Consider the following 270,351-nt stretch of genomic DNA (forward strand, 5'->3'; position numbering starts at 1 on the left):
AAAAATACCATTAGATAAAAGTGTGTAGAATTTTGAGTTGTTGTGTTTACTCGATGATAACGGTGTTTTAGTTATGTTCAACTTTTGCCTGCCTGTGTTTAGCATTTATAAAACAAGTGCATTGCAGTTTGAAATGTGTGTTTTAGTGAGAAGTTTGTGTTTAGAATTTTGCAAAAAGAGTGCATGATTTGACAAATGTGTTTAGGCCACTATGAATTTGGTTCAGAGATTGGGGTTTAGTGTTTTAGCAATTCAAAAAAACTGTAATCACATGTTTAAAATGGCGCCGCCCAAGTGGCAGCCTGTTACAGCAGTTCTGAAATTTCCCCATTGTGGGACGAATAAAGGAATATCTAATCTAATCTAATCTAATAGAGATTTTTAACAGCATTTGTTGTTATGTACAATAAACATGTATTTTTCTGTAAGCAGATGTCCTGAATGTTGTGTTTTCCATTTTTTAAGGTAGTGTCTAATGGATGCTTGCAGTGTTTTATATTATAGACTTATGTGTGTATGATTTGAAAGCTTAGTTTGATTTTGAGTACAAGTGAAATGGTTTTGAAGGAATTGTTTGATTTTGCTAGAAGAGTCAGGGGTTCTGTGAATTTTGTTTAAAATTGGGATTTGTGTTTAAGGTTTTGAGAAAATGAGTGATGGTTTCAAAAAATGTGTTTTAGCAATTCATAAAAACTGTAAGACTTTTGAACCTTTAACTGAAGTCTGACTATGACAAAAATTTTAACTATTGGGTGTTGTCTGCATAAGTAATCGTGCAATGCCTCTCTTTACTATTTTGAATTTTATTCATGTTACAAGTGCCTAAGGTTAACCCCCTGCATGTGGAATTTTACTATTTTTCTCTTTGTGGTTAAACAAATTATTTCAATCATTGTGGCTTATGCAAGAACTTGTTTTTGCATATTTTACTATTAATTTTAATTGGAGAGTTCAGCATTTTCATTCGATTAGTGTGCGTGTATAAATGGATTGATCAACACTAAAGTTTCATTTACTTCAACAAAGACTGATTTGATTTGAAAAAAATTGTTTAATGAAGTAGAAGCACATTTTATGCTGCCTTTCCTGAAACATTTAGCTTATTCTTGAAAATAAAAACAATGCTATGCCAAGAAGTTTTTTCATGTGTATCTTACATATTAATGAAAACATTTTTACAAATTAGTAAAAAAATAGAAAAATTATAAAAGCCTAAATCATTGCTGCAGTTTCATAATCAAGCTATAAGGGCCACCTCTACAACTGTCAGGAGTACAGGCGGATGCACAGAATGTGTTTGTGTAAGTTGGAAATAGATCTTGGATGTCTCAATCAGTCATCTTTCTCTGATCTGAAAGAACAAGAAACATCTTACGAAAATATTGTTTATGTGACAGTAAAAACAGCACTAAAGCTTGTTGTTACCCTTTCCACTGTCTCATAAACCAAACAAAAGAATCTCTGTCATAACAAAACAACTGAGCACTCTGCAAAACAGAAGGAGATTGTTGTTGTTGTTGGAGATTGTGTGTGTGTGTGTGTGTGTGTGTGTGTGCGCGCGTGCGTGCGTGCGTGCGTGTGCGTGCGTGTGTGTGTGCGTGCATGTGAGAGAGAGAGAGCATGGGGAGGCAGAATGTTCGTATTTTATTTGGCACACGTTTTCCTTTCTTGTCTTTTTTTCTTGCTCTATTTCTTAAAAAAAGTATTTTGACTGTTGTGAAATTGTTTAAGAAAAGAAGTACACAAAACTAAACAAAAAGCATAGCCAATATCAATTCTACATGACGTGTAAGTGATGCATGAGACTTGGATGTTTGGTGTAGCCGTGGCAGGTTTGAGCAAGACTCAGGTGTCCATCCAAAATCTCTAGTGCAATACTACAAGCTTCACAGAAGACCTTGGGGTGTGGAGAGGATGCCAAGTCACAAAATGTGATTGCTGCACTCACACTGCAGGTTGATAGACTCCAAGAAGTCTCTGTCGTGTTTCAGTTATACTGGTGCCATTATAGCAAAATTATGCCCAGAGGTTCAAAGGCTAAACTGATAATTCTACAGGTGTGCTTTTTATAACCACCCTTTGAGTCACTCTTTGTTACACACAATCATACTGCATGAACAAACTTGAAGGTTTTGGAATGTTTAACCGAGAGACAAGAGAAAGGGAGAAAGAAAGAGAGAGAGAGAGAGAGAGAGAGAGAGAGAGAGAGAGAGAGTAAATGTTGGCAATGTTTGTATTTACATGGTAGCTGAACAAATGTTTTTGAAGTTAAAAGATATTTCATAACCTGAAAGTGCTTTGCCCATTTAAATCTCTTTAGATCCCTGTTATACACAATAGTCTATGATGTCACATGTCTTTTACGCTGAAAGCTTGGATAAGTCCTACATTACTGTTTGCCTCTACAATCCTGGTTAAATGGCATTTTTTTAACAGCAGAATCACATTTAATTTTGTATTGCAAAATCACATTTCGGTTAATCAATAGACAAGCCCAATATCCAAGATATCTTTCGAACAGATTTCTTAAAAAAATCATTGTAAACTTTTCAATAAGGACCAATTTAAAACATACTGAAAATCTCTTAAAGATTGTGACATATTGTTCAGTTGTCTCTATCTTCTGTGTGACCGCCATGCAGCTAAACAAATGCAGTCACATAATTGTTTACTTCCCATTTACTCCCATTACAGGCAGCTTTGAGACTGCATTTACAATACATCTAATTGACCCTGGGGGACTGGAGTTCTGGTAAACATTTGGCAAATCTGTCAGGAACAAGACTGACAATCCGTATTTGTCTGCTATGTAAAAGAGACTCTAAGTGAAAGGCATGGTTAATCATCAAATATGGGTTCTCTATAGTGTTCTCTATTGTATCTGTATCAGTGGATGGTGTGTATACAAATACTTGTATTTTGGAATTACTCAGTGCAAAAAAAAAAAACTACTTACAGTTTTTCTGAATTGCTAAAACACTAAACCCCAATCTCTGAACCAAATTCATAGTGGCCTAAACCCATTTGTCAAATCATGCACTCTTTTTGCAAAATTTTAAACACAAACTTCTCACTAAAACACACATTTCACACTGCAATGCACTTGTTTTATTAATGCTAAACACAGGCAGGGAAAAGTTGAACACAACTAAAACACCGTTATCATCGAGTAAGCACAACAACTCAAAATTCTACACACTTTTATCTAATGGTATTTTTTACCAATTGTGTGCTTGTAAACAGTCTGAGAGGCAGATGAACAGTATGAGGAAGAAAAGGACACCAGAGACAATGCAATTGGCAAATTTGCAGTTGGATTGCTGACTTTTTACAAAATACAAGTGCTGCTTACAGTAATATTGAAAACTTACTATTACTTGCAGTACTTACAGTAAAGTATTCACTATATTCACTGAACTAAACTTGTGATTACAGTAATAGAGATTTTTAACAGTATTTGTCAAGTGTGTTGTTATGTACAATAAACATGTATTTTTCTGTAAGCAGATCTCCTGGATGTTGTGTTTTCCATTTTTTAAGGTAGTGTCTAAAGGATGCTTTGTAGTGTTTTATATTATAGACTTATGTGTGTATGATTTGAAAGCTTAGTTTGATTTTGAGTACAAGTGAAATGGTTTTGAAGGAATTGTTTGATTTTGCTGGAAGAGTCAGGGGTTCTGTAAATTGTGTTTGAAATTGGGATTTGTGTTTAAGGTTTTGAGAAAATGAGCAATGGTTTCAAAAAATGTGTTTTAGCAATTCAGAAAAACTGTAAAATATTGAAGAATTCTGCATCATGTCTGATTCATTCCAGTAACATATATTGCAGTGAATTATAAACAGAGAAAACATTGTATAATGCTACATGCACTAGTGTTTTTTCGGTCATTGTTTTGTGGGTGACAAAGTGTGTTTGTCGATGTCAACCATTGCTAGTGTTCTGGAAGAATGAGTTGATTTGAGAGCTGAATAAAGTGTTTTGGTGGTTGTAGTGCATTTTGAATGTGAAATTAACTGCTTTGCCAAGGTGAACGTTTGTCAGGAGAACTGTGTAAAGAGTTTTGCAAAAGTGACCTAAGTATTGAGAAATGTGTCCTAGCGTTTGTAAAAAACTGTAACTCATTCACCTCCACCAAATATGTTGCCTTCCCCAGTTAAGCAAGTTATTCTATTACAGTTTTTCTCAATTGCTTTGGCTCATTTCTTGAAACAGAAATTACAAATGATTACAGTTTTTCTGAATTGCTAAAACACTAAACCCCTATCTCTGAACCAAATTCATAGTGGCCTAAACCCATTTGTCAAATCATGCACTCTTTTTTGCAAAATTCTAAACACAAACTTCTCACTAAAACACACATTTCACACTGCAATGCACTTGTTTTATAAATGCTAAACACGGGCAGGCCAAAGTTGAACACAACTACAACACCGTTATCATAGAGTAAACACAACAATTCAAAATTCTACACACTTTTATCTAATGGTATTTTTTACCAGTTGTGTGGATTGGAAAGAGTCTGAGAGGAAGATGAAGAGTATGAGGAAGAAAAGGACACCAGAGAAGATGCAATTGGCAAAATTTGCAGTTGGATTGCTGACTTTTTACAAAATACAAGTGCCGCTTACAGTAATATTGAAAACGTACTATTACTTGCAGTACTTACAGTAAAGTATTCACTATATTCACTGAACTAAACTTGTGATTACAGTAATATAGATTTTTAACAGTATTTGTCAAGTGTGTTGTTATGTACAATAAACATGTATTTTTCTGTAAGCAGATGTCCTGGATGTTGTGTTTTCATTTTTAAGGTAGTGTCTAATGGATGCTTCGTAGTTTTTTATATTATAGACTTATGTGTGTATGATTTGAAAGCTTAGTTTGATTTTGAGTACAAGTGAAATGGTTTTGAAGGAATTGTTTGATTTTGCTGGAAGAGTCAGGGGTTCTTTAAATTTTGTTTGAAATTGGGATTAGTGTTTAAGGTTTTAAGAGAATGAGTGATGGTTTCAAAAAATGTGTTTTAGCAATTCAGAAAAACTGTAAGTACAGGTAGCCTACATTAAGCACTATTGTACATTTATCGTCTTAGAAAACTAAGAATAACGAAGGGAGACGTTGCTTCGTTTCAGACGTTTAATAAAAACAAAATGAAAGCGAAAGTAAAATACAGCGTGTGCTTGTTCAGCAAATCTTTCACAAGATGGCCGTTCTAGAATCCACCAGAACCATTCACAAACCTTCCTGTGAATCACGTGACCTTTACCATTGCTCAAGGCATCCTGGCTAATGAAGTCCATTCACAAATCAAAATGACACAATGTTTTAACCATATATGTACATGTAACATGAACTGTTAGTCTAAATGTTGTTAATCTAAATGTTAACTTACTAAATTTTAACTTATCAATCTTAACCTTTGTAACTATTATTTTAAATAGTTTTCTAACAACCTTTTCTCAACATCCTCCCCCCCATAAACCACAGTTTATATGATTTCCAAAGGATACAAAAGCTGGATGGGTCTTCGCAGAACAGTCCCTGAACTTGTGCGAATTGCACATGACCTCACAAGGCCATCACGACCTGGAAACAGTTCCTCAATTCTTCCTAGCTTCCAGCTCTGTCTTGGGGTGTTATCTTCTCCGATGAGCGCAACATCTCCGACTTTTAGCAAAGAAGATTGTGGGATGTCGCAGCGATGAGCCGACTTCAAATTCAACAAGTACTCTCTCCGCCATCGGTTCCAGATGTTATTCATAAGTCTTTGTCTGTAACGCCACCTTCTGTTCATCTCCTCCTTATTCGCTGTTGGATGGTTGGTCTCAGCTGCACATGGCTTAGGAGGCAAGCAGGTAAGTCTCTGACCCACCAAGAAATGAGCAGGTGTAAGTGGCTCTGGCTCATCCACATCATTGTGCACATAAGTGAGCGGCCTCGAGTTTATTATGGCTTCAGCTTCAGTCAGAATGGTGCACACTTCTTCAAAGTTGAGTTTAGCTCTGCCTAGCACCTTTCTGAGAATAACCTTGACTGACCTAACCAGCTGCTCCCAGAATCCGCCCCACCAGGCTGCTCTTTCAGCGATGAACCGCCAGATGATGCCTTTCTCTGAGAAGAACTCCCGTAGCCGTGGATCTTTAATGCCTTTCCAGAGCTCCTTCAAATCTTGATCAGCTCTCTTGAACGTCTTGGCGTTATCTGAATAAAACACCTTGCATAATCCTCTTCTTGAGATGAATCTTTTCAATGCTAACAGGAAGTTCTCTGTGGACATATCTGACACCAGCTCTAAGTGCACTGCTCTGGTTACAGCGAAAGAAAACAGTGCTATATACGCCTTTGTCATAGCGTTCTGTGTCTTGACATAGAGTGGCCCTGTGAAGTCCACACCAGTGATCTCAAATGGCGGTGACTCTGTTATCTTGTCTCTTGGCAGTGGCGCGGTAGTCTGCTGTCCAGCCTTTGCCTTGAATTTCTTGCAGAGTACACATCTGGACACAACCTTCTTCACTACCTGTCATGCCCTCAAAATCCAATACTTCTCTCTTGTCTGCACTAAAGTGTCTCGTACACCTGCATGCATTATCTTCTCATGTTCATACTGCACCAACATTTCTGTATATCTGTGATTGTTGGGCAAAATCCATGGGTGCTTTTCTCTGTAAGAGAGATCAGAATGCTGGAGCCTTCCTCCCACACTGAGCAGCTCATCCTCGTCCAGAAATGGTTTTAGCTCTCGGATTCTGGAGTTAGTGTTGGCCAATTTCCCTGCTTTCAGCAGATCAATTTCAGAGCTGAAACTCTGGTTCTGAATCACCTTTATCCAGTTTTTATTTGCTTCATTTAGCTCTTCTGCCGTCAGTTCACCACTGAGTTTTATGCTTGAGCGGGTGTTGTTGATGAACCTCTTTATCCAGGCTGTTACCCGGAGCACAGTTTTTAGTTTGCTGTACTTCTCCAGACATAAAACAGGGCTTAAGAAGTCTTGGTCTTGCTTAACAAGCTGTACAGCAATCTGGTATTTGGATCTGAGTTCCGACTGTACCTCATCTTCTTGAACATCTTCCTGAGTGCTCTCTATCTGATCAGTTGACATCAGAACATAAGGACCATTCCACCACAATGTGCTCTGCTTCAGGTCCTGCACAGTTAGACCTCTAGTGGGAAGATCAGCTGGATTCATTTTCCCTTGACAGTGAGACCATGACTGTGGATCAGTTAAAGACTGGATTTCTGTGACCCTATTTGCTACAAACTGTTTCCACTTATGAGCGGAACCACAGATCCAATGCAGCACTATCATTGAGTCTGTCCATAGTCTGAGTTGCTTCTTGTCTAGTTGCAGTGCTTTCATGAGGGTGTTCCCCAGCCTGGCTGCTATTACAGCACCCATTAGCTCTAGGCGCGGCAGTGTCATCCTTTTGAGTGGAGCCACTCTGGACTTGGATGCAACCAGGCTTGCGGCCACTTCTCCTTCTTTTGTTTCTCCTTGAAGATAAGCGACTGCACTGTACGCCCTTTCACTCGAGTCACAGAACACATGTAGCCTTAACTCTCGACTGTCCTGCCATGGTATGTATGTTTGGTACCATCGTGGGATTGAGAGCTGATGCAGTTGAGGGAGCTCGGAACACCACTGTTGCCACTTCTTCGTCAGATCAGGTGGCAATTTCTCATCCCACTTAAGCCCTCTCTCCCACATCTCTTGGAACAAGCACTTAATCCTGATGGTGAAAGGAGTCAGGAATCCTAGAGGGTCAAAAATGCGAGCAGAAGACTGCAGAACACTTCGTTTTGTGTTTTCTCTTTCTTTCAGAATATCAAGCAGCCCCCTGAGGTCGAACACAAAATCATCAGTGGCTGGTCTCCACACCATACCTAGCACCTTCAGCACAGACACGTGTGACTCTGACTGCGCAGCACAATCCATCAAGCTTTCCTGCCATTTTTCTTTGAGCTCAGGAGAGTTTGTCATCCATTTACATAGCTCCATGCCTGCAGCAGACATAATGTTCCTGGCTGTTGTTGTCACTGTATGTGCTTCTGTCACCTCACGTGCACTTGAAATGAAATCATCGACAAAGAGTGAGGAGCTGAGGGCTTCTACCACTTGTGGGTGTTCGAGCTTGTACTGTCTTAAATGCTTCCTTATGATGGCTGCAAGTAAGAATGTGCTTGACGAAGCTCCAAACACCACTCTCGTCATTCTGAGCAAGCGCAGCGTTACATCCTTCTCTTCTGTTGGTGGTATAGTTAACCACAGGAATCTTACAGCGTCCCGATCTCTTTCTGAGAGTGATATCTGCAGAAATGCTTTCTTGATGTCTGCCATATATGCAATTTCATGCAGTCTGAATTTGATCAAAATACTCATCAGATCTGGATTCAGATTGGGACCTGTTAAAAGACAGTCATTTAGTGAGGGACTTCTATTTTCGTTGGATGATGCATCAAATACAACCCGTAGTTTCGTTGTTGCCTTATCCTCTCTCAATACAGCGTGATCAGGTAAGTAATATATCTGACTGCCTGGTGGTGATGCATGCTCCTTTGGCACATCCTCAGCCATTCCTTGTTTTAAGTAGTCCTCCACAACTTCATTGTATCTGCTGTAAAGTGTGACATCCTTGCTTAGTTTTCTTTTCAAACTCTCCAGTCTTTTTTTGCGATGCGGTAATTGTCTTGAAGTGGAGGATGATGTTGTCGCCATGGCAACTCCACTTGGTAACGCCCATCCTTGAAGATGGAGGTTTCCTCGAACCGCTGCAACGCTTCTACATCCTCTGGGCTCTCAGACTTCTCATTTGTGATGCCCAGGGACTCAAGCTCCCAGAATGCATGCAGCTGTTTATCAATCTGCGCATTCTCGCTAAGCTGAATATGCATGCAGGTTGTCTCTGTCATGCTGGACACTGCTACTGGACCTTGCACTGCCCATCCAAAAATGCTCTCCAATGCCACTAGGCTCTTTGTCAGTCTCTCTACTCTGCCTGATACTATCTGCCAGTAATAATCAGAGCTGATTAGCACAGCAAGCTCAGGTTTATCATCTCCAGCGCAGTCTGCTAATTGAAGACCTCGGTTTTTCATTTCCATCTGTATATGTTCACCTGGCACTTTCATCAGCGCTGTGCACACTTTGGGGGTGACAACTGCCTCGATTTCAATTCCCTGCCGATTATCCCATACATTCTCTAAACTGAGCTTCACTATGTTGCGACTCACCGTTGTTGGAGCAGAGGAGCCAAATGTGTGAAGAGTAAGTGTCCCTTGTTTGGTTACAGGAAGCTGCAGTGCCTTCACCACATTCTCATGCACAAAACTCCCCTGACTGCCTCCATCTAGCAAGCAGCGGACCATCTTCCTGCTGGTGGGTCCTACGACCCATGCTTTGGCAGTTTGTAGCAGCACAGTGTTCTCAATATCAGGTTTACATTTCTCTGCTTGGGGAATTACTGAAGAAATAACAGTGTCAATGTTGACAGCTGCAGCAGGTGGAGATGCTTCATTTTTCTCACAAATGGCTACATGATGCCTGCCTCCACATATGGCACATGGCCTGCACTTTGACCTGCAAAACCTGGCGATGTGTTTTGTCCCCAGACACACAAAGCACCTGCCAAGCTTCTTCAGTTTTTCCTTGCGTGCTGATACCGGGTGGTCTGGACATTTTTCAGATTTGTGTTCAGTGCTATCACAGAACAGACAGTTTTGCGTTTTCTGGTCATCAATGTGTAGTGTAGAATATCAACTGCAGCATCATAGTTACTGTCTGTTAATGTGAGTCCTGCTACTGCCTTTGCAGCTGTTCCAGTAAGATAAGTGTTCAGGTAAGTAAACTTTTACTTTTTGCAAAGTGCACTGTTGCTATGAATAGCAGTCTCAAACTGGCTCCAAAATTCCTGCCATACACTAACATCTCCGCTAAACTTCTCAATTTGTAGCTTGGGCAGTCTTACTGTCGGTTTAGTTGCGCTAACGTTACCATCACTTGACTGAACAGGCCGTGGGTTACTCACAGTTTCATTTTCTCGGATCACTCTGTGCGCTAGCGCCTTCATCTCAATGACGCGGTCTCTGTATTCCTCTGCGAGTTCAATCTCCACCTCCACGTCCTCCAGCGAAGTGTGTTCCTCCACTATGCTGTCCAGCTCCCGCAAACTTTCCTCCTTTGCTGACAACTCGGCCAACATGTCCCGCACACGATCGATATCCTTGTCTTCCTTTAATAATTCAACGTCGATCTGTTTCAGCAGTCTCGTTGTGGAACTCCGTATCGTCCGACGCTTTCTTTTGGAACGTTCATATTGTTCCACACCGGTCGATCGCTCTTCGTCATTCATAGTCTTCCGCTTCCCGGGTTTCGGCACCAAAAATATTGTACATTTATCGTCTTAGAGAACTAAGAATAACGAAGGGAGACGTTGTTTCGTTTCAGACGTTTAATAAAAACAAAATGAAAGCAAAAGTAAAATACAGCGTGTGCTTGTTCAGCAAATCTTTCACAAGATGGCCGTTCTAGAATCCACCAGAACCATTCACAAACCTTCCTGTGAATCACGTGACCTTTACCATTGCTCAAGGCATCCTGGGTAATGAAGTCCATTCACAAATCAAAATGACACAATGTTTTAACCATATATGTACATGTAACATGAACTCCCAGGTCAAAAAGACGTAGTATTTAATGTATTAAAAATATACTTAAAATACAAATAGTATGTTTATAATACATTTGTATTTCCAACATACTTATTTGAAGTGTATTAAAAATACGTTAAATTGCATTTAAACGTATTTTTTAAAAGTATACTAGAAGTACACTGGTAATAAATATATACTTAATTACATTTTTAAGAAATATGCTAAACTTAAGAATATTTTTAATGTATTTATATTAAGTGTACTAGAAGTACATTGGTAATAAATATATACTTAATTACATTTTAAAGAAATATGCTAAACTTAAGAATATTTTTAATGTATTTGTATTAAGTGTACTAGAAGTACATTGGTAATAAATATATGCTTTATTACATTTTTAAGAAATATGCTAAACTTAAGAATATTTTTAATGTATTTATATTAAGTGTACACGTATGCTGGTAATAAATATATGCATAATTACATTTTTAAGAAATATGCTAAACTTAAGAATATTTTTAATGTATTTATATTAAGTGTACTAGAAGTATGCTGGTAATAAATATATGCATAATTACACTTTTAAGAAATATGCTTAACATAAATGTACTTCTAGTGAAGTTTTAGTATATTTGGATAAAACATACTTTTTTCAAAACATGATTCATTAATTGTAATAAGCTAACATTGAACTTTCCTCAAACATTTCAACATTATATCATTCCGATTGCATAATAAACTAATTTTTCAAAGATTTGCTTAAAATCTTACGTTTGCTAGTGTTTATGTTCAAACAACACACGTGACAATCGTGACTAAACCTGATTGGTTGTTGTCATAGTAACACGTCACGGTGCTATTTGAAAGCTGTAGTTGTTCAGTGAGTTCAGTTAACGAGGTGCATGCGGTTGCTTGCGTTAAACATATAAACTGTTAAATTAGATGGCGACTCTGCATTAAACGTATTTATTTAATTAATCGGCGATCGTATTTCACCAGAGGACTAAGATAAAACAACTCGATTTAAAATGTGAGCAGTTTTAGTGGATCCGACGTCGAGGGAAAAAGTATTTCGCTTTTTGTTTGGAGATGAACGAGACAACACGAGGGTAAGTGATGGCAGATTTTCGCATTTCTTTATTAAGTTAACTATTAAATAAGTAAACATTACATTACTTTAACCCAGCTTTTTTATGTAACGTTATGTCTGTGTTGCGTGTGGTAATTTGAACATCTTTATTTTCTGACTTACGTTCTCTTAAAGGATAATTCCGGTGTTTAACACTTTGAGTCTCATTTCTGGTTTGTTTTGGATGAACTACAGTGATGGACACAGAAATTTTGACAATGGGTCGTGTCTTGAGTTTTTGACTCATTTAGAAGCGTCTCTTGACTGCTTCAGAATGGAAGTCAATGACCATGCACAAACATGTCATTAAAACAACACTTAACGTTAATTTTCAAAACTGTACTACTCACCGAGTGGTTCGTGGTGTTCGTTGATGATTAAAAACAAATATATTGGCGCAATTTATGATTTCAATCCGTGTTATTTGCTATAGTGGAACTATTTTTTCAGATACCTCACAACCGCGTATATTCTTCCGCTCTATATTTGAGTCTGAAGCGTTAGCACACTCCTGACCACTTGATGGCGACAACCACAACAGCCATACAAGTACGCTCGGTGTCTAGCGTATAGACAGTCACAATCGAGCTCAACTTCAAACCTAAAGCTGGTCACTGAGCCATCAAATATGTAGGGCTGTTCCTAATAAAAATTTTTGAGCTTCGAAGCTCTAGTAGAAATCAAATTGAATATTTGAAGCTTCGGAAGGAGGGGCTGAACATATTTTTCTCTTTAATAAAGGCAGGAATCTCTGTGTGTGTCTGTCTACAGTTTTATTATGTGGCGGATGTGTTGCTGCGGACCTAAGGGAGTGTAGTCCCTTTTTTCGTGCAATATGGACATGCGACACGTTTAGAATTAATAAACTTTAAAAATACTACAGAACAGCGCAAGCCGGAAGCGGCGTGCCTGTCACGTGTCCTGTGTGAACAGCATTAGTGAAACAAAACACAAGAGCAATACTTTTAATAAGGTAGGCTAACATTTTTCTAACAAACAAACATTCCCGTATCAGAAATAAGCAGCACAGTAATTACTGACAACGTAAAGGGTAGGCTATTTCAATAAAACAACGAAAATAAATGAACGAAGTTCAACAAACTGTAATAAAACGGTAGCATACTTTCAAAATCAAGTTTATTTATAACACTTACAATATCCAATATGTTTTTTTCATCAGCAGAACAATAAAGAAGATATTTTGCAGAAACCCCAGTGCTCCGTCATGCAAGTCAACCGATCCGCACACTTTAAGAGCTAAAGCATATATATCCAATACAACAGTAATCCCCCATAACTCTGTGTGACATATTGAAGTCTTGTGAAGCAAATCAATCAGTTTTTGCAAGAAACCGAACGTTATTTACAACACTATAAGCATGAATGCCACTGTCCGAGGCGATCTCTTCCACTGGTGGCGTTTGGTGGCTGTTGGCTATGGATGTTGGTCTCTCTGCGCCACCTATCGTGCGGGGGCGTGAAGTGCACTTCCTGCTTGGCAAAAGCTCTGCATTAACGCTGTATATTTATATATATATTCGAATCTCAAAACGGAAAATCGAATGTCAACCCACGTAACGAATATTTGAATATTCTGGTCCAGCCCTAAAAATATGGGAAAAATTTATTCTGAGAGAAATCGAGCGAAAAAACTACAACCACATATAAACAGACCCATTTCTGTTTCCCGGCGGCGGAGTGATATATCAGCGAGCAATGAGTCTTCCAAGAAAAGTCAATGGAATTTTACAAAATGCCAAATAAAACACGACAGAAACTGTATTTCGCTACACAACTTGTTTTCAATCATCAACGAACACCACGAACCACTCGGTGAGTAGCACAGTTTTGAAAATGAACGTTAAGTGTTGTTTTAATGACATGTTTGTGCATGGCCATTGACTTCCATTCTAAAGCAGTCAAGAGACGCTTCTAAATGAGTCAAAAACTCAAGACACGACCCATTGTCAAAATTTCTGTGTCCATCACTGTAGTTCATCCAAAACAAACCAGAAATGAGACCCAAAGTGTTAAATACCGGAATTATCCTTCATAATTATTATTATAATTATCATTATCAAATCATTAAAACCTTTCTTTTTTTTAGCACAGCGACATAAATATGACCAACCAGATCCCAAGTAGACAGGAACAAATGAAGATATAGCACATAGAAAGACTTATTCTTGGTGGTAAGTTTGTTGTTGCTATTTGTTTTCACGTTTAAGTTTTTCTAATGTTTCTCTTGCAACGCTAACGTTAGTTTAAAATAAATGTTTGAGCTGTCTTACCTGAAAATACCATGATATGACCATATGGTTATTATAACTCCAGTAATGTTCAATGGCTAATGTTTATATCAGTTCAATCTTGACAACCTTATTGTCTTTTTGTATATTTTTAAATGTATTTCTAATTACATATGGACACAAAAATGACATTGTAAGAAGGGATACTTTTATTAGAGATTGTAAAACTGCCGAGGCTGGGTTTGATTATATTATATTGTCTTAAATATATTGTACTCGGGGTAAATAATTCTTAAAACGAAAACAAATCATTAATCATCATTTATCTGCCTGTTGTTTTTCAGATCAACTGCTATTGACATTTTTGAATCGGGACAATTGTGGAGTGATTCGGAAGAAAAACGTTTGCAACACATCCATTCCAGGTGGCTAATTTCTGTCCTTTTGAATTATTCTTGTAAAAACCGTATGTTTTTATTGTAAAGCTGTAAGGGACTTGGCCTAGTCATCCTTGCATATACCATTTGGCAGGGCACCAGGCTAACTTTTTTTACTAGGAGCACAGTGGCCCCCAACTGAAAATTTTAGGGGCGCAACCAGAAAATTAAGGGGCACACACGGTAAAACAACATGCTAACCAAATATTCACATGTCTACTAATTTATACTGTATTACTAATAAATACTTTAATTATAGATTCAGAAAGTACAATGTACTTTTTCAAATTCAGTGTCAAATCACAAAAAAAAGGTCAAATTTGCTGGTCACACATGTGCGACCGGATGTAAAATTCAGTGGCACACTCTCAAATTTTGGTGGCCACCATTTGATAGCAGTCTGGAGCCCTGTTTGGCATCATTTCTGATTTCCTTAAATCTCCTTAAACAGAGGTGAACCTTAAGTTTGCAAGACCACAATAGACAAACAATGGAAAATGATCTAGGTTCAAATAAAACACAATTATCAATGTAAAACATATCCTGTAATACACACAGGTTGTTTTATTTCATGAGCCTGTTCTAATCCTATCTTCATTCCCACTTGTAGAGTGCTCTGACAGATAAAACTGACACACTTGATGAGGACACAGTCAAAGCTTCAAAAGGTAAACTGAGAAGTTAACAAAACTTCCATACATGCATATCTATGCCAATATATTTTAAACATGGATAGCCAAATGTTCATTCATTATTGGTTAATTGGTATATATTGTTTCCTTTTCACAGACCGTGTGATAAAGCAGTCTTCAATTACTACGGTGTCTGAATTGCAAGAAGTGACCCTCCACTTAAACATGTGATATCTAAACTGTTTTGTGTTTTAGTTCAGCTATTTATAGGTTTATCTTAAGTTGGTTAAAGGCGGAGTGCACTATTTTTGAAAGCCAATGTTAACATTTGAAATTACCTAAACAAACATGTCTCTACCCCAATAGAATCTGGACCTTCTTTTGATAAACCCACCACACACATACGCAACCCCGGCAAGGATGTCGGTTAGTAGACACACCCCTTACTGCTGGTTGGCTACAAGTGTGTCTTGGTAGTCGGCCCAATTTCCTTTTCCAAAGCGTTTTTCAAACATTGTGCACTCCGTCTTTAAATTGCACTTAAAACTTTTTTTTTTCAGTAACTTTTTATGCAGAGAATTACATTATGATTATTATAAAATCATTGCTTATGAATATTTAGTGATTGCATATTCATAGTGTACTTTTCATTAATACATTTAATGTTAATGTTGTACAATTTGATAGAAGTAGCTCTGTAATTGCATTTCTCTGATATTTGTTTTATATTGTTTCTCTTTGGTCAAGAGATTATGTATGTCTCTGTGCTTGATTAATTTACTTTAGATATTTTTGTAATGTACACAACACAATATGAAGTATATTAAATTGTTCTGTATTCAAAATATGTGTATGTGTCTTAATATTTAATGATTTTAATATAACATTTTAAATATAAAAAACAGCTTTATAATAAAATAGTAGTGTAATGCTAATACATTTCTATTAATGTAATGCTAGTATATTTCTAATATGCTGAAGTACTATTAAAGTGTTCTTAAAGCACAGTTAAATTAAGCTTTAAATGTATTCTAACTGTATTTTTAAGTGTATGAGAAGTGCATTTCAAATGAATTTTAAAGAAGTAAACTTAAATTGCACTAAATATATTTGAAGTTGTTCCAATTTAACACAATTTCAATATATTAATTAAAACTGCAAGCAGTGATGGAAGGGCCCTCGCACACATGACACCACCACGCCGTGGCATAAGAATTAAAGAGAACAGTAGTAAATAGGCATTTAAGCATGTAAACATAGGTGAACTATTTAAAAGTGTAGTATAATGTGCCACATTTCCTGTTGCTAATTACAAATTACAGCGAGGTAGCATCGTGTAAGATAGCATGAGAGAGTGAGAGAAAGAGAGAGAGACAGAGAGAGAGACAGAGAGAGAGAGTGAGCGAGTGTGTGTGTGAGTATGAGTGACTACATGTAAATATTGGCACATAGATGTGTTCAGTCCAGGACTCTTATTGATCATGTAAAATTAAGGGCAGATCTGACTTTGAATAATCAGTGTAAAACATGTTACTTCTTGTTGCATTAGGTGGCGCTATGGCCATAAGTGACTATTGGCATGTAGATGTGTTCAGTCCTGGACTCTTGTCAATTATGCAAAGTTTGGGACAGATCAGACATTGCATAATCATTGTAAACATGTCACTTCCTGTTGCCAGCTGGTGGCGCTATAACTATAAGTGACTATTGGCGTGTAGATGTGTTCAGTCCTGGACTCTTATCAATCATGTGGAGTTTGTGACTGATCAGACATTGCATAATTAGTGTAAACATGTCACTTCCTGTTGCCAGCTGGTGGCGCTATGACCATAAGTGACTATTGACATGAAGATGTGTTCAGTTCAGGACTCTTATCACTCATGTGAAGTTTGGAACAAATCCGACATTGCATAATCATTGTAAACATGTCACTTCCTGTTGCCAGCTGGTGGCGCTATAACTATAAGTGACTATTGACATGAAGATGTGTTCAGTTCAGGACTCTTAGCAATCATGTGAAGTTTGGGACAAATCCGACATTGCATTATCATTATAAACATGTTACTTCCTGTTACCAGCTGGTGGCGCTATGACCATAACTGACTATTGACATGTAGATGTGTTCAGTCCAGGACTCTTATTAATCATGTGAAGTTTGGGACAGATCAGACATTGCATAATCCTTGTAAACATGTCACTTCCTGTTGCCAGCTGGTGGCGCTATAACCATAAGTTACTATTGACATGTAGATGTGTTCAGGTCAGGACTCTTATCAATCATGTGAAGTTTGGGACAGATCGGACACTGCATGCCTGAGTTCCAGCAACCTGTTTCATAGCGAGACATCAAACTTTGGCTGGCCGAAACCGACACAAATTTTAATATAGAATCAAATCCTTCGCAATTTAGCATCACAAAGGCCTTAAGATGAGACTTGCCAAATATGATGATGATCCGACGAAAACTGTAGGAGGAGTTAGTTAAAGTATGACTGCTGGAAATGAGAAAAACTGAGACAAAATCTGAGAAATAATTCAAAATAGCTGACTTCCTGTTTGGTTTAGGGCGTTGCTCCAGATACTTTTTTGTAGGGCTTGTAATAATACATGAGCATACCGAAATTCGTACATGTAAGTTAAACACAGTCCAAGGGCTGCTTCATTCAATATTTGAAAGTGGCGCTAAAACATGTTCCTTCAGGTTGCCAGCTGGTGGCGCTATGGCTATAAATGAAAATTGTTATGTAGATGTGTTCAGGTCAGGACTCTTAGCAATCATGTGAAATTTGGGACAGATCGGACATTGTATGCATGAGTTCCAGCAACTTCCTGTTTCATTGGAAAACATCAAACTTTGTCGGGCCAGAACCGACACAAATTTTTACGTAGAGTCAAATCCTTCGCAATTTAGCATCACAAAGGCCTTAAGATGACACTCACCAAATATGAAGATGATCCGACGAAAACTCTAGGAGAAGTTAGTTAAAGTATGACGCCTGGAAATGACAAAAACTGCGCCCAAATCACAAAAATAACTCCGAATAGCTGACTTCCTGTTTGGTTTACGGCTTCACTCCAAGAGACTTTTTTGTAGGTCATGTCATGCTACAGAAGCGTACCGAATTTCGTAATTGTACGTCAAACACAGTCCGAGGGCTGCTTCGTTGAATATTTGTAGGTGGCGCTATAGAGCCATTTTCCCACGCCTAATTCTAAAGCCTACACCACATGTAAATTTTCATTACTCTTGACATCTGTGCAAAATTTCATGAGTTTTCGAGTATGTTTAGGCCCTCTAAAGTCCCGCTGAAGTCGGAGAAGAAAAAGAAAAAAAATAATAAATATTAAATATAAAATTAAATATAATAAATGACGGACGACTCTGACGTCTGTGCCAATTTCAAGAGTTTGAAACTCTTTGAAAGAGTCGAATATGTTAAGGCCCCCAAAAAGTCCAAAAGTGTTAAAAAAAAAAAAATAATAATAATAATAATAAATATAGCTGCAAGCAGCAATGGCGGGCCCTCGCACATTTTTTTTATCGCTAAACGGGGCGTCCGAGAAAACGATGCACGGTGGGAAAGGGCATCAAGTGGGTAAATATCAGTGGGCTATTTAATGTTGTTACTGAGCCATTTGGGGACTGTAGCTAAAAGAAACCTCACATTTTAGACAAACAGTGGCGCTAGTGAGCCACTTAAGAGACACGCCTTTGTCTGACCTATTTGTGCACACTTAACAGCCGACAACTCTGATGTGTGTGCCGACATTTAGGTTAACCTAAGCACGTCAAGAGCCTTAAATATGCCTGAAATAAAAGTAAAGTTTGCGGCATTGCCATGGGAACAGCGTTCGAGATATCAAAAATCCCTTTGCAATTTATCATCTACAATGTCTTCGCATCATGTTGACCACTTTTGGTGTCAATCGCATGAATATCCTAGATGGAGTATTTAATGGAACATCGGCGTCAACTGAAAGGCTTAAATATGCCTTTAAAATGAAAGTAAACTTTGACAGGTTGCCATGGGAACAGCGTTTGAGATATCAAAAATCCCTTCGCAATTTATCATCTACAATGTCTCGGCATCATGTTGACCACTTCAAGTGTCAATCGCATGAATATCCTAGAAGGAGTATTTAAAAGAACATCGGATGGAACTGTTAAAAAAATCCACCTTTGTGACTGACAGACTTCCTGGCGCCTGGTGGTGGCGCTATACCCGGGAGTCACAATAGGCACATCGATGCGATCGGAATCTTCAGACGAACAAACACCCTGTATGGCATCACAATAAGACATTTTTTGCCTTAGATATTAGACACTTCCTGTTTCTCTGATTTCGCCATAAATTTGTCGCCTCACCATGGCAGAACCGTTCGAGATATCAAAAATCCCTTCGGAATTTAACAAGTACAATGTCTCGACATCATGTTTACCACGTTTGGTGTCAATCCCATGTATCCACTAGGAGGAGTATTTAAAAGTTCACCGCATGCATTTTTTAAACAATCCAAAATAGCCGACTTCCTGTTGGGCGGAGCTTAAATGTTTGAGTGCGAAAGTTGTTTGGGTCGATGAGATCTATATGCATACCAACTCTCGTACATGTGCGTACATGTTTGCTCGATCTGTGCCCCAATGTTTGTTTTTGCATTACAGGGGGCGCTACAGAGCTCCCTTGCCACGCCCATATTCCAGCCTTTGCATGAGCCTAGTGGCACGTGACTTTTACATCTGTGCCAAATTTCTGTTGTTTTCGAGCATGTTAAGGCACCCAAAGTGCACGCCAAGAGCTTAAATATGCCTGAAAATGAAAGTAAAGTTTGACGTGTTGCCATGGGAACAGCGTTAGAGATATCAAAAATCCCTTCGCAATTTATCATCTACAATGTCTCAGCATCATGTTGACCACTTTTGGTGTCAATCGCATGAAAATCCTAGGAGGAGTATTTAAAAGTTCACCACATGCAACTGTCAAGAAATCCACCTTTTGTGACTGCCACACTTCCTGGTGCCTGTTGGTGGCGCTATACCCGAGACTCAAAATAGGCACATCGATGCGATCGGAATCCTTGGCCGAACATACACACTGCGTTTCATCCCAATAAGACATTTTTTGCTTTAGATATTAGACACTTCCTGTTTCATTGAATTCGCCATAAATTTGTCGCCTCGCCATGGCAACACCGTTTGAGATATCAAAAATCCCTTCGCAATTTAGCAAGTCCAATGTCTCAGCATCATGTTCACCACGTTTGGTGTCAATCATATGAATTCCCTAGGAGAAGTATTTAAAAGTTCATGACTGACATACTTCCTGGCGCCTGGTGGTGGCGCTATACCCGGGAGTCACAATAGGCACATCGATGCGATCGGAATCTCCAGATGAACAAACTATCCGCATGGGATCACAATAAGATATTTTTTGCCTTAGATATTAGACACTTCCTGTTTCTCTGATTTCGCCATAAATTTGTTGCCTCGCCATGGCAGAACCGTTCGAGATATCAAAAATCCCTTCGCAATTTTGCAAGTACAATGTCTCGGCATCATGATCACCACATTTGGTGTCATTCGCATGAATCCCCTAGGAGGAGTATTTAAAAGTTCACCGCATGCATTTTTTAAACAATCCAAAATAGCCGACTTCCTGTTGGGCGGAGCTTAAATGTTAGAGGGTGAAAGTTGTTCGGGTCGATGAGTTCTATATGCGTACCAACTCCCGTACATGTGGGTACATGTTTGTCCGATCTGTGCACCAATGTTTTCTGTTGCATTACAGGGGGCGCTACAGAGCCCCTTTGCCACGCCCGTGTTCCAGCCTTTGCCCGTTCGCAATGACAGACGACTCTGACGTCTGTGCCAAATTTCAAGAGTTTTCGAGTATGTTAAGGCACCCAAAGTGCCCAAAACTGTTAAAAAAAAATAAAATAATAATAAATATAGCTGCAAGCAGCAATGGCGGGCCCTCGCACGTTTTTTTACCGCTACACGGTGCGTTCGAGAAAACGATGCACGGTGGGCAAGGGCATCAAGTGGGTAAATACCAGTGGGCTATTTCATGTTGTTACTGAGCCATTTGGGGACTGTAGCTAAAAAAACCCCCACATTTTAGACAAACGGGGGCACTAGTGAGCCACTTAAGAGACACGTCTATGTCTGACCTTTTTGTGCAAACTAAACAGCCGACAACTCTGATGTGTGTGCCAACTTTAAGGTTAATCTAATCACGCCAAGAGCCTTAAATATGCCTGAAATAAAAGTAAAGTTTGCCGCGTTGCCATGGAAACAGCGTTCGAGATATCAAAAATCCCTTCGCAATTTATCATCTACAATGTCTCGGCATCATGTTGACCACTTTTGGTGTCAATCGCATGAATATCCTAGAAGGAGTATTTAAAGGAACATCGGTGTCAACTGAAAGGCTTAAATATGCCTTTAAAATGAAAGTAAAATTTGACGCGTTGCCATGGGAACAGCGTTTGAGATATCAAAAATCCCTTCGCAATTTATCATCTGCAATGTCTCAGCATCATGTTGACCACTTTTGGTGTCAATCGCATGAATATCCTAGAAGGAGTATTTAAAAGAACATCGGATGGAACTGTCAAAAAAATCCACCTTTGTGACTGACAGACTTCCTGGCGCCTGGTGGTGGCGCTATACCCGAGACTCACAATAGGCACATCGATGCGATCGGAATCTTCAGGCGAACAAACACCCCCCTTGGCATCACAATAAGAATTTTTTTGCCTTAGATATTAGACACTTCCTGTTTCTCTGAATTCGCCACAAATTTGTCGACTCGCCACGGCAGCACCGTTCGAGATATCAAAAATACCTTCGCAATTTAGCAAGTACAAAGTCTCGACATCACGTTCACCACGTTTGGTGTCAATCCCATGAATCCTCTAGGAGGAGTATTTAAAAGTTCACCACATGCATTTTTGAAACAATACAAAATAGCCGACTTCCTGTTGGGCGGAGCTAAAATGTTTGAGTGCGAAAGTTGTTCAAGTCGATGAGATCTATATGCGTACCAACTCTCGTACATGTGCGTACATGTTTGCTCGATCTGTGCCCCAAAGTTTGTTTTTGCATTACAGGGGGCGCTACAGAGCTCCCTTGCCACACCCATATTTCAGCCTTTGCATGAGCCTAGTGGCACGTGACTTTGACATCTGTGCCAAATTTCCGATGTTTTCGAGCATGTTAAGGCACCCAAAGTGCACGCCAAGAGCTTAAATATGCCTGAAAATGAAAGTAAAGTTTGACGTGTTGCCATGGGAACAGCGTTCGAGATATCAAAAATCCCTTCGCAATTTATCATCTACAATGTCTCAGCATCGTGTTGACCGCTTTTGGTGTCAATCGCATGAAAATCCTAGGAGGAGTATTTAAAAGTTCACCATATGCAACTGTCAAGAAATCCACCTTTTGTGACTGCCACACTTCCTGGTGCCTGTTGGTGGCGCTATACCCGAGACTCAAAATAGGCACATCGATGCGATCGGAATCCTTGGCCGAACATACACACTGCGTTTCATCCCAATAAGACATTTTTTGCTTTAGATATTAGACACTTCCTGTTTCATTGAATTCGCCATAAATTTGTCGCCTCGTCATGGCAACACCGTTTGAGATATAAAAAATCCCTTCGCAATTTAGCAAGTCCAATGTCTCAGCATCATGTTCACCACGTTTGGTGTCAATCGTATGAATTACCTAGGAGTAGTATTTAACAGTTCATGACTGACACACTTCCTGGCGCCTGGTGGTGGCGCTATACCCGGGAGTCACAATAGGCACATCGATGTGATCGGAATCTTCAGACGAACAAACTACCCGCATGGCATCACAATAAGACATTTTTTACATTAGATATTAGACACTTCCTGTTTCTCTGATTTCGCCACAACTTTGTCGCCTCGCCATGGCAGAACCGTTCGAGATATCAAAAATCCCTTCGCAATTTAGCAAGTACAATGTCTCGACATCATGATCACCACATTTGGTGTCATTCGCATGAATCCCCTAGGAGGAGTATTTAAAAGTTCACCGCATGCATTTTTTAAACAATCCAAAATAGCCGACTTCCTGTTGGGCGGAGCTTAAATGTTAGAGGGTGAAAGTTGTTCTGGTCGATGAGATCTATATGCGTACCAACTCCCGTACATGTGGGTACATGTTTGTCCGATCTGTGCACCAATGTTTTCTGTTGCATTACAGGGGGCGCTACAGAGCCCCTTTGCCACGCCCGTGTTCCAGCCTTTGCCCGTTCGCAATGACAGACGACTCTGACGTCTGTGCCAAATTTCAAGAGTTTTCGAGTATGTTAAGGCACCCAAAGTGCCCAAAACTGTTAAAAAAAAAAAAATAATAATAATAAATATAGCTGCAAGCAGCAATGGCGGGCCCTCGCACGTTTTTTTACCGCTACACGATGCGTCCGAGAAAACGATGCCCGGTGGGCAAGGGCATCAAGTGGGTAAACATCAGTGGGCTATTTAATGTTGTTACTGAGCCATTTGGGGACTGTAGGTAAAAGAAAAACCCCACATTTTAGACAAATGGGGGCGCTAGTGAGCCACTAAAGAGACACGCCTTTGCCTGACCTATTTGTCCACTCTGAACAGCCGACAACTCTGATGTGTGTGCCAACGATTAGGTTAATCTAAGCACGCCAAGAGTCCTAAATATGCCTGAAATAAAAGTAAAGTTTGTGGCGTTGCCATGGGAACAGCGTTCAAGATATCAAAAATCCGTTCACAATTTATCATCTACAATGTCTCGGCATCATGTTGACCACTTCTGGTGTCAATCGCATGAATATTCTAGAAGGAGTATTTAAAAGAACATCGGCGTGTACTTAAAGGCTTAAATAAGCCTTTAAAATGAAAGTAAAGTTTGACGCGTTGCCATGGAAACAGCGTTCGAGATATCAAAAATCCCTTCACAATTTATCATCTACAATGTCTCGGCATCATGTTGACCACTTCTGGTGTCAATCGCATGAATATTCTAGAAGGAGTATTTAAAAGAACATCGGCGTGAACTTAAAGGCTTAATTAAACCTTTAAAATGAAAGTAAAATTTGACGCGTTGTCATGGGAACAGCGTTCGAGATATCAAAAATCCCTTCGCAATTTATCATCTACAATGTCTCGACATCATGTTGACCACTTCTGGTGTCAATCTCATGAATATTCTAGAAGGAGTATTTAAAAGAACATCGGCGTCAACTTAAAGGCTTAAATAAGCCTTTAAAATGAAAGTAAAGTTTGACGCGTTGCCATGGGAACAGCGTTTGAGATATCAAAAATCCCTTCGCAATTTATCATCTACTATGTCTCCGCATCATGTTGACCACTTCTGGTGTCAATCGCATGAATATTCTAGAAGGAGTATTTAAAAGAACATCGGCGTGAATTTAAAGGCTTAAATAAGCCTTTAAAATGAAAGTAAAGTTTGACGCGTTGCCATGGGAACAGCGTTTGAGATATCAAAAATCCCTTCACAATTTATCATCTACAATGTCTCAGCATTATGTTGACCACTTCTGGAGTCAATCACATTATTTCCCCAGGAGGAGTATTTAAAAGTTTACCACATGCAGCTGTAAGGTTTAAATATGCCTTAAAAATGAAAGTAAAGTTTGACAGGTTGCCATGGGAACAGCGTTCGGGATATCAAAAATCCCTTCGCAATTTATCATCTACAATGTCTTGGCATCATGTTGACCACTTTTGGTGTCAATCGCATAAACATTGTAGGAGGAGTATTTAAAAGAACATCGCATGGAACTGTCAAAAAAAATCCACCTTCGTGACTGACACACTTCCTGGCGCCTGGTGGTGGCGCTATACCCGGGAGTCACAATAGGCACATCGATGCGATCGGAATCTTCAGACGAACAAACACACCGCGTGTCATCACAATAAGACATTTTTTGCCTTTGATATTAGACACTTCCTGTTTCTCTGATGTCGCCATAAATTTGTCGCCTCGCCATGGCAACACCGTTCGAGATATCAAAAATCCCTTCGCAATTTAGCAAGTCCAATGTCTCGACATCATGTTCACCACGTTTGGTGTCAATCGCATGCATCCACTAGGAGGAGTATTTAAAAGTTCAACGCTTGCATTGTTTAAACAATCCAAAATAGCCGACTTCCTGTTGGGCGGAGCTTAAATGTTAGAGGGCGAAAGTTGTTCGGGTCGATGAGATCTATATGCGTACCAATTCTCGTACATGTGCGCTCATTTTTGTCCGATCTGTGCATCAAAGTTTTTTTTTGCATTACAGGGGGCGCTATAGAGCCCCCGTGCCACGCCCGTGTTCCAGCCTTTGGATTTCTGCGATGACGGACGACTCTGACGTCTGTGCCAATTTTCAAGAGTTTTCGAGTATGTTAAGGCCCCCAAAAAGTCCAAAAGTGTTAAAAAAAAAAAAAAAAAAAAAAAAAAAAAAATAATAATAATAATAATAAAAATAATAATCCGAGCAAAAACAATAGGGCTTCGCACCTAGCGGTGCAGGCCATTCTGGCCTGCTCCTCGGTGCTCGAGCCCTAATAATCCGAGCAAAAACAATAGGGCTTCGCACCATTCGGTGCAGGCCATTCTGGCCTGCTCCTCGGTGCTCGGGCCCTAATAATCCGAGCAAAAACAATAGGGCTTCGCACCATTCGGTGCAGGCCATTCTGGCCTGCTCCTCGGTGCTCGGGCCCTAATAAATTCGAGCAAAAACAATAGGGCTTCGCACCTTTCGGTGCAGGCCATTCTGGCCTGCTCCTCGGTGCTCGGGCCCTAATAACTCCTTGAGGAACAATAGGGTCCTCACACCCTGGTGTGCTCGGGCCCTAAATATAATGCAAATAGATTAAAATTGACTTTAAATATATCTTGAAATGCATTTAATATATTTGAAGTGGGTTCAATATAATACATTTAATATGCATTTAGTATAGTAGCTTTTAAATATATTAAGTATGTCCCAAAAAATACTATTTAAATATATTTCTTTTTCACCTGGGCTGTTAGTCTAAATGTTGTTAATCTAAATGTTAACTTACTAAATTTTAACTTATCAATCTTAACCTTTGTAACTATTATTTTAAATAGTTTTCTAACAACCTTTTCTCAACAAGCACAATTGTCAAGTGAATAGATCTTGTTGATCTAAACCGATTGGTTGATTCTCAGTCTAATGGATGTTCGCTCTAAAACGTGTCAGCATCATTTTCATATATAAGTTAACACACAGGAGTTTACGCTTTTGTAGAGAATAATGGCATTGGAAGGAAACGAGACCCCTCACATCCTCGTTTTGGTAGATACAGTTTTTTCTCAATTGCTTTGGCTCATTTCTTGAAACAGAAATTACATTTTCAAAACAACATGGACAAACCTCCAAACCACTTGGCAATTGTTCACAACAGAATTTAATTTCTCATTCATTTAATCAAATTGCAAATGTCTAAGTACATGTCTCAATATATCAGTACATCTTTGCAAAAGATTAAGTACAGGTAGCCTACATTTAGCACAATTTCCAAGTGAATAGATCTTGTTGATCTAAACTGATTGTTTGATTCTCAGTCTAATGGTTGTTCGCTCCAAAACATCTCTGCGTCATTTCATTGTATAAGTCATCACATGCACAATAGTCTGTTTAATTGTCAAAATTAAGAACATAATACCATGAATACCATATATGAATCCTTTGAACATTTGATTAATTTATTATAGCAATTGACAGTCAGGTGAAACTAGAACTTGACTAACGTAGGAGGAGTTTACGCTTTTTAAGAGAATAATGGCATTGGAAGGAAAGAGACCCCTCACATCCTTGTGTTTGTGGATGAAGCTGGCTTCAACTTGGCCAAGGACAGAAAACATGGCCGTAATGTTATTGGCCACCGGGCCACAGTGGATGTCCGAGGCCAGTGAGGGGCAATATAACTATGTGTGCTGCCATATCTGAGAATGATGTGGGCACTCACATCCCTGGTCTTGGCCCATACTATACACAGAAGCTCCTAATATTCTAGGACCGCCTCAATTATGATTTGATCCCTAAAAATAAGAAAGGTCTCGTAGGGCCTCACCTACCACAATATGTCATTGTATGGGACAATGTGAATTTCCAGTGTAGGGGATGGTTGCGACATGCATGCTGTTTCTTTCTCTTTGCATTGCACAACGCTGTGATGTGGACGAGAATCTGTGGCCAGAGAGACACCAGTGTGTAGATGGCCATGAGGGTGAGGACGGTGGCCAGGAAAGGGAAGGTGAGGACAGCGACCAGTGAAGAACTGTTAGTTGTGAAACTCCAGCTTTATTTACAGCATTGTAGGCTGCATATAATTTTTATTATATGGGATATTGTTTTTTGTATTTTTATTACAGTATTTTTATTACAGTATATTATGCTGTATATATTTTCTTTTTACTCTAATGTATGGAAGTTACTTTGTGTGTGAATAAAAGTGGTTACAATTTTCATTGGCAGTATGAGTGCAATGTGTGATGTCTAACCTTGGAGGCTACTCTTACCCTAAAATCCTATTTCTTTTTTTCCCCAGTTTTATACACAATTGTATTTTGTTAGTTATACAAAAAAAACAGTAGAGTAACCATTGTCAATGAAGGACTGGTCTAAGACTTAAAGGCGCTCTAAGCGAATAATGTGCGACGTCACTTCCTGTTGATGTTTGAACTGTTTTCAAACAGACAGAGCGTAGCTAACTCCTCTCCCTCCCCCTCCCTTCCGTGCTTTCATGAACGCGCCCAACCCCCACCCCCAAATCCTTCTTGTCGTTTATTGGCTGGAATACTTTGTTTTGTTTTGTGGTGGCTAGGTTTGGCCATTTGTTGATATTGCCGTTTGTGAAGCCTGGGCTGTCTACAGAGATCGCGTTTTTTTACAGTTTGATCAGCGGACAGGCAGCAAGCAGATAGTGAGGAGATGTTTCCGGTATGTAACAAAAAATGTTTTATGGTCTAAAACGCTTCAATTCGCTTAGAGCACCTTTAAAAGGTGGACATAAGGGATATTTCAATGGTCCCCTGTCATAATGAAAAAACATCTAAACATTTTGACTTGCAGTGCTTACACAATGTCACAGGGACGAAGCATTTTGGAGGCACTGACTGTTTAAATGAGAAAGAAATGTAGTTTTGACAAATGAGTGAACTGTTTTGGGAGAGGTATGAGCTTTTGCAAGTGAGCTATAGTGTTGTGCTGAACTGTAAGACTGTTTTGCCAAATGATCTTAGAGTTTTGAAAATGTAATTTCTGTTTCAAGAAATGAGCCAAAGCAATTGAGAAAAACTGTAAGACTGACTTGCTCAGGGTTCACTCCAACTCCGATGAACCCAAAGTACGACGTGCTTTGTCACTGCTACCACAATAAACTACTTTCATCAAGATTTTCAACGTCCTCATAATTTTTGCTTACACTGGCGAGCCAAGCAGCGAGGGATTTTAAAAAAAAAAAAAGCGGGGAAAAGTAAGAAAAACTGACTTTTCTTCTTTAATGCTGTTTTTGTTTTAGGGAACCCCCTTGTTTAAAAAAATCTAGAAAAGAAAATTGTAAGGAGAGGAAGGAATTTAGTTTGTTTAATTTAGCAGGAGGAGTTCTTAAGCCTATTCTATACAATTCTGTTTGAGATTCTAACGAAACTGAATTAAACCGACACAGTGTGGTGGCAGAGTTGTATTAGAATTTTTGTTTCTAACGTAGTTGAAGCAAAGTGTTTAAGTTTGTGTGTTTCTTAAGTAACTGAAACGTGGTGTTGTGTTGTTATAATTTCTGTTAAGATTCTAAATTAACTGAATCAACCCAACGTAGTGTGGTGGCAGAATTATAACAAAAGAGTTTCTAAAGTAACTGAAACTTCTTGTAGTGAGAGCCCGACGAACTGTGGCTTTGTGAAGTTTAAAACTAAAAACCCGAAGCAGTGTGGTTTTGCTCGATGTAGTAGAGTTTTAAACGTGATATATAGTGTTGTAAGCCCGAAGTACTGTGGCTGGATAGTTTAAGATATAACACAGAAGCCCGATGTAGTGTGGTTTTGTCCGACATACTGTGACAGTGTTATATTTAATCTATTTGTGAGTATTGGTGAAGCAGAGGTTTAGGCCAGAAGGAGTGTGGCCTCCAAAGTAGTGAGACTTTCAAGTTTAAAGAAACTTGGTTTGGAATTGTTATAATTTCTGTTAAGATTCTAAAGTAATTGAATTAACCCAACATAGTGTGGTTGCAGAATTATAACAAATGATTTCCTAAAGTAACTGAAATTGCTGTGTAGAGAGCCCAACGCACCGTGGCTCTGTGAAGTTTAAAACTAAAATCTGAAGAAGTGTGGTTTTGCTCGACGTAGTGTAGCAGTGTTTTAAACTTGATAACTGTTGTTACCCCTGAAGTACTACAGCTAGGTAGTCTGTTGTAAAATAAAACAGTGTGATGTGTCCGATGTATTGTGACAGTGTTATATTTAAACTGTTTGTGAGCATTCGTGTAGATGTACTTTAAGCCCCGACGGACTGTGGCCATGTCTGTTTCAGGTTCAGAGGCCTGACATATTGTGTTGTTAATTCATAAGTGTTCGACGTACAGGAACTATGAACAAACAGACTAACGAATATCTTAAAGCAACTAGATAACGTGTAGTCACTGTAACAGAAAGTTGTAAATACCTATTGAATTATTGCACATAATTCAGTAAGACGTTTGAAATGGAAAAGCTGATTGTTAAGTACATCACCAAGCATGGTTCACAGGAAATGTTTGATGGAATAGAGAACGTTGTTGATAAGCCATATGAATGGGCTATCTCTAAGTTTGAAACTTATCCTAAAATGCCTAAAAATGAAAAAGGAAAGGTTGCCAATGCGCTTCAAGTGGTTTTTGCCTCGTACAATGTAATTAGGAAGAGAATAGATGAGTTAAAGAGCACCTATAATGAGATAAACGTTTTTAAACATCCTTTTGTGTGTAGGTGTGTATTAGTACATGCTAACGATATTCAAAAAGTACATACCTCAAAGAAAACGATGACGCGAGTAATCTTCTCTAACGTTCTAGGACTACAAAAACACTCGGATTGTAGGCAACAGTTTACTTCCTGGGATTGGTGACATAGACAAGACCAACATTATCATAGTTCAACTCTCTCTGCTTTGCTTGGGTACGCCCTCAAAGACGGGGGTGAAGAGTTCAGAAGAGAGAGCTGAAATGGCGGAGGTTGGGAGTCCATCTGTTTCGAGTGTGTTTGTAAACTCGTTTCATCGTTTAAGCGATTAAATCTCTCGAGTAGACGCTGTCTCTTTAGATGCGAGGGCAAAATAGCACTTTATGGACTTCCACAGAGGCATCATGTTTAATACGGCTCCGGCAAAATCCAGTCAGAAGTTGTTTGTAAGTTCACGGAGTTTTCACAATGACTGCTTCATGAACCGAAGCTGGATTTGTGCGTTGTCTTCTCCTGAAAGTTGGATTACCGTGCACTTCTGGATCACATGGTGTAAGTATCCATGTTTATTATTTATCTTTTACGTTAACGTTACCGGTTACCTGAGCTTAACTTGTGCGTGTAGAGCTAAGCTTGCAAGCTAATTGTTTTGTGTTGTAATACTGTATTTCATACACAACGTACCATATTTACCCACGTGTATGTTCGTGTTATTGTGGAAAGTGCACTATTCAACGTGTGTGAGTCTTGAGCAACCAGGTTAGCGGCCCTACCACGGAGCAGAGTGGTGGGTGAGCCGGGAAGCACACGGGAGAAGGAAAATAAAGGAAATAAAGGAAGAGCATCATCATTCATTGTGAGTACATGGAATATTATACAGAGCATTATTGTGGAAAGTGTGCTGTTCAACGTGTATTGTGAGTCTTTCACTAAACAGGCTAGCGGCCCTACCACGGAGCCGCAGCAGCGACGTCCATCTTTCTGGCTTTCATTTTTACAACGCCCAATCGGTCTGGGAACAGTTCTAGGAAGACTGGGCTTCGACCTTATTTTTCACGTAGAGTGTGAGCTGTTCAGTGGGTGAGTCTGGGCCTTTGCTGTGAGTGTGTACACATAAAATTAGTGCAGTGTGATGCTGTGTTTATGCTGTCAGTAGCCCCCTTACTGAAACTAGTCGTGGGAAAACGAGAGGCTGTGGAAGCCGGCGAAGCGTTCGCAAGTTTATGCTGTTTCGCGACTCCTGCATTAAAGACCCAGGTGCAGCGCTCCCTTTGACGATCCTTTGGATTTGCCTTGGCTTTGTGGAGGTGGTGGCGAAGTATACCGGCGAACCAGACTGCTGTGAGTAGAACCCAAAAAGTGCTTTATGTGTACCAAGGAAACTGTACTGCTGTAAAAAGAGTTGTGTGGATTAATCTCACCTGTTACGGAGCCTCTTCAAAGGTGCGCCCCTGTTCCAGTTCTCTGTGATCGTAAGTGAAAGAGAGGAGTGGGCAGCGTTCGGCTCGGCGTGACAGTGTAAAACTCCCACCAAGTACAAGAGGCCTCTGGGAAGGCTCGTGCCACGACGTTCTACTACACAAAGGTCTGCGAGTACACCTACCGACTGGTTGCAGTGCAGTTGCCGTAAGTCCACTGCCCACGAGCAGTAATTGTTGTTGAATTGCCTGTTGAAAGTTCAAGTTATTACCAGCTAGAGAACGACTATACGAGACACAGCTACCGAATATTATTTACCTCTGTTTTTTGCTACGAGCCGCCAGAGTGAGCAGCCAAAGTCCCAGTTACCCGTAAAAGTAATCCTCTGTGTTACAGCTTTAAGCCTGCAGAAGGAGAGAGTCCAAGTCCAGCACCTGTGAAATACTTGCCTTGCACACCGCTATGAGTTACCTGGGTGTGAGGAAAAGTCTCAGTTACCTATAAAAGTTGTTCTCTGTGTTACAGCTATAAGCCTGCAGAAGGAGAGAGTCCGAGTCCAACACCTGTGAAATACTTACCTTGCACACCGGTACGAGTTACCTGGGCTAGAGGAAAAGTCCCAGTCCCTGTAAAAGTAATCCTCTGTGTTACAGCTACAAGCCTGCAGAAGGAGAGAATCCGAGTCCAGCACCTGTGAAATACTTACCTTGCCCACTGCTACGGGTTACCTGGGTGAGAGAAAAAGTCTTGGTCACTGTCAAGTAATACTCTGTGTTTACAGTTGCAAGTCTGCGGAAGGAGAGAGTGCGAGTCCAGTCGCCTGGGAGAACCTACCTTGTTCACCATTACGATAGAGCTGAGGAGCGGACTGCTCTAACGCAGGATAAGTGTCAGGTAGCCACTCCACTAAACCCAACATTTATTGTACCTTTCTTTTAATCTGCCTCCAGGAGAAGAGGAGGGCGCCACGGGATCAAGAAAACAAGGCATAGGAGCCTTGTTCCCCTGTCTTCCCCCCGGCCCTCAGCAGTGCCTTGGACCCCTGGCACTTGACCCCTCTCTTCCCCCCTGTATGGTCCATCTGGAGGACAGAAAAGGAATCATTTTAACTTCCCCCTTTCCCCTTTCCAACATTATTTTAAGTAATTTAAATAAAGTTTCATTTTAAATTATACTTACGCTGCGTTTGTCTGGTCATTGGGTTGGCTTTGGGACCTCCTCGAGGTGGAAACTAGGAAGGGGCGTGGCTGTTTACATCTGTGGTCCGCCCCGACCTGTGACATAACATTACAAATGATTTGTTTATGTATTTTACTGTTGTATTTACTTGAAGCTTTCTTAGATTTTGAGACGAAGTAAACACGCAATGTGTGTTGCGTATGTTGGGGCATGTAATATGTAATAGATGAACGTTTTAATGAATAGTCTAACAATTTATAGTCGTTGTGACCTATTGTTATAATATTTCTTTTTGACTGATTACATGTTTGTTGTATTTGTCTATATCCTAGATTCGCAGCAGGACACATCCTTTTACATTGTAGGCAGCAGTAGACATGATGTATAATGCCAAACATGCAACATGACAGTGGGCACACAGTACAAGGAGTCAGACTGGCATATGAGGAGCAAAGGTATGTAACACATATGATGTATTTAGCTAGTGATACCACTATCAGTCTTAAATGTATAACTGATGATGACAAAGTTTTTTTTCTCTGCATAATCATAGGAACCCAGGCAGTAGCGTCGTTTCATAATGTTTCCATCACCATCATCAGGGGATGCCTTTGCCTTCCATAGCCTGAGATTTCAGATTTGCGGCAAAAAAATTTGATTTTCCCATTTATTGGAATGCTGTGCAGGTATTTAAGTATTTTAGTAACTGTGTTAAATAAAGTAGTATTTACTTTTACAATAAATGTGTTGCTTGTTTATATTTTTACAGGTTGTACCTTGCAGCCATCCATTACAATGTCACCAACCCGTAACAAAAGCAGGAGAGGGAAAGTACTAGGTTATGTTCCCAAAAAACACAAGCGACATACTGTAAGCAGTAATGTTTTTATTTCAAATATATTAATAAAATAAAAACTTAATGTATGAAGCAGGAAAATAAATGATCAAAACAAAACTGTTTTTACAGTTATGTCGATGATGTTATCAGGCTTGTGATTGATGAGGTATTTGAAGATACACTGAAGGAAACCCCGATTCCGATGGACCTGGCATCACAGTTTGAGAGACCTTCAAAGGAGGCCGTGATTGCATGCCATCTCACGCACTTCAGTGTAGAGGTTGTCGGAAGCCAACATACTGACCAGTCTGATCAGGAAGCTCCAAGCGTATCTGGAGAACAACACACGACAGAATGATAACCTTATAGTGTCGTCTTAGATAGCCCCAGCTGACAAAGCTTTTGTAGATGGATGCATATAAATCACATACAACTTAGTAGCGTTACTGAGTGAACCTCTTTTATTTACTAAACCCGCATACATGTATATCCAACACTGCTTCCGGGTCTCCGCATACGTCCCCCTCCTTAAAGATAGATACATTTTAATAACTAACATGAACATTAACTTGAAACCAAGTTATCAGTAATTCAACAGAAGATTTAAACAGCTACCAATACACAACAGTGTATAGCTGATAAGCATAAGGATATCTATGTAACGTAGTCTTTGTACAGAGAGTTAGGCTTTGATATCCTGTATACCACCTTAGGCTGGGGCTCCATTGGGGGTTCAGTATTGTCCATAACCTGGACCTCTGTTGCTGCAGGTGGTGTATATTGTTCAGGTGTTTGTAAGAGGTTACATCTGTTTCTCACATACGTAGCTTCTCCGGCCTGAACCTGGTTACTGTTTGGCTGCGATGGCAACAGTTATAGGGAGAGCAATCTATCATATCCCCTGTTTGTCTGCAATCTCACCGTCTGTCCTGCATGCAATGAAGTCAAAGGCTTAGCTGATCTGTCATAACATGACTTCCCCTTTTGTCTGGCATGTATTAAGGCTTCCTTAACCTGTGTTTCCACCTTTGGCTAATACATTGCTTCGGTCATATGAATGAGGGTCTTGGTACATCTAGAAAGCAGGCGTTGGGCTTGTGAGGGCAGACCATCCCTTGGAATGTTGTGTAAACTTAATAGTGCTGCATAAACATCTGTTCCATCTCGTGCACACTTTTCTAGCAGGTGTTTGGCTGAGCGTACAGCCCGCTCAGCTAGCCTATTAGACTGGGGGTAATGAGGGCTGCTGGTGATGTGACGGAAGTCCCATGTGCTGGCAAATTCCAGAAACTCCTTGCTTTTGAAGTATGCTGCGTTGTCGGTCATTAGCTAAGTGTTATTCCCCCCCCCCACTCAAAAACATCAGCTGCTGTAAAGGCTCATAGTAAGTCTGGTACATCATGTAATTGAAGGGGTTCCTTTGTTTGGTGCGGCTTGAGGGCATTACAAGGAGCACATTTGGAGATGTCATGTTCAATGTCCTGGTATATGGTGGGCCAGAACAAAGGTCTCTCTGGCCCTGCGCTTTGTTGCTTCTAAGCCCGGGTGACCTTGATGCAGCTGTTTAGCATAGTAGTGTTGTAGCGAGTGGGGAATGACGAATCGCTGCTCACGTAACACCAGCCCATTGTCCAGTGTGAGTTAATCTCTTATAGCGTAAAATGGCCTTAAATCACTTGGCAGCTTCTTTGATGAATCAGGCCATCCCACTGCAATGATCTCAGCTAAACGCTTACAGACGTGGTCTGCCTGTGTTTCTCGTCGTAGTTCCTCAATTCTCCTTGAAGATAAAACTTCCACCGTCATCACATCATAGTCCTCACAGGTGTCTGCCAGGTCAGTGAGGGCTAAGTGTGCACGTGAAAGAGCGTCGGCTAGATATAACTCTTAGCCTTTTTTGTAGACGCCTTGGAGGTTATACCGCTGCAGCTTAAGCATCATTCTCTGAAGGCGGGCAGAGGCTGAATGTAATGGTTTCTTCAGAATGGTGATGAGGGGCTGATGATCTGTTTCGACGACCACCGGACGACCATATATGTAGTCATGGAACTTCAGACAAGCATAGACTAAGGCCAGCAACTCCTTTTCTATTTGCGCATAATATGACTCAGTCTCTGTGAGCGCTCTGGAGGCAAATGCAACTGGCTTGTTATTTTGGAGGCAAACAGCACCCAGGCCGTGTTAAGAAGCATCCACAGATAGCACCACTGGCTGATGCACATCGAAGAACTGTAGTACTGTAGGACTTATGAGGAGCTCTTTAAGTTTGGTGAACGCTGCCATGTGGTGTGCCTGCCAGCTCCATGGCACATCCTGCAGGAGTAGCTGATGCAGTGGTGCCGTGATTTCACTGTACCCTGGGATAAATTTCGACAAGTAATTTGTCATGCCCAGGAACTGTTGGATACCATGTTTGTCCTCTGGGGTTGGCATGGATCGGACTGCCTCTGTCTTCGTAGGGTCAGGCTTTATGCCCTGGTCAGTCAGTAGATGGCCCACATATGACACCTCAGACACCCGGAAACGGCACTTATCAGGGTTTAGCTTCAGCTTTATGGCCCGTATTCTGTTCATGACTTGTCTGAGGCGCATATCATGTTCTTCTGTTGTGCTGCCCCAGACTAGGATGTCATCGACAACGATCGCGCACGGTTGGCCTTCAAAGAGCTGCTCCATGCACCTTTGGAAAACTTCACTGCCCGTAGATATTCCATAGGGCATTCGGAGGAAAGCATATCGTCCCACTGGGGTCATAAAGGTGGTCAGCTTTGATGACTCCTCACTAAGTGGCACCTGCCAGAATCCACACTTTGCATCCAGGATGCTAAACACCTTGGCTCCTGGCATGTCAGCTATTACCTGTTCTATTGTCTTCATAGGGTGATGTGGCCTAAGGAGGGCTTTATTGAGGTACACAGGATCGATACAGAGTCTTACAGCACCATCTTTTTTACATGCAGCCACCATGGACGACACCCACTCAGTGGGCTCCTGAACAGGTTGGATAACTCCCATCTCAGTCATTCTGTGAAGCTCCATGATTATTTTGTCCTTCATTGCCAATGGCACTCGTCTGGGAGCACATATTTTGGGGTGCACAGAAGTGTCCAGGCGCATGTGATACACCCAGGGCCGGTTTTTGCTATGGGCAATGTGGGCGAACGCCCAGGGCGCAATCTCTGTGAGGGCGCACGAGCGCCCTAAAAAAAAAAATTATATCAAAACAGTTTTCTGGAAGACTACCGCTCATTTCCATGTCAAGTTAGTGCTGAAATACACACAGGTTGTGTGTGTGTCAGAAGAGGCATGGGGGAGGGGGGAGGGGAATCAACTTCAATTGCAAGTCCCTCGCTCGCCTTAAGGGGGGCGAGCGAGGAATTGACTGATCCCAGGCCAGAGGCCACACGACACAAACTGCTGCGTCTCCTTCCAAATAAATTGCATTTTTCATTCCTAAAATTAACATAGACCCATATACCTACGAACATGTAATTAATTGGGTTATGCAAAAAAAGTATAGTCATCTACGTGACTCACGTCACGTGACTCCGGTTGATTGACGGCCGAACGGACGTTGTTGTTGGCAAAATGTAATGCAAAGTTAATGATGTCAAGTCTTCATCATCATGGATCAAATTAAAAGACCAAATAAGCCTTCAGTTACCCAGTTCAGAAAAAGAAGACAAGAAGATGAGGAGAAATGGGCAAAAGATAAAGGTATGCCGATTTCTATGAGTGACAACGTGAGTGACAGTAATATCTATGAAATACATGTGCATACTAATGTGAAATTCATACCAATACATCATAAGTTAGTAATGCATACATATACACTTGTGAATAACTTGCATATACATGTAAACTTAATGCACGCATACACCTATAAAAACTGAAATATACATATAAACTTAATACACGCATACACATATAAACACTTGCATATAAATATAAAGCAAATGCAGAACAATGAGGAGAAAGTAAAGGTAGGCTACACGCCTTTCTCCCTTATATGATTAAAGGATTAAATGTAATTTTTAAAACGAGAGCGCATTGTTTATGCTTGTCAAATTTATGCTGGCTGGATGAATGCAGAACCAACAATATCTTAAGGCATTTTGTCATGAAATATTAGATTTATTTATTCGTATTTGTTGACAATATTTTCCTTTTTTATTCTCTCGTGTAAATTATCACGATTGTCTTTTTCGTGTCACTCAGCACAAATTTCTATAGCCTATAATTGTTTTCCATTAACACAAATAAATACTGTATATCAAATACTGCGTGATGAAATTTTGTGACCGAGTCAGCATAAATTTGACAAGCATAAACAATGGGCTTTCGGTTTAGTTTTTTTTTTAATTAACGAAATTTTAAAATTACATTTAGCCTAAGTTGGCTATGATTAATCTTTTTGTCGCAAGGTAGAAAGGCGTGTCGCCTACCTTTTTTTTCTACTTGTTCCTCGTTGTTCTGTATTTGCCAATAAATAAATAAATAAATAGGCTACTTAGTTTGTTTAAAACTGTCATATTTGTTATCAAAAAATCACCAATATATGCTACATAATAACAGCAATAGAACTTATTTCTTTTTCACTAAAACAGGAAAGTTCCTTCAACGCCACAGCCATTATTTTGGTTAAATTAAGAGTATGCGTGCCTATTCTACTTTTTGTAAAAGGCAAAAAGGATTAAAGGGATAGTTCGGCCAAAAACGATATTAAACCCATGATTTACTCACCCCCAAGCTGTCCGAGTTGCATATGTCCATCGTTTTTCAGACAAACACATTTTCGGATATTTTAGAAAATATTTTAGATCTTTCTGTTCATTAAATGTAATGTCACGGGGTCCAGCAATAGTCCACGACCTTCAAGTCCAAAAAAGTGCGTCCATCCTTCACAAATTAAATCCAAACGGCTCCAGGATGATAAACAAAGGTCTTCTGTGGGTAATCCGTGCGGTGTTGTTGTAGAAATATCCATATTTAAAATGTTATTAACGTTATAAACTACCTTCCGGTAGCGCCGCCATCTTGGAGTGATCCGCATTCAGGATGAGAGCTTACGCAGCGTACAGAGTTTCTCTGCTGCTGCTCTGTGCCCCCGCCCTCCGAATTTGTCATACGTCACTAAGAAAAGTGCGTACACTACGCTAATACTCTCTCCTGAGTCTAAGATGGCGGCGCTACCGGAAGGTAGTTTATAACGTTAATAACATTTTAAATATGGATATTTCTACAACAACACCGCACGGATTACCCACAGAAGACCTTTGTTTATCATCCTGGAGCCGTTTGGATTTAATTTGTGAAGGATGGACGCACTTTTTTGGACTTGAAGGTCGTGGACTATTGCTGGACCCCGTGACATTACATTTAATGAACAGAAAGATCTAAAATATTTTCTAAAATATCCGAAAATGTGTTTGTCTGAAAAACGATGGACATATTCAACTCGGACAGCTTGGGGGTGAGTAAATCATGGTTTTAATATCGTTTTTGGCCGAACTATCCCTTTAAGTAAAAATAATGAATCGATACTTGATAAATGGGTTACTTGTTCATCATATTTATTGTAATATAAAGAAATGCATTACATTTTTTTTTATTAAACAAAGCCCACCTTTTAATCTCGCTGGTGGCTGATCTGTCCTGACTGGAGCTGTGCGGCAGACACATTCCAAATGAACCTACAGGACGTAATGTGATAGACTATGATCGAGGTCCTTCAAGATTCACAAAAAACTATTACAAGAGTTACAAGAGTCGGCTAGATGGGTGGCATACTCCATGTCAGAGTCCTACACGCGGGCGGGCTGGCGGATACGGGTATCCAGCGAGTGAGCTGTTAATATTTATTGTAACGGGTAGAATAATATTAACATTTACTTTGCAGTCCTGGTAAGGGTGGAATGGCACAGGCAGACTGCGGGTCTAAAAGTCAAGTTTTGATTCGATTCCGTACACGCTGATAGGCAGCTGCTTTTATAAACGTCTTCTGCTTGTCTGTGTCCATGCTCAGTCTGGAAACAGTTAAAGATTTCTAATAACAGCGCGATTTGTGAGTGCATTCCGGTCACGGTCTGTATATCAAATGCATCCGATCAAATAGTTCAATTAGTGCTGCTGTCAAATAAGGCTCGGGTTTTTTGTTAATTACTGCAAGTTACATCAAATATAGCGGTGCACCCGCTTGCTTCATGGTAGCTGCGGTCACCTTGGCTCCTCCCCTCCATCGAGACTTTTATTCTGAAATGACTTCCTTTTATACCGAAATGACTTCCTTTTATACTGAAATTACTTCCTTTTATACTGAAAGTTTGTATGTATATGTGAGTGTTTAATAGGTGTATGCGTGCATCAAGTTTATATGTATGTGCGAGTGTTTTTATGTGTATGCATGCATCAAATTTATATGTATGTGCACGTTTTTTTTATATGTATGTGCGAGTATTTTTATGTGTATGCGTGCATCAAGTTTACATATATATGCAAGTGTTTAATGGGTGTATATGCATGGACAGAGTTTATATATATGTGCGAATGTTTATATATGTTTGCGTGCATCAAGTTTATATTTATATGCAAGAAGTGTTTATATGTGTATGCGTGTATTAAGTTTATATGTATATTTCAGTTTTTATAGGTGTATGCGTGCATTAAGTTTACATGTATATGTAAGTTATTCACAAGTGTATATGTATGCATTATTAACTTAAGATGTATTGGTATGAATTTCACATTAGTATGCACATGTATTTCATAGGTATTTGCTTAAACATCCAACAGTATGCATGTATATGCGAGTGTTTATATATGTGAATTCATGCTTTTACATATGTATTCATAAGTGAAGTATGTTTTTTTAGCCACACGGCCCCTCATAGTATAGGGTTTTTTTATACAATGTATATTATATTACACAATATAATATACAGTATAAGATGTATATTAGTGAAATTTATTCAAGTGCTTTCACAGTACCAAGATTTTTTATGGGATTATCAAGACAGCATACTTAAATGGTATAAAAATTTGCATAATATACACTGTAAAAAGTTAAAGTTGGTTCAAATTAATGATATTGCCTAAAAATGTAATGTTTTTTCAATTTAAATTTTCTCAGTTTAAGTGAAATAATTAAAGTTAAAAATGTTTAAATATAGGTGTTACTAATTGAAGTAAGTTTTTTTAAGTAGAGCCGCTTTTGGTTTTACAGTTTATGACAGGTAAATAAAATACCATAAAATGTAAGTAACATCTACAATAGCATTATCAACCTCAAAAATTGCGAAGTATCTACAAAGTTGCAGTGACATCATTACATGTAAAGTGATATTAATAGAGTATTAAACCCTGACCCAAAACATAATGTTAGCAATGTTAGCAATGAGCAAGCAAAATGTGAAAGTGACAAAGATGGAAAAATTTCAATGGTGTTTAAGTGGAGAAATCCAACTTAACTTAATCATCTTGTTCAGGCTTGATCATCAAAGCATTTTTTATCTAAGTGTTTGCAAACTTTAGTATTTTCTTATAAACAGCTTGTGAGTAAATCAAAATGATGTGACTCATCATCTTATTTTTTTAAATAGCACTATGTTTGTCTATTTCATTAACATGTTAAAAACTTAATCAAGATGGTGCAAAATCATGTAAAATAAATGTATGTACTTATTTGTAATGTTGTTAAACATTTCTTGAAGCAAATTTAAATTAAAATATTTAAATACTAATATAATTTGAATGTCTTCATGATTCATAAATGTATGGTGTCACATGCTGCTGTGACTGTATAACATTGCTGGCTTTCTACAGTATTGGCTGATTCAGAGGTTAAGGGCGGCCATTTTAGGTTGAAATCATTGTAGTCCTCAGTTTGCGGCACTTAAGTCAGCACTTAAGAATGAGTCTTACACTTTACGGAAAGTTGCTTTCAGCCTCTTTATAAACGTCTCCTATTCTCAAACTGGTCCTACTCCTTACTAAGAATTTTTTGACACTTAAGTTATAGCTAAAGTCTATTCTTAAGAGCATTTCTGAGATGTTTTATACATATGGCCCAGGTTTTCAAGCAACTTAGACCGGCACTGCCCGAACATTTTAAAGTTAGAACGGTGTCTCTGTGTCAAACGGCCTAGTCACAGGAGCTGGCCAAAAATTAGGTCGGAATAATAATAATAAGAACACTTATGAAGAACAATAAGTTGCAAGCACACTTAATAATGTGTTAAATAGTATAACACAAAACAATGTGTTTCTTAGACTGTAACAGAAAGAGTGTGTGTACATATTGGAGAAAAGTCATACTTCTGAAAAGTTTATTTGTGATACAACAGATGAAATAAATCGTCCTACTGGGCTATGATTAATTCAGCGGAGCATGTTAAGAATTTAAATGGAAATAAAGGGTCATTTAAATGGAAACCCAAATATAAAGACCATAAATTTGGTCTCATCTGAACATGAGGACTGAGAAACAAAACATTAAGCTTGATCTGACCAGTGATACTGATGGAAGTGATTGAGGAACATCTGTGGTCTTTCTTCTGTGGAATGAGCTAAGGAGCTTCATCCCACTCAGGTCAGTCAGTGTGAGTGCATACGTAAGGGCAGGAGGTGAGGGTTTATGGGTCAGTAGCCAAATTCAGCTTGGTGTTTTTTCTTAGCCATTGTGTCTAAGGTCCCTGATGTTCCATTAGAAAAGGGAGTTCAGAGTGCTGTGTTCCATCAACACTGTAGAGAATGCAGAAAATTAAAAACTCAACAGCTGTGTGTGTAGGGAGATAAAGAGACTTGGAAAAAGATTTGGAGAAATTTGATCTATCATTTAGAAAGGTAAACTACTTGTGTGTGTGCAAGTGGGAGTTTGTGCTCATACACGTGTGTCGGGTGCGTGCGTGTGTTAAAAATACAAGCTTGTGAGAGCTTGCATGAGAAAATGAAAACAGTCAGATCATATTATGGTGCCCCCAGGAGAAGAGTGTGGGGGATGATCAATTCTCCCGGAAAGTTTTGGAATGGCTGTCCACCCGCGCACACAAATTGCCTTGCCACCTCTGAGATATATATGCATACCATAAACTAACAGAGAAGAAATAAATTTGGGATTATCCAATTCAAACAGACCTTTCTTACATCCTTACTACCCACACAATCCCAGCCCACAAATTGTTGAAGTTCCGGTTTGGTTTAGTGAAAATTGGAAACATATTTGTTGGTTTTTATGCCAGATTACTCTGTAAGAGTCTGGTGTCACACATCAGTATAGTATTTCAACCACCATTTAATATCTTTAAAAAACTGGGTTCCAAGTAGAGATATATTAACATTCATATGTGCCAGGGGCGGAAATCCAGGAAATTTGGTGTAAAATACAACAAGAAAAAGAACACAGAAATGTGAATAAACAACAGATTATTTTAAATCATTATTTACATTATTCCGTTATGTTACAGTTCATTACAGAATAATGGAAATAAAAGGATATGGAGGATTATGTGAATGAATTCATGGTTCACTTGACTCATCAGCTAGGAGTCGGATGATGCTATGCTGAACGCATGATTTCAGATGGGGCTGAACCACATACACCTCCCTTAACTGTCCTCACAAAGTGCCCACTGGTGTCCCTGAACCCAGCCCAGGGTCTGCTGGTATCCCTGAACTTAGCCCATTGTACGCTGGTGTCCCTGAAATTAATCCAGCATCCACTGGCTTCCCTGAACTCAGCCCAGTGCTGGCTGTCTACCCTGAACTCAGCCCAGTGCCCGCTGTCTACCCTGAACTCAGCCCAGTGCTCGCTGTCTACCCTGAACTGAATGGACCAAGGATAGGACCAGACCAGAGGGGGCTAAACTGCCCTGTGGCAGGGTCATTGACATTCAATGGAAGAACCCATTCCTACATGCATACATACTCACCAAACATATGTAACCTATTTTTATGCTGCATCCGTTTTGAAACCGAAAGAAGCAATATGTTGGAGAAATGCTATACGGCGCTACACAAATGTTTACAGTTGTAATAGGAATCAACAACTTTCACATTTGCTGTTTGTGTATGTGTGCTTTTGACAGGTGTATGGTTGCTAGCAGGAAAGTGATGGTGCTCACCTTACATAGAGTGAATAAAAACATTATGAGAATCCATTAGCTCTGTTGTCATGGAAGCTTGGGTCGCAGACAAGCAACATATAGCATGTTAACCCAAGGACAACATTTTTGTAAAAACTAAACCCACACCAAACCCCAAGCCTAACCATAACTGAACCCTAAAATCAGAGAGAAATTATAAATAAAAAACAATGGTCTAGGAGCAGCTTATCATGCTTGAAAGCTTAAACTTTAAACAAATGTCACACCGTGACTTTTTCTTGGGGCGGAACTAATGGTGGGGAAGAGATAGTTTCCGCCCCGACTGTTAACCGCAAACACCGGAACTTCCGGTAAACTCTGGGAGGCAAATTGGGCCGTATTGGACACAGGTGTGAGTAATAAACACGGCGTTTGGGGATTGGTCAATGAGGAGAAGGAGACGAGTATAAAGAGAGCTTTAGAAATTCAAACGGAGAGTTCTTACAAACCGATCCGGTGCGAGGAGTTGAGTTCTGGGCGAAGTCACTACTTGTAAAGGCGGAGGTCGTCATCGACTGGGTGAAGAAGGAGACAAGGACATTAAATACTGGGCTGAGTATATGACATTCAATTGATGTTATGATGAGACAGCATCTGTAGACCATTGATGTATTTTGAGTAGTAATCATAGGTGCTACCCACCGGAAGTATCGTCAAGGACGATCGACCGTAGCAGACAACCGATGGTGTGAAGAGGATCGGACAGCTGAAAGGAGAAAGAGACAAAGGCAGAGTGTTATTGTCATACGTGAGTAACTCCGTACATTGTACTGTGCATTATTGTGGAGAGCGCATTATCCAACGTGTGTCGTGAGTTTCTAATAAACAGGTTAGCAGCCCCACTGTGGAAGAGAGTTGTGTGTGTGAGCCGGGAAGTAAAAGCAGAGGAAAACGCAGGAGGCCGGGCGGCCATTTCCAGATTCTTTTCCCTCCATTGAGAACAGCGCCCAACGAACCCTAGTCAATTGTGGCTCTGACCTTATTTCACTTAAAGTGTGTGGAGTGCTGTGGGTGAGTCCTTGTCTTTGCCGTGAGTGTGTACACTTGAAATCTGCAGTGTATTGCTGTGTTTGTGTCGTCAGAAGCCACTTCTATGCTGGAGGAGTCGTGGTGACATTAGTGCACGCTGAGGCTAGTGGAGTGCTACCTTAAGTCCGATATAAATCATAACTTCCTGCATGGGGACCTAAATGTGACGTCCTGCATAGACCTTTTGGATCCTTCTGGCTCTGTGAAGGCGGTGGTGAAGTATACATGCAAGCAAGACTGGTGTGAGTAAAACCTCAAGGTATACCTTCATACAAGGAGGAAGTTTTGCTGTTGCAAATTAGTTGTGGAATAATTATACCTGTTGTGGAGCCTCTTCAAAGGATTTGCCCCTGTCTAGATCTCTGGAACCGCAAGTGGAAGAGAGGAGAGAGAAGTGTTTGGCTCCGCACGACAGTACTCAACTTCCCCCGACGTACAGGGAGCCCCTGGGTAGGCCTGAGTCCACCGCCCAGGAGAAGTATTCTATGTGAAATCCCTGTTGTGTTGAGAAATTGTAGGACCACAGTGAAGTCCCAGTCACCTGTAAATTGTCCACCCCCTGTGTGAAGTAGAGTGTTAGTAAATCGAGTTGTGTTACCTGGAGTCGCAATAAACGCCCCAGTCCTTTGTATATTATTCACCTCCTGCCCGAAGTTAAGTGGCTGTATATTGAGTTGCTTTACCGGGAGCCACAGTAAAGCCCTAGACCTCCGTGAAGTACTTACCTTTGTCCATTGCTACGAGCTACTAAAGTGAGAATAGAGCCCAGTTACCTGTAAAGTGTTTATCTGTGGCCACAGCTACGAGCCTCCAGAGTGAGAGAGTAAAGTCCAGGTGCGCCTGAGAGGTACTTACCTTTGTCCACTGCTACGAGCTACTAAAGTGAGAATAAAGTCCCAGCTACCTGTGAAGTACATACCTTTGTCCACTGCTACGAGCTACTAAAGTGAGAATAGAGCCCCAGTTACCTGTGAAGTGTTTATCTGTGTCCACAGCTACGAGCCTCCAGGGTGAGAGTAAAGTCCCAGTGCACCTGAGCAGTACTTACTTTTGGCCACGGTCCAGGACTACCTGATCGAGTTGTATGTCACCAAGGGAGGTGAAGCCCCAAGCGCCCTGTATAGAGACATCGGAGGACTAAGTTAACTATCAGCCAGCCTCACGGAACCAAGTAACAGGTAGTCACTTTCACCAGATAGAATATTGATGGTGTGTCTTATTCTGCCTTCAGGAGAAAAGAAGGGCACCACGAGTCAACAAAACCAAAAGGGAAGGACCAAGGGCTTCCCAAAGGGACGAAGGAGCTCCGTCCCCTCTCTCCCCCCTGTGGCGATACTTACCATTGCCGTAGATTTCCCTCTGGCCCCCGTTCTCCTTCTGCAAGACAGGACACGACATTTTAAGATTTCCCTTGCCCCTTCCCTAATAATTTTAACTAATTTAAATAAAGTTTATTTTAATTATACTTACGCTCTCTGTGTGTCTGGTCATTGGGGTGGCTTTGGGACCTCCTCGAGGTGGAAACTAGGAAGGGGCGTGACCCGCAACACCTGTGGTCCGCTCCGACCTGTGACACAAACTGTAAACATATTTTCTGAAATCTGATTGTTGATTGAAATTTTGTCCCAGGTTCAACATAATGTTGCCCTAAGGACATCAACCACTTGGCAAAATCAGGATAGCCATGAAGGAAGTAACAGCTGAGCATTTTGAACTTCCATTCTCTCTTTCAATGTGTAACAAGTCCTATCTGTGTTTGCCCTGTGTTTCTGTCTGTTGTTTTCCCTCCTGTTCATTTGTAGCTCCACCCCCTTGTTTGTTGCCATGGACATTCATTGAACTCATTCATTACCCATTGTGTGTTGTCATGGTTACTCATTGTATCTTCTTAGTCATTGGTTCTTGTCTCATATATATACACTGCTAGTTCATTATGTGTTGGCTAGTCATTGTTCTATGTTACCTTTATGTTTAGAGTGTGTTTACGCATGTTGTGCTTTTCTTGTTTTGTACTTTGTTAATAAATGTGACCAGTCACGGAAAGAAGTGACACAAGTCGGATCTGGGCCATTTTGAGTTATTCACAGATTCTAAAAGTGCAGTTTCTAAGCTTTCCAACGATGTGTAACACATGGAAATCTGATAAGATTTGGAGAAGTTGTGGCCATTTGAATGTAGGAACTCAGAAAAACTCATACAGAGAAAAGCGAGACGAAAGTGACTCTTCTTTCCAACTGGGGGAGACAATAGGGCTCATTTACATCTCATTTAGCTAAGCCATACCCCCTGTAAAGCCTTTTTGAGATACAGATGTTCTAGCATCATATGTAGTATTTTATGACAGAAGTCCGAATGACAACATGCAAAAATAAACATGAGTTTTTACCTTTGTGTGGATCACAAGTCGAATCCAGTCTGTTTCAGATGTTTGAATAATCCAATGTCCATTTTTGTCCACAAATGCGTATAATCCGTAAAATATGGATATATAGTCTATTGTTTACATCAGATTTCGCATGAACGTCTGGTAATACAATATAATATACAATCTGAGGACTATTTACATCGTGGCATGTAAGGGTATATGAGATTACACTCTGGTAATTTACGTTCCGTTAAACACATGAACCCGCCTTCAAAGTTTGTATTTAAATTAGAGAGGTAGTATAATACATAATCCAAACAGTGCCGTCGAAAACCTTTAGGGATGTAACCAATCGCTCACTCGTTCCTCCATCAGCCAATGACTTCATGGAAAATATTGATAGACAAAACATGTAGCCAATTATATAACGAATTCTCTCTGTAATTTATATGTGTTTGGACTCATGCTGCGCTGCAAGAACTGACAGAGAGATGACGTCAAAGTACCGCTGCTCTACATAAAGTCAGTGACGCGGCTGACTGTTATTTATTCCGCCCCACCTTTTTTCTTTTTCTTTTGTTTTGTGCGCCCGAGCTCCATTTACAGTCTGGGGAGACGCACGCTGTAAGTTTGAAAAAAAAAACTTAGCAAACATGTCTGAGGAACAGGGCAGCCGCGTCACTACAGTCGCGTGACTTCACGCTCGAGCCGGAAGACAAGACAATGCTGAATAAAGTCGTAATTCTTGCTATTTTTGGACCAAAATGTATTTTTCAACACATTCTTACTGACCCACTGATGTCACATGGACTACTTTGATGATGTTTTTTTTACCTATATTTATGGAAACCATAAATATATTTTAAATGAAGGCGACTGAAAGCTCTCGGACTAAATTTAACGTTAAAACATCTTAAACTGTGTTCCGAAGATGAACAGAGGTCTTCCGAGTTTAGAACGACATAAGGGTAAGTCATTAATACATTATTTTCATTTTTGGGCAAACTATCCTTATTTAGTAGTCACCCTGTACCCTTTGGGGGCGGGGTTGAAACACGAGCTTATACATTATGTAAATATACACACAGACAATGACGGGGGGCTGCACGCTAGAATCTCCGGAAAAACAAGCCGATTTCAACCGCAAAATGTACGCTTTTAAATATACAAAAACTGCTATCTCAAACATGGAGAGGCTTCTTCGTGATCTCAACTAACAGATTCTGCAATAAAATGAAAATCACAAATTTTGAAAAAAAAACTTTGTTTCTCATTATCTTGAAACTTGTGCTGCTGACATGTGTCACTGGTTTCCGTGACGTGTCACAAATTCTACAAATTGGATTTGGATCCTCACTTTGCCTCTGCTTTAAACCATAACAGATCGACTAGCCACAAATGGCAGCAGTCAACCTTGTCAGCCTACGCCAAGGTAATCAGTCCCTCGAGGACCATCTTCAAACATATCTGGACATTTCCAACACCACTCACCTACCCGACTGTATGTTAATAGACTTTTTTTGCCATGGATTAAAGCAACCACTCAAAGACATTCCTACACGTAAATATCCTCAAGGATCATTTCAACAGTTTGTTGAATATGTACGGGTGTTGAGCGGGTCCTGCTCCACTGTGGGTGAGGCAGAGGCGGACTCCTCGCCTAAACTGTTTTTTTGGGGGGGCAGTAGGCATCAGGCTCCGCAGGCTGGAGAACCAGGCCAGTCACGGATGCCTGTGTGTGCTGTGCCTAAGGTGGCTAGCCCAAGACTTATGCCTAACCCTGTTTCTAAGATGGTCATTCCAAAACCCACTCCACAAGTCAGCAAGCCGAGTGAGTCGTCCGAGTCTTCTGAGCCAGCCAAGTGAGTTGTCCGAGTCTTCCGAGCCAGCCGAGCAAGTCGTCCAAGCCAGCCGAGTGAGTTGTCCGAGTCTTCTGAGCCAGCCGAGCGAGTCGTCAGAGTCTTCCGAGCCAGCCGAGCGAGTCGTCCGAGTCTTCCGAGCCAGCCGAGCGAGTCGTCCGAGTCTTCCGAGCCAGCCGAGCGAGTCGTCCGAGTCTTCCGAGCCAGCCGAGCGAGTCGTCCGAGTCTTCCGAGCCAGCCGAGCGAGTCGTCCGAGTCTTCCGAGCCAGCCAAGCTAGTCGTACAAGTCTTCTGAACCAGCCGAGCGAGTCGTCAGAGGCTGAATTCTAAATCGCATACTTACTGAGTAGGTACTGAGTTTCACTAAGTACCTACTTAACGAGCGCCAAGACGGTACGTACGTTTGCGTTAGTATGGACAGCATCCGCCATTTTGACGTTATAGTTCATGCAGAGCCACAAGAACCGACAGGAGGACGACATCACAGTACCGCGAGAGCGACTCGAAATCAGGCTTCTCCATATGATTTCTGGAATTGCTCTCACGGTACTTTGATGTCATCCACCTGTTGGTTCTTCCAGCGGTGCATGAACTCAAACAAACCTAATAACAGCCATGAAAACGTATGTGTGTGCTAGGGGTGTCCTCGACTAAGGATTTACATATTCGAATCAGAATTGTTGAATCTTTCCATGGTCGACCGATAGTCGAATCATCTATGTTTGTGTACATGGGTTGGGAGGGGGTCAGACCAGGTACAAATTGGTAACTTTTATTTTCTTTCACAAGCAGCACACATAAACAACTTTCTGATAAAGTGACCAAAACAGTCTTTCAAGTAATAAACGAAGACAAAACTGACAATGCATTTATATATATTTTTTTAAGGTAAAATGTATGGCAACATTTGTTTAATTATTCCTCATAACATTTTAAAGCCACGATCTACAGAACATCACACAAAAACACATTTTGACAAACTAAACCTAAAAAAATAACAAAGGTGTTCCTGCCTTGGAAACTCCGGCTACAATTAAGTGTTTTTATTTAATTTGGAGATAGCGCGTCAAAGCAGTCATGACCAAAAAAACCCGACAAATGAGAAATGACAAATAATTTGTGATTGTGACTGTAAATGATAAAAACTAATCTTTATATACAATTCATTAAACGTTAATTTATAACAAGAAAAACACTGAAATTAATGATTTTATAGACACTGCGCGTTATTATTTAGCACAGAAATACCTGCTTGCTTGCTTTGACTTTGATCGTCTCTGTATTAACTTTAGATACAGAAAAACCGGATGATATTATTTATTTTAGGAATCTCTTTGCTATCATTTGAAAGTGAACACCGACCGACTATAATATTAAATCACAAGAAAGACATTCGTGTCAGGCAGAAATAGGTTCGGTGCAGATACTAGTTTCCGTTTCATCACCGGAAAAAAAAACGGCTTACCTGTTTTGTAACTTTTGACAAGATAACCAGTCTGTTTTAAATACATTTTAAAAACTTATACTCGTCGAAAAACATCCGTTTTTTAATGTTTAGTTTGATGAACTCCTAAATATGAGACGCAGAGCACCTAGCCCGTTCGGCTAAATTACATGCGCAAGCATGGCCAGCACGCAATAGCGCAACATCCATACAACGAAAAGCTATCCAAAATTTACATACTTAAATTAGATCAGAATTTACGTTTATAATAAATACAATTTTTTAAATAAAATAAGGTCAGAAGTAACAAAGTGCAGAACAAATATGCAAAATGCCTCAAGTGCACGGAAACAAAACACAAGCCAAATAGTTAAATTAGATAACCCAAAGTGATTTATAAATAAAATAAAATATAGAAATTATTAAAAGAACGAATGGCATAATATAATTTGCCAGCTTTGTCTTTTAAATATAGAAACAAAGAGGCAATGGTTTATTAACATAGAAACCTCTTATGGACGTGTAGCCCGGTCACAGGGGTTGATGGATTTATAAACGCATTTTAAAAATATTTATTGAAAGCTGCTACTTCACATATTATTTGCAGCATTATCATAATATGCAGTATATTAATATATTGTGAGAAAGCTGTTATTATGTGAAATCAGATAATGTGTGCACCCATATACGGCCAAAAATGAATGATACTCATTTCATAACACATCTGCGACGATTCGACTGTGAGATTGGTAGTCGAATCAGGCTTCTCCTATCGATGCATCGAATCTTCGACTATTTGGGGTCACCCCTAGTGTGTGCATGAGGGACAGGTGCACTAACACCTGATTGCATCAGTAACTTGACAACTCTACTACGGTCTCTGTCAGTGTTACAGATATTATATTACACATAATTTTTAAGTGGACAAAAATAAGTAAAACAAGCAGACTGTAATTTAATATGAATTGTCAGATGAGAAGTGATTACACTTTAGTGAAGCAATGATGCTCTTTTATTTATTTAAAACAACAGGAAACATGAATAAAAAAAATTATGAATATAACCATCACAATAAATGAAAATGTATAGAAGTGAATACCATATGAAACAAAACTTTATTCAAATGTATTTTTCTAACAAACTATCACATATTTACTGTCATCTCAAAACAGCTGTGACAATTCTACAGATTTATTTTCATGAATCAGCTGAGCACATTGTGGTTTATCCTGGCCGGTGAAGTCAGGGTGCTGAGGAACAGCCCTGTGTAACGTATATAAATCACCCGATTGGCTGGTCTCTGGTCGATTGCTTTGCTTTCCCGTGGCATCATGGGAAAGCTGGGATAGAAGTATCCATCCGATGCATGCTTCAGAATCTGTAGGGCATTCGGGGATTTCTCACCTACTGATTTTATGAATACTGAGGATTCAGACATACTACTCTGTTCACGTACTGTTTCCCCTACTACATTTTCAGTAAGTAGGCGGTTTTGGACGATACTTAAGTACACGTGCCTCTGAATCTCGCGAAAAATAGTCAAAAATCCCGGTGATTCTTGTCTACCCTTTTACGTATACTGAGGTTTCGGACATACTATTCATTCGCCTACTGCTTTTTGCCTACTATATAGTATGGCAGTGAGCGGTTTCGGATTCAGCCCGAGTCTTCCAAACCAGCCGAGCGAGTCATCAGTGTTGGGGAAGTTACTTTAAAAAAGTAGTGTTTGCTCGTTACTCGTTACTTTTTAAAAAAGTAATTCATTACTTTACTTAGTTACCGGCTTTGGAAAGTAACTTTTTACGTTACTCGTTACTTTTGCGTTACTTTTATGTTGCCTGTATTTGGAAAATATTTTGGAAACACACACAAACACACGAACACATACACACAATACCCTGTTACTCAGGCATTTGATCTTGACATTGTTAAAATCTTGTCTTTTTTACATGTTTTAACACTGTACATTTAACTTAAAATATTTAATTGTGTACAAGAAAACAGCTCTTATTAATGAATTATTAGTAGCATGTTGTAGTGTCTCGGGAGATTGTGCTCATTGTTAAATAGCTTTGTGGCTATACTGCACTGGAGCGGCAGTTTAAAATATAAACCCAGAATTCAGCGTACGTCAAGAACAAAAAAAAAACAATAAGGCCAAGACGCTGCACTGGAGCAGCAGTTTAAAATATAAACCCAGAATTCAGCGAACGTCAAGAACAAGAAAAAAACAATAAGGCCAAGACGCGGGATTTAAATTACGTTACACGGACCATGTATAAATTTCAATGTTTCTGGACAGAAATACCAACTTTGTCTGGTATTAATAAGCTGCACATTGGAGTGCTGGCTGCTCCCCGCGGTGCTGAAGACGCGTGATGGCACATATACACAGATATCTACGTGCAATCTATTGGAAAGTGGAGGAGTCATTAGTTGGGTTAGTAAAATAACGAAATTACAGCTTTTAAATAGAAGAAAAAAATTTTTTTTTGTAAAGAGATATATTTTTTAAGTTTAAAAGTGCAGAACTCTTCTCAAGGGGAAGAAAGCTATACTTTTTTCCCTTACGTGCAACCTATCGGAAAGCCCAGATGAGTTAGTTGGGTTAGTAAAATAATGAAATTATAGATTTAAGTACAAAATAGTATTTATATAAAGAGAAATATTGAAATAAAAAAGTGCAGAACTCTTCTTAAGTGGAAGTAATAAAGTAAAATAACGAATAATAATTATATAGTAACGAATAATAGTTTCCAATAGGTTGCACGTAAATATCTGTGCTGCCACCAGTACTCCGTCCGAGCGCGTCTTCAGCACCGCGGCCAGCACTCCAATGCGCAGCTTATTAATACCAGACAAAGTGAACAAGTTGGTATTTCTGTGCAGAAACATTGAAATTTAAACATGGTCTGTGTAACATTATGTAAATTCCGCGTCTCTGTCTGATTGTTGTTTCCGTTTTCTTGTTCTTGACGTTCGCTGAGTTCGCTGGTTTATATTTTAAACTGCCGCTTCAGTGCAGTATAGCCACAGAGCTATTTAACAAGCACGATCTTCCGAGATACCATGCTAAGATACAATTAATACAAAACGAAATTCACTTCAAACGGAGTGGGTAGACATGATTTTGACCACTTTATTAAGTTTGTTTTCGTAGAAACCTTTCTCTAAAGTGAATTTCGTTTTGTATTAATTGTATCTTAATTTCAATCAATGTTTTATCAACCAATTGCTTGAATTTAATAAATAAGAAATAAATAAAAGAAAACGATTTAGTTTTATATTTATGTTTAAAAAATATTTCATCTAAACATAAATATGAAGCTGAATCGTTTTCTTTAATTTATTTCTTATTTATTAAAATCAGGCAATTGGTTGATAAAACATTGATTAAAATTAAGATTTAAGAATTAAGCTGCTTCTTGCTTGCCATGATTGCTTTGCAGACTGATACGAGCCTCTGTCGTGTGTGGACGTTGTGACTATTGCACAAGCGCAGATGGCAGTGTCGCTGTCAAATCTAACCAAAAGTAACGTTACGCTGAATTGGAAAATGAACTACGTTACGTTACCAAATTTTCAGTAGTAACGCGTTACACTACTTTTTTCTCAAAAAAGTAGTTACGTTACTGTAACGCGTTACTTTGTAACGCGTTACACACAACACTGCGAGTCATCCGAGTCTTCCGAGCCAGCCAAGCAAATTGTCCGAGTCTTCTGAGCCAGCCGAGCGAGTCTTCAGAGCCAGCAGAGCGAGTCGTCCGAGTATTCCGAGCCAGCCGAGTGAGTCTTCCGAGTCTTCCGAGCCAGCCGTCCGGTCTTCCGAGCCAGCCGAGTGAGTCGTCCCGAGTCTTCCGAGCGAGTCGTCCGAGTCTTTCAAACCAGCCGAGCGAGTCCTCTGAGTTTTCAGAGCCAGCCGAGTCTTCCGAGCCAGGGGAGCAGGGTTTCATATTTAATTGAAGCTACACTGGATGCCACCATTGCTTAGCGAACCCTCACCTGCTGTAAGCATCCCATTGACTCCCATTCATTTTGGCGTCACTTTGACAGCGAATAACTTTACATCTGAGGCGTTTAAAGACTCCATTTATCCATTAGTTATTTCTAAATCTACACGGAAATGTATAAAAGGCTCAATTACCATGTATCTTACGTTATGGCCCAGTATAAGCATTTTTTGTAAAAATATTCTAACGATTGCGTCATAACCTGCGACTCTCTGTCGCCCAGTATCGAAATTACCGTATGGACAGGAAGAGAAGCTCGCATGCAATCTTACCAAAATGTGCTCCTGTTCACGCTCGCCGTCTCTGCAAGATTTGGTGGGTGAATCAGATTTCTCGTGGCACACCTATTAGAAGATTTACGATTGTCAGACAGGTTGCTTACGTGACATCTACGTCATTAAGCTCAGTTTGAGTCTGCGCAGTACGCTCGACCCCCAGGAAGTGCGTGCTTCTAATTGACTTCACTTGTCTCCGTTGAATCCATCGGGGTCGCTGTGTCCATTTCTTTTACTGTCTATGTTCCAAGCCAGCCGAGTGAGTCGTCCGAGTCTTCCGAGCCAGCCGAGTGAGTCTTCCGAGTGGTCCGAGCCAGCCGAGCGAGTCGTTCCGAGTGGTCCGAGCCAGCCGAGCGACAAGTCCGAATCGTCCGAGCCAGCCGAGCGAGTCGTCCAAGCCAGCCGAGCGAGTCGTCCGAGCCAGCCGAGCGAGTCGTCCGAGCCAGCCGAGCGAGTCGTCCGAGCCAGCCGAGCGAGTCGTCGAGTCTTCCGAGCTAGCCGAGCGAGTCATCCAAGTCTTCCAAGCCAGCCGAGCGAGTTCTGAATTTACTGCTCTGACCATAAGGCCTGTTCCTGAGTCCCCTGAGTTTCCTGTAAAGGCTGAGATGGTTACCCCTGAGCCCCCTATATCCTGTAAAGTCAGTTAACAAGGTCACACCCAAGCTTTATAGACTCTCTGCCCTTGCCGAAAGGTCTGTGCATGACTCACATATACTTTTTGCTCCCATCAAATGGCCAATTTCGAACTATCTGCCCTGTCTAATATTGCCAATTATGAGCTCTCTGTTTGGCCAAAGATGTTTCCTCATGTTGTGCTTGCCTTGTTTTCTTGTTTTGTACTTTGTTAATAAATGAAACTTGATAAAGATTCATAAAGCAAAACATGTATTTTTTATCAGTCTGGAAATGAAAGCTGCAAAATATTTAAACAAGCTGGAAAATGTATGTTGCCTAATCCAGAAACATAAATATATATGTGGGTTGTACGAAATAATGCAATGAATTCTTAAGTACAGTGCAGTTTATAATTTACAAAACAAAATGTTAAATTCCATTAAGAGTTGTCGAAAGACTATAATAGTTATGGCATAAACTGTCCTTAATTTTGGCATAAACTACACTTTTACCATAAACTAATTTAAAATGTGAATCAATCATTTATCTGGACTGCAGGTGAGAACAGGTAAGTAAGTGTTCTGTTTACAGAAGGGGGTGGTCTGTTCTTCATTTGATAAGTGGCCAATAAAAATATCTGTCAGGTTTATGGTGTGTTTGTGTTTCAGAGAGACAGACAACAGATAGTAAATCAATAAATCATTCATGTCTTGGTTTTTTAGCTGTGAAGAGGAGTGCTTGGGGGCAATGGGGTTTTGCATAAGAACACTTAAAAGGGTCTTAACCTTAGTTTTATATTTACAGAAATATTAACAGATAAAATGGTAACTTATTACTTGTGTACTTTGAGCAAAACCCCATTGAAAATCGATATAGAATGATGGCTGAATAATTATTAATAGAGCTGCTCATACAAAAAATGTGATCCAAACAGCAAAATATAAGGGATATAAAAAAAATTATATTGTTGTATGTAAAATAAACTTTAAAATTAGAGATATTAAATTATTGAATCCATTAGGTTTTACAATTAAAACTAGGTTTATGTTCATTTTAAAATATACAATTAATATATCGTTAATTGTTAATTCGTGTTGTTTATAATACATTAATAACTTTAATGTTAATAAAAGTACTCAAAATAATAAAAGTATTTGTATTGTCTATTGAATAATTAATCAATTTATTGTTGTGTTTATTTAAGGGACACTGGGGCAGTTTCCTTTTTTGTATCTTATTGTTCAAGCACATGAAAACCAACATTTGTACAATTAAGTTTTTTCAGAACTTTATGGTTACTGAGCCTTTGTGAGAACTATACTTGGGAAAGGGTCTCTTATATATGTTGCTTTATGAGTGCATACTGCTTTTTTCAGATATTCATATTTCAGATTAATGGTCTAACTTGCGTGATACTGAATTGTTAAAGTTTGCTGTCTCACTATATTCACTATACTGTATTCAATGATAATCTTTAGCTAGACTCAATGCTCTTCATTTGTAGCCTTCATTCATTCACGCGAAAACAGTTTTAAAACATCCCAGAGACTTCAGACCGAAACCAAGATTTTAAGGCTCTTGATTGAGATTATTTCCACACAGAACACTGATTTAAGTGTATGTGATAAACAAGAATCAGCATTAACATGGTGGTTACCGCATGTGGATGTGATTCCATAATGACACAATCTTATGAAATGTTCCCATGCTTACTACATCAAGTCATGAGATTGTCTCTTAATTGTCAGGAGAAATTTGCAGCCCTTTATGGTTCACCGTCTGTCATTTTGTTTCCTCGCATTTAGGTGTGAGAGTACCAAGTGGTTGAATCACGGATGCAGACCAGTGAATCACCCTCTGCTTAACACGTAGATGCAGCCCAGCGTCCAAGCTGTCTTGTAGACCTAAGTTTGTCTTTTGCTTTGGCAAACAAATGTTATGAGCGACTCACGCCCACGAAACCCCTCCTTCCTCTGTTGATGTTTAAGAGGGGAAAGTACTCATTTGAAACCACTGTCCATTAAGGTATTAGGAACATGATTAGAACCATAAGTTTAAGCTCCCATGTGTTCATTCAATGCTTATTATGTTTCCACAGTGTGTTGGAAACAGGTCCTCCTTTCTGTGTGGGTGGTCTGTAAATCTACACTGGAAAAATTGCACCAAAAGCAGCATGTTGTATTGGCCTGCAGCCAAAGCCCAGATGTGACATTAATTGTTTTTAATCTCCTCTATGAGACAGTAGTTCCTTTCACACTCAGTAAATTTAAGGTGCACTTGAACATTAAACAATATAGCTGCATGTGTACTGTATGTTCCACAAAGACGGACAGGAAATGTAATGTTTCCCAAGTAGTTTCAACAGACAGTTGGCCTTGACTGATTTTAAGGAGTGCTTTAAAGTTATACTTTTCTGAATCTATTTACCCAAGATTGAATTTCTGCTATTGCAAATGCATTTAAATGCAGAATAAACTTTAACAGCCATTTAGCTGAGTTTATTCTCTGTTCAAGGAGCTCCCTCTGAGAATTTAAGAGGCTGTAGCCTTGTTTTTAAACAGTTAACCCCACCATCCTGTATGATTAGCGCTTGAGGGAAGAGGTAAACGTGAAGATACTGGGTGATATGTGGAGTGCAGTAAATCAGGCTGTTGTTTCTGCCAAAAAGCTGAAACCTTGACTGCTTGAACTTTACTACTTCACTAATAGACGTTTCAGCAGCAACAACATAAACAAACAGCTTTTGTGGCCCAAACTGAACTGAGATGACACTGTCTATAGGTCCATAATAAGAGCTCAGATGCAAAAGCTGATAAATGCCACCTCTGTCAAAAATGAGATGATGGACTTAATGGTCTTGGCAAGTATTATACATTCATCAAATACTTTCGCTTCAAATCTGGCCATTCAGAAATATGGGTTTGTTGGAAGAATCCGCAAAACGGCAAGACGTTTTTTCAACTAAGTCCTTTAAGTGCACTGTGGTTTTACCCGGTTTACAAAAAAAAAAAAAAACAATAATTTTGGTTCATCAGCCAGTATATGTTGCCCCTTTCTGATATTCACCTCATCGTGTCAGACTTTTGATTTTGTTTACAACAAAGAGAGACTCATTTGTATTGATCTGACTGAGACAGGTTATGAGAAAGTGCAGCTTGTGATGTTTTGAGGTCTGAAAGTGGAGAAAAAAATGGGGGCCCAATGCATTAGAGCAATAATGTTCACCCTGGGGATTTAAAACCTCCATCTAGGCTACAGAAAGGGGGAGGAGGCATGAGAGGAAGAGCAGAGAAAAGAAGAGGGGGGAGAAGAGCACTTGTAGGAGTAACAATTCTCAGGAGGAACTTTGAAGAACCTCCTGATTGGGTCCAGTGGAGCTTCTATTGTTTGCCTTTGTCTTTGACATCTGAAGTTCATTATGTCCAGAGGCTGAGGTTTGTCCGAAGAATCAAACTAAGAACATATGTAGACGAGGGGAGAAATTCCCCTTCTCTTTAAAAGCAATAAAAGCATTTGTTTTCCTTTGCAGTGTTTCCTGATCTCATATCAAAAGCTTTATTGTTTCTTTGCTCACAGGGGTCCCCAATGTTTTGGCAGCTTGTAATTCGGTTGCACCCTGAGAAACCACTGATGCCGCTTAAAGCAAACAGCTCATTCACCAACTGTGTCCATCCACACTAAGGGCAGAACTTCTGCCCTAAATGTGAATGAACCTCAGACTTCTCAGAACGCCAGACTCTCATTTTCTAAGCATACACCAAATGAGAATTAAATGAAACAAGGTATATGAAGGTATATCATTTTAATTGTATATTCGAATTTGTAAGTAACAATGAATGAGAAAAGATGTGGTATCAATGCTTCAACATCATGGTAATGGCATGTGAGTCTATGATCTGAGAAATCTATTAAGATCTATTAATTATGAAAAGGATTATTTATGAAAAGGATGTAAAATGAAGTTGTGGGACCCATACTGAACATATACTGTTTGTACATACCATACACAGACATTTAAATCTAAGAATACAAGTAGGGCCTCATTTATAAAATGCTGCGTAGAAACCATCCTAATTTGATTTTACAATCATTTATCAAAAATGCGTAAGTAATTCATAAACTGAAATCGTAGAAAACATGCATTCCACTTTCTTTCAGATGTGAAATCTGTCACAAATGATCCGGTGCGCAGCTGAGCAGTTTCAGATCTCTGCCTTTAACCCTCATAAGCCCCTATTTTCCTTTATACGTTACAGTTCCCCGGGGGTAAAAATGACCCCAGAGATTAAAAGAGGGATTACAAAAAATATATACATTTTTAAAGCTCCACTGTGTAGGATCTACTCCCATCTAGCGGTGAAAGTCTATATGACAAGTAACTGAATATTACTTTCTCGCCCCCCCCATTCGGAACGCGTTTTAACTCGTACGGTGGCCCAGCCGTGTCATGCCAAGGTAAACATGGCTTCCAGTAGCTACAAAGCAAAAGCAATGAGAAAAAAAATGAACAATTTGCAACGTCCTTTGCCTGTGATCCATCAAAGCACACAGATTTATGTTTAACATGAAAAAAGTCTGATTGTCATGATATGTCCGCTTAAAATCACATACAAAAAGCAACCATGACGGGTTTAAATGGACGCGAACTAATATTATGTCAAAGTACAATGCTTATGTTTTAAGTAAACAATACATGTCCGTGTATATGTAAGAGCTTTCTCTCATATTGGTGAAAAAAGATCGCGCAACTTTCACACGCTTGTAAAATGAAACGAAAGACGCCCAGATCAGACGCTTTTATCAGAGTATTATGTCAGACATTATGTCAGAGTACAATGCTTATGTTTTAAGTAAACGTTACATGTCCGTGTATATGTAAGAGCTTTCTCTCATATTGGTGAAAAAAGATCGCGCAACTTTCACAAGCTTGTAAAATGAAACGAAAGACGCCCAGATCAGACGCTTTTATCAGAGTATTATGTCAGACATTATGTCAGAGTACAATGCTTATGTTTTAAGTAAACGTTACATGTCCGTGTATATGTAAGAGCTTTCTCTCATATTGGTGAAAAAAGATCGCGCAACTTTCACAAGCTTGTAAAATGAAACGAAAGACGCCCAGATCAGACGCTTTTATCAGAGTATTATGTCAGACATTATGTCAGAGTACAATGCTTATGTTTTAAGTAAACGTTACATGTCCGTGTATATGTAAGAGCTTTCTCTCATATTGGTGAAAAAAGATCGCGCAACTTTCACAAGCTTGTAAAATGAAACGAAAGACGCGCAGATCAAACGCTTTTATCAGAGTATTGTGTCAAACATTATGTCAGAGTACAATGCTTATGTTTTAAGTAAACGTTACATGTCCGTGTATATGTAAGAGCTTTCTCTCATATTGGTGAAAAAAGATCGCGCAACTTTCACACGCTTGTAAAATGAAACGAAAGACGCGCAGATCAGACGCTTTTATCAATGAAAGGCTAAAAATAGCGCTGTCACCGTGTGTTTGTGCTAGAGGTCAGAAAAGATGAAAACATTTATCTCAGTACCTCAGATTACATAAATGGGCAGAGAGACGGCGTGTGTCTGTTTGAACACATTAAACCACATGCATGTTTACACTAACAAGTGTTATGCATAATCATGCTAAAGTACAACATGGATTGTATAGATGTAAACGAATATGCTGAATTACCTGTGGAGAATATAGAAAGTAAACTTCAGTGTCCCTTGAGCCCCATCTTGGAAAACTAACTCCAATAGTGACTTTGGTCTTGATGTTTTTCCTGTCACGTTGTCGTTTAAAATCCCCGTTTCGCATCCTTGGTGATTTGTTTTAATGTCCTCGAGAATATGTCTTCAACAGGCTTTCAAATCAAAGCATTAGATCGCAGGTTCATCACGGTGTGCGGTTGTTGTAAAATCCGAAGGATTCAGCTACGCAGGTCACAGGCTGGATACGTCATCAAGCCTGGTTTATTTAAATCAACTGAGCATTACATTCGCAAGTCATACGCATATTACATCAATTTACAGTTAACTAAGAATAATTGTCAGCTTTATAATTGTTAATATTCTGAAATAAGACTGTCTTGATGACGTATAGCGCCTACACATGCAACCTACGGAGGCTTCAGCTATCGGCCACCTGAGTGTAGAGAGAAAGCGCGAAAGGCGGAGCTTGAATTTCAGGAATGTCCCTCGTCGGCGAATGTATTTCAAAGATGGAGGCACAACATGGATTCAGCCAGAGAGCGCTTCGACGGTATGCATTTTAAATAGCAGATTCTACACTTACGAGAATACTTTGATTAGTGGGTGGGAAGTAATTACACATGAATGAGCACATACTTTTGAAAGAAAACATGGGTTTTTGTTAAGAATTAACTCAATAACACAGTAGAGCTTTAATGATACAAATAATATATCTTTTTTTGTTTACTTCCCATCTATACATTAATGCTGTGTTTTGGGAGATATAAAGTGCTTTTGAACCTGTTTAACACTCAATTCCTCAACTACACCATTAGCTTGCCTGTAAAATATCAAATGTTTATGAAAAATTCACATAAATTATGATCTAAATTTGATTTAAATTGTTTTTAGATATTGATCTAGATGTTATGTGTTGAATTTGACCATTTGGTGTTTAGAAAAAAACAGTTTTATGGTCACAGTTTAGGAAATAAATCATTTTGACCAGCAGATGGTCATAGAGACCCATTCATTTTACTGTCTGTGTGGCCAACTGCTCAACATCACTACTTTAGTGATACATTTTGTGAATTTATGTTTGTGTGTGTGTGTGTGTGTGTGTGTGTGTGTGTGTGTGTGTGTGTGTGTGTGTGTGTGTGTGTGTGTGTGTGTGTGTGTGTGTGTGTGTGTGTGTGTGTGTGTGTGTGTGTGTGTGTGTGTGTGTGTGTGTGTGATTGAGCATGTCTTTTCTATATTGCATTTGTGCTCTAGTACTAGGCCTACCTTTCTGTGTCAAAATTTTCAGATTTATTCTGGATGCATTGATTTTATTTGATGAATAACAAGAAAAAAATGTTTTTTTTTTGCATTTCCCATTCATTTCAGTTGGGGTCATTTTTACCCCCAAAGGGCCTCTTATGGTGAATTTTTTTTACACCTCTTTAGAACGATCGAAACAAGCCCAATTTTTTATGTGAATCTTGACAGATAATCTGGAAAAGTCACAAAATCTTATTCCACTGAGATTAAGGGAATCATGTTTTTTAACTAAATAAAAGTGGCTTAGGGGTAAGATTGACCCCAAGGGACTTATTAGGGTTAAACGATGCCTAATTAATGTCATTGACATATAAAAGAGGGTTTGTCAATGTTTACAGTTTTTTACGATTGCTATGACACTTTTTTCAATACTTTTAACAAATTTTTTAAACTCTTAACGCACCAACACACCTACAACAACACACAACATTGTAAACTAAACTCTCACACTGTTTACAAAAACACTGTAAAAAATGTCTTAAAAATAACTAGTTCCCTTTCGAGGAACTCGAGCTGCGTCGCCATAGCAACGCTTTGGGGAACGCCTCGGCGTGACTAATCTGAAGCACGTGTAAAACATAATCAATAATTTGATGATTGGATACTGACCGTGATGCCGTGCGGACCAGGGGTATAAGGAGGCATCCCACACAAACACACTCGCTTTTAGTGCCTCAGCAAGTGACTACGTGTATGTTTGCATAAATCTGAAGTGTGTTTAAGAAGTTCAAGTATGTGTATCTCCCTGTCAGCGCGATATCACAGACAAGGATACACATGTATATGTGTCTTCGAGCGCAGCACGCACAGTTGGCTTTTGAGGAAACTGGCTGTGTGCACTGTGAGCATTCCCGTGCACGTGTTGCGCTCCAGCTTCGCGCTTAGAGAAGGATATCTCAGGCTCGCGCCCTCACGGATCCGGTCCCGCTTCTGTCGAGGCAGAGCGGTGACTGCACTCATGCGTGCAGGCGGCGGTATCCCCGCCTACACCCGTGACATCTGTCTCTCGCTCTCTAGGAAGCTTGGGTTCGCGGCTGCGATCCCGCTTCTCAGTGGCAGTTGCACTCGTGGGAGTCGCCATATGATTTCGCGCAGGCGGCGGTATCTCCGCCTGCACGTGAAGTCCCTCTCTCTCACTCGCCGGATCGGGAAGGCGCCCTGCGTGAGAGCCATATATTTTCAGCTGTCTTTCTCCGGAGAGATGGATCATCTTCATAATCCGCCTACTGTTTAAGGCTAAACGTGCAGTTTCCACGTGAAGCCTCCTCTTTTTACAGTATGAAGGTATTATATATACATACGTTTTTACACCTGTATGTGTAGGCTATGTATGTATATCTGCCTGTCACAGCCTGGCTGAGCCTGCATGAGCTGTTTGTCATTGTTTGATGAGTCAAACAGTGATTTTGTGTCTATGCTGTGTGTTGCTTGTACAGCTGTGCACAGCATTTATTCTCCTGATCGGCCGCTGGTGCGCCATAATTCAGATAATGATTTTGTGTGTTACGATTCGAGATCCTCATCTGCTGAGGCGGGTGACGTCTTCGTTCGTGGCACTCACTTTCTTATTGAAGCAAAGCAGCTCACACCTCATTTATGGTGCCTGCTTCCCTTTGGTGCGTAGTACGACAGGCAGCCCCCATTAACCTTCACCTGCATACAGCTGGCTCCAGTAGTGGAGCATGGCTACATTCTTGTGCAGGAGGCTGTAGAACCTCCACATGAGAAATGACAGCTTACAGCCTTTACTTTAATGTTCCAAAAGTAGGGGAATCGTTCAGTGATGCGGCTCAGTTCTATGCTGTTACTGAAACCGATTGTGATGCAATCAGATCCGAGGACTGATTCCTTACATTAGAGCTTATGTCTCCATTCAACATGGGGGGGTTTTTCCCGAGGGGAAACCCGTCTCGCATGATCAAAGTCGCGCACCGTTGTTTGCGTGCTCTGGTAACAGGAAGAAAGCCATGGCTTCTGTCCCAAGGTTGTCGATGTGTGGCGCTGACAACAGACGCATCCCTCACAGGTTGTTGCGATTATGGAAAGCCAAAAGGATCAAAATCGCATCATCGGATATGGCACTGAAATTGCCTTGGAAATATGGTGGTATGGGTTGGACTCCCATTTCCTTCCAGACCTGATGAGCCATCATGTGCTTGTCCAGATAGACATCACATCAGTGGTTGATTAATAAATTATTAAGGAGATCTGCTATCAAAGTCACGCATCGTTGCCTGCGTGCTCTGGTGGTGTGGAGAAAACCTTGGTTTCCATCCTAAGGCCTGTTTTTGGGTGCGTGCTACTGGTGTGTGACACTGACACCAGAACGCACTCCCCACAGGTTGGAGTACAGTATGGAAGGCCGAGAGTTCCAAAATCACTACATTATTGATTTTGGGATAATGGCATTGTGGTCTCTGGACAAACTGTGCTCGTTGACGACAATTTAGATCCCAGGCCACTTGAATATGGCAGATGCCCTGTATGGCAACACCCATTGCTAGGGAGTTGAGACTCCGGCCAAATGTGGTGAACCCCATTTGGAGAGGATTTGGACGTGCAGAGGTGGATCTGTTTGCGTCTCAGGACCGCACACACTGCCCAATGTGGCTTTCTCTTTTCCCCAATCTCTCTGCCACAGAAGTTCTGGAGGAAGCTTGCCAGAGGTATGGCCCGTCAGTTTGGCCTCTGAGGGGGCCAGGCTCGTAGGCTCAGGTCTCCCAACTGAGGTTGTGGAGACCATACTTTACTCCTGACAAACCCAGTTAACTGCCCTGTTTATGTGGTGCTGAGGTTTCTGTAGGAGCAATTCTCTGCTGGCTTAACTCCTTCCACTCTTAAGGTTTAGGTGGCAGCAGTCTCTGCCTACCATACTCCTTTGGAAGGATGTCATGTTCCCAACTGAGGTTGTGGAGACCATATGATTACTCCAGAGCTCCCCCAGGAGCTTAGGCACTAAGTGGAGAAACTTCACCTCATGGTGTTCAGCTCACCTGACAGACCCAGTCAACTGCCCTGTTTATGTGGTACTGAGGTTTCTGCAGGAGCAATTCTCTGCTGGCTTACTTCCTTCTACTCTTAAGGCTTAGGTGGCAGCAGTTTCTGCCTACCATACTCCTTTGGAAGGATTTCATGCTCCCAACTGAGGTTGTGGAGACCATATGATTACTCCAGAGCTCCATCAGGAGCTTAGGCCCCATGTGGAGAAACTTAACCTCATGGTGTTCAGCTCACCTGACAGACCCAGTCAACTGCCCTGTTTATGTGGTACTGAGGTTTCTGCAGGAGCAATTCTCTGCTGGCTTACTTCCTTCTACTCTTAAGGCTTAGGTGGCAGCAGTTTCTGCCTACCATACTCCTTCTAGAAGGACCTCAAATCTTATCTGGACAACCCTCAAGAGAGCTTTATGCCCTTAAGTGGAGAATATTTCACCTATTGGTGTTTAACTCCTCTTACAAACCCAGTCAACTGCCCTGTTTATGTGGTACTGAGGTTTCTGCAGCAGCAATCCTCTGCTGGCTTAACTCCTTCCACCCTTAAGGTCTAGGTGGCAGCAGTCTCTGCCTACCATGCTCCTTTGGAAGGACCTCATGCTCCCGAATGAGGTTGTGGGAACCAGATGATTACTTCAGAGCTCCCTCAAAGAGGAAGCTTATGCCCTAAAGTAGAGAAATTTCACCTTTCGGTGCTCAGCTCACCTGACAGACCCAGTCAACTGCCCCTTGACGTGGTACTGAGGTTTCTGCAGGAGCAATTCTCTGCTGGGTTAACTCCTTCCACCCTAAGGTTTAGGTGGCAGCAGTCTCTGCCTACCATACTCCTTTGGAAGAATGTCATGCTACCAACTGAGGTTGTGGAGACCATATCATTACTCCACCTTTAAGGTATAGGTGGCAGCAGTTTCTGCCTACCATACAATTCTGGACTCTCTGAGGGCAGTCTACATACCACGCCACCTGAATGTGGCAGATGCCCCTTCGAGACAACAGACATCTCCGATAGGAGTGGAGACTTCATCTAGATGTGGTGAACCACATCTGGAAAAGGTTTGGACGCGCAGAGGTAGATCTGTTTGCATCCCAGGACACCACACTTTACCCACTGTGGTTTTCCATGGTACAGGCGTGGCCGAGGCTACGTCTGTATGCCTTTCCCCCCTGGTTGTGTTTGTCCTTCCACGGGGAAACTTTATTTCCTTAAGTGGGAAATTTTCACCTCTTGGTGTTCAGCTCATCTGACAGACCCAGTTTACTGCCCTGTCGACGTAGTTCTGAGGTTTCTGCAGGAGCATTCTCTGATGAGTTTACTCCTTCCACCATTAAGGTTTAACGGCAGCAGTTTCTGCCTACCATACTCATGTGGAAGGCTCATCAGTGGGTAGACACCCATAAGTGGCTCGCTTTCTTTGTGGCACTCGCAGGTTGCGACCTGTTAGCCGCACTAGGGTGCCTACTTGGGACCTAGCGGTCGTGCTGGAAGGGCTCTCGTTGGCTCCGTTCGAGCCACTTGAGACTTCGCCAGATAGGTTTCTGGCCTTTAAGACTGTGTTCCTTCTGGCTATTACTTCTTTAAAGTGAGTGGGGGACCTTCAGGCCCTGTCGGTATCCCCGACATGTCTTGAGTTTGCACCTGGGATAGCTAAGGCTTTTCTACACCCAAGGCCAGGATATGTTCCCAAGGTGCTGAACAATGTGCCGAGGCCCATTGTTCTGCAGGCCCTTTGTCCTCCCCCATTCAGGAGTGCGGACCAGGAAAAGCTAAATTTGGTGTGTCCTGTGTGAGCACTGGATACATATGTTTACAGCACTGCTCAGTGGAGGAGTCCAAGCAGTTATTTGTGTGCTTTGGTTCACCCAGAAAAGGTTTACCGGTGACCAAGCAGACTTTGAGCAGATGGATAGTGGATGCTATCTCACTGGATTATGAACATCAGGGTATACACTCACCCGTCGCTTTGAGTGCCCACTCTACTCGGGGTATGGCTGCCCCTAAGGCCTTAGGGTCAGGCGTTTCGCTCCAGGACGTATGTGATGCGGCCGGCTGATTTTCACCGCTCACCTTCGTCAGATTTATAATTTAGACCTAGACCCCTCTTTAGGGTCCCAGGTTCTTTGCCTTGACTGTGTTCAGTTATACACGCTACAGGCATTTGGTAGTATGGAAGCGTGGGCATCTCGTTCCCCAAAGCGTTGCTATGGCGACGCAGCTCGAGTTCCTCGAAAGGGAACGTCTCAGGTTACGTATGTAACCCTGGTTCCCTGAGAAGGGAACGAGACGCTGGGTCTCCATGCCATACTCCCTGCATCCCTGCAGGCACTTGCTTCGGCACTTGGAAGCGAGTGTGTTTGTGTGGGATGCCTCCTTATACCCCTGGTCCGCACGGCATCACGGTCAGTATCCAATCATCAAATTATTGATTATGTTTTACACGTGCTTCAGATTAGTCACGCCGAGGCGTTCCCCAAAGCGTTGCTATGGCGACGCAGCGTCTCGTTCCCTTCTCAGGGAACCAGGGTTACATACGTAACCTGAGACGTTATACCAAATCACCAACACATGTTCTCTTCCAACAGAAACATTTAGTTAATCATAACACAATGTCATAAAAAACACAAACATAAGATGGAAAAACAAAAACTGCATAAGCTTATGTGTAAGTCTGTCCTTATACAATAGACAGTAGATTTGTCAGGATCCGGCCATTGTATCATGTTTAATATTATGTCTTGTCATTATGGCTGGGTTCTGACAGTCCCATATCTTATGTGAAGGCCCATGATCTTGTGTTTTGAGTCATGGGCCTTCGGTGTCTCATCTCCTGACCCCGCCCCCTTGTTCTCCCTGTTAATTGTTTAATCATTAGTTTATTCCCATCACCTGTTCCTCCCTTGTTATCTTGTTTAGTGTTTGCTATTTAATCCCTTTGTATCCTTGGTCCTGTGCTGGTTCATTTTGTACAATTCATGTCAGCTCTTGTCTTGTCAATCTAGTGTTTAAATTAGTCAAGTCCTGTTAGTGTGAAGTCTTTGTCTAGTGTAGTTTGTCCATTAGTAAAGTGTCTTGTTCAGTGTGATTTTGCCCCCACGTGGGCTTTATTTTTCGGTGAATTTATTAAAGTGTTTTCTGTTTACCCCGACACCGTCTGCAATTGGGTTCTTCCGTCTCCTGCTCCTAACAAGATTGTATTGATTATAGACTGAGTGTTGCACTGCAGTTTCTTTTGAAAACTTTTTTATATTTTTGTTTAGTTGGGTTTAGTAAATGCATGCATTATGTTTGTTTTGCTGCAGCAATTCAAGACAAAAATGAAAAAAGTAGACTTTTGCAGTAAAGACTTTAGAGTATTTACAACAGGACATTACTGAACGATAACAAACATATTCAATATTACTTTCATTTACAGTAAAAAAGTTAAAATAAAAAATACAAACCGAAAAAGCCACTGAAGAATAAAGCAAAAAAGAAAATCTTATGATCTAATCTATTGCGTTTCTATTTGGCCACATGTTCTCATTCACATCACACCTGATGTCTTCTCTGTCAAGGCATCTTGTAAAGAAACTTTTGCCATGTCTTTTCCACCCCTGACAGTGTTCAGGTGTGATGTCTGGGAATGCACCATCTATTTCATCCAGGTGGAACTGGAGGAAAACTTTTCCCTTGTCCTGGTGGTCTTCCGTTGACTTGTACAGCCATTTATCTTATTTTTTGTGTTGCTCATATTGTTCCTTTTCCACACAACATCAACCTAAAGAGGTCCTCTTTACTGTATTGTATACCATATAGTCATGCAATTGAAAGAACCTGTTTCTTATGTGGGAATCAGCTGTGATTTATATATTTGCATTGGTACAATAAGTTGTTTTTCAATCCCAATGGAATAAAATACAGGGGATATATTTATGTTTCAATTCATCATATAAACAGCTGTTTACTTATAAGTGGGGTTTAGCACATGATGTTATCTGTTTTGACATGCTGTGTGAAAGCATTTGTAAATTTGACATTAAAAATCTATTGTTTTGGTCTTGTTTGAGCTTGTATGTAAAAGAAGTTAAAGCATTTTAAATTTGTGTTATTTATATGCATTTTATGTTAAACCAACAAGAAATGTGTTAATAGTATAGCTTACACAGGTGGATGTAGTGCTAACTGTGTTAAGAGTTTTGAAAACTTGTTAAAAGTATTGAAAAATCTGTCATAGCAATCGTAAAAAATTGTAAACCCTTTTCGAGCAGCAAGAATGCTTATTTTCCAAAAACCTGCAGCAATCAGACAAGCAAAAGTGCGTACGACTGCTCAGATCCTGACGTGGCCCATACGCACTTTTCTCTGTCAAATAGAGTTTTTATATGGACTTTATATGGATTTTTAAGTACGCACACTTAATGATCAAATCTGTGTGTATGTACGCTTTATAAATGAGGCCCCAGATTGCATCTATCAAAATATGTGAGGGACAAATACATTTTTTAAATTGTATTTTTCATTGGTTACTAATGGCATCTATGTTTTTCTATAGCAGCAACATATAAAAGTACTTTACGTGATGTAAGACCTCATAAAATTCTAAATGGGTTAGGCCGGGGAATAAGAATTGGGGTATTAGTAAACTTTTGTCATTATTTCACTGGCTAATGTCTTTCAATATACTTTAGTTTATAGGGATTCTTCATTAGTTTTCCTATTCAGAGCTTGGTGGTTTGAGCTCAAGTTGTGAAAATTGTTACATAAAATAATTTCAAATGTTGTACAGGCCCAAGTGATCTTGAGAAACAATTCTGTGTTTGGACAGTTTGATCTCTTTTTATTGTCAGTATTTTTTTTCTTCTTGGACCTATAGAAACAACAAAGAAAAATTACTTTATAGCGCCACAAAGAGTTTTAAGGCCTCCTTAGACATATATCAAATTGAAATTAACTAAAAGTTTTTAATAATTATTGTGTAAATTCCTTAATACCCATAATTATACTTTTACTGCCTACAGGACTATATTCTGTATGTACTACATCAATACACATTTTCATACATCATTATAATCACATTAAATCATTAAACAAAAACGTAGCACACACATACAAGGGAAGATCAGTTTGTAAAAATTAGATTTTATTAGATTTCATTTAAATCAGTAGGCAAAAAAATCACAAAGACAACAAATTTAGAAATATAATCTGGAAATCTACAAAATAAGTTTAATTGAAAATATAAAAAAATCAAAAACATCTAAATAGTCACACTGCCAGGATCCAAAAAAAAGGAACCGAGCAACAAAATAATATCTACAATAAAATGTCATAGTATTTACATTAAGGCATTTCAATTACACAAAACTTGTCAAATTCTATTTCACAAAGCTAATGCAATAAATACATTGATTTTACAAGAAATAATCTTGTAAATAAATCTTGCTTTTATGAAAGGCGACTGAATTGTTGTTAATGTGAAATAATGGAAACCAGCTCAATGATCTGTCTCTAAAAACAGTGTACTGCTGATCAAAACAAACATCAAAAGGCACTTTAAGATGAAATGTGTTCCAAAGGCTTTACTTCAAAAGAACAGTCACTGTGGTCTTGTACATTCATATGAGCTTATAAGTCAATGACGATAGGAAAACAAATGGTTGGCATGCTTCTGTGTAGAAAGTAGACTGTACAAATCACACAGCTTTCTAAAGCCCTTTCTACTTCTCATTGCTTTTCAATACCATGGTTTAATAATTCATGAAATAATTGCTGTTTAGTAGCAGCACATTATCATCCAAAGCTATAAATACTCCAACAACAAAGGCAGCCCGAAGAGTGAATCGTAGCTAAAAGTCCTTTTCGAGCAGTAACTATTCCAGTGATGTATGTATGTATATATACTCAAATTCAAGTGCAAAGTAAAAGGGAGTTGGCTTAGTGCTTTGCAGATGTACAAAATCCTGTATATGTTGTAGTCATGTTTAATACGTTTAAAACTATTTAACTGCAGATCTTTATCTTCCATGGAAGTCTATTTTTTAAGCAGAGGCTGAGGATGATGCATCAAGGCAGTTTCACTTACAAGACAGCTTATTTGCATTGCAAGGGGTTTAAAAATGACAATCGAGAGAAGAAATTTGATCAATACATCCTATATGGATGAAGTGTTGTGAATCAGAATTTCACATGATATTTTGGATTTCATGCTCATACAGTATCAAACAGTTTTTTGTTTATCAGTTTATAGTCGACAGCTTGTCTTTAAAAAAAATCAGAGGGATCAGAACTTTTACCTTAAACATGATAAGGTTCGTCATGGCATAGAGAAAAAAGTTATGCTCTTTTATCGTGAGAACACGATATAAGTGCTTAATAATAAGTAGGTGTGTGGGCTTTTGTGTTTAATTCTGGTGCCTCTTCATATGCAGAGCGAGATGATCGGAGCGAGAGAAGCTTCGGCTGCACACGGCACACTGAAAGGGTTTGGCTCCTGTGTGTTTCCTGAAGTGACGCGTCAGCTCGTCGGAACGCGCAAATCGCCAGTCACAGCCCTCCCATGTGCACCTGTATGGCTTCTCACCTGAAGAACACAATGGGTACCAAGTTTGGTTAGGTAAATGCAGTAGTGAATAGAAGAGGACAGAAACTGTTTCTATTCACAGTTAAAACAGGCTTTCAACCTGTTTCCACCTTACTAATACATTAGTAATACTAAATGATCCATTAGTGTATTAGCATAGTTTCTCTCTCTGTCATTGCTATAGTTACCACACAAACATATAGTTAGTAGAGGTGTGGATCTAACACATAAAATTCACTTAATCTATCTAAGATTTAAGTATTTAAGAGTTTGTTATGTTCGTGCAGGTTGACAAGACTAAACCCCTAGTCAGCCAGTAGTCCCGAACCATATTTGCCAGTAGAGCACTTGGATTTAAAAGTTTTTAGTCTTTTCCCCAAGACAAGACTTAATGAATTATTTCTACCTTGGAATTAATTTCTTACCCCTAAAAACGCATGCAATAAAACCACAAAGCTAAAACTAAAGTCCAATACTTGGAATTCAGATACAAAGTAGCAAAGAACAGATAATAAAAAAACTATTCATCTCCACAAAGATTAAAAAGTTGACCAGTAGTTTTAGAAACAGTATCCTAACACTGTTTGGTAGTTGTAAACATATGGTGCTTTACATTAAAATATTTTTAGATTGTTTAAAACATATGTACTGCTCACTACCACCTGCAAACAACATAACACATATCGTTTATCTTGGCTGTTTTCTTTAACTACAGAAGCCAATGGATTACAAAGCATAACACTGTTCAGCTGTTTCAACCTCAAACACTAGGTGCGGCCATCAAAAACAATTAACTAAACGTCAGAACATGTGCCTGTCTTGGGGCTTTAACATGTGTGACGAAAGCTCCGATCAAGAAATCCTGTAATGACTTGTTTGAATAGCTCATACGCTGTCTGCCTTAGGCTCCTGTCTTTTCTCCATAGACCGGTTGGATTAGGTTTTAATTCGGTTGGGTATCATGGCGAGGATTCTACCCTATTTATTTATCATGTCTGTTTGGATAACGACATAGTGGTACTTGTCTGTCACAGAACCATATTACTTTTTACATATACTATATAAGAAATAGCATCTGTGGCAATAAAAATTAGAAAAATGTGAATACATTAAGTTACGTGGCGAAGAACAGAAAAATCAGAGTGTCATGTTTTTGCCACCTGTTATTTAGTCAATATATTATTTGTATACTGGAATGTTCCAGACCCCAAAACCAACACTGGATAATAATTGTGCTTGATTAGCTGAATAACAGAAGTATACAGTACCCAAAAATTGACCTACTATTTTGTTAACATGTATTTTCCATTTTTAAATATTTTAGTACATTTTGAGAAATCATTATATAAATAATTTGCGCTGTTTTTTACTATCCTTAAACATTTTTATCCTTAAACTACTCTTAAAGTTTTAATTTATGTTATTTTGGTTAGCCTGCTTTATAGATATCAGTAATTGCATCAACCATTACAATACCAATGGTGACTGACTAAGTGTCACAATATTACTAGCACTAGAAGTCTAATTGTCATGCATTGAGTCATATCTCACAGTTTAGACCAGGGGCGGCGTTTGCGTATGGCAGGGTATGGCAGTTGCACCAGAAAACACCAGAAATCAACAGGCTATAATGAAGCTCATTAAAAATAATGTTAAATATTTTCAGTAGAACATATATGAACATTGGTACATCACTAATATGGATAATTTACGCGTGTGCTCGACTTCATGCTATAATACAGGAACCAACATGTGGATGACATCAACGTGCCATGAGAGCTGTTTGAAAGCAAACTCTTCCGATGATTTCTCACCTCACCCTCGCGGTACTTTGATGTCATCAACCTGTCGTTCTTGCAGCGCAGCTTGAATTGTGCAGGAGGTTTCATGACGACCGCTGTTGTTATAATCTTTATTTTCGCAAGTAAACTCCTTTTTTTTGTTTTAACATTCAAACAGACTCACAGTTCTCCCACACACTCGCGCAATACATATTGCATACATTATTCCAGAAGTAAAATGATTTGTTCTCTGTGGATAAATAAACATGTTCTCTTACACTGGGAAATTGTAGCGCAGTCGAAGTGAATTGTATTAATTATTTGCGCGCGTTTTTGAATATGGCGACTTCTGGAATAAAAACTGCACGACGGCAAAAGGTAAGACTTGTTTTTGCATTTAGCCCTGCTTTACTAGGAGTTTTATTTAGTGTTTTTTATTTAGTGTTTAGTGTTATGCTGCGTTCCAGAGCCCATCCAAACCAGTGGGATCTCGGACTTATCCTACCTCCAACTAGGAAAAGTGCACTGGAATGCCTGTCAAAGTGGAACCTCCTACCGGCGAACTCGGGGGAGTTCGACCTACCCCGACTTCAGAAAAATAAGTCGGAGGAAAATGGCGGCGCCCATAGAGTCTCGCGTCGTGAGAGGAAAACTTCAAGGAATAGACTATAAATTGTACTTCTCTGCTTGTAGGGTTGTTTTAGACACTGTAATTTTAACACAGCTTGTTTTTTTATATTATGGCGTGAAATTATGTTGTTATTATCTGTTAGCCTGAAGATATGGTCAAATTATACCAAGTTACTTAAGCGACATGCAGCGCTTTTATATAATGGCTCCAGAACACTTTGTAAAGATGTTTAACTTGATGTTTTACTGTAGTGTGACCTGCACAGTTCGGACCAATGTTTAAAAGTCATGTAGTCTGTACAAGCCTTAAGAAAATCGGTCGGTCGTCCATGTTTTCTGTTTACGTTCCACTTCAAATGCCTGGAACGCTTTGAAGTAGGAGCTAGGACACTTCAGGAAGGATAAGTCCCACGTCCCACTGGTTCGGATGGGCTCTGGAACGCAGCATTAGTCTTAGTTGGTTAGCTGGCTGGGTTAACTACGTGTGCTCTATCACATTAAGTCTTTGTTTTTATAAGTGTTTATTGGCGGCTGTCATGACAAGATTTGTGAAGGGATGTTACAGTATGTTTTGATATTATCTTGTTTTAATTACAGTATGTTTTGATATTATCTTGTTTTAGTTTATCTGTTGCTGGAGTTGCACTTAGTTAAGGATGACAACATTTGAAAAGCATTTTAAACAACCCTGACACATTTTGTTTTTCAGTTGTATTGCTTCCGTATTGTTGTCAGTAAGTGTACATCCGTGCAATCATAGTATGATTTATACAGGTTGGTGGAGTATGTACACATATGGATATAATGTGGTTTCATAGATTCGTCATTTGAATGGCCTTCTTGTACGAAGAATTTTTGCCATACCCTAGGTTTTCGTGAAACGCCGCCACTGGTTTAGACACATGCAGCAGTCCAACGGGAAAGAGAGGGTGGTGTTATCTTATCACAATAGTACTTTAAAACCAGTGTTTTAGTAATTAGGCTTTTGAGACTGTGACATGAATCTATACCGGGAAAAATCGAAAATGGGGATTGCCTGACAAGTAGTGATTAAGTGCTTGATTATCCCAATGACATACCAAAGGCCATCTTCTGAAATGTATTAATATTTACTCACAGAAAAGACTCTGGATCAAATTAGATGTGCTCTTCTGTTTATTTCCATACTGATACAAATCCTGTTTACCCAGATATCGACAGACAGAGCAAACCTGAACATTGCTTTTTCTACCTATATATAAAATATCTTAGAAATCATTAAAATGTTGGATGTTCTAATTTGACATATAAAAGGAAAAGTAAAAAAATGTTGTATGGGAACGGTTTTGGTGCAACCTCATATTAAGAGATGATGTAGGATAGCTTTCAGGTGGCGTGCAGGAATGAACGCATGTGCATGCCAACAACGCACTTCTGCCCAGCAACATGAGAGTAAAGTACAGTGCCAAAATAAGAGCCATATCCAGCTTTATCAAGTATAAATAAAAACATTTTTAATTGGAGAACTCTTACCAGTGTGTGTCCTCAAGTGAGCCTTTAGATGGGACGACTTGGTGTAAACTTTCTTACAACCTAAAATTGAAAGAAATGTTTTGTTATTCATAACAGTAAACATTTTAGCATCTGAAAAAATGTTATATGGTTTTAATGCATAAAAAGGAAATGTAACTGCTATGTTTGACGAGTGCAATTTCATTGTTGATTTTTTTATCAATCTCTAAAAAGTCGCAGAATTAGTTGATTCGCTCAACACCACAGTCATAAATGAGAACACGAGAACACATAACATTTTTTGTTCTTTGGTTTCAGGCTGCTTTCTTTGCCAATTAGGAATCCAAAGCCCATCTCAACTCGTTAGCTATAAAACCCCACTCAGTGTAGTAAAGCAGTGATGGGTTCTAAATTGCAGAGCGCGTCTCTTCAGACATGCAGCTTCTTAGCGTAAATGCACTATTAATGGCACTGTAAGGCTTGTCTGTTTTACAATTTGCCCAGTCAATTTGATGCAACAAGATTCAATAGCAATCAGCCTGACGTCGACTCTTTGGCATTCATTTTGAGCACTTGTTAAAAGGCTTTGGCCATCTCTGAATTATTTAACAGTGGATCTAAGCATGCGAGTAAAACAGCACAGTAAAAAGGTGTAACCTCTTGTAAACGTGGCTATACAGTAGAATTTGGTTGATAAATGTGGAGCAAAATTGACTTTTTAGACTTGTGTGATGTTTATAAATTCATTTCTAAAAATAATACAGAACTTGGTCATACTATGTGAAGCTTTTGTAAAGTTCTTAATACCTGGAAAATCACAGTGGTGTATTCTTCTCTTTTCAAGGTCTGGGTTCGTCCTTCGGTTGTACCGGACAGGCATGGACCCAGCGGTTGCGGGAGCTCGTGTTGAGGTGGGAGTTGGATGACTGGGTGCACTGACGGCCATTTTGGAGGCAATAGTTGCAGCGTAAGATGGCGGTGGTGTCAGATTGTGAATCAGATCCTTCTGTCTGTCAGGACTGCCAGGTTCTGAAGTGGGAGGTGAGGGGGGAAGGTACGGCATTTTAAGATGCGAGTGAGGCTGACGATGAGGGTGAACAAAGTGACTTGGGCCTAGAGGGTACCCGGCGGAGGGCATGCCGCAGTATGGCGTGGCAGCAGTCTGTTGGGTTGGTAAGTGCAGGTCATGAAAAGCAGGCATCTGTGAGGGCATAGAGTGAGCTTGAGGGTGGGAATGAGAGTCTGTTACTGCCTGATGGGGGACATCCAGGTCTGAATTAAGTAGCTGAAAGAGAGGCCCATCCTGTGGGATGTCAAAACCTTGCATCTCCTGTTTGATAAAGACCCTGTTACTGTCATCCACTGTGTTGATTCCGGAACCTTGAGTGGAATTTGAATTAAAGATGCTGGTAAATTCTGGTAGTGTGGGCAGAGATGGGCCATTTGTGCTTACTGGGCACTCTGTGTGAGAAAAAGGCGCTGCCACAGGTTCAGTTTTGATCTGGTTGGGGACTGAAGGCTGTGTTGGTCGGCACAGCCCGGTTCTTAAATACGCAATGTCAGGCAAGTAAACATTCATGTTGATGCTGTAGGGGGAACCATGGTCATTCCCAAAAAACTGGTCCACTACAGAAGCACTCTCTCGTTGGGACTTCTTCGGCTCTGAGAGAGCCACAGGTTGTGGAGACAGATATTTATCCATCTCTAATTTAGCCTGCAGAGCAAAAGAAATAATCATGAGATTGTTTCATTTGTAACTGCCATGAAAGGTAAAATATGTGATAAACAGATTTTAGAATAATAATTATGCAACTGCTGAAATATTGCATACTTCTGTCAGCAAAGCTGGCAGGATCTCCTGGGACCACTTGTGTTGGCTGAGCACAAACATGACACATATATATTTTTTTAGAAAAGCTTGCAGAATTGTACACTGTATTCAATTATTGTTGCAACAATGGCCAACCTCCATGCTTACTCAGCTATAAGCCAACATGTTGAGAAATACTGGCTATTGAAAGCATTACAGGCATAAATCACTTTACAAAATAAATACATTATGCATAGCATAATCACTTGGGAATCACTTAATCACATTAGGGATATTTTAGAATTTATTATTAACCATTACATTTCCAAAATGTTGGAGTAGGTGAAACTAAATACATGACATAATATTAGATGGTTTATAAAACATCCAGGACAGAAAGAAAAAAGCTAGGAGGTTTTTAAAAAATAAATTATGAAATTGTTATCAATATCTAGTCAAGTAAAAAAAGTCAAGTTATAAACCATAACATCTTGTTTTAACACATGATCTGTGGTTATGCATAAATTATGACAGAAACAGAATGAAGGGTGTGTGCTGCTGTAAAAGCTGTATTGAACAGTCAGAGGTAAAACATTTATCAAGTCTTCTTCAATACGTATCTGCTAGATTCCGCTTTAAACTGTAAAACGGCGCTCATACCACAAGCTCAAAACAGACTTTGCTGACAGGTGGAAAGAAAGCATGTTGGAAAGATTTCTTAGCCATTCCAAATGACTGCCATTCAATTAGGCTATCATGAATCCGTAATCGACAGAAAATAATAACCAACTCATTACAACCTGATAATGCTCATTCATTAACCTCTAATACGAGTAACGCACACAGTCTTGTGGAGAAAAATAACTTGCACACATACAGACCCGAGATGCCAAAGCTGTTTAAGTGCTCTTTACGCGTAGCTATTTCTGGATTTAGATCTTCCAGCTGTTCGTTGGACATGTATCTCTTTCACAAGTTTTCAGATTGAGGGTTGGCGTTGCTGGGAAGTTTAATGCGGAGCGCAAGACCGGGGAGTCAGTTGTTGACTCTTCGGTAGCCAAGAGACCAACTGCAAGCAACTGACATGAGTCTGTCCGACCCAGCCCATCCTCTGCCATTCGTTACAGCCACGGGAAAATCCCGAAAACGATAACCAAGCTCGCGTAAAAAATCAAAACCTATACGCTTCACACATTGTATTTAACGCACAAATGCGTCACGGTGCAGGCGTGAAACAGCGTAATTTACAACGGCCTGTCTTTCAAGCGCATATCATCTTTAATTAATCCAAATATGCAGCCAAACAACAATTACCTGAGAATAGTCGCTCGATAAGCCCCTTTCCGGGTCAGGATTCTTTACTTCAAAGGAAAACAGAGACGAGTCCTCTTGAAAGCCGTCTGACAATGAGGGTTTAAAAAAAGAGAGTAAGTCATCTTGTCCCGGTGCGAGCGCGGAGCTCATCGTAAGAAGCGTCGCGGCCATAAACCCGTAGATGTGATTGAGGGAGCGTCCGCAAAATACGTTTTGATAGATGTTGAATATGAGAAGGTGCGTATACAGTGTGGTGCATGGAGTGACACTTTTGTGTGTCTGCGCGCGTGCTTTCGGTGGTAACGTCTCGTTTTGCTTTCCTCCGTTCCTAAAGCTCCAGCATATATGTAAGTGCGCCGAGGGGGCGGGGCTTCAGGAGTGGCTGTCAGGGAGCAAAACGACTACACCTTTACTACCACTGCCTTTACTGTAACAGCTGAACACACCCGTCAAAACAGAGCGAGTTAAATCGGTCAAGAACTGGTTCCCTCTCATTTGAAAACATGAAGACCAGTAGCGCTTACCTTGTTTTGATGTTTCAAAGGACTTTTTGTAAAAAAAAATGTATGTTAGTTAAAATAGCCTAACCTTAGCAATGCATCCCAGCAAAAGAAACAGTGACGAAAGAGTCAATATAGAGCTACTATTACTCGCATGATGCAAAACAAAAAATACATGTTTATCATAAATTAAATGCATTTAATGCAGCAAAAATGTAAATGCATACAAAAATAAAAAACATACTCTAGCAGACTAAACAAATGAAATGAATCAATATTATAAAGCTTTTGGCTGCTGCTGTTCTTGCTGGACATTCGAGCCTGTGGCGCGTAATGGCACAAATAAGCGTGCAATACTGCTACGATTAGGTATGCGCGCGCGCCTCTATTTTTATCACCAGCATGTCTCTCTCGCGTCTTACTAATCAAAACGGAAGGATGCAGGTCTTATTTCAAACAAATGGCACGTTTTGAAATTGAGCTTTTTTATTGGCTAACCATTGAAAACGTTTTAGAATTTAACAAGGTGAAAAACCAACAACAACATCAAAAGAAACCACACATTTACAGCAGAGGGGATTTAATAAGAAGATTGATTTTTTTTAAATCATATTTGAGTTTAGGGTTTACATACTTGATGGCTACATAAACAACAAACCTGTGAAACTAGTTATGTAATATATCGTCTAATAGCTTAAACATGCTTTCATCAGTGATTGCATGACATGCATCTCAGCACTCTTAAACGAGTTAAACAAGCCTCTATCATTTGGTTTTCCGTTGTGATTTTCTACACCAATCTGGAACTTCTTTATTAGTCTGTAAAAAAAAAACGTGTTAAATAACTGCATCAAGTTAGTTTTATAAAAACGTGTGGAAAAAGTTGTGGTTTTTAAATTAATAAAAAATAAATGTCAAAATATATAAACATATATATATATAAATATTTTTTGTCATTTGGAATTATATTCAAATGACAAGCTGTATTCTGACATTTATTTTTAATATATCAACTAATCTTTGAGTGTCTAGATGACAATTTTAAAAGCTGTCTTCATGGAAAGGCAGGCAAAACATACAAACACTGTGGGTTTGGGGCCATGGTTGTATTGCTCCTCATCTGTGTTTTTAACTGGTCTCTGTCTGTGAACCACTGTACCAGTACCACCTGTCTCAAGCTCAGACAGAGAAACAGTCCCAACTTGGTGCTGTGAGTGCATGCTGATCAGCACTTGCTTCATCACAGACAGTTCCTGAAACAGGATAAAACAAATCAGTGGCAGCCTGATGGCTAAAGATCTGACATTTACCCCTAAATATTGTCAGTTGACTTTCCATTAACCCTTGTGCATTGTTAAAATTTACTACCCTTTCGTGTTGTTAGTGGATGAAAACATCCACTAAATTTAACTGCTGTAAAAATGTATCAGATACATTTTTTCCAATTTTTTTTCATTAATCTGTAAGTCAACCTCAGTACTGATCAAACCTACCAAATCTTTAACAAAGTCCATGACTTTAACTCTTTAATTGCCAAGTTCATAAGTGATGTCACTGAATTGGGTGGAAAAACCCAAAATGACAGATTTTCTATATAAAAAGTGATTGTAAACTGGATTTGTTTACCTTTTTCACAGTCTTGGGCATGTCAAAAATTAGTAAAAACATTGGCTTTGATGCATTTTTAGTTTTTGTGTAGCATCAGTTTTTATTTATCAGTATTCATTGTTAGTGGCTGTTTTTGCCTCATTGACTTCCATTATAACCACATATTTTGATTGGAGAGCCATGACACTTTATTATCATGCATTCTTGAATGTTTATGGTTTTTCCTTTTGCTAAGAGGTCAAATTTGTCATTTTTACTGTTGATTACCATGTGACAGTATTAACCTTTTAGTAGCCCTGTGCAAAAACGAAGCTTAATTTTTGGCTTGTACATTGAGTTGCCAGGGGTAGGCAAGTTCGGTCCTAGAGAGCCGCAGTCCTGCATATTTTAGCCTAGGCACTGATAATCTAACCTGATGTCTAAATCCTTAAGACATTGATTAGTTTGTTCAGGTGTGTTTGATTAGGGTTGGAACTAACTACAATGCTACAATGTTTTTACAAATCTTTGATATGTTCAAGACTGTGAAAAAGGTAAAAAAAAATCCAGTTTACAATTTTTTTCATATTGAAAATCGGTTATTTTGTGTGTTTTTTTCTCCAAATCAGTGACACCACTAATGAACTTGGCAATTAAAGAGTTAAAATCATGGAATTTTTGTGAAGCTTTGGTAGTTTGATCAGTACTGAGGTTGATTTACAGATTTATGAAAAAAAGGGAAAATGTTCCGTTTAATTTAGTTGATGTTTTCATCCACTAAAACATGAAAGGGTAGTAAATGTGCCCACGGTACATCGTTGAGTTTTTGAAAAATTTCAAAGCATTTTCTTAAAATACATGTAAATATAAGATTTAGTGGATGAAAACTTCCCTAACAACACATAAGAGTTAACAACAGATAGTAAGAAAGAGACAGAAATGCTTTGTTTGCAGTCTCGTTGTGCAAGCATTGTCATGGCCTTAAGCAGAGCATTTAACACTAAAACGCCAAAGTAGACAAACACAGATCACAATGTGGTGTTTTTCTGCTTTTCTGAATTTTGATTACTGGTATTTTTTGTATTGCTATTGGAAATTTTTGTACAAACCTACAGTAACCCTTGTTTACCTATAGTATCCATATTTTTTCTGTAGTAAACCGTGGTTAATTTTATTACTTACATTTTTTACTTAACCCTTTAGGTGTCACCCCACCCTATTGAGTGAAATCTACACTCTTAGAGATTTCAATCGATTTATAGTTTGTCATGATTAGATAAGAATTCACATGCAAAACACTGAAGTAAACGTAGGCAATGACAGTGACATTTAGCAGTACATAATTTATTTTACAAAACACTGTTGAATTGTCTATTCTAGAGGCTTAGACCTTTCCAACAATATATAGTTTGTAGTGATAGATTAAAATTTACATTAACAATATTAACTCTTTCACCGCCAGCGTTTTTAAAAAAAAGTTGCCAGCCAGCGCCAGCGTTTTTCATGATTTTCACCAAAGTTTAATGCCTTCCAGAAAATGTTCTTCTTTAAATATATAAACATACAATATACCAAATGAAAGAACAGACCCTCTGCTTTCAAACAAAAAAAAAACCGTTTCATCCTACCTTTAGTGGTTCTTTTGCAATCAGCTTTTGAATATGGGTAGGTTTTTGCAAAAACACCATATTTTGAGCAAAAAGCAGAGATAATTCCATTATTGTGACGGACTTTTCATAGAGATCCGATTCAGAGCGATCTTTAAAACAGACACGGACATGCAGCCGCTTGCCATAGGGCAATACTTCCGGTTTTGAAAAAGTTGCGTTTTTGCGGTATTGCGGAAAGACGGAAAATCTCGTCATTGGCGGGGAAGCGTTTTCTCTTAATTGATGAGATATCTCGTCAATGGCGGGGAAAGAGTTAAAGTAAACTTAGGTGTCCCGTATTCGGGACAGTGACGCTTAACAGGTTTTAAAGTAGTTCGATAATTAAATTCAAAATAAATAAAGTCAATGTTTTTATTATTGTGTATGTGGGAAGAAGGTCCCTTGTTTATACTAATTTTTGTTTAAATTGTAATTAGTAACTTGTCATTTAGCAGACTCTTTTTAAATCAATGCCCTGAAAGTACCTGCACAAAGCACACCGCCCTACTTTTGGAAATACTTTTGAATCAACTTAAGGAAACGCCCTCAAACAACATAGCTTTCTTTCACTACTCTAAAATCATTTGTGTAATTCATTTCTGAGATCAGATAAAAGTTAAATGAAAATGTTCAATTTCTTATCATTGTTTAAGCTGTCTTTGTAACATTATTGTATACTTTGTAACATTACACAAAGGATGTAAAGTGGCCTAAAACACAAAGGAAAAAAAAGAAAAATAAGTCAAGTCCTTATTAATAAAATTTCTGCTACTGAAGTGCTATCTAGTTTATTACTATAAAGTGATAAACAATTTAAACACTTGCTGACAACTGTGTATTAACAAGTTAATGTATGTTCATGGTTGTGTGTTCAACCACAGTCTTGTCTAAACTACAACTTATTAGCAATTTGTGGTTGCTTAACAAAAGATTACCTTCAAGTTTTTAATGTGTGAAGGGATTAAATTACACTGGGAAAATGTTTAGATTGTTTCATGTAAGATCACAGAAAAAAAGAAAATTTTCTTCTTACAACATGCTGCTAAAACCACAGACATTGAAAAGTCTTTAGAACAGAATAGAACTGGAAAGTCACAGGTGTATAAGATACACTTTATCTCTTAAAATATATCATTTCAGGAAAAGGATATGACATTCCATACTATGGATCAGAAATCTTAAAATAATCTCCTTCACAAATCTGATAAATCATAATGAAAAATTCTTTATTTGTGACCAGCTATTTCTCACATAGGAAAGCAAACTCAAACATAAACCAAATCAAACCATTTAATCAATTCAATTGTGAACTGTTATTCAATTTATTAAACTTTTTCTTTTTTTACAGAAAAGCAATCTAAAACATCTCCTGCTAACACATAGCAGCCCACTTCATTGGTCAGGATAGATCAGCCCAATGCTTAAGAGTCATTCAATATTTCTATTTATCACTGCACGACCATATGCACTGGTATGCTAAAAAGTGCCAGAGAAGAGCAGCTGTCTGTGAGGATTGCATGCTTTCTGCCAACATGCCAATGTGGAAGTTGTGAAGTCGGCACAGTGTGTGCCAGCAGTATTTGGTTGAAAATAGCTCCAGATTTCACCAGTGCTTAATCAGTTACACCCTGCCTTTAATATCCTAGGAGTTTAGAATGTCACGAGAGGTGTAATGTACCTTCAGTCTGCCTAACAATACAGTAGTTTAAGATGCAGCTCGACACAAGTATAAAAATATCAGTAATTCCAACCAAAGTAAATTCAGCTAACCTTTTCAACACAAAAAAAATTTTACCCACTGAGGGCTGGTTAGGTTATTCATAACTGTACTATGGCTTTCAAAACACTATATTCAAAACACATGGGTCAAGTAGATTTGGCTTCACACATCAGTTCCCCACAATGAGGCCATCTACTAGCTGCCTGTCAGCATGAAAACCACAGGCAACCTAAACAAGGTTATTACTAATCCGACAGCTTGAGCATGGGAAACAGTTGACCTGAGAGACAGGATTTTCTAGTTAGTGAGTGTACCTCAGACACTTCTAAGAAAGTTTGCAAAAAATGAACAAGCTGTGCTGACATGTAAAGGCACCCTAAACATACAAAGCTTACCCCATTGATCAGTTACTAGAGTCACAGCTTCCTAATTTGCCCAGGAGGCTTTTCAATAAGGTGATGACTTGCTTGGACAATAAATTGCAAATACTGTACTTGGAACGGCTGTTTGGAACAGAAGGTCTGTGACTAAAAGAAACAAAAAAGGACACACCTAGCCTCTCATCACTATTGTTTGGACAACTTTAATGTACAATGTATCATAATGTTTTTACAAAAATAAATAAAAAATATTTGCCTGTAATCCCTGCTGATGTTTTTCTATCTGTTTATTGTTGGCCATCACTCACCTTTAAAGGGCATAAAGTAAAGCTAGAGTGAACACCAAAGCACTTTAAACTAAAATTATAATATTTGGATTATTATTCAGAATTAATTATACATTCCTATATATATTTTTATAAAGTCACTCATTTTAAAATCAGTGTTATAATGTTATGCATTATCAAGAAATATGTGACCCTGTCTGTAAAATTCAGTCTAAAATCTTAATCTAATAATAAGATTAAAAACATAAAAGTTTGATTTCAGTCACTGATTTTTCTTTAATTTCAATCTCTGACATTATCTGTTTTTTTTTTGTTGCGTTAGTGGTGTTAATTTGGTTGTTTATCGAAGTACTTCAGTCAACATATTATAGCATTAATCTCCATATTTCTTATCAGGACTAGTTCCATAATTCCTGCTTTCATCATAAAAATCATTTAAACTTTTGTCATTGGATTACTCGGTTCAGTTACCTTTGTTTCCCAGTTGTAATGACATGTCACATAACAGAAAAAACATTGCTTCTGGTCTTTGGCAATATATAGAACATCTCAATCATTTTATTATGAACTCCTTTAGTAGTGTTACTGGTTCTAAAGTCACACATCAGTCAAAACCAACTAAATGTATTTTTAAAAGTTCTACATGCAGTCGCATGGGATGTTAAACATCTAAAAAGTTTTATTTTGAGCATATAAATGTCCACACTTTGTAGAATGACAGATTAATGTGCGGTCATTAATGTGAACACATACCAAACATATGATTACTCAAATACAGGAAAAGCTCAATATTTGGTATATGACCAAAATATAGCAGTTTAAAGGGATTAACACCCAAAAATTGAGCATTATAATAAAGGCATTCATTAACCATCATGGCACCCTCATGTTGTTTTAAACCTGTACGAGTTTCTTCCTGATGAACACAAAAATATTTTAATCAATGACAGTAAGCACACAGTAACATTACATTTAGTTTATTAGCAGAGCCTTTATTATCCAAAGCGACTCACAAAGCTTAGGAAACTATAAAGAGATTTGTCTTAGGGAGGCAATAGTTTTCCCTAATCCGAAACAATACCTGTTAAGCGAGAAAGAAAGTGTTTTTTTTTTTTTTAAATAAAAGATAGAAGAAATAGAAATGCGGTCAATATCTATCTATGTAAAGTATTTTTGGAAAATATGTTTTTTTTTATTACAGTACCCATTGGCTTCCATATATTTGGTATGAAAGTCAATGGGTACCATTGGTTTACTTACCATTTATTCATGAAGATACCTTCTTTTGTTTTTATCAAGAAAGAAACGTGTTTAAAACAACATATAGGTGCGTAAATGATGACAGAATTTTCGTTTTTGGGTGAACTATCCCTTTAATCATGTGTATTACTGTCTCCACCCAAGACAAAATGTAACTGTATTTACGTCACTGTGGGATCCTGATCTAAACGAAGAATACACAACACACCCAAATCTAAATGTTAGGTTGGTAACAATTTACAATAAAGATGAAAAAGTTGTCAAATAATGGGTGGGATGTTTTTATAAAGAATTTTAAAGGTTCTTCCCAATTCAAGATACCTTGTTTAACTTAAGTATTTTGCAAAAATCACCACCAGTCTTGTTTTAATAGTTTTAAAGACCATTCATATTTATTTTCCAATCTGTTCATTAGAATACACACAGAAAATACAGGAAATATGTAAACAAAATGTACCTTTTTTTTAACAAAAATGCCAAAGTCAGTATTTAGTGTGACCTCTCCTAGCATTAAACACATCTTGAATTCTATTAAGGGTCATTATAAAACATTAGATTGCAATTAGAAAATATTCTGTAATTTCATTTAGGCTTAAGAGAGCCTGCAGGTTCCTGCTATTGCTCAAGTGTAAGGGCAGGTCACACTAAATACTTGATACTTCAGATAATAATTGTATTATTTTATACTGCATACAAATTTCCTGCATTTTCTGGTTGTATTCTAATAAAGAGACAAAATATATATGGCCGATATACAACCGAACAAAAAACAAATCTAATGGTGGCATGATGGCCTGAGACTTATTAAAACCATAAACAATATAAACTTTTATTTTGGAACACACTGGATTAAACAGGTCAGTGTATTTCTTTGTGAATCATACAATGCCAGTGGAAAGAGAAAATTAAAGTGCCCATATTATGAAAAACTCACTTTATTATAAAAACTTTAACTTTATGTTATTTTGTGTCTCTGATGCTTCCACACGCATACAAACTTGGAAAAAAATCCATCCATGCTGTGTTGAGAGAGATACAGGTTTCTGAATGTCCTCTGCCTTGAGTCTCAGATTGCGCGAGTTCAAACTCAGCTCCGAAGTGACGTAACTAGCCGTTTCGTCACATTCCATTTGAATTTTCCCGCCCAGCACCCCACTCGCAAGTCTCCACCCACCAGGTAGCTAGAGAGCACAGAGCAGTCACTCACTTCGCTGATACCCTCTAATGCTGTTATCATGGCTCACGGAAATAACAGCGCTATTTGGATATTATGGATTATACTCCCGCCTACTTTTAAAAACAAAGTTTAAACGGATGTTTATTTAAACCTAAAATGTGATCTCATATACAGTGTGTTACGACGCAAATTGTCCTCAGATTGTCGGCGATAAGACGTTCATGCGAAATCTGATGTAAACAACAGACTATGTAGCTATATTTAACGGATTATACGCATTTGTGGACAAAAATGGTCATTGAATGTATTTTATTGGACTTTCATGGATCATTCACACATCTGAAACAGACTGGATTCGATTCGCGATCGCTATATCAACACAAAAGGTAAGAAGTCACGTTATATTTTGCATGTTGTCATCTTCTGTCACAAAATACTACATTTATGATCCTAGAGCATCTGTATCTCAAAACAGAGATCATACATTGATGCTAATGCCGTAAATTATACCTTTTTAATGTATATGTTATTGTTTGTAGACAGTAACGTTAGGCTATATAGATATTTTTGCAGGCTATATAGTTTGCAGCGTGGTTTCAAACGTTAAAAAAAATATTTAACGGCTTTATTTTACAATTCTACATGAACTAAGTAATAGTGTTTTGCCAAACTAACCGAGACCGGGCCTTACCGATCCAGCTTTTCTGACGAGGCCAACGTACCCCCGAGTCTCTTATAACTTTACGGTCCGGACCTCCCGCTAGCTTCTAGCAATTAGCACGCGGCCCACAAGCAGTATACATCCCCCGCCGGGTCTAAATTTCTGTCATTTGCGAAAATAATGCGTTTGAAAATGTTTTATAACGGGAATATGTTAGTATTGTCCAGGGAAAACGAGTGTATTGTTGAGACTGCTACATCACAATTTACTCTGGAATCTTTGTGTGTCATGAGTTTCTTCTCTTGAAGTGTACTTATTAGTGATACTTTTCTGCTTGATTTGTCTGTTGGCAACATAAATCGTTAATAATAATATATAAAAATAATAACACAGTATGGTCTGTACTGCTCACGATACCACTGAGCACGAGCACAAGACGTTAGTAGTGGGGCGTGATCAAAGGAGCAGCAGCTCATAAATATGTAATGACCAGCTCAAAACGGCACAATCTGAAATGCACTAAACAGAGGCTACTAGAGATGGGTAACAATCTTTTCCTACAAGCTATTTCGAGCAAACAACTTTTGAAAAATGCTTTATGGAACTCATACACCTATATAACTGTGGAAAAGCAGTCATAATATGGGCACTTTAAGGCATTCGGCTATTTTTCATCTTCTGACACAGCACTTACCTCTCTGTGGTTCAGAAGTCTCTCCAGATCAGCTGCCATGTTGTTTTTCACTTGCAGCACTGCAATCTTCTCTTTCCGTAGTGCACTGTAAAAATGAAAACAAATTGTCTTTAAAGTCTGTGATTATTCTTAAAACAATTCATTTTAAAATAGGTACAGCAAATATTTTGATGAAACTGACCACTGAGCTGTTACAGACCCACAAGAATGTTTGACAAAAGCAGTTAAGCAAACACTGAGCAAAAAAAAAAAAACATAAAATAAACCAACATCCCATTTATGAATCATGCTTCTCACTGACTGCTCAGCATCTGTAAGTGCTAAACCTGCCATTCTGATCTGGGCTGCATTTTCATTTTCCTTTTGACAGTACTTAAGGTGCCATAGAATAAAAACTATATTTACCTAGGCATAGATAAATAATAAGAGTTCTGTACATGGTAATGAGATATCCTGAGCCTCAAATGCATTTGTTTCCTCGTTTTTATGTAAACCTTGTGCATGCAAAAGACTGCTGGAAAACAGGCCAATCTCAACATAACTCCAATGTGATGTCACATATTTCGAGATTTACACACCCAACATGAAATTACACATTAAATTAATTACAAAGTTGTTAAAATGTTTACTTGTGTGTGCTACTGGCATGAGCCGCAGCGCAGAGCAATAAGAGCAGAGCTCAAAATTATTATTCATGACCCTTTCAAATAGGGCAAAACTAGATAATTTAATTAAAAGGACAAATACTAGGGTTGTAAATGGACATGTAAAAACGTTTCTGGATATTTTTTGCACGTAATAAAGTTACATACCTTCTATGTAAATATCAAAGAACAATTTAACATACCATTTCAATGCATCTTTTCAAGGCACCTTTAAAGAACATATTTCAGATTACATTTAGATTGCTTACGAGATTAATTTCAGATTACATTTAGATTGCATACTAGATTAATAAATAACCTTGTGTAAAAATATATGTGAAAAGTTAATGCAGGATTTAAATGTATTACAAGAGATCAAGGGCACAAATTTAGTTCTTCAGTTCAGCAAATTTATTTCAAGCATACAATGCAAAATAATGCAAAACACAACAACAATTAAAAAAAAAACATTTACTAATTCCCACCCCTCCTTCAAACTCTTAATACATTACATTTCCTTACACAACTTATAAATTACATTTCTTACACAACACAAACCCATAATCTTCATGCATTTATACAATGTGTTAGCAACAGGCAATCTTGTATGGAAACACAAAAACTTTTCTTCCTACTATGTACCATTGGTAATATGAAATTTAATTTTCCTCTCAACACATTCCCTCCTTCTCTCCAAGTAAATAATTTCTGTACGTTTTGAGGTAAATCATTACACTTTGCCCTATAAAGAATTTGCACAGTCTGTAACTGCACCAAATCTTTAAATTTTAGTAATTTAGATAAAAAAAATATTAGTATGTTCCCTATAACCCGCCCCATGAATGATCCGTAAAACTCTCTTCTGTAAAATAACAAGTGGCTGAAGTGTTGCTATATAATTATTTTCCCATATTTCCACACAATAAGTAAAGTATGGCAAAACTAATGAACAATAAAGCATACGTAAAGACTTCTGATTTAAAAATGGTCTTGCTCTACCAATTATTGCTATACTCCTTGAAACCTTACTCCTAACATAACTAATGTGTGGTTTCCAGTTCACGTTTTTGTCAATAATAACGCCTAAAAATTTTATTTCATTGACCTTTTCAATGACCACTCCATTCATCTTGATTTCAATTTGCAAATCATTTCGACCATTTCCGAACATCATTAATTTAGTTTTCTTTAAGTTAAGCGATAATTTGTTTGTATCAAACCATAATTTAATCTTCTCTAATTCCTTATTTGTCTCCTGCACTAGCAACTGTAGATCATTGCCTGAACAAAATATATTAGTATCATCAGCAAACAGCACTAATTTCAATACTTCTGACACTTGACATAAATCATTAATGTAAATAAGAAACAGTTTCGGGCCTAACACCGCCCCAACTCCACAAGAAATTTCCAAGCATTCAGAACAATTATCTCCCAACTTCACAAACTGCTTTCGCTGAGTCAAATAACTTCTTATCCAGTTTAATACCTTTCCTCTAATCCCATATCGCTCTAATTTTCCCAACAAAATTTCATGATTGATGGTATCAAACGCCTTCTGTAAATCAACAAATATTCCAATAGTATGCATTTTGTTGTCTACTGAACTTGATATTTCTTCTATAAAATCTAACAATGCAAGTGATGTTGCCCTTTTTGCTCTAAATCCATACTGACATTCATTAAATATATTATGTTTGTCCAAAAAGTTGTCAAGACGAGTGATAAAAAGTTTTTTCAGAATTTTTGAAAATTGTGGAAGCAGAGAAACCGGACTATAATTTGTAAATTGATGTTTATCTCCTGATTTATAAAGTGGAATGACCTTAGCTATTTTCATTTGATTAGGAAATTTACCAGATTGAAATGATAAGTTATAAATAAAGGTAAGAGGTTTTGAAATGGAATCAATAACATTTTTCACCACTACCATATCAACATTATTACAATCATTTGAGGTTTTGTTCTTACATTTTGAAACGATTTGAATTATCTCACTTTCCTCCACCGGCGAAAGGAACATGAAATTTACATTTCTTTCAATAGAACAATAACCATATTGATTACTTCTGGGGTCAGGAACATTCTCTGCCAACTCTTTCCCAATATTGACAAAAAATGTATTGAATGTATTTGCCACCTCTATCATATTATAATTGTCTTTGTCTCCTATATTAAAATATTTAGGATAACTTAACTTTTAACTTTTTTTATTACTTTATTCAATATTTTCCACATTTCCCTCACATCAGATTTCTTAGTTTCTATTAATTTATTGTAGTAATCTTTCTTAGTTTTCCTCAAGATATTAGTTCATTAGGGCCCGAGCACACCGGGGTGTGAGGACCCTATTGTTCTTCAAGGAGTTATTAGGGCCCGAGCACACCGGGGTGTGAGGACCCTATTGTTCTTCAAGGAGTTATTATGTTGGCTTGACAAAGCCAACATACTGTTGTTGTATCTAAACTTATTATTATTATTATTAGTGGTGCTTGCATTTATGCAAGGCATCACTATTATTATCTTGCATACTTATTATATTTTTATTTATTTATTCTTATATCTGGACACTTTTTCGGCGCGTAACTCGTCCCGCACGGTTTGTCGTAGACCAATGAAACAGGGCTCAAAACGACCGGCTTATTGAGGACACGTCTGCTATGACTTTTCTAAAAGATCGGGTGCAAGATTTGGGGCGAAAAACCACCCAAAAAATCCCATTGACTTAAAATTGCGCCCAACTTTGACAGGTCATAGCTCCGCTCAAGGATTTCATAGAAACATGTGGGTTACCACATTTGAAGAGGGTGGTAGGCTATGTAAGAACATACATGACATTGGGGTGTAAGTTGTACCCCTGGGGTGTAAGAGGCACCCGAATATTTCCCATTGACATATAATGGGGCAGGAAACACGCCCATATAAGGGAATAAAACAGTTCCAGATGGGATATCTTTGCTTTACAGTGTCGTAGAGATAAGTGGGTGGGCTCATTTTACTCGGGCATCCAATCAGTCTCTCAGGATCATCCCAGAGCTATTAAGCCACGCCCCTAGCAACAATTTTGGGCACCCTAGCAACATCTCCCATAGACTGCCATTATAAAATGCCCAGATGGATATCTTTGCACCACAGTGTCATAGAGACATGGGGGTGGGCTCATTTTACTCAGGCATCCAATCAGTCTCTCAGGATACTTACATAGGTATTAAGCCACGCCCCTAGCAACCACTTTTGAGCACCCTAGCAACATAAAATTCAAACAGTTATATCTCGGCATCCGAACATTGTAGAGACACGGGGGTTGGACCGTTTGACTCGTGACTCAGAGTGTAATCATTATGGGATGCCAATTTTTTCCTTAGCAACCAAATACAGTACCCTAGCAACAGAGTAAACAAAGCCTTATATCTCCGCATCAGAACATCGTAGAGACACGGGTGTTGGACCGTTTGACTCGTGACTCGGAGTGTAATCATTATGGGATGCCAATTTTTTCCCTAGCAACCAAATACAGTACCCTAGCAACAGAGTAAACAAAGCCTTATATCTCCGCATCAGAACATCGTAGAGACACGGGGGTTGGACCGTTTGACTCGTGACTCGGAGTGTAATCATTATGGGATGCCAATTTTTTCCCTAGCAACCAAATACAGTACCCTAGCAACAGAGTAAACAAAGCCTTATATCTCCGCATCAGAACAACTTAGAGACACGGGGGTTGGACCGTTTGAGTCGTGACTCGGCGTGTAATCATTATGGGATGCCAATTTTTTCCCTAGCAACCAAATACAGTACCCTAGCAACAGAGTAAACAAAGCCTTATATCTCCGCATCAGAACATCGTAGAGACACGGGGGTTGGACCGTTTGACTCGTGACTCGGAGTGTAATCATTATGGGATGCCAATTTTTTCCCTAGCAACCAAATACAGTACCCTAGCAACAGAGTAAACAAAGCCTTATATCTCCGCATCAGAACATCGTAGAGACACGGTGGTTGGACTGTTTTACTTTTGGCTTGGAGTATATATATGGTCCCCAGAATTTTGCCACGGCAAGCACCACTTCACATTTTCTTCAGGAAATGTACCTATCTAGTTAGTGGTGCTTGCATTTATGCAAGGCATCACTATTACTATTGCTCATACTTATTATTAGTGGTGCTTGCATTTATGCAAGGCATCACTATTACTATTGCTCATACTTATTATTAGTGGTGCTTGCATTTATGCAAGGCATCACTTACTATTGCTCATATTTATTATTATTATTATATTTTATTCTTACATCTGCACGTTTTTTCGGCACCTAACTCGTCCCGCACGGTTTGTCGTAGACCCATGAAAGAGGGCTCAAATCGAGCGGCTTATTGAGGAGAGGTGTGCTATGACTTTTATAAGCGATCGGGTGCAGGATTTCGGAAAGGGGTGCGAAAAACCACCCGAAAAATCCCATTGACTTAACATTGCGCCCAACTTTGACGAGTCATAGCTCCGCTCGAGGATTTTGTAGAAACATGTGGGTTATAACATTTGAAGACGGTGGTAGGCTCTGTAAGAACATACATCACAATGGGGTGTCAGTTGTACCCCTGGGGTGTAAGAGGCTCCCAAAAGTGCCCTAATGAAAAGTCAATGGGACAGGGAACACGCCCATATAAGGGAATAAAAATGTTCCTGATGGGATATCTTCGCATTGCAGCTTCGTAGGGACAAGGGGGTGGGCTTATTTTTGTCAGGCACCCAATCAGTCTCTCAGGAACTTCCCAGAGCTATTAAGCCACGCCCCTAGCAACCATTTTGGGCACCCTAGCAACATCTCCCATAGACTGCCATTATAAAATGCCCAAATGGATATCTTTGCATCACAGTGTCATACAAACATGGGGGTGGGCTCATTTTACTCAGGCATCCAATCGGTCTCTCAGGATCTTTACAGAGTTATTAAGCCACGCCCCTAGCAACCAAATATGAGCACCCTAGCAACAAAACAAACAAAGCCTTATATCTTCGCATCAGAACATCGTAGAAACACGGGGGTTGGACCGTTTTACTTTGTGACTCGGAGTGTAACAACTGGTCACATCATTGGCCACTCCCAAGCCCCGCCCCTAGCAACCAAATACAGTACCCTAGCAACAGAGTAAACAAAGCCTTATATCTCCGCATCAGAACATCATAGAGACACGGGGGTTGGACCGTTTGACTTGTGACTCGAAGGGTAATCACTAGTGGATGCCATTTTTTCCCTAGCAACCAAATACAGTACCCTAGCAACAGACTAAACAAAGCCTTATATCTCCGCATCAGAACATCTTAGAGACACGGGGGTTGGACCGTTTGACTCGTGACTCAGAGTGTAATCATTATGGGATGCCAATTTTTTCCCTAGCAACCAAATACAGTACCCTAGCAACAGAGTAAACAAAGCCTTATATCTCCGCATCAGAACATCGTAGAGACACGGGGGTTGGACCGTTTGACTCGTGACTCTGAGTGTAATCATTATGGGATGCCAATTTTTTCCCTAGCAACCAAATACAGTACCCTAGCAACAGAGTAAACAAAGCCTTATATCTCAGCATCAGAACATTGTAGAGACACGGGGGTTGGACCATTTGACTCGTGACTCAGAGTGTAATCATTATGGGATGCCAATTTTTTCCCTAGCAACCAAATACAGTACCCTAGCAACAGAGTAAACAAAGCCTTATATCTCCGCATCAGAACATCGTAGAGACATGGGGGTTGGACCGTTTGACTCGTGACTCAGAGTGTAATCATTATGGGATGCCAATTTTTTCCCTAGCAACCAAATACAGTACCCTAGCAACAGAGTAAACAAAGCCTTATATCTCCGCATCAGAACATCGTAGAGACAAGGGGGTTGGACCGTTTGACTCGTGACTCGGAGGGTAATCACTATGGGATGTCAAAATTTTCCCTAGCAACCAAATACAGTACCCTAGCACCCGAATAAACAAAGCCTTATATCTCTGCATCAGAACATCGTTGAGACACGGGGGATGGACCGTATGACTCGTGACTCAGAGTGTAATCATTATGGGATGCCAAATTTTTCCCTAGCAACCAAAGACAGTACCCTAGCAACCGGATAAACCCAGCCTTATATCTCCACATCAGAACATCGTAGAGACACGGGAGTTGGATCGTTTAACTTTTGGCTTGGAGTATAATCATATATGGTCCCCAGAATTTTGCCACGGCAAGCACCACTCACATTTTCTTCAGGAAATGTACCTATCTAGTATCTTATTATTCTTATGTCTGCACACTTTTTCGGCGCGTAACTCGTCCCACACGGTTGGTCGTAGACACACGAAAGAGGGCTCAAATTGACCGGATTATTGAGGAGAGGTGTGCTATGACTTTTATAAGAGATCGGGTGCAGGATTTCCGAAAGGGGGGCGAAAAACCACCCAAAAAATCCCATTGACTTAACATTGGCCAAACTTTGACGGGTCATAGCTCCGCTCGAGGATTTGGTAGAAACATGTGGGTTATAACATTTGAAGAGGGTGGTAGGCTCTGTAAGAGCATACATCACAATGGGGTGTAAGCTGTACCCCTGGGGTGTAAGAAGCACCCGAAATTTCCCATTGACTTATAATGGGGCAGGGAACACGCCCATATAAGGGAATAAAATCATTCCAGATGGGATATCTTTGCTTTACAGTGTCGTAGAGATAAGTAAGTGGGCTCATTTTACTCGGGCATCCAATCAGTCTCTCAGGATCATCTCAGAGCTATTAAGCCACGCCCCTAGCAACCACTTTTGAGCACCCTAGCAACCTATCCCATAGACTGCCATTATAAAATGCCCAGATGGATATCTTTGCACCACAGTGTCATAGAGACATGGGGGTGGGCTCATTTTACTCAGGCATCCAATCAGTCTCTCAGGATCCTTACAGAGTTACTAAGCCACGCCCCTAGCAACCACTTTTGAGCACCCTCGCAACATAAAATACAAACAGTTATATCTCGGCATCAGAACATCGTAGAGACACGGGGGTTGGACCGTTTTACTTGTGACTAGGGGTGTAACAATTGGGCACATCATTGGCCACTCCCAAGCCACGCCCCTAGCAACCAAATTTGAGCACCCTAGCAACCGAATAAACAAAGCCTTATATCTCCGCATCAGAAAATCGTAGAGACACGGGGTTTGGACCGTTTTATTTGTGACTCGGAGTGTAATCACTGGGCACATCATTGGCCACTCCCAAGCCACGCCCCTAGCAACCAAATACAGTACCCTAGCAACAGAGTAAACAAAGCCTTATATCTCCGCATCAGAACATCGTAGAGACACGGGGGTTGGACCGTTTTACTTGTGACTCGGAGTGTAATCACTGGGCACATCATTGGCCACTCCCAAGCCACGCCCCTAGCAACCAAATACAGTACCCTAGCAACAGAGTAAACAAAGCCTTATATCTCCACATCAGAACATCGTAGAGACATGGGGGTTGGACCGTTTGACTCATGACTCGGAGGGTAATCACTAGTGGATGCCATTTTTTCCCTAGCAACCAAATACAGTACCCTAGCAACAGAGTAAACAAAGCCTTATATCTCCGCATCAGAACATCGTAGAGACATGGGGTTTGGACCGTTTGACTCGTGACTCGGAGGGTAATCACTAGTGGATGCCATTTTTTTCCCTAGCAACCAAATACAGTACCCTAGCAACAGAGTAAACAAAGCCTTATATCTCCGCATCAGAACATCGTAGAGACACAGGGGTTGGACCGTTTGACTCATGACTCGGAGGGTAATCACTAGTGGATGCCATTTTTTCCCTAGCAACCAAATACAGTACCCTAGCAACAGAGTAAACAAACCCTTATATCTCTGCATAAGAACATCGTAGAGACACGGGGTTTGGACCGTTTGACTCTTGACTCGGAGTGTAATCACTAGTGGATGCCAATTTTCTCCCTAGCAACCAAATACATTACCCTAGCAACAGAGTAAACAAAGCCTTTTATCTCCACATCAGAACATCGCAGAGACACGGGGGTTGGACCGTTTGAATCGTATCTCGGAGTGTAATCACTAGTGGATGCCAATTTTTTCCCTAGCAACCAAATACAGTACCCTAGCAACAGAGTAAACAAAGCCTTATATCTCCGCATCAGAACATCGTAGAGACACGGGGGTTTGACCGTTTGACTCGTGACTCGGAGTGTAATCACTAGTGGATGCCAATTTTTTCCCTAGCAACCAAATACAGTACCCTAGCAACAGAGTAAACAAAGCCTTATATCTCCGCATCAGAAAATCGTAGAGACACGGGGGTTTGACCGTTTGACTCGTGACTCGGAGTGTAATCACTAGTGGATGCCAATTTTCTCCCTAGCAACCAAATACAGTACCCTAGCAACCGATTAAACAAAGCCTTATATCTTCGCATCAGAACATCGTAGAGACATGTGGGTTGGACCGTTTGACTCGTGACTCGGAGTGTAATCATTATGGGATGCCAATATTTTCCCTAGCAACCAAATACAGTACCCTAGCAACAGAGTAAACAAAGCCTTATATCTCCGCATCAGAACAACGTAGAGACACGGGGGTTGGCCCGTTTTACTTGTGGCTTGGAGTATGATCATTATGGGATGCCAATTTTCTCCCTAGCAACCAAATACACTACCCTAGCAACCGAATACACAATGCCTTATATCTCCGCATCAGAACATCGTAGAGACACGGGGTTTGGACCGTTTGACTCGTGACTCGCAGCGTAATCACTAGTGGATGCCATTTTTTTCCCTAGCAACCAAATGCAGGACCCTAGCAACAGAGTAAACAAAGCCTTATATCTCCGCATCCGAACATCGTAGAGACACGGGGGTTGGACCGTTTGACTCGTGACTCAGAGTGTAATCACTATGGGATGCCAATTTTTTCCCTAGCAACCAAATACAGTACCCTAGCAACAGAGTAAACAAAGCCTTATATCTCCGCATCAGAACATCGTAGAGACACGGGGGTTGGACCGTTTGACTCGTGACTCAGAGTGTAATTACTATGGGATGCCATTTTTTTCCCTAGCAACCAAATACAGTACCCTAGCAACAGAGTAAACAAAGCCTTATATCTCCGCATCAGAACATCATAGAGACACGGGGGTTGGACCGTTTGACTCGTGACTCAGAGTGTAATCACTATGGGATGCCAATTTTTTCCCTAGCAACCAAATACAGTACCCTAGCAACAGAGTAAACAAAGCCTTATATCTCCGCATCAGAACATCGTAGAGACACGGGGGTTGGACCGTTTGACTCGTGACTCAGAGTGTAATCATTATGGGATGCCAATTTTTTTCCCTAGCAACCAAATACAGTACCCTAGCAACAGAGTAAACAAAGCCTTATATCTCCGCATCAGAACATCGTAGAGACACGGGGGTTGGACCGTTTGACTTGTGACATGGGGTGTAATCATTATGGGATGCCAATTTTTTTCCCTAGCAACCAAATACAGTACCCTAGCAACAGAGTAAACAAAGCCTTATATCTCCGCATCAGAACATCGTAGAGACACGGGGGTTGGACCGTTTGACTCGTGACTCGGAGTGTAATCATTATGGTATGCCAATATTTTCCCTAGCAACCAAATACAGTACCCTAGCAACAGAGTAACCAAAGCCTTATATTTCCGCATCAGAACAACGTAGAGACACGGGGGTTGGCCCGTTTTACTTGTGGCTTGGAGTATGATAATTATGGGATGCCAATTTTCTCCCTAGCAACCAAATACACTACCCTAGCAACCGAATACACAATGCCTTATATCTCCGCATCAGAACATCGTAGAGACACGGGGTTTGGACCGTTTGACTCGTGACTCGCAGCGTAATCACTAGTGGATGCCATTTTTTTCCCTAGCAACCAAATGCAGGACCCTAGCAACAGAGTAAACAAAGCCTTATATCTCCGCATCCGAACATCGTAGAGACACGGGGGTTGAACCGTTTGACTCGTGACTCAGAGTGTAATCACTATGGGATGCCAATTTTTTCCCTAGCAACCAAATACAGTACCCTAGCAACAGAGTAAACAAAGCCTTATATCTCCGCATCAGAACATCGTAGAGACACGGGGGTTGGACCGTTTGACTCGTGACTCAGAGTGTAATTACTATGGGATGCCATTTTTTTCCCTAGCAACCAAATACAGTACCCTAGCAACAGAGTAAACAAAGCCTTATATCTCCGCATCAGAACATCATAGAGACACGGGGGTTGGACCGTTTGACTCGTGACTCAGAGTGTAATCACTATGGGATGCCAATTTTTTCCCTAGCAACCAAATACAGTACCCTAGCAACAGAGTAAACAAAGCCTTATATCTCCGCATCAGAACATCGTAGAGACACGGGGGTTGGACCGTTTGACTTGTGACATGGGGTGTAATCATTATGGGATGCCAATTTTTTTCCCTAGCAACCAAATACAGTACCCTAGCAACAGAGTAAACAAAGCCTTATATCTCCGCATCAGAACATCGTAGAGACACGGGGGTTGGACCGTTTGACTCGTGACTCGGAGTGTAATCATTATGGGATGCCAATATTTTCCCTAGCAACCAAATACAGTACCCTAGCAACAGAGTAACCAAAGCCTTATATCTCCGCATCAGAACAACGTAGAGACACGGGGGTTGGCCCGTTTTACTTGTGGCTTGGAGTATGATCATTATGGGATGCCAATTTTCTCCCTAGCAACCAAATACACTACCCTAGCAACCGAATACACAATGCCTTATATCTCCGCATCAGAACATCGTAGAGACACGGGATTTGGACCGTTTGACTCGTGACTCGCAGCGTAATCACTAGTGGATGCCATTTTTTTCCCTAGCAACCAAATGCAGGACCCTAGCAACAGAGTAAACAAAGCCTTATATCTCCGCATCCGAACATCGTAGAGACACGGGGGTTGGACCGTTTGACTCGTGACTCGGAGTGTAATCACTAGTGGATGCCAATTTTTTCCCTAGCAACCAAATACAGTACCCTAGCAACAGAGTAAACAAAGCCTTATATCTCCGCATCAGAAAATCGTAGAGACACGGGGGTTTGACCGTTTGACTCGTGACTCGGAGTGTAATCACTAGTGGATGCCAATTTTCTCCCTAGCAACCAAATACAGTACCCTAGCAACCGATTAAACAAAGCCTTATATCTTCGCATCAGAACATCGTAGAGACATGTGGGTTGGACCGTTTGACTCGTGACTCGGAGTGTAATCATTATGGGATGCCAATATTTTCCCTAGCAACCAAATACAGTACCCTAGCAACAGAGTAAACAAAGCCTTATATCTCCGCATCAGAACAACGTAGAGACACGGGGGTTGGCCCGTTTTACTTGTGGCTTGGAGTATGATCATTATGGGATGCCAATTTTCTCCCTAGCAACCAAATACACTACCCTAGCAACCGAATACACAATGCCTTATATCTCCGCATCAGAACATCGTAGAGACACGGGGTTTGGACCGTTTGACTCGTGACTCGCAGCGTAATCACTAGTGGATGCCATTTTTTTCCCTAGCAACCAAATGCAGGACCCTAGCAACAGAGTAAACAAAGCCTTATATCTCCGCATCTGAACATCGTAGAGACACGGGGGTTGGACCGTTTGACTCGTGACTCAGAGTGTAATCACTATGGGATGCCAATTTTTTCCCTAGCAACCAAATACAGTACCCTAGCAACAGAGTAAACAAAGCCTTATATCTCCGCATCAGAACATCGTAGAGACACGGGGGTTGGACCGTTTGACTCGTGACTCAGAGTGTAATTACTATGGGATGCCATTTTTTTCCCTAGCAACCAAATACAGTACCCTAGCAACAGAGTAAACAAAGCCTTATATCTCCGCATCAGAACATCATAGAGACACGGGGGTTGGACCGTTTGACTCGTGACTCAGAGTGTAATCACTATGGGATGCCAATTTTTTCCCTAGCAACCAAATACAGTACCCTAGCAACAGAGTAAACAAAGCCTTATATCTCCGCATCAGAACATCGTAGAGACACGGGGGTTGGACCGTTTGACTCGTGACTCAGAGTGTAATCATTATGGGATGCCAATTTTTTTCCCTAGCAACCAAATACAGTACCCTAGCAACAGAGTAAACAAAGCCTTATATCTCCGCATCAGAACATCGTAGAGACACGGGGGTTGGACCGTTTGACTTGTGACATGGGGTGTAATCATTATGGGATGCCAATTTTTTTCCCTAGCAACCAAATACAGTACCCTAGCAACAGAGTAAACAAAGCCTTATATCTCCGCATCAGAACATCGTAGAGACACGGGGGTTGGACCGTTTGACTCGTGACTCGGAGTGTAATCATTATGGGATGCCAATATTTTCCCTAGCAACCAAATACAGTACCCTAGCAACAGAGTAACCAAAGCCTTATATTTCCGCATCAGAACAACGTAGAGACACGGGGGTTGGCCCGTTTTACTTGTGGCTTGGAGTATGATAATTATGGGATGCCAATTTTCTCCCTAGCAACCAAATACACTACCCTAGCAACCGAATACACAATGCCTTATATCTCCGCATCAGAACATCGTAGAGACACGGGGTTTGGACCGTTTGACTCGTGACTCGCAGCGTAATCACTAGTGGATGCCATTTTTTTCCCTAGCAACCAAATGCAGGACCCTAGCAACAGAGTAAACAAAGCCTTATATCTCCGCATCCGAACATCGTAGAGACACGGGGGTTGAACCGTTTGACTCGTGACTCAGAGTGTAATCACTATGGGATGCCAATTTTTTCCCTAGCAACCAAATACAGTACCCTAGCAACAGAGTAAACAAAGCCTTATATCTCCGCATCAGAACATCGTAGAGACACGGGGGTTGGACCGTTTGACTCGTGACTCAGAGTGTAATTACTATGGGATGCCATTTTTTTCCCTAGCAACCAAATACAGTACCCTAGCAACAGAGTAAACAAAGCCTTATATCTCCGCATCAGAACATCATAGAGACACGGGGGTTGGACCGTTTGACTCGTGACTCAGAGTGTAATCACTATGGGATGCCAATTTTTTCCCTAGCAACCAAATACAGTACCCTAGCAACAGAGTAAACAAAGCCTTATATCTCCGCATCAGAACATCGTAGAGACACGGGGGTTGGACCGTTTGACTCGTGACTTAGAGTGTAATCATTATGGGATGCCAATTTTTTTCCCTAGCAACCAAATACAGTACCCTAGCAACAGAGTAAACAAAGCCTTATATCTCCGCATCAGAACATCATAGAGACACGGGGGTTGGACCGTTTGACTTGTGACATGGGGTGTAATCATTATGGGATGCCAATTTTTTCCCCTAGCAACCAAATACAGTACCCTAGCAACAGAGTAAACAAAGCCTTATATCTCCGCATCAGAACATCGTAGAGACACGGGGGTTGGACCGTTTGACTCGTGACTCGGAGTGTAATCATTATGGGATGCCAAAATTTTCCCTAGCAACCAAATACAGTACCCTAGCAACAGAGTAACCAAAGCCTTATATCTCCGCATCAGAACAACGTAGAGACACGGGGGTTGGCCCGTTTTACTTGTGGCTTGGAGTATGATCATTATGGGATGCCAATTTTCTCCCTAGCAACCAAATACACTACCCTAGCAACCGAATACACAATGCCTTATATCTCCGCATCAGAACATCGTAGAGACACGGGATTTGGACCGTTTGACTCGTGACTCGCAGCGTAATCACTAGTGGATGCCATTTTTTTCCCTAGCAACCAAATGCAGGACCCTAGCAACAGAGTAAACAAAGCCTTATATCTCCGCATCCGAACATCGTAGAGACACGGGGGTTGGACCGTTTGACTCGTGACTCAGAGTGTAATCACTATGGGATGCCAATTTTTTCCCTAGCAACCAAATACAGTACCCTAGCAACAGAGTAAACAAAGCCTTATATCTCCACATCAGAACATCGTAGAGACACGGGGGTTGGACCGTTTGACTCGTGACTCAGAGTGTAATCACTATGGGATGCCAATTTTTTCCCTAGCAACCAAATACAGTACCCTAGCAACAGAGTAAACAAAGCCTTATATCTCAGCATCAGAACATCGTAGAGACAAGGGGGTTGGACCGTTTGACTCGTGACTCAGAGTGTAATCACTATGGGATGCCAATTTTTTCCCTAGCAACCAAATACAGTACCCTAGCAACAGAGTAAACAAAGCCTTATATCTCCGCATCCGAACATCGTAGAGACACGGGGGTTGGACCGTTTGACTCGTGACTCAGAGTGTAATTACTATGGGATGCCATTTTTTTCCCTAGCAACCAAATACAGTACCCTAGCAACAGAGTAAACAAAGCCTTATATCTCAGCATCAGAACATCGTAGAGACAAGGGGGTTGGACCGTTTGACTCGTGACTCAGAGTGTAATCACTATGGGATGCCAATTTTTTCCCTAGCAACCAAATACAGTACCCTAGCAACAGAGTAAACAAAGCCTTATATCTCCGCATCAGAACATCGTAGAGACACGGGGGTTGGACCGTTTGACTCGTGACTCAGAGTGTAATCACTATGGGATGCCAGTTTTTTCCCTAGCAACCAAATACAGTACCCTAGCAACAGAGTAAACAAAGCCTTATATCTCAGCATCAGAACATCGTAGAGACACGGGGGTTGGACCGTTTGATTCGTGACTCAGAGTTTAATCATTATGGGATGCCAATTTTTTCCCTAGCAACCAAATACAGTACCCTAGCAACAGAGTAAACAAAGCCTTATATCTCAGCATCAGAACATCGTAGAGACACGGGGGTTGGACCGTTTGACTCGTGACTCAGAGGGTAATCACTAGTGGATGCCATTTTTTTCCCTAGCAACCAAATACAGTACCTTAGCAACAGAGTAAACAAAGCCTTATATCTCTGCATCAAAACATCGTAGAGACACGGGGTTTGGACCGTTTGACTCATGACTCGGAGGGTAATCACTAGTGGGTGCCATTTTTTTCCCTAGCAACCAAATACAGTACCCCTAGCAACAGAGTAAACAAAGCCTTATATCTCCGCATCAGAACATCGTAGAGACACTGGGTTTGGACCGTTTGACTCGTGACTCGGAGGGTAATCACTAGTGGATGCCATTTTTTCCTTAGCAACCAAATGCAGGACCCTAGCAACAGAGTAAACAAAGCCTTATATCTCCGCATCAGAACATCGTAGAGACACGGGGGTTGGACCGTTTGACTCATGACTCGGAGGGTAATCACTAGTGGATGCCATTTTTTTCCCTAGCAACCAAATACAGTACCTTAGCAACAGAGTAAACAAAGCCTTATATCTCCGCATCAGAACATCGTAGAGACACGGGGTTTGGACCGTTTGACTCGTGACTCAGAGGGTAATCACTAGTGGATGCCATTTTTTTCCCTAGCAACCAAATACAGTACCTTAGCAACAGAGTAAACAAAGCCTTATATCTCCGCATCAGAACATCGTAGAGACACGGGGTTTGGACCGTTTGACTCGTGACTCAGAGGGTAATCACTAGTGGATGCCATTTTTTTCCCTAGCAACCAAATACAGTACCTTAGCAACAGAGTAAACAAAGCCTTATATCTCTGCATCAGAACATCGTAGAGACACGGGGGTTGGACCGTTTTACTTTTGGCTTGGAGTATAATCATAAATTGTCCCCTGAAATTTGCCACGGCAAGCACCACTCACATTTTCTTCAGGAAATGTACCTATCTAGTTTATAATTAGTGGTGCTTGCATTTATGCAAATCATCACTATTATTATTGCAAAAATTATTATTATTATTATATTTTATTCTTACATCTGCACGTTTTTTCGGCACCTAACTCGTCCCGCACGGTTTGTCGTAGACCCATGAAAGAGGGCTCAAATCGACCGACTTATTGAGGAGAGGTGTGCTATGACTTTTATAAGCGATCGGGTGCAGGATTTCCGAAAGGGGGGCGAAAAACCACCCGAAAAATCCCATTGACTTAACATTGCGCCCAACTTTGACGAGTCATAGCTCCGCTCGAGGATTTTGTAGAAACATGTGCGTTACAACATTTGAAGAGGGTGGTAGGCTCTGTAAGAACATACATCACATTGGGGTGTAAGTTGTACCCCTGGGGTGTAAGAGGCGCCCAAAAGTGCCCCAATGAAAAGTCAATGGGGGAAAATCCCATAGACTTAACATTGTAAAATCTTTGACGGGTCATAGGTCCGAGCGAGGATTTCGTAGAAACATGTGGGTCACTAAATTTGAAGAGGGTGCTAGACTCTGTCAGGACGTCCCCCACAATGGGGTGTAAGGTTACCCTAGCAACCATTTTGGGCACCCTAGCAACCTATCCCATAGACTGCCATTATAAAATGCCCAGATGGATATCTTTGCACCACAGTGTCATAGAGACATGGGGGTGGGCTCATTTTACTCAGGCATCCAATCAGTCTCTCAGGATCCTTAAAGACTAACTAAGCCACGCCCCTAGCAACCACTTTTGAGCACCCTAGCAACATAAAATTCAAACAGTTATATCTCGGCATCAGAACATCGTAGAGACACGGGGGTTGGACCGTTTTACTTGTGACTAGGGGTGTAACAATTGGGCACATCATTGGCCACTCCCAAGCCACGCCCCTAGCAACCAAATTTGAGCACCCTAGCAACCGAATAAACAAACCCTTATTTCTCCGCATCAGAACATCGTAGAGACACGGGGGTTGGACCGTTTTACTTGTGACTAGGGGTGTAACAATTGGGCACATCATTGGCCACTCCCAAGCCACGCCCCTAGCAACCAAATTTGAGCACCCTAGCAACCGAATAAACAAAGCCTTATATCTCCGCATCAGAACATCGAAGAGACACGGGGTTTGGACCGTTTGACTCGTGACTCGGAGGGTAATCACTAGTGGATGCCATTTTTTTCCCTAGCAACCAAATACAGTACCCTAGCAACAGAGTAAACAAAGCCTTATATCTCCGCATCAGAACATCGTAGAGACATGGGGTTTGGACCATTTGACTCGTGACTCGGAGGGTAATCACTAGTGGATGCAATTTTTTTCCCTAGCAACCAAATACAGTACCCTAGCAACAGAGTAAACAAAGCCTTATATCTCCGCATCAGAACATCGTAGAGACATGGGGGTTGGATCGTTTGACTCGTGACTCGCAGGGTAATCACTAGTGGATGCCATTTTTTTCCCTAGCAACCAAATGCAGGACCCTAGCAACAGAGTAAACAAAGCCTTATATCTCCGCATCAGAACATCGTAGAGACACGGGGGTTGGACCGTTTTACTTGTGACTAGGGGTGTAACAATTGGGCACATCATTGGCCACTCCCAAGCCATGCCCCTAGCAACCAAATTTGAGAACCCTAGCAACCGAATAAACAAAGCCTTATATCTCCGCATCAGAACATCGTAGAGACACGGGGTTTGGACCGTTTGACTCGTGACTCGGAGGGTAATCACTAGTGGATGCCATTTTTTTCCCTAGCAACCAAATACAGTACCCTAGCAACAGAGTAAACAAAGCCTTATATCTCCGCATCAGAACATCGTAGAGACATGGGGTTTGGACCGTTTGACTCGTGACTCGGAGGGTAATCACTAGTGGATGCCATTTTTTCCCTAGCAACCAAATACAGTACCCTAGCAACAGAGTAAACAAAGCCTTATATCTCTGCTTCAGAACATCGTAGAGACACGGGGGTTGAACCATTTTACTTGTGACTCGGTATGTAATCACTAGTGGGTGCCAATTTTTTCCCTAGCAACCAAATACAGTACCCTAGCAACAGAGTAAACAAAGCCTTATATCTCTGCATCAGAACATCGTACAGACACGGGGGTTGGACCGTGTGACTCGTGACTCAGAGGGTAATCACTAGTGGATGCCATTTTTTTCCCTAGCAACCAAATACAGTACCTTAGCAACAGAGTAAACAAAGCCTTATAACTCCGCATCAGAACATCGTAGAGACATGGGGGTTGAACCGTTTGACTCGTGACTTGGAGGGTAATCACTAGTGGATGCCATTTTTCCCCTAGCAACCAAATATAGTACCCTAGCAACAGAGTAAACAAAGCCTTATATCTCTGCTTCAGAACATCGTAGAGACACGGGGGTTGGACCATTTTACTTGTGACTCGGCATGTAATCACTAGTGGATGCCATTTTTTTCCCTAGCAACCAAATACAGTACCCTAGCAACAGAGTAAACAAAGCCTTATATCTCTGCATCAGAACATCGTAGAGACACGGGGGTTGGACCGTTTTACTTTTGGCTTGGAGTATAATCATAAATTGTCCCCTGAAATTTGCCACGGCAAGCACCACTCACATTTTCTTCAGGAAATGTACCTATCTAGTTATTATTCTTCTTTTTCTGGACACTTTTTTCGGCGCGTAACTCGTCCCGCACGGTTTGTCGTAGACCCATGAAATAGGGCTCAAATCGACCGGCTTATTGAGGAGAGGTGTGCTATGACTTTTATAAGCGATTGGGTGCAGGATTTCCGAAAGGGGGGCGAAAAACCACCCGAAAAATCCCATTGACTTAACATTGCGCCCAACTTTGACGAGTCATAGCTCCGCTCGAGAATTTTGTAGAAACATGTGGGTTACAACATTTGAAGAAGGTGGTAGGCTCTGTAAGAACATGGATCACAATGGGGTGTAAGTTGTACCCCTGGGGTGTAAGAGGTGCCCAAAAGTGCCCCAATGAAAAGTCAATGGGGGAAAATCCCATAGACTTACCATTGCAAAAATTTTGACGGGTCATAGGTCCAAGCCAGGATTTCATAGAAACATGTGGGTTACTAAATTTGAAGAGGGTGCTAGACTCTGTCAGGACGTCCCCCACAATGGGGTGTAAGGTTACCATAGCAACCATTTTGGGCACCCTGGCAACCTATACCATAGACCGCCATTATAAAATGCCCGGATGGATATCTTTGCACCACAGTGTCATAGAGACATGGGGGTGGGCTCATTTTACTCAGGCATCCAATCAGTCTCTCAGGATCCTTACAGACTTACTAAGCCACGCCCCTAGCAACCACTTTTGAGCACCCTAGCAACATTAAATACAAACAGTTATATCTCGGCATCAGAACATCGTAGAGACACGGGGGTTGGACCGTTTTACTTGTGACTAGGGGTGTAACAATTGGGCACATCATTGGCCACTCCCAAGCCACGCCCCTAGCAACCAAATTTGAGCACCCTAGCAACCGAATAAACAAAGCCTTATATCTCCGCATCAGAACATCGTAGAGACACGGGGGTTGGACCGTTTTACTTGTGACTCGGAGTGTAATCACTGGGCACATCATTGGCCACTCCCAAGCCACGCCCCTAGCAACCAAATACAGTACCCTAGCAACAGAGTAAACAAAGCCTTATATCTCCGCATCAGAACATCGTAGAGACACGGGGGTTGGACTGTTTTACTTGTGACTCGGAGTGTAATCACTGGGCACATAATTGGCCACTCCCAAGCCACGCCCCTAGCAACCAAATACAGTACCCTAGCAACAGAGTAAACAAAGCCTTATATCTCCGCATCAGAACATCGTAGAGACACGGGGGTTGGACCGTTTTACTTGTGACTCGGAGTGTAATCACTGGGCACATCATTGGCCACTCCCAAGCCACGCCCCTAGCAACCAAATACAGTACCCTAGCAACAGAGTAAACAAAGCCTTATATCTCCGCATCAGAACATCGTAGAGACACGGGGGTTGGACCGTTTGACTCATGACTCGGAGGGTAATCACTAGTGGATGCCATTTTTTCCCTAGCAACCAAATACAGTACCCTAGCAACAGAGTAAACAAAGCCTTATATCTCCGCATCAGAACATCGTAGAGACACGGGGGTTGGACCGTTTGACTCATGACTCGGAGGGTAATCACTAGTGGATGCAATTTTTTTCCCTAGCAACCAAATACAGTACCCTAGCAACAGAGTAAACAAAGCCTTATATCTCCGCATCAGAACATCGTAGAGACACGGGGGTTGGACCGTTGACTCGTGACTCGGAGGGTAATCACTAGTGGATGCCATTTTTTTCCCTAGCAACCAAATACAGTACCCTAGCAACAGAGTAAACAAAGCCTTATATCTCCGCATCAGAACATCGTAGAGACACGGGGGTTGGATCGTTTGACTCGTGACTTTGGAGGGGAATCACTAGTGGATGCCAATTTTCTCCCTAGCAACCAAATACATTACCCTAGCAACAGAGTAAACAAAGCCTTTTATCTCCACATCAGAACATCGCAGAGACACGGGGGTTGGACCGTTTGACTCGTATCTCGGAGTGTAATCACTAGTGGATGCCAATTTTTTCCCTAGCAACCAAATACAGTACCCTAGCAACAGAGTAAACAAAGCCTTATATCTCCGCATCAGAACATCGTAGAGACACGGGGGTTTGACCGTTTGACTCGTGACTAGGAATGTAATCACTAGTGGATGCCAATTTTCTCCCTAGCAACCAAATACAGTACCCTAGCAACCGAATAAACAAAGCCTTATATCTTCGCATCAGAATATCGTAGAGACATGTGGGTTGAATTGTTTTACTTTTGGCTTGGAGTATAATCATATATTGTCCCCCGAAATTTGCCACGGCAAGCACCACTCACATTTTCTTCAGGAAATGTACCTATCTAGTTATTATTATTCTTATGCTCCCCCACTTTTTCTGACTGTAACTCCTCCTAGAGCTTTCAAGCTACACCCACAAAACTTTACAAAACTTTTAAAGTCGCCATGAAACGGAAGTAGCGATTGCCTTATTTTCCCCGTGGTGACGTATATCCGAATGAAACGGCTTTTGAGATTAAATAAGGCAGGGCTGGATTTGAATTTGTCCATCGAGATCTGATTGGATCGTTTGAAGTTGGGTCGTGTTGCTAATTGCTAATCACTGCGATTTTCTCCCGGACCCCGCCCACCTGCCATACATTTGACCGGAAGTGAAGAGAGATCGTTTTGAGGAGGGGAGGAGATTTGCATTTTTGATTAAAGATTATGAGCACACGAATTTTTAAAAAATAATGAAGCTCACAGATAAGTCATTTGTTAATAATACCACACTATTAAAAATACATATATAGTTTTTCATTTCAATTTCATTGCGACTTTAAGACTGGTCCGTAGATTTATGCTATGACTTTTCTAACTGATGGGACCTTCCGAATTCCTAAACGGGGGGCTCAAACACCCCAAAATTTCCATTGACTTAACATTAAGACAAATTTTGACGAGTCATAGCTGCGAGTGAGAAACTTGTATAAACTTGTGGGTTACCACATTTAAGGAGGCTGACAGGCTCTGTAAGAACATACATCACAATGGGGTGTAAGCTGTACCCCTGGGGTGTAAGAGGCCCCCAAAATTTCCCATTGACTTATAATGGGGCAGGAAACATGCCCATATAAAGGAATAAAAGCGTCCCAGATGGAATATCTTCACTTAAGAGTGTCGTAGAGACATGGGGGTTGGACCGTTTTACTTGTGGCTTGAAGGTTGATCATTATGGGATGCCAATTTTCTCCCTAGCAACCAAACTTAGTACCCTAGCAACGGAATAAACAAAGCCTTATTTCTCCGCTTCAGAACATCTTAGAGACACGGGGGTTGGACCGTTTTACTTGTGGCTTGAAGGTTGTTTATTATGGGATGCCAATTTCCTCCCTAGCAACCAAACTTAGTACCCTAGCAACGGAATAAACAAAACCTTATATCTCAGCATCAGAACATTGTAGAGACACGGGGGTTGGACCGTTTTACTTGTGGCTTTAAGTGTGATCATTATGGGATGCCATTTTTCTCCCTAGCAACCAAACTTAGTACCCTAGCAACGGAATAAACAAAGCCTTATATCTCCGCTTTAGAACATCATAGAGACACGGGGGTTGGACCATTTTACTTGTGGCTTGAAGTGTGATCATTATGGGATGCCAATTTTCTCCCTGGCAACCAAACTTGGTACCCTAGCAACGGAATAAACAAAGCCTTATATCTCCGCATCAGAACATCATAGAGACACGGGGGTTGGACCGTTTTACTTGTGGCTTGAAGTGTAATCATTAAGGGATGCCAATTTTCTGCCTAGCAACCAAACTTAGTACCCTAGCAACGGAACAAACAAAGCCTTATATCTCCGCATCAGAACATCATAGAGACATGGGGGTTGGGTCCTTAGACATGTTAGCTTTATGCTGACTTTATGCTAAATCATGTTAGCTTCATGCTAAATCAGGCTAACTTTATGCTAAATTATGTTAGCTTTATTTTAAAAAGCTTCATACTTAAGCATACTAACAACAAGATAGCCTACTAAACCAAACTTCTGTCAAACTTCTGTCAAACTGTCTTAAACGTTCAGACCAGGCTTTGTCAAGCCAACATAAAGTTTGTCCTCAAACTTTAATATCTAGTTATTATTCTTCTTCTGATCCCTACTTTTTCTGACTGTAACTCCTCCTAGAGCTTTCAAGCTACACCCACAAAACTTTACAAAACTTTTAAGACTGGTCCGTAGATTTATGCTATGACTTTTCTAACTGATGGGACCTTCCGAATTCCTAAACGGGGGGCTCAAACACCCCAAAATTTCCATTGACTTAACATTGAGACAAACTTTGACGAGTCATAGCTGCGAGTGAGAAACTTGTAGAAACTTGTGGGTTACCACATTTAAGGAGGCTGACAGGCTCTGTAAGAACATACATCACAATGGGGTGTAAGCTGTACCCCTGGGGTGTAAGAGGCCCCCAAAATTTCCCATTGACTTATAATGGGGCAGGAAACATGCCCATATAAAGGAATAAAAGCGTCCCAGATGGAATATCTTCACTTTAGAGTGTCATAGAGACATGGGGGTTGGACCGTTTTACTTGTGGCTTGAAGGTTGATCATTATGGGATGCCATTTTTCTCCCTAGCAACCAAACTTAGTACCCTAGCAACGGAATAAACAAAGCCTTATTTCTCAGCTTCAGAACATCTTAGAGACACGGGGGTTGGACCGTTTTACTTGTGGCTTGAAGGTTGATCATTATGGGATGCCATTTTTCTCCCTAGCAACCAAACTTAGTACCCTAGCAACGGAATAAACAAAGCCTTATTTCTCAGCTTCAGAACATGTTAGAGACACGGGGGTTGGACCGTTTTACTTGTGGCTTGAAGGTTGATTATTATGGGATGCCAATTTCCTCCCTAGCAACCAAACTTAGTACCCTAGCAACGGAATAAACAAAGCCTTATATCTCCGCTTCAGAACATCATAGAGACACGGGGGGTTGGACCGTTTTACTTGTGGCTTTAAGTGTGATCATTATGGGATGCCATTTTTCTCCCTAGCAACCAAACTTAGTACCCTAGCAACGGAATAAACAAAGCCTTATATCTCCGCTTCAGAACATCATAGAGACAAGGGGGTTGGACCGTTTTACTTGTGGCTTGAAGGTTGATCATTATGGGATGCCAATTTTCTCCCTAGCAACCAAACTTAGTACCCTAGCAACGGAATAAACAAAGCCTTATACCTCCTCTTCAGAACATCATAGAGACATGGGGGTTGGACCGTTTTACTTGTGGCTTGAAGGTTGATCATTATGGGATGCCAATTTTCTCCCTAGCAACCAAACTTAGTACCCTAGCAACGGAATAAACAAAGCCTTTTATCTCCGCTTCAGAACATCATAGAGACACAGGGGTTGGACCGTTTTACTTGTGGCTTGAAGGTTGATCATTATGGGATGCCAATTTTCTCCCTAGCAACCAAACTTAGTACCCTAGCAACGGAATAAACAAAGCCTTATATCTCCGCTGCAGAACATCATAGAGACACGGGGGTTGGACCGTTTTACTTGTGGCTTGAAGGTTGATCATTATGGGATGCCAATTTTCTCCCTAGCAACCAAACTTAGTACCCTAGCAACGGAATAAACAAAGCCTTATATCTCCGCTTCAGAACATCATAGAGACACGGGGGTTGGACCGTTTTACTTGTGGCTTGAAGGTTGATCATTATGGGATGCCAATTTTCTCCCTAGCAACCAAACTTAGTACCCTAGCAACGGAATAAACAAAGCCTTATATCTCTGCTTCAGAACATCATAGAGACACGGGGGTTGGACCGTTTTACTTGGGGCTTGAAGGTTGATCATTATGGGATGCCAATTTTCTCCCTAGCAACCAAACTTAGTACCCTAGCAACGGAATAAATGTTAGCTTCATTCTAGCTTCATGCTAATCATGTTAGCTTCATGCTAGCTTCATGCTAATCATGCTAGCATCATGCTAGCTTCATGCTAATCATGTTAGCTTCATGTTAGCTTCATGCTAATCATGTTAGCTTCATGCTAGCTTCATACTGATCATGCTAGCTTCATGCTAATCATGCTAACTTCATGCTAATCATGCTAACAGCCAGATAGCCTACTAAAATAAACTTCTGTCAAACCATTTTAAATGTTCAGGCTACGCTTTTTCAAGCCAACATAAAGTTTGTCCTCAAACTTTAATATCTAGTTATTATTATTATTTTTTTTTTCTTTTTCTTCTCCGACTTCAGCGGGACTTTAGAGGGCCTAAACATACTCGAAAATTCATGAAATTTTGCAGAGATGTCAAGAGTGATGAAAATTTACATGTGGTGTAGGCTTTGGAATTAGGCGTGGGAAAATGGCTCTATAGCGCCACCTACAAATTTTCAACGAAGCAGCCCTCGGACTGTGTTTGACGTACAATTACGAAATTCGGTACCCTTTTGTAGCATGACAAGACCTACAAAAAAGTCTCTTGGAGTGAAGCCGTAAATCAAACAGGAAGTCAGCTATTCAGAGTTATTTTTGTGATTTGGGCGCAGTTTTTGTCATTTCCAGGCGTCATACTTTAACTAACTCCTCCTACAGTTTTCGTCGGATCATCTTCATATTTGGTGATTCTCATCTTAAGGCCTTTGTGATGCTAAATTGCGAAGGATTTGACTCTACATAAAAATTTGTGTCGGTTCTGGCCCGACAAAGTTTGATGTTTTCCAATGAAACAGGAAGTTGCTGGAACTCATGCACACAATGTCCGATCTGTCCCAAATTTCACATGATTGCTAAGAGTCCTGACCTGAACACATCTACATAACAATTTTCATTTATAGCCATAGCGCCACCAGCTGGCAACCTGAAGGAACATGTTTTAGCGCCACTTTCAAATATTGAATGAAGCAGCCCTTGGACTGTGTTTAACTTACAATTACGAATTTCGGTATGCTCATGTATTATTACAAGCCCTACAAAAAAGTCTCATAGAGCAATGCCCTACACCAAACAGGAAGTCAGCTATTTTGAATTATTTCTCAGATTTTGGCTCAGTTTTTCTCATTTCCAGCAGTCATACTTTAACTAACTCCTCCTACAGTTTTAGTCGGATCATCTTCATATTTGGTGATTGTCATCTTAAGGCCTTTGTGATGCTAAATTGCAAAAGATTTGATTCTATATTAAAATTTGTGTCTGTTTCGGACAGCCAAAGTTTGATGTTTCGCTATGAAACAGGTTGCTGGAACTCAGGCATACAGTGTCCGATCTGTCCCAAACTTCACATGATTAATAAGAGTCCTGACCTGAACACATCTACATGTCAATAGTCACTTATGGTCATAGCGCCACCAGCTGGCAACAGGAAGTGACATGTTTACACTGATTATGCAATGTCCGATCTTTCCCTAACTTCACATGATTAATAAGAGTCCTGGACTGAACACATCTACATGTCAATAGTGTTGGGCAAGTTACTGAAAATTAGTAATTAGTTACAGTTACTAGTTACTTCTTTTAAAAGTAACTGAATTACTCTACCAGTTACTGTATATCAAAAGTAATTAGTTACTTGTATGTCTGCTTTTTAAATGTAAATATGAACAGTACTGAACAGTCAAACAGTAAAATGATATGGATGGGCTATTTTACACGTAAGACTCTAATATATCACATACTGTAGGAGCCTATTTTGCTTTAGATTCATCCTTTGAATATTTTTGTTAGAAATTATCTTAATATGTAAACTTTGTTTATTTATGTATATCATTTAGACCATTTAGACAAATATTCTGCATGTTTACAAAAATATATAATGTGTTAAAATTGTGTAGTGTCTTTAAAAACTTGGAGACAATTGTGTCAACATGTCATATTTTCTAAAATAAATTATAATTTTTCTGATTTCATATTTATTTTAATAAGTTAGAAACGTCTCCGCTGTGTCCTGCTAACAGGCGCGATGCGCGTGCACCAGTTGAGGCAAATTATGGGTCCTCCGAAGGTTAGACCGTCTCATTTCAGTTCTATTTGCGAACTTCTGAGCGCCTTGAAAGGCCGAGTGCTCACCTTTTATCACATGCTTAGTAGGGTGCAGCCCTTAAATTGGAACACAGCTTGTGAAGCTTGCCGCAGGGACTGCGCTCTTTGGTCATATATTGTTTGATTTCTGTTGGATTTAAATGATACACAGGATTAAAGGAAGATATTTAATCAGAAAACGGAGTAGGCTACGTGGATTGTTTTGTCGGACGGACACAGAGCGAGTGGATTGTTTTGTCAGACAGACACAGAGCGAGTGGATTGTTTGTTCGGATACGGAGAGACTGAAACTAAAACTAAAAGAAAGCTCACACATACTATGGCGTTTTACCACGGGTGTACAGCGCAGTGTGAATATTTTAGTGGAAACAACAATCGCGGATCGTTCTCTTCCATGAAGCCGATGTAAACATCTAAGAATATATGAACATTTCTTAGATTTATTACCTTTGTGGACTACAAATGCAAGTTGATGTCATACTGCGATTGCTTGGTGAAGATAATTTACAAACATGAACCTGGATGGATTATGACTTGCGCACAATTTTTAAACAAAGGTATGTTTAGATAATGTTAGATTTTTCATGTTCATTCTATATGCACTGTCAGCTATGATGAAGTGTAATGAATCATTGCGCCGCCAATTACGGTCCTGCGACATCAGATATGCCTTGTCTATTTTTTACAAAATAGAGTAACGCGAGTAACGAACTCATTTAAATTTCAGTAAATGTAATTGCGTTATTTGATAAAAAAATACTTTGTTATATGCTCGTTACTGCTAAAAGTAGTGGAGTTACAGAAACGCGTTACTTTGTCACTATGATGCCAATAGTCAGTTATGGTCATAGCGCCACCAGCTGGTAACAGGAAGTAACATGTTTACAATGATAACGCAATGTCGGATTTGTCCCAAACTTCACATGATTGATAAGAGTCCTGGACTGAACACATCTACATGCCAATATTTACATGTAGTCACTCATACTCACACACACTCGCTCACTCTCTCTCTCTCTCTCTCATGCTATCTTACACGATGCTACCTCGCTGTCATTTGTAATTAGCAACAGGAAATGTGGCACATTATACTACACTTTTAAATGGTTCACCTATGTTTACATGCTTAAATGCCTATTTACTACTGTTCCCTTTCATTCTTATGCCACGGCGTGGCGGTGTCATGTGTGCGAGGGCCCTTCCATCACTGCTTGCAGTTTTAATTAGGGCTCGAGCACCGAGGAGCAGGCCAGAATGGCCTGCACCGTAGGTGCGAAGCCCTATTGTTTTTGCTCGGATTTATTATTAGGGCCCGAGCACCGAGGAGCAGGCCAGAATGGCCTGCACCGAAAGGTGCGAAGCCCTATTGTTTTTGCTCGGATTATTATTTTTATTATTATTTTTTTTTTTTTTTTTTTTTAACACTTTTGGACTTTTTGGGTGCCTTAACATACTCGAAAACTCTTGAAAATTGGCACAGACATCAGAGTCGTCCGTCATCGCAGAAATCCAAAGGCTGGAACACGGGCGTGCCAAGGGGGCTCTATAGCGCCCCCTGTAATGCAAAAAAAAAAATTGATGCACAGATCGGGGAAAAATGTACGCACATGTACGAGAGTTGGTACGCATATAGATCTCATCGACCCAAACAACTTTCGCACTCTAAACATTAAGCTCCGCCCAACAGGAAGTTGGCTATTTTGGATTGTTTAAAAAATTAATGCGTTGAACTTTTAAATACTCCTCCTAGTGGATTCATGGGATTGACACCAAACGTGGTAAACATGATGTCGAGACATTGTACTTGTTAAATTGCGAAGGGATTTTTGATATCTCGAACGGTTCTGCCATGGCGAGGCGACGAATTTATGGCGAAATCAGAGAAACAGGAAGTGTCTAATATCGAAGGCAAAAAATGTCTTATTGTGATGCCACGCGGGGTGTTTGTTCGTCTGAAGATTCCGATCGCATCGATGTGCCTATTGTGACTCCCGGGTATAGCGCCACCACCAGGCGCCAGGAAGTGTGTCAATCACAAAGGTGGATTTTTTTTGACAGTTCCATGCTATGTTCTTTTAAATACTCCTTCTAGGATTTTCATGCGATTGACACAAGAAGTGGTCAACATGATGCCGAGACATTGTAGATGATAAATTGCGAAGGGATTTTTGATATCTCGAACGCTGTTCCCATGGCAACGCGTCAAACTTTACTTTCATTTTAAAGGCATATTTAAGCCTTACAGTTCCATGCAATGCTCTTTTAAATACTCCTTCTAGGATTTTCATGCGATTGACTCCAGAAGTTGTCAACATGATGCTGAGACATTGTAGATGATAAATTGCGAAGGGATTTTTGATATCTCAAACGTTGTTCCCATGGCAACGAGTCAAACTTTGCTTTCATTTTCCAGCATATTTAAGGCTGACAGTTACATGCTGTGAACTTTTGAATACTCCTCGTATGGGATTCATGCGATTGACACCAGAAGTGGTCAACATGATGTTGAGACATTGAAGACGTTAAATTGCAAAGGAATTTTTGACACATCGAAAGCTGTTCCCATGGCAACGCGTCAAACTTACTTTTATTTCAGGCATATTTCAGGCTCTTGGCAGCGTAGATTAAGTTTAAATTTGGCACACACATCTGATTTGTCGGCTGTTAAGTGTTGACAAAAACGTCAGATAAAGGCGTGTCTATTTAGTGACTGACTAGCGCCCCCGTTTGTCTAAAATATGGGGTTTCTTTTACCTACTGTACCTAAATGGGTCAGTAGCAACATGAAATAGTACACTGATATATACCCACTTGATGCACATGCCCACCGTGCATCGTTTTCTTGAAGGCAACGTGTAGCGGTAAACAAACGTGCGAGGGCCCGCCATCGCTGCTTGCAGCTATATTTTTTATTATTATTAGGGCTCGAGCACCGAGGAGCAGGCCAGAATGGCCTGCACCGAAAGGTGCGAAGCCCTATTGTTTTTGCTCGGATTATTATTTTTATTATTATTATTTTTTTTTTTTTTTTTTTTTTTTTTTTAACACTTTTGGACTTTTTGGGTGCCTTAACATACTCGAAAACTCTTGTAATTTGGCACAGACGTCAGAGTCGTCCGTCATCGCAGAAATCCAAAGGCTGGAACACGGGCGTGGCACGGGGGCTCTATAGCGCCCCCTGTAATGCAAAAAAAAACATTGATGCACAGATCGGGCAAAAATGTGCGCACATGTACGAGAGTTGGTACGCATATAGATCTCATCGACCCGAACAACTTTCGCCCTCTAACATTTAAGCTCCGCCCAACAGGAAGTCGGCTATTTTGGATTGTTTAAAAAATGCATGCGTTGAACTTTTAAATACTCCTCCTAGTGGATTCATGGGATTGACACCAAACGTGGTGATCATGATGCCGAGACATTGTACTTGCTAAATTGCGAAGGGATTTTTGATATCTCGAACGGTTCTGCCATGGCGAGGCGACGAATTTATGGCGAATTCAGAGAAACAGGAAGTGTCTAATATCTAAGGCAAAAAATATCTTATTGTGATGCCATGCGGAGTGTTTGTTCGTCTGAAGATTCCGATCGCATCGATGTGCCTATTGTGACTCCCGGGTATAGCGCCACCACCAGGCGCCAGGAAGTGCGTCAGTCACAAAGCTGGATTTTTTTTTACAGTTCTATGCTATGTTCTTTTAAATACTCCTTCTAGAATATTCATGAGATTGACACCAGAAGTGGTCAACATGATGCCGAGACATTGTAGATGATAAATTGCGAAGGGATTTTTGATATCTCAAACGCTGTTCCCATGGCAACGCGTCAAATTTTACTTTCATTTTAAAGGCTTATTTAAGCCTTTCAGTTGACGCCGATATTCTTTTAAATACTCCTTCTAGAATATTAATGAGATTGACACCAAAAGCGGTCAACATGATGCCGAGACATTGTAGATGATAAATTGTGAAGGGATTTTTTATATCTTGAACGCTGTTCCCATGGCAACGCCCCAAACTTTACTTTTATTTCAGGCATATTTAGGAATTCTTGGCGTGCTTAGATTAACCTAAACATTGGCACACACATCAGAGTTGTCGGCTGTTCAGAGTGGACAAATAGGTCAGACAAAGGCGTGTCTCTTTAGTGGCTCACTAGCGCCCCCGTTTGTCTAAAATGTGGGGTTTGTCTATTACCTACAGTCCCCAAATGGCTCAGTAACAACATTAAATAGCCCACTGATGTTTACCCACTTGATGCCCTTGCCCACCGTGCATCGTTTTCTCGGACGCATCGTGTAGCGGTAAAAAAACGTGCGAGGGCCCGCCATTGCTGCTTGCAGCTATATTTTTTTTTTTTTTTTTTAACACTTTTGGACTTTTTGGGGGCCTTAACATACTCGAAAACTCTTGAAAATTGGCACAGACGTCAGAGTCGTCCGTCATCGCAGAAATCCAAAGGCTGGAACACGGGCGTGGCACAGGGGCTCTGTAGCGCCCCCTGTAATGCAAAAAAAAACATTGATGCACAGATCGGGCAAAAATGTACGCACATGTACGAGACTTGGTACGCTTATAGATCTCATCGACCCGAACAACTTTCGCCCTCTAACATTTAAGCTCCGCCCAACAGGAAGTCGGCTATTTTGGATTGTTTAAAAAATGCATGCGTTGAACTTTTATATACTCCTCCCAGGGGATTCATGCGATTGACACCAAACGTGGTGAACATGATGTCGAGACATTGGACTTGCTAAATTGCGAAGGGATTTTTGATATCTTGAACGGTTCTGCCATGGGGAGGCGACAAAGTTGTGGCGAAATCAGAGAAACAGGAAGTGTCTAATATCTAGGGCAAAAAATGTCTTATTGTGATGACACGCGGGGTGTTTGTTCGTCTGAAGATTCCGATCGCATCGATGTGCCTATTGTGACTCCCGGGTATAGCGCCACCACCAGGCGCCAGGAAGTGTGTCAGTCACAAAGCTGGATTTTTTTGACAGTTCCATGCAATGTTCTTTTAAATACTCCTTCTAGGATTTTCATGAGATTGACACCAGAAGTGGTCAACATGATGCCGAGACATTGTAGATGATAAATTGCGAAGGGATTTTTGATATCTCAAACGCTGTTCCCATGGCAACGCGTCAAACGTTACTTTCATTTTAAAGGCATATTTAAGCCTTTCTGTTGCATGCAGGAAACTTTTAAATACTCCTTCTAGGATATTCATGCGATTGACACCAGAAGTGGTCAACATGATGCCGAGACATTGTAGATGATAAATTGTGAAGGGATTTTTGATATCTCAAACGCTGTTCCCATGGCAACGCGTCAAACTTTACTTTCATTTTAAAGGCTTATTTAAGCCTTTAAGTTGACGCCGATGTTCTTTTAAATACTCCTTCTAGAATATTCATGAGATTGACACCAGAAGTGTTCAACATGATGTCGAGACATTGTAGATGATAAATTGCGAAGGGATTTTTGATATCTCGAACGCTGTTCCCATGACAACGCGTCAAATTTTACTTTCATTTTAAAGGTTTAATTAAGCCTGACAGTTGCATGCGATGTTCTTTTAAATACTCCTTCTAGGGAAATAATGTGATTGACTCCAGAAGTGGTCAACATAATGCTGAGACATTGTAGATGATAAATTGCGAAGGGATTTTTGATATCTCGAACGCTGTTCCCATGGCAACGCGCCAAACTTTACTTTCATTTTAAAGGCTTATTTAAGCCTTTCAGTTGACGCCGATATTCTTTTAAATACTCCTTCTAGAATATTAATGAGATTGACACCAAAAGCGGTCAACATGATGCCGAGACATAGTAGATGATAAATTGCGAAGGGATTTTTGATATCTCGAACGCTGTTCCCATGGCAACTCCCCAAACTTTACATTTATTTCAGGCATATTTAGGACTCTTGGCGTGCTTAGATTAACCTAAAAGTCGGCACAAACATCAGAGTTGTCGGCTGTTCAGAGTGGACAAATAGGTCAGACAAAGGCGTGTCTCTTTAGTGGCTCACTAGCGCCCCCGTTTGTCTAAAATGTGGGTTTTTTCTTTTACCTACAGTCCCCAAATGGCACAGTAACAACATTAAATAGCCCACTGATGTTTACCCACTTGATGCCCTTGCCCGCCGTGCATCGTTTTCTCGGACGCATCGTGTAGCGGTAAAAAAACGTGCGAGGGCCCGCCATTGCTGCTTGCAGCTATATTTATTTATTTATTTATTATTATTATTTTTTTAACACTTTTGGACTTTTTGGGGGCCTTAACATACTCGAAAACTCTTGAAATTTGGCACAGACGTCAGAGTCGTCCGTCATCGCAGAAATCCAAAGGCTGGAACACGGGCGTGGCACGGGGGCTCTGTAGCGCCCCCTGTAATGCAAAAAAAAACATTGATGCACAGATCGGGCAAAAATGTACGCACATGTACGAGAATTGGTACGCTTATAGATCTCATCGACCCGAACAACTTTCGCCCTCTAACATTTAAGCTCCGCCCAACAGGAAGTCGGCTATTTTGGACTGTTTAAAAAATGCATGTGTTGAACTTTTAAATACTCCTCCTAGGGGATTCATGCGAATGACACCAAATGTGGGGATCATGATGTCGAGACATTGTACTTGCTAAATTGCGAAGGGATTTTTGATATCTCGAACAGTTCTGCCATGGCGAGGCGACAAAGTTGTGGTGAAATCAGAGAAACAGGAAGTGTTTAATATCTAAGGTAAAAAATGTCTTATTGTGATGCCATGCGGGGTGTTTGTTCTTCTGAAGATTCCGATCGCATCGATGTGCCTATTGTGACTCCCGGGTATAGCGCCACCACCAGGCGCCAGGAAGTGTGTCAGTCATGAACTTTTAAATACTTCTCCTAGGGAATTCATACGATTGACACCAAACGTGGTGAACATGATGCTGAGACATTGGACTTGCTAAATTGCGAAGGGATTTTTGATATCTCAAACGGTGTTGCCATGACGAGGCGACAAATTTATGGCGAATTCAATGAAACAGGAAGTGTCTAATATCTTAAGCAAAAAATGTCTTATTGGGATGAAACGCAGTGTGTATGTTCGGCCAAGGATTCCGATCGCATCGATGTGCCTATTTTGAGTCTCGGGTATAGCGCCACCAACAGGCACCAGGAAGTAGGGCAGTCACAAAAGGTGGATTTCTTGACAGTTGCATATGGTGAACTTTTAAATACTCCTCCTAGGATTTTCATGCGATTGACACCAAAAGCGGTCAACACGATGCTGAGACATTGTAGATGATAAATTGCGAAGGGATTTTTGATATCTCGAACGCTGTTCCCATGGCAACACGTCAAACTTTACTTTCATTTTCAGGCATATTTAAGCTCTTGGCGTGCACTTTGGGTGCCTTAACATGCTCGAAAACAACGGAAATTTGGCACAGATGTCAAAGTCACGTGCCACTAGGCTCATGCAAAGGCTGGAATATGGGCGTGGCAAGGGAGCTCTGTAGCACCCCCTGTAATGCAAAAAAATAACATTGATGCACAGATCGGGCAAAAATGTACGCACATGTACGGGAATTGGTACGCATATAGATCTCATCGACCCGAACAACTTTCACACTCTAAGATTTAAGCTCCGCCCAACAGGAAGTCGGCTATTTTGTATTGTTTAAAAAATGAATGCGTTGAACTTTTAAATACTCCTCCTAGAGGATTCATGGGATTGACACCAAACGTGGTGAACATGATGTCGACACATTGGACTTGCTAAATTGCGAAGGGATTTTTGATATCTCGAACGGTTCTGCCATGGCGAGGCGAAAAATTTATGGCGAAATCAGAGAAAAAGGAAGTGTCTAATATCTAAGGCAAAAAATTTCTTATTGCGATGCCAAGCGGGGTGTTTGTTCGCCTGAAGATTCCGATCGCATCGATGTGCCTATTGTGAGTCTCGGGTATAGCGCCACCACCAGGCGCCAGGAAGTTTGTCAGTCACAAAGGTGGATTTTTTTGACAGTTCCATCCGATGTTCTTTTAAATACTCCTTCTAGGATTTTCATGCGATTGAGACGAGAAGTGGTCAACATGATGCCGAGACATTGTAGATGATAAATTGCGAAAGGATTTTTGATATCTCAAACGCCGTTCCAATGGCAATGCTGCAAACTTCACTTTTATTTCAGGCATATTTAAGGCTCTTGACTCATTTAGATTAACATTAAAGTTGACACACACATCAGAGTTTTCGGCTGTTAAGTGTGCACAAAAAGGTCAGACATAGGCGTGTCTCTTAAGTGGCTCACTAGCGCCCCCTTTTGTCTAAAGTCTGGGGTTTCTTTTAGCTACAGTCCCCAAATGGCTCAGTAACAACATTAAATAGCCCACTGATATTTACCCACTTGATGCCCTTGCCCACCGTGCATCGTTTTCTCGGACGCACCGTGTAGCGGTAAAAAAAACGTGCGAGGGCCAGACATTGCTGCTTGCAGCTATATTTATTATTTTTTTTCTTTTTCTTCTCCGACTTCAGCGGGACTTTAGAGGGCCTAAACATACTCGAAAACTCATGAAATTTTGCACAGATGTCAAGAGTGATGAAAATTTACATGTGGTGTAGGCTTTAGAATTAGGCGTGGGAAAATGGCTCTATAGCGCCACCTACAAATTTTCAACGAAGCAGCCCTCGGACTGTGTTTGATGTACAATTACGAAATTCGGTACGCTTCTGTAGCATGACATGACCTACAAAAAAGTCTCTTGGAGCGAAGCCGTAAACCAAACAGGAAGTCAGCTATTCGGAGTTATTTTTGTGATTTGGGCGCAGTTTTTGTCATTTCCAGGCGTCATACTTTAACTAACTCCTCCTACAGTTTTCGTCAGATCATCTTCATATTTGGTGAGTGTCATCTTAAGGCCTTTGTGATGCTAAATTGCGAAGGATTTGACTCTACGTAAAAATTTGTGTCGGTTCTGGCCCGACAAATTTGATGTTTTCCAATGAAACAGGAAGTTGCTGGAACTCATGCATACAATGTCCGATCTGTCCCAAATTTCACATGATTGCTAAGAGTCCTGACCTGAACACATCTACATAACAATTTTCATTTATAGCCATAGCGCCACCAGCTGGCAACCTGAAGGAACATGTTTTAGCGCCACTTTCAAATATTGAATGAAGCAGCCCTTGGACTGTGTTTAACTTACATGTACGAATTTCGGTATGCTCATGTATTATTACAAGCCCTACAAAAAAGTATCTTGGAGCAACGCCCTAAACCAAACAGGAAGTCAGCTATTTTGAATTATTTCTCAGATTTTGTCTCAGTTTTTCTCATTTCCAGCAGTCATACTTTAACTAACTCCTCCTACAGTTTTCGTCGGATCATCATCATATTTGGCAAGTCTCATCTTAAGGCCTTTGTGAGGCTAAATTGCGAAGGATTTGATTCTATATTAAAATTTGTGTCGGTTTCGGCCAGCCAAAGTTTGATGTTTCGCTATGAAACAGGTTGCTGGAACTCAGGCATACAGTGTCTGATCTGTCCCAAACTTCACATGATTGCTAAGAGTCCTGACCTTAACACATCTACATGTTAATAGTCACTTATGGTTATAGCGCCACCAGCTGGCAACAGGAAGTGACATGTTTACAATGATTATGCAATGTCTGATCTGTCCCAAACTTCACATGATTAATAAGAGTCCTGGACTTAACACATCTACATGTCAATAGTCACTTATGGTTATAGCGCCACCAGCTGGCAACAGGAAGTGACATGTTTACACTGATTATGCAATGTCTGATCTGTCCCAAACTTCACATGATTAATAAGAGTCCTGGACTGAACACATCTACATGTCAATAGTCACTTATGGTTATAGCGCCACCAGCTGGCAACAGGAAGTGACATGTTTACAAGGATTATGCAATGTCTGATCTGTCCCAAACTTCACATGATTGATAAGAGTCCTGGACTGAACACATCTACACGCCAATAGTCACTTATAGTTATAGCGCCACCAGCTGGCAACAGGAAGTGACATGTTTACAAGGATTATGCAATGTCTGATCTGTCCCAAACTTCACATGATTAATAAGAGTCCTGGACTGAACACATCTACATGTCAATAGTCACTTATGGTTATAGCGCCACCAGCTGGCAACAGGAAGTGACATGTTTACAATGATTATGCAATGTCTGATCTGTCCCAAACTTCACATGATTAATAAGAGTCCTAGACTTAACACATCTACATGTCAAAAGTCACTTATGGCTATAGCGCCACCAGCTGGCAACAGGAAGTGACATGTTTACACTGATTATGCAATGTCTGATCTGTCCCAAACTTCACATGATTAATAAGAGCCCTGGACTGAACACATCTACATGTCAATAGTCACTTATGGTTATAGCGCCACCAGCTGGCAACAGGAAGTGACATGTTTACAAGGATTATGCAATGTCTGATCTGTCCCAAACTTTACATAATTGACAAGAGTCTAGGACTGAACACATCTACATGTCAATAGTCACTTATGGTCATAGTGCCACCAGCTGGCAACAGGAAGTGACATGTTTACACTGATTATGCAATGTCCGATCTTTCCCTATCTTCACATGATTAATAAGAGTCCTGGACTGAAAACATCTACATGTCAACAGTCAGTTATGGTCATAGCGCCACCAGCTGGTAACAGGAAGTAACATGTTTACAATGATAATGCAATGTCGGATTTGTCCCAAACTTCACATGATTGCTAAGAGTCCTGAACTGAACACATCTTCATGTCAATAGTCACTTATAGTTATAGCGCCACCAGCTGGCAACAGGAAGTGACATGTTTACAATGATTATGCAATGTCGGATTTGTTCCAAACTTCACATGAGTGATAAGAGTCCTGAACTGAACACATCTTCATCTCAATAGTCACTTATGGTCATAGCGCCACCAGCTGGCAACAGGAAGTGACATGTTTACACTAATTATGCAATGTCTGATCAGTCACAAACTCCACATGATTGATAAGAGTCCTGGACTGAACACATCTACACGCCAATAGTCACTTATAGTTATAGCGCCACCAGCTGGAAACAGGAAGTGACATGTTTACAATGATTATGCAATGTCTGATCTGTCCCAAACTTTACATAATTGACAAGAGTCCAGGACTGAACACATCTACATGCCAATAGTCACTTATGGCCATAGCGCCACCTGCTGGCAACAAGAAGTAACATGTTTTACACTGATTATTCAAAGTCAGATCTGCCCTAAATTTTACATGATCAATAAGAGTCCTGGACTGAACACATCTATGTGCCAACATTTACATGTAGTCACTCATACTCACACACACACTCGCTCGCTCACTCTCTCTCTCTCTCTGTCTCTCTCTCTTTCTCTCCCTCTCTCATGCTATCTTACACGATGCTACCTCACTGTAATTTGTAATTAGCAACATGAAATGTGGCACATTATACTACACTTTTAAATAGTTCACCTATGTTTACATGCTTAAATGCCTATTTACTACTGTTCCCTTTAATTCTTATGCCACGGCGTGGTGATGTCATGTGTGCGAGGGCCCTTCCATCACTGCTTGCAGTTTTAATTTATTTTTGTATTTCTTATACTTATTTTCCGCCTCTTTGGTTCTTTGTTTAAAAAACTCCTTATAAAGCAAGTTCTTCTTTTTGATTGCATTTTTCAATCCCTTCGTGATCCAGGGATAACCTTTTTTATTTGACATTGTACACATTTCCTTCAATGGACAATTTTTGTCATATAGTTGTTTAAATATTCTCATAAACTCATCATAAGCATCATGTACATTACTCTTCTCATATATGCCATCCCAATTTTGTTCAAATAAATCATTCTTAAAAACATTCAAGGACTCTTCTGATCTTAATCTTTTGAATTTACTTAGTGGTTTCTGATGAGGCTTACAATCACTCTCAAACACTGTAAATACGGGCAAATTATCACTGATGTCACTTATTAATATTCCACTTATTGCATCATTAAAGATTTCATTTGTTAGAATATTATCGATTAGTGTAGCGCTATGGGTCGTTATCCTCGTAGGTCTAGTGATTTTGGGGTACAAATTCAAACTATAGATTGTGCTGATGAAATTTTCTGTCAATTTATGCTTATTTGGATTGAGCATATCTATATTAAAGTCTCCACAAACAATAATTGTTTTAGCTTTTTTGGTATCCATTTCCTCCATATATTCACTAAATTTTTCAACACATGAGCCTGGTTTTCTATAAATACAACTTATGATCACATTCTTCCTATATGCAACTCAATTGTTAAACATTCAAATATATTTTCAACAGTGAGACTCATATCCTCCACAACACTAAATCTCAAGTTAGTGTCCACAAATAATGCAACACCTCCTCCTGCTCCATGTTTTCGGTCCATGTGTACAAAATCATATCCATCCAACTCAAAATTTTCTTTTTTCTCCTTATGCATCCATGTTTCAGATAAAGCAATTATACTAAATGGTTGTACCAACCCCTGCAGATAGTTCTTAATATTTTCAAAATTTGCATAGAGACTTCGACTGTTTATATGTATAACGGAGAGTCTGCCATCTTTTTTAATTTGATTGTACATTTCATATGTATAGTAACCACAGTTTTTATTGGCACAAGTAAAAAAGTTTTTGTCCGGATCAATATCATATTCCATATCCAAACTTATGCAATCAGTATGTTCAAATATTTGCAACTCCAGACTGGTTGTATCTTCTGCTTCAGCTGAGTGTTTTATTTGAGTATGTATGCCAGTCAGCTTACCTCGTTTTCCAGTAGCCTGACAACCTTGTTTACTCATACTCAGTCAGCTCTTCCAAACCCCTCACCACCAATACCTTCGCATCTTCTGGGCTTCCATTTAGTTTTATGAACACTTTACAGTTGGCAGTCCAAGTATGTTGTATTTTCTTAATTTTCCTCAGGTACCTAGCTTTCTTTGCGATGTCTGCATTGTGCTTTGTGAGGTGCTCGTTGATATAAACGTTTGTTCCATTGAGCTTTTTTCCTTCCTTCAAAATCGCGATCTTGTGTTTCCTGTTTGCAAATCTCATGATGACCGTAGATTTATCGCTGGCTTTCCTCCTCGGCAACACGTGGCAAGCCTCAACATTATTGCAATCCAAATCAATTCCTTTTGATTGTAGAAAGCTCGCCACTTGTTGCTCTGTCGAACTGGTGTCAATTTCAGCTACTTGATCTCTAATGTTTACGTCCACCGCGCGAGCATACGATCAGGGTTTCACTGTGAACCCGGTTATTATGATGTCATTCATCTTCGAATATTGTTCGAGGTCTGCAACCCGATTCTCCAGCTGCACTATTTTCATGTCTTTCTCCGCATTCTGGATGCTTGGGAATGGACCTCCTTCACCAAATCCAAAATATGGATCTGTTGCTCCTTTACCTCCATGAGCTGTGTTTTAAGGAAGTACAATGTTATGTCATCGATTTCCTCAGCCACATCACTTAACTTCTTCGGCGGCATTTTCACTACTAAATCAATATGATCTTCTGCGTTTTCCCACACATCCACTGTTCTCACACACTAGCAACAATGTGCTCCTTGTGCTCCTCAGAATAGTGAATTATTCCTTCATAAGAATAGAACAACTCACGTTTCCAACTGTGGTGGTAGTTCTCAAAAAACACTTTTTCGCATCATTTCACGTCACAAGAGGGAGTTGTTTGGCAGGCTCCTCTGCGTTGGCTCAGTGCAGAGTAGGATGGTATTCAGTAGGAGCGGTCGTGAGTCAGTGTGCTTTTGGTAGTTTTTATATTTCGATTTATCATCGGCATGGTAAATTTTCATGTTTGTGGAGGTTGCACAAACTTCTGCCTATCAGGACATCGTGTCCACAGGTTTCCTAAAAAGAAAAAGGAAGGTGCTTTCTTCTGTGCCTGGGTGCATTTTGTGCAGGTGAAGAGACGGTGTTCTCTCTACACAAAAAAAATGGGCTTGATTCAGTTGTTCTAAAGGTACACTGTTAGATGTCGCTGTAGATTTAGCAGCACTGTACTGTAAAAATCCACAGTACTATACTGTATGTGTACATTACAGTACAGTACTGCAGTTCATAATGCATTCTGGGTAAATTTGTTTGAGCGGGAAAATTTTACAGTATATTTTGGTCTTGATGTAACCTTGCTGTAGCCATTGCTGTAATGTGCCAGGTGTACTTGCAATAATCAGAGAAAGTGCGCCAACGTCAAATCACACAGACAGAGGGAGAGCACAACTCCTGGCTGCAGCTGAAGGAGGACGATTGATTTCTGGCAGTTCGGTAAGTTTGAAATATTTCTGTTTCATGAAAACTTAATTTTTAGTTTAAGAATGTTGTCAATAGTTTGTCACAATATTGTTTTAAACGTGCAATGAGAGAGAAAAACGGTCGCCAACAAAGTTTCAATCTCCCTCAGAAAGTAAGCTAACGTTACACACAGATGTCTACCGCTGCTTTAACTCGATTTACACCTTTTTTAATGAATATAGGGTTTTTTTAACTAAATTATGACGGTTTGGTGAGTTTATATTGTGTTGAAAGTGTGGTGACAATGAAACTATTTTTAACGAAATGGACAAAGACAACCCGCCAGCGCGGTCTTGCGGTCCCAGCATAACGGTCGTTTATCTCGGCGTTTCATCCGTTCAGTTAGCGTCAGAGAAAAGTATTAAGTTCGACTGTTTGGCAAGGCTGACTCGTGGTTGTAAACAGATAGGACTTGACACCCCGTACACAGCATAGTACCGAACTACTCCACAGAAGTGAAAACAAGAAACCTCATATTTAACTGGATACATGCATCGAACTCATCGCAGCTTTAACTTCGACCAAATATAATTCAGACCTGGGCTCATCTTAATATCAGATGAACGAAAGGGATTGCCGCGCTTATTGTTGTTGTTATTATATTACGGTATATAGCAAAAGCAGAGAATATCTTCTCTAAAGCGTTTTACACGCCCAGTAAGTTGTCCAATACATTTTTATGGCATATTGTTTCCACCACTTCAGATGCATTTCACGCTGTATATAAGTTTCCAAAACACATCAAATCAATGCACGAAAAGAGAATGGGCTCCGCATTTACGTACCTTTGTCTTCTCGTCTCTGTCATCTGATCCTTCATCTCTGGATGTAAAATAGTCCATTATAACATCGTGTAGGAAACTGGCATCACCAGGATTGCTCAGATTTAGGCGATCATGTTTATCTTTACAGTGAGCAGCTAGCTACTAACTTGTTAAAAAACTTTGCGTGAAATAGTGTTACACCGCAGCCGTCCGGGTAAAACATTAAAGGGACAGTCTTTTTACCTAAACGAGACATTTTCAGAGATTTTCTGTAGACAAGATGTTATAGAATAATAATTAAAAAAGACTTATTTAGATATTTATATATAATATAACAACTAATATATATATATATATATATATATATATATATATATATATATATATATATATATTTGTTTTACAACTGACTTAACACTTACAGTAATGTTTTATTTGTTAGGATAGCATGATATTAGATTTAAACACTTAATACATTTTTAAATCAATCACTTTGTCTCTGCACAATGAACATTATCAAATATTATTAATGTTGTAAAATATATTGTTCATTGTTAGTTCATATTAGCTAAGGCATTACCAAATGTTCAGGAATAAACTCTTATAGTAAAGTGTTACTAAGTTTTCTTTTACCATTTCCTTCACAATGTCTACTTATTTCTATGGCTAACAGATTTTGTAACATTTGTCTTTTTTACAGTCTTTTTGCTTGTAAGTCGGATTGGGTAAGAAGGATCATCTTTAAAGGCACCAGGCAAGTACATGATGTACAGTTACAAGTCATGTATTTTTTTTGACTGCAATATTAAATGCTTTCACGTCACATGTAAAAGTACACAGGAATGTGGCTAATCACTTTTTATTTGTAGTTTACCTGAGTGTCCTTGCACTTTTCAGGAGTTAAGGCAGATGTGGAGGCACAACGGGTGACACCAGACACACACCAAGCACATTGTTCGGTAAGTTTGCACTTTACAGTACCACTACAGTTTCTTTAAATACCCATGTATACACTCATTCACAATTCCCACACACAACACTGTAACACGACCATACACAACATGTACACAATTGTCTTAGTTTGCCATGTAGAAATATACAAACAGAAATATTCAGACTTTGGTTATAAGAAATTTAATTTAATAATTGTATTTATTTAGCAGAGGTGTCCCTGGACTTTATTGACAAAAGATTTTGTTTTCAGAATAAAAAGTTGTGTCCAAATCAGTAACAATTGTACTTTCTGTTCAGGACATTCAATCATGACATGATCCATGTGGATGCTGTCCATTGAGGAAAGAGTTTGTTCAGCGGTAAGTGAATCTTCTGTATTTTAATGTAATTAGGTGTGGAACAGTAGAATAAGAGCAAAAGGTTTCAGAATAGGGGTAAATTCAAGGCTGAGTTTAGTTTTTTTTTAAATCTTTTTCTATCTTATATTTGTTGACTTAATGTTTATGATATTTCTAACAGGTTTCTGGATAGAATTAATTCCAAAGATGGGAAAAAGTGCACATCCAGACAAGGAGCAAGCAAATAGACAAGGAACTTGGTGCAGAGAAAAGCTGTGGCCATTGACCCCCATGTGAACAGCTTCATGCAGTCCCTGATTGAGTTCGAATGGACGACTTCAAAGTAAAGGCCACTGTGGTCTGTCTGCCACAGTTTAATGCATTTATTTTTAGTGTTAAATGAAATTCAAGTAGAATATTTAAAACTATGGGCCAGTGTTCTTTTTACCACAGTGAAATGTTACCTTTTAGTCGATGATGGACTTTAAACTGAAAACTTCAAACTATGGAACAGTGTTCTATTTGCCAGAGTTAAATATGTTACAGCAGGGGTCTTCAAACTTGTTTATACTTGTTGATTTTATTTTATGTTACTTGATTATATGTTTATTATTGTTTAAAATCTTGTTTTAAATATGTTTTGTTTCGATTAAATGTTTTTTAAATAAAATTTTGATACAAACATTGCTTGGATTGCCTTTTAATTCATTATGTCATGTCAAGGATAGCATTTTTACCATATTAATAACTATAGATTTAAACCTAAATCTCTAGCTATTTTATATAATATTATTGTATTAACTGTAATAAGTAATAAATAGTATTTATGGGTCAATATAGACATTACAGTAAATTACTGTAAAAATAGACTACTGTAATAAAATATTGTAAAATTACAGTACAGTACTGCTTTGTAACTATACAGTACTAGTTTGTGTACTGTAAAATGGTATTACAGTACAGTACTGTGAAACCAAAATACAGTAACTTACTGGCAACCGTGCTGCCAGTACCGTACTGTAAAAATACAGGGAAATCGTTAACAGTGTATGTAAAAATGTATTTTATTAATCTGTCCTTTGGGGTCAATATGACCCCAATTGAAAGTGAATGGGAAATGCATAATTTTTTTTTCCATTTGTCAAAAAATAAATATCAATAAATCAGCATAAATCTGAAAGGCCTGGTACTTGTTCACAAATGCAATGCAAAAAGCACATGCTCACACAAATTTGATATTTTTCAGTAAAGCCAATGATGTAGTTGAGGAATTTAGTGGTAAACAGGTACAAAGGTACTTCAAATCTCTCAAAACACAGCTTTATTGTATAGATGAGAAGTAAACAAACAAACAAAAAATTATATAATATTTGTATTTTTGAAAAAGTATATTTTTCTTAAAATTATGCTTTCAATTTTGGGGTCATATAGACCCAAAGGGCCAGAAGTGTAAACAGAAAATGAGGAGCATTTGAGGGTTAAGTATTTTATATTGAAAGCTTTCAAATCTCTAAATCCATTACAATACATTACATGCACTTAAGGATTCATACTAAATCAACAAATTGTCAAATAATTGTCCTAAATGGCACAGTGCGACATCACATTGCTAAGAAAATCAAAACAGCATGTCTTATGAAGCAGTTGAAGCAGGTGAAGCAGTTATCAACAGGAGTCCACAGAAACGTGTAAGTGTATTTGATTTGAGACTTGTGATTTGAGACTTGTGAAGTTTTAGCGCAGTGTCGTTGCTAAGAAACGCTCTCTTGTTTACCTTTGGCTCACGTGCTGCAATCCGCGTTTGTTCTCGCGTGTCCTCGCGTGCTTTAGTGTATTACAGTAAATACAGTAGTAGTTTCGGCCATTAACGTGTTGTTGATTGTTTTCGGGCGTGGCCAACGCCAGGAGAGTATTTAAACAGCAGTAAACAGTTCAGTCTTCAGGTGAAGCAGTTATCAACAGGAGTCCACAGAAACGTGTAAGTGTATTTGATTTGAGACTTGTGAAGTTTTAGCGCAGTGTCGTTGCTAAGAAACGCTCTCTTGTTTACCTTTGTCTCACGTGCTGCAATCCGCGTTTGTTCTCGCGTGTCCTCGCGTGCTTTAGTGTATTACAGTAAATACAGTAGTAGTTTCGGCCATTAACGTGTTGTTGATTGTTTTCGGGCGTGGCCAACGCCAGGAGAGTATTTAAACAGCAGTAAACAGTTCAGTCTTCAGGTGAAGCAGTTATCAACAGGAGTCCACAGAAACGTGTAAGTGTATTTGATTTGAGACTTGTGAAGTTTTAGCGCAGTGTCGTTGCTAAGAAACGCTCTCTTGTTTACCTTTGTCTCACGTGCTGCAATCCGCGTTTGTTCTCGCGTGCTTTAGTGTATTACAGTAAATACAGTAGTAGTTTCGGCCATTAACGTGTTGTTGATTGTTTTCGGGCGTGGCCTGCTGAGTTTCAGCCCACATTTGAAGCACTTATAAAAACAGTCAGTCCACCGCGGCAGCGGTCGCGTGCAGCCCTCGTCGTGTGAAGACCGAAGAGTGTAAAGACCATCGACTCTACCTGCGCGACTCCACCGAGCAGGGACACCGACTTGGCACTTAAGTATTGTACTTTTTGTACTAACTTTTCTATTTATCTATATAGCACTCTTTTTCCTCTCTTGTACATTTCCTATTCTTATAATTTTACTATGTGCTTTCAAATCTCTACTGTCATTACAACTCGTAAATCTGTTGTATCACGTCGCCGTGGGAGAAATATTAATAACCTCCGCACTCTCCCACCTTCCACTATTGCCTCACTCTCTCTTCCCATTGGCTTATGGAACTGCCAATCTGCTGTCAACAAAGCAGATTTCATTACTGCCATTGCCTCACATTCTGGCCTTTCTGTTTTAGCACTTACTGAGACATGGATTAAACCAGAGGACACGGCCACTCCGGCTGCCCTCTCCAACAACTACACTTTCTCACACAGTCCTCGCACAACAGGAAGGGGTGGAGGAACTGGTCTGCTCATCCCAAAGGACTGGAAATTCCAACAGCAAACCCCCTCATGTGACAGCAACTCTTTCGAATCGCATATTGTTACTATCATCCACCCTACTAAAATGCATTTTTTAGTTATCTATCGCCCCCCAGGTCAACTTGGACACTTCTTGGAGGAGTTAGACGTACTTCTGTCTTCATTCCCTGAGGATGGTACTCCTTTAGTAGTACTTGGTGACTTCAATATCCACCTGGAGAAACCACAGGCAGCTGACTTCAACACCCTGACTGCGTCGTTTGACCTCAAGCGAGTCCCTACTTCACCAACACACAGGTCTGGTAATCTTTTAGATCTTATCTACACACGCTGTTGTTCCACCTACCACACCCAGGTCACCCCACTTCACACATCTGATCACTTCCTAATTACTCTCGACCTCGACCTGACTCCCCCTGTCGCTACATACCTGCGCACGCTCTCTCCCTCCCGCTTATCCTCTGCGATTGTTTCCACGCTGCCCGCTCCCAGCCAACTCTCTCTGTTAGATACTGACAATGCCACTGACACACTTTGTTCCACTCTTACATCCTGCTTAGACACATTATGCCCTCTGACATCTGGACCGGCCCGGGTCACACCTTCTGCTCCTTGGCTAACTGAGGTTCTCCGTGAGCATCGCTCCACACTCAGGGCTACAGAGAGGAAGTGGCGCAGATCGAATGATCCTTCTGATCTCTGCCTCTATCAGTCTCTTCTTGCCTCCTTCTCCAAGGATGTCTCCTCTGCAAAGACCCTATACTACCATTCAAAGATTAACAACTCACCTGACTCTCACACTCTCTTCAAGACCTTCTCTACCCTTCTTTGTCCCCCTGCCCCTCCACCTTCATCCGACCTAACGGCTGATGATTTTGCTTCCTTCTTTGTGAAGAAAACGAAAACTATTAGCAGTCAGTTCTCCGAGCCGCCGCTTCTTGCGCATTCTCAAATCCCTGAGACATGCTCCCTTCCCTCCTTCTCTCTCCTATCCGAAGCAGATGTTTCCAAGGTCTTGGCTTCTAATCATCCGACTACCTGCCCGCTAGATCCCATACCCACCCATCTCCTCCAGGCCATCTCTCCGTCTGTTATCCCTGCTCTCACTCACATTATCAATTCATCCCTTTCCACTGGCACCTTCCCTGTAGCATTTAAAGAGGCCCGGATAACCCCGTTGCTGAAGAAACCCACTCTCAATCCTGCTATGCTAGAGAACTACAGACCCGTTTCTCTTCTTCCCTTCATTTCCAAGACTCTTGAACGCATTGTGTTCAACCAGCTCTCCACTTTCTTCACACAAAATAACCTCCTGGATAGCAATCAGTCTGGATTCAAAAGTGGTCACTCCACTGAGACTGCGCTGCTATCAGTCATTGAGGCCCTAAGGCAGGCAAGGGCAGCCTCCAAATCATCTGTGCTGATCTTACTGGATCTATCTGCAGCTTTTGACACCGTCAATCACCGCATCCTCCTGTCGACTCTCATGTCTATGGGTGTCACTGACACAGCGCTTTTATGGTTCAAGTCGTACCTCTCAGATAGGTCATTTCGGGTATCCTGGAGAGGTGACGTCTCCGAACCCCAACGTCTAGATACCGGGGTCCCTCAAGGCTCTGTGCTTGGACCGCTGCTCTTTTCGATATACATGACATCCCTGGGCTCTGTCATTCGGAAACATGGCCTTTCCTACCACTGCTATGCAGACGACACTCAACTCCACTTGTCGTTCCACCCTGATGATCCTATGGTTTCTGCCCGCATCTCGGCATGCCTGAGGGACATCTCACTCTGGATGAAGGATCACCATCTCCAGCTTAACCTTGCGAAGACAGAACTGCTTGTCATATCATCCGAACCAAAGATTCAGCACAACTTTTCCATTCAGCTAGGTTCCTCGACCATCACGCCTTCCAAGACGGCCAAAAACCTGGGAGTGGTCATTGATGATCGGCTTAGCTTCACGGAGCATGTTGCCAGCACCGCTCGCTCTTGTAGATTCATCCTCTACAATATTAGGAAAATTAGACCTTTCCTAGATGAGCATGCTACGCAGGTCCTGGTCCAAGCTCTTGTCCTGTCCAGGCTGGACTACTGCAATGCGCTACTGGCAGGACTTCCAGCCTGCACGACCAAACCCTTACAGATGATTCAGAACGCAGCGGCAAGAGTGGTCTTCAATGAGCCAAAGAGGGCGCACGTCACTCCTCTCTTTGTCAAGTTACACTGGCTCCCTATAGCAGCCCGCATCAAATTTAAGGCTCTGCTCCTGGCCTTTAAAACCACCACTGGGTCAGCACCCCCTTACCTTCGCTGGCTTATAGAGCCTTATGTACCCTCTCGATCACTGCGCTCTGCCACCGAGCGACGACTTGTGGTACCATCTCAAAAAGGGAAGAAAACACTAACGCGTACCTTCTCAGGAACTGTCCCACAACTGTGGAATGATCTGCCGGTCGTGACACGATCAGCTGACACTGTAGCTGTCTTTAAGACTCGGCTAAAAACCCATCTCTTCCACCATTACCTAACTTCCTAATTACAGATTTACTATCTTTATTTAGTTACCCTTCTCTTTATCTCTTTCTCTATCTACCTTCCTCTTTATCTAAAAAAAAAAAAAAAAAAAAAAACTACTAACATACCCTTGGCTATGTATATTGTGTTGGACTTGATGAGACTATTTCCAGTGCACTTATGTATTGCTGTCTTATGTTGCCATAATTGCTTCTATTGTTTACCTCACTTGTAAGTCGCTTTGGACAAAAGCGTCTGCTAAATGACTAAATGTTATGAGACTGCTTTGGTTTAATAGGGATTAAAAAAGAAGGGATGAATAGATTTTGTCATTGTAGGGTATATTTATGTCCAAACTAGGGATGGGCGAACGGGGTATTGATTATCGATCACGAAAACAATGATCATGTAGGTTAATTTATTTATTTATTGTGGTTATGGCAGCATTTGGATGTCTGGATAGTGTTACAAGCGCATGTTCTAGTAAAGGTCTGGAGACGCGCGTTTGACGTTGTGTTGAGATATGCAGGTTCTCCTCACACCACAACTTAATTTGACCGTTCTATCCAATCTGGGCCTGTCCCTGTTCTCTTGGCCACATAGCAGGCTAATAAGTGCATGGCTGTGGTCTGTCATATGAGTATGAATAAACAAATACTATTTCCTCAGTGTTTAAAATGTCATGTCAATTAATAATTTTCCTCCTGTTTAAAATGACCACTCTTTCTGTCGTTATGTCACTTCTATTTTGCCGGTGTTGATGCGAAAGTAAAACTTTCTTACAAAACTTTTTCTCTAAAAGCTTATTTACAAGTAAATAGCATATTTATAATCATATTTTAAAGAGATCTACATTATTTTTCTATACTTTGAGTCACTGGGTGTTCTAACCAGAAATATGCTCTTTAAGCTGGATTGCAACAGAAACATAGACAAAGCAAAGTTCGTAAAAAATTCTGAATAATAGTTGATAGAACATAGAACAGAGATGCAGAAAACCTGTCTGTGTAGTTTGCATATAAAGAGTTGAAGGGGGAGGGGGCTGGAGGGAGACAACAGATTATACCAGTCACTGATGTGATTCAGCCAACAAAAGCTAAACAAAGTAAAGCCTCCAGCCAGTCACGCATGCACGCACAGACACACGCACTTTACACAGACGCCTTCAGATGTAAATGTCTTCTGACCTTTATTTAATTACTCTTTCTAATCCAGTAAGATGACATTACCTTTAAGATATTTCAAATATTGCATTCCATCATTCCTCACCAACAGGTGGTTTTGTGTCCCATGTTTTTTATTACATTTTAAATAATGAATTAACTAATTTAATATTTTTTTTTGTTATATCACAGTCACAATTAAACTTTAAATTGCCTCCATTAAATGCTTTTATGCACAGGCTTCATTTTTTAACCCTATACAAGTCCTAGAATCAATTATTTATAAATTCTTACTGTGTGCGGAAGTTCCATATTGCCCCTCAGTGTCACTTTCAGTGGCGGTTCTACATGGAGGCCAAGGGAGGCCCGTGCCTCTGTAGACATGTCCCTGGCCACCCCTGTGCCCCCCCATGCTGCCCAAATAAAAAGTATGAATTTATTATGATTTTACACGCGAGTGCCAAAAGCAGAACTAATGCGAGGCAATGTTCTACACGAGCAAATTAGAGCGGCGCACCCAATCATTGTAGCCGCCTGCAGGTGCTGCTCGGCGAATGACTGTTTCTCAATGTCAAGGATACTTCCTTGGCAGGACTCTTCTTTCCAAGTCACTTCTTTCAGAGGCTAGGCGAGGCTCCTCTTTAGAATTTGGAGAACACGTAAATGGAACAGGCTAGCAAGTGCACGTCATTATGTAATTGCGTCAGTACAAAGGTGTGCTTTCAGTGCTGCGCGCATAGGATTGTGGGTGATTTGAGAGCGCAAAGAGCGCGAAGGATACACATATGCATCCTTTCCTGTATATAGGATATTTTTCGAACAAACGACTCAGTCCTTGGTTGCAATTCGAAGGATCCTTGACATTGGAATAGTCCTTCGACGGATGTCGATGACGTAGCATCCTCGAAATTCTGGCTTCCTTGACATTGAGAAACAATCAATGTGTCAATGTGTCAATTCGTTCCCAAGGTTGTGAATGTGTGTAGCGGTATTTGGCTTTGCAATTAATGGGTTCGGGCGCCAGGGGTAAAAACCACCACAGTAAACAAATTACTTTGTAATTTACCACCAACTTATATGGTAAGAAATCCAGTTGAAAAAAAACATACCAAAAAGTAGCTTATACTTTCGTATTTTATAGCTTCATACGATTTGCATTTAGATATGAGCACAACATTACGTAACTACATAGAGAACAAAATCACACAAAAGAAAAAAAAGTAAAAAAAAGAAAACATTTCCAGAATGAACTCAAATTCCTGTAATCTGAGGGCCCAACGAATCAAGCGAGAACTAGCCTTTGTAGTGTTAAACACCCAAAGGAGAGACGCATGATCAGTTACAACATTAAAAATCTTCCCCTCCAAATAATGACGCCACCTTTCAACTGCCCAAACCACTGCTACACACTCCCTTTCCGTGGTAGAATAATTATTCTCTGCACCAGAAAGAGAACGGCTTGCATAGGCTAACACTTCCTCTGTTGCCCCAGATGAACATTGGGTGAGAACAGCACCTTATCCAGTTAAACTGGCATCTGTATAAACTATGAAAGTGTAAGCATGATTAGGTTGACCTAATATTGGTGGAGAAGAAAGATGTTCCTTTAATTTGTCAAAAGATGTCTGACATTCACCTGTCCACTGAAACTGTGCTCCCTTTCGCTTCAGGGCATTCAAGGGCTCTGCTATAGCTGAAAAATTAGGCACATACCTATGATACCACCCACTCAGTCCCAAAAATCATTGGACTTCCTTTAAATTGGTAGGAACAGGGAAATTCTGAATGGCCTCTGTTTTAGCAGGATCTGCTTTCACACCTTCAGGAGTTACTACATGGCCAAGAAACTTAACATCTGTCAGACAGAAATTACATTTTTTTCAGATTAAGGGTCAAACCTGCACTCTTTAAACATGTCATGACCTTTTGAAGATCCTGTATATGTTGGCTGAAATTTGCCGAGTAAACCACTATGTCATCTTGATAAACCAGACAACATTGCCCAAAACACTCAGTTAATACCCTGTTCATTAGCCGCTGAAAAGTAGCAGGCGCATTCTTCAAACTAAAAGGTAAAACCTTGAATTCATATAACCCAAAAGGGGACACAAAAGCGGTCTTAGCCATACTTTCTGGATGCATCGCCACTTGCCAGTACCCACTGTTGAGATCAAGGGTACTGAACACAGTGGCCCCAGCAAGTGACTCTAAGATTTCACTCACAGTAGGAAGAGGAAACGCATCACTTTCACTCACTGCATTTAACCTGCGATAGTCCACGCAAAAACGCTGACTTCCGTCTTTTTTAGGGACTAACACTATTGGGGATGCCCAAGGAGAATGAGATGATTGAATAATGTCCCGTGCAAGCATATCATCAATTTGATCTTTAACTATTTGCTTTTTGTGTTCTGACAATCGGTAAGGCTTTAGTGCGATCACTACCTCGGAGCACACTTTGATCTTATGTTGAACTAAGTGAGTTCTACCCAAAGATGAAGTACATACTTCAGGGTGAGTATACAGCAAGGTATAAAGTTCATGAGATTCCTTTACAGTTACAATGCTCCCTCTTACTTTATTCTGAATTAACTCTGCAGGATCTACACTAAGTTCTTCCTGGACACAATGATCTATATACTCACTATCTGGACATACAGGCTGAATTGGAGGTACAGCACAGTAAAGAAAAAAAGAAAACATTTCCAGGCCAAGACACATTTACCTTCTATTACCGAAACAACTTTCAACGGTTGACATCTTTTAAACAATCCATCATAATAATGATCTCCACATGACGATAGACCCTTTTAACTTCATGTGCATATGATCCTAGAAAACACATGTGCACTCTATAGGCCTCCAAATAGATACAGATCTGAACACACTTATGATACATGCCCATAGGATAGACTAGCATACACACAATAAAAGAGTCTTTAACATAGGTGCATGGTAGTAGAAGCAGTCTTTAGTATATGCACAATAAAATAGTCTTTAACATGTGTGCTTTTCAAAGGCCTCAGGATAACAGCAGATCTGAACACTTTAATCTGAGCACATCAATTTAGACTCTAGTATATGCACGATAGAATAGTCTTTAACATGTGTGCTTTTCAAAGGCCTCATGATAACACCAGATCTGAACACTTTAATCTGAGCACATCAATTTAGACTCGAGTATATACACAATAGAATAGTCTTTAACATGTGTGCTTTTCAAAGGCCTCAGGATAACACCAGATCTGAACACTTTAATCTGAGCACATCAATTTAGACTCTAGTATATACACAATAGAATAGTCTTTAACATGTGCTTTTCAAAGGCCTCAGGATAACACCAGATCTGAACACTTTAATCTGAGCACATCAATTTAGACTCTAGTATATGCACTGTAACGTACATGAAACGTTACTTGCTTTATAATGTATTTAGTTCTTTTTATTTAGATATTGCCCTTTTTGTTTTTCACCTGTAATACCATGGAGAACGTCATGGGGGCGCTTATGGGGAATTTAGCATATATGCCCAGTTACCATAGAGTAAGTTAACTTTGTTTGGCAAAGGAGAACCATGTGTTTGTGCTCCCTCTCATATATGGCATCTAAAGTCCTTTTGTGGAGAACTCTTTGAGTTTCAGCTCTACTGTGAGTATGAGATGATCGTATTATGGATGTGTTTGCAAATGGGTCTATTGATGTTGGTTATTTGTTTTCTTTTAGAAAGGACTTTTTGTTATACATGGAAAGAAAGAAAAACCTCTTTGTTTTGGGTGAAGCTTGTTGGTAGCAACTATCTTCTGAAGGAATCCTTGTGTCTTCAGTTATGGTCTTCACCAGTGGATTAATTCTGTTTTCTGTCAACATTGGAACTGAGTGTTGCTTTTATTGCTGTGGACTCTTGGCAGCGTTGAGGACAGCGGGACTATGGACAGAATTCCAGTTGCCTTGTCTTCCAATGAGGAATTGGGGATTTAATCATTGTATCAAATTCAAGTATTGCTCTGGACTTTGAACTTTAACATTGTCATCTAAACTTAAATGTAATGAAGACTCATGAGGTTGTTTCTATGTATACAGATGTGGCCTTTAAAAATGCGCGTTTTCTCCCGCGGCATTCGCCAAATCGTCTCGCGGAGTCACACAGAATTCTGCAAGTGTTTTCGGGGGGGCTACTTTCCCTTTTCCCTTAATGTGTTTCGCTTCACAGAAAATCCACCAGGTGGCGCATAAAAAACTACATTTTTATATGCGTTGTCATTGCGGTTGTTTCCAGAAGTTAATAAGGGCATTGCTGAATATTTAACATTTCTATTAAAACAGCAAAGTGACGTCAACCCCTTCTTGCCAGCATAACAGCGCATACATATATTAAGATGACTGTACGTGCAATGGGCATTTATACTAAGTGAAACAAAGAATTTAGTGTCAGCCTAATACACTTAACTCTATTTACAATGAATATCTTAATTATTTGTGTTGTCGAATTTTGACACCGTTTCATTGTTTGTTCATAATATTAATAATTATGTCAGTTTTTCTAAAAGTATTAATATTTTAAAGAGATTCATGTGGTATAAAAATACATGTTTTAAAGTTAAAAATGTTGTAAAAATATATCAGTATTATTGTTCTTAATATATTAAGAACAATAATATGACACATGTATATTGCGCTAAATTGCTTTACATGGAAAGAGGAATTCTTCTCAACCACCACCAATAAAGTTTAAAAAATATTCTTTAAAAACGGCATTTAAACCCACGCAGAGCGAACAAGAAAACATGGGCCTATGCTTACATACTGTACAGTGGGCATATGATATCTTTATTTAGTTTTACATATTTAAAACTTTAATAATACCTTTCTTGCGCATATAGGCAGTCAGTGTTATGATTTTTTTTAATCCTTTCAGCCGTTATTCATAACAGTAAAAATATTCAGTGGCTTTGTAAATATTTTACTAAAATAATGGATTAAAGTAACTTTATAAAATCTCTTAATGTCACTAATGTATTTTTTAGTTGGTCAAAACAAAATAAATGGCTAGAAATAGAACAGACATTTTAATTTAAAATGTACATATATTATAGGCGTATATTATAGGTCCTTCCAGATATCTTATCTCAGACGTTCGCAGTCAACACTTTTAAAACTTATTTATATAAAATCTAATTTATAAATTAAAAAAACAAAGTTTTAAGTTAAGACAATAATAAATATGTTAGAAAGAAAAACGTAGAAAATTTTATTATGGGTATAGTTGATGCAAATAAAGTGTGCAGTATACAAAAAATGCAAACAAATTATTTCTAAAAGTGGCAAGATTTTAAAAAGATAAAGGTGGTATAAAGAAAGACATGAGAAAAGTAGAGGTATGCAAAAGAGCACAGTTTAGTTATTGTTAATTAAAGCGGTTTTATACACCTTTGTTTGAATTGACAAGCATTTTATTCGCCACTTTCAACACATTTTGTGATTGATTTACTGACTTATTACAGAAAATTGTTGTCAGAAGCAAAGCTATTGTACAAAGCATCTTTATATGTATGTTTTAAAGTTAAAAATGTTGTAAAAAATATATTAGTATTCTTTTATATTAAAAATAACAATACGATACATTTATATTGCGCTAAAATGCAATATACATTATTCTGCAATATAAATTATTCTCAACCACCACCAATAAAGTTTAAACATTATTCTTTAGAAAAAAAACGGCGTTTAAACCCGTGTTGCGTGGAGCGAACAAGAAAACATATGCTTACATGCTCATTCGGCATATGATATCTTTTTTATTTAGTTTTACAGTTTTAAAAGTGGCAAAAAAGTTCTTAAAATCTAATGAATACTGGGTTTGTAAAATGTATATAACTGCAGATGCATGCGTGGGATCCGGGCAGGTATGCTTTTCCTCCAGACCTTGACGCATGGTCGCGGGAAAGCGAGAAATATATATTTTTTTAAGTAAAAATATTTTGCACAATTGATATATTACTTATGAATATTTTAGGAAATTATTTTTGACACACGTAGGTTATTACGTGTATTTTGGATTTAAATTTCATTACTGTCTGTGCCTATCCGTGGCCTCATCCGAGCGCACTTTCTTTGTCTTGCGTCTTTTGAAGACATATACGCAGCACCATGACCCAGAAAAGACTCACACACCTTTCCCTGATGCATGCCCACACAGAAATACTGAACTCCCTGGACATTCGTTAGGAGACTTTGGAATCTCTATTATACAACCGGCGCAATGCGCGACGCGAGTTTTTTTCTGCTCGAGTAAAGAGCGCATTGATAATATGCGTATTAACGGAATGACAACGCGGGTTTGTTTATTACATACATGGATGGGCAGCAGCACAAAAACGCTTTTTAATATGAAAAATTAAAGGATTAAAATGTAACAGATTATTATTGAGTCTCTTGGACATAAATGATGACCAATTATGAGACGTTAGAAGGCTTAAAGAGCTGCTTCGTCTGTAGCTAAGTAAATAAATGCTTTGCTTTAAACAAATGCATCTACTTTTTTTTAAATGCTACCCAACGGATTTATTGTATATAATGACTCTGCACCTGTAGATATGGTGAGATGAGAAAACATTTTAAGTAATGCTTTAAAAAAAAAAAACATTTCGCTGTCCAAGTGCTGAAATGGCTCTCCACACGTTTGTAAATTCTTTATCTTTTGTTTGTAACACATAAAGTATTTTTACAGTACAAACCTTATATAAAGCCTATTCTAAAAATGTAATTATACACCATGTATTTCTTTATAAAAGTATACAATATCAGAACTAAACCCATCATTATTTTTGTACAAATTATGAATTATTTATAAGTTTAAAAAAGACAGTAATAGTACTATTTAGTAAAAAAAATCTATATAAAAATATACTAGGTATGTTAATGTGAGAATATTTTACATCTGTTAATCGGCGTGTGATTCTAACTTAAAAACGAAAGTAAAATATGTTCGTCCGCATGGACATTGAAAATTGTGAAGTTTAATTAATATTATATGTTGTTATAATATTATATGTTGTATTTAAATTGTAACGAAAGTAATTCCCCCTGGGATAAGTATTTTTGCTTCTGATTAATAGCGCATATTCATCTGAGAACTGATGATGTCTGTGTGTTTCAGACCCTGGCTGTGTGCCCTGAAGTGTATATGACAATAAAGTAGTAAATCTCAATGTATTTATTTTTAAAATGTATTTCAAATAGGCCTATAGGCTCATAGGTTTTTTGGTTAAAAAAATTCACCACACCCCCTTTTCAAAATGACTTCCAGCTGCCCTGCCTTGACGCTTTGTGTGTTCGACTTTAAATGGTGCGGCGCTGACTGGTCGGCTGACTGACATCAGAGTACCGCGAGAGCAAAGGTAAAGTCGGACCATTTGTAACATTTCGACTTGCTCTCGCGGTACTTTGATGTCTTCGTTGCCGAACTGTCTGCGCAGCGCCACATAGAAACGCCCTTTGACTCTTTAAGGCAAAGTACCAGTAACATGAGAAGTGGTGGCACGCAAAAGAAAGTGAAGTCACGCAGTACGCTAAAATATAAAGCGTCTGTACTGCGAGCACTGGTATAGTTATTTACATCGTGTGTTGCTCTTTCACCATTGTGCACCCGCGCACTCGCTCTGTAGTTTGTAGCTCGCGCTCCGGCTTCGATAAACAATGCCCGTTTCTCAATACCAAGTAGGGGAGAGTGGGGCAAAGTGAGCCAGTGGGTAAGTTGACCCACCCCCTTTATCTAGGCAACCATGCAGATTTGTAGCCGTGTGACCACAAATACAGGTAGCAACCATAATTTATATTTGGCTATGTTAAAGAGAAGGACAAATTAAAGAGTTATGATTAAAGTATGATTTTTTTAACAAAAAAACAGTTTTTATCCTATCAAAGTCAAATGTATACATACCAGGCATAAAGGCTGTTATGTTAAAGTAGATTTATCCAGGTCTAAATATTCATACCATAAATATTGGTGATAGGCTAATATTTAAAACCATGTGAATGATTTAGCTAAAGATTAGCCTGAATTACTAAGATAGGCAGTTTCCCAGAACGGTGGCTGTGGGGCAAAGTGAACCAGATGGGGTAAACTGAACCAGGGGTTCAACCCCACCATGAGGCACTGTAACCATTGAATATGTTTCATAAAAAAAAAATTCTGTGTAGTTTCGCACAACTGATTTGTTCATTTTTAAACATTTTAGAAAACATATCATGCTAAGACATTACAATATTAATTAATTTTTATGCATTTGGCGTTTTGCAGGTCCACACTGAAAAAACAAACATAACACTCAGAAACGTCCATTGACAATCTCCAAACAATAAGTTGTTCCATCAAAATCTGTATTTTCATCTGATACAGACTCAAACATGAGTTGATGACATCCGAGTACCGCGAGAGCGATTTAAAACCAACCTCCTCCGCTTTATTTCTCGCGGTACTCTGATGTCATCTGCTTTTCGGTTCTTGTGGCGCTGCGTAAAGTTGACCACACCTAAAAAATGTACTGCTAAACTCGACAGAAATGCTCTGTATACCAGCACCTCCTTTATTAATTTGTATAGCAGGAAAAGTTCTATTTTACTTCTCAGCGTGATAAATAGCTTACAAGGTTTGGTGTGTGAGCGTGTGAACTGACAGAAATGCGTGTGTCTCATGGTGAATGAGTGGGACTTGAGAGCCTAGGTTATATCAACATATGTCAAATTAAGTTACCTGATATTCACTTAATTTATAAGTTATAAACATTCATTTAAAATAACATACAGCGTATGTATAAGGCCTATTTGCTTAAATTGCATTTTAACAAATAAACTGCAAGGGTTGGAATTAAAACCCAACACGCTGGTGAAAACTGGATAAACCGGTTTTCTTTGATGAGGTGATCGATTAGCATTGGGGGTTGGCAAAGAATTGGCAGACCTAGGGGTGGGTGGTTTTTAATTTCTTGACTCTGTGTCACTGATAGCTGCTAAAACAAGCAGCTAAACCATGTACAATTAATTACATTTTGGAATTAACTTCCTTCATGTCTTTTTATTTATACACTGTAAAAAATATTTTCTGAATTTTTAAGTAAAGTTAGCATTAAATATGTTTTACAAACAATTGGTTTACAAACTCTGGGATGTTTGTGATTATCATCATTCAGAAAAGTGGTGCTTGTGTTTTACGTGATTAAATTAGTTTCTTTTCAGTGTAGAACAGTTTGTAATCAAAATGCAAAAATATAGTATATTTATAAACATCGCTGAAACAAAGAGTGAATTAAAATTAAAAAAGTAATTAAGTTAAAGCTGGTGATAATTTTGTTTATATTTAATAGCATTTTCAGAGTGAAAAATGTTTAGATTTTGTTAAGTAGCCTAAATCCTACTCCAATTTATTTCAGTGTAGGTTTCTCATTTTCATCAGCTTTCTTTTGCTTTTCAAAGGGCCGTCTACCTTTGCTACCGCCAGTGCTTTAATGTGGGCCGGTAGGCGCCAGTACTCAGTACCGCCACTTCCAAATATAGCGAGCGTACCACCACCTCTCCCTGCTCCCAGAACGTACTTCTAGCGTACCAGAACGCTCATTTGCACATCTGTTTAAATCAGAGGCTTAATTTAATCCTTTGGCTGCGCTGCCGCTTTTCAAAGCGCCCTTCACAATGCAAGCTACCTAATTCGTCCCACCGAGAGCAGAGACTACATTACCCATACACCTTTGAGTTTTACAAGTTAAAAGCGCATGCGTAGCTTTTGCTGCTGTCAATAGGCTTGTTCGACTTCATGCGGCGCCCCGAGAATCGACAGCCGGAAGACGTCACAGTATCGCGAGACCGAGGCGAAATATGATTTCTTGAATCATTCTCGCGGTACTCTGACGTCATCCGGCTGTCGGTTCTTGCGGCGCCGCATGAAGTCGAACAAGCATAGTGTTAACAACGTGGTTTGGAGAGGTGTGTGAAACGCGCAACCATAGCTGCTCTGTTAAAATGAAAATACAATGAATACTTAATATGCCCTCCTGGTTTTAGACTCTGAGGAGTAAAAGAACAAGGTCAGAATCAGAGGACTCCCGCTGGCTGACATCCCAACAAGCCAGAATGATATCGCTGCAGGTCAGATGCAAGCTTTTTCCAATACCCTTTTGTAGGTACGTGACAATCTCTGCTGTCGTGGCTGTCAGCTTGGTTCCCCTCGACGCAACTTCGGATTTCCTCAGACGATGTGCAGTGTAAAAACATTATTGAAATTGTAGTATACATACTTGCTAAACTACAAGTGAACGAAATTTCAATGAATTTGAACGACGCGCACAGGAGTTTTATCACCCGCAAAATGGAAAACAATGGGACAAAATAAAGTGATGACTTTCGAGTTTCAAATGGCCAATATTTTGTTATTCTTGAACCCATAGACATGGTCTTGGTGTCCAGAGAGTATCTTTGCCCGACAGCGACAATATGTTATTAAAAAATAAATTACATCATTATGGATAAATGAGTGCTTGCAGAAAATATATATTTGAGAATGCTTATCAGTACTTATTTGTTTCTTAAACTTTAAAGATGAATATTCTCCTTTAGAAATGGGCAATTTTCAGCAATAGCACATTATATTCAACATTTTAAGCTCATAAAAAAGATTTTTCGCTTATTTAAATGACTTTTTTATGTTTTTATGCACGTTTAGTTTTGGTGCAATTTCATCAAAAGCTTGTAATTAGGAAATACACACAACATGCTTAACGTATATTTTCTATATGTTTAAAATGTTGTAAAAATTGCGTATTCTTATATAATAAGAATAACAATATGATATATTTTTATTGTGCTCAAAATGATTTAGAAATGGAAAAAGGAATTCTTCTCAACTACCACCAATAAAGTTTTAAAATTCTTCTTTAGAAAAACGGCATTTAAACCCACGTGCACTGAACAAGAAAACGTATGCTTACATACAGTCCATGTATGATATCTTTTTTATTTGGTTTTACATATTTTTATTTATATGCATTTAATAATAGTCTACCGTAAGGTCATAATGTACACACTGTTAAAATGATTCAGTGGCTTTGTAAATATCTCTAAAATAAATGATTAAAGTAACTTAATAAAATCTCTTAATGCAGTTATGCGATTTTTTTAGTTGGAAAATAAATTACTAAAAATAGAACAGATATTTTGTGTAAAATTTACATATATTATTTGATGTATACGCCTTAATAATATAAGTATTACATTTACAGATTATTTTAGTCAATATATTTAAAAAGGTCAGAGTAATATATTTAAGTTTTTAAAACTGTAATAATTGCATATTTCAAATTATTATTATTTCTATTTGACATAAAAATGTGTAAGTTTTACGCCTAACTTGAAGTATGATTTACTTATATTTTTACATTGATATTATTTGAGTAAATGTAGGCAAAAAATAAATTAATAATAAGTAGAAAAAATGTCAATTTTAAACAATCACATGGCCAACGGTTTTTAATCAGCAACAAAGAAACTGCGCATTTTGCCGATGACATACACCTCAGAAACTCCTCGAATTTATGAATATTTACACTCACAATATGATTTTATTTCCTTAGTACAAAAGTATAACATATTATACAAATTCTCAGTGAAATGTATTAAACACCAATGCATACTTTTTTATCGTGTTTCATACCATGTAAAGGGAAACATGATAATATGAAAAGTAGCCTACTGTTCAGTAATGCAGAAAAGCGCAACACAACCATGTTAAAGCTATTTAAACGTTCAGATGCAAAAATGAACTAAATGTAAAATTAGATAAACTAGTTAATGATATTGCGTAAATTTATAAAGACGGGGTTTTCTGTTCTTTCACAAATCTTGCTAGTGAGTTCGACCTCCCACTTTCACATCTCTTTAGGTATTTCCAAATTAGGAACTGTGTAAAAACCTTATTTCCTAATTTTCCACAACTCCCTCCTGAACAGACATGGGACAGTCTTTTACGGTTGAACCCTTCACAAAGATCTTTAATCTCGAAAGTTTATGGTACCATTCAGTCCTACGATGATCATCTAGCCTCTAAGACAAAGGAGGCCTGGGAGAAAGAGTTGGGGTTGGACTTTGATGTTGACTGGTGGGACTCTGTTTTAAACGGCATTCACAAAGCCTCAATTTGTGCCCGCTTGACTTTAATACAATTTAAAGTAGTGTTCAGATGTCACTATTCTAAATCCAGACTATCTAAAATTTTTCCTAATACACTTGATGTCTGTGACAGATGCTCTGGCTCACCCTGTACTCTTGCACATATGTTTTTCTTTTGTCCAACTCTAAGAAATGTCTGGCAAACTTATTTTGACACCATGTCTAAAGTGCTCCTCAAAACCATTAATATCTCTCCGCATATAGCCATTTTTGGTACTCCTCAAGAATACCATCTCTTTTCATCTGTGCAATTAGAAATCCTGGCTTTCACTTCCTTAATAGTGAGACGCCATCTCCTCCTTAATTGGAAAGCAACAAATGCCCCATCCAGTACATTTTGGATGACTGATGTTATGTCCTTTTTAAAATTGGAAAAAATAAGATATTCCAAAAAAGGTAATCTCGCCAAATTTTACAACAAGTGGCAACCATTTAGGCAATTTTTCCAAGCTAACTAGGCCTGACTCCCTCTCTCTCTTTTTTTTTTTTTTTTTTTTTTTCTCATTGTTATTATTAGTTTTATATATGTATATATTTTTACAATATTTATTTTATTTGTTTGCTTATTTATTTATTTATTTATTTATTTATTTATTTTTTTTTGTGGGGGTTATGGGGGGAAAAAAAAAAAGGAAAATGTTGTGTATAAATATGTTGGTTATTGTTATCCAAGTGTCTTTAATGTTTACTTTTTTGTTTTTTTGTGTGCAAACCAATAAATATATGAAACAGAATGATATTGCGTAAATGCGCTCGGTCTCTTCAAAGGTCTTTGCAAATTATTTTGTTATAAGACTCGATTACGATACATCACGTCTCTTCTACTGTAAGTACACGGAAAAAATAAGACAAATGATGCGCGTTTGAGTCGGATTTTTATGAAGAATATGTGACTGTTTATGTAACTGGCAAAAGAAAACTTCGCCAACAAAATGTTTGCCAAAAAGCATGCATTTGTATGACATCAAAGTCTATCGCCTAAACATCAATAATCCGTGTCATGTTACTTCAATATCATACAGTATACGCTCAGCATGAAGTCGAGCACACACATTGTCGTCAGTATGGCCTACATGAAACACGTCTGCCCTCTACAGGTTTTTATATTTCCTGCGTCCCCCACCGAACCCCCCTTCTGCGGGATCTCGCAGAATTTCGGAAGTCTCCGCGGCATTCTGCTCTCAGAGACGCGCATTTTTAAAGGCCACATCTGTATGTTGTTTTCTTTGAATATGTTTGGGAGCATATGTGGGATAAATAAAATAAGATAAGGAGATCATTGATTTTGTGTAAAGGTTATTTAACAGTACAGCTCGATTATCTGTTGAACCCCCTCAGAGTAACATCTATATTGAGATTGTGTTACAGCACAATAGAATAGTCTTTAACATGTGTGCTTTTCAAAGGCCTCAGGATAACACCAGATCTGAACACTTTAATCTGAGCACATCAATTTAGACTCTGGTATATACACAATAGAATAGTCTTTAACGTGTGCTTTTCAAAGGCCTCAGGATAACACCAGATCTGAACACTTTAATCTGAGCACATCAATTTAGACTCTGGTATATACACAATAGAATAGTCTTTAACATGTGTGCTTTTCAAAGGCCTCAGGATAACACCAGATCTGAACACTTTAATCTGAGCACATCAATTTAGACTCTAGTATATACACAATAGAATAGTCTTTAACATATGTGCTTTTCAGTGGCCTCAGGATAACACCAGATCTGAACACTTTAATCTGAGCCCATCAATTTAGACTCTAGTATATACACAATAGAATAGTCTTTAACATATGTGCTTTTCAAAGGCCTCAGGATAACACCAGATCTGAACACTTTAATCTGAGCACATCAATTTAGACTCTAGTATATACACAATAGAAGTCTTTAACATATGTGCTTTTCAAAGGCCTCAGGTTAACACCAGATCTGAACACTTTACAGTTTTTTTCAATCGCTAACAAGCGCTTACCCATACTTCAGATAATTTTTCTAAACACTTAACACAGAGTTCCACCTACAAAACACAATTGGCCAAACGCATAATTTTCTTCTCAAAAACACATTTTGTTAAATAAATACTAACACTTCATTTATCTGCACATAATAACTTTACCAAAACACTGAAAAACTGACTCAAAATAAAATTATTCTTTCAAAGAATAACACTTCTTTTCACTTCACAAGGTACATGCAGTCAATTAAAGTACACCAGGTTTCAAAATACTGGCTATTGTTGACATTACAAAAACTGCATAGACTTTTATGTTTCAGTTTTACAAGTATTTGCATGCAAAACATGCAATCCACCGTTTTTACGCTAAATGTCTTTTACGCTAAACTGTGTGTCCACATGTACAGCAATGTTCACATTCAAAAGCATTTCAGTAAAAAGCAGTTTTTCCCCTTACTCTTGACTACAGGAGGTAAAGTAGAAACACAATATGATAGAACAGAAAAAGTTTTACAGTATTGATCTTAATCATTTTTGAGGAGCTTTCCTCTTCCCCCAGAGGGTGGAAGACGTTGCATTCTTTAGAGGGACAAATTTTTTTACATATGCAGTACTGTATGACCTTATTGACATGTCAAGTGAGAATAGAAACAATCCATGTAAAATGCAATACTTACCTGTTGGTTTGTTGAAAGATGCGTATAATGGAGGCAACCTACTACAATTGGGCTGCACTCTTTCACCAGCCTCTCTTACTGAAATCAGTTAATTTCATCACTGACCACTGTTTTTGCAGCCCTTGGAATGCCACCACGATGCATTCTTACACCTCTACATTGCCCTCTCCTTGGGCATGCTCTTCTCCCTGGCCCTGCTCCTCTCACTGTCCTCCACCTTTCACTGCATCTCTCACTGCAACTGCACCTCTCACTGCATCTCTCACTGCACCTCTCACTGGGCCTGCTCTTCTCTATGTGCCCCTTTATGCTTCCTCGTCCAGACATAACAGTGTTTGTCTGTTTCTGTTTTCAAAAACATCACTCCTCAAAGTCCTGCTTTTATTGTATACTGTAAGTATCAATGTAAAAGAAAAAATAACCTAAGCCAGACTGGAATCAGCTGTGGTTGGCCCAATTTACCCAATATAAAGGTTTTTATATTGTATCTATGGTTTGGAATATTGTTTTTGCTATTGTGGGATGTTGTGTGTAAGCATTTGTAAATACTACATAAACAATCCATAATTTTGGTGGGAGGTATAGCTTGTCTGTTAAGAAAATGTAATCATTGTGGAAATGTGTTTACTGACTGCATATTGTGTGAAAACGACATGAAATGAATTAATGGTATGGCCACAAAAGACTGATGCTGTGCTAATTGTGTTTAGAGTTTTGAAAATGTGACAACTGATTGGACAAACGCTTGTTAGCGACTGAAAAAAACTGTAATATGAGCACATCAATTTAGACTCTAGTATATGCACAATAGACCCTTTTACTGTTTGTACACAATGATGACGTGGCAGCGTATGCGCGCGCATTTAGGCAACGGAAGTATCGTAAGAATCAACAGTGAAGCAACACAAACAGTAAGTTATTTTAAAAAAATTGACTTTATCAGCATTTTCAATACAGCTACCAGATCCGTGTACTATAGTGGAGTGGATAAAAGACGTTAGCAGATGGCCAAAAATAAAGTTGCCAGATACATATATACGTATAATAGTATATTATATTAGTGCAACCAAACGCAACAACGGGACATTTTGATGTTGAGAAACCGTTTTAATAAACTTTCTGAGTTGCTACCACGTTAGAACCAATGGGGAATAACACCACTTCTGTTGCCCAAATGCGCGCGCAGGCTATTTGATCACGTGAGCTGTAAAAGGGTCTATAGAATAGTCTTTAACATGTGTGCTTTTCAAAGGCCTCAGGGTAACACCAGATCTGAACACTTTAATCTGAGCACATCAATTTAGACGCTAGTATATGCACAATAGAATAGTCTTTAACATATGTGCTTTTCAAAGGCCTCAGGATAACACCAGATCTGAACACTTTAATCTGAGCACATCAATTTAGACTCTAGTATATACACAATAGAATAGTCTTTAACATATGTGCTTTTCAAAGGCCTCAGGATAACACCAGATCTGAACACTTTGTATTATAAACACACCAAACAGACTAACATGTGCCCAATTAAATGCTCTTTAGAATATTAGGTCAACCGTTGAACTACTAGGCCTGGAAAAACTCACATTAATAAATCCCCAACATACCCAAACAAAACACCACTTTACTTGGAGCGCTCCACCTAAAAAAAAGAAAAGAAAACAATTGCCTGCCCGTACCAAAATCTCTCTAAATTTAGCGGCATACTCTCTCCGGTATAACAAACAACGCTCTCGTAAAGGCAAAAATACTCTCGTATTACACATACACTGAGGAATCATCAACATTGACTCCCGCGTTAATATTATACCATACACTCACTTCAAAGCAATATTACGCGGTTTTTAGTACAAGAGAGTAAAAAAATATACCAACATACTCACGGCAGTGCAACCCACTGCACACTCCAACAACAACAGAGGAGAAACGCGAGCGAACCTGAACATACACCCGAACGAGAGCGCGACCCGGCTCACAAGAGACAGAGAGCCAGAGCCAGCGAGCGTCCAAACCAAACTCCCTTAAATAACTTCCGGTATCGCATATGTGACCAGTCACGGAAAGTAGGGACACAAGTCGGATCTGGGGCATTTTGAGTTATTCATAGATTCTGAAAGTGCAGTTTCTAAGCTTTCTAACGATGTGTAACACATGGAAATCTGATATGTAACACATTCAAGAAAGAGAATGCTGAGAAATTTGAGAAAGAAAAAAGTTAACACTTTCCCTTTTCCCTGCCTGGAGAGACAATGGGGCTCATTTACATCTCATTTAGTTAAGCCATACCCCCTGTAAAGCCGTTTTGAGATACAGATGTTCTAGCATCATAATGTAGTATTTTATTACAGAAGTCAGAATGAACAACATGCAAAAATAAACAGGACTTTTACCTTTGTGGGGATCACAAGTCGAATCCAGTCTGTTTCAGATGTGTGAATCATCCAATGATTTTTGTCCACAAATGTGCATAATCCGTGAAATATAGATATATAGTCTATTGTTTACATCAGATTTCGCATGAACTTCTGGTAATACAATATAATATACAATCTGAGGACTATTTACATCGTAACATGTAAGGGTATATCAGATTACACTCCGGTATTTACGTTCCGTCAAACACATAAACCTACCTTCAAATTTTGTATTTAAAATAGGGACGTAGTATAATAGATAATCCAAAAACAGCACCGTCGAAAACGTGAAGTCCTTAAGGGATGTTACCGATCGCTCGCTCGTTGCTCCATCAGCCAATGACTTCATGGAAAATATTGATAGACAAAACATGTAGCCAATTATATAAAGAATTCTACGATCTCTGTGTAACTTATGAGTTTGACTTCATGCTGCGCTGCAAGACGTCAAAGTACCGCGAGATCGAGTCGAAATTAAACTATTCCGTAAGATTTCTTGAAGAGCTCTCGCGGTACTTTGACGTCATCCGACTGTGGCGCCCCATAAAGTCAGTGACGCGGCTGACATACGATGCGGCTGACTGCTATTTGTTCCGCCCCAGCTTCTTTTATTTTTCTTTTGTTTTGTGCGCCCGAGCTTCATTTACAATCTGGGGAGACGCACGCTATAAGTAAAAAAAAAAAACTAAGCAAACATGTCTGAGGAAAAGGGCAGCCGCGTCACTACAGTCACGTGACTTCACGCTCGAGCCAGAAGAGAAGACAATGCTGAATAAAGTCATAATTCTTGCTATTTTTGGACCAAACTGTATTTTCGATGCTCCAACACAATCTTACTGACCCACTGATGTCACATGGACTACTTTGATGATGTTTTTATTACCTTTCTGGACATGGAAACAGTACATAGATTTTCAATGGAGTAGACAGAAAGCACTCGGACTAAATCTAAAGTTAGAACATCTTAAACTGTGTTCCGAAGATGAACGGAGGTCTTCCGAGTTTAGAACGACATAAGGGTAAGTCATTAATCACATTATTTTCAGTTTTGGAAATCCTTATTCAGTGGTCACGCTGTTCCCTTTGGGGGCAGAGGCGAAAACACAAGCTTATACAGTATGTAAATATATACACACAGACAATGACGCCCCCCGCTGCACGCTAGAATCTCCGGAAAAACAAGCCTATTTCAACCGCAAAATGTACGCTTTTAAATATACATAAACTGCTATCTCAAACATGGAGAGGCTTCTTCGTGATCTCTACTAACAGATTCTGCAATAAAACAAAAATCACAAATTTTGAAAAAAAAACTTTGATTCTCATTTTCTCGAAACTTGTGCTGCCGACTTGTGTCCCTGGTTTCCGTGACGGGTCACATAAACACACGCATAAGCTCTGCTACCACTAATAAACATAAACTCCGCTACCACTTAATAGAAAAAAAATATTGACAACCGTCACATGTGTATGCAGGTTCGGAAACTGGTAAGAACTCTAGCTTACTTTAAATTGGGACACTATTCACTTGTTCTCCTGTGACATTGCTGCTTAAGCGTGTTGTGATCATTCACAGCTGTTACTTATCAACAACCAGCAAAAACAACATCTCGCTGACTTTTTGAAACAATACATTGTGAAAAGCGCTGTAATTATGTTCTTACATATACATGCATAAAATTGGGGCAATATAAATAAATGTTACATATAAAATATTTTTACAATTTAAAATAATATTATTTTAAATATTGAGTAGATTGTGGTCCCTAACAGTCTAGTGGTGTGAGTAGGTTCGCTTGTTTTTTGGTTGTAGAGTTTCAGAAAAGATCACATGATTTCTGGTAAGAGAACTAGGACCCTCAATGCTCCGTGGTTTTTGCGTTGCATTGTGGGAATTTTTAGGCAACTAACGTTAAGTGCACTGGAATGATTTTGTGATTAAGACAACCCTTAAAATGGCAGACTCCCTAATTAGTGCCCGGACTGCTGAACAAGGGAGATGATGAAAGTTCAGCTCCTCTTTTGCACCTGCACTCACTCTTGTACAAAATAAATGTTTATATGATTGTAAAGTAAAGTAAAATAAAGTTTAAGGGGCAGTTTCCCGGACAGGGATTAGACTAGTCCTAGACCAGGGGTGTCAAACTCATTTTAGGCTGAGGGCCGGATGGTAAATAATGCCACGAAGTGCGGGCCGGATAATTTTTTTAAACCCTAGTGTGCTGATAATTGTGTTAAAATTAACTAAACAAACCAATTAATTAGTTTGTTTAGAAAGAAAACTAGAGAAACACACAGCTCTGTGAAAACTACATTTCATAAGGTCACACTCATACTGTACATATTATACACACAAATTTACATCTGTACAAAACCCACTGGCCTTATAGGTTGAAAATCTTTAATTTAACTTCTTTTGCCTTAATGCCAAAATTATTTATAAACCATTCACTTTTCTTTGGAATACATTTGTAATGAGAACAGTCATTTAGAAAATGAAAATGCTAGATGGGGTAGTGGCCCAAACCAAAAATGGCACTAAGGGGGGTGGTCCTATTATTATGGTTTTAATAAAGTATTATAAATATGATGTGTTATATTACTAGCATCAACTTAGACATGTGATTATAATGGGAAATATAATAACAAAAAGTGACAGTCTGCTAAATATTCAGTCTGCTAAATATTCAATTTGATTTACCTGCTGGCTTGATGGAGCTTTGAATCCATGTTGGCAATGTTGAACAGCCTTTAGCAGCCTCCCTTTCCGTTCTCTGTCATTATTTTGTGAAGGCATTGGTGTTTTTTGTATTTTTTGTCTACAAAGTGTGCCAACAACAGCAAATTTAGTGTTTATATTAACTTAGATCCGATCGGGAACATTAAATCCATTAGACAAACATTGTAACGTTAATATTAAGAATGTGGATATTTTGTTGTTGTTTGCCTGCTAAGTTGGTGGCACTTTTAGAACACCGACAGCAAATCATTACCGGAAGAAATACATAAACAAACTTACAAATTACTAATTCTGCGGTTTAACAGTTGATATAATGTAATGAATCTACCTGTTAATGCAACGAACTTCGAAAACTGTCGTCTTCGCTCTCTAGGCAGAGAGTGGACACACAGAGATGCTGTGGAGCGAGCGGGAAAAAACGAAGTGGATTACCGAAATCAGTGGATCTTTAGCGGAGAGGTAACAATAAAAGGGCAAGATTTTTGGGCACTGTGTTTAGTCTATGTTCCGCAAGTCTCTCATATTAAAAACGAACTAGACACCCGCCTAAAAGGGTTTTTAAAATATGTATTTAATATTTAATAAAACTGTATAAATCATCATGCGGGCCGGATTGGACACCTTTGCAAGCCGCATGTTTGACACCCCTGTCCTAGACTAAAATAAATGTAAGAGCTGTCCAAACTGAAAACAACTTGTACTGAGTCTGACATATCTTAAAATACATAAGTGCCCCTCTGTTTTGCTTCAAAATGCACATAAGTAATGTTTTTAGTAAGGCATGTTTGTTAAAATTGTAAGATATATTTTCTAAATAAACTAAGGCATAGTCCTGGCTTAAACTAATCCCTGTAACCACCCCCATAATCTTTTAATATCATTTGTTACCCTTTTTTTAAGTGCCCCTCTGGTTAAACACTGGCCCCCTCCTTGGCCCCCCTAGTGAAATTTGTCTAGAACCGCCACTGGTCACTTTTACCATCATTTTCTTTCATAAAAGTTTTTCAAAAGCCAGTTTTTATTGTCTAGTGTCTATAGCAGGAGTCTACAACCTTTTTGTGAGCAAGGGCTACCACAATGGATAAAAAATCTTGTAGGGCTACTTTGTGATATAGTCTACTCAAAACTTTTTTGTTTTACTTGTTGATTTTATTTTACTTGTTGATATGTTTTAGTATTCTTTAAAATGTTAACATACATAAACCAAGCCAAGCTTATATAAAAAATATGTAATAAATAAATATTACAATTAAGACTATTAATAGAATGTGATTTGGCGGGCACTTCACAGACTCGTGCGAGCTACCTGGTGCCTGCGGGCACAATGTTGGAGACCCCTGCTCTATAGAGTCCGAAGCTACCTTCCTTCTCTGATATACATATACTGTATTAAATACACACACTTGTGCTAAACACATGCTATACATACATTCTTGTTACATTTTAAAAACATCTGCCATGAGCAAAGACATAAATGTATTCAGAAACCGTTGCAACCATTGTTACAACACAATGGAACTGCTTCTATAAAGACTCCACCTACATCCTTTCAAAATAAAATATTTTAATGATGGGATCAAGCAGTGACAATATGTGTGGTATGATGATCTGTTGCCACCCTTACCTCACTTCCTCATCTAAGCGCGCGACACACTCTTTCAGCATGTGAATTTGAGCATCTCTCTGTCGCACAGTCTCTATTAGGTAGCTGTGCGGCTGCTGGGCCTGCTGAAGTAGGTGGTTGGCAGTCTCCAACTGGAAGACAAAATGATCAACACTGAAATTTCTTGCACTTTATCTTATTAATTTTATGAAAGAAATAGTTCATCCAAAAATGAAAATTCTGTCAAAAATCATTTACTCACTCTCATGTTGTTACAAACCAAAGGAAGATATTTTGAGGAATGTTTGTAATCAAACCAATCAGAAGCCCCACTGACTTCCATAATATTCTTTTTTCCTACAATGGAAGTCAACTGGGCTTCTGATTGGTTTGGTTATAAACTTTCCTTTAAATATCTTCCTGTGTTCATCAGAACAAAGAAATGTATAAAGGTTTGTAACAACATGAGTACATGATTTTGTTTGAACTACACTGTAAAAAAAATCCGTAGAAATTATAATGGTATTGCAGCTGGGTTGCCGGTAATTTACCGTAGATTTAAATTTATGTTATTTACTGGCAAGAGTTTGTTCAAAGTTAAATAAATTTTAAATATTAACAAGTCTTTATCTTTACAGAATAAAACTACACAATAACAGCCTCATGCAAAGTATTCTGGAAACCAGAAATCATCATCAACCTTTTTCTGTTTTTTGCTTCAGATTTTGTTTTCCAGAACGTTTTTCTTGATGCTGTTTTTTTAGTTTTACTCTGTAAAGACAAAGACTTGTAAATGTTAAATGTTCATTTAACTTTGAACAAAATGTTGCCAGTAAATAACATACATTTAAATCTACGGTAAATTACCGGCAACCCAGCTGCAATTTCTACTGATTTTTTTTTACAGTGTATCCATTTAAGTTAAATAATTATGCTTTTAATACCATGTATTTTAATTTTTAATTTAAAGTCTGTTTTCATATGCCTGTACTAATATGTATTCATTCACTGTTAAGCTTCTTGTGACAATGCAAAATGGTGAAGTTATTAAAACAAAGTGTTCTGTTGTTGCTATTGCATTATAAAACACCTAAACTTGTTATACCCTAAAGAACAGTATTTTCACCTGCCAATCATAAAACAAAATAAAATTCAAGACATCAGTCAGTAACTGTCAGAGGTGATACGATGCAGTACAAAAAACAGATGATGACATCATGTCCACAGGTGAGATCTTACCATCTTTGTAAGCAAATGTCTGGGCCGCAATGACAGGGTGGGGCTGTTAAAGTCTGCATGCAACGAGAGGCCACAGCTGTGTGGGTGGCTAAGTGAGCAATCTGAGGAATTTCTGTAAAGAAAACTTGGTTTTCTTTCTCAGTGAATTTACAAAGACATACATAGTGCCAATCTATCATGTCTGACATAGGAAAGGTCTGTTTGCTAACAGTGGAGGCCACCTTCACAGTAAACTCATTACCATTGCTCAACAGCTTCTCCAATTGGCTGAGGCTAAGCCCGATAGCGTCTGATAGGGCAAAAGAACAAGGACGATAACTTTAGTCCTGCTTCTCTTTTTTGTGCTGTGAGAACGTGAAAGAGATGAAACACGCGTCTGGGAAACGTGATGTGTATAAACACAGTACAGGAGCACCGGCCAAATATAATACATCAACACATAGATAATTCAGGGTCTTTGTGAGAGCATCAAGCACGACATTTATGGTCTTTTATAATCTTTTTATAAGCGTTTCAAACCCTTAAAACCCTTGCAACTCAAATGTTATGTCTGAAGAGAAGGTGACAGTAAACAAGAGGGAAAGTTACTTGTTTCTAGGGTAGTTTTAAAAGATGCAATTAAGTTTACTTCCGTGTGGCCATTCCCTATTAGCATGGTGTGCCAAAACAACTGATCACGCAACCAAACCATTCAACACTATTGTTTTTACAGTACCTTCCTTTAAAGACAACAATACCTTCCTTTAAAGACAACAAAAATTGCAGTAAGTGACCAACCATGTATCATTACATCTTTTAAAAAGAGCAGATATTCTGTTTATTTATTTATGAATAATTTTACATTAAGCAGAGAACAGCATGTACCAGGTAAAAAATGTGGTGTAGGAGGACAGAAAGAAACAAGAACAGACAGATTCTTATTTGTATGATTTACTGCAATTAAAAAGCATTTTCTCTGGTCAATTTAATATTTTTTTGTAATGGAGTATAAACTTGTTCACCTATGGGTTTTAAATACTTAGGTTTAAAAGTTGATGGCCATTTCTAGAACCTCTACCAACTTAACCTGACATAACTATTATGCTACGTACACACCAAATGCTCTAGATTACTCCCGGGATTTAACTTTGTATCATGCAAATTTTTTGCTTGATTTGTTTTCACTGCAATCGCACAGCCTAATTCGCGTCATTCTCATCGCCCCATGCGAAGACGCGTCTGATCATGTCCTTGCATTGACTTTGTACAGTTTGTAATCTACTCGCGCAAATTGTTGAACTCGCGTTTGGTGTGTATGCCCCATTAGGGTGAAACTTTTTTAGGATGAAAACCAAAACCCAATGCATGGTACCCTGTATGACACAATAGAGCAATTATGTTATTCAGACTGGCCACTTTAAAAACATCTCCTAAAATGTATAAAGCTCTTGTGGCACAGGCAAACAAAAAGAAGAAAGACGAGAGCAGGATTTGGGTTTGTGAATTATAGGAGAATTGTGAAAACATAAGTGTTACATCTATTTAAAGTTATAGTTGGGTTTCAGCTTTATTGTTAACACTATTTACATTGGACAAAATAATGATTTTGGCTAGAGGTATGAAACAACATCTGAGAGTTTTAGACCTGCCATTCTAACTGGCCCAAATATCTTCCTTTAACTTTACCAAGTTCAACTACTCTAAAAAGACAACTGATTGACAAAAAACATAGCGCTGAAATTGGACACATAGTTATATCAAATGAAATGTAGATAGAATGATAGAAAAGATGTTCTACAGAGTCTATAAGGTTCCTCAACTTTCCAAAACCTGCTGCCATGTTTAAAAATCGAGTTCGTTGACAGCTATCTAATCTATAGGTTTGGGTTAGTCTGACAGAGAGGAGGCAATAATTCTGATCTGGTGGTGAGTCTCTGATTAACTATGTTCCAGTGTAAATTACAGTATGCATGTTATCATAAGTAATATACAATTTGTATATTGTGTTTACTAAACAATCAGTGTCTTACTTTATTAGGCAATATATCCTCCTATCTATGTGACAGCTAGTGTGCTATTAATCACCCACTGAAAGCGATTATACGTTCTAACTGATGACTAACAGCTTCATAGTGCAAAGGTTAGACTGTTCAACAGCTTCTATACATTTTAAAGAGACTTAAATTGGCTTAACTTATTAGTTTTACATTAAACTACACATGAACCATTGTAATCATCTGATGTATTATTATAAAGATAAAACAAAAACAAAATTGATTTCTATTAAAACAATTGTTCATTACACATATACATGACAAATGTGTTTGCCTAAGCATTCAGCACTTCAAGTATTTTGTATACTCAACATTGGAAGCAATTAAGAAGCTCACATGTAAAAGCCACTAAACAAATGCTATGGGCACCTATTCTATGTTCATCAAATATTTTCGCTTTAAATCCAATTAGGCCATGTTTACATTAATGCATTTACATTTTAAAACATTACTTTTGGCACATTTAAGCAGTTTATTTAGACTTTTTTTCAACCCTCATAAACCGTTCGTAAACGCTGCAGACCCTGTTTTAGTTAAAGAACGTCTCGGTTACTATCGTAACCTCGGTTCCCTGAGAGAACGTGAACGAGACATTGCGTCAGTTAGCTGACGCTATGGGATTGATCCTTCAATCACGATAACCCTGAAGCCTTATTGCACAACGCCAGTGCAGTTGAAACTCGCGCTGGCCAATGACGCTCAAGACGGCAAAAGAGGGCGTGGCCTTCTCACTATAATAGCAGCCGTCCTGAGCGAATATCTTCAGTAAAAACGACTGAACGAGCGTACAGCCTACGAAGCCGTGAGCACGGCAGCTAACGCAATGTCTCGTTCACGTTCTCTCAGGGAACCGAGGTTACGATAGTAACCGAGACGTTCCCTGTCGAGAACGTTCTCTCGACATTGCGTCAGTTAGCTGACGCTATGGGAGATTGTATAGAACCGCGCCGTGCATACGGCAAGATAGGCCAAGCATAACGAAGCAAACAGCATGCAACAATCTCAATGACCAGCCGATAGCGGCATATCGTACTAATCACCAGCCAAAAACCATAACAGGGCCAGTAGCGTACTAGCGTAACACCACATTAAGCGGGTAAGAAGTAAACGCTAAAGAATTAACAACATACCTAGCGAGCGGACGGCGTCCGGCGCACAAGTTGTAGAAGTGTTTAGATCATTGGACTAGCGGCGGTGAACACAGCACTCTTGCAGTCACCTGTTGACATCCCCAAACGGCGGATGAGGTCCGGCGTTGAAGTTTGTAGAAAATAATCCACATGCAATATTCATATGACTCAGCATCCAGCGAGCGGGTGATTTCCGGCGTCCGGAATGCAAGTGATAATCCGCAAAAACCAATACATGGTGGTATTCTCGTAGTGAATAAACCGAATACTCAGCGAGCGAGCAGCGTCCGGCGCTAAGGTATTCTCAAGTTGGCGTCGCAGTAGCGCCGCCCCTTACACACGACCTGATAGAAACCATCAGGTATGTCAGGCACTGGAGGTGGAGGCATTGTTTACCGAAAGCACTCGGGAGGCCAATGAGGAGACATCCAGATTATAAAACCTAGCAAAGGTGTTCTGAGACGACCAGCCAGCAGCCAAGCATAAATCCTGAATAGATGCGCCTTTATACCAAGCCCATGACGATGCAATAGCTCTCGTAGAATGGGCTCTAATATTCAAAGGGCATCGCACTCCTTGGCTAGAGTATACCAGTGAAATAGCATCAACCACCCAGTGCGAAAGTCTTTGCTTGGAAACTGGGCGTCCTTTGGTGCTGCCTCCAAAACAAACAAACAGCTGTTCCGCTGCCCGGAACGGTGCCGAGCGATCAATATAAGCTTTTAGCGCTCTTACTGGGCAAAGCTCCCTCTGGACGATCGCGTTAGTAGTCGCCGCGTCATCCGAGGAGAAGGCGGGGATAGAAATAACCTGCGCTCTAAATGGCGTGGATAGCGATTTAGGCACATAACCCGCTTTGGGTTTCAACGTGACATTACAGTCTCCTGGTCCAAATTGTAAGCATTCAGCGTTCACAGAGAGAGCATGCAGATCTCCTATGCGCTTAGCTGAAGCCAAAGCCAGCAGAAGCACAGTTTTTAGAGAAAGCTCCTTCAAACCTACCGTTAGAATAGGCTCAAACGGAGGAAGAGTTAGTGCTTTCAGGACCAAGGCCAGGTCCCAAGACGGTACGGTGGGAGGGCGAGAAGGTCTGAGGCGCCGTGCACCCCGTAAAAACTTCGTTATGAGCTCGTGTTTGCCCACCGAGCGCCCCCCCAATATTAGCATGAAAAGCTGCGATAGCAGCAACATACACTTTAAGGGTGGAGGGCATGCTTCCCGTATCCATTCTGTGCTGTAGAAAGGATAGAATAGCTGACACGGAGCAGTTCACCGGGTCAAACTCTTTTTCTTTGCACCACGCAGCGAATACCGACCACTTAAGGGCATATAACCGTCTTGTAGCGGGGGCACGCGACTGCATCAGCGTATCGAGCACACTCTGCGGCAGCGCCGCGTCTGTCAGCGGTTCCCACACACCTTCCACGCGTGAAGTTTCCACTTCTCGGGGCTGGGGTGCCAGATTGATCCGTTCGCCTGAGAGAGCAGGTCTCGTCTCAACGGGATCGGCCACGGGGGAGCCGTTGACAGTTCCAACAGCTCGGGAAACCACGGCTGGTTCGGCCAGTACGGGGCGATTAGTGTCACTGTTGCTTTTTCCTCTCTGATCTTGTGTAAAACTGACGGCAGCAGTTTTATGGGGGGAAACGCATATTTGCTGGCTCTCGGCCACGGCAACGACAGCGCTTCTCCGCCCAGAGGAGAGCTCGTCAACGAGAAGAACAGGGGGCAGTGTGTGTTTTCCTCGGACGCAAACAGATCCACTTCTGCTTTCCCGAACTGACTCCAGATCAGCTCGATAGATAGGGGGTTCAATCTCCATTCCCCTTGGGGAATGCCGTTCCTCGACAGCATATCCGCTCCGCAGTTCATGCTGCCCGGTACATGCGTCGCTTTTATTGAAAGGAGATGACGATCCGCCCACAACAGTATCGCTTCTGCCTGCCTGAACAGCGGCCTGGAGCGCACTCCTCCCTGGCGATTTATGTATGAAACCACCGTAGTGTTGTCCGTCCGGACAAGAACATGATGGCCCCCGATCAGCGTCGCAAAGCTCTGCAGTGCTAAAAAGACGGCTTTGAGCTCTAGACGGTTTATATGCCATAACCGCTCCGACTCCGGCCAGGAGCCCGAAGCCGGGACGCCATCGCACAGGGCTCCCCAGCCCGTTAACGACGCGTCCGTTGTGACTACTTTCCGTCTCGTAACCAGCCCGAGTGGGGCACCCCCGCTGAACAGGTTGGGATCGAACCAGGGTCTCAGCGCTCGCATACATCCGTTCGTAACTGTAATGCGCGCTCGTCCCGATATCCACGCCATGTTGGGCACTCTGGATCGTAACCATAGTTGCAACGGGCGCATATACAGCAGACCGAGTGGGCAAACCGGTGAGGCTGCCGCCATCAAGCCTAAAAGTCTCTGAAACCGTTTCAGTGGCACAGTGCCTCCGTGGCTGAATACATTCAGAGCAGACGTCAGATCCCGTTTGCGCTCCTCTGATAAGAAAGCCTTCATTGAGACTGAGTCGAGACGCACGCCTAGAAACGCGATCTCCTGCGTTGGAGATAGAGCGCTCTTCTGCAAATTCACACGTAGACCGAGGCTGTCTAAATGCGAAAGTACTGCGTCCCTGTGGCTGATGAGCACCTCTCTGGATTGTGCTAAAATCAGCCAATCGTCCAAATAATTCAGGATGCGAATGCCGCTCGCTCTCAGCGGGGACAGCGCCACGTCTATACATTTCGTGAATGTGCGCGGGGCGAGCGCCAGACCGAACGGGAGGACCGTGAACTGGTATGCAGCATCCTTGAATGCAAATCTCAGAAAGCGCCTGTGGTGCGGGGCGATCTGAATGTGAAAATAAGCATCCTTTAGGTCCACTGAAATAAACCAGTCCCCGGGCCGAATGTGGGCGAGGATCTGTTTCAGTGTAGTCATTTTGAAAGCACGTTTGTGTAATGCTTTGTTGATTTGTCTCAAATCCAAGATCGGTCTGAGACCGCCGTCTTTTTTCGGGACGACAAAGTACCGGCTGTAAAAACCGCTCTCTCTCTCTTGCATCGGAACTGACTCTATCGCTTGTTTGGCGAGGAGATTGCAGATTTCCTGATACAAAATCGACTCGTCCTGAGCCCGGACCGTTGACGCTATCACGCCGTTGAAACGGGGAGGTCTGCGTCGAAACTGTAGAGAATATCCTTTCTGAATAATGTTCAGCATCCATTCCGATATGTTGGGAATGGCACGCCATGCATCTAAGCGCAGTGATAGCGGTTGAATGACAGGATGACCTGACCGCTCGTTGCCGCCGAGCGTCTCGTGCGTGACGGGTAGCTCGGTTCTGGGGGGCTGCGCGTTGCTCGCCGGATCGCTGCTCGGGGGCGAGTGACCCAGCGGGACTAATGAAGACCTCTCCGCTCTGTGCAGCGTGTGTGTTACGGGCACAAGAGAGGACGGCCGGGGGGCGGCTGACGCCGCGATAGACAACGGGCTTTTGTGCGGCTCGCTGAGACCGTGCATTAACCCTTCCCGTCCCCGCTTTCTCTGCGACCCGCGCGTCGCGGGGGGGTTCGAAAGCAGGGAGGGTGCGCTGTGCGTGTCTATATGAGGGTGGGAGCTGCCCTGGGGCGAGCGACCCGAAACCAGATAAGGAGGAAAACGCTCTTTTTGTGAAAAAGTAACATTTTTTATTGCATTCAACACAAAAACATTTAAAGAGACAGTCTCTGCGTCGCCCGCAACAGCCAGGGGGACGCTTGACGAGACTTTCGTTCTCTTGGCGGCGGGCTCGCCGCTCGGCGTTCTCTCTCTCACACCACTCACGTCAGGAACGCGGCTTTGCTCCGGACTGCGGTCCCCCTGGACCCGGTTTCTTGCGACGCTTCCTGGTGGATTCGTGCCAGGGGCTCTTGTGACGCACCACCGGTTCAGGTCTCACTGTCGGGGGCGTCGCCGCGGGGGGTTGCGCTGCCGGCCGGCGTGGCGCAGACTCGGAGCGGTGTCTCGGCGGCGGCGGTCCCGCCGGCGCATGAGACATAGGTCGGCGAGGAAGAAAGTGACTCATGGCTTTAGAACTCTTCACCGCCTCCGAGAATCGCTCCGTGATGGTACCCACGGCGTCACCGAACAGGCCAGATGGGGAAACGGGAGCGTTAAGCAGCGTCTTCCTGTCGGCCTCCTTGAGATCTGTGAGATTTAACCACAGCTGGCGCTGCATCACCACCATGAAGCCCATGCTGCGTCCGATAGCCTGCGCCGACTTTTTGGTGGCTTTCAGCGCGAAGTCCGTTGCCGCCCTCAGATCCCTGAAGGTACTCAGGTCCGTGCTGCCCTCGTCCAGCGCCTTTAGAGCCCGCGCCTGGAAAATCTGGAGGACCGCCATGGTGTGTAGCGACGACAGAGCCTCCCCTGACGCGGCGTAGGCTTTATCAGCCAGGTGCGCCGTCATGCGGCACGCCTTAGAGGGTAGTGAAGCCTCACCACCCAAGGAGGAGGACGACGGGCAGAGATGGGCCGCCACGGCTTCCTCGACGGGGGGGATATGCAGGTATCCACGAGCCTCCGCCCCGTCCACTTTAGAAAACAGCTCAGACCCGCCGGCGCGAGCGCGGACGCCCTGGGGGGTCGCCCACGCTTTGGTGACCTCATCGTGCAGGTCTGGGAGGAAAGGGGCACTTTTCCTCGGAGCGGCGGCGCGGCGGCCCGAGTCAAAGTACCACGAATCGAGCTTGCTCCTTTGGGGTTCTTGCGGGGAACTCCACTCGATCTCTAAATCCTGCACGGCCTTAGAGAGAATGCGCACCAGCTCTTCGTGAAAGGAGGGGGGGTGGGCGTCAGCCTCCGACGCGGCAGGCGGAGATTGGTCCCAATCTCCGTCAGACGCCGTCAGTGACATCTCATCCTCCTCTGCGGGGACCCCAAAGGAGACAGACTCGGCAGCTCCCGGTTCAGGACGCAGGCTCTCGGCGACGAACTGAACCGGAGAGCGACGGGGAGGGGAAGCGCGGCGTTCCGGCACGCGCTCGCTCTCCGTCGGTGGCTGAGCCCCCACCAGCGGCACCTTGGCGGCAGTGGGAGGCTGCAGCGAGGAGCTTTCGAGAGCGATGTTGAGCCGAGTCCTGAGCACCCTCATTGTGAGCTCATCACAATGAGGGCACTCCGACCCAACCAACGCCGTCTCTGCGTGGAGAAGCCCCAGACATACTATACACAGTTTGTGCGAATCGGGCGGGTCGATAGGACCTCCGCACCGTGAGCACATTCGCGACATCTGGATCGCTAAGAGGGACGTCCGTCTTATCCGCGTACTCAACAGATGTCTTCGTTGCAGGGTAAAACTTGCTCGTGAAGGAGAAAATACTGAAGATATTCGCTCAGGACGGCTGCTATTATAGTGAGAAGGCCACGCCCTCTTTTGCCGTCTTGAGCGTCATTGGCCAGCGCGAGTTTCAACTGCACTGGCGTTGTGCAATAAGGCTTCAGGGTTATCGTGATTGAAGGATCAATCCCATAGCGTCAGCTAACTGACGCAATGTCGAGAGAACGTTCTCGACAGGGAACTCCAGGGTTGCACTGCAGTGTAAATGAACGTAGTCTGTAAACTAACAGCTGAATTTAATGTGACAGAGCATACCTTTTCAAAGTAAAAGGTGATTTTTATTCGGGTAAAAATAGAGTTTTGCTATGGAGGTTTTGCCCAAAATAGTAAACTTACTGCAACCAACTACTAAAAAGCAATATCAGACACTTTTTAACATGTATTCTAATAGAGAATGTCTGTTTTATATTCATGTTTGAGTATTGTTGTGTTTGAATATTGTTGTAATGTCGTTTATGTTTTGTTTCAATTTAATTAGCTTATTACAAAAGACATACTGTAATCTTAAACGCCATATTCACCTTATTTTTCACGACAACAAGGGCGGCGCAATTGCGCTCATTTTGTCAACGTACTTCCGGCTGCATATTATGAGCAGCTGAGGCAGTGGCTGAAGGCGACGCGTTAAACTTAAAAAGCTCACTCAACAATGTTTGTTTCTTACCCAATTTAACGGACGAGAAGCCGACTGAGGAACACCCTTATCCTAATGGTTTGACTTCGATGTTCCGGTAACTTTAAACCACGCCGGGTGTTGAAAAGGTGGTCAGTTTCAGGTAAGCTATCTTAGCTAAATGTGCTTGTGAAGTCCGTTCTACGAATACACTTAAGATCAGTAACGTTAGTTTATAAAATGCAACTATTTTGAATGATTTTAATAGCCCACCTATATTTTTATATTTACGATAGTACAACAAGATATTATAGTACATTACATTTTTACAGTAGCTTACGTGATTCCTACAAGTTACAGAGATTTCAGAAGCTAGGAGGTCAGTTCATTTCTCATTCAGATATTGATAATGACCTATTAAACGACATATTATTTAACACTGAAGTTAAAGGTTGTGTGTATAACGTTACTGTCTCTTTTTAATGCATCTCTCTCTCACACACTGTTCTGTTTAAGTTAGGTGCCATTATATATTAATTCTCATGATGCAAGTTTATTTTAAATACTAACATAAAAATGTTTTTGGTTATATTATTTTCACAGATGCATTGATGTTTTAGTGATGCATAGGACAACTGTAAGGATGATACAATCAACATGTTCCTAAACTGTGATGCAGAAACACAATGTGAGGATCAATCCGTCTCTGACCACAACTACACTTTGAAATCACAACTCAACCTGAAGCAACCTACATCTGATATGGGAAGACACTGGTGCAGTTTCCCGGACAAGGCTTATTCTGGTCCCAGGCTTAAATGCATATTTGAGCTACAATAATTTAAAAACACCTTGTACTGACATACCTCAACATATATGAGTGCCATTGTTTTGTCACAAGATGTGCACCAGTCTTGTTTTTTTGTAAGGTTTGTTTGTAAAAACTAAAATGTCCTAATATAAATAAGGCCTAGTCCTGGAAACCCTGTCCGAGAAACTGCTCCAATGTGTTAAGCTGGCACAAATGTACATAATTCTGCTGAGAAACAACCATCTTTGTGAGCTTTACACAGGGTTGATATTGCATCATGCATTACATTCAGTTGCCAAGCACTTTACCAGTACATACACCAACAGCTTCCAGATAAACACTTGGGATCAGCTCCTGATGACTCTGATAAAGCTGTGTCTTAATTTATTGCAGGGTGGTCTTGCTGAAAAGTTAGCTGATTATTAGTACATAGTTATTTTTAAAAACCTTTACAATGTGACCTGATGTTACCTGTTGTAAAGTTACATTAAACCTTCATATGTGATCAGATGTCCTGCAGTGATATTAAACCTTTACAATGTGATCAGATGTGACCTGCCATGCAGTTATATTAAACCTTTACAATATGATCAGATGTTACCTGCCATGCAGTTTCTTTACAATGTGATCAGATGTTGTGCAGTTAAATAAAACATTTACAGTGTGATCAGATGTCATGCAGTTATAGTATACATTTACAATGTGATCAGCTGTTACCTGTCATGCAGTATTATTAAACCTTTACTATGTGATCAGATGTTACCTGTAAGGAATTTCTTAAACCATATGTGAGCTTTGTATATTCCACTTAAAAGGATTTAAGTCTCCTGATTTGAAGGAATAAGTGTTGGCAAGTTTGCAAATGAATTCTATCATGGTACATTACCACATAAAAACGAAATGGTGAGTAATTTACTGGACTGGCTAATGTGCACATTTGCTTTAAAAAAGACAAAATCACTGTGTAAATATTGGTAGGCATAAGTACTTTAATAATTTTCAATGCCATCAACTCCTGACAGGACGAGGTAATTAAATATGTCCCATAGGTTACTTGCCGCGGTTGCTTCATATCTTCTAAACACGTGAAGATTGATGGGACATTATAAGACTATCCGAGCGTCCTATTAAGTTTTAACCCTGCTCCTAATTTAAATCATTTACAGCAGTAGCGATATTTGTCGTTTCGCTAAAGTTATAGTGTACTACAAACAATCTTCTAACCACCAAACTAGCTACCGAATACACTGTGCCATATAAGCAGCGGAAGTCGGTTGACAAAATGCGGAAGAGTGAAGAATTAAAAAGGGGCGTGGCAGAATAAGGTGAATAGGGCGTTGTAATGTATTGAAGACAAGTATAACGTGAGAAATGGAGTGGGTCAGACATAATTTTTGAGTTTAATTTAAGTTTTGTTTGCTTCTTTAAACTGAATTTCGTTTCATATCATTTGTCTCTTAATTTTAATCTATGTTTTTTTAAGTTTTATGAATATAAATAAAAAAGAACATTAAAGAAACCCTGTCATCTCATTGATCCGTTGCAAATACAAACCACTGCAATATGCTACCGAATGCCAGAACATGCGGTATTATCGTTTGCCATAATATAGTTGTTGTTGTTTTAAAGATGTGCACATCATAATTATCAAGTAGGCCTATATCACTTGCTTTTCAAAAAACCAGCCTTCAGTGCACCAAAAAATTTTTTGCATGTGCTTTCAGAACATGATGTACCATCACATTTGTGCTTATGACTTAAAAATCAACGTCCTATAAATTATTTATACTTTTTTGCGATTTCTGTGCTGCTAGCGGAGGACGTGCGCACACTTTTAAAAATCAACGTCATATTAATTTTTAATACTTTATCCGGCCACCCTTTTTGGCATGAGCAGAGACACACACACACACACACACACACACACACACACACACACACGCACGCACGCACACAGAGAACAGCGACAGGTACAGGGAAGGAAAGTTATTTGGTGTTTCTCTGACGAATACAGCTCGTAAGAAAATTTTTCAAATGGACTATAAGATCACCAATATGCAGAGGTGGAAGTAACGAATTACAACTACTCACGTTACTGTAATTAAGTAGTTTTTTCGTGTACTTGTACTTTTATGAGTAAATTTTTAAGTCTATAATTTTCCTTGTACTTAAGTACAAATTAAGGTAAGTAATGTACTTCGCTACTTTGAAAATCACATTCGTTACTAAGTACTTGTAGAATATGAATTAAATTAATATTCAAATCTTTGACAGCATATGGATATCCAATAGAAATAATTGATCGTGGGCGGGCCCAGGGCCGGATTAACCATACGGGCAACTGGGCAATTGCCCAGGGGCCCAAGACCTCCAAAGGGCCCAGGGCAGCAAGGGCATGAGCAAAATACTGTATCTGGTAATATCCCGCTGGCCGCTTTATATTAAACAAACTGTCAACACGGGCTTTGCGCTCAATGCGCTGCAAAGAGAGACGCTGCGCTGCCTAGTGAGTTGAGAGCGGTTGAGTCTCATGCGGACTGACCAATGAAGAGAGGGCCTCAGGTTAAGACCCTCTCCTCATTGGTCAGTCCGCATGAGGTGGGTCAAAGGTTCGCCGAGCATTACGTGACGCAAGGCGTTGGTACAACAGAAAAAAACTAGACACGGAGAAGCTAAGTGGGAGCGCGAAGCGGAAATTAAAAAAGGAAAATGACATCAGAAACGCAGAAAATGTAAAGTATAAACAGTGGTGTAGTCTACGTGATACGCAGGTATCTGCGCGATCCGATCGGCGTATGAAATCAAATAACTATAGCGGCGCGAAAGTGACTGGGGAGCAGAGAACCCACAGGCGAGTGACAGCTAAGTAGCGCGAGAGCGATTCAGTTATCACAGGGAGAAATCTGCTTTGAATCACTCTCGCGGTACTTTGACATCACCAAGAGGTCTGCTTAGCGCCAAATGAAGTCGAGCATGCAGACAGTGTAGCTGCTCACATGACACTGTAAACAAACAGACACAGACCATGTGGAGAAATGAACGAGAAGTGCACAACATAAAATCCGGAGAGTACAACGCACATGTGAGTAAACAACATTTAAATCATCAATCCATTATCTGGAGGTAAGGCTCCAATAAAATAAAATAAACCTGTGTGTATGTCCTGATGTTTTTTAGCTGCCTTCCAGCATGTTTGTGCTTCACAGTGTTAAACTTCCTTTCCCTGTGTTCATTTATATATCTATGTTCAAGATGTAGCCTATATGATCTTAAACATCTGTGAGAAAATTCATGTCTGCGTTGATGTTCAGTTCAGACTTGCAAATTAAAGATCATTTTCTTCACTTTGGTTTGGGTGTCTAATATTAGGCTATATGATGGTTTTGTAATAATAATTAAGTAAAAGCCTATTTTCATTTTTAGACAATGCTTGTATATGCAAAAAATAAGCTTTTTATATCAATGACTATGCAAATTAGAGTTTATCCATGGTCATCTTAAATGTGTATTAATTAAAAAGTTCTGTTAAGTGAGCTTCCGTCAACGACGAGGACAACTCAGCTAAGTTAGCCAGGACTTTTCTACACCGCCAGCTTACGTTTATAGCCCGGAGATTATACAAATGCTGATGTGTTTAGTTTTCATAGCATCATATGTGAGTGAATGTCTTTGATAGAGGACATAGTAGTGCATTTAAATATTTGTAAATCAAAATACACCCGATGACAATTAGAATTTGAAGTATTGAGTACATGTACTGTATAATACAGTAATATATTCTGTATATGACCTTATTATGGTGATCCTGGGGTCGTGATGATGGGGCCCTTGAATATTGTTGCCCAGGGTATAACAAAGTGTTAATCTGGCCCTGGGCGGGCCAATAAAAACCCTTGTATTTGGACCGAAAAAAAGCCTGGTCTCTGGAGAGCTATTCAATCGATCCTCGCGCGTCCTTCACTGTGACGTTATGGACGCTGAATTAATTTAAAATTCCAAAGAAATACCGGATGATGAGTGCCCATGTCCGCACCTGGGAGTTGTTCACAAACAGGAAAGGAGGCAGCGTGCAAATGTAATGCCAACTTTGTTTGCCATCTGCAGTGATTTCGGCTTACAATACTTCAGCCTCTAATCTCAAAAAGCACATTATAGTAAGAAGACTTATATCCATATTTATGTGATCGTTTTCGTTTTTAATGTTGGGTAGACCTCACGATAATGTGACTGAAAACATCACTTGAAACATGAGCTTCAGTTACCAGGTTACGAGCACATATACCGTAAAAAAAAGGTTTAGCATTGTAAAATGGCGCTAAAAGTTGAATTTCATGTCATTGTTAACATTGTATTATTCATGTTGAATCAGTGTTTTAAGCTTATAATAATAAAAACAGTCTAATAAGGACTCTTTTATCAAATTCGTCTGTTGCAGCGTCCCACTGGTGTAGCAGTGTAACTGCACTGACAGCCTGTCTAAATTACACATATGTCAGTGCTAAATGCTGATAACTTTTGAAATATTAGTAGGGTACTTTTTCAAAGCTTTCTTGTCCAATAATATTTTTTAACTCTTTTCCCCGCCATTGACGAGTTATCTTGTCAATTAAGAAAAAAACATTTGCATAAAAAACGTGTTTCTTAAGAATTTATGTTAATGTGCAATACCGCGATTGTCCACTAGATAGCGGACTTGCCCAATTTATGGATAAACTGAAGCCAAAACGTTTTTACTAATTTTATGTTTGATATTCGTTCTGAATCTGATCTCTAACTAAATTCCTTCACAAAAATGCAATTGTTTCAGCTTTTTGCTAAAAAAAAAGGAAAGTGTATTTGTAAAGAAAAATACCAATATTTAAGAGTTTATAAGCAGGGGAAAAATAGGATGAAGCGGTTTTTCACTTTTTTTATTGTTTGTTTGAAATGAGAGGGTCTGTTCTTTCATTTGATATATTTGTATGTTTATATATGTTTAGAAGAAAATTTTCCTGGAAGGCATTTTGTAAAACTTTTGTGAAAATCATAAAAAATGCTGGCGGCCAACTTTTCGAAAAAATGGCTGGCGGGGAATGAGTTAATGTAAAAAATCTGTTTTTAAATAAAATAACCCAACAAGCTTATTTATGTTGCACCATAATTCATTAATAATAATAACATTAGACCATTTTTATAACTTGATAAAAATTATATGAAGAAACAATAATAATAATAATAATAATAGCTGCTGTTAAAATCATTTAACATTCTTTAAACAGACAAAATTCCTGTACTATGTGTTTATTCGTATAAAACACAAATTGCCTGTTTTTAATCCATTCATATTTCTGATTTCATTCAATTGATTTAATGTTTATTCAATAAATATCACCGGCTAAAAAGTAATTTGTACTTGAGTAGTTTTTAAGAGGGGTACTCTATACTTTTACTTAAGTAAATTTTTAACACCAGTACTTTTACTTGTAATTGAGTATTATTTTAGCAACTACTTGTACTTGTACTTGAGTACAAATTTTCAGTACTCTTTCCACCTGTGCCAATATGTGATATGAACTCTGAACAATGAACTATCACAAACATGATGGCTGAAATGGTTGAAGAGGAACTCGCTACATTAAAGCAACCCCAAAGAGTTTTTTTACCTTAAAATAACGTTTCCAAAAAGTTTCAGTGGTTCATCCACTCAAAACAGGGTGAATGGCACTTTCACATTCGCTTTGCAGCCCTCTATTGGCCAAAACCGCACTAAAGAAGTTTCCAACCGTCGGGTAGTGGTCCTGTAGTTCGACTGAAAACTACAAAAACTTGCTTTACGGCAGACCTACAATCCAATCAGAGCAGGGCCAGCGTCAAGAGGGGCATTCGCGGGCAGTGCCCCCCCGAACAGGTTGTTGTGCCCCCCTACAAAGTTTTTTATTACTTTAATATATATCAAGAATAATTAAAATAAATTAAACATTGAATGTTTCATGACTTGTAATGTAATCAAATGAGGAAAATATAGTTGATATATGTTTTCTTTAATTTAAATAGACCAGTTTCTCTGATTGGATGTATTGCCGCGTCTCACCCGTCTTACATCTTTAGCATATTTGTGACTTGATACTAGCAACGTGTTTTTTTGCGGCATTTTATGGATAGTGTAAAATATGGATATTAGAACATTTAGAACGAACCAGCACCGCCTGCTTCATCTTCATGCAAACACAGACTGGCTCAAACTCAGAGATTAGAGGTTGAGGTGGAACTTACAAATCTACAGGACACTGTTTTAAGGAAGTTTAATGTTCTTACACGCCGTCTTCAGTTATTTCAAAGGTAAGTTAGCGTTGTTTTAAATTACGTAAGCTTAAATGTGAAGTGTGGCTATAGACCGTTAACAGCATTACGACGTGATAATGGTAAAGCGGCTTTTTTAAAGCTAGGACGCGGTGTGCGCTGCGCTATGAAACCCATTCATTTCAATGGCTTGCGCCGGGCGAGGGTGGTTTGTTGTTGAGTCGAGTAAAGCGCGAGCGCAGCGGAGCTCAGCTTGCGCTCACGCCGCGGTCGAAGTTCAATAGTTTTGCGCATAGTTTGTGGTCTTTTGCACTTTATACGGGAAATGAGCTGACAGTCTGTACCAGTTGTATGAGTGTGTGCTTGCTGTATTTGTTGTTTTAATGTCTTGTTTTTGCAAGTTATTGTTGCTATTGCGTGCCCCCCGTCGGAAGCCGAGTGCCCCCCTGTTAGTTATGGTCTGGCGCCGGCTCTGAATCAGAGCCAGCTATGCTGCAGTATTTACGACAGTGCTAATGAACAATTACGCCTCTAACCTGTAGGGGGAGCAAAGAGCAATAACTCTTTAGTGTTGCTTTAAAGCAATAAGCAATTATGTAGGCTAAAACTATGCATTACCTTCTATTATAATATTATTTTTGATTCAAGTACATTTAGTACTGTTTACTTTAATGCTTCCATTTTAAATCATAAAGAACTTTCTGTTTGGTTTATAACATCAACATTAAACTATTAATCATATAAATATGTTGTAGGAGGGAGCTAGAACAACATAAAACTTTCAAAAAATATTAAAGGACCCAAAATATCGTTATGTTATCTTATCATAATCTGCAAAATTATACATATATGACTTTTTTCCAATACTGCACTCTAAGCTATTATTCGAGTAATATGTTATTTTACACTTTTATGCGCATGCCCAGTGTGTGTGAATGGTCATGTTTTGTGTGTTTATGGTCCTGTATAGTGTGGATGAAGATATTTTTGAAATGCCAGTATAGACAAGGATCGTTTTCATTTTAAAGTGCCTTTTTAGAACATTTTAACATGCAAATGCTCTAATGTTAACAGGGCCTTAATCCTCTCAGCACTTTCAGAAACACCAAATATCTTCAGGCCATTTAGAAATAACGGCTTGTTGGCAAAATCAGTTTATTTAGATGAAAACATATCAAACGCATTTAGGTTTTGCATCTGAGCTCTTTAATTATACAGTAAACCTAAAATTTTTTATAAATACGTTTGTCTGTATATGCCTAGTTACAGATCTGACGTGTTGCATCGAGATCCTATATGGACACCCTTTTAAATCCTTCCACAAAGTCTCAACTGCATTAATATCTAGACACTGACAGGCCACTGCAGGACATATATGGCGCTTTCCATTGCATAGTACCCAATGGGTCAGGTCGTGTCAGCTCACCTTACTTTGTTGCAAAAATGCTGTGCATACATGTGGAGGTGCGCGTCATGAATGTGCCGCCACAAACTGCAAGGAAAACACTGGTATGGTGTTCCTGATTCTCAGCCTGTGGATGTTTTTTACAGCTAAAAGGGAGTTTGGAAACTTACAACAAAACACAAATGACAACAGGTTTGCTCGAGAGCGCAAGAACAAAGGTAAATTTAATCTTGTGTAAGGAATGACTCTGGTAGTGACAATTCTCGAAGAACCAATAAGTGAACAATAGTGTTTTTGCGTCACGTTTTAGTATCAGCTCAGCTCGCTTGGAACTCTAACTGAAGTGGTACTAAAAAAAGTATTGAGTACTACGTACTGTACTCAGTGGAAAAGCCCCCAAAAGTAAACTGACAGTACCTCCGACACTTTGATAAGCTGTAGCCAAGATTTTACTTGATGTTTTAAAAGAGTAGCTTCCCTTTGCCCACTCGATCATAAAGCTATTACTGGTAAAGTAGCCAAGAAACAGTTGCTACAATACAGTCTCTCTGATGTCTTTTATAGTCATTCGATTTTTGAGATCAGCCTTCTACAATTTCTTATTTCGGGATTTAACTATACAATAAATATCCAATGACCTCTTGTATCCATTCCCTGTAGTCAGTGGAAGCAGGCAGTCATGAATTTAGGTATGTCATTATAAAGGGGGTGAATACTTAAAAAAATCAATGATTTTGAACCGGACAAACTGGTTCTCTGTGTATAACTGCTATAAAACAACAAAATATGAACCAGGGGGTGAAAACTTTTTAAAGGCACGTAAAGTGAAAACCTGGTCATTTTGTTTAGACATATTCAGGAGAATAATATATCAGAAGTTTGCCAGTGGAAAGAATAGATTGATACTGATACTGGTTGATATCTGGAAACTACTGCACTCTATTTTCCTGGCTTGTGTAAGTAATGCTGCACTGTCTTTAAATTTATTTTTGTGTGTGATTCTCCTTGCTATTCACAGTGACATACATAAAGTAATAATTTAAAATGTCAACAAGAACATTTGAGTGTAAACATTTTACGAATTGTTTACTCAGCAGCTGACTATGAATGTCCTTAGCATATCACAATGGTATTGTATAGAGGTAAAACCATACTAATAAATCAAAGTGGTTCGAAATCAATATTTAACTGTAAACTGTGCCAGCTGAAATGTAAACATTGTGCTATGTCCCATTGTTAAATGGTTCAAAAGTTAAAAAAAAACGCTATGGGAGATTTTGTAAAGCTAAGACGATTAATTGTGGTTTCGTTTGGACCCTGAGCTTACAATAAAGACATAAGCAAATAGAACAAATCTTATGGAAAAGTGAAAACTGATAGCACTTCAGTGTGTACCAATGCTATGTTCACTTTAAAAAACTCATCTTCTGACTGGAAAGTACTAGCTTTAGATTTTGTGGTAACACTTTTGTAAAGGTAACACCTATTCACTATTCGTATTAACTAGAAATTTGCCTCAATAAACTCCTAATTTACTGCATATTATAATATTTTAGTAGTTGTTGTAGAGTTTGAGTGTAAGTTTGGAATAGGATTAAGGGGATGTAGAATATTGTCATGCAGAATGAGCCATTAGCATGTGCTTTATAAGTAGGCTACTAATTAACAGCTTATATGCTAGCAATATGCAAGCTAATAGGCAACTGGTTTAAAGTAAGAACTGGTCCACATACTAAAGTGTTACCAATTTTGCTTTAATTTGTTGCTGTTGCATTTACAGATAGGTGTGTTTAGTCAGTTCTTTAAATGGATAAGATCAACTTCTTCGGCCAGGTTTACAGAACACAAGATAAAATGTTGCTTACCAGGGGCCCGTTCTTCGTACGTCGCTAACTCAGTTAGCTGGATTCGATTGTTGATGATTTGGCATGATCTTGGATTATTTGGTTCTTCGAAGCTCATTCTAAACTTGCTGTCATAGCAACAGGTCCGTAAGCTCAAACCTGCTCGGGAGCAGGCTTATTTCATGTAAACACGATTAGTTTGTACCTTTTTAAGCGGATGTGATACGGAAAGTCTGACGCAGTCGCGTATTCTTTATTATACGAGCGCAATCTGCGTAAGATGCATGATTAATATAAAGAGCTTTTCAAATTCAACACGTAATAAAAAAAGAATATATTAATTAAATCTTTTAGCGATGTTATTTAAAAAATATATAATATAACAAATATATTTTTTCTGTCCTTTTGCGACTTGTTTTTGTGTAACAGGTGTTTGATTATTATTCTTAAACGAATAACATGCTGATAACATTCATTTTAAATTTGTTTGAATTTTCCTTAATAAAAACAGCAATCAATCATACCCAGCACTAATAGATTTTATGTACAATAAAGAATATTACTCAGTGTGAAATAATTTTCATTTGAATAAACTAATCTCCTATTTTAGTTGTGTCTTTAGATTGTCAAGTAGCTGTCATGCATGAAAGGGTTTTCGTTTAGTAATTTCTATCTGTTCTATCTTTAAAACGTTGTCTACAAATATGTTACCCTGTCCCTGTTCTGTGACAAAAATGACCAAAATAACCAGATAAGTTTTTTGCACATATTTTCACATATCTTTATCTTCTTTACTACACTTTTCTGTGCAGACTCAGCAGATGCAGGACTTTCAGTTAACGTGGAATACTGCTAATATAGTCAGAAATCAGTTAAGAATAATGCAGTTGAAGTAAACTTATTTAACCACTTGCATATAGTTTCTCTAAAGGACTACCATCTGAGAGGATTTCTTTACTGTCATGTGCACATTATAAAATTTTGATGTAGAATAACATTACCATTCCCTTACTGCACATCATACTTTATTTACCACATTATTGGAAACTGCTAAAAGTGTTGGTGTATTATCTACAACTGCACAAAAGAGAGGAAAACACTATCTTATAATACACTACAATTAAAATTTTATTTATCAGGAATTAAATTGTTGCATTGGCTGTCGGTTTAAGAAAGAGCAACTGCTCCAGAGATTATCTGTACAATCAGCCAGTTTAGAGACATCACTCCTGCCAGCACATCACATGAAGATGGAGGGCCACCACCTGTGTTTTTTTATTCTGCTTTTTAAGTTGCTGTTACAAACAGACAAAATAGCATTTAACTGTTTTTAAAAGAGACTTAAAGTACTTTAGGAGCATCAAATTTTAATTACAATCATTAATTTCAATCTTTGACAAGCATAGTAAAGATATAAAGATTAAATTTTTACAGAAAATTTTGAATTATTTATGGTGATTTATGTACTAAAGTAGCTTTAACTGGGTTTTTAAATTCAGTCACATAAAACGTTCACAACCTTCCATCAATAGCTCTCAGACTGCAGGGGTTAAAAATGGGCGTGTTCTTGGCCATTGTAACAACTGGCCAATCACAGCGTGGCTGATCAGTGTTTCTACTATCGATATGTATTGACTTTTCTTGCAGTGCACGAACGCGCAGTGATCTCAGATAATTCAATCCTGCCATAATAATCATCAACAGCAGTGGTGTTCAAAGAACCAAATAAGCGAGATTATAATTAGCCAGATCTAAACTTCTCGGATGTCTCATTTGATCTCGGATGTATTAAGCGACGTACGAAGAACGGGCCCCAGGTCTGCCATACTGTAACTCAGATCAATGATCAGTGAAAATCTTGTTTAAAAGTGCCAACCTTATTAAAAACACTTCAAACATGTGTTCGAACCAACCAACAGGGTCTTACAAGTATAAGAGGACACTTCTAATGTTACTCCCTTTAATGAAGAAAATAACATGCTCTTGCCCACCCGCAGGGCATATTTTAAAAATACAAAAAAACTGCTGTCAAAATCCTATTATACTCTGAGATCAGTATCGTTTCCGGAGCTATTTTTACAATATGTATGTCAAAGACATGATCTGAAGTACAAATTCTGTAGGTTTGTGGTCAACAAAACATGGCCAGAGGCCATCATTTTATGAAATCACATATGTACATGCTTTTTAAGTGCTCAGATAAATTTCCTCTGCAACTACATATGTCTATATGTGTATGATACACAGTACATGTATGCATTCTTGTGTGAAGAGGGAAATGCAGCACCTCTTTAGAGATCTGACTGCTGTGACCTGTCTTCCGCTCCAGGTCTCTCCTGAGCAGTGTGTTCTGTCTCTCCAGCTGCAAAACCCTGCGTGCCAAGTCAATGCTACACACATGCACGTTCAGAAACCTATGATTAGAGTCTCGCAGACATAAAAACATCACTGACAAATGCAACAATCAGCTTCTGGTTTTCAAATACACGTGAGAGCTTCAGACTTTACCTTTGCTTTAGTCTTCTTTTAGCAGTTGTAGGAATGTTTGCTCCATAACCGTATGAAAACAGAACCCGCTCTGCCTCATTTTCATTCTCCACTAAAGAAAAGTGAGAATATGGTTAGATAAAAGCATATCTAGACCACCCAGGTAGCATGGAACACCACTGTAATAAAGACTTTCTTTATAGGGTTGCAAAGTCTATCAGTATCCCAGTATTACGTGCAAATATTTACAGTAGAAAAATATTCTTACATTGCAAATTTTTTTACCTGATCTGGGAGACAACATGGTTATTCAGTACTGTTTGACAGTTTGATTAGTGTGATGTTAGGTGAAAAAGTGAATGTGTTGACATGTGAGATTCACTACACATGTTTAAACAAGTTCATCAAAATTCACATGCTGATCAAATGTATAACATCCACTAAAAGTGTAAGTCTTGATAAACATGTCTGTCAAATGCATGAATGTAACTGTGAAATCGGTCATTAATCTATTCCATGTGAGATTGTTGACAACAATAAAGTCTTTTACATTGTATGGTCAAATGTGATATCCGTTAAGGCTATTATTACTGTTCAAACACTAATATGACAATCATTACACTTTTTGTAATAAGTTGGAAAATTTTTAAATTGTAACTATTGAAGATTTGCATTAAATAGAGTCATTTTATTTTTAGTTTGTCCATTTGGATGTTGTTTGACAAATACAAGGGTCATTCTACAAAAAAGGTGGAAATGCTTGTCCCTTGCTTTTGCAGACCCCTTAATCATTTAATTTGACCCAATAATCCCATAATGATATATATTTAATAAATATAGACTGTCCTTAAAATGATGAGAGAGTTTATTTATTTAATTTTCTTTTTTTCCTTTTTTAAACTTTTTTTTTTAAATGTCTGGTCCTGAAAATTGCCCTGTCCCTTTGATCATACATGGAAGTTGAACTGTGAACTTATTATTTAAAACCATGTTTTTTATAAAACCAATCTAATTTACATGTACCTTTTACCCTGTATGAATTTACTACAACACTGAAATGGTAAAAATACACTATTAATATGAATAATATCAAATAAATATTTGTCCCCCAAATTTTTGTCATTGATGCTACCCTACCCAAAGCACTTTTATTTTGAAACAATGCATCAGCTCTTTGAAGTTTTTCATGGGTCAAGAGGTCAGTGAAAGAAGTGCAGTGGATGGAGGCAAAAGCTTTTTGAGAAGTCTTACCTTATTTGTCTAAAATATCATGATATAGCTAAGAATTTTGAGATAAGATTTTTTGGATGTCATTAGTGTTACTCTTTTTTTATAGCTGGGAGTGTTAAGTTCTTTACATAAAAATACATTATACTGAATAAGTATGTAATTGTTACATCTCTGATTAAATAGCACAGGGCTAATGGCAGCCATTTTGTAAAAATATTAATTGTTTTCTGTAAATTGTCATTGGTGTTACCATCATTGGTGTTACCGTCATTAGTGTTACTTCTCTAATGAGTACTTCCTAAGCACTATTACTTTAACTGACCAACATAAAAGCATAAAAACAAAACAAGATGGAAGATTTTATGAAAGTTTATAAGTTTTATCATATTCATTATCTATTATTATATTCTAATTTTGTCATTGGTGTTACATTGTGTCATTGATGTTAAAGGGGACATTCCATGAAAATCAGACTTTTCCATGTTTAAGTGCTATAATCGGGTCCCCAGTGCTTCTACCAACCCAGAAAACATGAAAAATAGCAACCCTTTAACTGCGCTATCCAACCATGAACGGCCTCACGAGTGCGATAGACAGAGAGAAAGAATGACTGACAGCACGACGTGTTTGAATTCCCTCAAACACAAACAGGAGCCTACAATCTTATAAGTTGTAAGTTTTAATAATCTTTCTAAAGATTGAATTAACGTTCTAAAGGATTAACCTTACCTTAGTGCAAGAGAGAGAGCGAGTGAGTAAAAGAGAGCGAGTGAGTAAAAGAGAGCGAGTGAGCGAACGAGAGAGAGAGAGAGCAATCCGACGGTTCGCTTTCAAGTATGTTGTTTAATATGTTTCTCTGAAGTTTATATGAATAAACACGAGGATTAATGCACTGCACGAGACAGAGTGAGAGAACAACGTGTTTTCACTATCATACACAATAAGCATAAATAATGTTGTTAAATGTTTCTCTGAAGTTTCAAATGGATACGAGGAGTTACAAGATAGAGAGTGAGAGACTGACAGAAACGCGAATGTGTTCAATAATATGTGTACACAATAAACTTAAACATGTCATTTGATCTGTTTCTCTAAAGTTTAAGTATTAAACGTGTTGTTTTATTACAGATCATTTAAATGTGCTCGTGTGGTTTGGTCAAAAAGTAAACTTCTGAGTGCTTTTGGAAGTGGATTTTATTGTAACATGCTGAAAATCATTGTGCCTGTTTAAAACACTGGCAGCATGAGACCTTAAAGTGTTTATTTTTATTCCACAATGTTCCCCATCTGCTGATAAACATGTATTTAGTATGCATAAAAACAGATGATTGACTTTTAAACTTCAAATATATAATGCTGAACATCTCTTAATAACTTCTTTCGTGAGAGAATGCAATGCCTTGTCTACAGCGCGAGCGCTTGAGACTCCGCCCACCGGAGCAGCTCATTTGGATTTAAAGGGATACACACAAAAACGGTGCATTTTTGCTCAGACCCATAAAGTGCCTTTTTTTTTGTGGCCATTTTTGCCTTTTATTGATAGACAGTAGATTTGAGAGACGACATGAAAGTAGAGGGTGGAGAGAGGGGTATGGGATCGGCAAAGGACCTCGAGCCGGGATTCGAACTCGGGTCGCCGGAAGTGCGTTTGCACCATATGTCGGAGCACTGCCCACTACACCATCGGCTCCGACATAAAGTGCCTATTTTAACATGCCACAATAAATTACCTATATGGTATTTTGAGCTAAAACTTCACATATGTACTCTGGGGACATCAAAGATTTATTTAATACAGTGGTCACCAATCCTGCTCCTGGAGGGCCGGTGTCTCTGCAGAGTTTAGCTCCCACCCTAATCAAACAGACCTGATGCAGCTAATTAAGGTGATTCAGGTGTGTTTGATTAGGGTTGGAGCTAAACTGTGCAGAGACACCGGCCCTCCAAGACCAGGATTGGTGACCCCTGATTTAATATCTTAAAAACGTCTTGTGGAATGTCCCGTTTAAACCAAGTTTTGGTGTTATGAATGTATTTTCTTGTACTTTCTAGTAATATTTTGTTGTTGATATGGGATGCAAGACATTGTTGATATTTCAGTCTTTGCATCAAAGCCTTTTTGGTTGAATATTTTTGTTTTTGTTGGTTTTAAAGAAAAAAGTCAAACTGAGAATCAAATGATTTCATACAATGCTGGGTAAAGATGAAGAATTTAATTAAACAAATATTAATAATCAATTATTTTTCTTGCTGTTATCATTCCTCTACTCAACCTTTAACTAAATACACAAGCTGTAATGAGAAAAATATTTAGTATCAACATTAATATTGTTTAAATCACAGGTAACACCAATGACAAATAAATGACTCATGGATTCTTTATTGAAATGTATTAAAAAGTGAAAAATAGATTAAGCTCCCCGTTTTGCGGATTCATAGATTTTTATTAAGTTAATTAATGCTATTAAAGAAGATTGTGGTATGTTGAAAGAAGTTCATTTAAGCAAATTTCCATCACCCGAATTCCACCTTTTCTGTAGAATGACCCACAAAATGTCTGTTAGCACTGTTTACAAATTTACCTGTCTTCTTAGTCTTTATAACACATACAGTATTGTGCAAAGGTCTTAGGCCAGCCTCACACTACAGGTTTTTTAAAATCCTGCCCGATGAATAAATCTGATTGCAGCACACACTTAAGGAGAATATTGACAGATTTTCATTCCTTAAAGCTCCACTGTGTACTTTTTTGAGTTAATTCTTAGCAAAAACCCATGTTTTCTTTCAAAAGTATTTGCGCATTCATGTGTAATTACTTCCACCCCACTAATCAAAGTATTCTCGTGTGTAGAATCTGCTATTTAAAATGCATACCGTCGAATCGCTCTCTGGCTGAATCCATGTTGTTCCTCCATCTTTGAAATACATTCGCCGACGAGAGACATTCCTGAAATTCAAGCTCCGCCTTTCGCGCTTTCAGACTACACTCACGCTGGCCGCTAGCTGAAGCCTCCGGAGGTTGCATGTGTAGGCGGTATACGTCATCAAGACAGTCTTATTTCAGAATAGTAACAATTATAAAGCTGACAATTATTCTTAGTTAATTGTAAATTGATGTAATATGCTTATGACTTGCGAATGTAATGCTCAGTTAATTTAAATAAACCAGGCTTGATGACGTATCCAGCCTGCGACCTGCGTAGCTGAATCCTTCGGATTTTACAACAGCCGCACACGTGATGAACCTGCGATCTAATGCTTTGATTTGAAAGCCTGTTGAAGACATATTCTCGAGGACATTAAAACAAGTCGCCAAGGAAGCGAAACGGGGATTTTAAACGACAACGCGACAGGAAAAACATCAAGACCAAAGTCAATATTGGAGTTAGTTTTCCAAGATGGGGCTCAAGGGACACTGAAGTTGCACTTTATATCTTCTCCACAGGTAATTCAGCATATTCGTTTACATCTATACAGTACATGTCGTAAACTTGGAAGTTTTATAGTTCCTTGGCTAACTTAAGCATGATTATGCATAACACTTGTTAGTGTAAACATGCATGTGGTTTAATGTGTTCGAACAGCCACACGCCGTCTCTCCGACCATTTATGTAATCTGATGTACTGAGATAAATGTTTTTCATCTTTTCTGACCTCTAGCACAAACACACAGTGACAGCCCTATTTTTAGCCTTTCATTGATAAAAGCGTCTGATCTGCGCGTCTTTCGTTTCATTTTACAAGCGTGTGAAAGTTGCGCGATCTTTTTCCACCAATATGAAAGAAAGCTCTTACATATACAAGGACATGTAACATGTTTACATGTGTCTCTCTCGTCCACTTGTGATCTGATCGACGAAAACACATCTTATTACCAAGTTTAACAGCCCCTGTGATATTTTTCCTTGCGTCGATGAAAAATGAGTGTCTAAGCTACGTTTATGGGTGCTTTTTGTATGTGATTTTAAGCGGACATATCATGACAATCACACTTTTTCCATGTTAAACATAAATCTGTGTGCTTTGATGGATCACAGGCAAAGGACATTGCAAATTGTTCATTTTTTTATTGCTTTTGCTTTGTAGCTACTGGAAGCCATGTTAACCTTGTCATGACACGGCCAGGCCACCGTACGAGTTAAAACGCGTTCCGAATGGGGGGGTTAGAAAGTAATATTCAGTTGGTTGTCATATAGACTTTCACCGCTAGATGGGAGTAGATCCTACACAGTGGAGCTTTAAATCTTGCACATGCTTACACTACAAGATTTGATGGCGTATCAGACAATACACGATATATTACGGGTTTTTTTGCCAGACTGAGCGCATCACGTCACTCACAGGAACGCGAATGTAAATGAAGACTATAACACATTCATTATTATATTTAGGGCCAGATCCACTAAACAGAGCAAATTAGCGTGTGAGCGCAATTTCAATAAAGCGCAATAAAGTGATTTACAGATGAGGTCAGGCTAAAGAACAGGAACAAAAAACTAATGCCAACGCAATTTACCAAGAGCAGCGCAAATTAGTGTATGTTTTGAGACATGCTTTTTAGGTGTTAAATAATGGAAAATAATGGAATTTAAGTAGACTAGAATTATTATGTTATACTGAAGCAACATACATGAACATAATTCAGCTATATAACTAAGGTAACTAATGTAAATATAGCCAGCTATATCCTATTTATAGCAGCAATTAATAACGCTCAGGGTTTTGAGGGACATTGTAAAACGCGAATCCATTTCTTTGTGATTTGCTGTTAACACTGTCATAGAAACATGTTGCAATTCGGTCCTACAAATGGCCCTCGCACCACTGTGGGACATCACATGAAACCGATAAATTGTACCAAAGACAAAAAATTTTAATTAAGCCAACACTATTTCTTTCTTTTACCTGCCTTTACGTTTTAGGCAGATTGATACGGATTTGAGTTTTTCTTGATCTGTATTCAAGCTAATGAGGCAAAAAAACTGATGTTAACTTAATGTATTTGAAAAGCTGTCTTTACTGGCAATTCACATTAACTCAGCTCAGTGTCAACATATTCAGTGACATTTTCAAGAAGGTTATGTAAGGACAGAGCCTTAAGGGTGTTTTGTCAAAGCACTTTGGCACTGTCATGTCTAGTATGGCATTTCAAACATGCAAAATCCGGCAAACTTCTTATTTTTCTTAAATACTACCATTGTGCAGACTCTGCAAGGGGTATGTAAACATATAAGCTTAACTGAAGTCTCAAAAAGATCTGATTAAAACTGTTTGCAGACACAGTGCACACTCTAATATTTGGCCTTCAGTAACAACAAATGCAGTATATAAAATCTGACTTTGGATCAGCTTCCTGTCTTACTTTCTGCAGCCTGCATGGTTACATCATCCAGGTCATTTTCCATTTGCTCATATGTCTTCAGTCTTGCCTGCTGTTCAGAATTCTGAGCCTGCAGTTCAGTGAGGCATTTCTCTGATGATGTCTGTAGCCCATAAAACTCTTTTGTTAGAACCTGTAAATCAAGTAAAAGACAAAGTTACAAAGACACACTGAGAAACATGGTTGGTGTCATAACATCCGGTTCAAAGGATTTATGATGGCCACAAATACGTACTTTACAATCTTTATTTAATGGGGATGGGATAGGAATCAACCCTTATCATGTGTTCGGAGACCGGATGGTAGCTAGATATGACTGAGTAATTTCATATATAGAAGAATTACATATGGGCATGTAAGAAACTTCTCAGAGAATGTAAAATTTTTCAAAATATCCAGACATTTTCCAGAATATTTACAAACCTCTGGAGAGATACATTAATTTATATTAAGAAGTAGTAATGGACTTCTACTAAGTATGTGATACAAAAAAAAACACTTTGTAGAAACTTTATACACTGAAATATGCAGTGCACAAATTGTAAAAGCCACAGCATATATAAATGTCAAGTAAACTAAAAACAAATTTTTTCATTGTCACTTTCACAATAAAGAAAAACCGGACGCAAAAGTTATTGGTTAGAGTCTGCTGCAATGATATGGTTGTGCACCACTGCTAAATCATAAAAGATTGCAATGTCTGAAAGTACTCTACTTCTACTGCCTCTGTCAAAATAGGCAAAGTACTTTTAACGTGAGTGTTGCAGCTGTATGATATGCTAAATATTTAATATGATTAACTTGAAATAAAAAAACTGAAATAATGACTTAATATATTAATATTAAAATGTATTGACTATTTTGGGGACAGTAATTGCAGTAAGCTTTAATCACTCCACAGATCAAAGCAGATCACATGTTTCTGAGACCTCATGGTAAATGGATGTATGTAAATCCACTATATAGTATCCATATGACTTGATATTAAGAAATTGTTACACTGTAAAAAATTTGCTGTAATTATGCAGCTGGTTGCCAGTAACTTACTGTAGAAGATAAAGACTGAAAATGTTTCATGTTCATTTAACTTTGAACAAACTTTTGCCCGTAAATAACATAAATGTAAAATCTACAGTAAATTACTGGCAGCTAGTAGTTAATAAAAAAGGACAGCATTTATTTAACATACACAGCATTGATGTATGTTATTATTTACGTTTTTTTAAATATGTAATTATACAGTGATGTGTTATGAACATAACCTCCAAAATATTGCAGATCTGATGCATAAATAAGCAGCAGTGACTTTATAAATATGGATCTTTACATTTTTAAAGCAGCACTGTTATAGCAAAGCGTATATGTTTTTTTAAGACACATCTTTGACTTAATAAGAATTTTAATAAATAAAACTCCTTTTATGCTCTTTGAAACCATCAAATCATTTGTTAAAAAATGTGTGCATCATGTACCTTATATACAGTCTTGTTCAAAATAATAGCAGTACAATGTGACTAACCAGAATAATCAAGGTTTTTAGTATATTTTTTATTGCTACGTGGCAAACAAGTTACCAGTAGGTTCAGTAGATTCTCAGAAAACAAATGAGACCCAGCATTCATGATATGCTCGCTCTTAAGGCTGTGCAATTGGGCAATTAGTTGAATTAGTTGAAAGCGGTGTGTTCAAAAAAATAGCAGTGTGGCATTCAATCACTGAGGTCATCAATTTTGTGAAGAAACAGGTGTGAATCAGGTGGCCCCTATTTAAGGATGAAGCCAACACTTGTTGAACATGCATTTGAAAGCTGAGGAAAATGGGTCGACGACCCCCAAACTCTGAATTCAAGCCACAGTACACAGTGAAGCATGGAGGTGCAAGCATCATGATATGGGCATGTTTCTCCTACTATGGTGTTGGGCCTATTTATCGCATACCAGGGATCATGGATCAGTTTGCATATGTTAAAATACTTGAAGAGGTCATGTTGCCCTATGCTGAAGAGGACATGCCCTTGAAATGGTTGTTTCAACAAGACAATGACCCAAAACACACTAGTAAACGGGCAAAGTCTTGGTTCCAAACCAACAAAATTAATGTTATGGAGTGGCCAGCCCAATCTCCAGACCTTAATCCAATTGAGAACTTGTGGGGTGATATCAAAAATGCTGTTTCTAAAGCAAAACCAAGAAATGTGAATGAATTGTGGAATGTTGTTAAAGAATCATGGAGTGGAATAACAGCTGAGAGGTGCCACAAGTTGGTTGACTCCATGCCACACAGATGTCAAGCAGTTTTAAAAAACTGTGGTCATACAACTAAATATTAGTTTAGTGATTCACAGGATTGCTAAATCCCAGAAAAAAAATGTTTGTACAAAATAGTTTTGAGTTTGTACAGTCAAAGGTAGACACTGCTATTTTTTAACACACCCCTTTCAACTAATTGCCCAATTGCACAGCCTTAAGAGCGTGCATATCATGAATGCTGGGTCTTGTTTGTTTTCTGAGAATCTACTGAACCTACTGGTAACTTGTTTGCCACGTAGCAATAAAAAATATACTAAAAACCTTGATTATTCTGGTTAGTCACATTGTACTGCTATTATTTTGAACAAGACTGTACATGCACCATAAAACTGTAATATAAACCTAGTCTAAATAAACTGTTTAAAATTGTTAGTATAGTAGACATGTCCATTGAAAAATTATTATGCAATTAAAAGCTTAGACTACAGGCAAAATCTTTCTTTAACTCTTACATTTATCTTTTAGTGAAGTCAAATTAAAGAACACTCTTTAGATTCTAAAGGGGGTCGCAAACAACACACGCAGCTCAGCGCAACGCCGCATCGCATCTAGGACAACTCTGAGGTATCGTAAACCGAAATTGCACATTAAATAGCACAAGCTTAGACAGATAGCGTCTATTTCAAAATGCAAAATAGACGTTAGCAGCCAATGTTAATCGTTAATGATTTGGGACATATATGATGTTATTTAATGTTAAACTATGTGAGTGGCGCTCTGTGGCGCGACAGGGATTAGAGCAACTTCCTGAGTCGTAGCTGGGCAGCGCGGACAAGCGCCACCTGTCGGCGGCGCTGTGCATATACTCATAGAAAACAATGTGTTCCATTCTTTTTGAATGGCGCTGCGCTTCTGGTATGTGACCCCCTTAAGTGTGTGTCATTTTGATGGTGTTTGCTATATGTATTTGGTCAAGATGTTTAATTATTTTCTAGTGCCTTGCCTCCATTTTTTTCTGGTGTTTTTCACACTCAATTTGACACAGGCTGAGGTTCCTGGCTGTCTCCTCCTGGACCATCTGGGCACGCTCCAACTCAAACGTTTTAAGCTTCACCTGGTTAACAAGTTCTGCCACCCTGCTGTCTGAACTCAGCTGTACCTGCCTGAACCTGGACAAAGGCATCAAAAGAAAATATGTAAGAGCACCTATAATCAAACAGTATTTGCCATTCATTTACTGGTTCATCCATTTAAAAAAATAACAAACATCCTGGTAAGCATCATAACATAGAAATATTAAATAAACATAAATTGTAGTTCAATTCCCAACAAATGATTTAATGCGGTGATGAACTAAGCAATACAATTTTTCTTGAATGGGTCATTTGACTTTACTAAAAAAGAACATTATTTAGTTTATTTTGTGTAATCCAATCTGTTAACATGGTTTAAGGTAAAAAAAAACATTTTTCAAATACCGTACATTATTGTTGCGACTCTATTCCCCACATTTCTGAAACTTGTCAATTTTTACAAGGTTCAACAGTCACCATATCACCCTGTAGCCCAAGACAGCTTGCCCACTAAAGCTAAGTAGGATTGAGCTTATTCAGAACTTGGATGGGAGACCTCCTGGGAATACCAGGTTGCTGCTGGTAGAGGTGTTAGTGAGACCAGCAGGGGGTGCTCACTCTGTGATCTGTGTGGGTCCTAACACCAGTGTATAGTGATGGGACACTATAAAGGGCGATTTATAGTCGTGCGTAGGTCCTACGCCGTAGCTACGGCGTAAGCTATCCGTAGCCTGTGCGTAGCTCTGCGTAGCCTGACGGGCACCTCACAAAATTTCTAACAGCGCGTCGGCTCTACGCGGACCGTAAGCGCTGTGATTGGTCCAACAGAACCCCTCCCGTCAGGTAAAAAAAACTGCGTCATAGGTATTTCTGTTTGAGACGGTGAAAACAAAGATGAGCCAAGTTGAGGAGTGATTTAACTCAAACTGAAACATAAGTCGCTGTTTATTTACTTCCATCATTGCTGGTCTTCTCAAATTATACACAACAAGTTGCTATTTCTTCTTCATTTGTGGGTTAACTTGCTTAGCTTCTTCTTCTGTGACGACTTCTGCTGCTACTGTGGTTACACGCGTGATTACTTCCAACCAGCGGTTTCGCGTGTGTTTGCACGTCGACACGGATGGCGACGCACAAGTATAAATGAAAACCGACGCGGAACCTACGCCGTCGCTTCTATGCCGTAGGACCTACGCACGACTATAAATCGCCCTATACTGTCAAAAAAGCACCGTCCTTCGGATGAGACGTTAAACCAAGATCCTGACTCTCTGTGGTCATTAAAAATCCCTGGATGTCATTCGAAAAAGAGTAGGGGTGTGCCCTGGCATCCTGGCAAACTTGTCCATTGGCCTACTAATCATCCCCATATATACTTATTGGCTATATCCCTCGATCTCCTATCCACTACTAAGCTGGTGTGTGGTGGGCGTTCTGGCGCAATATGGCTGCCGTCGCATCATCCAGGTGGATGCTGCACATTGGTGGTGGTTGAGAAGATTCCCCCATTCATATGTTAAGCACATCAGGGCTTGAATTAAGGGACTGCCGGGTTGCCCGGGGCCAATGTGAGAGAAGCTCGGGCAAGTAAATCGTATTGTCACTTGCCCTATCGGGCCAGTGCTTCACCCTCAGTCACTAAAATATATTTTCTGTCAATATATGTACTCTTACGCAATGTTACCATCCAGACGCATTTTCAGCGGCGCGAACGTAAACTTCTTAGCAATAGCATAAAGTTTATCTTACCTTATTGGTTGTTGTGGTGACTGTTGCGTTTTTTGCGTAAAACTCAGCTGGTAGTAGTAAATTAGAGCAAAGATACATTACGGTGGCGGAGGCGCCGGCGCCCTCCAATTATAAGTCCAAACGTAAACTTTTTTTAGAATCACGGAAGCATACATGTACTGAGACAAAACACGACAAAAGAAACGATGCGATGTTTCAAACAGTTTTCCATCAATTTCCAGGTATAGCAGACAGGTCTGGATCCTTTTTCATTAGGACCAGCAACTACCGCAAACAAAACGACGAAGCCCATGAAAAAAGTCTGATAACGCTTCATTTGGTCCACTGAACTTAATGGCGAGACGTATGAATGAGGAGAATTTCTAGCACATCGAGAGACATATCAACACAGCATATCACGTCATCAAGAATGAACAGCCATTGTGTCATTCGAACGGTGTATTGACTTGCTTAAAAAAATAGAAAACAGAGTTTATGTGGGATCTCAGTACCACACAGATATTGCATGTCGGAGGTAAGAAATATTTGGTTTAACGTCTTTACTAACAGTTAACTCTTTCCCCACCAATGATGAGTTTAAGGCAATCTATATTTCCGCTATTACCCAATAGGTGGCACGCTTACCCAACTTATAAAACACACATCCTTAAAACCCACCCATATTTAAGAGGTGATGAATAAAAATGAAGATGGGATGAAACTGTATTTTGTTTAAAAGCAGAGGGATCAGCATTAAACTTTTGCGAAAATCATAAAAAATGCTGGCGCTGGCTGGCAACAAAAAAAAAAATCAGCTGGCGTTAAAGAAATAAGTCCACTAAATGCTCCACTATTTGTTAAAATGGATAGAACTGCATGGAAATATATGCAGTATATTTTCCATACTTCTGTTTGTTTCCATCACACTATGATTTTGACCTATTATAACATTTTCTAAATATTTATAATTCTAGATTCACAGACATTATCTTTGAGGTTCTTTGGAAAGAGATGCTAACTGAGATTAAGGCAATCCACTTTATTAGCGTGCTGGCTGAAACAAAAACAACACTGTATAAAATGTAATAACACTGTTTTAGTAATATGGGTTAGTTTACGTTCTTGCAACAAGATTTCTTTTATGAATTATCTTTTGTGCAGTTTTTATGCTGAAATATCTGAGACCATAGCCATGACAGGCTAATTATGAATACAATGTGTAAAACAATATTTGACGTTTGAATTTTTTTTAATATGTGACACAAACCCCTTTTTTTGGTGGGGCCAGTGAAAATTTTGGCAGGGCAAGTGAAAACTTGAACCACTGGCCCGACTGGGCCAGTAGAATTTTTTTTGCGTTGAGCCCTGCACTTTAAGTGCTTCAGAAAACCGGCATATAAATGTAACAAATTATTATTATTATTATTATTAGATCTTAAAAAGGCATTTGAAACAGTAAACCATCAAGTACTGCACACACTTTAACTTTTCTACAGATGCTATACTACGGTTCCAATCTTATTTATCAAATAGAACACAATGTGTAAGTATAGATGGTATAAAATCCTTTTTCCCTTAGTAATCATGTTGGAGTTCTGCAGGGCTCAATTCTTGGGCCTCTATTATTCTTTTTGTACATTAATGATCTTCCAACTGCCTGTCTGGACCTTAATGTACAGATGTATACAGATGACGTTGTGATCTTCATACATGGTAAAGATGCAAAGATAATAGCTACAAATCTTACAAATGCACTAACCAAAGTTCAAAACTGGTTAAATCAAATTTGTTTCATTCTTAATACCAAAAAGACTGTTGTGACTATGTTTACAAAAAACCTGTGAAACCAAAAACTATAGAATTTGATTGCAAGATGCCCATTGAAAAACTATACCAACAAGAAGTAGATCTTCTGTGTTCTTGGGAGGATAGGAATTGGAGTTGGTAAACCAGTTTAAGTATCTTGATATTATATTAGATTCAGAACTCACTTTCACCAAGCACATAAAAAAGGTAACTAAAGCTATACAATTTAATTACAAAATTACAAACAAATGAGGTCTTTCATTACAACAGAGGCTGCCAATTCCTATCTCCACTGTATGATTTTTTTCTCTTCATTGAATACTGCTTCCCAGTCTGGTCATTAGCTAGTGTCACTGCATTAAAAAACATTGACCAACTTAATAAAAAAGCAGTTAAGGTATTTAATAGGAAAGATTGAAAATCTTATTTTTTTTAAACGTATTTTATATAGTTTAGGTACTTTTAATGTTTTTTAGCTTTATAGGTTTATTAATTGTTATTCATGTTGTTTGTTTGTTTTTTGTTTTTATTTGTATGTCTGGGACTACGGATGGAAATTAGCATTGTGCTAAATCCAGCGTATTTACGTCAACTTCGATTGTACGTTCATTAATATGCATTGTCCCGTCTAAAAAAAAATAAATAAATTATTACCATCTACCAAAATGCAGGTTTGCTCAAGCAACAAAATGGCAGTGATGTCACTGAGAATTTTCAAGACGTTGTGCAGTGTGTTTGCCTGCCTTGTGTGACCCTTAAATTAAGAACGCGTGAATGCAGTTGGATGCACTCTTTTAAAAGGCTGCAATTAAAAGATGATGCAGTGTCCAATATACTGGATCCCACAATAATGTTGCAACGCACAAATGTAAATACAATTACAATGCTTTTATCAAGTTTACCACATATCTTTGTCCGAGTATTACATGTTTTAACCAAAATTATCCATATTGTTCTCAGAGTTAAACAGCAACATTTTAATATGCAAACTGTTAGCCAATAACAGCAGTAGGGGATCTCTTATATCCTGTATATAATTTATTGTATAATAGTCTCTACCTTGGCTCACTAAGTGATTACCAAATTTATGTAGATGCCAAGCTTAGATTTGGCTGCCTCTGACGTGCAAGGTATATTTCCTAAGGCAGAAAGTTATTCAGAAAGAACGTGAAAGCCCAAATCTTAACATGCCCAAACAGCCTAAGTATCTGTTTGCATCCTACAGATTTCTGAAGTATTAAACAATTTTCATTTAAATTGAGAGAGTCCCAGGGGTTTTAGTAGAAACTGTCACCACACCTTTGCAGGGGCTAAACTGGCAGGTCAAGATCACCTTTGTTTATTCTGTGCAGCAAATATATGCAGCCAAATGCAAGCAGTGTTGTAAAGACATGACAGATGATGGGCTGAGATATTGGATATTGTTTAGGTATACTATATACTAGTACATTGTAAAAAAAATTGTAATTATGCAGCTGGTTGCCAGTAACTTACTGTAGCGGATAAAAACTGAAAATGTTTCATGTTCATTTAACTTTGAACAAACTGTTGCCAGTAAATAACATACCGGTAAATGTAAAATCTACAGTAAGTTACTGACAGCTAGTTGCTAGTAATACCCAGTAATTTTATTTTAAAAATTGTAAAATTATAATTAAAATAAATTAAGTTTATTTGTTTGCATAAATTCAGAAAAAAGATGGGTGAGTACATAGGCCGTTGGAACAGTTTGTTGTAAGGGGTGAACAAGTAAATGTTTATAATTGCTGCAATTAATTTAAAAGCACACTATCTTGAAAACATTTTAAAGGTCTTCTGGTACAGTACAAATCCATTTGATACAATTTAAAAACATTCACATTCTGCTTCATCAAGTTTCTTGACATGATGCAATGTAAGGCAACTCATTTCTATTCTCCCCTCCCCCTCATAAATTTGACAACATGTCCACTGACCATAGACCCGACCTCTCAAGATTGAGGGGTAAAGGAGCATCTGTCATTTTTGTCCTCAATCCAGCTTCTCTCTGAATGTGAGCAATGTGTATCCCAGGGCTAAAAAACGCGGGGTATGCCCAACAACTGTGCACAGAGTATCTGCTAGTATGCAAGGCATGTGCCAGGAGCACAGTGACACCATAAGCCTCTTACATGGGCAAATAAGGGTTGACCATTCAAGATGGAAGTGGAGCAGCAACAACATGCACATCTAGACATTTATTTAACTATCTTCTCTTAAAAAAAATATCTAAGGTAAAGGTACAGAAAGAAGGAGGAAAAGGATGACAAAGAAAGAAAGAAAGAAAGAAAGAAAGACGTATATGTTCTTAAGAAAAAACTTAAGAATTCCAATTCACGAAAAAGAAACTATCTTAAATAACATCTTAAAGTTAGGATAACCTTACAGTTGTCTTAAATCTCAAAATGTAGTATGTTTTCTAAATTAATTTGATTGTTTTAAATGCGACATGTTGTATTGTGTAGTCTGAAATGGTAATTTAATATGTTTACTTCACATAGATTAGTTTAAAGGGACCATTTAACATGTCCGCCCAAAAAAAAATCAATTCATACTCCACACGCCAAACAGACGGGGGCAGTATACCTCCAGAAAAGTGAGTTGGTCTATTTTAATTTAGCAGCTGCAAATTCAGCAGCATATATCAAGTTTGATTTACATTAGCAACTAAGTTATCATTAGTCACAAAAAAAACATTCTGTCTCATTAAAATTGCAATGTTTTCCGCTACGTTTCGTGCGTCCATTTGGTGTTCATTATAATCGAAGACATTTCAAGCTTCTTAGCTAATGTTACATTTTAGCATCAGCTTGGTAGATAACGGGTGAAAACCGGATCGGATCCGTGGGTAGAGCTAACTATTAAACGTTAACAGCTAAGGATGCGCAATAATTTGCATGCGATAGTCATTGCGCTTCTCGTCAGTGAAGCCGGTTTATTGATTAAAAGTGAATCGCCATCAGCTGCTTTCAGATGGAGCCACATTTACTGCACAAAGCCGTAGTTCATGTACAAGCTGAGAATAGGTTATGGCAATGCCTATTATAAGTGAACTTCTAGCGAAATACTAACAGCATCTTACTTACCAATCGAAAAGAAAAGTTGTCATTTCGGAGTCGAACCTCATTTCTTTCATGTTCATTAGTTGTCTCCAGCGATGAAAAGCAGTGCCAGTATTTACTCTGGTTCGGTTACTTTATTTATCATATTTTATTTGTGATTCCGAGCGCATTGTTCCCTGCAGCAAATGTTTGTGGTAGTGGTAAATGTCTCTTGCTTTAGCCATTCTTCCGCTCTCTTCCCTGAACTGAAATACGTCCGAAACCCCTATTGCAAGGCAGGAAGGCATCAAGGCATGTCCGAATCCATGGCTGTCCGAATTGCATTTCTCTGAGCTGCATTCATAAATCTTAAATCAACAAGTCAGCTGCCTTAGTTTTCGGACGCAGCGGTACTAGTAGAGGGCTGTACTCCCACTTATTCGTGTATTGCAGTTTGGCTGGCGGTTATGTGCGTGGCCCGCATACCGCCTCCCATGGTCGAAACTGGTATTACAACACCAGTCGGGCTGTAGCTAGTAATTTAGCATGCTAATTCAGATTTATATTTCTGCAGCACTATACCTTGTCATTTTTTTAATGACATCTTTGCCCTTATTTCTTCTCATTCTTTTGATGCGTGTAACTAATTTTTAAAAATCTTTTACCTCAATTATTACAAATGGCACCTTTAAAGAAGAATTTCACACTAATATAATGAAGTTTAATGGGTTACTCAGTAATATGTCATGAAACATAATAAGTATTAGTGATAATATTAGCAAATATTTAGCTTTCTCCGAAATAGCCTACATTCATTGTGAAATAACTTAACAGCTAAAAGTCGCTCTAAGCGGGAGGCGAACCGATAATCGCTCCGTCATGGGAGTCGAGCTCTCCGAAACCGTGGGCACGCTTGACCCTCTGCGTCCGTCTCTTGATGCGTGAGCACGGGAGACAAAGCCGTGGGCACGAAGAGTGAAGCACGCACACCCTGAGCACTCGTCCCGCATGACGGACCGATTGGGACATTAGGGAAAATGTACTCACCTTAATACTAGCTGGCCCCTGTTACAACAGCGAATAACATCCTCTATAGTCTTAATGCATCACTCGTTTGTATCTCGTTAATGATCGTAAGGTAACGTTAGTCAAAAGATTAATAAGTTTATTACCTCATTAGCAGGGTATCATAATTCATTTCAAAGCTTGTCATTTTATTCTTAAGACACAAATTTAAGATATTCTTAAGAAAAAAATTGAGAACTTCTTAAGAAATGTTTGAGAATTGCACTTAGGAACATTCTTACAAACTTCTTATAATTTATCTTAATAACTTACGTATTTTTTGTCTTAAGAATGTTTTCGTGAATCCGGCCCCAGGTTTCTATTTATTTACACTGATTAGCACAGCCCAGTGTCTAGATTGTGATAAGCTCTCCTTCAACTTAACTTAAACCCCATTCACACAGACCTTTGGTCCCAGAAAATACCCATAAAATTGCCAGGCAAGCGTCTGTGTGAACACAAACTCGTCCAAAAATGCACGTGAGTGGTTTCTGGAGAGAGAAATAATAAATAATTTGCAAACTTCATACGCTGCGTAGAAGAGAGGGCGGGACTTTCAACAGGGCACGTGTCTTTCCGGGACCATCAGATGCCGGGTGATCATGTCAGTTTGAATGAACAAAAATCAAACGATTCCGGAAAAATCCAGGATCCCTTTCCCGTGTATTTTACGGAATGTCTGTGTGAAAAGGGCTTAACTGATGTTCACAGTACAAACATGTGGATTTGTCATGTTTCTTAACAATGGAGTGATTAACGAAAACATGTTCAACACCTATGACACACTGTAAAGCCATGGGAAAGTTTGCTGTACAACAAATTTCCCTGTTTAAGAGAGTAGGCTCCAAAAATAATTAGGGCCCGAGCACACCGGGGTGTGAGGACCCTATTGTTCTTCAAGGAGTTATTAGGGCCCGAGCACACCAGGGTGTGAGGACCCTATTGTTTTTGCTCCGTTTATTAGGGCCCGAGCACACCAGGGTGTGAGGACCCTATTGTTTTTGCTCCGTTTATTATTATTCTTCTTCTTCTTCTTCTTCTTCTTCTTCTTCTTCTTCTTCTCCGAAATGGATCGCATTTTTGAGGGCCTAAACATACCCGAAAACTCATGAAAATTTGCACACGCGTCAGAAGTGGCGAAAATTTACATGTAGTATAGGCGTCAGAAGTGGGCGTGTAAAAATGGCTCGATAGCGCCACCTGCAAAATTTCAAGAGAACAGCCCCCCCACTACGAAAAACTTACAGATACGAAATTTGGTAGGATCATCTATTACTCCAAGACCTACAAAAAAGTCTCTTGGAGCTAAGCTGTAAACCCCACAGGAAGTCAGCCATTTTGAATTTTCTCTGTCATTTTTTGACATTTCCAAGCGTCGTACTTTAACGAACTCCTCCTAGAGATTAAATCCGATCATCATCATATTTGGTCAGTATCATCTAAAGGCCTTTGCGATGCTAAATTGCGGAGCTTTTGACTTTTCATTGGAGGGCGTGTCCGTGGCGGCCTGGCAAAGTGTAATGTTTCGCCATGAAACAGGAAGCTGATGTAATTCAGGCATACATTGTCCGATCCGCCCCTGACTTCACACGTTTGATAAGGGTCCAGGCCTGAACACATCAACATGGCATAATTCAGTAACACTCATAGCGCCACCTAGAGGCAGCAGGAAATACCATGTTTGACGCTGTGACTTACTGCTCTTAGGTATTTAACCATATCAACATCATATTTCACCAGTGTAATCTCAAGACCTTGTGTGATGATAAAAAGCAACGACCTTGACTTTTCATTAAAGGGCGTGTCCGTGGCGGCCTGGCAAAGTATCGCTAAATGAATCGCATTTTGACAGGCTAAACAAGCTCAAAAAGTCATAAAACGTTGCACACACGTCAGAAGTGGCAAAAATTTACATGTGGCATAGGCGCCAGAAGTGGGCGTGCAGAAATGGCTCGATAGCGCCACCTGCAAAATTTCAAGAGAACAGCCCCGCCGCTACGAAAATCCTACAGAAACGAAATTTGGTAGGGTCATATATCACCCCAAGACCTACAAAAAAGTCTCTTGGAGCGAAGCTCTAAACCTCACAGGAAGTCAGCCATTTTGAATTTTTGCTGTGATTTCTGTGCAAATTTTGTCATTTCCAGGCTTCGTACTTTAACGAACTCCTCCTAGAGATTTTGTCAGATCGTCATCATATTTGGTCAATCTCATCTAAAGGCCTTTGCGATGTTAAATTGCGGAGCTTTTGACTTTTCGTTGGAAGGTGTGTCCGTGGCGGCCTGACAAAGTTCAGCGTTTTCGCCATGAAACAGGAAGTTGTTATAACTAAGGCATACAATGTCCAATCTTCCCCACACTTCACATGTTTGATAAGAGTCTTGGCCTGAACACATTTCAATGCCAGTATTCAGCTTCAGTCCTAGCGCCACCTAGAGGTAGCAGGAAATGCCTTGTTTTACGCTGTGATTCACTGTTCTCAGAGATTTTATCAAATCATTATCATATCAAGTGAGACTGATCTTAAGCCCTTTGCGATGATAAATTGCGAAGATCTTGACTTTTCGTTGAAGGGCGTGTCCGTGGCGGCCTCGCAAAGAGTGATGTTTCGCCATGAGAAAGCTGTTGTAACTCAGGCATGCAATGTCCGACCTGTCACAGACATCATACGTTTGACAAGGGTCCTGGCCTCAACACATCAATGTTACAACAATCAATTACAATCATAGCGCCACCTGCTGCACAAAGGAGGTGTGGCACTTCAAAGTTCCTTTGAATATCCGCCTATATTTACCCACTGAAATTTCAATCCCCCTGGTTCATTGCTTTACTAAGGCCATAGAGTGGTGGTGCACATGCGTGCGAGGGCCCTTCCATCACTGCTTGCAGTTTTAATTATTATTATTATTTTCCTCCGACTTCAGCGGGACTTTAGAGGGCCTAAACATACTCAAAAACGCATGAAATTTTGCACGGATGTCAAGAGTGATGAAAATTTACATGTGGTGTAGGCTTTGGAATTAGGCGTGGGAAAACGGCTCTATAGCGCCACCTACAAATTTTCAACGAAGCAGCCCTCGGACTGTGTTTAACGTACAATTACAAAATTCGGTACGCTTCTGTAGCATGACAAGACCTACAAAAAAGTCTCTTGGAGCGAAGCCATAAACCAAACAGGAAGTCAGCTATTCGGAGTTATTTTTGTGATTTGGGCGCAGTTTTTGTCATTTCCAGGCGTCATACTTTAACTAACTCCTCCTACAGTTTTCGTCGGATCATCTTCATATTTGGCGAGTGTCATCTTAAGGCCTTTGTGATGCTAAATTGCGAAGGATTTGACTCTACGTAAAAATTTGTGTCGGTTCTGGCCCGACAAACTTTGATGTTTTCCGATGAAACAGGAAGTTGCTGGAACTCATGCATACAATGTCTGATCAGTCCCAAATTTCACATGATTGCTAAGAGTCCTGACCTGAACACATCTACATAACAACTTTCATTTATAGCCATAGCGCCACCAGCTGGCAACCTGAAGGAACATGTTTTAGCGCCACTTTCAAATATTCAATGCAGCAGCCCTTGGACTGTGTTTAACTTACATGTACGAATTTCGGTATGCTCATGTATTATTGCAAGCCCTACAAAAAAGTCTCTTGGAGCAACGCCCTACACCAAACAGGAAGTCAGCTATTTTGAATTATTTCTCAGATTTTGGCTCAGTTTTTCTCATTTTCAGCAGTCATACTTTAACTAACTCCTCCTACAGTTTTCGTCGGATCATCATCATATTTGGCGAGTCTCATCTTAAGGCCTTTGTGATGCTAAATTGCGAAGGATTTGATTCTATATTAAAATTTGTGTCGGTTCTGGCCCGACAAATTGGATGTTTCGCTATGAAACAGGTTGCTGGAACTCAGGCATACAGTGTCCGATCTGTCCCAAACTTCACATGATTGCTAAGAATCCTGACCTGAACACATCTACATGTCAATAGTCACTTATGGTTATAGCGCCACCAGCTGGCAACAGGAAGTGACATGTTTACACTGATTATGCAATGTCCGATCTGTCCCAAACTTCACATGATTAATAAGAGTCCTGGACTTGAACACATCTACATGTCAATAGTCACTTATGGTTATAGCGCCACCAGCTGGCAACAGGAAGTGACATGTTTACACTGATTATGCAATGTCCGTCTTTCCCTAACTTCACATGATTAATAAGAGTCCTGGACTGAACACATCTACATGTCAATAGTCACTTATGGTTATAGCGCCACCAGCTGGCAACAGGAAGTGACATGTTTACACTGATTATGCAATGTCCGATCTTTCCCTAACTTCATATGATTAATAAGAGTCCTGGACTTAACACATCTACATGTCAATAGTCACTTAAGGTCATAGCGCCACCAGCTGGCAACAGGAAGTGACATGTTTACACAGATTATGCAATGTCCGATCTTTCCCTAACTTCATATGATTAATAAGAGTCCTGAACTGAACACATCTTCATGTCAATAGTCACTTATAGTTATAGCGCCACCAGCTGGCAACAGGAAGTGACATGTTTACAATGATTATGCAATGTCTGATCTGTCCCAAACTTTACATAATTGACAAGAGTCCTGGACTGAACACATCTACATGCCAAAAGTCACTTATGGCCATAGCGCCACCTGCTGGCAACAAGAAGTAACATGTTTTACACTGATTATTCAAAGTCAGATCTGCCCTACATTTTACATGATCAATAAGAGTCCTGGACTGAACACATCTACGTGCCAATATTTACATGTAGTCATTCATACTCTCATACACTTTTAAATGGTTCACCTATGTTTACATGCTTAAATGCCTATTTACTACTGTTCCCTTTAATTCTTATGCCACGGCGTGGCGGTGTCATGTGTGCGAGGGCCCTTCCATCACTGCTTGCAGTTTTAATTATTAAATTTCCTTCTGATGTTGTATCAAGTGCTTATTATTGTTTCTGAAAATCACAGTAACACCCAAACAACGCTACACCCACTTTTATTTACAGTGACAATATATGGCCATGTCTGTCAACAGTTTACTCAAAGATTACCTGATTATGTCTTGAAGGAATCTAGTCAAGCTTGAAAAGTATGACTCCAAGAAAAACAAACAAAAAAGACTGAAATAAAGGTCATTTTCACAGGTTTGTGAAATGCACGCAAAGACTAGACCAGTGTTGAGGCCACATTTCATATACCATGTGCTTATTAATATAAAGCACACAAATTAGTTTTATTTCACTGAAGTTAAACAATAGTGATATTGTAATGCATTAAAATGTGACATTTGTATTGTGATGTGTGTTTCGTACATAGTTTGCAGCAATTTAAAAAAAAGTTAAAGACATTTATAACATTTCTTTTGTACTCTAAAAATTCCTAGAAGGTGACAGTCTGAAGTGGTCTTTACTAAATTATTAGTTGTTGAAATAGCTATGATTCCCATGCATACAACTGTCACGCTTCATTTCTTCTGAACAATAATTGTTGTTGAAAAATCATGCATATGCATTTACTCAAAATATTTTTGAACAATGAAAGAATGGCAATCAAAAGCTTTTAGCAGCCAGAAATTGTGATGTATGTGTCAGAGATTTGCATGAACTCACTGATCTAAGAGTTGATCATATTTGGCTTGAGCATCTCTTTCTGCATTCAAGGCTCTTTCTTTCTCAATGACAGCATTATCCCGGGTTTCACAAAGGTTTCTGAAAGAAAAACATGTACGGTGTAAATGGGCTTTGCAGCATTGTCATTTCACATTATTTAATACAGATAATCACTGATCTGTATTTATTACATAATAAAGCAAACAAAAACAGAACGGCACTACGGGGGGGGGGGGCAAACTCCACCTATGCTTATTCTACAGTAATGAGAATATGCATGTAGCCCAGTTTAAGCTTACTGAATGCATACAGTATTTGAAGGCAAACTGTAGCTGTGCAAAGATGAAAAGCACAAAAGGAGGATAGCAGATTTTAAGATGACATACATTCCAAGATAACAGATTTTTCCAAATGAACATAAATTAAAAACAATTTTATAATAAGAAACATTAGGGTGACGTTTTCCACACTTTCTGACTTCCATGACTTTTCCAGCCTTTTACCATCAAAGGAAAAGATTCAGTTTCACTCCAGAGCAGGGCTGCACGATTAACCAAAAAAAGAATCAAGATCTCGATTCATACATTAATGCAATCTTCTTTTTAAATGATGGCGATTTACTTGCATATATTCCCCTGTATTCAGGTGCTGCATTCACATGTTCACGTATTTGCATCACAATTCAAGATGCTTTATCAGTCAAACTTGATAAACACAGTTTACACCGAGTGTAAAACAAAACCCTATTCATTCACCAATCAGACCTGATCGTTTCTCTCTTCATCATTTGCAGTGTTCCACTGTCACTCGCGTGATGTATAACAAGGTGGCAAACCTACAGTGCACAGCATAAATGAGTACACCCCCTTTGAAAATTAAGATTTTTCTCCATTTGTTAGTAAATATGAGACCAATTTGCTTTCTTTTTTACAAAACAGTTTTTCTAAAGATGTATTTTTATTAACAAAAGAGTGAAAGTCACTGACCATCTTTAGGACACAAAAAAATAACTACATTTCAATCAAATGGGGTGATGCAAAAATGAGTACACCCTGATAAATATGTTAGCAAAAAATTTAAATAAAGTGTAATTAACAGGAATTAACTAGAAAAAGATTAATATAAATAATCATCACACAGGTGGCCACAGGATAACTGGTAATTGAGAGTGGTATTTAAAAGAGAAAAACCACTCCCATGTAATGGTGACAGAATAGCACCACATGGTAGAGAAATGTCTCAAGACATAAGAAATAAAGATAATTTCTTTGCACAAAATGGTCAAGGTTTCAAGATAATAAGTTAGCATTGCTAATAAGTTTGAATACTGTCATGAAAGGGATCCAAAAATTAAAAAAGGATGGACTTGTGGGAAGCCCTGTGATATCTCGTCAATTAAGAGAAAACGCTTCCCCGCCAATGACGAGATTTTTTTCGCAATACCGCTATTATACACCAGGTGGCGCCCTTCCGCAACTTTTTAAACCCGGAAGTATTGCCCTATGGCAAGCGGCTGCATGTCCCTGTCTGTTTTAAAGATCGCTTTGAATGGGATCTCTATGAAAAGTCCGTCACAATAATTGAATTATCTCTGCTTTTTGCTCAAAATGTGGTGTTTTTGCAGAAACCTACCCATATTCAAAAGCTGATTGCAAAAGAACCACTGAAGGTAGGATGAAAAGTTTTTTTTTTTTGTTTGAAAGCAGAGGGTCTGTCCTTTCATTTGGTATATTGTATGTTTATATATTTAAAGAAGAACATTTTCTGGAAGGCATTAAACTTTGGTGAAAATCATGAAAAACGCTGGCGCTGGCTGGCAACTTTTTTTTAAAACGCTGGCAGTGAAAGAGTTAAGGTGACTAAAATAAGGAAAATATACTTTTAAGACACTTTATTTTAACTGAAAGTCATGTGTAGCACATTTTTTACTTGAAAGCAACAAATGTTTTTTGTTGAAAAAAATGAAAATCGCGTGAGAGAATCGTGATTTCATTTCCCATGGAGAAAACGTTATTCAAATTTTAGCAAGAATCATGCAGCCCTACTCAAGCGTAATTTCTATCCAATGGAATGTTTCAGACCTAAGTATTAAGAACTAGAAAACGTAAATTCATTGATTCTATATTTTATTAATTTCTATAAGTTTCTTATACCTGGAAATTACAAATGTGTAAACTCTTGACCTTAGATTAAAAGTGTTTCCTTTCTAGGATGAAAGTTGCTAAAGTCTACTGGGTAAATTAATTAACTATTCACCTGTTCTCTCTCTCAAACATCTCTTTGGACGCCCTCTGCAGGTTCTCAATCTCATGACTGGTCTTCAGCTGAATTCGTTCTAGTTCATCAAGCAGTTTGTTTTCATACTCTGTCTTACAGTGATCCCTAGTGGAGGGATGTAATCGTTACACAGATGTCACAATTAAATAACTTTAGTCAAATATCAAAACTTAGATCACTTGGATCTTCAAATAGATTCTCACATGGTTACATAATAACACAGTTTTACAGATGTTAGGTTTAAGGTGTTTTCACATATAGTTCATTTTAAAAGAACCAAACCCAGTTTGCTTAAAGTGAACCAGAAAATGAACTAGGCGAATGTGGCCTCAGTCCATTTGGTGTTCACAATATAGTGAACTCAAAAGAAGACCCAGTTCTTTTTTCTTTTTCTCATCACAAACGTCATAAGAACTCAAACCCCAGCTTTCTGTGCGGCAGTTAATTTAAATAAATGTCAAAACCACAAGGACCGGGACCTTCTTTCTTTTACATGTCAAAAAGAAATCAAAACACACAAGAAACCAAAAGCGAACTATACACAGACCAACTCCGGATGTGGTTTGGGTACGGTTGGCTTTTGGGTCCTTTTAGGGGGGTCTAAGATCATTTGGGTTGTTCGCACATATGCACACTGCTTCGAGAGCATTTGTAGGGCTCAAACAAACCAGGTGTGAAAACACCCTTAGACCTATTTGGCAAAGCTGTACTATTCGCAAAAAAGAGACTTGTCGACTGAAGTTAAATAGAACATGATGTCTGTTACATACCTAGATGCCACATATTTTTCATAAGCATCTTCCCTTGCTTTCTTGGTGTCCTCGAGCTGGGTGTGGAGCCTGTCCAAACGGTCTTCTTGATGAGCACAGCGCACATTAAGCTCCAAGTTCTGTTTGTTCAGATATTCCTTATCCTTCTGCATTAATGTCACTGACTGCTGCAGTGTAACCACCTTCAAATGCAGAGAAGGGAGAGTGGAGGTAAATTGAGCAAGTAAGACCGGAAATTTAGGGCTCCAGAGTAACTTTTTTCACTAGGAGCACTGTGGCCCCCAACTGAAAATTTTAGGGGCACAACCAGAAAATTTAGGGGCACACACTGTAAATCAATACGCTTACCAAACATTCACATTTCTACTAATTTCCACTGTATCACTTATAAATACTTTAATGATAGATGCAGAAAGTACAATGTGCTGTTTCAAATTTAGTGTCACATCACAAAAAAATTTACTGGTCGCACATGTGCGACTGGATGTAAAATTCAGTGGCACACTCTCAAATTTTGGTGGCAAAATGCCACCATTTGGTGGCAGTCTGGAGCCCTGAAATTAGAGAAAGATCAATTTGTAGCCATATACCGACATTTAGTCTGACATTACCTCTTTATTTAAGTCATTCCTCTCTTTGGTCACTGCAGTGTGTGTAAGGTCCAACTTTTCCAACTTCTTTCTCAATTCTCTCACCTCAGTTTCATACCCATCTCTCTCTCTAGAAACACAATGGAGAAGCTCATATTTTTATACACACACATAATCACAGAAGTGCAGTATTAGTGAACTAAACACAGGCATATAGTACATGCATAAGTATAGACGGTTTCAGCATTCAGGAGTCATTTTACAGTAGATTATTTCTGATAACAAGGGAAATAAATGACAAGTAAATTACCATCATATCATATCCTTATCATATACGTGTATCAACTATTACACTTAGCTTACGTAAAATTAATGTATACAATGTTAGCTACAGGTCCTTGAATTCTTGCCTGGCTGCCAAACCTCTCCACACAGATGTAATCCATGCTCGTCGTCTTCCCTCATCTTAAGCAAACCTAAACATTTTATTTTTGACAAGGTATTTGTTTCAGAGATCAGTTTAGTCACTAGCCAGACCAATAAATAAATACAGACTGAAAGTTTACTTCGGTTCAGGTGCGTAACCGTGACAACACGGGTGCGTCTGATGAAACTTTACCTACTTTTCATATAAAATTAAATGAGGCTTGAATGAGACTTGAATTTCACATTCTTTTTTTGTCATTTTAAAGCTTGACAGTGCTAAACCTTATTCACTGCAAAGTGTGACCAGGATATTTTTTAATTACAAAATCAAAGTTGTCAAAAAACAATCACAAAAGAAAGTAAGTCATATAGGTCTCAAAGTAAATTAGTTTATTTTGATAGTCCACTTTAAACATTCTACTTTCCAGGGGTAGGCAAGGGCGGCCCTGGAGTGCTGGTGTCCTGCAGAGTTTAGCTCCAGCTCTAATCAAGCACACCTGAACAACTAATCAAGGTCTAAAGAGTCACCTAAAAACTACAGGTAGGTGAGGTTTTATCAGGGTTGTAGCTAAAATCTGCTGGACGTCGGCACTTCAGAACTGACGTTGCCTACCCCTGTAGGATACTATACTACTAACTTTGCAACTACATGTCAACTAACTTTCATCAGGGCGCACTCACATTATCCAAACCAAACCATGCCCCAGCTCGATTATCCCCCCTACTCCTCCTGATGCACGCACTCACACTGTACTTTTATCGATCCTAGCCTGAGGGCACTTTCGTCATTAAGATGCGATTGTTTTGAAAAAGCAGGAAGTAAAGCGCTCTCTAACACTGGAACCCATCGTAATGTTAAGTCTGTGTATTTTATTCTAAGTCGTTTGGTGCGCATGTCATCATATTGATTAGTTGATCTGTCACGTGTGCAGCTCGGACATTCACGTAACCCCGTTGTGTGCATCAAAAGGTTTTTACGAAGGCAGATGAAGGTGAGTGGTCACGCAATTTACGTCTTCAAACCATAGCCTTCCGCGCCTGAGCCCAAGTGAACCAGGCTAGCCCACCTCTGCAACCCGGCCGGGACGCGATTGACCAATCCCGGCACGGTACAGAGCGATCACACTAGTCAAACGAACTAGGCTTTGGGGGTCAAACGCGCCGGAGCGTGGTTTGGTTTGTATAGTGCGAGTACACCCTTAAGGGTTAGGATTTTCAGAAAGAGGTTAGGGTTGTTAGTGGAATAAGTTGACATGCACCTGCAAAGATACTTATAGACAGTTGAATGTCTGTGGAGGAATCATCACAATAAAGTGTTAATAGATATTAAGCAGACAGTTTACAAATATTGTAAAGATTGGTAGTTAATAAGTAGTAGTTACAACGTTACTTATTATCAAAGATGGTAAAAGTACACACATCCTTTAGTTAAGTAGAATTACAGATACTCGTGTTAAAAAAATACTCTGATAAAAGTTCAAGTACTGACTACAATTTCTTTACTTTTTACTTAAGTAAAAGTAAAGAAATATCGCTCTAGTAAAAAGTAGCCATGAATACTAGCTATTTTAGTGAAATGCTGGTAACTGGACCTCATTTTAAAGGTCCTGTTTTTCAGGAGGTTCAATCGGGTTTATGGTGTGCAATACAACATGAGTTAATGTTTCATGTGTAAAAAAAACACAGTATTTTGATGGAGGAAGCACTGGGCCGTGCACACGATGCGCTTTCAAGTTCAACGCAGCAGTCCAGTCCAACACAGTTAATCTCATCAACACAGTAAAAAGATCACTTCAAGAATAAAAACATGGCATCGAGTTCTATTGTAAAACAGTACAAAGAGAAAAAGAAAGCCCAATCTATAAGCATAGACTTTATTTAGTCCACAGAAAGACAAATACTATGCAACCTCTTCCAGCCTACAATTTGAGGGAGTGAAAGTAGCGCATTAAATTTGGACACCCCAGACACCCTTCTAGCTCCGCCACCTTATTGGAGTATTCCACTGTATTGCATAGATGGGCTGAACATGCTGAAAGTCGCAGAGGGGAAAGAGCTGAAGTCTGCCCTGCTGCCATTTTCAAATGAAATTTAAAGGGGATTGAAACAATCACAAAATCCTGTACAGTTTATGGAGCTAAAATAGAAAAATGTTTAGGGGGGCTGAGAGGAATTTTGGGGGGGCTAAAGCCCTCCTAAAAATGGCCTAACAACGCCCCTGGCTACAGCCTACCTGTGTGATGTGCCAGTGTCGGATATGTGAGCTGCACAGACACGCGTGGGGCGAAGGGAGGGAGAAATCGCATGGGAAGTTGGGAACAAGACACATCTCCCAAACTGATTTTTTTTTATTAAAACTAAAGTAATGAGCTTGTTTTGAAAATGTAAGAAGTAAAATGTATAGGTATTTGTGGAAAAATTTAAGGGGTAAAAGTAAAAAGCATAAAAATAGCAAACTAAAGTACTGATACCAGAAAATTATTTTTACTTTGTATTTGTTACTTCCCATCTCTGCTTATAATTAGTAAAATATCTACCCTAATGATGAATTAATGAAAGAAATACATTTTTGTGCAAACTAACCATTTATCTATAGCATTCAGGAACGATTATGGGGTCAGTAGGCTGTAACCTCACCCTTTGATTTTGTCGTAGTTCTCATGTTTGTAATCTCCCTCCTGAATAAGCAGTTTGGTGTCAGCTAATTCCAATGTGAGTTTCTGACAGCGGATCTCCAGCTCAGAACGGGCTCTCCTCTCCTCTTCATAACTCTGATTGATATGAAAGCAATGAATGTCAAAATAAATCAAATCTGTTGTACTCTGATACAGACATTTGGTCATTAATATGACTGATTAAACAAACTGATAAAAACTTTGTGAAATTAGTGATCTCTGTTGCACCACTTTCAACCCACAGTTAAAAATATTTACTAGTTGTGTTTAGTAAAAATGCTGAATGGTGATGACAACACACATATTTTTTTTTAGGTTTCAAATTACTTAACAATCAGAATGACATATTAACTAATACAAAAGCAGTTCACAAACTCATAGCTGTTTCTCATTGACCTTCTAAATATGAAAATAAGAACTATAAAGTCAGAGATTCCAGAATTACAATTGATTTGTAATCAAAGCTTGATTTTTCACACCTCCATTATTGATTTTATTTGGTTGCGATAACTCTCCAGATCATCAGTCAGGTTGGTCTTTTTCACCTGCAGCTCAGTCACAAGAGCCTTCATTGGGTTCACGACCTCATAGAACCGAACCTATGTACAGAAAACATGCATGACCAAACTCACACATATTACAGCAATGCTTCTCAATACTGAGCTCCCTGTTCACTACCAAAGTTAGAGCTTTTAGTGGGAGGAACCAACAGCATCAATATGGACTATCAAGTCAATAAACCAGTTCTTACTGCCACATATTCAGGAATGGAGAGTTTATCCTCAGGAAGTTCCTTTAGCTCATTGTACTTTTCATCAGAGAGCTCCAGTTCTCTTAGGCTTCTGCGGAGGTCCCCTGCTCGCTCACACAGCTGACGGTTCGTCTCTTCCAGCTGCTTCTGTCTGAGCATTATGGTGTCCATCTCTTGTTTCCTCAGGGCCTGCTGCTTTCTGCATAACAGACCAAATCAAAAGCCACATTTTAGGATGCATGAAATGGCTCAACAAGTGCAGTCCTCTGTCATATGATGACACTTTTGCTAGAGATTTGTGTGATGCAACATGAGATATATTTTTAGCCTCTTTATAGACATTTAAATTTTTCAGTTCAGCAGACCCTGGCCGCAAAACACTGGCCTATGCAAAGTAACTTACAAATGAGGGAGCACTTATACAACTGCAGTACAATTGCATGTGTAGAGCCTTTAAGCTACCAAACATGGACAAAAAGCAACAAAACTCTTGTTGTCTACAATGAGTGCTGCTTCAGAAGAGAGTTTGATCAAATATCTTATGTGGTTATTTAAGCTTTTACAAGTCATCATTACAAACGTTGTTTGGCATTAATTATATCGTAATTCACCTGTTTTCATCTTGCTGTAGTTTCAATTGGCTGTCCAGGCGCAGAGCAAGCACCTGTTTTTGATGGAGAGCATCGTTGAGTCTTTCTTCCAGCTCTTCTATCTAAATACAAATGACCAAAACAATCATTACTATAACTGCAGGTTAAAAAGCCTTAAATACATTTGAAATGTTTTTGAATGCAATTAAAAGTGGGGTGCATGATCTCTGAGAGCCAATGTTAACATTTGAAATCACCTAAACAAACACACCCCTACCCCAATAGAATCTGGACCTTCTTTTGATACGCCCCACACATACCCAACCCAGGCAACAATGTCGTTTAGTAGATATGTTTTTGGTACTCGGCCCGACTCCCTTTCCCAAAGTGTTTTTCAAAAATCATGCACCCCGCCTTTAAATAAAACTGTGACAAAACAGTAATTTGTTATATAGTGATGCAACCATTGCCTTGGTAAGGTGGTCGACTTTAAGGTTGTCTATTAGCAGATTTTTCTGTGACATTTCTATTTTGAGCTTTTGAAGGTTATGTAGCAGCTCTTTTCGTTCCAGAAGCTGCTTTGTGACTTTCCGTGCACCATCTTTTTCATCTGAGGATGAGATCTCCTCTGTGGGGACTGTTGTCTCCAGACTGATGTCCTCAGACTCAATGGAGCTAGAAATGTTTGCTATGGGGTCCTTTTGCTTCTTAGGTGGCATTTCGAAGGATATACAGTACAGCTCAAATTGTCCTACCACACTTTATCCTGTAAGATCATTATCTAATGCAAAACAGAAAAAAACATCCACATCACAATCAAATAGGGGTTTAAACAATTTAAATGATGGAAATGGTATTTTATTTTTAGGAATGATAACACACAGTGCAAATGTAATGTATGCCTTTACAACGAATCTCTCAATTTGAACAAATCCTTTTACATGTTTGCTGGTTAATCGACGTCATTATTTGGTGATAACCTAATGTTTGACACTCAATTCTATATAGAAATTGCAACATTAAAACACTGGTCAGCCCTACGAAAATTTGACTAACTTACAGATATAAAAAAAACATGGTTCATTTTCTCAAGGGCAAAAGTAACCGTTGTGACTGGACTGATAAAAATCAGTAACGTAAGTTAGCGAGTGAAGCAATAAGACAAGAGCTCTAGAACTCAAGAACATAGAGGTATAACGGGTGATTTAACGCGACGCACACTTACCTTTTACTGGTTGCTAACGTTAAAGCAATTCAGGAAGATGAATTGCATTTCAGTTTACCTTAATTCGTTGATTTAGTAGTAAATAAATTATAATATAGGTTCGTACAGTTAGTAATGTAAGTAAAAGGTTAAACTTAAGATTCCCAAACTATCTATAAAGCTATTTTATAATAAAAAGGGGACATGTATTCAACGGTTGTTTTCAAGCGTCCCGCCGCCCATGGAAACAACATATGACAACAAAAAAATGAAGTGAAGTTTGCGTTAAAGAGCGTCTCGTTTTTGAAACGCGTATGATGAAAAATAATGCGCCACCTGTAGGTAGTGATGGGCGATTTCGAAGCAATGCTTAATCTTCTTCTTTGGTGTTTAGCGGCAGCTTGCATCCGGTTTGTTGCCCTACTGCCATCTTCTGTTCATATTTGTCTCCTCCTTAATTCTCTTATCCAGTCCAGTTTCTTTTAGATAGTCAAAAAAAATAACTTGCTCCTTGTCCCTTTTCCGCTAAATATAAAATATTTTTAACATTTACATCTATTAGCTCAATACTCTGTAGCTGTGCCATCATTTCTTGCCTTTCCTGATTATAATTCCCACATGATATAAGGATATGCTCCACAGTCTCCTTTTCCTGACAATAATCACACGAACCTGTTGGATGTTTTCCTATAATATGAAGAGTGCTATTTAGGTTGCTATGTCCCAATCTTAATCTACTTAAAATGACTTGCTCTTTCCTGTTTCTCCCCTTACCTCTGCCACCTACACTACTTTGTATGGAATAACAGTGTCTTCCCTTTGTTTTATTACTCCATTGCTGCTGCCATTTCTCAATTGTTTCACTCCAGACTATACTCTTACCTTCTGATTTAGCTAATTTGATATGCAATTCAACATCTTCCTTTTTTACTGCCTTTTTTGCTAGCTTGTCAGCTTCCTCGTTTCCTTTAATACCTGAATGTGCCGGAACCCACATGAAAGCAACATTTTTCCCCTGTCTGATTGCTATCGTGTAATTAAATAAAATCTCATAAAGTAGCCCTGATGACTTTTAGAGCTGCACCCGCTTCAATGCTCATAAGTGTCGATACAGAATCACTGCATACAACTAAATCTTGATTATTATTCTCTACAATCCACTGTACTGCCATCATGATAGCACACATTGCTACAGCATATACACTGAAATGATCAGATGTTCTTTTATACATTTCTATCTTATACTTGGGCACAGTCATTCCTAAACCCGTTGTGTTTCCCTCTTTTGACCCATCCGTAAAAATCTGAATATATGTCTTATATATGCATTCCCTCCTCCTGTAATACTCTGCTACTGTATCTGATGGCTCACCACTCTGTCTTGTATTTAGTAGCTCTTTATCTACTTTTGGATACTCTAGTAGCCATAGGCTACTGGTCTATTTGGCCATATATTACTTTCTTCAAATTCTATATTATTTATTCTCATATCGGCTGCTATTTGATCTCCTGTCCATCCAAAGATTTTTCTGTTTCCTTTCTCCTTCTAGCAATGCTTAATGAAGCCTTGCAACATTTATGAATCTTTTGTTTCGAATCATTGGTTTTGGAGCGTGTTTCAAACTGGTCAAGTCACGTGATTTGCGAAACGCAGATTCAATAGGCTTGTTCGACTTCATGCGGCGCTGCAAAAACCGACAGGCAGATGACTTAAAGTACCGCGAGAGCGATTCGAGAAATCATACGAAGTCTATTTTCGTCTCGCACTCGCGGTACTTTGACGTCATTCGCTTGTCAGTTCTAGCAGCGCCGCAATATGTTTCAAAACATTTCGAAAATCCGATGATTCACCACAAGGGGAAGTTGATCACAAATGATGGTGAAGTGAACTCAGGTCAGTTTATTATACAAGTGCATAAAACATTAATCCTTTATACAGATAAAATTACCATTTTGCCTACTTTTTGTGTATAGACAGATTTAATTACAAACGTGCATAATTAAAAGGGGGTTAAAGTGTTAATGATCTTTGCCCTTAATACAACTAAAAACACAGAATACACTTTAATGTAATGGCTTTAAGTCAAGTTAAATAATTATTTTTCCTTAAAACATATTTTTAGAAAAATCTTGCAATTATTGTGTGAGGTCTTGTTCTTTTACCAACGTTTTCACCAGTGGCGTCATAAGTGTTTCGAGCGCTTCGATCGAGCGAATAATTTTTCTAAGCAACTGGTTCAACTGATTCAAACCTTTAAAAGCTTCTTTTCTCCAATCACTATGCTTAGCGTGAATGTTGATGCTTTTTAAGGAAACTGAACATAAGACTTACCTCAAGTTTAACGTATGGCGTAGGATCGAAAAGGGAATGGATGATTCAGTCAGGCGTTGAGTTTTATCTCACCCGTTGTACAGACGTTACTCCAGTGATGAGCTGAGCGTGCTGACGCTTTCTGCAGTTACCGTTGAAATCGGCTTCATACTGGCAAAAGGGTCTGAGCCGAGCACCCAGTTTAAAACAGCCGCCAACGTACGGGATTCATCTTAAAATGAATTTTTTATATTTATCAGCTTACCCCGAGGCCATCCAAGATGTATGTGATTTTGTTTCTTCAGTACAACACAAATGTAGAAACTCCAACCGTTTCAGTCTGTATGCATGTGAATAGTAACAAAATCTCAGACAGTAAAAACATGCACAGACAAATCCAAATTAAACCCTGCCGCTCGTGACGACACATTGATATCCTAAGAAACGAAACGATCGGTTTGTGCGAGAAACCGAACAGTATTTATATATATATATTTTTTACCTCTAATACAGTACTATGCGTAGTCAAATGAGCCCGTGCACAGCACCTTCTTCTTTAGAGTTTTAATGGCGGGTTGCGAAGCAACTTCATAGGTGCATACCGCCACCTACGGTTTCGGGTGTCCCTGTATAGCCCTCAAGCCGTGCATCCGATACAGTAGATGGCAGTATGCAACTATGACGTTGCTTCGCAACCCGCCATTAAAACTCAAAAGAAGAAGAAGTCGCTGTATTAGAGGTATAAATTATATAATACAGTCGTTTCGTGTCTTAGGACATCAACGAGCAGCAGGGTTTAATTTGGATTTGTCTGTGCATGTTTTGTTTTTTACTGTCTTTTGTTATGGACAGACTAAAACGGTTGGAGTTAAAAATCTACATTTGTGTTAAAGAAAGTCGCCTACATTGAATGGCATCCATTAAAACCATCCTTGATTTAACATAAACCGAGTCATTTCCAAAAGTGGTCCAGATCATACAGCCAGAGTTGGGTTACCAGTTACGGTGAACATGAATCGGCCCAGTGCTTACAGCCAGAACAAAAATGAATGTGCCAGAGCGAGCTGCGGGGCACAATCGGCTCGGTTAACACACGCCGATGCCTAGTCTGAGCCGCACCTGCCGCAGGGCAGCCGAGCTCGGGCCGATTATACATGCTAACTGGGTTGTTGAGACACGCACCCGATGTTGGATTTGCGAATGCACAAGAGGACGCAGAATAGAGCCCTGTATTTCAGCCCGAGCCCGACGGGGCCCGACCTGTTTACGCCCTTCGGGTCGGGTTTCGGGCCAATTTTAACGTCACAGCAGATACGCAGGCCGGACCTCGGGCTTATTTAGGCTTCTCCATCTTTTTATATTTTTCAATTTAATTAAAAGAACCTTTTGACAGACATTGATGATTGCAAAACAAACATAGGAAGACGTTTAACCTATCGCATGAGTCCGCTACACACAGCCACAGGACCTTCAGCGCACCAGGAAAAATTATAAATGGAGTACTAGATTAAAACCTTGGATACTGTACATAATCTATGCAGACAGCATCCAAGACATAGTCTATTAAAGACTTGTATTCATTTCGTGTAAGAAGGCTGTGTCTTTATTTCTTGTTTGTGTATGGATCGACTTTTTTTCTTAGGTTAACTGTTGGATGGATACATGAATAGCCATGTTCTGTGGTAAGTCCTTACATTAAAAAAAAATGTATATGCATTGCGAAGTTGTTAGATAATGTAACATTCATGTTTATTCTGTTTCATGTTTATTTCGTTTCGTTTTATATAGCCCTTATTTTTTTATTTCTGCGCCCGTTGCAACTGCGAGCAGCAGAGCAACCTGCCTTCGCTTTTTAAAAATATAGTGTGTTTATAATAAACGTTTAAACTAACATTGTGATATGCTGAAAATATATATTTTATATAGTTGTTATTATAGGCAAGTGAAGTGTTCATTTGAGAGGCTCAATTCATCAAACATGTCGTCAACTTGCTGTCGGCTGCTAACCGCTTATAATAAAAAACTTTAACAAACAAAAAATGCTCTAAAATGTTAATAAAAAAAGAAATATAACTATTTTGCCATTTAAAACAAAACTGAACTGCTTTAATTGCCGCAAGAGTACAGCTGTACAATCTGTGTAAGGAGTTATTTTTTGCTATTTCTGCGGATTTCTTTTGCAAAATCTATGCGGAATTTTGCAGAATGATTTAAAATGTTTTAAAACGATCCGAGAGAATGTGCGCTGTGAATATTACAAAACAATAAAATATTTTATAACTATATTATACATTTTATTAAAGGACTACCCTGAATTAAACTGGACCAACATGAACCAACAGATAATGGATAATGTGCTGTCACGACCATAGAGTTTTATATAAATTACATATATTACTGTCTACAGTGTAAGAGTAAAAAGAAAAAGCTTCTCATAATGAATGTAGCGCAGGCCCGGTACTAGGCTTGCTGGACTGGGGGGGCAGTCAGGATTTTTGGGTGGGCAGCCATTTCTCGACTAAAATGATTCATACACTGAAATTATGGATGTTTCAATCCAGTATTATTTTGCATATGTCTTATAATAAAAGGCCATTTATATGTCATTTTGCACATTCAAATTTTAAAAGTAGATGCAATTAGATTAATGATTTATAATGTTATAATGATTACACTAGTTTGACACATTTAGTCACAGTTAATGAAATCAGGCAAGCAGGTGATATGAATACAAAGCTGTACATATAGCTATATTGTATTAAGTTTACACTGCATTTAATCTATTATTTCACTTATAGATAAATTAAAGCCATTCTTATACCTACCCTACCCAACATATGCCTTTATTCTAAATAAACACTTGTTAGGAACTTTATTTCCACTTCTCAAACATTTTCTTCATTTAAATTGTATTTTCAATGTGATATATGTGATAAATATCAAATATCACAACAAAGCACAACGCTTTAAATAATATATTGTTGCATCATGTAAGCAATTTGACATGCATGACAAACTCGTCAAAGGTTATCCTGTTTGCCCATAACAGCACCAGACAAAAGCACAAGCCCTAAAATACTGTAAGTGTGATTTGCGACGAGACCAAAGATAAATCACACTGCTTTGTTCATAACACAGCAAATTAGATATTATAATACAACGCAACATTATAAAATACAACGTTTTACCTTACGATGACCTTGCGGAATGAAAGCTGCTCATGAACTTAAAAGTCTGTAGATTTTTGCGTGTGAAGTTTTCCTCAAACGCGAGCTGAATGAGCTGATGAATGACGATGACAAAACCGCTAAAATTTGAATTTAAAACTGCACGCGATGCTCAGCTGTTACAATACTGTATATTTACTGTATAACCATCTTATATCAATTATATCTACTATATAGTATGCCACAACCAAACTGCATATTCTAATTTTAATAAACAGAACTACGTCTAAAACAAACACACTAAATTCTGCTGGAGACTTGCCATTGGCTGTTGTATTTGAATTAATAAATAATGAGGTGAGTCCAAGAAAGGATAAGGGGATATTTTGGGCATGTTTTACTGTTTTAAGTTTTAAATTAATATGTGTTGGGTTATTACGTTTATGTAATACTAAATTGCATTGTTTCTTACGGAGCCCTTCTGATGACATGGTAAAACTTTTTTTTTAAATCGTGGCCACGAATTAGCAATTCGTTCCCACGAATTATTAAATCGTGCGCACGTTTTAGTAATTCGTTCCCTCATTTAAGCTAAATCGTGCGCACGATTTAGTAATTTGTTCCCTCATTTAAGCTAAATCGTGTGCACGTTTTAGTAATTTGTTCCCTCGATTAATCGTGCCCACATTTTATTAACTCGTTCCCTCGATTAAGTCGTGCCCACGTTTTATGAATAAGTGCCCAGAATTTCATTTAAACCATCGGAATAGTGACGCTTATCGCAGCTCAATGCATTAATACATTGCTATTAAGTATAAAATTTAGGGGTGACCCCGAATAGTCGAAGATTCGATGCATGGATAGGAGAAGCCTGATTCGACTACCAATCTCACAGTCCAATCATAGCAGATGTGTTATGAAATGAGGATCATTCAATTTTAGCCGTATATGGGTTCACACATTATCTGATTTCACATATAACAGCTTTCTCACAATATATTAATATACAGCATAATATTATAATGCTGCAAATAATATGTGAAGTAACAGCTTTCAATAAATATTTTTAAAATGCGTTAATAAATCCAACATCCCCTGTGACCGGGCTACACGGAGGTTTCTTAGTTAATAAAACATTGCCTCTTTGTTTCTACATTTAAAAGACAAAGCTGGCAATTATATTATGGCTATAGATTTCTATTCTTTCAATAATTTATTTTATTTTATTTATAAATCACTCTGGGTTATCTGATTTGATTTAACTATTTGGCTTGTGTTTTGTTTCTGTGCACTTGAGGCATTTTGAATATTTGTTCTGCACCTTGTTACTTCTGATGACCTTATTTTATTTAAAAAAATGTATCTATTATAAAACGTAAATTCTGATCTAATTTAAGTCTGTAAATTTTGGATAGCTTTTCGTTGTATCAATGTTGCGCTACTGCGTGGAGGCCATGCTTGCGCATGTAATTTAGCCGAACAGGCTAGGTGCTCTGCCTCTCATATTTAGGAGTTCATCAAACTAAACATTAAAAAACGGATGTTTTTCGACGGGTATAAGTTTTTAAAATGTATTTATCATACATTTTGGTTATCTTGTCAAAAGTTAAACTACAAAACAGGTAAGCCGTTATTTAAAATTTCGGTGATGAAACGGAAACTATCTGCACCGAACCTATTTCTGCCTGACTTTTCTTGTGATTTAATATTATGGTTGGTGTTCACTTTTAAATGATAGCAAAGAGATTCCTGAAATAAATAATATCATCAGGTCTTTCTGTATCTAAAGTGAATACAGAGAGGATCAAAGTCAGAGCAAGCAAACAGGTATTTCTGTGCTAAATAATAACGCATAGTGTCTATAAAATCATTAATTTCAGTGTTTTTCATGTTATAAATTAACGTTTAATGAATTGTAAATAAAGATTAGTTTTTATCATTTACAGTCACAATCACAAATTATTTGTCATTTCTCATTTGTCGGGTTTTTTTTTTTGGTCATGACTGCTTTGACGCGCTATATCTCCAAATTAAATAAAAACACTGAATTAGCCGAGGTTTTTAAGGCAGAATCACCTTTGTTATTTTTTTAGGTTTAGTTATCAAAATGTATTTTTGTGTGATGTTCTGTAGATCTTGGCTTTAAAATGTTATGAGGAATAAATAAACAAATGTTGCCTTATATATTTTACCTTAAAAAAAATAAATATATAAATGCATCGTCAGTTTTGTCTTCGTTCATCACTTGAAAGACAGTTTTGGTCACTTTAACAGAAAGTTGTTTATGTGTGCTGCTTGTGAAAGAAAATAAAAGTTAACAATTTGTACCTGGTCTGGCCCCCTCCCAACCCATGCAGACAAACATAGATATGATTCGACTATCGGTCGACTATGGAAAGATTCGACAATTCTGATTCAAATACGTAAATCCTTAGTCGAGGACACCCCTAATAAAATTCATACACCTTAGGCTCGTGTATATATACAGTTTTATTAACTCCTTCCCAGAATTTCATAAAAAATATTGGGACATAACGTGAGCTAACGCATAGATACAGTGCTATATAAGAATCAAATTCATACATCTTGGGTCTTAAACCGTTTTATTCATTCCTGCTCGGAATAATAAAAAATAAACCATCGGGGCATTAACATGACGCTTAACGCATAAATACAGTATGTAAAGATCAAGATTGATCTATATACCTTATTAATGAGCCAAACTTCATATACAGTTTTATTAATTCCTGTGCAGAATTAAAAAAAACTTAACACAACCGACATTAACATGACGCTTAATGCAAAATCACTTTATTAATAAGTCACATAGTTCGTTTTATTTATTCCTGCACAGAATTAAAAAACATATTGGGACATTAACTGGCTCATGATACAGTGCTATGTAAGGATCAAATTCATACACCTTGGGTCTTATACGGTTTTATTAATTCGTGCACAGTAGGCCATTAAAAAGTAGGGACATTAATGTGACGCCTAACGCATTAATACAGTCAGGGGCGGAGTGGGACCAAAAAATCTATCGGGAAATTCCGTATACCACCGGCCCTCCGTGGTAAAAAAAAAGGTCTTGTATTTAAACTAGGGTATACAAATCGTAATCAATCTGCAAAAAAAAAAACATTTTCATAATAATAATAAAATCATTAAATCATGGATAATTTTCCTAAAAGAGTAACTACCCAGCTAACAATTTTTGGTTCCCAGAACGTTAGGTTTTGGTTCCGGGAACGTTCCCAGAACGTTAGTTTTTGGTTCCCAGAACGTTATTTTTGTAACGTTCCCTGTTGGTTCCCCAGGAAAGTTTTCTTTACGGAAATAGAACGTTATTTTTAGGTTCTCAGAACGTTCCCCTAACCTTGTCGGAACGTTCTCAGAACGTTCCGGGAACGTTCGGGTAACATCAATCTAACCTGCTCAGAACGTTTGCAGAACCTTGCCAGAACGTTCCCGGAAGGTTCTCAGGACGTTCTCCAAACCTCTAGTTATTCCCTATATTTTGGCACCATTTATAATAAAAATTCACAATTAAATCATTATAAATAAACTATTTCACTATATAAACTAAGTTTATTCATGTATAATCTATTTAAATGAACAAATAATCACACAATCCATGTTGATCCATTCTTTATTCGTAGACATAAAATCAAAATCATTAATCACAATAACATTTATGGAGTTTATAGAGTTAGATAATAATATAATAGTGTAGATAATTTGATTATATAAACATAATACAAAATTAGCAATAAAACATGTAGAACGTTGTACCATAAAAACATTTTAATATAAAACGATGAACTTCGGAACTCCACGGCAGTCTCTCCCATCTGCAAAAGTAACAAACAATAAAGGCAACTTAATTTAGATTAAACATTTAGATGAACAATTAAATGACAAAAGCATTATCATTAAGTTGCACGACCACGTAAATGGTCTAATAAAAATGCATGTGAAGCGCGTTTTGTGTACTTCTTCGTAAAACGTCTTAACTATATTTAGTGCGCTGTAGTTTGGTTATCAGAAGAATATGTCATTTTTAAAGACTAATATTTGTATACTGAAAAACAAGAGACATACAAACAAGAAAAGGTTCAGCGCCAGTATATTGAGTAATTTTGAAAATGATTCTTTACGATATTCGGATAAGCCTAGTAGTTAAACCAATATGATAAAGTGTATAAAAGTAAAAAAGTTTCACACCATAATTTTTAAAAGTAGGCTATCTTTTACGCATGATTTCTTTAAAAGTAGGCTATTTTCTCTACAACAACTAATTTAATCAGCAAAATGATTCTTCTTTACCTTAGTATTTTTAGAATAAATCTATTAAAAAGTTTTTTTTGTTACTTCAACTGCTACAAGTTGGTAAAAGTAAAATTTGTTATACACATTGAAACGAGTTTTTATTGTAATGTACCACTAGATGTCGCTGTTGGATTGAGTATGGTGGTTCAGAACAATGTTTGTTTTAATTCGAGGACATGCTTATTAGCACTTTAAAAAAACATAAATGCATAAATGAACTTTGTGTTCACTTTACATTTTCTGTCCCCTCACTTTGTAGGCACAGTTTTCTGAAGTTAAACTTTTAAATATGTTTGAAAATTAAGAGAATTAATACGAATACTTTTGCATCAGGTAGTAGGCTATACATGGGTTTCAGCTGGCGTCACTCTCTTGTCTTCCGCCATTTTGAGGACCTGAAGTGGTCGCAAAAGAACTAGCCCTGCGTTCCAGTTCGTTTTTTTATGAACTTCCCTCGCTAACTTCCCTCAGTCTCGTTCACTCGGATGTACGTCATTGCTTACGTTGTACGAGTGCCCACTACTGCTAGAACACTTGAAGTGGGTTCAAATGGATCGCCCTAAGCCCTTGATCACATGGAAAGTGGAGACCGCCCCCTCCATGTGCAAAGCGCGAGTTGCTGAAGTGACGTCACAATCGTGTTGGATTGTGGGATATGAAGCTGCATGAAGTGTACATATGAAGCAGACTCGCTCCCTCGGTCAAAATCGAGGGAGCGAGGGTCTGTCCATACAAACTTCCCTCGTCCACTTGACGAAGTGGAACGCACTTCAAAATGGCGACAGGGATTCCCCCGAGGGGAAGTGCTTAGGGAAGTTTGCGAGTGTGTGTCTAAAACTGGAGTGGAACGCACCCTAGAAGCTATGCCTTCAATATGTTGTGAGCATCAAAATCGCTATTTTTACAACACTAAGAAGGCTTGACAAAACATGATATTTTGCTCAAAGTATCGCCTGTGTCTCTACACGTGAACTCGAGCATTGAGAACATTGTTTGTGAACAAAGAGTTTACTAAAAAGAAGGTTTTGAACAACTGACTTTGGTTGATTTGGCTTCCGCTCGCCGCCATCTTCCCAGTCTAGATGTATCGATCTGCGAATGGAACGTAGGAGGGAGGAGAGTAAAGATGGATAGCTCCTAAAGCATAGTTCCATATAAATGCATAGATAATTCGTTGTTTTGTCGCAAGTGAAAAACAACATTGACCTTCAAGTTGAAAAAGGAGCCTCATATGAGATTCATTCATTCGCATTCAGAAATCGATTATTTCCGTCTGGCAGGGATGACGAGCAGACACCATAACAGCCAAAATCAGTTGTACAAAACTTTCTTTTTATTAAACTCTGTGTACACAAACAATGTCAATGTTCGCGTTCATGAGTAGAGATCCAGGTGATACTTCGAGCAAAGTTTCATGTTGTGACGCGCCGCCTTAGTGTTGTAAAATAGTGGTAGTTCGGTAGCAGCGAACAGCGGCTGGAAGAACGTATCGGGGATTGAGTAGGCATCACACCCAAACCAAGGTATATTTTTTTTAAAGTCGCGTTTCTTTTCATGACAGTCGAGGTGCGACATGTTGTCTTTCGTAGCCATTTCCCGTATAAGAATCATAGACAGTAAAAGATAAGAAATCCGTAAATCGTAGCAAGCCAGCCAATGCTTGTCAGTAGCCTACTGGTACTCGGTAGGTCCTCAAGATGGCGGCATAACGTAAAAAGTCACATGACTGAAACCCATGTATATACTCACGATCAGGGCTGGACTCGGATTCTGGCCGGGCAAGTGCTGGTGGGCTGACGCACTTGGGGGCTGGTCGTTATAATATGATTTTTTTTTATTGGCCAACGACCTAACCCACGAGACACCTAATCAGCAGTCCATTGGTTCTTTTTTATTTCACTTTTATCTACCCCAAACATGCTCTTTGGGAGCATGCAGTGTCAGTGTGTGCATGCATCTGTTAAAAATAGAGACGAGGGAGAAGCAAGTGGAAGTGCGGTAAGCAGAACTGCTTTTAAAACACTGTCGTTAGATATCCCATTGATAAAACTCGGTCAACAACTCAAGTGATCGACCACTGGCTGTTTGCAAAATTATGGAGATAACACTTCAATAAAATACAGTGTGGGCACTGGGCAGAATTATAGCTACAGGGGAGTGTTTGCGTTGCAAAATAGCAGAAATTAACAAAGATAATTTTAAATATTTTTAGAAGAACATATATGAACATTAGTACATAGGGATCATTTACACGTGTGTTTGACTTCATGCTACGCTTCAGGAACCGACAGGCGGATGACATCAAACTGTAATTGCACTCGTGTATCTGTTATATTATATAAGGTGTCCTTGTTATCATAAGGTGATTAAAATGGTTAGTTTTTCACATTGTGCACACTGGCTAAAACAATTAGCAGATTTTTTAAACCTAGCAGATTTTTTAAACCTTCAAAGCATTTTACAGTGCTTGCATTATATTATTCTAATGTCACGTGTCAGGTCTTATAATTTTCTACTTAATCATTATATGGCTTTGAGTTGGTATACATAGTCAAGGTTGCACAAAGATGGGTGGCATTTGTGATCCTATGTAGTGGGCCGGTCTGGGCCAAAATGTCAGGGCTGATTTTTTTTTGTCCCAGTCCAGCCCTGGACCCCTAAATCATGTGGGAAACACAATATAATTCCCATTTAAAGTTTCTGTGTGGGGCAAATTTCCGGGCTAATCCAATTAAGTCTTCTACCTCAAGCGCCTTTAACGCCTTGTAGTTTTTCTGTGTAGATTCTGTAAATAAAATAAAATAATCACAGTCAATAATTTCTATAATGTGTAGATTGTAAATACAATTCGATGAAAGAGTTAAATTTATTTTTCAGCTGATTTTAAAAGAAAACACAATCTCATGGCAATTAGTACAGGTTATGTATTATAAGTTGGCTCATTGAACTGATTTGATTCATTCTTATTTTTATAATATTCAAAGGTATTTGTATGATTTACTGTACAAATACGTACCAAATAAACCAGGGGGGCGAACGTCGGTCCTGAAGAGTGCAGTCCTGAGATTTTAGCTCAAATCCTGATTAAACCCATAGCTTTCTAGTAACTCTTTAGACCTTGATTAGCCTGTTCAAGGGTGTTTGATTAGAGCTGGAGCAAAACTCTGCAGGTCTGTGACCTCCAGGACCGACGTTCACCACCCCTAAATTAAACATACAAGTTCGTCATGTCATGTCATACTCATGTATACCACAATTGTGATGTATTGTTGTAACTGTTGTTATGATTACTACATGCATAATTATTATGCAAGTTTAAATTCTGATCATATATATTTTTCTTATTTTATAAGCACATCAGTACCAGTTACAAATCACATCAGTCCTAACGTAATGTATTTTCTTCTTGCCCACTTTTCTTCTTGAGCATGCCTTAATTGACCCATTTCTAGTAGGCATACTGCATTAGTAAATAATAAATAAACCTATACTGGGTTCTTTCAATGCAGTGTTTTATTTAAAAGGTTTATTTATAACCCATGTGTTCTGTCCAATATTTACCCACCATTGGCTTAAAAATAACCCAGCAGAATTTATAGTGTTATATTCTGGTCCCGTCTTATTCTGTCTCTTTTAATATTGCTGAGAATAAACGGATAGAAATTAGTTTTGAGACGAAGAAGAAAGCTTGTCTGTTATTAGAGGGCACATTCTGAGCCTTTGGAAGGCTTTCTTACCCTTCCTCCCTTTCATGCTGTAGGCACTCAGGACTTCAGTGGAGGCCAATTTACGCAAAATTTTGTGTACAGCAGCTCCTGGGTTGGCTCCCCCAAGGGACCGTATGTAGTTAATCTAAAACAACAACAACATGTGTTTTCTAATTAGTAGAAAATAATTATGAACACATACTATATACTAGAGATACGTTTATGCATTTGGCAGAATTGTTTACCGTAGTAATTCATTTACATAGTAGTCCTACTATGAGCAATTTAAAATTAACAATTCTAACATACAGCAATTGTTTGCATTCTTCTAAAATCACAGTATCTTACTAAAATGGTTGTGTTAAAACAAACCCAATCAGTGTTTATATACTACATTAAACACTTAATGCGTTTTCCAAAACTAGACACAACTCTGTGTGTATACAACAACGTTGTATTAAAAGTAATATGGTATGTCCGGTGGGTGGGGTCCCGGGAGAAGATCGCTGCAATTAACTTTAAACAATCCTATCAGATCTCGATGGACAAATTTAAATCCAGACTTGCCTGGGTTTTTATTTCAAAAGCCAATTTCGTTCAGATATACATCACCACGAGGAAAATTTGGCAATTAATACTTCCGTTTCATGGCAACTTAAAATGTACATCACTGATGTATTTGAGGCTCACCCACAGATGTGCAAAGTATAATTGAAGCAGTGTTAAATCTATCTAATCAGTCTGTTAACAGCAGGAGCTAATCATCATTTGTAAAGTAAACTTAGAGTTTAGTAGGGATGCACCCAATTTTCGGCAACCGAAAAAGTGAAAAGGCTGAATAAATTGTACAGAATAATGAGTCAATCTGTTAATAATTAGTTTAGTTAACAATTAGTTTTTTTGTTAGACAGCTTTGTTGAGGGCGCTTTTTCCCCTGTCATCTGTCAATCTTGCCGCCGTCTCTCGCGCTCTCTGCTCGTCGTACCTCTTACTAGACCATGCACACAGGCATGTGTCTGCTGCTCAACATACAGTACAGTGCTATATGAGCATCATTGCAAGTTTCTTTAGGCAGAGTAATTAATATAGGTTATTTGGATTTTGTGCAGGAATAGAAGATCGGATTTACATTTGTTTAGGCAAGTCGAATGTAAATGGAACCGTTTTAACAAGTCTTTCTATAGCTGTCTGATCAGAGAAGTGACCAGGTGTAAAAAGACCCTATAATGACAGCTGGAAAGTAAAAAAAAATCATTGTTAAATAAAGTTAAATAAATAAATAGTAAATAGGACATTCTGATTGTAACTCGTTCAATGGTGAGAAAATTGGCAAATTAATTAGGAAAATGCTTCGGCTGAGTTTTTCATTATCTTAAGCTTTGGCCAAGATTTTTTCTTTCGGTGCTTTCGTAGAGTTTAGTTTGATTTAACTGAGATAAAAAGTGGCTCTGCTGTTTACACAAAAAGGCAGAAAAAGAGCAAACATGACTAGATTTGAACAGACATTTCTCACTCATATTCAGTGTTTTCTGTTTTATCAGTGATTATTGACTAAACTCTGTTATGATGAACATGTTAAATATAAGATATTAGAATGTTTTATACATTAAAGGCGGAGTGCAAAATGTTTGAAAAACGCTTTGAAAAAGGGAGTCAGCCGACTACCAAAACACACTTGTAGCTTATCAGCAGTAAGGGGCGTGTCTACTAACCGACATCCTTGCCAGGGTTGCATATGTGTGGGGCAGATCTATCAAAAGAAGGTCCAGATTTTATTAGGGTAGGGGCATGTTTGTTTAGGTGATTTCAAATGTCAACATTGGCTTTCAAACATTGTGCACTCCACCTTTAAAGGATCTGTGTTTATTAAGATGCTATTGATTGCTAATTGTCTTTGTGACATTGGAGTTTGGATCAATTAAAACGTTGAAGGTATCTTGACAGTCACTCAAAACGTATACTTACGAAGGCAAAGACCCTCAGGGAATAGCTCTTTAAAGAGCCTTTGGGACTTTTGTAGCTGCTTTTGACACAAAAAGGAAGAAAAAGAGAAAACATGACTAGATTTGAACAGACATATCTCACTCATATTCAGTATTTTCTGTTTTATCAGTGATTATTGACTAAACTCTGTTAAGATGAAAATTTCAAATATTAGATGTAGGATGCTAGAATGTTTTATACATTAAAGCGTAACTAAACCCCTGGTCAGAGCCTGACTCCACCCACTGCAATATTTGAAAAATGCAAGAAAAGTGGGCAGATCCCAACGGAGATAGAGGGGACGAACTAAGTGTGTGGTGAGATCCTAACAAGGGCGTGGTGAGCTTGAACCTGCTTACGTCACGAGTCATTTCTTGGACCCAACATCCAATAGGAAAATTCAACTGCAGTAGCCACCGTTCAACCTCAAGAGGGCAGCACTCAGACGTTTTTACACCATATATTGTAGTATTGAAACACTTTATATCCAAATGTCAAAAAACTTACTAAAATAAATGAACAGCACTAATAAAGCATCATTCTTACAGATCATTAACTAAAAAAAGTTGGTTTGGGGTTTAGTTACTCTTTAAAGAACTGTATTAAGATGCTGTTTATTGCTAATTGGCTTTTTGACATTGTTTCAATTGATTCAGACTCAAAACAGTCAGTCAAAAGGTATACTTACGAAGACAAAGAAACTCAGGGGATAGCTCTTAAAAGACACTCACTGGAGCTGTAAATGGGAAGCAGGTAAGTTGCACAACAGGTTTCTTGTAGCATTCTTAGACTAGCAATTTTTGTGTGAGAACTTTAACATGATAAAAATAGTTAAACTACAAATATGGTCAACAATGAAGCCATCTGAGTCTATATTGTCTGAGAGAAATTCTTACTCAAGAATCTGCATATTACTATAGATATGCAGAGAACTTATCTCGAAACAGTCGTAAAATATTAGTAATATAAAAAAATAATAGTTTTTATTTTGTAGGTCACTTACTTTGCATTCGTCCTTGGTGGTCACCCCAGGGTCTCTGGAGTGAAAATTACTCAATCTATGGATTAAACAGAATATTTAGTTGTATGAAGTGGTATGTTGTCTTTAAATGCCATTAAAAATGTGTTTCTGTTTTCTGTCTCATATTAAGAAATACTCTTTAACCTGCCCACTGGAGCTGGGAATGGTTAGCTGCATTTTTTTACATTTACAAATAAACAAACAGAGTTAGATAAGTCCATACATACCATTCTCATCTCCGTGTGTGCTGTAACTCTGTCTGACGCAGCCCCCGCTAGCTAAGCTTAGAACAAAAGACTGGTAGTGAATTTATACAAATCACAACACATAAATAGGAAAATGTCTGCGTTACTTTGTCACTTATTGGAAGCAGTATGCTAGCTGGAGCCATTCACTTCCAGTCTTTGTGCTAAGCTAAGCTAGCGGGGGCTGCATCAGACAGAGTTACAGCACGCACAGGGATGAGAAAGGTATGTATGGACTTATCTAACTCTGGGGGATACGGTGAATAAGCTAAATTCCCAAAATGTGGGCGTGTTCCTTTAAGGATTTAGAGGTATTTTGAAGTTAAATGAAGCCGTTTTACTTTTTAAACTGTCTCTTTTATAAGGACTTACTGAATTTCTTTTTGCAGCAATTTGGGACATTCTTCCATTTGTCGGCAACTTTGTGAAAAAGGCTAGAAACTAAAATGCAGGTACTGTTTCATTCTTTTGTTTTTTTACAGCTATGAAAAATAATGTGTTATTAATTGTACTGTCTATTAATTAATTATTTTATACAGTTTAACTGATTCTGCTTACCTGACTCATGCAGAATTCTGGCCTGGTGTTTGGTCTGTGCTGTCTTTGGCTCTTGCATCGCCATCATCCTGACCCTCTTTAGCAGCCTGTCCATGTATTTATTTGGAGGCCACCATGAGCACCCATCTGCATAATATGACTTTGTTACTCAGATGTCCATGCGCTCCTACAAATTCTACATTTTTTGTAAAGCTGCAACAAGTTGAAACCCTATAATTATTAACGTTTGATTTTGAACTATGTAATTAAAATACATGAATAAGTAACAAAAGCAGAAATCTATTAAGACATTACCTTTTTGTTGCTTGTTTACTGATCTATCAATCCTTTTGCATTTTCATAATTGATCATCATAACTTGGTATACAGTGGATGTGTGGCTGTAGATAACTTTCTGAAGTCAATTTAAAAAGACAAAAGTTAATAAATGCTGAATTGGTCAAATATACATTGTTGTATTTCCACCATTTTGATGTTTAGGCATTTCATAACTTGAGGGTTAATTCACGTATACTGATGTTTCAAATCAAAGATTAATTTATTAATGACAGCTAATTATTTTATAAAGATTTTTATTACAATATTTATTTATATAATATAAATTTAATACATTTAATTCGTTACACCTACATCACTGAGCGCAAGGGAGTGCAGCCAACAAATACATTCAGGTGTGTTTGACTTAACACCGAGATGCGCAGACAGCACGTGGTATGACATCAAAGTACCGCGAGAGTTTGGGAAAGCCCCGGAAAAGGTTTGAACTCGCGGTATTTGATGATCGGTTTGCGTGTAGATCAGCATGAAGTCGAACACATCTGAAAGATGTGTGGGCTGCCTGCACTCAACGTTGCGATAATTCAGTAGAGTGTAACCTAGTCGTTTTTTGCAGCTTCTGGGTGTCGTGTCGAACGATAGCAGAACGATCTTTTGTTCTTTTCCAACTCGATTTTTAACTCCCTAAACTAGTAGGATGTTCCAACGGGTGAAGCAACAGTGCTGACGGCAGAGTTTCAGTGTCAATGTAAGTTAACCATTTTAACAGAAAATATGTTGTTATGCATGCATGTAAGTTAGTCGAGCTACAGGATGATCGTCGTATATTAATGTTCTATACGCGATTAATAGCTTATTAACGTTTATCAATGCACTGCTATTCAGGTCGCTGCAAAGTCCCGAAGCCGTAACGTTAACTTTACATGTTACGCACTGGTGGGGATAAACCAGCCAGTTTAATAGAGTTATTATGTCTCAAACCTTTCCCGCCCTTTAACGTTACGTTAAAATGGCCCTTTTACGGATAACGTTACTGTCAGTCAGACCTTTTCCTAGAAACCACTCAAAACCGTTAACATTGTTCTATTGGAGTGGTTCGATAATTGTATTTATTAATGGTTTCAGTTATGTTAGTTATATCTGTTCTTTAATTCGTATTTCTAACAATTTAAACCCAGAAATGACAAGCTATACTTACCAAGATTTTGACGATCAAACTGACAGAAAAACTAACTTAAAGCCGACTATTAAACCAAAAACATACTATTACAAAGTGAAGAGGAACGTAATGTGTAATATATTTATTATTTACAGGTTATTAATGATGTTATTTGCGACAAAAGAAGTTGAGGGTAATCGAGCAAATAACGGTCTTCTGGTAAATATTGTGGTCACGTGATGGCCTCGCGACATATAAGTCGTTTCCGGTCGTTTCTCAAACGCACAGCTGCGTCCTTTTAAAATTATTTTAAATATTTTTTTTATAATAAGAAATACAAGGGGGTACATTATACATATATAAAATAAAAATAAATAAGGCTCTGTCTTTTTTTTTTTTTAAATAAGGCTCCGTCCTAGAAGGCTGCATGTCTCGGCTGCCACGTCATCAAGCATCGTCGAAGGACATCTCAATCTGCTTGTTTTCTCTTTTGTTGTTTTAATTTAATTACAAAATGTTTAACTGTCCATGTTGTAAAGACAGTTGATTACATAACTTTTATTTACTGTACTACATTATTGGATTTTTTTTGGTGATGCATTGCTAATTTTCAACTTCTCACTTTAAAGTTTTCATGCCATGATCACTGGGGTGGAAACCATTATGACGTTGCCTTGGACATCAAACTAAACCATCTCATTCTGGCTTTTTTCTAACATCGAAATCTCAGAAGGACAGGACTAAGATGGACGCAGCCTCCACAGGATGCAACCTTGCATTTGAGGAACACCCATAGAACGGTTAACCTAACCCAGTGTTTCTCAAACTTTTTCTGCCATTCCCCACTTTGGAGGTAGGGAAGGGTTTCGAGCCCCACCTGTCCTTAATCGCCCAAACAAAATGGTAATCAACTAGGCTTTAAGTTTAACTGTTAAAATGTATTTAATCACATCATATTATAAACCATAACAGCATAAACACTTTCAAAAGAGCAAGAAATGTGCAAATGTGTTATCCCTTTGCATGAAATTAGACTTTTTTCAAATGTAAAAAATAATATTGCAACTGTTTGCATTTTGATTCTTACAAAATTCATCATACTTTCTTTTTGGCTGTCTTTTTGGTTTATTAGGTCCACTGTCTGTCTTGGTTTTCTCTGCTGGTGCTGAATCCAGTTTTCTTCTCATTTCGTGTCACAAAACTATCCATTATTAACTTTTATACCCGCTACCACCTATACCGCCTCTCTACATTCAAGTTTTTGATCAGCTTCAATTAACATTCCGACATTACTGATGTGTTTCGCGTGACATTTTCTTCAAAGTCTGATGTTGTTTTAAATTTCCTCCCGTTTGTCATGCCCCACTTGTAATGTTCCCATTCCCCACTAGTGGGGCCCGCCCCACACTTTGAGAAACTCTGACCTAACCTGATACTCTAACCTGAATGCAGGGATCATAAAACTTTATCTTTTACCTTAATTGTTAGATGGGTGTCGATACAAAACTTTTTTTTCTCGTCTACCCAGGAGAAAGTCATGGGTTCTGCTGCTGAGGTTGTCATAAAGCATGCTTTTTCCATTTGTTGCATTGGGCAATATTATCAAAAGATTCTGAAAGAAATAAGATAATTTTCAAAGCATTAACATGAATATGAAAGCATTAGGTCATTAATGACCATCTTTTATTATTGTTTATTTACAGTGTCTTTAATTCTGCTTACCTGACTCATGCAGAATTCTGGCTTGATGTTCGGTCCACCTGTTAGCTGGCTCTGGTGCTTGGTAGTCTTCTCAAACCTCTGAATCAAGGCCACCATGAGAGGCCTTCTGAAGACCATCATTACGCTTCAGATCCAGTTGTCTTTACTATGAGGTAAATCTTTTTTAACTGCAGCATTGAGCGTTATGTGCGCTGTTTATGCACACTGAACGCCTTGCATTTTTGCCCTCTACTGCAACATGCCTTTTTGAAGGAGCGCTAAGAGCGGAAAAGCACCTGACGTCAGTTGTATCTTTCCATTGTCCAATTGAATATGGGGAGAGGCGGGCCTTCCGTTGTAGGGACCGATGTTTACAGTTATTTGAAACAATCGTACTTCAGTCACTTACTGTCTCCTGTGTGTTTATGCACCTCTCACCTTCGATCAAAGTCAGTGCAAGCGTCCTCTTTTTAAAGTTTCTGCTTATTTGACAGTTAACAGCAAAAGAGCGCTCACGCTTCAATATTTGATTGACAGGACAGCTGCCTCGGTGGTTGCCTAGCAATATAAAAAGCTGCGCTGCACTGCTTTTTATAAAGTGACCAAATCAAGGTGCACCTTGTGTTTCCACGTCTTTAGAACGCATTTGGTGTGATTGGCCCCCAACAAGGGTTTTTTCTGCTGCTTTTTATTTTTTCAGCTTTTGCCTTGATATTGTATTTTACATTGGTAAATGCCTATGGACATTGGCTACTAGCGTTCTGCATGTGTAAATGCACATCGATGCGAACAACGACGCAAACGTGTAAATGATAAGTGGCGGATAGCCTACTGTGCAGAGGCATTGGGGTAGGTCTGACTAAATCAGCCTTAATGACAACTGCATCTTTGATGTCTTCAATGATGGTTTAACTTTTACACAGATAAACACTCACTTTGTCTATCCAGACCTCAAGGTTAGAGTTCGAACAGATTCAGATAGTTGGTTTTGTTCATGTTCATTTTGTTCATTCTAAGTTTTTTGTTGATATTTTAGTCCTAATTGATTATGACAGATTTGTTACAACCTTATGGCAATAAGAAAGTTAAATTCAACCTCTGGTTGTAAAGCAGATTTTGAACCAGTCTTCTTAAATTGTGTCATTAGCCTACCACAATCCCTGTGCACCAGCTATGGAAAGTGCAGACCAAACTTCTACCTCCACCTGTGAGTCTCTTCCCACATTTAGTAAAGTAATGAATGCGGTCTTACAAATGAAAGGTTTTTTTAGGGTACATTATTTTAATTACCAAATGATTTCTCGGATGAATTGGATAAAAAGACAATATTTTATTTTTCATTTATGAAAACTGGTTGTTGCTGCATGAACTCAAGCACATTTATTTCAAACACATCAACGCAACGTCATTGCTATAAACCAATGCAGCTATTTCGGATAAAAGATAATGCATATCAGGTCACACAAATCAAACACGAAGAGTTGTTATACACAGTGTGTAGAGTCAGTCATTCAGATTGGATATACACAAAAATCAGATTTAAACTGACAGTGTAAACATAGTCTATGAGATCAATGAGGGGTCAATAGATCTAGTTCAATCAACACCCTCACCATGCTCTCCCAGCTTTAGGTGCTTAGACCTGTTTTTCTAATCAAACAATACAAGGACAGATGTTTGGGCGTTATTGCCTTCATGGCATGAAAGATTAAAATCTGCATTTAAACCCAAAGGGGATATGATCTTTAAATAAAATTGCCTGTCATTTTATTGATTACAACCATAATACTGAACAACTTTAAAGGTCCCGTTTTTCCTGTGTTTTTGAAGCTTTGATTGTGTTTACAGTTCACAATATAACATGTGTTCATGTTTCACATGTGGTATTTTTCACACAATCTACTTATCTATATAGTGCTTTCATTGTCCTAAAAACGGCTGATGTCTTCTTTGTCCTATGAAGTCCCTCCTTCAGAAATGCGTAATGAGTTCTGATTGTGTAGTTTGTTTAGTGTGTTGTGATTTGACAGTAGCTTAGCTTAGCCAGGGTGGAGTTTAGTCAAACACACTTGCTTTGACGTCATTCAACCGGGAAGTAGAGGGCTGTAGTCCAAACCGGCCGTTCGCTGTATTGAAAAGGGGAATTCTGTTAAAGAAAATACATCGCCTGGCTGGCAGTGAACTTTGAGCTTTATCATTTACAGGTATTATTTATGCTATTACAGCAACATTACACACTAACTAAAGTTTGAAATATGGGATCAGGAAAAACGTGACCTTTAATGTATAAGTATTGAGGAAGGAATGAATTCTTACTGTGGTGGAGATATTGAAAACTCTTACAAAGAGAGTCATTTTGGGTGTTTTATTTAAAGACCATGTCCCCTTTTAGCCTAACTACGTCAGACTTCGTACTTCCGCTCAAGCAAAGTAGCAGAGAATGGTATTACTAGGCTGGTCCCATTTGGGTTTAAATGAAGATTTTGATCTTTCATGTGTTTAATATTTTGGTTTTTCTTTGGGTGCAATTTTTATAAATGAAATACTTTGTCTGATGTGATGATGTTCTCATTGTGTTCTGTTGTTACAGATGGGACTGAACTGGAGTCTGTGAACTAATGCTGTGTTCGAGACAACTTGGATGTTGGATATTATTGACCTCAAACCCGTAAGAAGTCTGGAACAGCAAACAAAGTTGAGTATCGGACCTCTCAACTTGGGACAGATCGATCAACACCGACCTAAACGAGATGCATCATTTGACATTGCAGACAAGTTTGTGGCTAGCCTTTCACAGCCTTACATGAACCGTAAACAAACTTTAAACTATTTTTACAGCACATAATATTTATGAACATGAATGTTAAATTATCCAGTAACCGTTTTCTGCCATAATTGGCACAAGAGCACAAACAACTTCTGGCGTCTCATTATGTGGTAAACACGCAAATGTGATATGTGATTGACTGGAATGCATTGAGGTCGGAGGTAGGATATTTAATGACATAACATCAGAAATCTGAGTTGTCTGTAACACTGTACAATATTTCACATAATTGTCACCACCTGATTATCCTCCCATGTTTTTAACACAACCATTGATTGGTCACACGGATGAAGGCAGCAAGCAGAGACATTTAATGTTAAAAAACACTTACAGTAGACTGTGTTAGATAACTGTGCTCTTGGAAGTCAGCTTAAGTTAATGTCAGGGTTTGGAACACTCAAAACACGAACCCAGATGCAGACATAAATAACAAAGGAATTTATTAACAAAACCGGGGAAAACAGAAAAACAAAACCCACGAGGGGGCAAAACAAGACAAGGGAAAACAATACTAAACTAACACTAAACTTAACAAAAACTAACAATAAACTTCCAACACATAAACAGATCAAGACTTGGATATATCAAAAACTTACAGGAACCGACAGGGAATAAGACAAGACGAACGTGCACAGAACAGCAAACACAAGGACAATAAATAGGGAGAACTAATGAGGGACACAGCTGAAATCAATGACAAGTAAGGGAGCGGGTAAAAAGTGACAAGACAAGAGAAACACGTGGCTGGGTAAAAACACTTGATGCCACGTGTTCCCACACAAAACATGATACTGTCAGAACCCTGCCACAAAGACTATAATATAAGACATGATTCTGACAGGATCCTGACAGTACCCCCCCCTTAAGGAGCGACTACCAGACGCTCCTCAGGGGAACACTAAACACGGGACATAACAGACTGACACACAGACAAAACCCAAGAAAACATTACAAATAGTAACAACGGTAAACAAGCAATAATGACAAATGGGTTGGGGTGGGATAATAAAAATAACAAACAAGGGAGGGGGGGGTGGGGGAACAAGAAAGTTCACAGGGGGAGGTCCAGATGGGGTGGGACTGGGCGAGGAAGAAGTCCTTGGTTTTCTGGGTGAAGCAGAGGGAGTCCGGGGAGGTCTTGTGGAGGACTTGTGAAAGACATGACAGGAAGATGCAGATTCTGACTGGGGTTGCGCTGGCTGCGCACACGGCTGGGGTTGCGCTGGCTGCGCACACGGCTGCGGCTGGGCTGGCTGCGCAGATTCTGGCTGCGGCTGGGCTGGCTGCGCAGATTCTGGCTGCGGCTGGGCTGGCTGCGCAGATTCTGGCTGCGGCTGGGCTGGCTGCGCAGATTCTGGCTGCGGCTGGGCTGGCTGCGCAGATTCTGGCTGCGGCTGGGCTGGCTGCGCAGATTCTGGCTGCGGCTGGGCTGGCTGCGCAGATTCTGGCTGCGGCTGGGCTGGCTCTGCCTGGAGTTAATCCCGGGTCCATACACAAGAGGATCAAACCAGATAGGACCCGGTTCACACTCCAGGCGATAGCTCCGACCTCTTCGTGCAAGACGGCTATGCATGTCTGCTGGGTTCTAATTTGGCACGTTCGTTCTGTCAGGGTTTGGAACACTCAAAACACGAACCCAGATGCAGACATAAATAACAAAGGAATTTATTAACAAAACCGGGGAAAACAGAAAAACAAAACCCACGAGGGGGCAAAACAAGACAAGGGAAAACAATACTAAACTAACACTAAACTTAACAAAAACTAACAATAAACTTCCAACACATAAACAGATCAAGACTTGGATATATCAAAAACTTACAGGAACCGACAGGGAATAAGACAAGACGAACGTGCACAGAACAGCAAACACAAGGACAATAAATAGGGAGAACTAATGAGGGACACAGCTGAAATCAATGACAAGTAAGGGAGCGGGTAAAAAGTGACAAGACAAGAGAAACACGTGGCTGGGTAAAAACACTTGATGCCACGTGTTCCCACACAAAACATGATACTGTCAGAACCCTGCCACAAAGACTATAATATAAGACATGATTCTGACAGGATCCTGACAGTTAACAAATGGTAATGTTAATGAAAAGATCATTTTTGTCACAGTTGCAAACTAACCACCACACAGAATATGAAGAATAGCCAGAACTGTGGTAATAAGCTAGCCCTAAAATGTTATGAGAATCTTGATGTAATGGACACAGGTGTGTAGTATCTGTTATATATTGACGCTTGACAGGTTTGTTTCCATGTAATTGCATTATTATTAATTTGGGGTTGATAGTCCAATGTTGATTTGAGAGAATTTTTTTTTTCTTTTTAGATCCTTTCTCTTTTTAATGCAGAACTTAAGGATGAACCACCCTGATCTACTAAGATGCACAGATTCAACTCTGGCCCAGCATCATCCCCACACCTCATCTGCCATCAGTTTAATTTAATGTCTGTCAATTGCAAATGCTATTGTTTTCAGTTATATTACAACTTAATGTTAACTTTAATTGAGACTAGTATTGTGTAAAGCTGGGGTTTCCAAACTTTTCATTTCAAAACCTATTAGACAAGTGTAATCTATTTTAGACCCACTAAAATATTTTTTAATGGGATAAAACACATTTGTTCTCTTTCAGTGGAGTCATTTTATTTTCATAATATTCCATAATGTAAAGCAGTGGTTCTTAACGTTATTCCTCGAGGCCCATTGCTCTGCACATTTTGTATGTCTCTTTTATCTGACAGACTCAGTTCAGTTCATTGAGATCTCTTCTAATGAGCTGATGATTTGAATCAGGTGTGTTAAATAAGGGAGACATACAAAATGTGCAGGGCAGTGGGCCTCCAGGAATAACGTTAAGAACCACTGATGTAAAGTAAATATAAGTTTATTTGCAATACCAAATATTTTATGGTATATTCTTTCAAAACCATTGTCATTGTTAATTATTAATTTGGCCAAACTGTTGTTGCATCAAGGTGTGCAAGACACCTTAACCTACTGTGTGACCGACAAGTGGGTCCTCCTGACCCACAGTTTAAAATCCCCTGGTGTACTGAATGTTGTATTGTAATTAAAGCGCATCTAAGTCTTGTGTAACAGTCTCCATTATTTAAATTGTGATTATATTCACATTGTCACATGGTACTTTCAGCACTTACTACATCACAGTGTTTTTAATGCTTTAATTTTTAGGTTTATTATAAATTCATTCATTTTTAAAGAATTCCTTCTTTATGTAGAACATGCAAAGTCTAAAATGTAAAGTGTCATGATCAGCTCTGGGTCTTGTGCAGTGATTAAAAGAGCAGGTAGTAAATGTCATAGCTTTGCAGTATATTGGGTAGGCTCTGGATGTAATGAACATTCAGCACATAGGTTTCATAAATTTAATTTGGTAAACAAACTTGTCAGAACAATTCATGCTGTGATGCTGGATAATACCTGGTCAAATTAATACATGTATAGTGTGTTTCGACATTGTATAAGGTTTCTTCATCTATACAGACATCTGTTAGTGAACGGTGCAGAGACTGCTGTCCATTATTGGTTACAGTATATTTGTTAAAATTTTGCCAGTAAGATTATTTCCTTGTACAAGGTACTTTCTTTGAGTACCTTTATGTGTTTTATTCTGCACTTAAAGCATAAACGCAATTTAAATGCAGGAGTCCCCTCGTCCCTACTGCCAAATATGCAAGTGAAACTGGACTAAACGCATACATACGGGTATGATTTCATGTTTCTATATTTCACGTGATACGAGGTAGGGTATATAAAAATAATGTTTTATGAATGCTAAATAAATGCCAAACTCTAAAAAAACTGGCACATTATATGCAGCTGAGGTTTTTTTTATCTTTTGTTTGTGTTCAATACAATTAAACAAGAAATAAGTGTAAACAATGAAATGAGTTGAGCGTTTGAGGTCAGCTGATTCGTCTGCGTTTGCTCGGATTCAAGATCTCCAGAAGATGCATGCAGGATGCAGCTCGTAAAAATTTCGAATGTTTCAAGACATCGCCAAGACGTCTTGCAGAGATATTGCAGACGTTACTTTTCAATGTTCGCAGCCGATCTACAGAAGATGAAGCGATATTTAGCAGACGTCTCCGCGACGTAAGTGTGCTATCTGGGTTCAGTGTAGTGAAGCTTCATTTAATGTGAAGAAACTGGTAGCTTAGCTCACTACATTTTCCAAGTAGCTTGCCCAGCACTGATAATGAGCTTGTGGGTTTTTTAAGTGAAAGTGGTGCAATACTGGGCATTTACTAAACACATGACCAGAATTCTGTGTCGAGGGCTTTATAAAAATTATAGGCTACGGAAAACACGGAAACATTGTGCACGTGCGTCCTCTAGTGTCAGATAACGGCGAGATCCTCTAGTGTCAGATAACGGCGAGATTATATTTTCTCAGGGTAGTGTAACAACGAATTGCAATAAAGATTAATTAAATTCAATACAATTTGATTCGTAAAGCTGTGCGAACTCTCATCTGTGTATGATTGTAGAAAGTGTGTGCACATAAAATCACATCAATAGACAAAACGTTTATTTGTGCATTCTGTTGATACTGAATTATCAACGCCTGGTTATTAATGCGTAATTCCCCGCATATTTGCAGGTTTAGTTTTTGTAACCTAAAAATAACCTACAGAGAACATTCCCTGTAGGTTAGTTTTAGGTTTTATTTTAATAACCTAAAAATAACCAGCAGGGAACGTTCCGGGAAGGTTCCCTTTAGGTTATAAATAAAAACCTAAAAATAACCCGCAGGGAACGTTCCGGGAAGGTTCCCTTTAGGTTATAAATAAAAACCTAAAAATAACCTGCAGGGAACGTTCCGGGAAGGTTCCCTTTAGGTTATTAATAAAAACCTAAATATAACCTCCAGGGAACGTTCCGGGAAGGTTCCCTTTAGGTTATAAATAAAAAACCTAAAAATAACCTCCAGGGAACGTTCCGGGAAGGTTCCCTTTAGGTTATAAATAAAAACCTAAAAATAACCTCCAGGGAACGTTCCGGGAAGGTTCCCTTTAGGTTATAAATAAAAACCTAAAAATAACCTGCAGGGAACGTTCCGGGAAGGTTCCCTTTAGGTTATTTAAAAAATAACCTACAGGGAACGTTCCCAGAACGTTCTTATTTGGTTCCCAAAAAAATAACCAAATGGGAACCATATGGGAACGTTAGGGGAACGTTTTGTGTTTGTTGGGTATACAAAATTATACCTGTTCGAAAGACGGAGTTGCGCACCTGTCAATCAGCTATTACATAACAGAGCCAGGCCAGAGATGAACGTGTTCATGAATAATGTGTGCATCTTTTAGGGGTGTCCTCGACTAAGGATTTACGTATTTGAATCAGAATTGTCGAATCTTTCCATAGTCGACCGATAGTCGAATCATATCTATGTTTGTCTGCATGGGTTGGGAGGGGGCCAGACCAGGTACAAATTGTTAACTTTTATTTTCTTTCACAAGCAGCACACATAAACAACTTTCTGTTAAAGTGACCAAAACTGTCTTTCAAGTGATGAACGAAGACAAAACTGACGATGCATTTATATATTTATTTTTTTTAAGGTAAAATATATAAGGCAACATTTGTTTATTTATTCCTCATAACATTTTAAAGCCAAGATCTACAGAACATCACACAAAAATACATTTTGATAACTAAACCTAAAAAAATAACAAAGGTGATTCTGCCTTAGAAACCTCGGCTAATTCAGTGTTTTTATTTAATTTGGAGATATAGCGCGTCAAAGCAGTCATGACCAAAAAAAAAAACCCCGACAAATGAGAAATGACAAATAATTTGTGATTGTGACGGTAAATGATAAAAACTAATCTTTATTTACAATTCATTAAACGTTAATTTATAACATGAAAAACACTGAAATTAATGATTTTATAGACACTATGCGTTATTATTTAGCACAGAAATACCTGTTTGCTTGCTCTGACTTTGATCCTCTCTGTATTCACTTTAGATACAGAAAGACCTGATGATATTATTTATTTCAGGAATCTCTTTGCTATCATTTAAAAGTGAACACCAACCATAATATTAAATCACAAGAAAAGTCAGGCAGAAATAGGTTCGGTGCAGATAGTTTCCGTTTCATCACCGACATTTTAAATAACGGCTTACCTGTTTTGTAGTTTAACTTTTGACAAGATAACCAAAATGTATGATAAATACATTTTAAAAACTTATACCCGTCGAAAAACATCCGTTTTTTAATGTTTAGTTTGATGAACTCCTAAATATGAGAGGCAGAGCACCTAGCCTGTTCGGCTAAATTACATGCGCAAGCATGGCCACCACGCAGTAGCGCAACATTGATACAACGAAAAGCTATCCAAAATTTACAGACTTAAATTAGATCAGAATTTACGTTTTATAATAGATACATTTTTTAAATAAAATAAGGTCATCAGAAGTAACAAGGTGCAGAACAAATATTCAAAATGCCTCAAGTGCACAGAAACAAAACACAAGCCAAATAGTTAAATCAAATCAGATAACCCAGAGTGATTTATAAATAAAATAAAATAAATTATTGAAAGAATAGAAATCTATAGCCATAATATAATTGCCAGCTTTGTCTTTTAAATGTAGAAACAAAGAGGCAATGTTTTATTAACTAAGAAACCTCCGTGTAGCCCGGTCACAGGGGATGTTGGATTTATTAACGCATTTTAAAAATATTTATTGAAAGCTGTTACTTCACATATTATTTGCAGCATTATAATAATATGCTGTATATTAATATATTGTGAGAAAGCTGTTATATGTGAAATCAGATAATGTGTGAACCCATATACGGCTAAAATTGAATGATCCTCATTTCATAACACATCTGCGACGATTGGACTGTGAGATTGGTAGTCGAATCAGGCTTCTCCTATCGATGCATCGAATCTTCGACTATTCGGGGTCACCCCTAGCATCTTTGAATAACTTTAAATATAATTTTTGTCATATAAAGTTTTGATAGATAATAAAGTTTTTTCCACTGTTATTGTTCATTTACCTCAGAGTTTATTTCAGTTATTTTGCTGTTTTTCCGGTAATAATAATACAATTTACATGCCAATCCTGCTTCCTTGTCTTTTTATTAATTTCATTATGCTGTTATTTGAAGTTATGTGGATATTTATTGCCATATAAGACGTTCATTGCCGTTATATACTCTCGACTAATATTTAAATCATATGCGGAATAATGTGTGCATCTTTGAATAACTGTAATAATACAGTTCCTTTGAAAATAATTTTTGTCAAAGTTTTGAGAAATAATAATGTTGTGAGGATATTGCCATATTGCAGTTGAATACTCTCGTTTATAATATGAAAATCACTTAGTAGAAAATATATAATGTGATACTGCAAAGTTACCCTTCTTATTTGTATTTATTATATAGCCATATGGAGACAAACCTTTGCAAATGTGCTGATTTGATCCATTCATGTACTGACCACCAAGCTAGAGATTTTAAACATCCTTAATCCACACTTTCTATCAAATAGTCTATCTGCTTGATGGATCAATCCGACCGCATATGTACTGCAATAAACAAGCATTCATCGGCGCGGCTTTTCATCAAAGGCCGACAGGCTATGCCATTTGGGGAGGAGCCGTTCAATGATCCCCATATATTTTTAAAAATCCCTATGGTTGGACCTGCCGAACAGGTTGAGCACTTTTATGTTAAGCAAAGAGGCTGCACAGTTTGACCAGCGATGCTAATGCATGCTATTGCATTAAATACAGTAAAAGATTAAAATAACTATTAATAAGTCATATACATATTCTGTTTTATGTATTCCTGCCCATATATTGTCCCAACATATTGGGACATTACCGTGACGCAGTAATTAATTAAACTAAATAATTCAGGGGCTTAAATATCACTAAAATAAAATAACTTAATAAAATCTCTTTATGTCACTTGGGTGATTTTTTAGTTGGACAAACCAAAATAAATGACAAAATTAATTACTGCGTCATGTTAATGTCCCAATATGTTTTTTAATTCTGTGCAGGAATATGTGACTTATTAATAAAGTGATTTTGATCTTAAAAGCATTGTATTTAATGCATTAGCATGCATTAAGCGTCATGTTAATGTCCTAAAGGTTGTGTTAAGGTTTTTTTTTTATTCTGCACAGGAATTAATAAAACTGTATATGAAGTTTGGCTCATTAATAAGGTATATAGATTAATCTTGATCTTTAAATAGCACTGTATTTATGCGTTAAGGGTCATGTTAATTTCCCGATTATTGTTTTTTTATTATTCCGGCCAGAAATGAATAAAACGGTTTAAGACCCAAGATGTATGAATTTGATCCTTATATAGCACTGTATCAATGCGTTAGCTCACGTTATGTCCCAATATATTTTATGAAATTCTGTGAAGGAGTTAATAAACTGTATATATACAGGAGCCATAAGGTGTATGAATTTGATACTTAATAGCAATGTATTAATGCATTGAGCTGCAATAAGCGTCACTATTCCGATGATTTTAATGAAATTCTTGGCAGGAATTTATAAAACTGCATTAAGTATGCGTCATTTATAATGGCTAGAGTGAATTTGATCTTGTTAGCGTTGTGTTAATGTCCAGATGGTTTAAATGAAATTCTTGGCACTAATTCATAAAACGTGGCCACGATTTAACTTAATCGAGGGAACTAGTTAATAAAACGTGGGCACAATTTAGCTTAAACGAGGGAATGAATTACTAAAACGTGCGCACGATTTAGCTTAAACGAGGGAACGAATTACTAAATCGTGCGCACGATTTAGCTTAAACGAGGGAATGAATTACTAAAACATGCGCACGATTTAATAATTCGTGGGAACGAATTGCTAATTCGTGGCCACGATTTAAAAAAAAAGTTTTACCATGTCATCAGAAGGGCTCCGTAGTTTCTGATATATATTTTATAGATGTGTTTTTTTTGTAGTTACCGTCATAGAGAACAGTAGTGCTTTTCCTGTGACTTAAATACTGCTGAAAAGACTGCTAAGGTTTTAATAAGCTAATTAGGTGAGGGTGGGCGGGAGCTGTAAACGCTAGCGCTTGGCTAAAGAAGACATTTTTGTTTAAAGACACTCCGTTATTTTAAGGTTGGCTGGACATTTTTGGGGGGGCAGAAGGAAAATCTGGGGGGGCAATGCCCCCCCAGCCCCCCCGTAGACCCGGCCCTGATGTAGCGTATAGCAAGATAATTTCATCAGTTTAACAACACAATGTTTATATATTTATCTTGTAAACGGATTTTAAATAATAAATAATTGTCGCGTCACGTAGCAAGAGAGACGATAGAGATCTCATTAACTTCTCCGCAGTAAGTTTTATTTCAAATTCAAGTTTACATATTAAATAGGCTATTAAAAAGTTTGTGTTTCTCTCATAAAAACCTCACAGCAGACAGCACAGACGTCTACTCACAAACACACACAATGCAGTGATGCGGACACAGATTCCTAATGGGGAGAATTAAAAAGTTCGGACTCGGGTCGGACTCGGGCTGAGAATTCTGATAAGCTGTCGGACAAGGGCCGGGCTAGGGCCTAAGCGTCTCGGGCCAGGGCCGGGTCAGGGCCTAGATTTCCGGCCCGTGCAGGGCTCTAACGCAGAGTGCATACACACTTCGGGAAAGATAAAACAAATGATTGGAAGTGATTGAGGAGATATAAATTGCGTGCACACTCACAGGGCAAGAGCGCAGAGCAATTCGTGGCGTATATCTGAATGCACACGAAATCAAAGGAAACCCGCCAGCTGAGAGGTTTGCGCATAATTTTCATGTACTTTGGGCAACAACAATGCCCTTTCGACATTTGTCATTAAAAGGCTTAAATCACTTTAACATAAACCATGATCAAGCTTATAAAATACAATCTGCATAAACAAGTTGACAGTAAAATTAATGTACATTTCTTGACAGTATTTACTGGTGTTGTTAATAAATATTTAAAGTGGTTGTTGAGGGGTTTTGTGTTGATCTTTTCAGTTAATCTTCTACACCACTGCTCAACTTTTAATATATTCATTCAAAGTTAATCTATTTATGCCTTACTAGCATGTTTTTCATGCACCTAAATATATGATATGATCTATACTGATATACCTGGTCTATACCAGCTAATAATTTAAGACTGCATTTGAAATTCAATCTGCATCTAATTTAGCTAAACCAAGTTAATTTGCTCAAATTAAAGTCATTTTAGGATGCCAAAGCCAAGTTTAATCATATAAAATGTATATTACAAGCAACAAAATTTTGGCCAGTGAAAATGCTGAGTGGCTACCCAGCTAAAAGAAAAAAGTTCTAAGAACGTTCCCTGAAAGTTCCCAAGGTTCCCAAAAATGTTCTGCCAACGTAAAAAGTGTCCAGTTTTCATGACGTTCTAAGAACGTTTTTGTGTCTGAACGTTAGAAGAATGTTACATTTTACCATTTTTAAACGTTATGACAATGTCATGTTTTAATGTTCACACAATGTTTCAAACAACATCTGTTATGTAAATGATAGAGAAACATTGCATTTTATTATTTTATAAAACATTATTTCTGAATGTTCAGTAAATATATTGCTGTAGGAAACACAATTCACTTATTAGGTGTAGATGTTGATGTTTTGTTTCATTTTAAGTCACCATTATTGTGATTAGTGTTTGTTTTAGTTGGACTCTTGACATTTGCTTGCTAGTTTTTTCCCTGGTTGTGTTAACTTTGTGTTAATACACCACATTTGTTATGAACATGTAAAGTTAATAGTGTAATTCTGTGGTTCTTGGTACATAATGGTAAAGATCATCACCTTATTTATTTACCTATCAAAAGTTTGTTTTCTGTCAATAAAGTTTGAGATCCAGCACTTTCACAGCAGTTTGTCATTAAAGAGCACCAATTATGCTAATAAATTGGCACGTTAGCACGTTATTGCAATATCCCATTGTACATACATGTTATTAAAACTTGAACTAATGCATTGTGAGTCTTATAAATTGCTTACATACCTCACCGATTTCTGCATGTCTGGAAAACGCTCGGTTTAGTTCCTGTCTCCGCCTTCCAAAATGTCTAGTGTAATCGGATTGGTCAGATGACTACTCAACTGTTATTGGTCAGCTGGGTTCGGCGTGTGTTTGAAAGGTTACGCCCCTGACTACGCGTGGGTTGACACAGATTCTGACTGAGAGTCACAGCCTCAGAGGCATCGTAAACAAGCGTTATACTGCCTTACCACTTCGAGCTCGATCCAGAGAGTTCAGAAGGCCGTTACGATATAAACGATCTCCGTCAATGAATGCGATTGGATTTAACTTTTTTAGGTGTCCTTAGCTCTGCCAGAATGCTAAACGAAGACGAAAATGTGTTGCAAAGACATCCAAAAGGTAATTATAACGTACTACATAACTATATGGAAACACCAAATGTAGCACATAGAAAGTATTTGTTGAAATGATTATAAAACGATTTCACTTGGTAATTTCTACATTATTTTACTCTAGTAAAATTTATTATAAAAGACTGCTTACATACTGTATTGCTGTGCAAACTATATGGAAACACCAAATGTAGCACATAGAAAGTATTTGTTGAAATGATTATAAAACGATTTCACTTGGTAATTTCTACATTATTTTACTCTAGTAAAATTTATTATAAGACTGCTTACATACTGTATTACTGTGCAAACTATATGGAAACACCAAATGTAGCACATATAAAGTATTTGTTGAAATGATTATAAAACGATTTCACTTGGTAATTTCTACATTATTTTACTATAGTAAACTTAATTATAAAATACTGCTTACATACTATTTTACTGTGCAAACTATATGGAAACACCAAATGTAGCACAAAAAAAGTATTAATTGAAATGAATGTTAGTTCTACATTATTTATTTACTATGGTAAACTTTATTATGAAAGACTGTGCTATGTTTTTACTTACTAGGTTTTAAGGAGATTGCAACAGGTTCCAGGGCCTCTTACCTGCGTGATTCATCATCCAGGTTTTGCACAAATTGTCTAAATCCCTACACACAGAACATTTATTGTACCGACTATAAGCCTTTGAGGTGCAGGACTAGAGTAAGTTTTATTACATTTTTAAACCAATAACACTAAAGTATCATTATAGTAACAAAGTACCCAAAAGAACAAAAGATGTAACTTTAAAGAAAATATAAAAGTCAGTCAAAAGTTTATTTATTACAAATATATATTTAAATGTTAAACAATATACAAATAAACATACTTTAGTAACCATATTGTGCTCTTCTTTCAAAAATTGTTCAATTCACTTCTTACAGCTATCTATTCAGATAAATGGCATATCAAAGCTTTGTCAGCTGATGCTATCTAAGATGACACTTTAGGGTTATCATCCTGTCGTGTGTTGTTCTCCAGATACGCTTGGAGCTTCCTGATCGGAATGTTGGCTTCCGACGACCCCTGCACTGAAGATGGCATGCAATCACGTCCTCCTTTGAAGGTCTCTCAAACTGTGATGCCAGGTCCATTGGAATCGGGGTTTCCTTCAGCTTATCTTCAAATACCTCAGCAAACACAAGCCTGATCACATCATCCACATAACTGTAGAAATATTGCGGTCAATAAATCTTTTGTTTTGATCATTTATTTCCCTGCTTCATACATTAAGTTTTTAATCATGAATGTATTTGAAATAAAACATTACTGCTTACGGTATGTCATTTGTGTGTTTTGGGAACATAGCCTTGTACTTTCCCTCTCCTGCTTTTGTTACGGCTTGGTGACATTGTAATGGATGGCTGCAAGGTACAACCTGTAAAAATATAAGCAAGCATAAATTTATTGTAAAAGTAAATACTACTTTATTTAACACAGTTACTAAAATACTTAAATACCTGCATAGCATTCCAATAAATGAGAAAATCAATTTTTTTTGCTGCAAATCTGAAATCTCAGGCTACGGACGGCAAAGGCATCCACTGATGATGGTGATGGAAACATTGTGAAACGATGCTACTGTCTGGGTTCCTATTATTATGCAGAGAAAAAAAACTTTGTCATCATCAGTTATACATTTAAGACTGGTAGTGGTTTCATTAGCTAAATACATCATTTGTGTTACACACCTTTGCTCCTCATATGCCAGTCTGACTCCTTGTACTGTGTGTTATGATGTTGCATGTTTGCATACAGTGTAGAAGGATGTGTCCAGCTGCGAATCTAAGATATAGACAAATAAAACAAACATGTATTCAGTCAAAAAGACATATTATAACAATAGAGTACAACGACTATAACTCGTTAGACTATTCATTAAAACGTAAATGTATTACATGTTACATGGCCCAACATTAGCAACACACATTACGTGTTTACTTCGTTTCAAAATCTAAGAAAGCTTCAAGTAAAAACAACAGTAAAATACATATAACTTTAAACAAATCATCTGTACTTAGAGTTTCTTGAGTTTGATCATGAGAACAAATTTTACCGGTAACAGTTTAGCTGGTAACTTAGCAAGTTTGTAAACATGTCTTAACCAACATCGATAAAAAAACGATAGTCTGCATAATTCAACATACACGTGTGTAAATATGGTACGTTGTTTATGAAATACAGTATTACAACACAAAACAGTTCGCTTGCAAGCTTAGCTCTACACGCACATTATGTTAATCTCCGGTTACCGGTTACGTAATGTACAGTAAAAGGCAAATAATAAACGTGAATACTTACAGCCTGTGATCCAGAAGTGCACAGTAACGTTAATCCAACTTTCAGAAGGAGACGTCCAGGTTCGGTTCATGAGAAGCAGTTATTGTGAAAACTCCGTGAACAACTTCTGACTGGATTTTTCCGGAACCGTATTAAACATGATGTCCTCTGTGTAAGTCCATAAAGTGCTATTTTGCCCTCGCATCTAAAGAGACAGCGTCTACTCGAGAGATTTAATCGCTTAAACGATGAAACAAGAGTTTGCAAACAGAGTCAAAGCAGGGACTCACAACCTCCGCCATTTTAGCTCTCTTCTGACTCGGCGCTCCCCACCCTCGTCTTTGAGGGCGTACCCAAGCAAAGCAGAGAGGGCTGAACTATGATAATGTTGGTCTTATCTACGTCACTAATCCCAGGAAGTAAACTGTTGCCTACAATCCGAGTGTTTTTTGTAGTCCTCGAACGTTAGAGACGATAACTCGCGTCATCGTTTTCTTTGAGGTATGTACTTTTTGAATATCGTTAGCATGTACTAATACACACTTACACACAAAATGATGTTTAAAAACGTGTATCCCATAATAGGTGCTCTTTAAGGAGTTTTAGAAACTTTGGACAAAAAATATCCGCTTTGTAATTGGGATGCACAAACATCAAGAATCAGAGTATTGTCATGATTCTGCCCTCTTGTCCTTGTTTTAGTATTAGTCATGAGGCAGAATCATGACAGGCCCATGTTTTGTGTGAAAGCACTGGCCTTGATTATTTTAGCCATGTGCTTTCTGTCTCGTCTCTTGACCCCGCCCCCTCGTTTCCTTGTTTATTATCCCATTATTGTTTGATTCATGTCACCTGTTCCCCTCTTGATTTGCTCCCTTATTTAATGCCCTTGTGTTTGCTGTCCTGTGCTGATTCGTTTGTAACCTGTGTTTGTGAAACACTTCGTGCTGTCTTGCTTCATGCCTGTATCTGTATTGACCTGTTCATCTGTAAGTTAGTGTATAGTCAGTATATTGTTTTAGTTTATAGTTTTGTAGTCTTATCCAGTTCATGTCTTAGTTTAGTGTAGGTCTAGTTATCTGTCTTTTGTCTTGCTCTTTTAACCCCCTCGTGGGTCTTTGTTTTGTCATTTTTGTTATAAATAAAGTATTGTTCATCTGATCCTGCATCTGGGTTCTATCTCTCTCTCCATCGTGGAGATCCCTGACAGACGAATCAGCCATAACAGAACCCAGCAGATCGATGAGTGCTTCACCCTCAGCCCAAAGGAGCCACCAGGCTCATCTTCTCTTCGGCCTCAGACAGGGGGAGGCCGATGTGCGGTCCTTTGCTGCTGTCTTCCACGCTGCTGCTAGGGACTCGGGGTTCAATGAGGCAGAACTGAAGTGTATCTACAACCGCTGCCTCAACGAACCCCTCAAACCCTCAGAGATGAGGATGTTGGAGCCCCTGGGCTTTGTGGATCAGGTTTCGCTACACAATGAATCGTGAGGAGCTCAGGGGCCCAACTGTGGTGAGACCACCTACCCAACTGCCATCTGTCCCTGAGGGCTGTGTCCTGGCCGTCGCTTCCCTGAGGACCCAGGTCGGCCCACTGTGACTCCTGAGAACCCTGCTCTGTCAGTCAGTCTGCGTGGTAAGCGAGGAAGGAGGATTTCGTGGGAGTCAGTGTCTGATGGATCCTCCACGGAGCCCACCATGACCTCGGCGGAACCTACCTTATCTGCTCCATGACCTAGGAGGAAGAAGAGGAAGAAGCGAGCTTCCAGTCCATCTTCTCAGTCTCCACCTGGGTCCGCATCAGACCCACAGCCAGCTGCAGCACCCCCTGTCACGGCTCCACAGCCAGCTGCAGCGCCCCCTGTCACGGCTCCACAGCCAGCTGCAGCGCCCCCTGTCACGGCTCCACAGCCAGCTGCAGCGCCCCCTGTCACGGCTCCACAGCCAGCTGCAGCGCCCCCTGTCACGGCTCCACAGCCAGCTGCAGCGCCCCCTGTCACGGCTCCACAGCCAGCTGCAGCGCCCCCTGTCACGGCTCCACAGCCAGCTGCAGCGCCCCCTGTCACGGCTCCACAGCCAGCTGCAGCGCCCCCTGTCACGGCTCCACAGCCAGCTGCAGCGCCCCCTGTCACGGCTCCACAGCCAGCTGCAGCGCCCCCTGTCACGGCTCCACAGCCAGCTGCAGCGCCCCCTGTCACGGCTCCACAGCCAGCTGCAGCGCCCCCTGTCACGGCTCCACAGCCAGCTGCAGCGCCCCCTGTCACGGCTCCACAGCCAGCTGCAGCGTCTCCTGTTTCGACCCCTGTATTGCCTCTGCTGTCGAATGCAGCGCCCCCTGTCTTTCCTCTGCTGTCGGATGCAGCGCCCCCTGTCTTTCCTCTGCTGTCGGATGCAGCGCCCCCTGTCTCGGACTCTGTCTCCATGTCTTCCTTGGACTCTCTTCCCTACCCAGCCAGCCCTGTTTTTTTCCCAAACCTACTGCCAAGAGGCCCACTAAACCTGCCCGTACTTCCCATCCTCAGCCCTCGTCTGATTCCCCTGGCCCTAAGACTTTTTGCCCACCCAATCCCACCCTACCTGGACCTCCTCCTATAAACTCTGTTCCCCCCTCCCTTGTTTATTGTTTTTATTGTATCACCCCAACCCTTTTGTAATTCTTCATTGTTTGCCATTGCTGTTATTTGTCATGTTCTGTTGGTTTGTGTCTGTTTGTCAGTCTGTCGTGTCTCGTGTCTAGTGTTCCCCTGAGGAACGCCTGGAGGCGTTCCTTAGGGGGAGGGTTCTGTCATGATTCTGCCCTCTTGTCCTTGTTTTAGTATTAGTCATGAGGCAGAATCATGACAGGCCCATGTTAGGTGTGTTCGACATCGGCTGTGGCTGGATGTTACCGATCGGCGAGATTAGCCGTGTGCAGGCGGGGAGGAGCTGAAAACGGAGACGTGAAGTCGGACGCGCTGTGGTTCCCGTAGTTTGCTGCATTTACGTCAGGCATGGCTGATCACGTGCCGTTTGCTTGCTTAATCGCATTAAACATGATTTGTAAGATGTAAACTACATAAAAAGTGAATTATACTGTTTTGAATGTCCGTGTATGAGCATGAGTGGAACTGAAGAGGCTTACAGCATCTGTTTTTACAAGAATAAAGTTTAACAGAAGCATAAATTATTTAAATACCAATGTAGTGGGGTCTACGTTTTTGTATCCATTTTATTTTGATGAAGATGACACAATATAACATCGCGACTACATGAAAAGAGCTTTAACTGTTATAAAAATACAGATTTGTGAGCATTTGTGGAACTGAGGGCGTGAAAATACACACGAAACACACGTGATTGTTGTCATGTGGTGAATCCGACCAATCTTGAAACAGCTGTGTCGTCATTACAGCCCGTGCAGCTCCTCTTCGGGAACTGCGCTGGCTAACTCAGGCGGCTGATCTCGAACCGCTCTCGCGGTACTTAAAAACCATATGACACAGTCACGTGCCTGCAGCGCCAGCTTAAGTCGGACAGAAATACTAACCGGAATGCACTGCTTCAAGTCAGCCGCCGATCGGTCTGCGCAGCGCCGCATGAAGTCGAACACACCTGTTTTGTGTGAAAGCACTGGCCTTGATTATTTTAGCCATGTGCTTTCTGTCTCGTCTCTTGACCCCGCCCCCTCGTTTCCTTGTTTATTATCCCATTATTGTTTGATTCATGTCACCTGTTCCCCTCTTGATTTGCTCCCTTATTTAATGCCCTTGTGTTTGCTGTCCTGTGCTGATTCGTTTGTAACCTGTGTTTGTGAAACACTTTGTGCTGTCTTGCTTCATGCCTGTATCTGTATTGACCTGTTCATCTGTAAGTTAGTGTATAGTCAGTATATTGTTTTATAGTTTTGTAGTCTTATCCAGTTCATGTCTTAGTTTAGTGTAGGTCTAGTTATCTGTCTTTTGTCTTGCTCTTTTAACCCCCTCGTGGGTCTTTGTTTTGTCATTTTTGTTATAAATAAAGTATTGTTCATCTGATCCTGCATCTGGGTTCTATCTCTCTCTCTCTCCATCGTGGAGATCCCTGACAAGTATGAATCTCAACCATGGTGACAGTTAAATGAAAAACTTCATGCTGCAATGCATGCTGGGCATCAACAAATTACAAATTTCATTCAGGACTCCCAGCATGCACTGCAGCATGGATAAATAATAATTTTTTTACAATTTTACTTTTCACCATGGTTGATATTCATGAACAGGAAGTGAAACAGGAAGTGTTTCTGGACCAGCGTTGTTTACATCTTGCAAAATGGTTTAAGTTGCTTCTATGAGAGAGGGAGTGGAATTCACACAAGTTGCCTGCCAATAAATAAACAGTCGAATAATGGTACTTTTTTATCTTTAATATTTAATAATGTTTTGACAGCACTAACACTGTTTTGTCCCACTAGCAGAGAATTGTGAGTAAATTACTCGCTGTCCATCGCGCATAATTGCGCTGTCCATCGGGTGGGGCAAGTAAACAACTATTTTCATTTAAATGCGAAAATTTCATTTAAATGTTGGGGGGGACATTAAACATAACATTTTTAAAGATCAATTTTTGAAGGGGATACCAATAATACAGGCAAAATTGTACTTGCAAGGAAATGTGTACAGATAGAAAACGTTTCTCTTTCTCTATGAACGGCCGCAAATTTAATTTTAAAGAGCACCTATTATAGGATACACGTTTTTAAACATCCTTTTGTGTGTAAGTGTGCATAAGTACATGCTAACGATATTCAAGAAGTACATACCTCAAAGAAAACGATGACACGAGTTATCGTCTCTAACGTTCGAGGACTACAAAAAACACTCGGATTGTAGGCAACAGTTTACTTCCTGGGATTGGTGACGTAGATAAGACCAACATTATCATAGTTCAGCCCTCTCTGCTTTGCTTGGGTACGCCCTCAAAGACGAGGGTGGGGAGCGCCGAGTCAGAAGACAGCTAAAATGGCGGAGGTTGTGAGTTCCTGCTTTGACCCTGTTTGCAAGCTCTTGTTTCATTGTTTAAGCGATTAAATCTCTCGAGTAGACGCTGTCTCTTTAGATGCGAGGGCAAAATAGCACTTTATGGACTTCCACAGAGGACATCATGTTTAATACGGTTCCGGAAAAATCCAGTCAGAAGTTGTTCACGGAGTTTTCACAATAACTGCTTCTCATGAACCGAAGCTGGATTTGCGCGAAGTCTCCTCTTGAAAGTTGGATTACTGCACTTCTGGATCACAGGCTGTAAGTATTCACGTTTATTATTTGCCTTTTACTGTACATTACGTAACCGGTAACCGGAGATTAACATAATGTGCATGTAGAGCTAAGCTTGCAAGCTAATTGTCTTGTGTTGTAATACTGTATTTCATAAACAACGTACCATATTTACACACGTGTATGTTGAATTATGCAGACTATCGTTTTTTTTTATCTATGTTGGTTTAGACATGTTTACAAACTTGCTAAGTTGCTAAGCTAAATACAAATACCAGCTAAACTGTTACCGGTAATAAAATTTGTTCTCATGATCAAACTCAAGAAACTCTAAGTACAGATGATTTGTTTAAAGTTATATGTATTTTACTGTTGTATTTACTTGAAGCTTTCTTAGATTTTGAAACGAAGTAAACACGTAATGTATGTTGCTAATGTTGGGCCATGTAATATGTAATACATTAACGTTTTAATGAATAGTCTAACGAGTTATAGTCGTTGTACTCTATTGTTATAATATGTCTTTTTGACTGAATACATGTTTGTTTTATTTGTCTATATCCTAGATTCGCAGCTGGACACATCCTTCTACACTGTATGCAAACATGCAACATCATTACACACAGTACAAGGAGTCAGACTGGCATATGAGGAGCAAAGGTGTGTAACACACATGATGTATTTAGCTAGTGAAACCACTACCAGTCTTAGATGTATAACTGATGATGACAAAGTTTTTTTTCTCTGCATAATAATAGGAACCCAGGCAGTAGCATCGTTTCACAATGTTTCCATCACCATCATCAGTGGATGCCTTTGCTGTCCGTAGCCTGAGATTTCAGATTTGCAGCAAAAAAAAATTTATTTTCTCATTTATTGGAATGCTGTGCAGGTATTTAAGTATTTTAGTAACTGTGTTAAATAAAGTAGTATTTACTTTTACAATAAATTAATTGCTTGTTTATATTTTACAGGTATTTGTACCTTGCAGCCATCCATTACAATGTCACCAAGCCGTAACAAAAGCAGGAGAGGGAAAGTACAAGGCTATGTTCCCAAAACACACAAGTGACATACCGTAAGCAGTAATGTTTTATTTCAAATACATTCATAATTAAAAACTTAATGTATGAAGCAGGGAAATAAATGATCAAAACAAAAGATTTATTGACTGCAATATTTCTACAGTTATGTGGATGATGTGATCAGGCTTGTGTTTGATGAGGTATTTGAAGATAAGCTGAAGGAAGCCCTGATTCCAATGGACCTGGCATCACAGTTTGAGAGACCTTCAAAGGAGGACGTGATTGCATGCCATCTTCAGTGCAGGGGTCGTCGAAAGCCAAAATTGTGACCGATCTGATCAGGAAGCTCCAAGCGTATCTGGAGAACAACACACGACAGGATGATAACCTTATAGTGTCGTCTTAAATAGCACCAGCTGACAAAGCTTTGATATGCCATTTATCTGAATAGATAGCTGTAAGAAATGAATTGAACAATTTTTGAAACAAGAGCACAATATGGTTACTAAAGTATGTTTATTTATATATTGTTTAACATTTAAATATATATTTGTAATAAATAAAAAAAACTTTTGACTGACTATTATATTTTCTTTAAAGTTACATCTTTTGTTCTTTTGGGTACTTTGTTACTATAATGATACTTTAGTGTTATTGGTTTAAAAATGTAATAAAACTTACTCTAGTCCTGCACCTCAAAGGCTTATAGTCGGTACAATAAATGTTCTGTGTGTAGGGATTTAGACAATTTGTGCAAAACCTGGATGATGAATCACGCAGGTAAGAGGCCCTGGAACATGTTGCATTCTCCTTAAAACCTAGTAAGTAAAAACATAGCACAGTCCTTCATAATAAAGTTTACCATAGTAAAATAATGTAGAACTAACATTCATTTCAATTAATACTTTCTTTGTGCTACATTTGGTGTTTCCATATAGTTTGCACAGTAAAATAGTATGTAAGCAGTATTTTATAATTAAGTTTACTATAGTAAAATAATGTAGAAATTACCAAGTGAAATCGTTTTATAATCATTTTAACAAATAATTTATATGTGCTACATTTGGTGTTTCCATATAGTTTGCACAGTAATAGAGTATGTAAGCAGTCTTTTATAATATATTTTACTAGAGTAAAATAATGTAGAAATTACCAAGTGAAATCGTTTTATAATCATTTCAACAAATACTTTCTATGTGCTACATTTGGTGTTTCCATATAGTTATGTAGTACGTTATAATTACCTTTTGGATGTCTTTGCAACACATTTTCATCTTCGTTTAGCATTCTGGCAGAGCTAAGGACACCTAAAAAAGTTAAATCCAATCGCGTTCATTGACGGAGATCGTTTATATCGTAACGGCCGTCTGAACTCTCTGGATCGAGCTTGAAGTGGTAAGGCAGTACAGACACCATCGTTTATAGAGAAATATAGCGCTTGTTTACGTTGCCTCTGAGGCTGTGACTCTCAGTCAGAATCTGTGTCAACCCACGCGTAGTCAGGGGCGTAACCTTTCAAACACACGCTGAACCCAGCTGACCAATAACAGTTGAGTAGTCATCTGACCAATCCGATTACACTAGACATTTTGGGAGGCGGAGACAGGAACTAAACCGAGCGTTTTCCAGACAGTGGGAAATCGGTGAGGTATGTAAGCAATTTATAAGACTCACAATGCATTAGTTCAAGTTTTAATAACATGTATGTACTATGGGATATTGCAATAACGTGCTAACGTGCCAATTTATTAGCATAATTGGTGCTCTTTAATACACATGAATGCAGAGGTGGAAAGATAATAAAATATTCTACTTAAAGCAACACTATGTAGTTTTTTTACCTTTAAATAATGTCTCTAAAATTATTTCGGTGATAGAACAACTTTTAACTGGACAAAATGTACTGTTGCTGCAACCTGAGCAGCCTCCTAGCTGCTACAAGCACACTCTGAAAGTGGCGGTGGAGGGTAGGAAACACAGCCCCGCCCCTCCCCCCGCCTGCAGAAGAGTGTCTGATACCAGGCACTGTTGCGCTTTTCAACCACATGGGGGAGCTGTAAGTCATTTTTACATGGAAACTACATAGTGTTGCTTTAAGTAAAAGTAAAGTTACTTTAATAATATTTTACTTAAGTAAAAGTAAAGTTACTGGTCTAAGGGGTGGTTTCCCAGACAGGAATTAGACTAGTCCTAGACTAAAATAAATGTAAGAGCTGTCCAAACTGAAAACAACTTGCTCTGACATATCTTAAAATACATCAGTGCCCTTTGTTTTACATCATAATGCACATAAGTAATGTTTTTAGTAAGGCATGTTTGTTAAAACTATCCTAATTAAACTAAGGTCTATACTGGATAAAGCTAATCCCTGTCCGGGAAACCACCCCTCAAAATCTACTCAAGTAAAAGGAAGTCATTTTAATTTTACTCAGGGTGAAAGTTACTTTTTTACAGCGGGGAGAGGTTTCTAGTATAGTTCAAAAAGGACAAGGGAATATAAATCTCAAACTAGTTGTTTTTTATTGTAGGAACATATTTACAATTAAAGTGCAATAACTAAAACAAAAAGCTTTTTTATAACCAAGAAACATTTATGGAATTGTTTAATGATTTTTACTGGTGAGTTATGAACTTTTGAAGCAAAAATAATATGAGGTCAGCAGCTAGTAAATAAAATCACTATATTAAGGTTGTAATTGATGTACTGCTGGAAACATACATTATTTTATTAAACTATATACCTAGTTTAAATGAGCATATGAGATGAGTGCCATATACTTTTATCCTTTACACGTTTATTGTATTCTAGCTTCCCAGACCTGTGTAGCCTACCTGATGTCTTTCAATCTCTCTCTATCTCTCGCTCTCTCCCTCCCTGCAATGTCTAATGACATGCGCATTCCCGAGGACGTTCTTAAGTTGTTCTACTTGACGCGAAGCTTATAGACCTCGAAGGATAATGCACATGTATTAAAAACGCGTCGTGCAAATTAGCGGTAAAAACCCGGCTCAATGAAACAATCGCTTCGCGTCAATGGCCAGGGGTTTCTTTCATAAGAATTGAATTGAGGGTCTGCATTTGCCCTACGAGGCTGAATCTAGCTTCTTATTCGCAGCTTCTTATTGACGCTTTTCGTTCCACCTTAAAAGACGCGACACTTCCGCGTTAGCAGTTTCTTTTTCCCGCACAGCTTAGGGACCGTAGCGCATATTCTCTTATTCGTGCTGTTTTGAGTGATTATGTTTATTTTGTTACTGTGAGAGTAATATACATTTGAAAATAAACAGAATAACAGAGTTATGAAAGTAAACTGAGTGTCAGAATGTAAAGATACACGAAATATGTTAATGTAAAATTAAATTGTTAAACGTGTCATCTTTGGATTGCATTAATGAATGATCCCGATTTATATGTCTTTGTGATGTTTGTGTGGGTGCGTGCCTGCTTGCAAGTGTGTGTGTGTGTGTGTGTGTGTGTAGTGTAGTGTGTGTGCGCGCGCGCGGGTGCGTGCTTGCGTGTGTGTGTGCGCTCGCGCTCGAGTGTGTGTGTGCTTGCGAGTGTGTGTGTGTGTGTGTGTGTGTGTGTGTGTGTGTGCGCGCGCGGGTACGTGTGTGATTGCGAGTGTGTGTGTGTGTGTGTGTGTGTGTGTGTGTGTGTTTGTGTGCGCGGGGGTGCGTGTGTGTTTGTTTGAAGTTTGCAGATGACTCTAGAAATGATGAATCTACATACAGAAGAGAGGCTGGCTGCTTCAAACTGTGGACATGAGAGAAGATTTCTTGTAGAGCCCCTAACACTCCCTCTCACCATTCACAAATTTACTGTGCCAGAAAATTTGTCCCACAAGACATCTTCACCTTAAGCAGTTACACAGTAGCATATTTGCTCCGACCTTGCTGTTTTAAAGTGCATTGCATATTGCAATATCCCACACTAGGGTTTAACAGGGTTAACTGTGTAAATATGTCACAGGTGACGGTTTGTGAGGGCGGAACCAAAAGCGTGGAAGACAATGGTTCCGCCCGGACGCTTTACTCTGAACACCGGAATTTCCGGGGTTTCCCCGAAGACGAAATCAAGCCTGATTTCGCCCAGGTGGGGATAATTTACACAGCGGTTGCTGATAGGCTGATGAGGAGAAGAGGTAGAGGATATAAAGACCTTTGAAGACATCAAACGGGGTGCTTGTTATGTACTTTGTGTGCGTTGTGTTGCTGCTTTGCAGACGCTTGTGCTGGCTTGATCGTTCCCTTGGAGAAGTAAAGGAAGGAGAGACAGCTAGCGAAGGAATATTGGGAGAGTTTTTCACTCGTGAGTGAGCAAGACACAGAGCCAACGGGATTATAGATACGGGAGGCTATTGACAACAAAGAGTGAGTAACGGCCATTGGGTTCATCGTGTGATATTTCGAAGAGGAGTTGCTTGGTGTGTGTCTTTCTTGTGTTTGAGGTCCCTGGCCCCACCGGAGAGGGAAGAGTGGGCGAGCCGTGGGTTGACCGGAAACACGGACGAAGCATTTGTATAGGAAGCGCCGTCTACGCATCGATCAGTGGCCCTGCGGGACAAGAAAGCGTGGGTGAGCCAGAGAAGTAACAAACAACACATCGGGGCTGTGAGTAATATAAAGCCTACTCTCAAACGGTGACCAAAACATCGCCCAGCTATCCTCCCGAGGGAATTGAAGCCTGGTGGCTAAGTCCATATTTAATATCACGTGAAGTGTGTACAAGAGTGTCGTGGGTGAGTTTCACTTATTACTTGGTGTTGTGCCGTGCTTGCTGTGTGTATGCTGTGCTTATAGCGACCAAACCGCCCGGCCTCGGACGAATCGTGAGAGGATTACATCTGTTGTGGCCCGAGTCCTACGGAGAGAGTGAAATTCAGCCTTGGCCCCGGGTGTGTTAGAGAGAGCTTCACTCTTCGATAGAGCGGGCAGTGGTGAAACCCAGTGGTGGATAGGAGTGAGTATTTTTGGAAGTGCACTGTGCGGATTGAGGGTCATAGTTGTGTGTGTGTTCGACCTATCCAACAGAAGCTCGTGGTGGCGGAGCCTCAACGAAAGTTCGGCCCAACTCGGGACCCCGGTCGTGGAAACAGGAGGGGGAGTTCGGGAAGCGTTCGGCTCCGTGCCACTGGACCCATCAGTCCCTACGACGCCCGAAAAAGTTTGAGTGGACGGGTGAAGGAACACAGTGCACCGACGCTGTAGCGAAAGTCCACTGTCTGTGAGTGAGTATAAAGACCCCTAGGGCTGCGAGTAACTTACCTCTGTGAAGTGTTATTGACCTGTGCTTACAGCAACCACTTACCTGTGTCTCAAGGAATGCTCTGTGTGAACGAAGATCCCCAGTGTTGTGAGCGACTTACCTCTGTGAAGCGTTATTGACTTGTGCTTACAGCAATCACTTACCTGTGTCACAAGGAATGCTCTGTGTGCACGAAGACCCCCAGTGTCGTGAGTAACTTACCTCTGTGAAGTGCTATTGACCTGTGCTTACAGCAACCACTTACCTGTGTCTCAAGGAATGCTCTGTGTGAACGAAGATCCCCAGTGTTGTGAGTAACTTACCTCTGTGAAGTGCTATTGACCTGTGCTTACAGCAACCACTTACCTGGGTCTCAAGGAATGCTCTGTGTGGACGAAGACCCCTAGGGCTGCGAGTAACTTACCTCTGTGAAGTGTTATTGACCTGTGCTTACAGCAACCACTTACCTGTGTCTCAAGGAATGCTCTGTGTGAACGAAGATCCCCAGTGTTGTGAGCGACTTACCTCTGTGAAGTGCTATTGACCTGTGCTTACAGCAACCACTTACCTGGGTCTCAAGGAATGCTCTGTGTGGACGAAGATCCCCAGTGTTGTGAGTAACTTACCTCTTTGAAGTGTTATTGACCTGTGCTTACAGCAACCACTTACCTGTGTCTCAAGGAATGCTCTGTGTGAACGAAGATCCCCAGTGTTGTGAGTAACTTACCTCTGTGAAGTGTTATTGACCTGTGCTTACAGCAACAACTTACCTGTGTCTCAAGGAATGCTCTGTGTGAACGAAGATCCCCAGTGTTGTGAGCGACTTACCTCTGTGAAGCGTTATTGACTTGTGCTTACAGCAATCACTTACCTGTGTCACAAGGAATGCTCTGTGTGCACGAAGACCCCCAGTGTTGTGAGTAACTTACCTCTGTGAAGTGTTATTGACCTGTGTTGACAGCAACCACGTACCTGTGTCTCGACGGATGCCCTGTGTGAACGAAGATCCCCAGTGTCGTGAGTAACTTACCGTTGTGTAGTGTTATTGATCTGTGCCTACAGTGACCACCTACCTGTGCCCCAGCGAAGGCTCCGTCGGGTACAAGGATCTCCAGTGCCGGTACGCTCTGTGCGAGCGAAGGCCACCAGTGCTGTGAGTAACTTACCCTTGTGTGGTGACATCGACCTGTGTTATAGCAACCGTCTACCTGGTGCCAGCAAGTGCCCTGTGGTGTACGAGGATCCCCAGTGTTGTGAGTTGTTTCCCTGCATGGTCCACTAACGATCTCTGCTTCCAGTAGCGGTTGCAGAACAACGAACCTAAGGCATAGGAGAGAGAGAGAAGACGGAGAATTAGAGCAGCAGTAAAATCGCATCAAAGCACATTGTGATAACCTTTCTGTTCTTGATTCTGCCTCCAGGAAGAAGCGGAGTGCGCCACGGGTTCTAGGACCAGTGCCTTAAGGAGCCCCTGTCCCCGGTCCTTGTCACGAGTGGCCCTGGAGGGCAGAAGAAGCCACATTAGTTTTTAAACTTGCCCTTTTCCCCTTTCCCTTTTTTCCTTTTTAAATATTTAAATAAAGTTTATTTTAAACGTAGTATACTCGTCTGTCTGGTCATTGGGGTGGTCTTGGGAAACTCCTCGAGGTGGAAGAGTTGAGAGGGGTGTGACCTTTGGTATATTTGGGTCCGCCCCTGGCCGTGACAAATACATTTGTGCAATGTACATTATATGCATTTTTATATACAGTACTTGTAGATATTTGTAAATAACTCTCTCACTTGCTTCTTATCTATATTATTTGTTTTAATTTTCAATTTTACATTAAATGTCGCTATTTGCTGTTTATGTATACTGTATGTCTGTACGTACCAAAATAAAATTAATTTCTTGTGCATGTGTGCACAATTCGCAAATAAAGCTAATTTTGATTCTGGTTCTGATTCTTATTGTAGCTGTTTACACTTTACAAGATATGATGACACAACAACAAACTCAATGTCCATTTATTATACAAATTATTCCTTATTACATAACACTCTCAAATCATTTTAAAGACCCATTGCATTGTCAGCTCAGCTGTAGGCACTATATCTGAGCTGCTTTTTGGGGTGCGTTTAAACTTTCACTGCAGGGTCACACTCAGTGCTCTTGTCTATCCTCATGAAAAAAGCAGACTTATTTACAGCAGCATTTTAAAGTTATGGTCCCATAAATTTGTCATTTTTGACATTACAGTTACAGACACTGCATTTTAACCAAATTTGAAGTTCTATATCCCAGTTCCCCCCTGGAGTGCGTTTAATATTTCAATGCAGGGTCACACTCAGTCCCCCTGTCTATCATCATGCCAAAAAGCAGACTTATTTCCAGCAGCATTTTAAACTTATGATCCCATAAACTTGGCATTTTTGACAATACAGTTACAGACACTGCATTTCTAACCAAATTTGAAGTGCTATATCTCAGTTGCCCTCTGGGGTGCGTTTAAACTTTCACTGCAGGGTAACATTAAGCGCTCCTGTCTATCACCATCCGTATATCTCAGTTACCCTCTGGGGTGCGTTTAATATTTCACTATACAGCAGCATTTTAAAGTTATGGTCCCAAAAACTTGGCATTTTTGACAATACAGTTACAGATATTGCATATTTAACCTGCTATATCTCAGTTGCCCTCTGGGGTGCGTTTATTATTGCACTGCAGTTTCACAGTCAGTGTTCCTGTATATCACCATACCAAAAATCAAACTTATTTACAACAGCATTTTAAAGTTATGGTCTCATAAACTTGGCATTTTTGACAATACAGTTACAAACACTGCATTTTAACCGAATTTGAGGTGCTATATCTCAGTTGCCCTCTGGGGTGCGTTTAACTTTGCACTGCAGGGTCACAGTCAGTGCCCCTGTCTATCACCATACCAAAAAACAGACTTATTTACAGCAGCATTTTAAAGTTATGGTCCCAGAAACATGGCATTTTTGACAATACAGTTACAGATATTGCATATTTATTTGCTATATCTCAGTTGCCCTCTGGGGTGCGTTTAATTTTGCACTGCTGGGTCACAGTCAGTGCTCCTGTCTATCACCATACCAAAAAACAGACTTATTTACAGCAGCATTTTAAAGTTATGGTCCCAGAAACTTGGCATTTATGACAATACAGTTAATAGACATTGCATATTTAACCATATTTGAGGTGCTATATCTCAGTTGCCCTCTGGGTGTGTTTAATATTGCACTGCAGGGTCACAGTCAGTGCTACTGTTTATCACCATACCAAAAACCAGACTTATTTACAGCAGCATTTTAAAGTTATGGTCCCAGAAACTTGCCATTTTTGACAATACAGTTAGTAGACATTGCATATTTAGCCATGTTTGAGGTGCTATATATCAGTTTCCCTCTGGGGTGCGTTTAATATTGCACTGCAGGGTCACAGTCAGTGCTCCTGTTTATCACCATGCCAAAAACCAGACTTATTTACAGCAGCATTTTAAAGTTATGGTTCCAGAAACTTGCCATTTTTGACAATACAGTTAGTAGACATTGCATATTTAACCATATTTGAGGGTCTATATCTCTGTTGCCCTCTGGGGTGCGTTTAATATTTCAATGCAGGGACACACTCAGTCCCCTTGTCTATCACCATGCAAAAAATCAGACTTATTTTCAGCAGCATAATAAAGTTATGGTCCCAAAAACTTGGCATTTTTGACAATACAGTTACAGATATTGCATATTTAACCTGCTATATCTCAGTTGCCCTCTGGGGTGCGTTTATTATTGCATTGCAGGGTCACAGTCAGTGATCCTGTCTATCACCATACCAAAAATCAGACTTATTTACAGCAGCATTTTAAAGTTATGGTCTCATAAACTTGGCATTTTTGACAATACAGTTACAAACACTGCATTTTAACCGAATTTGAGGTTTGCCCAGTTGCCCTCTGGGGTGCGTTTAATATTGCATTGCAGGGTCACAGTCAGTGATCCTGTCTATCACCATGCAAAAATCTGACTGATTTTCAGCATCATTTTAAAGTTATGGTCCCATAAACTTGGCATTTTTGACAATACAGTTACAGATATTGCATATTTAACCTGCTATATCTCAGTTCCCCTCTGGGTGCGTTTAATATTGCACTGCAGGGTCACAGTCAGTGCCCCTGTCTATCACCATACTAAAAATCAGACTTATTTACAGCAGCATTTTAAAGTTATGGTCCCATAAACATGGCATTTTTGACAACAAAGTTAATAGACATTGCATATTTAACCATGTTTGAGGTGCTATATCTCAGTTGCCCTCTGGGGTGCATTTAATATTGCACGGCAGGGTCACAGTCAGTGCTCCTATCTATCACCATACCAAACAGCAGAAATATTTACTGCAGCATTTTTAAGTTATAGTCCTATAAACTTGGCATTTTTGACAATGCAGTTAAAGAATTTCCATTTTTAACACAAATGCCAAGTTTCTGGGACCATAACTTTAAAATGCTCCTGAAAATAAGTCAGATTTATCGTATGGGGATAGACAGGAGCACTGACTGTGACCCTGCAGTGCAATATTAAACGCACCCCAGAGGGCAACTGAGATATAGCAGGTTAAATAGGCAATATCTATTTACTATATTGTCAATAATGCCAAGGTTCTGGGACTATAACTTTAAAATTCTGTTTTAAATAAGTCTGATTTTGGGTTTGTTGATAGACAAGGGGCACTGACTGTGACCCTGCAGTGCAATATTAAACGCACCCCAGAGGACAACTGAAATATAGCACCTCCAATTGTGTTAAAATAGGCAATGTCTTTAACTGTAATGTCAAAACTGGCAAGTTTATTGGACCATAACTTAAAAATGCTGCTGTAAATATGTCTGCTGTTTAGCATGATGATAGACAGAAGCACTGAGTGTGACTCTGCAGTGCAATATAAAACGCACCCCAGAGGGCAACTGATATATAGCACCTCAAATATGGTTAAAAATGCAATGTCCACTAACTGTATTTCAAAAATGCCAAGTTTCTAAGACCATAACTTTAAAATGCTGCTGTAAATAAGTCTGGTTTTTGGTATGGTGATAGAAAGGAGCACTGACTGTGACTCTGCAGTGCAATCTTAAACGTACCTCAGAGGGCAACTGAGATATAGCACCTCAAATATGGTTAAATATGCAGTTTCCACTAACTGTATTGTCAAAAATGCCAAGTTTCTAGGACCATAACTTTAAAATGCTGCTGTAAATAAGTCTGGTTTTTGGTATGGTGATAAACAGGGGCACTGACTGTTACCCTGCAGTGCAATATTAAACGCACCCCAGAGGGCAACTGAAATATAGCACCTCCAATTGTGTTAAAATAGGCAATGTCTTTAACTGTAATGTCAAAACTGGCAAGTTTATTGGACCATAACTTAAAAAATGCTGCTGTAAATATGTCTGCTGTTTAGCATGAT

General features: G+C 39.3%; 2 protein-coding genes and 8 long non-coding RNA genes across 29 annotated transcripts; 5 read left to right on the plus strand and 5 right to left on the minus strand.

Moving 5' to 3' along the window:
* The first annotated feature begins 13,885 nt into the window (after positions 1-13,885).
* On the plus strand, positions 13,886-15,385 carry LOC135786226 (uncharacterized). Its single transcript, XR_010546914.1, has 5 exons — positions 13,886-13,972; positions 14,374-14,454; positions 14,587-14,649; positions 15,077-15,134; positions 15,256-15,385. It is a non-coding gene; the product is annotated as an uncharacterized lncRNA (long non-coding RNA).
* Positions 15,386-70,360: 54,975 nt separating this feature from the next.
* klf5a (Kruppel like factor 5a) lies at positions 70,361-79,169 on the minus strand. 2 transcript variants are annotated; one of them, XM_065295759.1, is made up of 5 exons: positions 78,848-78,967; positions 77,555-77,600; positions 76,531-77,437; positions 75,745-75,804; positions 70,361-71,821 (listed from the first exon to the last, which is right to left on the minus strand). In XM_065295759.1, the coding sequence occupies exons 3-5, from the start codon at positions 77,423-77,425 to the stop codon at positions 71,643-71,645; spliced, it is 1,134 nt and encodes a 377-aa protein (XP_065151831.1). In that variant the 5' UTR covers positions 77,426-77,437; positions 77,555-77,600; positions 78,848-78,967; the 3' UTR covers positions 70,361-71,642. The 2 variants fall into 2 exon arrangements, with proteins under 2 accessions (XP_065151831.1, XP_065151830.1); XM_065295758.1 differs by lacking the exon at positions 77,555-77,600 and having other exon boundaries at positions 78,848-79,169.
* A 646-nt stretch (positions 79,170-79,815) lies between these two features.
* On the minus strand, positions 79,816-216,655 carry pibf1 (progesterone immunomodulatory binding factor 1). 4 transcript variants are annotated; one of them, XM_065295755.2, is made up of 18 exons: positions 216,363-216,648; positions 215,608-215,918; positions 215,159-215,259; positions 214,548-214,746; positions 214,276-214,395; positions 213,759-213,892; positions 210,717-210,825; positions 210,106-210,287; positions 209,315-209,440; positions 207,059-207,157; positions 193,682-193,847; positions 190,412-190,562; positions 183,841-183,931; positions 183,620-183,722; positions 160,623-160,753; positions 88,763-88,847; positions 80,427-80,600; positions 79,816-80,166 (listed from the first exon to the last, which is right to left on the minus strand). In XM_065295755.2, exons 2-18 carry the CDS (start codon positions 215,854-215,856, stop codon positions 80,113-80,115), a joined length of 2,274 nt encoding a protein of 757 aa, XP_065151827.1. In that variant the 5' UTR covers positions 215,857-215,918; positions 216,363-216,648; the 3' UTR covers positions 79,816-80,112. The 4 variants fall into 4 exon arrangements, 3 of the variants coding, with proteins under 3 accessions (XP_065151827.1, XP_065151829.1, XP_065151828.1); XM_065295757.2 differs by lacking the exons at positions 79,816-80,166; positions 160,623-160,753 and having other exon boundaries at positions 80,463-80,600; positions 216,363-216,654; XM_065295756.2 differs by lacking the exons at positions 79,816-80,166; positions 80,427-80,600; positions 88,763-88,847 and adding an exon at positions 159,327-159,395 and having other exon boundaries at positions 216,363-216,653.
* On the plus strand, positions 131,713-133,232 carry LOC135786050 (uncharacterized). The gene is made up of 3 exons (XR_010546785.1): positions 131,713-131,955; positions 132,248-132,309; positions 132,470-133,232. It is a non-coding gene; the product is annotated as an uncharacterized lncRNA (long non-coding RNA).
* Positions 216,656-225,553: 8,898 nt separating the features above from the next.
* Positions 225,554-233,795, minus strand: LOC135786056 (uncharacterized). Of its 5 annotated transcripts, none has more exons than XR_012336506.1 (6): positions 233,663-233,795; positions 232,842-232,896; positions 232,527-232,574; positions 229,165-231,878; positions 228,893-228,933; positions 225,554-225,670 (listed from the first exon to the last, which is right to left on the minus strand). It is a non-coding gene; the product is annotated as an uncharacterized lncRNA (long non-coding RNA). The 5 variants fall into 5 exon arrangements; XR_012336505.1 differs by lacking the exon at positions 225,554-225,670 and having other exon boundaries at positions 228,155-229,351; positions 229,886-230,000; positions 231,821-231,878; XR_012336503.1 differs by lacking the exon at positions 225,554-225,670 and having other exon boundaries at positions 228,155-230,000; positions 231,821-231,878.
* LOC135786054 (uncharacterized) lies at positions 225,664-242,728 on the plus strand. 10 transcript variants are annotated; one of them, XR_012336497.1, is made up of 9 exons: positions 225,664-228,146; positions 232,495-232,591; positions 232,990-233,025; positions 233,494-233,556; positions 233,676-234,685; positions 235,726-236,970; positions 237,945-238,004; positions 239,388-239,607; positions 241,963-242,728. It is a non-coding gene; the product is annotated as an uncharacterized lncRNA (long non-coding RNA). The 10 variants fall into 10 exon arrangements; XR_012336499.1 differs by lacking the exon at positions 237,945-238,004 and having other exon boundaries at positions 235,726-235,999; positions 236,800-236,970; XR_012336498.1 differs by lacking the exon at positions 237,945-238,004 and having other exon boundaries at positions 235,726-235,999; positions 236,832-236,970.
* Positions 242,729-250,726: 7,998 nt separating this feature from the next.
* On the plus strand, positions 250,727-252,224 carry LOC135786053 (uncharacterized). The gene is made up of 3 exons (XR_010546788.2): positions 250,727-251,060; positions 251,630-251,766; positions 252,085-252,224. It is a non-coding gene; the product is annotated as an uncharacterized lncRNA (long non-coding RNA).
* On the minus strand, positions 251,837-253,929 carry LOC135786052 (uncharacterized). Of its 2 annotated transcripts, XR_010546787.2 has the most exons (5): positions 253,405-253,929; positions 252,795-252,888; positions 252,564-252,696; positions 252,381-252,481; positions 251,837-252,270 (listed from the first exon to the last, which is right to left on the minus strand). It is a non-coding gene; the product is annotated as an uncharacterized lncRNA (long non-coding RNA). The 2 variants fall into 2 exon arrangements; XR_010546786.2 differs by having other exon boundaries at positions 251,839-252,270; positions 252,795-253,922.
* A 4,140-nt stretch (positions 253,930-258,069) lies between these two features.
* On the plus strand, positions 258,070-259,943 carry LOC135786228 (uncharacterized). Its single transcript, XR_010546915.2, has 5 exons — positions 258,070-258,641; positions 259,181-259,274; positions 259,373-259,506; positions 259,589-259,692; positions 259,803-259,943. It is a non-coding gene; the product is annotated as an uncharacterized lncRNA (long non-coding RNA).
* Positions 259,758-261,734, minus strand: LOC141282068 (uncharacterized). Of its 2 annotated transcripts, XR_012336625.1 has the most exons (3): positions 260,884-261,419; positions 260,321-260,457; positions 259,758-259,997 (listed from the first exon to the last, which is right to left on the minus strand). It is a non-coding gene; the product is annotated as an uncharacterized lncRNA (long non-coding RNA). The 2 variants fall into 2 exon arrangements; XR_012336624.1 differs by having other exon boundaries at positions 260,321-261,734.
* Positions 261,735-270,351: the final 8,617 nt, after the last annotated feature.

Source organism: Paramisgurnus dabryanus, chromosome 4, assembly GCF_030506205.2.
Source record: "Paramisgurnus dabryanus chromosome 4, PD_genome_1.1, whole genome shotgun sequence".
NCBI lineage: Eukaryota > Metazoa > Chordata > Actinopteri > Cypriniformes > Cobitidae > Paramisgurnus > Paramisgurnus dabryanus.

What these genes read in the sequence shown, in the direction of transcription:
- klf5a (XM_065295758.1), bottom strand. Translation starts at nt 79,018, where the DNA reads ATGGCCGCGACGCTTCTTACGATGAGCTCCGCGCTCGCACCGGGACAA. An exon ending in TATCGAGCGACTATTCTCAG is followed by an intron (nt 77,438 to 78,847) that starts GTAATTGTTGTT and finishes TTTGCTCTGCAG; the next exon opens with GCTAAATTAGAGATGGATAA. An exon ending in TCACTTGAGGACACACACTG is followed by an intron (nt 71,822 to 75,744) that starts GTAAGAGTTCTC and finishes TGTGTTCTTCAG; the next exon opens with GTGAGAAGCCATACAGGTGC.
- pibf1 (XM_065295755.2), bottom strand. Translation starts at nt 215,856, where the DNA reads ATGCCACCTAAGAAGCAAAAGGACCCCATAGCAAACATTTCTAGCTCC. An exon ending in AAATAAAATCAATAATGGAG is followed by an intron (nt 213,893 to 214,275) that starts GTGTGAAAAATC and finishes CATATCAATCAG; the next exon opens with AGTTATGAAGAGGAGAGGAG. An exon ending in GAAAAATATGTGGCATCTAG is followed by an intron (nt 209,441 to 210,105) that starts GTATGTAACAGA and finishes TCCCTCCACTAG; the next exon opens with GGATCACTGTAAGACAGAGT.